A 262,324-nucleotide genomic window follows, 5' to 3' on the forward strand; every position below is an offset into this window, starting at 1 on the left:
CATAATTGTTATAACAGTAACAGTAGATCATAATTTTAAAGCACTGTCTACATAAAAAAGAGTTCATGTTTGTCTGACTGATTTTATTAATTGAGGAAAGAGCAGCCATGTGCAGGTATACAAAAAATTGTGAATCGAATCGTTCACTGCTGAATCGTAATCGAATCCAGTCAGTCTGTAAACTCAGCAGGTTCTTCTTTGTCGAGCTGGATATTGAGGTCAGCACTGAAACTCTTCTCCTTGGCCAGCAATTCAAGGAGCTCCAGGTTTTGATTTAGCAGATTCTCTTTCTCCTGTCTGAGTTCTGATTCCCGCTCACTTCCTCACTGGGCTCCTGATAGTCATCGTACATCATGAACATTTATTTCGTCTACTGCAGCTCTAGTCTGCTCTTCTCTTCATGCTCCTTAGCCCTCAGTTCTGCAAGGTACAGCAGAAAACTGTATCAGCTGTTGATCATTCACCTCAGGTGCCATTATGGTGTTTTGCTCGATTTACTGCAATGTTGAGATTAGTTGTTCAGGTGATTACTCTGATAGAATTGTACTTATTGTAAGTGGCTTCGGATAAAAGCATCAGCTAAATGAAATGGAATGCAATTTTTGTAACTTATTATTTAACTCCACCAAGGTTTTATATAAAAGAACACTACAATGGATTCATAAAGCAAAGAATTCCTTGTAGTCAGTTTGATTTTATGTCACAGTGTCAGTGGTCACAGATTCCTTCGATGTCTTAAGGCTGATATATGCTACTCCGTTTTTTATGACACGGACAGAAACGGACAGAGAAACGCCCTCTCCGAGCGCCTCGGAGAGCTTTTCGTGCACCTCTGATTTTTCTAACTGTCCGTGTTTATTTCGGAGAGCCTACGGACAGCCCTTGGCTGTGATTGGTCCGCGAACTACATCATTTCCGTACGTCATTACCGGACGACGTCATTTCCGGACCTAAAACTTCCTGCTCTCCCTGTGTCACAACAAACCCAAACACAACTATGAATATATGATTAATGTGACGTGTGTGTTAAGCCAGCGGAGTTGTATGGCTGATGGTGGCTCGTTAGAGCACTGACGACATGTGTGCACGGTCACATACAGTTATAACGAGCTTTGCAAACGGCGCTAGCGGGCTAGCAACCATGCTAACTACAGTGGTAACAGTGCAAAAACCTGCTGTCACAACTTTAATTCCACTTCTATCATGACACTGTTTCTATAATACCGTCAGGTTAGAAGCAAAAAATGGGTAGTAGTTAGTGTTGGGAGTCCCTGCTGACTGTGTGTTGAAGCTGGGGGGGAAGCTAGCTAGCTCCGTGTAGCTACGTGTAGCCTCAAGCACCTTCAAGCTGTGGGATTAGCAACACAGTTGGGAAACAAGACCGGGGAACCGCTGCGCTTAGAAACGATAACATCAGCAGTTTGACCCGCTGGGTGTCACTTTATTTAGTTCTGTTAGTTGCCATGGTTCAGTGTGTGGGAGGCAAGCCGACAGAGGTAAATAAACACACGTGGACTTTTTCTTCCCAGAAATGGGGTAGGCTTCTCTGAGCTTGTGTTCCGTTGCGCCACCTATGGGTTTGGCGGTGAATTGTTTTCAAACGTACAGTCGTCGGACAAGTAAAAATCAAAAATACTCTCTGGTCTCCGTGCGTCCCCATCCGCGAAAGGGATACGTAGTAGCATAATGGAGCCTTTAAGGCCGGAGCATGCTTCTGTGTTTTCACGGGCCCGGAAGCGCAAGAGCCCTGCCGGGCCCCCTACGTGCTAACGTAGCCCTTCTTACGTCCTTACGTGCGTCGGCCAATTTTTCTAACTAGACGGCAAAGCCCCGCAAGCGTCACCCGCCCGCAAGGGCTGTGATTGGTCTGCTAACTACATCATTTCCGGAGTCGCATTTCCGGTTCATGCACGGAAACCATTTCGAAGAACGAATATGGACCAAATAGAAGAGCACTTGGCAGAAGAGATCCGAAACTATGACCACTAGTATAACCCGTCACTGACTGGCGGATTTTTCCGCCAGAAAAAGGCTCTGAGGAGCCGCCGTGGCGATGTACATAAATCGCTCTTCTTCGTCACACGAAGAAGAGCCGACTTCGACAAAAAACATTACTCCGCCTAGTGTTCTGGCGGGGAATTACATGGCAACACGCGCAACTGTTGGAAAACCATGAATGAGAACGAGTCCTGCGTTACAACTGCGTGCTTGCGGGCCCCTGACAACGCAGAAGCATGCTCCGGCCTTTAGACTGTTGCAAAGGTGAAAGATTTATACGAACTGAAGAGAAACAAGAGTGTTTTTGATCTGTGCAGATCTATTAATCTACAGATGATAATGATAGCACCACCTACTGCCGAAAGGAGGTGAGACTCGTTTTACAACTTTAATTTGATTTACATAAAATGAACGGTCGTGCACCTGATGGTCCACACCATTAGTGTAGAGTCTACACAGTAACCATGGTCTGCACTTGATGGTGTGGATAGGCGTGATTAGTGGGCGTGGTCCAGCACAGCGGGACGCACGCAAGAAGTGACGTGTTAACCCCCCCCCCCTCCACGGCCGCATCAGTTTCCCAGATCGCAACGTGCACCCCTAGTTATAAATAATATTATATAAGTTATAATAGTATATAAGTTAATATACAGGTGCATCTCAATTAATTAGAATATCATGGAAAAGTTCATTTATTTCGATAATTCAATTCAGAAAGTGAAACTGATATATTATATAGATTAATTACATACAGAGTGAAATATTTCATGTGTTTATTTCTTTTAATTTTGATGATTATGGCTTACAGCTAATGAAAACCCCAAATTCTCTATATCAGAAAATTTGAATATTACAAAAGACCAATACAAAAAAAGATTTTTAATACCGAAATGACACTGAATTTTGGGTGTTCATTAGCTGTAAGCCATAATCATCAACATTAAAAGAAATAAACCCTTGAAATATTTCAATCTGTTTGTAATGAATCTATATAATATATGAGTTTCACTTTCTGAATTTAATTATCTAAATAAAACGAACTTTTCCATGATATTCTAATTTATTGAGATGCACCTGTAGTTATAATACAGTTCGTTTAAAATGCAGTAATTATATACAGTAAAAATAAACAAATAAAGAAATCCTTTGAACTTGTCTGTGAGTGATTGTTGCAGTGATGACTTCTGGGAGACACCACAATGAACTCATGCATTTTTGACAGCTTTCACCCTGGCCCCGCGGTGCATGCTGGGAGCGGCTCGTTGGCCTTGGAAACATGGCGTCGCGCTGACAGCTGGGAGACTCTCATTATCTGCTCCAGCCACCGACCCAGCGGCGGCACCGTGAGCCGAGCCGAGTGCCCGCAGCCCCGCACCGCGACCCGGGCTCGCTCCGGGAGCCCCCCTCCCACCGAGCCACCCCACCGAGCGGCGCCATAACGGACTCAGCGCGGGTGTCACGCCCACTCTGCCCGGTAACGTTCTAACCGTACACGGTGAGTTAGCTCCGAGCTAACCCAGCCAGACAGCTAGCAGCCGCTGTTAGCACGACACACCGAGCAGCGGGGTTGTGTGAAGCGGAGCCGCCGCCGCTGCCTGTTCACTGCCCGGCCTCCCTGTGTTAGCTTCCCCGCCCCGTTAGCACACAACCGTGCCACACAGCTGACAGTTAGCACGGACACGGTATCGGCGGTGGTGTTATTGTAGCTCGCTAGCAGGCTAGCTAGGGCGTTTCTGTCACTCCCGTCACTGAATTTTTAATGTTCGACCCCTTTGGCATCACTGTCGGAGGAGAGAGCGATGGGCTCCGGGGCCGTGGACTCGTCCCAGTGGCTTTCGGTGAAGGAGGAGACAATTTTCCTCCACGACGGACTCATTCGGGTCACGGACTTGGCCGAACTGCCCAGTGAAATCGGAGTGTCGGAGCAGGGGGACACCGAGCAGGAGGTGGGTGAAATCCAGCTCTCGCTCAAACACAAACACACACACACACACAGACACACAAAGGTTTGGTACATAGACACACACACACGCTCGTTGGTGTGCTAGCTGTGTGTTTCATTGTTGTTTTAATGTAAATGTGTTTTCAGTGTCTGCTGCTGCTGCTGCAAACCATCAGGCACAAAGGTCGTGTCTGCAGGTCCACTGCCTGCTCACAGATCTGCTGCTAATACACTGATGTCACCTCGTTTCCGGGAAACTCTTTCAAATTATGAGTCATGTAACTGAATTGACTTCAATCTAATCACACTTGCAGAAAGTGTACAACGTATCTGATTGTATGTGGTCAGTCAGTGCATCATTCCATCTAATGACAAGTTCAGGGGAAGCTGTGGGTCGTTTGCAGCCTTGTGTTCTATTCACATGGTTCTCTTTTGCATCTGAGGTGTTGCACTCGCTTGCATGATGTCCCTCTACCTTCGGGTGTCAAATTGCACAACTTTATTAGTAATGCCAGAGCAGCAGCTTGTCTATGCAGACTACTTCTCAAGTTGCATCAAACTGTAAACATTCATTTGCGTGCACTCACAGCAGAGTGCCGACCAGTTTATTAATTATAAAAGTGTTTGTGAGCATCTATCACGTAATCATTCGCAAAGTTTTGTAACTGCAGCATCACCAAATACTGTCCATCGTTTCCGATTAGCGTCAGGTGTAATGCCATCGTTTCTGTCTTGCTTTTTTGTCTCTTAACTCAAAGCAAAGTTATGTCCAGTCAGTGCTTGAGCAGTAGGTGGATATTTGTATTCCGAAGCTTTATTTTAATTTATTCATCCATCAAAGGAGGTCCCATTGAGATATAACATCTCTTCTTCCAGTGAGTCCTTGTAGAGATGGGCAGCACTGAAGTAAAACCAAAAAAAAGAAGCTTTCAAATAGAAATCTAAATTAATATTCAATTGGCTATTCTCCCACATTTAGGATTACATTAAGTAGTCCCTAACTTAGAATTCGTCCACCCTCATTTCAGTTTTGTGCGTGGCTTAAGTTATTGCAACTTTTTAGGTTTCATGTACATAATGTGTATTAACACATCTGAATCAATTATTGTCATTGGGTTAATCTGGAATACAGGCTGTTAATTCTCAGGCAAAATCCGGGAACTCTGTTATGTCTCCGTAGTTAGGATGTGAAAACTTTATATTAGAGTTGAATCTCTAGAAGATGAGGAATGTGCCTGAATCAAACTGATGTCCTTAATATTATTAGTTCAACCTCTTTTTTATAAACTCTAGTTGGACCAACTCCCTGTGAATTAACTGGACAGTAGTTCAAACCAACAGTTCCATTTCAGGATATCTACTTGATGTCAAATAAGAAAACACTATCGGCCCATCTCTTAACTTTCTGCAACTATTGGACTTTTAGTAAAGGGAATGAACAGCTCTTAAGCCTATGATCCATAAGAAATTCAAATTCTATTGCATAGCTGTAGGATGGGAGGAGGTGCAATTTCCACACTTTATTGTGGGATGTGTTTTTATTTTGCGTAAGAACTATGCTGAGATTGGTGAATGGCTTTTGTGCTCGTTAACAGACACTGCCTGCTTGATTTAGTTTTAACAAAGCAGAGTGTGGTGCATGCTACTGGGTGTATTACTATGACATAACCTCCTCTTTTCCTCTTGACTAAGTATGTAATTGGTGCTATAAATGACCAGTTTGTTAGCTGCTTTCCTTCACAATACCACATTGTATCTGGTAGTATTAGGACCATAATCAGGTATCTATTATGTTATTAGATTAGCGTTGGAGACACAAGTTGTGCTGATGGCTCTTTTTCCTGTTGTTTAGCTGCCTGATCAAACTATATACTGTATCGGCAACTCGTCTAACCATTGGTTCATTAATGAAAGTGAATGTGCAAGCTTGAATTTCAACCCTCAAACTTTGGCTGTCTGTTTAGCTCCACACCTGACCTACTGTGACCAACCCAGCTTGTGAAATTGTGCTGTTTGTTTTAGCTGCTCTAGAGCAAGAAGAAACATGTGGCCATGCCGGTTAAGGCATGATAAATAATAGTCAGACTTTTCACATTGGAAAATGCACAGGATGGTCTAATCTTTGACTTTACTACAGTGTAAGAATTGTAACAGTACCAAAAACTGTGAAGCTTAATTAGTTGCAGAAAGTATGGCAAAGGACAGGTTACATAATCAGAATTTGTACCTTCCTTAACATTTTTGCGTATACATTATTGAATATAAAGCGTGATTACGACATACATTATTCCCATGATAATGTCTATCAGATCCCAAGGATAATAAAATAAAAATGGTAACATGCATGTGGGTGAGACTTGTATGAGTACCCAGGCCTGGGGTCTTATTTTTAGTGTCTGGTTTTCTACAGTTCCACCCTTCTCCCTGTCCAGCCTTAAGACTGACTGGGTCATTCGGTGCTGTGTTCGTAGGTGTACTGATGCTGACTATTTTTATCCACTTGCAGCAGTGTTTTGCAGAGCAAGGTGGAGAAGGCCCAGCAGCATCCAGTTAAGGAGTGTTACTGTAACACTAGTAGCTTTTCTGAAATTGAATCAATACAAATTGTGCCTGCTAAATGGTATAATGGATTTTTTTTTCCTAGCCCATGGTTCGTGGGCCACAGAGTGTAATCAATATTAGAAATGCTGCCTAAGTGCACATGATGCACATAGTTTCACTGGTGATAGGCTAGCCCAAATGTGCATTGCAATCTATAACCTATATTTCATAGTCCACGGAAACGTAGGGTAGCAGTATTTGTTCTGTGGAAGTGATTCATACTTACACTGCAGACATACTATAGATCCAATCTAATTTATTGGCATGCTAGAAATAATGTCGTTTTAAACTAAGATCTTGACTGCATATCAACATACAAACCCAAATTCAGTTCATGTCCGTTTAATTTTAATTTTCCTCCACTGTGCTTTTCCTCTGTAGTTGAGATTCAGAAAATGTTTGCTTTCTAAATCAATGTTCTCTTTGCATTGGAAACTGAAATAGTCTCTAGCTAGACCAGGTCAGGAAATAACTTTTTATTCTGTCTTTTTCTTTTATAAAGCTCCAGACAAATGCTCACACTTGTAACTACTGTCGTTATTATAATTATTTCACTCTCCTCCTCTTCTTTACCTCATTCTCTGTCCTTCACTCCAGATTCTAACATTTGAGACAAAGAACCCGGTGGAGCTAGCTGAGCGTCTGCGTGCTGTCTGTGGGAATCAGAGCAATGCATACGCGCGCCTGCTGGAGTACCGGCTCAACGCACTGCGTGGCCTGTGGGGGGCGCAGCGGCAGCTGGCCCTGGAGGAGCAGCAGGATCGAGAGGGGACTGGAGGGGCGGATGAGGAGACCTTGGCCTTGCTCAAGAGACAAGGTCTGCTACAGCAACCTGAGCAGGCACCCTTCACCTCGCGTGTTGGTCTGCTGCTGGTCTTCCCGCTCCTGCAGTCCCAGACCCGCAGCGACCCTGCGCTCTGCGGTGTCACGGCAGAGGTGCTGCTGGCCTGCCTCCGGGACTGCCAGCCGCTCAGTCTCAGCAAAGAGCCCGCTGACTGCCTCAATGGTCTGGAGGGGCTGCTCTGCTCCTGGTTGGAAGATGGTGCCCAGGAGTCAAGTCAGCAGCAGGGGCAGCCGCAGATGCAGATCCTCCACACACACAGACAGAGGGAAAATGCTGCTGCTGCACTTGTGGCACTTGCTTGTGCTAGGTGAGGTCTTTTCTTACTGTCCCATCATCACAATGAACACTTTACAGAAGGCCCATTGTAATATTTTATGCAAATAACAAGAATGAATTGAAAAGCAGAAGCATTCTAAGTAAATGTTAGTAAGTTATAACTATAAACATTATTAGGGAATTATCTTAAGCCCCTTTTCCCTGGTCAAAACCCCCCACTAACATAATTTTTGCAATGGGAATGGACATAATTGTCATTCACCCCCAGGTCAAATGACTCTGCAGTCGTCAAGGGTTTTAATCAGCTCTGGCTTTAATCGGTAGTGAAAAACATGACACTCGGACCTATTGCTTTTTGTTCCCTTTTGTTTTTGAAAAAAACCGCAATAAAACAATGTCATATTGTACAACATACTTTACTGGCAAAACAGCAAGGTGTGAGAGCTTCTTTATATATGGTGCATTATAGACATTGAATGTGACTCATTGCAAAAAACAAAAAAGGTACGCAAACTCCTCTGCTGGCAATGGGAGAGGAGTCAAACGTCTGTGTTTACCCCTTAATCTTGGTGTAAAGGTGTTATTAGTGAAAACATCATTAAGTCTACATGTGACTCAGTTTCTTCCTCCCATCCGTAATTCAAATAACTGACAAACTGATTTGTTTTTCCTTTCTCTATCTTCCGTTTACATATATTCTTATCTTAAACCTGTGGCTGTAAACACACTTCCCTGCTGTCAGCTCAGTGTCATTATCATGTTCTGATGTTCTGACCTCGAACTGGTGTTAATAAGTGGAGCTTGTTTTCGTCTGATCTGCTGCAGCTTCAGCCACAGTTGGTGAAATCAATCGGGGAGTATCAGAGGGCTTGTGTGGAGAGACAGGGCCCCATGCACTGTGTGTATGAGCACAGGGTGGGGTGGCAGTATTTGCCTTGTTATTTGGTCAAATAAAAAACACCCCAGTAACAAGAATAGAAGTTAAATGTGTAGGTTGTTTTGATGTATCTTGTGTTTGGCACTGAGCCCACAGCAGAGCAGAATGAGCTTTTATTTTGCACCTGATCTCTGGCTTCTGTTGGTGACAAATGATCTTGACTTGTCAAAACCAGAACTCTCCACTCTTTGTTCAGCATCAGAGGCTGAGAGCCCTTTGTTGTGGGGAACCATCCAGCCCGGGTGCTTTTTCACCAACAGTGGGAGCTAATTAAAGAGCTATCAGCTTAACTCCCCCCTCGCCTCTGGTGGGGTCGGTGTGTAAATCTACTGAGCAAATAGACTGCATATCCATGTGCATTGAAATCAGCTGTTGATGTTTACAAAGTGAGGTGTAGAGGGGGGACATTGACAAAAGGCTGACACGTTTAGTTTGTCTGTTGTCTGCGGAACATTTAAATACTGAATCGAACGTACACATTGTACAGCAGCACATTGTAGGATTTCACTGGATCACCCGAGTCTCAAAGCAACATTATACCATGATTGTCAAGTTCTTTAGTTTATAACCCCCCCTGCTGTAACACACATTTTATATCAATTGATGCAACCAACTATAAAAACCTGTTATCACGGTAGACATTGGAATCTGTTTCTCCATAATGTTATCTATCCTTCCTTTTTTTTTAAATGCCCTGTCCAGGAGGTTTTCCAATGCTACAGACACCAACCTCCGTGCATGCTAGAATACCACTCTCCCTCTTTGCATAGATCATCTCCCTGAATTTAAAATGACTTTCATTTGTTCAGTTAATAGATACAGTCCTGGATGAGGAGATGCAGCAAACGAACCCTGCACAAACTGAAGTCGGTTGCTTATTACACCCTGCAGATAGTCGCATTGTAAAATAATATCTCTGGCGTTCCTTAATCCAAATTCAGAGAAGAATATGTATTAATTCTAAGCACATTACATCAGATCCTCTCTACAATATCAGCCAGCTATTATTCCACTTACAGCTCCAGAAATACTTAACAATGAGCTTTTGCTTGTGTTTCATGCAGAAGCCTCCTGTCTAATCTGCCTGTCTATTTTCTAGGGGATCTCTGAAGACCTTCATTCACACAGTTCACCTGCTGCAGAAACAAACTGATCTGGGCCAGCTCCCGGTGTCAGATGTCCTGTACAGGTGAGGGCATTACTTTGCTTCATCTGAAATAGATTTATTAACTACTTCTCCAACTTCTGACCACGCTTGTTTTTCTCCTGCGTCAGACTTTTGCTCCTGGAAGGAGGCCCAGGCTCTCCATCCTGCCTGCTGGGGGGCAAACACAGTGTGTCCTGGGGTTTTGAGGACATGCTACCCACTCCAGATAACTCTGCTGGAGGTGCAGAGAGCAAAGGTAAAATAAACCTTTAAACATTTGTATAATCATTCGCTACTTTTGCAAAACAAATTAGAATATGAGTATGAATAGTAGATCCAGTTCTGTAATTTGGCTATAATGACTTTTGCATGTGTAGTTTGCTGGCTTGCAGATTGTGGGGAAGACTGAGAGTATCACACTTGCCATCATAATACTGCCTTTCATTCAGTTCGAAATGCATTAAGTGTCTGGCAGTAAAAGTAAAGGCTGTTGAGCACTGTGTACATTAAGGCCTCATTTCACTGTATAAACATAGATGCCGTGGAGACATTCGGGCTTGAGTTGAAACTAACAACAGGAGTTGTGACGTAGAGAGTTTAGGGGATAGAGCAGAGGAGTGGAAAGTGATGTCTCACTCTCCAGCAATCGATAAGCTGACCTTGAGTGACCGAGGCTGGACGGGGGAATATGTCCTTATACGACCTAATCAGCCACAAAGCAATTTGCATGATTTGCATATGATAATCTAACCTGTTACTCGATCAATATTGGACCTCTTTATCTAGATCTCTAAAATTCACTATGTAAACACAACAATGAGATGCTTCCACCTTGTTTCTCCTGCCAGGATTCGTCCACTCTTCTGATGATACTTCCCTCTACCGTTCATTTCAGTATGTCACGTGTCTGTTAATAACCTCCGACTAAATCTTATTTTTTGTGTGCCTTCGTCTCGCAGACACTGACCTGGGGCGCTGTCTCGCCACGGACGGGCTCTATCTGTATACTACTAACTCCTCTGGGAGAGGACTCAGCAAGCTGGGCTCTGGTTTACATGGGACACTGAGGTAACGTGATACTCTTCCCTTCCTGCCTTTCTTCATCTGCAGCATTCAGACAGTGAGAGAGAAAGACAGAAAGAGGGAGTGAAACACTAAATATATCCCTGATCACTTACCCTGTCCCGAGGCAACAGTGGTGCTACGTTGTTTCCTGGCAATTTGTAAACCAATATCTGCTGTACACGTCACATCCTCTATGACCATCTGTAATTGACTTGGTTGATTATGAAAGGGACAGAGAGGTGATGTGTGCTCTGCATTATAATGTCAAGCAATTAAAACAAATTGCCCTATTAGCAAGTAGAGGGCAGCTTCCTTCCACAATTTGTTTTTAGAATTCAAAGTGTACATTTTATTTTCTCTTAGTGAATAACTTCCAGGAAAGATACATGTGTCAGATTTAGACTTGTGAATAAACCAATTCTACTTAGAAGTAGCCATGTTTGTTAATTCAATGTCAGGAATGATAACCAAACCAACCATTTCTATGGGAAAAATGTATTCTAATAAAGTTGGCGTGACCATTGAATAACCCATAGCTACTAGTACAAGTCTTAGTCATGCCACACGTCTGTGTATATTTGTCCATAATACATTTGAAGTAGCTCACCACTCCTTATCTAAGAGGACGTGCTGTCAGTACCTTGTAGTCAGCACTCAGTAGAAAAGCAAAAGTTGGAATTATTCTATGCAGACTTTTCAACATGCTTCATATTGCAGATAATGTGTATTATCACTAACCAGTGAAATGTATGCTCTGTGTTTGTGTAGAGGTTTTGTGTACTGTCGAAATGAGGAGTTGGAGCCCGGCTGGGTGGTGTTCAGCAACGGTCGCCTCCTCCACCGTCCCTCCTCCTTCGATGCCAAGCCTCAACAGCTGTGCCAGGTCGTTGACCCCTTCACTCTCCAGGTACGGTTCCATTATTCCACTATTGTTTTGTGATGTTGCCTCATTGAGTGCCTTTGACATTGTAAATCCTTTTGAATTTACTGACCTGTTCACACAAAATTGTAGTTGTAGTTGTCATTTAGGCTGTTTTCACATATAGTTCTCTTTAAATGAACCGCAATCAAATGGTGCAAATCAAATGCCAGAGATGAAGAGGCAGGTTGAGGAAATGTAATGGATTCATATAGAGACAGGCACTAGATACAATCTATACTCTGTGAAAATGTAGCCATAAACATCCGACCAGCTCAGTTTTTGTGTGTGGCCAAAGCTTATGTTAATGTTCACTGTCATTTTCAGGTGTGCCAGATTGTGCCCATGCCAGCCCATCACTTTCCTGTGGGCAGCAGCATGACCACGTTGCACCTCTGCTCAGATGGAACCTACCTGTACTGGGTCTGGTCTCCGGCCAGTCTCAACGAGAAGACGCAGAAAGGCCACTCTGTCTTCATGGATGTCTTTCACTTGTCTGTGAGTACTTTATCCCCTGATATACAGCAGATTCAACTCTATTCACTATGTATCTGATAGCATCTTGATTTGTTTTTCTTCTTTTTTTTCTTTTCCCTATGAATGGTGCAGACACAGACAGGATTATGTGTGGCAGACATCTTGCAGGAGAGAGTTATTCTTACTCGCAAAGAAGGCGAGTCTTCCAAGTGCTTGAATGAACTTCTCTTGAGTCGAATGTCACGCTTCCGGGCCTCCCATTCTGCCACATTGGCTGCTCTCACAGGCTCTGCAATTACCAACACTGTCAAAGAGGAGCAGTCGGGTAATTCATCAGAAAAACCATTTTTAACGTGAAAATCAAATGGATCACATACATAAAATGGTTGGATCAGATAATACATTAAAATGCTTTTTTCTTACCTTTCATAGCTGTCAACACCAGCTGTGGACTCCCTTTGAAGACTCTGAGGAAGACCCCAATGTATGTGTGTGGAACCTATCTTGTGATGCTGGTCTCCCCTCCGGGTGTATCTGGGAGCTCTGCCACACGCTCGCTATTTGGAGGTACCAGCAGCCTGTCCTCTCTCAAAAGTAAGAGCACACACAGACAGGGCTAAAACCTCATCGTGTTTTTTTTTCCCAATAATATCTGACAGTTATCTTGTGATTTTTATTTTTTCATAAGACTCCAGAAAAGTAAAAAAAACTACAACAAACATTTGACATCATGTTCCAGCAGATAATAAATATTCTATATACGTTTATTTAAAATTGAGGTTTTTAATTAGCAGGAATGGTAGGAACAGCTTTACTACATTTGAGCAGAGATACATTTTAGATAGAGACCACCTTGTACCGAATTGTTAGTTATAGGTTTATACACTAAACTTGTGTATAAATTGTGGTTTTTCTGTTCAGTTTTAGCCTCCAGCCTGGTGTTTAACCTGGCTGACGGTCAGTTCAGCAGCCGTGCAGACCTCATCGATGCTCCTGGCAGTTCGCTCGGCAGGGGAGCCCAGGTGGCAGGGCTAGGTGAGCTCAACTTCTGTCACTTTCTGCTGGTGTATTTAAAACTGAAAGAAGATGGTCACACAGTGAATTGCCAGCGTAATTGACACTTAATTATGTCATCTTTTGCGCCATAGGAGCATGTTACGATGCACTGAACAACTTGATCTGGACCTGCTCCAGTGATTACATCGATCAGTGGTGCAACCCTGGGAACCAAGCCTTCCATCATGTGTGCCATAGGCTCGGTGTCAGCCATGTCATCAAAGAACCCAAAGGTAGAGACAAACCGCACTGAAACCCCAAGTTGCTCCTTTCTATAAGGTCAAGTAAAAAGTTGACTAATCTGCAACACCTGTCTTTTCACAGAGGAAACAGTGGCCACTGGCGAGGTGATCAACCAGCTACTTCATCATGTTGGTGCCATGTGTATCCACCAGCTCAACCTGCTGGCAGCCACCAGCAACAGCTTGCCTCTGGGAGCCTTACTGGGTAAACAACATCCCATCGAGGCTCGTCACTTCAGCAGCATCTGTGACATTATGGAGAAGGCCATGGTCAACGGAGATACCTGCATCATCCGGTGCATCCTGGTGGTGTTCCAGGTACGGTGCAGCCCGGGATGTTTTTACAGAATTGACACTGGTTTTGGTGTTTTTTCATATAAATATATATATATATCTTTCCATTTGTCTTTTCTAGGTGGTGTTTAGGTTTTTCAATCCTCAGTCAGAGCAGAATAGGGAGAGTGTGCGTCGCTCCGGCCTCCTCCTGTGGCAGCTTCTCATGGCTCCAGTGGATCAGATAGGGGCAGAGATTCAGAGAGAGGTGTGCATGGCCATCAGGTAAGTGATCATTCTCAAATACAACACAATATACAATACATATCAATCAGGTAAAATGTTGTTTGATCATATTTATATTTAAATGAACCCTTTGTCTCTTTTTACTTCCTCCGTCTCTGTAGCTCAGGCCTGAATACTTTGTATCATGGGGAAGCTGAACTCAACAAACTACTGAAACTTGTTCTAACTGAAGGTGATTATTAAACATGCTCGTTATCATAAAACTGGCACCTTTGTTGATTTTTGGCAATAAATCCCATATTGTGTGTGTTTGTATGTGATACCCAGGTGAAAGAAACACTGGCCTGTCTCAGCTTCGGGACGTCATCCTCACCAACTTGGCAGACCAGCTACAGAAGAATAGATTTGGGAGTGAAGAAGACGACCACTACAGGTACATGGCAACACTGCTCCAACGATATCATGTCCTAGTTTACAAACCTAAGTTGGCTCCTTTATCTTCTTGTTTTTGAAGAGTAGAAATGTCTCTATTTTTCAGATTGAGTGATGAGCTGCTGCACTGTATCCTCAAGACTGTAGTGCGGGAATCCTGCCTCGTAATTACCAAGTGTCAGACAGTCGCCCGGGATGACTTCCAGAAGCTGCTCTCCACTGTACCAGTATGAATATCTTTTCAGAAACACTTACTCATGCTGACCAAGATCACATTTCTTTTGAGATAGGAACTTAAGATGGTCTCCCTCTCTCCTTAGGTGGTCTCACCTAGTCTGCGCTACCTCATGGCCGTTCAGAACCACCTCCTCAGTAACACTATTCTAATCCGTCCAGATGATAATGACGACAGTGACAGCTCCATACAAGGGGAAACAATGAAGGTACAGGTAAACATCCCCTTTAAATACCCCTACCTCTGCACATGGAGTTTGTTCGGGTGTTTGTTGGTGGAATAGAGCAACAAGAAAACAATTCTTGTTTATAGCACAGCTTAATAATTTGTGCCTACTGCAGTATTAATAAAATCAGTTAGCAGTGTTGTATTGACTTAAGTCGTGTTATTTCTAAAAAATTCTATTTATGGTTACTGAAGCAGGTTTACGTAAGTGTTTTCCTATTCTGTGTGATGTCATCAGGAGCTGCAAGGTAGCATACTGTCCCTGGCAACTAAGATCCTGGTGGGATGTGATGAAGTACTGGAAACCCTGCAGCAGGTGACCACAGCCCTGATAAACAGCGACATCCTTGACAGAGAAACAAGGTGAACTTTTTTTTTTTTTTTAAATGTTCTTTTGGTCAGCTGTCATTGATGGATACCCTGAGACTTATTTTATTATAATCCATGACCAGACTTTGGTGCCATCTGTATAACCATAAAATCATAATATAACTGTCAAAAAAGCAGATATGGTTTGTCTCTAATGCCTTACTTCACCATGAAACAAGATTTAGCTAAAGCCGAGTAATGCTGAAGCTTTATAAAAGGAATAAAAGGCCATGGGAAGTCATTTATGGGTGCAAGCTTTTAAAATTATCATATTCTATTCTGCTGAGGATCCAACACGAATAAATTTTTACCTTGTCCCTTCTTGCTAACCTCAGGTTGAAAGGCCTGGAGCAGGTAACCAAGGCCACCATGCTTGGGCACCTACTGCCAGTGTTGCTCACCTCTCTGATGCACCCCAACCTGCAGACCCTCATTCTCGCAGATGCCCTCATGCCTCAGTTGGTGCAGCTGGTTCTCTACACCAGCCAGGTCAGCATCTTGCAAATCCAAAGACAAGTTTTGCATTAAATAAAAGTTTTTCTTACTGAAGTTTTTATTTACACTCTGCATTTCAGACGGCCCTTTTACTAAAGACTCAGTCTCCGCTTTTCACTGAAGAGCCTCCACCTACGTGTGGCACTCTCGGGCAGGGGGCGAAGACATGTACCGTTGATGACAAGTACGTTTTCTTTTTTCATAATTCACAAATTAATTCATCTGATCATATCTTGGATACATTTTCTGCATAACTTAGCATTTTAATGAGAACAGTAAGATTTCAACATGTTCTCAGAACTAATGAGAACGTAAATGCCAGCTGTCTGCCAGTATTCGTAATCTTTCTTTTTTGTGTCCTGTATATTAGAATTCTTGACGAGCGTGAGGAGCCAGGTTTCCTGACTGGACTTAAGATCCCAGCCCCATGGGCTGCTGGGAAAACTGTAGAGACAGTGCACCCTGTAAGGGACAATTACAAGTTCAAGGAGACCGTACACATCCCAGGAGCTCGCTGCCTCTACCTGCGCTTTGATTCTCGCTGCTCATCACAGTATGACTATGACAAGGTAATGACCATCACAATTTTGCTGGTCTTTGTAGCTATAATATGTATTTTGTGCCATTTTTCTAGCATAGCAGATATGTAGTTTAGGGACTTTTAATTATTTATTTTGATTAAATGTATTCTCTGAAATTTCAGTTGGTGATCTATGCTGGTCCCAACACGAACAGTCGTAAAGTAACAGAGTACGGAGGGAACACTCTGGGATATGGCAGTCGCAGTGTATTGGGGACAGGATGGCCCAAAGACCTCGTCAAGGTACAAGAAGCTGTTATGTGCAAACAGACACAGTAAATACACAGTACGCACAGCAGTCTTTTAAAGCAATCCTTTTTTCTGTTCCCTGTTTTAGGTGGAAGGAGACACTGTGACCTTTTCTTTTGAGATGAGGAGTGGACGTGAACACAACACCCCCGATAAAGCCATGTGGGGGTTCTCCTGCACTGTCAGAGCACAGGTAAAATTTGGGAACATCTGTAGTCGTCATAGTGACAGTGTGGAACATGAGGAACATCAGCTAATTCTGAAGATGCTGTCTGGTTTTGTGTTAAGGAGTCATCTGAAGATGTCTCAGGAGGCCTCCCCTTCCTGGCAGACCTTGCACTGGGTCTGTCAGTGCTGGCTTGTTCAATGCTTCGTATTCTGTACAACGGACCAGAAGTGACGAGGGAGGAGGAAGCCTGCCACGATTTGCTCTGCTCAAAGCTGCTGCAAAGGTGACAGTTTAATGAAAGCTGCACAAAACGTCCTCTGCGATTAGTATAGTACACTGTAAGAGTTGGTACATATTCTTAAGTGGAGTGAAGTTGACTACAGCATATCTGCTGGCAGCTGAAATGTGAGACTGATGGAAGATTTTGTTTTTCCTTTAGGTGCCAGTGGCAGGTGGAAGCAAACGGTGCAATCTCTCCTGCCCTCACACCCAGCCCGTCACCTCTGCCACTCACCATTGAGGAGGACCGGGAGTTTGTCTACCCAGCTGATGTGCTCATCCCACCCCCAGGCCTTATGCCAGGGACCTACTTTGACTTGCCTCGTATCCGCCTCCCTCCAGGCATCATGGGAAGGCTACGAGAGGTGTCTGGAAGGGCTCGACCACAGTTTCGCCCCAGTATCAAGTAAGGAGTTCATGTTGTGACAATAATAGAGGGTATTTATGTGTCACCTCTGAACTGTATGGATAAATTACACTGGTAGCGTCCGCTAACTGGCAATTACAATCATTCTGGTTCTTGTAATGTGAAATTAAATATAAATATTAATATACAGTCACATTTCACTCATCACTCATATGGCAGACGTTTTAAACTTTAAAATAGGACCAGCAATCTAGGATTTTGTAAACCACGAGGCTCAGCTCATAGAGTAAATTTTTTGTTCTGTTCCAAAGGTGTTTTTCAACATGTTAGTCTGGTTAATGATCCCATTGTTTTTTGTGTATTTATTGGATAATAGAAGCAATATTGCAGACGCGAATGCATACACACTAGGAAGTAAAGTTCTCATTGTTTTCTTATCAAAATGAAAACCATAATGTTAATACTCAACCATTTTTTTCTCTGTAAGGGAGGTGATCAGACCAGATGTAATGGAGGAGGTTATCATATCTTGTGTCATAAAACATTTAAGCCTGGTGGATGCCCTTCAGTCACTCGTCAACTACCAGTACCGCGAGGATCATGCAGAGGAGTATGACCTGGTCTGTAAGATCATGGCCGAGACCTTTAAGAAGATCAATGCTATGGAGCGTCAGCTGCAGGTGAGCTCTATACACAATACTATACACACTAGCCATTTATACTTAAATATGTCCCACAAAATTGGAAAGTATGAGAATTATTTTAAAACCAACAGAATAGCTTATCAGTTAAAATAAGATTGACCAGATTTAGATGGACAAGAAGACCTGAATTTAGCTGTAAAAAAAAAAAGAAAGTTCCTAGAAGACTGTGTCTCTGTGCCAATTATGTCCTGTGTTGCTTTCAGAGTGTAGCGGAATTGGAACAAAAGTGGCAGAATGAGGTGGAGGAGGCCCAGCAGGGAAAGCTGGAGAACAACACTCCTTTCTTCCACGACTACCACTTCTTTGAGGTACCCTTCACCATACACATACACACAATTTATAACTGTTGCTCAAGAGAATAAAACATTAACTCTAATATTTGCTGTGGTCTTAATGACATGTTTTCTTTGTACCAGAACAAAATTAAGGAGCTGGAGCTGCTCTGCTCTCTGAAGGAGGTCCCACTTGATTTTAGTGACTTGGAAAATGTTGTTCTTGCATTGAGGCAAGTAATTCAAATTGTCCTCATTATCTCAGTCACAAGTTAAGTACTGTTCTATCTAACATCATGTATTTGTACTGACAGGGAGAAGTTCTTCCAGGATGTCAACACCACGCACAGTAGAAGTAGCGCCCCACTCGCCAAAACGAAGGCGCTGGTAAAAAGCCTAATGAACCGCACTGAGCTGTTGCTCCATGTTACCATCGCTCCACACTGCAGGAGCCTAGCCTCCACACCTGCTGGCACGCCAGGTCCAGGTACGCATCTTTTGTATGTGTCTTCTTGTGTCACTAATCAGCTGCTATATTCTAAGCCTTGTATTGCATTATAAAATGTATGGGTACAGTTATGTAACTCACATGGGAAATTCATGAAACAAATTCTTGAAACACGTTTACTCAGTTTCTTTTCCTTCTATAGATCAGTATTTTCATTGTCCGTTATTAATTCCTGCATGATTTACAAGTGTTTCAATTACCCAGAGACATCAGAGATTGAGAGACAAGTTTGATTTTCTCCTGATCACTCTCATTCTTGCCTCAGCCTCTAAGTCGGTGTCAGATGCCAAGACAGTGATCCCGTTGGTGAAGCAGCCAGTGTTTCTGCGCAGCATGTCAGCACCCTCTGACTTGGAGATGATTGCTAATCAAGACTTGGAGTTTACACACGCTTCACAAAGGTCAGTGTTGGTTTGATGGATTCAATTGTGGAAAATCATAAGAATGGCTGAATTTATTCCTTTTCTTTTTATTCTATCTATAGGAGGCGACATCACCCCACCAGTCATCGCAGCACCTCATTTACTCTGCTGCAGTCTCTGGCTATAGAGGACAGCCGAGACAAGCCAACATACAGTGTGCTGCTGGGACAGCTCTTTGCCTTCATCGGGACGACACCTGATCAAGCTGTAGGTTTCTGACTCAACACTTTTTTGTTTGTCATAGCTGCATGAGAATCAGTGGATTCTATAACTTTATGTCTGTCATGTCCTTAGGTGTCAAGCAGCAGTTTCCTGTCGGCTGCACAGACACGCTGGAGACGGGGCAGTACACGGAAGCAGGCACTGGTTCATATGAGGGAGTTGCTCACTGCGGCTGTTAGAGTAGGTGGTGTCACCCACCTGGTGGGGCCTGTCACTATGGTACTGCAAGGTGGCCCAAGGTAAGAGGAGAGGCTGAACCACAATTAACAATCTGAACCTACACAACATGTACAGCACAAAAGAAGTCTATAGAAATACCTAATACGGACACTATCCCTCATATTATGTTTATTATAAAAAATTAAATGGCACAGAATAACCGTATTTGGTTGTTTCTGATTCTGTGCAGGATTGAGGAGCTGACCTGTGGTGGAATGGTTGAGCAGGTGCAGGAAGCCTTTGGGGAGACCATGACTTCTGTAGTGTCACTATGTGCTCGCTATCCCATCGCGTGTGCCAACAGTATTGGCTTACTTTGCACAATCCCCTACACCAGGCAAGAGAATCCACCTTGCATTGTCTCTGTTATTATTCCAGTATTGCTAGACCCTCAGATTGTTAACCATCACTTATCGTCCCTTTCACCATAGGAGCGAGGAGCAGTGCCTGGTTCGGAGTGGCCTGGTCCAGCTCATGGACAGTCTGTGTAGTTTAAGTGGTCAGAGGGAATGTAGCTCAAATGAGAAGCAGACCAAAAAGCAGAAGGTGGCCACTATGGCTTGGGCTGCCTTCCAGGTGCTGGCCAACCGATGTATAGAGTGGGAGAAGGTGGAAGGTAAGAAAAGTAACTTAGCATGTGTGAATCTCACCAGTATTGTACCCTTTGAATTAGTTAGTTGTTTAAGTTGTTGTAATGTTTTTTTTTTCTTCTTCAAAGGCGGGTCTACAGATGCTGTGCACTCTGGTCTGGCACGGCAGGTGTCCAGCCTGCTGACCAATCACCTGGCCAGAGCCACAGAGTGCTGTGGAAATCAGGCAGCTGGCAATGATGCCTTACAGGATGTGCTCAGTCTGCTCAACGACCTTTCCAGGTAAAGCTTTATGTCCTGTACGTGTGTATAACATGTATGTGTGTATATTTGTGTATATTCATACAATGTATGTTCCTGTGTTTTGTGTTTCAGGAGCCACATAGGCAAAGCTATCCTCAGTCAGCCAGCCTGTGTTTCTAAGCTCTTGTCTTTGCTACTGGATCAGAGACCCTCTCCAAAGCTGGTACTTATCATCCTGCAGCTATGCCGAGCTGCACTGCCGCTCATGAGTGTGGAGGACTGTGGTAACGTGGCCCTGCCCTCTTGGAGCTACTCTATTAACACACTAGATGCTGAGCAGCAAGATGCAAGTGACCCTGCCTCCCGCATTGCTGCCCTGCTGTTAGCCAAGCTAGCAGACTATGTAGTACCAGGTTTGTCTCTTTATCCTTCAGAGTTTTAAATATATGTGTGTGTGTGTGTCTGCGATAGGGAATCTTCTTCAACTGGATAAACAAGTTGCTTTCTCCTGATGATTCCAATACTTGCTCTATTCCATCTTTACCAGGCTGTCAGACCCTGCTCTCTCCCAGCTCCTCTGAGCCGGACACATCTCTGTCCCGAGCCAGTTCCAAGGGAGCTCTGAAGTCTGACGATGTTGGGGAGGAGGGAGAGGCTGTTGACGGCAAGCTGTCAATCTTTATCCACAAGAGAGAGGACCAGTCTTCTCATGAGGTTCTACAACCACTGCTCAGGTAAGGTTTGCCCCAAAAATGTATGTCTTACTTCCAAGCAGAAAACCAGATCTCTGCTTCTCTGACACAAGTGTTATTCCAATGTCTTTGAAATGCAGCAGCTCAGAGGGACGTCCCTTTCGGCTTGGCACTGGAGCAAACATGGAAAAGGTGGTTAAGATGGACAGAGACATGACCAAGGTAAAAGCTGTTGATCAGACTTAAAATGAATACAGTCTATGTTCTCCCTATGAAAATGTGTGTTACTGTCATCTTTTCTTACCTCCATCTTATGTGAATCCGCCCCTAGAGTGGAAACTGTGAGGTGATCACAGAGGAGGCCTCTGCTGCCCTCAGGAAGGCGAACAAGTGGGCCCAGTCTGGTCTGATCGTGAGCGTTGGTCCACCTGTGGAGGCGCTGGCCCAGGAGGCTGCTGGAGGCATCACCACTGGGGACAAGAAGAAAACTGCTCAGACTGCGGTCTGTCGGGACAGGAACGCTGAGCTGGCCAGGTACTGTTTGAGAGCTGACATATTGTTCATCATCTGACAACATCAGTCTTGATTGAGTTTGTAACGTCTCTTCGTTAAACCTGCGTTCAATAGGTCCGACCCTGTCAGGCCATTCATCAGTGGCCATGTTGCCAACAGTATGGCCGCCGAGGTGATTGCTCTGCTGCACAGTCTGCTCACTGCTCCTGAGTCCAACACTGCTCAGATCTGGACAAGCACTGCTGAAAAAGTAAATGATTGTCCCGTTTCTACCTTCGTAGCAATGAATATATATTAACAATAATAACGTTTATTTATAAATATTATAAATGTTACCACAGGTTCATTATAAGAATCTATATTTAGGTTGACAGTTTATGAAGCTGTTTGCCAGAACCATAATGCTTTTTCCTTGTGGTGTTTTGGTAGGTGCTCTCCCGGGCGCTTATGTTTATCCCTCAGCTGGGGAAGTACGCTGAAAGTATTCTGGAAAATGGCAGCAGCAGCGGCAGGAAACTGGCTAAACTGCAGGCTATTGGCAGACAGGCTGTAGCTGCTCTTTGTGCCCTTGGAGGCTTCAAAGAAACTATAAAGATCGGCTCTGAGGTCCAGGTTAGTTAAAGGAGATCAAATTGTAAAAAAGTGAAAATAATATGCTAACAGTATATTATACAGGCTGTAATTTGAACAGTAAATAAGTCAATATGTACCTTTTTTTTTAATTGAAAGCAGTTAAGTGGTAACTGCTGTCACATTTCCTCTGTTTCCTCTGCTGTGCAGGTGGGAGGTAAGGGAGTGCTGGGCAGCGTGGGCATAGTAATGTCCATAAATGAGCAGGAGGGCATCGCTACAGTCAAGTTTCCTTCTTGTGAGTACAGTAGAGCTTGTAAAGCCTCAGACATCATGACAGTCCCCATATCACGCCTCTGCACGCCAAGATCTGAGGTAAGAATTCAGACATCAGTCTCGGTCCTTGTTTTGCACAGCTTCCTGAAACTCACCTGCGTCTCTCTTTATACCTTAACTCACCCCCAACAGGCTCTGCCCCTCTATAAGCTCTCTATCACTGAAAAGGTGGTGCAAGCAGTGCAGTCCATGCTCCTGCCACAGGAGGGCAGTCTCTCCATTCACACCTCTCTACCAGCTACAGGAGATGGCTCCAGCCCAGTAATGGCTGCAGTGCGCTTGTTGGCTGAAATAAGAACCAGGTCAGCTGACAATGGTTTAATTAAATTCTTGAAAAAGTGGCAGATTTCATTGAAACCATATTAAATCTGTTCAGTTCAGTTTTGTAAGGAGAACTCTGTTCCTATTTTGAGAAGAATTCTCTAATCCCCACTAGTTCCAGGTTTACTGATGGTTAAGGTTAAGTTGTGGTGTTTTTAATCTGCTGTATTTAATCCCTTTGAAAATGTAACTGTCAATGTGATGTAATCATGTTAAAAATGCTTTAAAAAACAACAAAACCAGAGATTATACAAATTTCACAAGGTTCCCATTTGTTTTCCAGGGCCTGTCTGGTGATGGCACAGCTCCTAGAGGACAGCTCCTTCTGTGAAGAGTTCATTCAGCAGTGTCCTGCAGCTGTTGAGGTTCTCAACTTGGTTGCGCAGGAATGCAGCCCTGGTGAGCATTAAGTCACACAAATCTGTAATCTGCATTTATAAAAATGTACTGAGTCTGTAACACCCTACACTTTAGGCAGTAGCGTGTGTGTGACCGATTTTTGTCATCTTGTGCAGGAGAGCGTCTCGGAATGGTTGAGGCTCAGTGTGAAAGAGTGAGAATGCTGTACCGGGACTGTGCTCGACCACCGCCTCCACCACTGCAGACAGACAGACGCCAGGTGGGAGTTAACAAGTTCATTGAAAAGTTTTAGTTTTTATTACTTTAATTATTGATTAAGAGAATTCCCCCCACATTAAACATACACGTGGACTGTATGTAGCAGAAAATACACATTTATCTTGGAAGGAGGTTGAAACAGCCTCGACTCATAATAAATTTAAAAGCCTTCAGAAACGTTTTAATGTACTTAACAGTCCTTTTCCTTTTGATGCATTTGCCTCACCAGCCCAAGGAGATCACCTGGTGTCCGTCCAGGGTGTTCCCTCCAGTCCGTGCTTGCATGTTCTCGTCCCGTCTGACTTCTGTCACCTTCTTGGCTGATCCAAGTGCTGGAGGAGGTCTTCCTAGAGGCACATTCATCTACGCCACCTCTGCTGTTCCAATTCAGGTGCTCACATTACAATAATATGCACAGTGCACTGCATTGGTATTTCCATATGTTTGTTTGAACATTTATTAGTCAAATTAAATCACACTCTTTCATTTACTTGTCTTTGTCCCCGAAGGCCCCATCTTTTTACTGGGAGATAGAGATTGTCTCCTATGGAGACTCTGAGGAGGACAGTGGTCCGATTGTGTCCTTTGGATTTGCCACCGAGGCAGAGAAGAGAGACGGAGCATGGACCAATCCAGTCGGCACATGTCTGTTTCATAAGTATGTTCAACTGCACATTCAATCTTTTTTTCACTGCTCTGTTTCTGACCTGAGTGCTGACTGCTTTCTTCTCTTTTGTGTTGTTCCATCTCTGTGCGTCTGTCTCCTGTCTGTGTGTGTGTCAGTAATGGTAGGGCAGTGCATTACAATGGCTCCAGTCTGCTGCAGTGGAAGAGTGTTAGGCTGGATGTGGCTCTACTTCCTGGTGAGACTGGGGATAAATAGATTTTTCTACATTTACATTTTCTGCTTTCTCTGTTGTTTGATTTAGTAAACTTTTCAATGTACTGTGTGTTATGGATTTTAGCTAAACTGCTTAAAACCATCGTATCATAACTGCCTGATTTTTCAACTCAACCTTAGCATATACTGTTTTCATTAAAAGCAATATCCAGTGTTGGCATTTTTTTAAGTATGTTATTGTCATATTTGAGATGTGATGTTACGTGTGCATAACCATAGGTGACGTGGCTGGAATAGGCTGGGAGCGCTCTGAGGGCACGCCTCCCCCCCCTGGTCAGGCCCCTAAAGGCAGGGTCTACTTTACCTACTGTGGCCAGAGGCTCAGCCCCATCCTTGATGATGTAGCTGGCGGGATGTGGCCCCTGGTGCACATCCAGAAGAAGGTGAGTTTCTGCTGACTAAAATGACTTTGAAAGCTTTTGTTGTTCAGCTCTTGTAAAACTTGCCTTCACTGTTGCTGTTTTGTAGAACTCAAGGATCCGTGCCAACTTCGGGAGCCGGCCGTTTGCGTACGCAGAGGGACAAGCTCACAGAAATGCGGCTGACTTGTGTGTCGACCTTGCAGAGGAAATAAGTGCAAATTTTGAAGCACTGCCCTTTGCCATGGCTTCAGACAGCGATAACGACGCAGGTGCAAGTGTTACATCAGACTCGGGCTCCCATGGACCGCCTTGTCGGATCGCTGCTGTCGCCGTTCCCCAGCAACGTATGTCAATCATCTTCATCTCAGTTTGAATTAAATTATGAATTTCACTTTTAACACTTGTTTATCATTGTTTATTGTGGTAAATTAGTATTTTCTGTTGGTTTTTCCCTGCTGGTTCAGAGTACAACAGTGACCTGTCGTGCCATTACAAGATTGAGCTGAGCTATGAGAACCTAGTCACCTCTGGGCCTGACCCACATCCTCCACCTATAGCAGATGATGAGAGTGACGACGAGGATGATGACGATGTCCCAAGGGTCAGTAAAGACTTCCCCGCTTCTCCACGCCGTGTCCAGAAGAAATTGTGTGCTTGTATGTTTTATTATTTATTCTGCTTTGGGTTTGACATTAGGAGGACCACTATGCCCTGCTGGTCAAGGCCTGGGAGACCAAAGTGTTTCCTACCATTCGTAGGAGGTTCCGTAACGAGGCCGAGAGGAAATCTGGCCTGGACCAAATCAAAGGAGCTCTGCAGCTGGGTAAAGAATGAAAGAATATAACATTGACTAAGTCAAGGCATAACTGCTCAGTTGATCCATACACTAAAAAGGTTTCTAAAAAGGTTGTGAGAGCATTTTGTGTCTGAATCTAATCCTGAGTGGGTTGCCATCAGAAATTATTATAATTATGGGACAGAACTTTTACTGAATAGAAATTGAAAATATAGAAAGATGAAAAACTTTCCATCAGTTTCCGCTGTACTTGGACCTCCATTTCATGTTGGCACCATTTTTAGAGTCACGCTTTTACTGTTGAAATGCTTTTTCAGTACATTATATAGACTGGCACAGTTTAAAATATAACTTTTAAAAAATCCTTTGTGAAAATGACATGAAATTAACTGATAGAAGTTAATAGCCTCTTTTATTCAATGAATGCCATATCCAGTCTGAACCGATGCATATTTTATATTCACGTTGAGTTTAGAATTTTTCCCAAATGAAGTTAATATAGATTAAACTTAAAAAGCTTTAACGTTGTTTATCTCTGTGGTTTGTTTCATTGGAAACAGGCATGGTGGACATTGCGAGACAGACCGTGGAGTTCCTCTATGAAGAGAACGGTGGAATCCCTCGTGACCTCTATCTCCCGACCATTGAAGACATCAAGGATGAGGCCAACAAGTTCACGATTGAGAAAGTTCGCAAAGGTTCAACTCGCCTTCATTACTTTAGAAGCTGAAATTATCTAACCTTGGGGAATATTGGAAGAGCTGCATTAAAACCAATCAAAACTTGCTTTTTGAACACAGGCTTGACGGTAGTCATCCGCTGCCCAGACAGCAACAACACCAACAGCACGACCGGGGGAACAGCTCTGCCGAAGTTTGCCATCCGGGGGATGATGAAGACATTTGGTTTGCATGGGGTGGTGCTGGATGTGGACTCTGTAAGTACAGTACTTGAAGCTTCACTACCCTCTGTTACTTTAATCAGTAAACTAACTTGTTTCCGTTCATGTGTTTGTGTTTTTTTAGGTGAATGAACTTGTGCAGGTGGAGACCTATCTGCGCAGTGAGGGGGTGCTGGTGAGGTACTGGTATCCTATTGAGATGCTGGAGCGCCCGCCTGCTGGATCTCGACGCACTGCGGCCAACGGCTTAGTGTCACTAGACAGCAGCAACATTCAGATTCATAGGTAACATATGGACTTAATGAGGATGATTCATATTCCTACACCTGTGCTTCAAATCACATCTAACTTCCTGCTTTGCTTCAGGGAGCTTCTTCGCTGTGAGAGTGCACTGGCTCGGTTATACTGCCGCATGGCCTTGCTCAACATCTTTGCCCCCAAGAGTCCCCACACCTTCACCCGTCTCTTCCACATACCTGCCATCCGTGACATCACCTTGGAACACCTGCAGCTTCTGTCCAATCAGCTGCTGGCTCCACCCCTTCCTGGTGAGTGTAAAGTATGAATCGGATTTCTCATTGTGATGTAGTTGTTTTGTTCTGTTTCTGTGCTAAATGCTGTGATGTTGTTCCTCCTGCAGATGGCACTATTAGTTCTAGTTCTATCCTCCTGGCCCAGTCATTGCTTCATAACCTCCAGGGCCAAAGCTGCTCTCCCACAGACCTGTTCTATCAGGGGAACGCTCAGCCCATCCGGGAGTGGTTGACGGTGGCCATCACCCGTGCCTTGCATCAAGGAGAGGAAAGCTTGCTGGAGCTCACAAAGCAAATTTGCTGTTTCCTCCAGGTCAGCTCTGCTAACCAATTCCCTGATTTAATAAACCTTATACCACTTTGTAAAGACACTAAAGTCCTTTTTATATATTTGTTCATTTTGACAGAATGCTCCAGAGCAGTTTACATCTGAGGAGTTTCCTGTGACCGAGTCAAAGGTCAGCATGGATGTCAGCTTTCCAGGTGCTGCATTTGTGATCGTCTCCTGCAAGGAGAGCCAACTAGGCTGCCGCAAAGAGTGAGTGACTTTGCTTCATCACCTCAGCAATTCTTGATGAAAATGGATTTCTTGCAATCCAAAGTTTTTTATTTCTTCTTTTCCCTTTTTCACTCCTTAGCTCAAGCTTGTACAAGGCTCCTTGGGCTCGAGTCATGCTGTATGGGCAGGGTCACAAAGTGCGCAGAAATGGCCAGCTAAATCTGATGGAGGCCGTGTGTTATCCTCTGGATGCCTCACCTACCAACACAGGCCTTACTCTCCCTCCCACCACCAATCAATACCCCTCTGTTATCATACCAGCTGATAAGGTGCACATCAAACTTGGTGAGTAACTCCAAAGAGGAAATTCATACAGGCTGCTTCAATTGTCATAGAAACTACTCTACTGACAGCATTAAAATAAATTTAATATCCCATGTTCTTGATTACAGGGGTGTCGCCCCCTCCTGGTGCTGTGCTGGTGCTGCACTCCTTGCCACTGGAGTTTCCTCTGGCTATGGCGTTTGCTGAACAGCTGTTGACGTGGAAGCTGGGAGACGGCACTGAGCAGTCAGAGGACGAGCTGGACACGGTGCCCCCGTCTGTGCTGCTGCAGGTGGTAGAACTACTAGGTAGGTGGAACACTCATTATTACCACATTTAACAAGTCTCACTTATTAACCTGTTAGTGTGGTTGGTTAGTACAATATCAGAATATAACCATAGTGAAATCATATTCTATTACCATTCCAACAGACACAAAAGTGGATTTAAACTGTTAAATCTTAACTTATTGGTTTGGAATTTTAATAACATTGTAATTAACATCTCCTAAATGTTAAAAAAAGCACAGAAGTAAAAACATAGAGATATGTTACCAAGTCCTTGCTCGAACATCACTCCACAACCTACATATTCATTATTCTTAGCTGCTACCCTCATAAATTATTGTAGAATTTTGAAAACTTGTGAGTTACATCAAATATACATCAAGGTGTTCCAGAATCATAACTTTCAGTGTTTTCTATGTCATTGTTGTTATTGTTTTAGGTGGTGTGCTTTGGACTACTGATCTGGCTCCCTCCATAAAAGAACTCATGTTTCACTTGTTGGCTGAAGTTTTGCGGAAGATCCACCAGTTGGAGCAGAGGAAGAGCCCAGCTGGTCTGTCAGGCTCCATCGCTCTGCTGCTGAACCCCTGCCTCGCAGTGCTCATGGCCCTGCAGACCGAACTGCGGAAGCTCTACGACCGGGAGACTCAGGGATGGTCTGCTGGAGGGGCTGGAGCAGGGGGCTCCTCATCTGGAGGCATTGCATTGGCTCTGGGAGCAGAGCAGAGCCGCTTCTCCACCTACTTCCACGCTCTGATGGAGGTGTGTCTGGCTGTCGCAGAGGTGACGCTTCCTCTCAACGTTGGTGGCACTTCAGTGGGAGCCTTGTCCTCAACCAGCGCCCCTAACCTCAGTGACTCTTCCTCGTCCTCATCATCGTCCCCAGGTCAGACGCCACAGAGCCCCAGTCTACTTTCCAAACGCAAGAAGGTAAAGATGAAGCGCGAGAGAGCAGCTGCGGTGGCAGCAGCAGTCTCTGGGAAACGTGGGAGCGGAGGTACGCGGTTGTCAGAGAGTGACAGTGCGCTGCTGAACATGGCGGGCAGTAAACCCGAGGACATGCTGTGGTTCCATCGCTGCCTCACCCTCCTCATGATCCTACGACATCTTGCCAATAAGGACCCTCAGGGTTTAAGTGTCACCAGTGACGCAGTGACCGATGCCTGCCAGGCTCTGGTGGGCCCCACAGCCCACAGTCGCCTGCTGGTGCTCTCAGGTATCCCCACGCACCTGGAGGAGGCCGTGGTTCGAAATGCTATCCGCAGGGCTTGCAACGCACATGGAGGGCTCTTCAAAGATGAAGTCTTCATCCCTCTGCAGGAAGAGGACCCCAAGAAGCCCAAAGCTGGAGCTGGGGTTTGTAGCCCTCAGGATGGCAAGGCAGGCCCTGAACCGGAGCGGCCTTTCCCCAACAACGGAGGTCCTGAGAGTCCCGACAGCTCCAGCAGCGCCACTCCAGCTTTGAGTGTGAGCGCCTCTGCTTCCACCAGCCAGACGTCCATCTGCAGCTCCTCTCAGGGAGTCTCCCGCACTGCCAGTGAACTCTCAGTCGATCAGGAGCTGTCAGGTGTCCAACCTCTCACTCCTGCTGCTGCAGGTTTGGCTGTTACTTACCCGCAGCAAGGCCCCCAAGACCCCCAGACTGTTTCTAGTCAGGAGAGTCTCGATACCTCCCTGTGTAGTACAGGAAGCCTGGGGAGTCTCGGCAGTTTGGGGGAGCCTCTCGACAACGCAGATACACCGTCGGTGTCAGATGGGGCCTCTGTCCACACAGTCACCTCACTGGAGAGCAACGCCGTCATGGCTCGGCCCATCAAAGGCTATGCTGTCATTGAGGTGGGATAATTGAGAGCACAATAATGAATCCTGGCTGTTTGAGTTTTGTTGTGTTCTGGGTAAAAATGCCTATGTTTCTTTTGTGGGTTATAGGTTCGGTCTCGGGCCAAAGTGGAAAAAATCCGAGCCAGTCTCTTCAACAGCAGTGACTTGATAGGATTGTCCAGTCTGGAAGGTGAAGAGGAGCTAATGGAGTTGACCAATGAGGAGATCCTCACAGCCTCCAGCGTTAACCAAAGCCTGTTTGACACACAGGGAAGCTCCGCCCTTGAAGACTACTTCCTGGACAAATCCATCAGAGGTTGGTGTTTGACTCTGATCAGATATTTTCTGCTTCTGTGACAGTGACATTTCTTCTGGCAGTTAAACATCTTAAATGGTCTGTGTCCTCATTTCCAGGTGAGAAGCTTGTCCTTGGAGCGCGAGATGTCCTCATAGAAATCTTTAAGAGCTGCGTGCACTCGGAGCAGATGCTCAGCCTCACACCGGCCAAGCCAGTGAAAGTGTCTGACATTTATCTCAGCAAAGAGCAGATCAACGCTCAGACGCCTGGAAACCTCCTGCATACTTTCTTCACTAATGTCCGACCTCCCAAGAAAGTACTCGAAGATCAACTAACACAGGTACATAACAAAAGGTGTACAGTAATGGGTGGATAGCATGATCACATTGTTAATACTGCATGTGCATTTATGTGTGTCACAATAATTTGGTTCTTCTTCAGATTCTAAGAAAGTATGGTACCCCCAAGCCCAATAAGAACAAATACAGTAAAGCTGGAAAAGAGCAGCATCAAGGCAAAGTGGTGAGCACCAAGAGGCCCATCACCAAACCTCCCACCAAGGAAAAGTCTGTGCTCAACAGTGTCAGGTGAGTCATTTACTACACAACACTTTAGAAAGGAAGCACTTATATTTATTATATTATAATATATATAATATTATATATATTTATTATATATTTTTTTTAAATTTCCTGTTCTCTTGCACCTGTCAGGACGGCACTGAGTGAGAAGAAAACAGTCCTCAAGCCCAAATCTCCTGAGAAATGCAGACCTGATGAGAAAGATGTTGAGAAATCTCCTGCTAAGAAAACTGAAGGTTGGTAGCCATCACAAACATCACAGATGTCATATGTTATTGGATGGATGGTTTGATGGTGGAGTTAACAAGTAGTGTTTACAATATGTTCTCAGCAAAGGTTAAAGCTTTGTTGTTGCTTAAATTAGGGTTTAATAACAGAAGAAAAGTCTGAATTTTCTGCTATTATCTTATAAATCACTGGACATCAAATCCATTGTGTCCCTTTTTTTTTTTTTTGCAGTAGTTGAAGTTACATTTTTAGAAACTATGATGCTTTACTACCCAACAAGAATAGAGTCTTGTTTTGGAACCCGGAGCCGTGAACATGCCTCACATACCACCGTATTTCCTTCAGTCCCAGAGGAGAAGTTCCTGACACTGGAAGGCTTCCATAAATTTGCTGTTGACCGGGCTAAACAAGACATCCGCAGCGTCTGGAGGGCAATTTTGGCTTGTGGTTATGACCTCCACTTTGAAAGGTGAGAATGTCAACCAGCACTCAGATCGCTATAACCCAGATACTGTCGTACACACACAGGCTCTCTGGAAAATCAAAACAAACACTTTTGTCCTTTTTAAAACTTAAATTAGTAAATATAAATAAATAGTCACTTGTGAGACAAATTGTCAATATGATTTTAAATTGTGGTCATCAGTCTACAATAACTGCAGCGTATATAGTGTATTTTATGTCTGAATGAAATTACACTGGTATAAGGAAATAGTAATATTTGATCTGTCAGATTTAATGGCTGTGATGTGGTGTTATTTGTAATGACCTGGCTCAGGAGGTCAGAACAAAAAGGAAGAAATCACCATGATAAACATTTTAAGAATGCTTTTTTAAACCAAATAAGATGATGAAATTAAGTATTCAAATTAAGTGATGTGTAAATCAGTTCATTCAGTTTTGTATGATGTTTAAAGTGAAATAGCTGTATGTCAAATGCAAAGCAAAGCAGAAGGATAAACTCAGGGAAAAGTAACCGAACCAGAATGTGCTGGATCAGAGCAGAGTGAGAGAGAATAACAACAGGGAGCCAAAGTAACTTTAAGATGGCAATGTACTCAAATTAAAATAATGCAGTTGATTTTTGTATTTTGCTTATGTTTTCACCCAAATCCTGATCGTCTTAACAAGATATACAGAGGGTATAAATATCCAAGAGTAAGAGATCTGTGTTTAACAGCAGCTGTCTTCTGTAACAGATGCACCTGTATAGATACGCGTCACGCCCAGAAGGCTTGTAGGAAGTGGAGCTTGGAAATGGATGTGGCGTTGGTCCAGTATATCAACAGGCTGTGCCGTCACCTGGCCATCACACCAGCCAGACTACACCCCCATGAAGTCTACTTGGACACCAGTGACACTGCTGATCCCCGTGTGGCGTGCCTGCTCAGTAAGAAACCGTCCTGTGCAGTAAATCACGCCCACACTCTCACCCGTTGTTTTGTCTGCTATATATTCATCTGTTTGTGTTGTTTTTCAGACGTGCCTGTGGAGAGCCTGCGTCTGCGTTTCGCTCTCCTGCAGTCCCTCAACAACTCCCTGGAGACTTTCTTCCTGCCGCTGGTAGAGCTAAGACCAACTAGCACCTATCAGAACAGCATTGCAGCATTGCTGTGTGAGGCCAAAGGTGAGCAGGATCTCAGCACATCACGAGAAGGTTAAGCTACCATGGCTGTGATGGTGACGGTATCAGTGTATTGACCTAAATCAACACAGACTGATGTGATCTTTTTTTATACCCCCCACCACTTCCTCTGTCCTCTTAGGTCTTATCTTCTACGACACTAAGGTCACAGTAATGAACAGAGTACTGAATGCTACAGTACAGCGAACAGCTGACCACGCCGCTCCAGAGATTACACTGGACCCTCTAGAGATAGTGGGAGGTAGTTGTTCCTTATGCTTGTTTATCTTTTACATTTTCATATCACTCGTACTGGTCCATGCAAACATTCTCTGTGTCTCTGGTGTTTGTCCTTCAGGCGAGATCCGATCATCAGAGAACACGTATTTCTGTCAGGCCGCACGCCAGCTGTCCTGCGTGCCGTCGTCCCAGCTTTGTGTGAAACTGGCCAGCGGAGGCGACCCAACATACGCCTTCAACATCCGCTTCACTGGAGAGGAAGTTCATGGCACAAGTTAGAATTTCTCCTTCACATCTTTTTTCTGCACCACCTGACAGTTTCTTACTTGTCAAGATAATGTTTCTTTTACAAACCCGACTGATGCTTGTATGGATCTGTGTCTCTAGGTGGCTCCTTCAGACACTTCCTGTGGCAGGTGTGTAAGGAGTTACAGAGCTCTGCCCTCTCTTTGCTGCTCCCCTGCCCCAGTGCTGCAGCCAACCGTAACAAGGTAACGTCTTTCAGTATCTGACAGGTTTTCATTTTGTCCTCGAAACAAGATATATGCTGCGTGCATTGGCGCGATACTGTAATCTCAACGTTTCCTCTTAACCATTAAATGTTTGGAGTTTGGAGAGTTCTGTGAATATCACAATCCTAACAACAGTCTTTCTAAGAAGCTTATCTGCCATAAACAAAGTTAATCACAGACAGTGCAGTATGATTACAGTCATGATTGTGTTTTTGTTCTCCTCAGGGCAAGTACATACTGACTCCATGCCCTATAAGCTATGCAGAGGAGCAGTTGTTGCACTTCTTTGGTCAACTTCTGGGCATAGCCATCCGTGCAGACGTGCCACTTCCTCTTGACCTACTTGGCTCCTTTTGGAAGGGTCTGGTGGGCGAGCCCCTGGACCCAGAGCAGGACCTGCAAGACGCGGACGTTCTCACATTCAACTACGTCAAAAAGTTTGAAAATGTAAGGGGAAGCTACCTGGATGTCTTCTGCATCGTTGCTTATTGATGTCAGGCTCCTTTCCCTGCTGCCATGACAACTTGATTTAATTTGCTCCTAAACTCTCCAGGTGAGTGATGAGACGGAGCTGGAGGGCCTGTGTGCAGAGATCTCCTCCCAGCACCACTCAGGAGAAAGTCCGGACTCTCCCAGCAGGCCCTGCTGCACCTTCACCTACATCACCATGACTGGCGAGGAGGTGGAGCTCTGTCAGGGAGGTCGCAGACTCACTGTCAGGTACATGAAACCTGCTCAGCTGATCTTCATGTCTGTGTTGTTGATACAGAGCAATTTTTCTATAGAACTGGGTTTACCCACAAACCCTACATTGGTCTGTGTTCACTCTGGATGTGTTGTGTTCTTCTTCATGTGCGTGTTAGCTGGGAGAATAAGGATGTGTATGCGCGGGCGGTGCGGAGCCTTCGTCTCAGGGAGCTGCAGAACATCGAGTGTATGACAGCAGTGCGAGCAGGGCTGGCCTCCATCATCCCCCTGCAGCTGCTCACCATGCTCATCCCCCTGGAGATCGAGCTGCGTACTTGCGGCTTGCCTTACATCAACCTGGAGTTCCTCAAGGTAAAGCTTACATTTATTCGAAATCTGTTTATCCTACATTATAATTCCCGCCCCCATGTAGGATACAGACCTGCTCTGGGCCAACCACACAACACACATTAATGAAGATCTTGTAGATTTAACTGTTAATACATGATAGATATTGTACAGCTGTTTTCAGACATCTGTGTCCATGTCCTTTGCCTTAGAATTAGTTTTCTTCCAGTTTTGCTGACATCATATGAACAACCTGCTTGCTATGAATTATCTGGACATTTTCCTGCTATATTCTCACATCGACTAACTTCCGGACATTTTAGTTGCAGGCTAGCAGGAAAGGTTATCGAAATATTCTGGAGCAACTGACTTTCTGTATTGTCACATACAGCCCCAATTTAAGGAAAATACCCAGACTTGAGTACTGAAAACAGCTTAAGTAAACTGGAGGGATTTGTTATATAAGGATTAGAGCTGTCAAACGATTAAAATATTTAATCACGATTAATCGCATTTTGTCATAGTTAACTCGCGATTAATCGCAATTAATCGCAAATTTGTATCTATTCTGAATGTTCCTTCATTTATTATTTTTCCATAATTTTACTTTCGTTTTAATGCTCTTATCAGCATGTAAAAGTGGATTGGCTTGCTTTATGCAAATGTTTTATATTATTGAAAAACAACATCGCCAAACAGGGCGGTACAAAATAAAATTATAAAGTGCACATTTCAGGTAAACAAGGACTCAGCCTATAGTGCAGTTAAACCATGGCTTAATATTTTCTTTTTTTCAAGTTTGCTGTGAACATAGCAGTCAGTCCTCTTATTTCAGAAACAATGAACCATAACAGTTAGGTTACCAATAAAAGGTAAGCCTACTACTTCTTTGCTTTAAGCTAACTACTCAAACAGACAAGCAACAAAATAACAAACAAACAAAATACACAGGCAGGTGTCGGCCTACTTTGAAATAAATGAAACACAGAACTTTGTAGGGCTATTTGAGTCCTCCCCTTATTTGTGGAAAATGTATGAAATAAGAAGTACCCTATTTTTAAATAAATAAAAACATATAGCTGCAGCCTAATAGTGTAACTGACTGGGTTTATGTTTATGTTTGGTTTTGACGTATGCTCAGTAAAACAGTACACTGTTGAAGGAGCACTCTGATGTCTGACGGTCAGTGAAGGGGTCTGGGTGGGACATGTGACTGTTTGGACCAATAGGATGGGGGGATCGGGGCTCAATGAGGAAGTGAAGTGTTGATGTCTGCGAGTGACGGAGTAACAGCGAGAGGTGCACATGTTCGTGTAGAGGAAAATACCAGTTACTAAACCACGAAGAAGTTCCGTGTCCTGTGGGACGCTACAATAGCTTTAAAATATATATTTTAGTTGGCGAAATATTAAAACAAAAAGCGAGAGCAGGTCAGACTGGAGGCGAACACAGATACTGAAGCTGCAGCTCTGCTTTAACTCGAGTTAAAAAAATTGACGGCGTTAAAATGGGTTTGCGTTAACGCCGTTAATAACGCGTTAAACTGACAGCCCTAATAAGGATTCAACATTTCTTCAGTCAGATGTGTTTGTCTCAGACCTGGGAGATGAGAAAACACTTGAAATTTGTATCATCTGATCTCAGTACACCCGACGCTTCTTTCCCTCTGCAGGCTCACACCATGTACCAGGTGGGTCTGATGGAGACGGACCAGCACATCGAGTTCTTCTGGACCGCCCTGGAGATGTTCACTCAGGAGGAGCTCTGCAAGTTCATCAAGTTTGCGTGCAACCAGGAGCGCATCCCCTTCACCTGCCCCTGCAAGGACGGTGGCCCGGACACTGCTCACGTTCCTCCGTACCCCATGAAGATCGCACCTCCTGACGGTGCTGCAGGTAACGGCTGACACGGCCTCCACAGTGCTGGGATTGGACACGCGGGATGCTATCTTAGTGTGAAGTCCGTCTTAGTGACGTTCATCAGTGCAGAAACTACTGATATTGATTATCAATTCAGCTCGTCTTGCAGCCTAAGACACACTTTTTTTTCTTTTTTTTTTTTTTAACAATATATTTATTGAGTTTTACATATAAGAAACATACATTCAAACATGTATACACATACAAACGTTTATGAACACCCCCAACCCACAATCAAATACTCAGGGTAAAGAAAGAGAGGCTGAAATTAAATAACTTAAATAACATTAAATAAAATAATTTAAAAAATCCATATATAAAAAAATAAGAATAAAGTAAATAAAGAGTAAATAAAGACATAATTATACAAATACAAATAAATTAAATTAAATTCCAATCAATCAAATCAAAAGCCTAGATAAAATAACGTTCTCTTATTCATAATATTGGTTAGTTACAATTAATATTCGTCCTATTAGGTGCTGCTATTTTATTCTGTTTCACTCATTAATTTTCACTTGGTCGCTTTCCAAAAATTGCATGAAGGTGTAGACACACTTTGAACATGTTGTTTACTGCAGCTCGACTGCAACTGAAGCATAGTTATAAAGTGTGATTGTCCATGCAGGAGGACACACTGTTACATTTCCTATATGTGATGTTCTCATTCACTGAAGTGGGATTGTGCTGAGTTTCTTTAGACCCTATTTCTAAGGGTGATAAGGGTTTACTGCAGATAAGATACTCACTTTTATTACCTAGACAAGGCTTGTATCGCTAAAAACGCTAAACAACAACTCACTGGCCATCTGCATGACAATGAAAAGCTTAGGTGAGAAACACAACTAGCGAGAGTGAGCACTGGTTGATCTCGTTGTAATCCAGCTCCCTGTGTGTTTGTGCTCTGCAGGTCAGCCGGACTCGCGCTACATTCGAGTGGAGACCTGTATGTTCATGGTGAAACTGCCCCAGTACTCTTCCTTGGAGGTGATGCTGGAGAAACTGCGATACGCCATCCACTACCGCGAGGACCCGCTCAGCGGCTGAGATGACTCGACAGCTCCCACGGTTCCTAAGCGTATATACCTGCCCCCCCCCCCCCGACTTATTTTGACCCCTGCCACCTTCCCCACACCCCTGGACCTTCCTCCGAGACAGACCACGATCCTTTATGCTCAGCTGCTCCAACAACACCACACATTTAACATTTACTTCAGGTTAGGCTATTAATGCTTTGCATGTTTATCCCTGCTTTTTTTTTTATTGCCGTTTACACAAATGCTTCTTGATTGTGTTGGATGTATTATTTTTTTTTTTTGAGGAATTCAGGGAAGATAATCTGAATTAGCACTGACACTTCTAACCAGTGTCTGTTCTGGATGCACTGAATTTGCGGATGGCAGTGAAGTGAAACGACTGTGACACCATTTATATGTAATGTTCGCTGTTTTCCCTTCACTTTAACCAAAGGGTTCCTGCGAATACAACAACTTTTACAAAGTTCAACTTTACAGCTGCAACTTCTTCAAATCATAACTACTGAACTCTCAGCTAAACTATCTCTACTCTGAGTTGTGACGTTAAAGGCAACAAACCTGTTACTCTCCTCATGCTTAACCCAGCTGCCTCCCTCTGCCCCCCCCTCTGAGGGGCTGCGGTAGGAGCCTCTCTTCTAGAGGGGGACGCTGGTTGTGTGAGTGAAAAGAAAATCCCTGAACAACTTCCACTGAATTATTTTAAACAGGTACGACTACTACCAGAAAAGAGGACAATGTGTGATGCTGCCTGATTTAGACCACGTGAGCTACGAGCAGGCAGGAGATGTGAACGAGCGCTGTACAGGATATTATGTAGTTTACTGCCTGTTTAAAAAATATGACTGCTAAAGGACAAACTAACTTATGCCTATATAAACGGAATACATTTTATTCAAGTCTCAGAAGAGAGGGTATTTATCATATTTTAAAAAGTCATAGTCATCTATTAGTGAATGGGATTGCTCTTTGATTTTTGGATTTCCAAGTAGCTGCGGACACATGGCAGGTCAGCTGACAGTCGGAGAGGCCTGCTGGTTCTGATAGACTTACGTTTCAGGTTTGGGAAACTGGAGAAGATAACGATGCTCTCGTGAGCTGCTCTCCAACATCGTTTGTGTGAAACTGCTACTGAATGTGCAACAGATCCCCCCCCACTCCCCCAACATACACAACCTACAACACTGGGGAAGGGGCGGTGCGCCATCCTGAGTTCTGCCTTTTCATAGTCTTCTTTGACGAACGATGAACAGGATTCTGCTGTTTTTTATTTTACCCATAATCAAACATTTAGCTTTGTAAAAAATGAAATAGAGAAAAAATGTAAATAGTCTGAAGTTATGTTTGATTGCAGTTTTTATTACTTGCTAATTCACTTCACCTTATGATTTTTGGTTTGCACTACTCCTGCAAGAAAAAGATTCTAAAAATGAGCAAACTCGGTGATGTCTGTTGGATATCCAGTTTGTTGTGTTGTTATTTTTTATGAACTTTTGGAAAATACCAGTAATCTTATCACCTTTTTGTCTTGTACTCAGATGGATTCAATTTCTTCTACTCATGGTGAAACATGTTTCTTGTGTGAGTGAAATTGCCATTTTACTTGGATAGAACTGAAAAACAACAGACATGACGACTGGACGCCCACTGGATCGTTTTAACTGCTTGCGAGTCTTGGATTTGGTTCAGTTCTTTTGAAGGGTGATATACCGCTGCTAACGGGGACGCTCTCCTCTGCTTCCTCCTCCTCCTCCTCTGGGGGGAGTAGATAAAGTTAGAAAAAAAAAGGACATATCCATTCAAAGAGGTGTTGCGAAAACGTGTGCTGTACATTTACTTGATATTTATTACAATTATTTATGGTTGCATTAACTTAAATTTTACTGTCTTACCTCTGCACATCAGAAACGTAACATATCTAAAATGGATTATACAGATGTAAAGAATCAAATGGCATTTGAGATTTCTGTGTCACAATAAAGAAAATGTCTTCATGTACAAACACTTTTCGACTGTTCTGCTTTATGTATTTAAAATTTTGACCCAGACACTTGCAGCATGTTTATGTTTTATCGAAGATATCACTCTGATAAACATCCAGAGAAGTTGAGAAAACAAGTTTCTGGAGCTGATTTATGTCCTGCCCTGAAAAGGAGTCATGTGACCTTGTGAACCTTCCCGTCACTTCTCCACACAGACAATACAGACTGGTGACCATGATGAACTATTCCCGTGACGCTTGTTTTTGTCTCCTATAGAACACGCTCTTCATATAAGGCCCAGTTACCGGCTCGAGTTACATCACTGGGCTGTAAAGCAGACGCCTTTTCAAAGTGCCGGGCCAGGCCAGTTCCAGCTGGAACTCCAGTCATGCTCCTCAACTCAGTCACACTATACCTTCAGCTCCATTATGTACATGCAAAGGGAATCGCATGCAAATGCAGAAGCGATTTTGAAACAGTTTCTTTTGCAAGAATCTGATGAAAATATAATATATATATATAATAAACATACATATCAGCTACATTAGAACCAATAACTGGCCTATGGGTGTGTGGCTCCCCCAGCTATAGGATGGGTAGCGTTAACCCTAATCCTGTACAGTGGTTTTTATTATAATTTGTATAATTCTACTTCTTATTATATATATATATATATATCATTTTAAAGCCTCATATTTAGAGAGAAGTTTCTCATTTTTAACACCATGGTCTAACACCACCTAGACCATTAGCGTGTTGTTATTACAGGAATGTCTCCAGCATGTTGACAAGGGTGTTTCTCAAAAGGAGCAGTCATGTGTCCCATACATACAGCTGTCCCCTCTCTTTTCTTTCTGACATAAGGGCCCTACACCCCACGTGTTAATGACCCGCCGACCAATCTGCAGCCACGAAAAGTGCCACATCCCTACCAGCCCGGCCAATCGAGAGCTTGGAAGTCCATCAGAAGGTGCAGGGACATCCGTTATGGTTGTGCAAAAACATACGACAGACACGTAAACAACTTCTTCCCTGACCTACAGATATTTACAGCAGAGTTGCCATCTGATCGTCTGGAATACACGACTGTGTGATGTAAGGATGTCTCTTGGTGGAGAGTAAACAAGCTGTCTGTTTTGACGGTCACCCACTGTACACCGCGTTCCACATGATTATGCAGATTACACTTTGCTCAGATTTTACTAAATAGTAATGCGCAGCCAGTCAGTATAATTTTCAAGTCATCAACTGTTAGAGTTTCTGAGTTTCAAGATATTTTATAGGTTGTAGAGAACTAAAAATTGTCATTTGTTGAATTTGCAGCATTAAGGTCATATTTACTGAAATCAAAAAAAGTTTTAATCAAAAACATCTTAACAGGTGAAGTAACATGTTAACGTAGGACCCCTTCTTTGATATCACCTTCACAATTCTTGCATCCATTGAACTTGTGAGTTCTTTGATAGTTTCTGCTTTAATGTCTTTGCAGGATGCCATAATAGCATCCCAGAGCACCTGCTTGGATGTGAACTGCCTTCCACACACATAGATATTTTGCTTGATGATGCTCCAAAGGTTCTCAATAGGGTTAAGGTCAGGGGAAGATGGGCATCCTACATCTTGAAGTTTGCGAGACTCCAGAAGCACCAGCGGCTTCAAACACCTGTTTGTTGCTATTCAATGGCATTTTAGTGGATGCTCTCTTAACCCTACGCATTTGTTTGGCAGAAATCTTCCTTATTTTGCCTGTGTCTGAACGAACCCGCTTGTGCTGTGAATCAGTGACAAATTTCTTCACCGATCAAATGATCACGTGCAATTCTTTTGGAAATATCCAATGTTGTGATACCTTGACCAAGGTATTGCACTATTTGCTGCTTTTCAGCAGCAGAGAGATCCTTTTTCTTCCCCATTTTGCCTGAAACGTGTAGCTTGCGTAATAATGTGGAACATCCTTCTTAAGTAGTTTTCCTTTGATTGGGCTCACCTGGCAAACTAATTATCACAGGTGTCTGAGATTGATTTCAATCATCCAAATAGCCCTGAGACACAATACCATCCATGAGTTGAATTCAAAAACTAAAAAATGAATGTTTATGACCCTTAAATCCAATTTGCATAATAATGTGGAACGCGGTGTATATAAAGTTGGAAGATATATTTTAAATTTTGTGATTCCTCTCTGTTGTGTCGATTAAACATATTTCGCTATGATAACTTTTATATATTATAGTCTTTTCTATAATTGATTGCTTTGGTCTCGAAAGCTGAGTGCTGATTTGTGTTTCATTTTTGACATCCTTTTTATCCTCCCTCCTGTGTTGTCACTCACACGTGGAGCACTTTGACTAGCATTTACATTTTTGAAACGTGCTTTCTAAAGAAAGTTTGATGATATAGTCATGCTTCGCTTGATTAAAGTTAACGCTTTGTTTTACACACCACCTGCAGCCAGGAATAAGAAACCGTCAATGAAATGATTCCCCAGACAGAATAGTCATAAATATAATTTATTCATTGTTAAAAACATTTCAAAAGTACAAAAGCAGAGGAACAACAAACATGCACCGTTAATAAGCAAGCCTGCTAAATACAAATGTCCACTCCCCCTCAATGGGTCTATAGAGGCCTCTCTAGTCACAAACTATACCTCTACCTGAGCAGCATCACAATCACAACATTACTGAAACAATAAAAAAAAGGTTCCTCCAGCTGCTCCCCTCTGGAATGATTCGGGCAGTGGAGCACGTGAACAGTGGGACGCAGGGACTGGGACCAGCCGATGGAGGAATAGAAGGAAAGTCAGGAGGTATAGCTGGCCGTGCTAGATAATACCCAGCTGCTTTTTCAACTTCCACAGTTGCCCCATGCTGATGTTGTTGCCTCCGCACACCACGATGACCACCGGGCCCAGGTTGTGCGCCAGCTTGCCTTCGTCCTGCAGCCGCCTGATGACGCCACTGTACACAGCTGCCAGGGCCGCGCCACACGCCGGCTCCACCAGGATCTTCTCATCATCTGCAGGGAGAGGAGACACCAGGTGGGGGGGGGGGGATCAGTGTCATGGCCACATTAGATGTAGTGTGCATCTGTTCACGTGGGTCGTACTAACCCACAAAGTGCTCCACAGCCATTACCGCCTCTTGGTCCGTGACGAGTTCTGAGAAAACGGTGTGCTCCTGCACCAGCTTCATGGTCTGAGCAGAGACGCACGTCAGGCCCAGAGTGGTCGCGATGCTGGGGAGTCAAATAAAAAAAAACGTCAGGAAGGAATTCAAATCCAGACAAATGTCATTAATCTCTTTACAAATGAGTGATACAAAACATGTAAAACATTCTTAATAAATATATAAAAATAAAATATTCCCCAACTGATTTTATCAAATGCCAACAAAGCATCTTGAGAACAAATTTTCTAAATATTTCAGAAGACAGTAAGAGAAAGGTTTGTGTCAATACACCCACTGTAGTTTGAGCTAACAGACTTTTAATTACCTGGAGAAAAGATTTACCTCATAATTCAATAAAACATGTATAGCTCAATTCAAAATTCACTTTAACCACCATTAAAATGTAATATAAGGTCATTAATTGTGTGCAACAACGTGTGTGACCAGGTACCTGGTAATAGCAGGTAAAGTGACCAGCTTTCCAGCCTTCATGGCGGCATTGAGGCTGTGTGCTCCGATGGTTTCCATGGCTACAATAGGTACATCCGCCCAGTTGGCGCGCCGCAGTCCCTCCACCACGCCGTTCAGCAGGCCTCCGCCTCCCACCGACAGCACGATGGCCCCCGGCTTCTGCCTCAGGTCTCGCTCCAGCTCCTTCACCAGAGACGTGTGGCCTTCCCTGGAAACACACACACACACACACAGTCTGCCGGTCACTTTCCTGGAGATTCAATATCAATCACTTTTTTTGGTTTGTGCAGACTGTGACCTAGTTTCTCGTTCTCCTTCTAATGATTAAGTAGTTTATGACTGAGTTCAACACTTTGACTGGCGTCCGATAACTTATCTGTCGACCCCCCCCACCCCCCCCTTAGCGTTAGCGCTGTGATAAGATACAGTTGATCTGAAATGACATCTCACCCTGCAATCGTCTCCGTGCATGAGTGCGACTGACATTGTCAGATATGAGTGTTGCTATCAGTCCTTTGAAAATAATTTCAATTTCCCTTTAGCTTCGAGAAGAAAGTGTCTTATCAGCGCCTCCAGCCCCTCCTTCCCCCCGATGAAAGATAAATGTCTACGCAGGGATTTCTTCAAAGAAGAACATGGTGATGCTGACACAGGAACAGACAGACCGACACCGACTTACCAGATAAGGGGGTCGTCAAACGGAGAGATGAGCACCCAGCCGGGGTTGTTGGCCACGAGCTGCTCTCCGTATTCCATGCTTTCATTTAGAGCCTGACAGAGACAAGCCTCAACTTGAGTTAATATGATGTATTCAAAACATCGGAAATTACTAATAATCCCTCCTGTACGTCTGTATTTGCCCATTCATCTATACAATTATCCAAATAGTCATATTCCGTGTAATTTTGCATCATATATCCACTGGTGCCTTGTTGCCATTTCGCAAATGGCAACAAAAATCGGAATAAGATGGAAATAACGAACCTTGCCATGAATGACCACGGTGGCGCCCTCGTCCATCAGCCTCTCCACGGTGGGATTGGGTGTGACGCTCGGGACCACGATGGTGGCAGGGACCCCGAGCTGCCGGGCCGAGTACGCCGCCGCCATACCAGCGTTTCCTCCTGTTGAGACCAGGAGGGGTCAAAGGTTAGTCACAAACACACCAGCAGGGTCGAAGGTGAGCATTGGGTAGTTTTTGTTTTGGTGCTCACCTGAGCAGCAGACAAACCGCTCACATCCTCGCTCTGCCCACTATATTAAAAAAAAACAAAAGATAATACAGTGAGTAATCTTTGAATCACAGGTTGTAAACACAGCAGTGACAGATTGGAGATGTGAAACGCAAAGTGCTCCACACTGGATCACTTCCCAACATCTCAGCCACACATCACGTCAACACAAAGTAGAGCTAGGTCATGAAATCAGGGGAAAGGGACTCACAACTTGGCAGAGGTGCCCGATGCCCCTGATCTTGAAGGAGCCTGTGGGCTGGGATGAGTCCAGCTTGAGGTAAACGGGGGTGCCAGCCACTTTGGTCAGGGCCAGGCTCTGCCTCACTGGAGTGGCCACATGGAGGGGCTGCTGGCTCTTCATCTCACTGCCAAGAAGAAGACAAGCCCAAAGACTTTCTTTAATCCAAGAACATTTGTTTGCTTGTTGATTATCCACGGATCATCAAAAGTAAACAAATGTTTTTTTTGAATGTTTGCTTTAACTTACCAGACTCAGGTGGAAGACTCGCTCTGCTGTAAATAATGATCCCACACTTCTTGGCTCCTGTCGCTCCTGCAGCTGAGGTTTCCTATATACCTGCTCGGGCTGTGGGCTCGGCTAAGGAGGCCCACCAGCAGACCAATCAGCTTCAGGCATCCCGGCTCCAGACCCTCCCCCTGTCCGTGATGATGACACGGGCCTAGGACGAATAGAGTGTCCTCGGATGAGAATGAGCTGTGCCGCCCCCCCCCCAAGAAAATCAAATAAACCACATTATATTGAACTAATATCTTTACTCTGTCGTCACCACAGATACAAAGCTTTCAAAGTGTCCCTTCTCCAAACGGATCAACACACCGGTCCCAGTGCTCCGCTAATGTGCGACCACCTCTGACATTTCACCCTCGCATCGAAAGCGGAACACACCGCGGACATTACCAAAAGAGTCGCTACTATTTTCGCCCCCGATCTTAAACTTCCTAATGCGGCCGCTCAGGTTGCAGCCTGCACGGTTCAAACCTGAACGATCCGGTGGAGCCGAGCTGCTGCTTCACGGTCACAGCAATAACACAGCAGAAATATTTTATGTTTGAATGTATGAAATAAAAGCTTGTATAGAATGAAATCTGAATCTTGAGTGTCTGAATATATGGTATGTCACTTGAATATACATACGGAATGAATGTTTGAATATGTGGATATCACAGATTTCTGCTCTTTTTCCTATTGAGAAGTTAACTCATGACCTTAACCACAAATCAGTCAAGTTTTGGAGGATCTGGGAACCGGTGCATTCCTTCTTACAGAAACCATAACTCATAATCTTTTTCTGGAAGGGAGGCCTGACTGCCTTTTTTTTAAATTTTATTTTGTTTCATTCTATTTATTTTATACACGCTATTCCCTTGCCTGTCTCCTGTCATCCTGCTGATTGTGTATGTATGTATGTTTGTGTATACATGGATGTATATGTGTATGTATATATATATATATATGTGTAAGGATATATATTGCAGTGCTCACTGTTAGTTTTTGCTCGGGACTTTTTCTGTTTTGTTTGTTTTGTTGTCTGTTTTGTTTTTCTAATGTTTTTACTATAAAACGGTTAAAAACCAATAAAAAGTATTTAAAAAAAAAAAGAATATGTGGCTCAGTGAATAAATAGAATGAAATCTGAATATAAGATTCCTTTGAATTTGTTGTAATTTGCAGATAAGATTATTGCATATAATGTGCATTGGACTTCTGGGGTTTCATACTACTGGACTACTTGGAAGTAAGCAAAGTATAATCTTTAAATACGCGTCTCTGCTAGATTACTAAAGTATCTGCTGTTATGGTTAACTAGATTGCTAATTTGTAATGTTTTGTCTTATCTTGAATTGAATGATCTAGCTTTTGTGTCACTCGAGTGATTGAGACTTAAAGTCATCAGAAGTCATCGGACCTATTCCTGTTACTGTCCTCCTTCCCTTCCTCCCTGGCTCACTCCTTCCCCTCCTACTCACAAAGCCGGTAACTACAGTGACTATATTTTCACCAGAAACTGTTCAACATCTGACCTCACTGTAACCCCACTTCATGTGTCCGACCACTTCTTTATCTCTTACTCTCTCCCACTATCTCAGACTGACAACCCCACCCTATCAACAGACTCTGTACCTGTCCGTCGCAACCTTCGTTCCCTCTCTCCCTCCTCTCAAGCCTCCTCTGGTTTATCAGCCCTCCCTTCACCTGACTCTTTCTCACTCATGCATCCTAACTCGGCCACAGACATTCTCCTTTCTACTCTGTCCTCCTCTCTTGACTCCCTCTGTCCTCTTACTTCACAACAGGTCCGCCAGTCCTCCCCAGCTCCGAATCAATCCTCATTTTCTAAACCCCAAAAAACTCTTCTCCCTCTTTCAAACCTCCTTGACCTCCCCAGTCCCCCTCCTCCTTCCTCCCTTCCACCAAGCCACTTTGTCAACTACTTTACAAAAAGGATAGAAGACATAAGCTCTTCATTTTCTAATCCTCCTGCTATAACTACATTTCCATCATCTTCATCGTCATCCCCTTTTCCTCTCTCACCCCCCTGTCTCCCAATCAAGTTCTTACCTTGGTAACCTCCACCCACCCGACCACCTGCCCCCTTTACCCCATCCCATCTCACATTCTCCAGTCTATCGCTCCTGACCTTCTTCCTTTTCTCACCCATCTTATCAACACTTCCCTGTCAACTGGGTGTGTACCCTCATGGTTGAATGCACTTATTGTAAGTCGCTTTGGATAGAAGGGTCAGCTAAAAGAAATGTAAATAGTTTGATATCTGAATCTTGAATGTCTGAATATATGGTATGTCACTTGAATATACATACAGAATGAGTGTTTGAATATATGGCACAGTGAATAAATAGAATGAAATCTGAATATATGAATCCTCACAACATTTGCTTTCATTTGTTGTCACTTTGCAGATTAAGATTATTTCATGTAATGTGCATTTGGGGTTCAAACTATTGGACTACTTGGATTTAGTCAAAGTATATTCTTTAAATAAGAGTCTCTGCGAGATTACTATGGTATCTGCTGGTTAAGGTTAACTAGATTGCTAGTTGGTACTGTTTTGTCTTATCTTGAATAGTATGAGATAGGATTTTTTGACAACTCCGTGTTAGTCCCCACCCGGACTGCTAGGAACCCAGGTGTGACACTCGACAGTCAACTCTCCCTCACTTTTTTGCTGTCCTGGCACCTAAATGGTGGAATAAGCTCCCCAATGACATCAGGACAGCAGAAAGTCTATACATCTTCCACCGCAAACTCAAAACACACCTCTTCTGACTATACCTTGAATAAAAGTTACAAAATAACAATTTAGTAGCACTCAAATGGCAATTACTTACAACACTTTGTAGTTTGGCTTTCTAGAAGAAATTGTACTTTCTTGATTCTTTTTTGGTCTGGGTTTGTACCCTCATTGCTGAATGCCCTTATTAGGGCCCGAGCACTGACAGGAACTGATAGACAGTGAGGCCCTATTGAAATTGTAAGGATTATTATCATTATTTTTCAGGCAAATTAATTGGCTTTTTGAGGGTGTTAACATGCTCAAATTCTTACCAAAACTTGCAGTATATTTGTAAGTGGTGAAAATGTACGTATTCTGGAGGAATGTTTTGTTGTTGAATCCTTTGATGCTTATAATGCAGGAGTGGAGTTGTTTGTTGATGGCTCTGCATCAAAGGATTTATGGTCCATGTATGTCCAAGATACATAACATCGGTTTTGATGGCGCATAAATAAACTTTGTATGTCCAAGATACATAACATCGGTTTTGATGGCGCATAATCAAACTTTGACGCCATGTGACGAAATATCGATCTTTGAGTTAGTTTGTATCTCCATCTTGTTGTGATGACACTCATCTCAATTTGAAGTTGATCTAATGAAAGCCCTGGGACAAGTACCTCAAAGGAAAAATGGCCACTAAATGCAAAATAGCAGGATTCCTGTTGTGTTTTTCAGAATGCTTCTGCAGACTTTTTTGTTTGTCTGGTCATGATACATCTGTGTATCGATTTTTATGAAGATCAGTCAATGTGAATGCGTTCCAGGGACACTGTTGAACCATTTTGCCACGTCCATTTAAAATTACTCCAGAATACGTACATTTTCACCACTTTCTAATTTTCTACCTTTGAGCATGTTGAAGCCTCAAAAAGCCAATTCATTTGCCTGAAAAAGAAAGTAAATAATAATCCTTACAATTTCAATATGGCCTCCCACTGTCTCCTACTGTTGGGTGCTCGGGCCCTAAATTTTAACTTTAAAATTATGTGATAGAAAACTCAGGGGATCATTAAAGTCAGTGAGATTTATCATCAGGGGACAATGAATCCCTGTACAGACGTTTCATATAAACGTATTCAACACTTGATGTAACTTACACCTTTGTGGGGTAAATATATCTTAAAACAAATGTTTTCAGATCCTACCAAGCGACTCCTTCTTGACACAAGGTGGGAGGGAACATGAATCCCTTCGTTCTGTTTATATTCTGCGTGTTGATAAAGTTTCCATCCTCTTCTCACTGTAAACTCAAGTTTTTCTACTTAAATTTTTTTCTTATTTTGGTGCATTGTTGCCAGATATACGGTTGGTTCAGATCAAAGTAAAACATTTACATATAGGAATTCTAGGATGTAATTGTAAGATTGTATGTCCTTTGATCCTTTGGATATAGGTAGGTATAAATTAAGTAAATCAAGGTTCAATCCTCACTTGGTTTACTTGGTTCACTAAGTTCACCTCGTCATTACTTAGCTCTCTGCTACCGATTCGCTTGGTTCACTTTGCTTTCTGGACGCAATTTGCTTTTTAATTTCTCTGACCTCGACAAAAGAATTACAGAGAAACATGCAGTTTGAAATTGGGGGCGATCTCCTGCAGGAGGAGAAAAAGAGTTTTAATGGAAAGGAGCCAATCGTTTTCAAGATTAAGCTCAAAAAGATGAAGAAGCGCAGACCTACTCAAACTGAGCCGGTCGCAGGAGCTGCCTCCTCTGAAGATCAGCCACAGGTGGAAGTTACTGTTGATGCTTCATCCACCCAGAACACTGAGGAGGAGGCAGCCAATCAGCAGCCACACTGACCTCACTCTCACTCCTCATATGAAGACCTCAGTCACAGAGGAGGAGGGGGAGGAGAAGCTGTCTGAGGACACTGTTGATGCTCTGTCCACCCAGAACACTGAGGAGGAGATGCAGCCAATCAGCAACCAGACTGACCCAACTACTGATCTCCTTCAAGAGGAGAAAAAGAGTGAAATCTTCCAGGGTAATGGTGGAAAGGAGCCAATCGTTTTCAAGATCAAGCTCAAAAAGAAGAGGAAGCGCAGACCTATTCAAACTGAGCCGGTCGCAGGTGCTGCCACAGGTGGAAGTTACTGTTTCATCCACCCAGAACGCTAAGGAGGAGATGCAGCCAATCAGCAACCAGACTGACCTCACTCTCACTCCTCATGTGAAGACCTCAGTCACAGAGGAGGAGGTGGAGAAGCTCTATGAGGACACTAAAAAAGAGGAAGAAGCACAGACCTGCTCAAACCAAGCCACAGGTGGATGGAGACGCTTTCAGTTTAAAGGTTTTTTGTCAGTTTAAAGGTGGTCCTGACAGCGAGCTGGGGGAGGATGGGCCTGTTGCTGCGTGAAATGTTGAACAGCAGAGCAGGTAGCAAGTAGTGCTGGAAGACGTCATAGATCAGCTGTTGACATTGATGAAGAGGTGCCCAACATCTGGCTGTACCTCACTTAGGTGATCCACCCTCTGCCTCCGGAGGCGTCTCCGTTAATCAGCTTATTCAAGTGTCTTGTAAAAAACATTCTATAAATAAAAGTTTTACATTCCTGATCCCTTCTCTGCTTGGTCACATCATTAATCCAGCTATGAGGATAATAGAAGGAAACCATGAAGAGTATAGAGGATCTAGAATTTTACATCACAACAGTATCTTTGGTACCAATATTTCCATAGAAATGACAAAACCTGAATTATTGCCTTGCAGTATCAGTTTACATACATTTCTTTAAGTTTTATATGAGGTCACATTATTATTTGTATCAAATTTGATGAGGGGTTAGGGTTAGAAGAATGCAATTCCCCGCAGGTGTTTATCATACAGTTTATCCACAAGCACCAGAGACCCCAGCCCCCTCAAAGCATCAGTGGTTTAGATAATGGATGGATGATGAAGCGTCTCCCATCACGATGGTTGTCTAGTTCCCCACAGTTGTCATCTTCTGACTCTGGTAAAACATTGAGTTGAATCAGTAGCTACAATAATGTCAGCGTGAATTTAGTCCTGAGGTTGAATCAGACTCTTTTACTGAAGAAAGCATCAACATATCAAGCCTCATAAATTAACTTTATTTGTACAAGCCTTCTTCATTAACAACAACTTGATTAAGTACAAATTAAAAATGAAGGTTTTTCCCTGATCATATATTAAAACATCGTCTAGGCAAAATGTTCACTGATCATCGGCTCTGACCTTGACTGAATATTGACCTCCAGATGTTTGGAGGCAGAGCTTGGTCACATTTTCCAGAAAATTTTACGTTGGTGGTTCAAAGACTCGCTGCAGTGCATTGTGGGACACAGCAGCTCATATCAGAGAGGCTCATGGGCTTGTCCATCATCTTGACACTTCTGGTTGTAAGTCGCTTTGGATAAAAGCATCAGCTTAATGAAATGTAAACCTATAGATATAATAAGTTGATTTATTGTACAACATAAGGGCCGAGTTGATTTTAATACAATACAAAAGTATAAAGAGTTATATATTAATTGTGATAATCCAGTGAGTGTGATTTCTGATTTCTTCTTAGTTTTGAAACATGATACTTCACTTGAGTAAGATTTCCAACATGGGGATTTCTACATTATTGTATGTCTCATTTTCATCATGTGTCTGAAACATTTCTTGTATGTAGGTCACTGTTTCAAATGACTTTGGTGATTCATTCATTCTCAAGTTGGAAAACGGGTAAGAGAACTTGCAATAAAATTAGCTGCCATGATTTCATGTAAATCCATTACTACTGGGTCTTTTCGTACTTTGCATAATAAAAAATATATTACACAAAATAAGTTTCTGCATTGAAGAAACTGACTCCAAAGAGCTTATCATTATGCTTACTATTTGTAATAGAATGAAAAGTATGGAGCTAAAATGCCTATTTCTATTGTGTTTCTTTTGAAAACATGAAAAATGTGCCACTTCAGAAACGCCATGATCAAAATATACAAAAGAGGAGCCATAAATTAAAAGTCAGAACAAGAGCAGTTACATATTTTTGCAATCAGTGGTGCGTGTTGAAAAATCGAAAGGTTATCGTGTTGTGTTTTCATGTTATCAATATGATATTTTGTACAAAGTACAATGCGTGGGGAGGGGGTGGGGGCAGATTATACATAATCAGAGCATTTCATGACCTTTGGGTGATCTAAAAAGGGGTTGTCTCCCCTCAGTGCTGACACTTAACAATAACTAATGTGTTACATATTAAAACTTACAGAGCTACATATAGGCTTTTTCTAGAGTGAACATTTTGACTTGTCAGAGCAGGAAAAGCACATGTGGGGCCAACAACATTAACAATGTTCCATTTAAATGTCCCATTAAAAGTCAATCCAATAAACCAGCATGCACAATATCAGGCAACCCACCCCCCATGGCACAACAGCAATTCAGCCATCTTTACTGCTGTTAATTACGTGTGTGTTCTTCCTGCTATTTCATAAGAAAGTGCCTGCTGTGAAAAAAAGGCCTATTACAAAACCTGAGTAACTTTCTCTCTGAGCCTGGGGAGTTCAGACACTGCTGCCAGAGGCTTCTCTGTGAAGGACTGTTCCACCACCTGCTGGTGACAAGCTGCACATACAGTCTGTCTCCTGAGTTGCATCAGTCTGCCACAGATCCTGTCACTATGAGACACACATTGTGGTTATGTTTCTACAATGTCTGCAAATTATTATAGAAGTTTCAGGCTTCAGGGCCCGGGAACAAATTTAAGACTCAGGCTGCAATTTTTATTTTTAAATGTGCCTTGAAGGGGGAGTTCAGTGTAATATGTAAATGTGTTTCTGGCCAACTTTGTTGGCCCAGCATGCACCTCTCTTTTTGCTCTGTTTTGGTCTCCCCCAACTCAGCTGAGGTTAATACGGATCTGGCTCCGTAGCTGTTACTCCACTTTAGCTATTTGATATATTGTTTATATAAATATATACAGCTTTAAGGTGTCATTGTGTTTTGACCAACTTCAGCCTGAATCATTCATTTGTGGAATGTCGCCAAATGAGTGTTGATGCATTTATCCAAGACGATGACCACTGCCAGTATCACAGCAACATAGTATATAGTCTCTATTAGGTACTTTTGCTTTGTTATATATTTGGAATGATTTGTTCACTAAACCCAATACACAACCTTCTGTAGGTCATCTTAAATTAGTCGAGCTGGTTGTTTTAGCATCAATATTGGATATTACTAGGTTTTTTTCCCCAAATGATAGTGGCCATTCAAAATCTCTGATCCAAACCATAGACTTTATATAATGAGGGACGACACATCTACACTTCCTCCTATTGTCCAGCTCAGCCAAAATATGTGGGATATAAATGTTGCCGTCTTGCAGATTTGAAGCCAGAGTCTTAAGTTTCATCCTGCTTTTATGAAATCAAATTAATTGAAACCAAACTTCCAAAATGTCAGAAACCATCTTAGAGAATTTTTTTGGGTTTGGTCCACGTCTCTTTCAATAACATGAAAGAGGCAAGATTTATGACATATACCGCAGCCTGGCACCCAGGGGGCAATCAAGATGCTTTGGTGAGCAGTCATGAAGAGGAAGTCTTATACATATCTATCACAAATCACTATGTATTATAGTGACTTCGCCATATTGTAGTGCTGTCAGAATGTTTAGTGAACAACTGATGGTCACTAACCGAGCAAAATACACCATCATGCATTGCACTTGCGACGGAGAGACGAGAGGAGAGAGGGCAGCAGGAACAACCCGACCTGTCGTACAAATGAAAATACGAGCATAGCAGATTTTAAGACACATTTAAAGATGATTATTCAATGTGTTTTTTGTCTACACGTATTAATGCTAAGTAAAAGTAAACATTTTACTTAAAATTTAAAATAAATCTAGAAATTAGTACATGAAGCATTAAGTACTCAAAAGGCACTTCTGGCAAGAATGAGTGTTATAATATGGGAAACATATTTGACCAGGTGACCGCATGGTCAGCTGCAGCTTTTTTTCCCCTCCGGCCAACGTTGTTATTGTTGTTGTTGTACACTTTAATCCTGCTACAGTGACGTAATTACGGCCTCAGAGAAAATGTATTGAGCTGACGAGCTTATTATAAAGTCCTCTTCATAGAGAACTATATTGTTAAACTAGGGTAAGTGAACAAGTGGGTGATTTTGTACAACAGCTTGTGACTCAACCTGGGAATTAAAACTCTGGGATACAATTAATTTAACAGTTTTCCCCACTTGTCTTAATTTACAGGTGTTGCTCAGCCCAGCTGGGGGCAAATGATATATAATATCAATATGGTTAATATAAACCATATTGATATTATATATCATTTTATACAATAATATTGTCTAACACTCTGTCTACATATTCTTACACTTATAGTATATTATATTATCTATTGTATAGTCAAAAACTTATATTTATACCTCTACTATATATCATATCATATTATATCATACTCTTTGTATATTCTTTGTATATATGTCTATATACACACATTTACACATATTTATACATGTGTACATGTTATTATTATTATTATATTTACTATTATTAATATATATACTGTTGCTGCCATTACTACTATATACTGCTATTATATTGGTATAATTACTATCATATATAAATATATATTATGTTATATTATATACTATATATACTGTACTATGTTTATATACTGTCTAACAATAACATTACCATCATATCATCAGTACTATTACCATCATCTTGCCACTGCACCTTATCTACCTATTTATCTTGTGTTTCTGTTTTTATTCTTTCTACCTCAATATTTTTTATTTTATTGTATTGTATTGTATTTTATTGTATTCAAATATACCGGCTGCTATGACGACTTAATTTCCCTTCGGAAATCTATCTACCCATCTATCTATCTATCATTTCTACAGGTGCCCCTTTTCCATCTCCAGCCCTGACCTCACTAGAATCTATTTACGCCTCTGTTTGAATCCCACTGTTTGAATGACTCGTCAAAGAAGTTGACAAACAAAACAAATCATAAGAGCCAAACTTAATAAACGTCCCCAGCAGAACCCAGTACACACAGTCCTGACTCAGACTCTCTCGGACCTCCTCGCTCGGAAAGTCCGCTATGGCACCGGGGGGAAGAGAGGGAGCAGGAAAAAAAGGAAAAGACTTGACAACATGGCGCAGTTTCCCTGAGAAAAGTTTCCTCTGAACGACCCGCTCGGCTGCTTCTCCTTCTCCTTCTCCTTCTCCTCGCTGGTTCTCTGACGTGGACGTGTGTTCTCCTGCGACACTCGGAGCAAACAGCGGAGGACAAACAACGAGTCAGCAGCGAGGAGGCTGATGGGATGAGAGCTGCGAGAAGAAGAAGCTCAAACCACAGCAGGCAGACAGGATGGAGAAGCCAGCGACTCTCAGAGGAAAGGTAAATACACTGAAAACAACCCGCTGCTCCGCCAGCTGCCATGTTTGTAGTCGTTTGGCACGTTGTTGCCTGCTGAAGAAAACTTTTCCTTGACAGGAAATACCGAAATGACCATTCCTGCGAAAAGCTCGTAAAAAATAAAGGAGCTCTATCGATTTTCCAGTCATGCAAACTGCCCTGTGCTGCTCTCTCTGTGTGTGTGTGTGTGTTTGTGTGTGTGTGTGAGGGCTCTTCTGTTAAACACAAATCTAACTGATACTTAATGTCAGTCTGCAAACTCACATCAACCTGTATTCAGTTGTTGCAGGAGCAGAGAAGCTTGAGCTGCCACGGATTCTCACAGTGGCAGTAAGTTTGTGTGCAGTAAATCCACATAACTCCCACAAGACCTGGAATAAGTGCAGTCTAGATCCTCAGGAGTTGCATGTTGTTTCTCTGAGAAGTTTCACGTCTCATCCAAAAGGTTTCCTCAGTTCTAGAAAAAGGTCGTCTTCACAACTATTGGACAAGAGGCGAATTATCCTCAAGAAACCAGAGCGAGTCCAGTTGCCTCTGTGCAGCTGTACAACCCCCGAAGATGCCACAAGCTGGATGACTGAGAACTTTCACCGATATGTTGCTACACACTCTGGAACGAATTCCCTTGGACTAATACGAGGAGCATATAAGAGGACTTTTCTAAGATCGGAAGAAGCCTTTTGGTCACTTGAATGTGTTTTCAAGAAACACAAGCAAGTCCAGTTGCTAATGCAAGCTTGCTGAAGACACCACAACCTAGATGACTGAGAACTTTCACAGATGTGTTGCTAGCTACACAATTTGGAAAGAATTCCCTTAGACTAATGTGGGAGTATGAGAGGACTTAGAACGGATCAAGCCTTTCGGATGAGAGATGAAACGGTTGCAAGCCCTATTCACACTCGTACAAGTCTTTAAGAAACCATGACTTGGATGACAGAGGATCTGAAGTGCAATCCACAGTATCTTTGCCTCTGGAAAGTTGATTTCATCTCTCTCTCTCCTTATGATGAGGTTGGTAGGGTTGTCCTGTCCTCTGTGTTGGTGTAAGGCCCTCATTATCTCCCTCTCTCCACCCTTCCTGCCCCACCTCTACCCGCATACTGCAGGCAGCCCCCAGTGTTTTGAAGCAGATGAGACAACACAGATCAGACCCTCTTGATTAGTCCCCCCCCCCTCCGAGTTCTGCCAACCATCTGAAACCAGCGTCTGCTTGAAGGGTGAACCTACCAGCTCTCTGGGCCTTGGATGCACTGATCTATAATGGATGCTTTTCTTGACATTTCTTTGAGATCAAGACTTTAATGTCAGTCTGCATGACAGTGCTGTCAGTTGTGGTTTTGGCTTCACTCGCTCAGTCTTCTTGTCTGTTTCCTGAGGGGATGGGATAACCTCTCATGGCACGTACTGTAGGTGATTTCTGCAGCTTTGTTATTCTTTCGCTAATCTGTGGGCGTTGAATCGGGGATATGCTGCACAATATGAAACAGTGGACGCTTAAAAAGTCCAGCCAAAGAAAAGCAGGAAGTCAGTCCCCTTTAATCTTTTATTGTGTTGTCCTGGAAAAACCATAATAAATGATGATCTCAAAGAGAAGAAGTAGATAAAGGTGGCGAGAAAGAAGCAGCTCGGTATGGCAGTGTAAACTTGTTGGATCTACTTTATACCCACAACGCTCATGTCTGCTGCTGCTGTTGCTGTTGCTGCTGCTGCAACTCCCTGGGCCTCTGGAAGTAATTACCCAGCCTGCCCTCTCCCAGAATTCAGTCTGAGGAGGAGGTGTGGTGAGAAAGAGGTATAATGGAAGCCGGCCCAAAAAACATTGCAACCCGAGATGAATTTCACGATTCGCTAATACTCAGCAAAGCGTCCATGTTAAATGGATACGCAACAATCCTAGTGTTATACCCCAAAAAGAGAGAGAAAGGGTTTATTTTGGAAACCTTCTTTAATCTAGTTCTGACAGAATATACCCAAAAAGATACATGTTCATTTAGTTTTTTATGATTAATCGCAAAGTCCATCTGCAGGATTATATAAAAGATTACTGAATGGATTTCCACAGAACTTAGTGTAAGAATTGAACATTGGCCAAGAATAAACCTATAATAAACTTTGTTAACATTACGAGATCGTTTTTTTCCCCCTCCATATTTTCATACATTTCCCAGAGATATAATTTATGAATCTTGATGGAAAAAAACTGGTATATTTAGGGAACTGTTGAGTCTATGAATTTAGATGCAGCTTAATTGAATTAAGCCTCCTTGGTGGAGGTATTCACTTCACAGAGTGCCACTGTACTTCTTGGACAGCAGACATTGGTATTGACTAAATACCAATGGCTCTATTAGATTAGTTTCACTGAGCCGGCACACACAGTACCAGGATCCTAAGTCTGGCAAAACTAAATTAATTTGTACATTACTAATATTATTAAGTACCACCATGCTTTACCTGCTTCAAATGTCAGTATTTTTGTTGTACAAAAATGTTTATTGAACTCAACTTTCACGTTGTACCTCACATACACACGCACGCATGTACATTTATATATCGTATACACAGTTTCTAACACAGTTTCAGAAACCGCCTTTGCATTTATTATGATATTCCTTCACATCTCAGTTGCATGATCTCTAAACATTGTGAAGACATTGTCACTCTTCTTTGTCTCCTTTCTCCAGTTTTCAATCTTCAGCTCTCGGGCAGCGGGCAGACCGATCCGGTGTTTTGGTGGGGACGACGTGGCCGGGTCTGGTCTCAGCAAAGCAGAGTTCATGGAGAAAGTGCAGCAGAGCAATGAGGCGTGTCAGCGCGGTGACTTTGAGGCGGCCGTTCATTTGTACAGTGAGGCCCTGAGAGCCGACCCACAGAACTGCATCCTGTATAGTAACCGTTCGGCAGCACTTCTCAAAATGGGACGACATCAAGTGGCTCTGGAGGATGCTGAAAAGGCTTGTGAGCTTAATCCCAAGTGGCCCAAGGTAAGTGTGTGTCTAAGGCTTAACAACAACTATGCGTACACAGAAACTAAAGATAATATGTTGCAACAATGCAGCCTCGGTCTGATCTTTTCATGCTGCATATATAAGACAGAAATGATTGAATTATCTTTAGTGCACCAAATAGCCTGAGGTCATACTGTGGAACACTGCTTAGTTCACACTACACGACTTCCTTTCTTATGATCGGGAGTCTTGCAGTTGTTGTGAGCTCAAACTACATGACCATGAAAACACACACGAGAAGAGACACGCTGAGTCTGACTGATCCTCCGCGTCCTTCTCACAGAATGACGTATCAAGCAGGAGGAGGTGAACAACTTCATTGGACAACGCATTTGTTAAGAGTGCAGACCCGAGCCTGAAGTTGGTTGGAGCTGTAGCCGACTATGACTAGATTTTCAGCAGGTTGGAAATCTGATTGAGCCTGTGAAGCGTCAGGGACCCGTTGGCAAGCCTCTGTAGTCTTTGAAGAGCTCTCACATAATGATTGGCGACTGTCGATCAATTGCCAATGGGGGCGTTTGTTGGCAACTTGTAAAACTTGCCGTCGACTGACAAATTGAGCCGAAAATCGTGATGTGTCAACCAGGCTATTAGTTGCATGATTGACATGGGGACTTGCTATAATTAAGATGTGAGAAATCACATTCACAAACATACTTGAATGTTGTGTTGCTTTCTGAAGTGACATTTTTGTGTTTCAGATTCTCGTCACATTCTCAGTCCTGGGTTTTAATTCTCGTGGTCGCCGATCAATACAATTTTCTGGGGTCTTGTCTTTGAGCTTGTCCAGGCCGTGTGGACTAACCTGGGATAGATTTCACATTACTCAGCCACAGAGACCACTCGGAGACCAATTCCTCACAGTGATAGAAACGCATTGATCCCATGATTTAGCATGGAGCGATACTTTTGTCTTCTCAGAGAGAGATTGATGATAATGTGGTAGAGTGGTATTGACGATGATTTGTCGCCACCCATGATGCATCAGTGGCCACCTCTCTTTGATCTGAGGTCTTGTACCTTTGGTGCTCAGGTAGGTTTACTTCTCTCATGCATCTTTGCATTGAGAACCAACACTGTTACTTGTTATTACGCAGACGACCTTGTCTTCTTTTTGCATTTTCCCCATAAAATATTGGATTTTCAATGGTAAAAGGACATGAAAGATAAAGTCAAATATCTGCCACCAAATTCATCCTGTCATCACTTATTGTTCTCTGTAGTTCTTCATATTTCTGTTGTTATGAAACTCGCTGTCTTGATGTTATTTCTACATGTATTTCAGAACAGTGCCTTTTCTCTGTCTTTTGATTTCCAGTGGAAAACAATAGCCTGCACTTCATGTCATCGCTTCTCACTCTGCAGCATCTTAAGTGGTACGTCTTGTTAATTCGGGAGAGATTTCATAAACTTTTGAGGCCGACATAGCCAAACTACAGCTGTAAATCACGGCCAAAATCATTCTCCTTTCTTTTCTTTAAATGCTATCCAAGCACAATGAACTCTCTGTGGTCTGACTTGGGGGATGGTTGGCTTAATCTAGACAGTGTAGCTCTGCTTATTCCAGGATTTAGTGGCTGACAGCTTTGACTCTCATGCTAAAGCTTGTGCTTGAAGAAGACTCAGTGTTGGTGTATAGCCTGAGCCTTGTTTTTTACCAAGTAATACGAGACAAAGGGAATAATATGTCTGTGGAATTGACAATTTTATAGTTGACACAGAGGACTGCATGCTCATGTTTTAAGTCACTTGAATCACCTCTAGGGGTCAGTCTTGTCATAGAAGAAGCTCTATTAGAGTGTTGGGAGTGCACAGGACACAAATGCATTTAAGCAATTCAGTTTCCAGTTCATTTTTAATTTTTTTACATTGAGTGCATTCCGGGAAATGTTAATATTCATCATGGCTGGCTTTCATCTTCATGGCAAAAATGTGCTTGAGCATCATGCAGAATATAGTGGGAAGTGTGTTTCTGCTTGATAAATGCACAGTTGGAGTTCGAAATCACAACAGATTCCTCTAATATGTCAAGATAAGAAATCTGAAATTGTAGTTTCATTCTTTCTTTATACACTGGATACATCATAATTCCTATATTCAGTTAGTGCTTCCTCTAAGACCTGATTAGGGTTGGGTTCTTGACACTCAACGCCTTGGCCGCAGGGAAAGACTTCAGCGTTGTAGAGTCCATCTGCTGAGCCTGGATGTTTAATGAAGGACCAGGGATTAAATCACAGGCAGTGTGCTGGCATCCAGATCCAGTGCTCGTACACAAAATCATCAATCATACCTCCAGAGTATGACTGCACTTCTGGACCGGCCCGTCAAACGGTGACAGGCAACGCTTTTTTTCGCTGCCCCAAGCACCAGCGAGCAGCCCACCCTCCTGAAGCCCGCAGCCACGCAGCCTGTGAAGGAAGCCCCTGTCTGATCTGTCAGCTTTCCCCTGCCAGAAAACACACTGTGAAAGAAGAAAGAAAACGTGTGGATTAATGACCCGAGACAGCTTAATGCCCCTTTGTACCCCACCCTCTTACTGAATATAAAAAGCTTAAATGAGAACAAAATAGGTTGTCGTTTCATAGACACGGGGCCACACTTGTGTGTGTCTGGTCGTGCGTTGTCTTTATGAGCCAGTGTGGGGGAAAATGGGGTGTATAATCTTTTATGGGCCTGAAAGTACAAAAGAAGGGATTCTGAAGCAAATTGTTAAACGTCTTTTTGAAGGCCCACGTCTGTGAGATCTACTGCCAGCATCTATTTGCAGTGAGCGTTTGTGCTGTTTAGGTGTATCCGAGTGACTGAGGGGACTAAACCCGTTTCTGATTGTGTCCCTGTCTATTCTGCTCCCTCCATCTGCTCCCTCGCTCTCTGCACGGCTGTGCCGGTGACATGTTAAACAAACGGTCTTTTCTGCTATCACTCCCATTCTCCTGCCTGAGCGCTGACAGCAGAGTTCCCAGGGAGCCACAAGACAACTGGCACTGCAGTGTCAGGGGAAACATCTCCATCATTTACATATCTTCTGATTATAGGTTATGATGGTGCCTATCAAGGGTATTCCATCTCCTCAAGAGTTAATTGCCAAAGTTGACGCTGACGCCTATTCATAATGATGGGTAAAAAAACAACCCTATCAGGCTTAGTTTCTCCGATGGGTCTTTATTTTTTCCAGTTGCAGGATTTCGCTCGTATACCTTCTTCTCTGTCACAAACGTAAAAATGTCCTTTTACATCCCAGCGGAGGGGCCTTGGTTTTAACTGAGACAATGAGTGTTTGGTTTGGAAAAGGTCACTGTGTGTGGAGTGCTGAAAGGGGACTTTAATTACAGCAGCAGCCTCTCCAGTCATTGTGTGAGCGAGTGGATGCTGACACCTTGAAGAGGCGTAAAGCTTTTTTTTCTTTTCCGCAGAGCCGGGGCGATGACACCGGCTGTCGCTGCCGCCGTGCGCGGAACAGACCGAGAGGAATTGCTTTTGTGATTTGAAGACCTCATCCTTCGCCACTCTCGGTAGCGCTCTGCTTTTCATGTGGGTGAAAACCACTGGGTTGTAATGCTCCCCTGTCGGTGTGAGAGTGCATTAAACTGGCTCTCATCTGATCTCGGTGTGTTAAAAGAATAAAGAAACCAGTCCTTTGATCTCGTGTGGAGGAGTGATTACAGCTCTTGTACCTTTCTTGTTGCTTTCAATTGCACCATCTGAAATATTTATCTCGTTCCTCTTTGATGACCTGTGCTGTTATTCTGACTCATGCTGAATAATGAGAACTTCACAGTGAGGCTGCAGAAAATAGGCTTAAGTATCGGTGTATTTGAGATGGCAGAGCAGAAGGATTTATTAGGTGGCTTGTTTGTTTTGACGCATTATGAGAACACTGAGCTATACTTTCATTTGTATTACTGTTATGTATGTTTGTCTTTTTGTCATAATTTTCTCTGAATCAGTTTTCCACTTCTAAAGGTGTCAACCATTCTCTATGGGTGGTAATCCCAGTCTGTCCACCAGACTGAAATCTCTGACATGCATCACTGACTGTATATAAAGAGGGACCACACGATTCAAACACTGCCATTTTGCTCATATGAAGCCAGAGTCCACAGGGAATAGTGATCTGAGGTTGAGGCTGCGGTAGTGAAGTCGTTGCGATACACATTCTCAGCCGATCTAGAGTCAGTGTCATCTGACAATCAGAACGTTGTACCCAGTTTTTACAGCATCAAATAATTAAAACCAATCTTAGTGTAAAAATAAGACTTAAATGTACATCAGTGTGATTAGAACTACCTAAAATGAGAGAAAGGTTATTTGAGAAAGATTTATTTGACGTGTATCCTTACTTTTTTATTTAGAGAAGGCGGGGTTCATTACCTAAACTGCAGCCGGCCACCTGATGATGATCAAGACGCTTTGGCTTCACTTTTGAGGAGAAAATGTTGTGCATCTTTATCTACAGTCTATGTCTTCAGAGGATGAATCCTACTGACCATGGAGATCCTTTGACTTTTCCTCTAACACCACTGTTGATTTTTTTACGGTTTTTAGTCAACATTCACGGTCCTCTAGGATCCTTTGACTTTTCATCTCAGCAATCATCAAGTCAGAATTTTTCATTTGTCAAATTTAGCAGATGATTCGTTCTTATTGTGAAGCTGTGAACATGCTAAACATCTGAATCTTAGCACTGTTAGCATGTTGCTGTTAGGTTGAAGGGCCCACTGTGGCTAGCTGCAGACTCACTTAGCAGGGCTCAAGTTCATTTTCATTCCTCTCAGTTTTGAGCTGTTACAGATTTCAGCAGCAATAATTTAATCTGTACATTAACAGCACTGACGGCTGCATTATATTTCCTCAGAGAGCTTGAGCAAATTTAAATCTACTAATGAAATATCATACTTATTTAATTCTGAAATAGAACATTCTGAACTCTATATTTATATCTGGGTCATACTATGCATTAATTCATATTTAAAATATATATGCATATGTATGATTATAGCACGATCTGGTTTGATTTAATTTGACATCAACCTGCATATATACCTGCCTGTGGTTAAGAAGACAGTCATAAAATATGAATGCTTATAGTTAGTCACAAGCCCCCCCCCATCAGACAGCCCAGGCTCATTAAGATATTGTGCAGAGAAAGTTGCTCACCAGGTAGAAATCTCAAATCAGATGTATCCGTTTTTGCCTTTGTGGTTTGGAATTATTGGGATCCAGAGGAAAGATGGGGCACAGGAAGCTCATCTCCTTATCTATGCACAACCTTCAGAAGTTCCTGCTTGTCAGATGTAATTACTGACACTTTACATTCAGTGAGGCTGACGTAGGAGGAGTTCCATGCATAAAAAAACTGAAAAATATTCATTGCAAAAAAAGTATTTTGCCCTAAAAAAAAAGGCGAGGAAATGACCTGCATAAATGAGAGAATTTAAAGTTTTTGAAAGTAAACCCATAATCTTTGGGGACATACAGCATCCTAGAATATGCAATAGTCTGGAAGCAGATGTAGTGCATGGAAATGTGACTTTATATTTGGTGGATTAAAACTGCTCTGATTAGATTAGTCTGGAAAACACCAGATTGTATAAAATGGAAAATAGTTCTTCTTCTCATAAAGCTGGTGTATGCCTTCAATTTATTTTATCTTTAATCTCAGTTTGTGATAATCATGAGTTTGTTGACCGTTTTGAAGACCACAGCAGAGTTTTGATGTAAGAGGTTTTATAGATATACTCTTATTATGACAGTATGCATTCCCCACTGTCTCTCTTGTGTGCTCTGGGTTAAAATAAGGTCTTCCCACCACTTCCCCCCCCTCTTCCCACTGCTCCGCTGCTGTTTTCCACCAGAGCGCCAGCACTCGCCATGGAGAGAGTACAGTCATGAACCACTAATAAGAGGGTTCCGCTTTGCTTCTACCCAGCCGAGGCTTGGACTAATGAACAAATCAAATGAATGGCATGTAATTATAGGCCAGAGAGAGCGGGACGGACAGAGGGTTGGCGCTAGTGGGCACAAACCTGAAATTATTTGTCTGGAAAAATCTGTGAAATGAGCGGGAGCAGTTAAATTCTGTCATTTTTCCTTTTGGAGTGCCGTTGTGGCCAAGCAGCGCCGCGCATGTGCTTGGACCACGGTGGAGGGAAAGTGACCACACACACACACACACACACACACCCACACACAAATACATACACACGCATGTATGCACGCACGCACACACACACACAAACACACAGTCAAGTTTTCATGACTTCAGAAGTTATTACATTGATTTCCCTGAGACTAACCGTAACCATATTTACTACTTACTTAACGTCTAACTAAACTATACCTAACCTTAACCGTAACCTTGGGGCGCTACGTCTTCATCCTAAACTTAGCCTCAACTTTAACCTCAACCTAAATGTTACCTAAACCTAATCTTAACATATAGTACCCTAACCCAAACCCAAGCCTAACCTTGACCCTATCCCAAATCTAAACCTTACCTCAACCTAAATATAACCTTAACCAAAACCAAGCCTTAATTTAACCTAATCATAACCATAACCTTACTTTAACCTAAACTTAACCTTAACCTAATCTTAAACCAAACCTTAAAACTTGTCTTCACATTAAAATTAGTGGATTTATGTTCCTTTAGTCCTCATAATGTGACTGTGTAAATAAATGAGGGTCCCTACAACATGAGTAGTTCCTTGGACACACACACACACACACACACACACACACACACACACACACACACACACACACACACACGCACACACACACACGCACACACACACATACACACTGTTGGTATGTACCAAACTACTTTTCTGAGATTTGCTAAGATATTCTGCTAAGAGGGTTATGTCATGTCTTACTGATTAGTGTTTTGTATCCCATTCCCAAGTGATAGTATTCAGTAATATGCAACGTACATTTACTGTTTTGTTATCCACCTAATAAATTACCTTCTTTCATCTTCCGAACTCACTGGACACATCAACAGTCAACACACACTGTCCCACTCAGGTCACATCACCATTTCTTGCTTCTGCGTCTGTTGAATTGTCAGTGAGTAACAGAGCTCAGGCACAACATGTAAATGATGCCAGCGATATAAGTGGTGGAATTTAGACTCGGAGTTGTGCTGCTGTTTTCAGTCTGTTAACTCAATACTGTTGATGTCTGTAGTATGTTTCCCTTCTCTTCAGACTTTAAAGTCTTGCTCACCAGGGCTGCTGCGATGACGGCCAAGTGGTTTTCCTCTCTGCCACCCAGGCGCCCACCAAATTGTAGTGTTTGGTAAAATTGAATCTGCTTTCAAGAAACCCCAGGAGCACACACACATAAAAAAAAGGAAAATTGGCCTGTCGTCTTTCTTTTTTTCTTAACAGTTACCTCTGTACATGATATACTTTATCTTGCTGTATCCTAAATAGTTAATAAAGAAAAGGTTTTCAGGTTCCGATGATGTAACTTGGTTTGATGTGAGTGTGATGACCTCGCTCTCACCCCACAGCTGTCTGTCTCCAGACTGCCCCCGGGGGCGTGGATGAGTCAGAGCAGGGTGCTGATGTCACCCACATGATAATTTGTCAGACCTATCAACACCTACTGTCCAACTCAGACCTGATTTTAAAACCGTCTTCGTGCCCAAAAACTACTGGATCCAAATTCATTGAGTGGATTCTGTTGTTTTCCTTTTGCTAATTTGGTTTTACTGTGTGTTTAGTTTTGTATAAATCTCTTTGTTTTGTCGTGCCATTTTGCAGATAAGCTATTCAGAAAATTAAATGCGGTGGTCTCTTTGTCCCAGAAGAAATAAAGTATATGAAAGCCCAGGTAAGCACCTATAAACTAGAAACTTTCAATCACGATAAAGACCATCTGTGGCTGCAGAATGTTTTTCTCCCTGCGGATACATCATTTGATTACCGGCTTAATAGGTTTTTGCTTGCTATTACATGGCAAGAAATGTCAAAAGGCCCAGAGAAAGCAGGCTCATTGTCATGCTCGTGGCGTAACAGTCTGTCGTTGATAGTGGATCAGCTTTACAAGCCGGAGGAAATGAGGAAAACAATTGCTCAATTCTCTGAGCATGTAACCCCTTGCGTTCAAGATGCTGTGTCTTTTTTTTTTCCGCCTTGCAGGGGTTCATCTTTCTGTCAGCCTCAAATTGTGCAGGCCCCTCCCACCTGAGGAGCTTGGCAAAGGCTTGGGCCCCAGACCTGGATCTCTCCAGAATTAGCACAGCCTGACTCTGCTGCAGGGAGGAAGCACTCCCATCGGGGAAATGGGGTAGAGCAGAATGCAACCTGCAAGAATCCCATTAGTATACACTGCATAAGCATGGCAAGATGAATAGTAGAGCGTATTGTTTCCCCGGCTCTGATCCGCTTCCTGATTCCGTCTTCACCTTTAACCTTTAGGTGACGAGTACACTCTCATTTGTCTCGTGTGTCAGTGCCGGCAGGTTTCTCACGTAAGAACCAGAAAAAAAATGCAAAGCAGACTGGAATAAAGGAAAATTATTACACAGATTAATTTGATATCTTTCAGCTTTTTATGAAGGTGCAAAATTTGGTCTGTGTTTCCATCTCAGTTGGAAGTGTCCCTCTCTTAAATGTTTCATACGGCCCCTTCCCATGATGTAACCTCCTTCGCCGAATGAGTCATACGCCTTGTTCTTCCCAGAATAATAAATTGGTGTGGATAAAGGGGCCACTAATTTTATTTCCAGGTGGCTGAATAGCACCTTTGGAAGGAAGCAGTGCAGTAGCTCTAAGTAGTTATTACCTGAAATGAATGAAAAAAGTGGGTCAAGACCTGAGTGTGTTTGTTTGGGAAAGCTTTTCATCTTTCTGCTCCTCGGTTCATCTCCTGTCCTGAATATTAAATATTTTTCTGGTCACAGTTATATTCTCATCCAGTTAGCTTTGTGTATTACCTCATTTAAAAGTTAAAACAAAAGAAAATTGTATGATATTTGCCTAAATGTTGTCACGGGTGTGTTTGTTGGGTTGTGAACAGTATTACACTAAAAGTACTGAATTGATCAACATCAGACTCGGTGGAGGGATGGGTAATGGGTCTGGGATGACTCATTTATATTTTGGTGCAGCTCCATTAATTTGAATCACTTAAAGTGAGATTGGAGATTTTCTGAATCTGTTTAGATTTTATTGAAAAAATCAGAAACTTTTACTGCATGTTACAGTTTGGTGCTGATTATACTCATAGATGTGAAGGATTCTTTGGTCTTTGTGGAGATATACGCTCTACTGAGTGCAGTTCTAGTATTATAAACCTATTATGTCAATGTCAGACCTTGGGATTTACAAAATTGCTCATGGCCAGAAAAAAGCGAAATGCATTTTATAAATCCTACAAAGAAACACTGTATGCTTTGCTGAGGAACAGCAGCCTTACAATTAATTCTGTTGTGCTCAAGAGTCCGAGCGGTCAAGTGATTTTCATGTCCAGAAAATAAAGCCCATCAGTCGCTTGACTGGAGTTCCGAGTCCATTTCACTGAACAGAAACAAGGCTGAATGGTGGATATTTGTCCTTTACCAGAAGTGCAGACACTTTTACAAACACTCCATACTCTGTTGAGAATTCCTGATTATTTTGTTACCCCTGTTAATAGTGGAGGTACATGCTGGTTTTTATTTAATTACATTTGCTAGGCCTGATTCTGGTTTAGCTGCTGACTATCATTGAGTTACACACTTTTCACATATCGTCCCTACTCACTCGTCTGACTGCATAGTGGGAATGAGAGAGGCACAATTTTTCCTTATTCCAAATCAGAATATTATCAAAAATTATTTCATAATGTTGATTCAAGGGTAAGAATTTACTGAATACAGTGTTTGTTTGTGAGTTTAATAATGACTGTGGTCCTTCTCAAAGCATTGAGGCTCTGACCAAAGTAGCATATTTCTGGCCTTAAATATGAATTATATTCATTTGCAGAACATTGGGACAGATTGCAGAAGTTCTTATAGCATCATGCAATGCTCATAATGTGCATATGAGTTTTGAGCATAGCTGTAGGACATGACATACGAATAATACACTGATCTGCTCATAGTGAATCAACAAAACCAGAGTGGAAATGATGAAATGTCCCAAAAAGGTTCCCCTGCTTAGCTGATTTGAAAAAGAATTAGCACCTCCAAGTGTATATGCTGGCAAACCAATTCCGAACTTCTTAATTAGCATGCGCGTATCGATCAGTGACAGAGGTTAAAATGTGTGTGGCCCATTTGGATGGAAACCCCTGTATTTTTTGTAAGCCTCCATTTGAGATTGAAAGCTCCACAGTGTATATTTAAGTGAAAAGAGCGATTATAGCTCATCTTTCTTCATTACTGCAAATAGAAACAGGCCACATTACTTGGTAAATCGGAGTATTACACCAGTGTAAAATGTCAGTGCACATTAATAGAACACATTTGTTCAATAATATGTCACTTCAATGTGTCACTGTTTCGTTCAGAAGCCATCACTTAAAACATCAGGAGAAAACAAAGTCTTATTTATCAGCGTCTCCCATGTGGAACCAGAACATGAAATGTAATCAGGCTTAAGTTTAAATATGACCTAATTTTGTCCGTTAAGCGAGAGCTGCATGGACAACATTTTTTTCAGTTATTACACAATTAACTGGAATGTCATTGATGATTAATGAAAGAGGTTTCATAATAAATAATGGATGTCAGGAGTTGGTCGGGGCAGTCTGGAACCAAACATGCAGCATGCACAATATTATGTTAACTTCTGTGATGGCAATAAAAGATTCTATCCTCAGACGGTGAGCAGGAGCATTTAATATTTAAATCCATCCCAGTAAAAGATGGATTGTCTCTTTCTGTCTCAGTGTCTTGGTGTGTAATGGCCTCCAGCTCAATTCCTGCCTCTAAAGTGCTCCTTCTCGATATCAGGGCTCATGTTTAGGCAGCTAAATTACTCATTTGTGTCAGGTTATTACAATTAGCTGTTTGAGTGCCGGCACTTTCGTGTCTTACCTAGATACTTCCCTCTGATTTTTTTTCTCTCTCTCTCCATAATGAGTTTTACAGGGTAACGCACCAGCAACAACGACAGTAGCAAGATGGAAATGCCCGGGGAGATGTATTAGCTCAAAAACCATGGAATGCAGGTGGTGTGTTTATGTGTGTGCAAAGCTGATAAATGACTTGGATATAATCTCAGCATTTGACCAGAGGCTGAGCTGCTCCAGTCAAGCGTTAAAAACCACCCACACACGGTCTTCAACAGAACTCCAGTGTGTTGCTGTCTTAATGAGCTGGACAATCACATATAAACTCAGTGACCAGAAAAAAAACGCAAAAATCTCTGTAGCACGCTCAATGATCTTATATTTGGCTGTGATGCTATCTGGCACACGCTGTGGTGGAGGCACCTGTAGACTCCCTTGTTGTGAGGTTGTGCTGAATCTGGCTTTTTTTGTGCTTTCCTTGTCTGTTGGTGGTCGACTGATTTCGTCTCCGGTGTTTAATGTGTAATTAAACAATCATTCATCATTCAATCAGCACCTTAGTGTATTCGTTAACCATTAAGGCTCATTTATTCTGCCTTCACGCATGAATTAAACATCCTTTTCTAACGATATGACCGTCCCTGCCCAAATACTTCCATGTGTCCCCTTCATTGACCTAAAAAGGAGGTTAAAGGATACATCCACTAGAGAGCAGAGTTTTGAACTACACCAAAAACATTTCGACAGTGGAGAAGGTTGTGACAATGTAAAAGAGGCTATGTTGGAAACACAACTTATCAACTCAAGTCTCTTCTCAAAATGTTCTGCCTTTGTTGAAATATCTTCATTCCTCTTTTGTTTGAACTGTCATCCACTCGGCCAGCCACGCTTTCTAATAAGCACTTGGTTAAAGGTGTTCGATTGTCATGTATAAAATCATTCACTCTGGAAATAAACAGCGTATCCTCTATTTGAAAGTCCTGTGTTTCCGACCTCCTGCTGACAGACTTTGTTGCTCTTTATATCACATCGCCTGACCTCCTCCATCTCATACGTACATATGATGAACATGTCTTCTCTTCTCCTGAACAGAAAAAAAGAAAAAACAGAAGAGAACACAATATGTCTTCTTTAAGGTATAGGTGTTACTTGAGAGGGATTACTGGAATAGTTTCACACACAATCACCTGATTTTTATTCCCCCCACCTACATTCAGCGAGGAATATCAGGGTCAGACAGAGCCAATCAGAGAGGAGAGAAGGGGCGGGAAAACAATAACGCACACAGATACAGTCCTGCTAAATGTCAGGCGCACCGGTGCGACCAATGAAAACGTTGAGTTACACTTGCCAGACTTTTGGTCTAATGTGTAACCAAAATGGTGGCACTCTGGGATCTTGGCAGCATTCGAACCTGTCCCGCCTGGAACCCACAATCATGCTTTTTTTCAAAGTCTGTTCAATAATTTAAGCCCATTTCTGCAAACTCATTCACATGCAAGTGTGGAATTGGAGTTGCTTTTGTGGGGATACAAATGCAAATAGTGCCTCTGGACTTCCCATGCAGAGGCGGTTTTTATTTTTATTTTCAAGTGATTAAAAGCATACAAACCCTCCCCCTGCAGTGACAGACTTATTTTCTCACTGACTCCTGGTTTCTAACAAAACAAATGAAGTCAATCCAGGCTTTTGGTTGTCAGGGTGTTGGACTGAGCCACAACAGCTCTCTAACCATAATAGCTGTGTTCAGCCCTCATCACTAATGATTGCCCAGTCATCCTGGGCAAAGCAACCACATTTGGACGACTGACAGCCACCTCATTTAGTCTCGTTGCCTCTGCAAACTTCTTTGTGTTGAAAAGTCTCTATTCCTTTTGTTTGTGCCAGAAACCACTTGAGCGAATGAGAGGGAAAGCATTAAGTTATGAAGCAAAAGGAGAAAACATTACAAAACAACATAATTCTTTAATCCATGCTTAGCAGACGTTGGCAGCTAGAACACAGTGTAGACAAGAGTATCAGTGCAAATTACATTTTGAAATAAATACATAAATGAAAATATGCTGAATGAAAATCGTTTTACCATTAAAATGAGTTCTCAGATATAAAATACCCTCTTATCCCCCTTGTTCACTGAAACTCTAAAGCTATACATGAGGAGGAAAATTACTTTTGTAAATTGGTAATCTTAAATTACTGAGTAGAAATTTGTCTATCCCGATATAATATTTTGCTTAATTAGAAAGGCTGAGTTACCGTTCATGTTTCTCCTGTCTATCTTAATACATAGACACCGTACATTAGTCATGTCTGAAGGAACTGAAAGGTTAAGCATCTCTGCCGAGGGAATCAACTCGATTGTTTGCACACATGTAATTGTCACAATGTTTCCCCATTGGACCGTCGCAGCAGCTGATGAGTTAACAGTGAATTGACAGTCAGCAAATGTCATGTTACACTGATGCTATCATGTCATTACATTGGAAATTAAAGCAATAATCCAGTGGAAGTGGGGGGAAATACCATGATGCTAATGTCAACCTACATCTAGAGATAGATAGAGCATCAGCAGAGCAACAGTCCAACTGAATTCTGGTCATTGAATATAAAAAGCCATTAAGAAAACATCCTTTGAAACATCTACATCAATGTTTATATGTGACAGACAGGTCTTGAATCAGTTGTTTTTATTTCAGTTCTGCAAGGTTCACATACACAAGCTTTTTTCCTGTTTTTTCCCATCCACTTTATCTATTGATTGCTATTTGGACGTGAAGAGGATTTCAATAAATGTGAAAGAACTTGCCAACCCTACCTTTGAATGGAGACTCTACATTCACCATACGTGTGCATGAGCGTGACGGTTGTTTGTCTCTGTAATTCGCCGGACACCTGTCCAGGGTGTACTCCGCCTCTCTCCAAATGTCAGCTGGGATTGCCTCCAGACCCTGCGACCCTTAAGGGATAAGTGGTATAGATAATGGACGGATGGATCTTGAATTGCTGCTTCCATTTTAATCCTCACAAGCAATCTTGTGATCGGGTGGATGCATTTGTTTGTGCCTCTTCATCTTCCTCACTAATGTCAAATCACTATTTTAATTCGGGCTTTGTTATCCATTAAAAAGGTAGATTGTGTTGTGCCTTGTATAGATTTAAGTCGTTTCATTTGAGCTTGTTACAGCTTAATTTGAAAGGCTGCAGGAATAAGTGTGTCAAATTAATCCCGCAGAACGGTTGCATCCATAATTGGGGTCTAGTGAGCTCCAGCGTTTCTGTTTATTATTGATTAATGCTACCCAATTAGTGCCTGGCACATGACTATGCTGGTTAAATGATGTAAGGTTGTGTAAGACAATTCTGAAAGCTGCAAAAAGAAGAATAAGGGAACTGGATTTGCTTGTTGTAGCTGCACAGGACCTCCTCACAGAGGTAATTGAAGCAGCATGCGGTCGCCACCCTGTGCTCGAGCTGCTTAAATGGTGGAATCAGTCTGAGGTTTTGACCAATTGTGATTAGGTCGTGCTCCGGTAAACACAGCTCGCCGAGAACTGCTACAACCACTGAAATCGTTGCCGAGCAAAACAACCCACCTGTCACGTCGGTGTGTGAAAGCGAATGCAATGCAGTTATTTTTACCCCGCGAGGGGTGAAGCACTCTCGTGTTTTCATCTGTTTTTGTCGCACACGCAGCATCGACTCCCTTCTCCTTGTGTCGACATTTACGCCCGTCAGATGTGGAGAGGTGATACAGAGCAGAGGCAGTTTTTCGGTTGGATGTGCCACATGAAATGGTCTCCTTGGCTGCATCAAAGAGCACGTGTGAAGTGACCCATATGAAAATGAGGTCAGAGCCGTTGCCGTGCACACAGTCCTTGGGAAACTCGTATCTAACAATGTGCTGAAAACAGGAAACCGCTCTGGAAGTTTGTCAACAAAGCTCGGAAGTGACCTCTCTGGTTTGTCAGGGACGCAGTTGTGTAGTTTCACAAAGACAAAACAATTTTGAGGAAATTTTTACTTTCAGCTTGAAAACATAAACATAGATTATATTTTCAAATATCAGCGTCTCACATTGCACTTGAAAATAATGAGGGTGTATTTCAAGACAGAAAGTTAACTCATGAGTTTAGATAGACTCAAAACATAAGCCCTTGTCAGACATGAACACTGGAGAATGTCTGCACAATGGGGTTTGTCTTTCCCTTTTGAAGAACACAGCAGGAGATCCGTATAAATTCTGCTTTGGCTTTTGTTCGACAACAGCTTCAGCACTGAACAACAAAAATGTTTAATTCTCGTCGCCTTTCGAAGTCACGTCTTCGTCTGTGGTTTTTGCGTTAGTACCTCTTTTTCATCCGAGATATATGTTCACTGCAACTGACTCGGGAATTTCCCTTCTTACATACAGCCCCTGCAGGAAAATATCCAAAACTGTTTGAATGTTTGAAAGACGTCAACATATAGTGCTCATAGGATGTTAGAACTAATGTGAATGTATGACTTTGTGCACTGATCTGCTTTAAAGGCTCATATGGTTTAACTGCACTGGTGATATTCAGTGAACACACAGGATGTAAAGCTATTACCGTAGTTTATGCACTATCCCTTCCAAAGTTTGTTTACAGACACACGAACACTGAGTTTCATAATGAAATATACTTGTACGGAGCATCAGAATGTTTCTAATTACCTCCACAGTTTTCATTGACTCGTAAATAGAATAAATTACACATTTAACCCTAAGCACTGACATGTTTATTTATGATGTAGTCTCCTTTCTATTTCATCTGCGCACTTCATGTAATTGCATATTTGCATCCGCAGTACGACCACAGCTCTCATTTCCCCGAGCATCACTTATGGCACAACACATTCATCCACACCACACGAGATTTCACCATTACAGTGTGTGGTTAAACTCTATTACATTATATGTGTGGCTCTGTTTGTGGAAACATTTGGTTTTTCATTTCAGGCAAGATAGGGCAACAGAGGTATGGGGAAGGTAATATATCATGTCATGTGATGTAATATATCAGGCTGTTATATTAACACCCAGGTTAATATGCTAAATACAAACAAATGTGTATCTGTCCTAATGTGCATTTTATGTGATTTAAGCTTGTGTGCCGCTGTAGCTGAAAACAGGGTATGGGTTGTGTGTGTGTGTGTGTGTGTCTGTCTGTGTGTGTACTTGTTTTTGTTGCCTCTTCTGGGACATTTCCCATTATAAATACTTGTCAGTACCAGTATTTTTCAAGAAATATATGCAAATAACAGATGTCAGTATGAAGCCAGAAAATGACTTCATAGTGTAGTAATGCATTTACTTCTGCAAATAATAACATTAGAAACACAATCTTCAATTTATCTAGATTAATCATTTGTCGTGTGGTACAAATATTATGATAATTTGACATCATTATATTATATATAACGTTTTGCATTGCCTGATGTATATGCATATTCAAATGTGTAGGTCATGCAACGCCCCTTCCAAGGGCAGATCCAGGGGTGGGGCCAGGGGGGCACTGGCACCAGCTGAAATATAACGGGCCCCTTAAGTGCCTCTGTCCTGTCAGTCCGTCATTAACCGACAATACGAACAATACTAACAATTAGGGATGCACCGAATAGAGAATTTGTGGCCGAAGCCGAAGCCGAATAATAATCAAACGCTTGGCCGAATACCGAATACCGAATACCGAATGTGGTTGTTAAGTTTTTCATTTTTTTTTTTTTTTAATTTGCAAAAATAAAATACATAGACATGATTTTCAAAGAAAGTAAATGTTTATTTAACATTTCTGACATGTAGTGCAAAAAAGTGCAAAAGTTGGCACAAGTCTACTAAGTAACAGTAGGCTATAATGTAAACAATAATGTAATGGCTGAGGTAAATAGCAAGTGTGCTTGTAACATCAAACACTTACAGGTGCATAACATATCCCTGACCAGAAAAGATTTGTCATCAGAAAGAAACTGACATCTGAGACAAGACAACCCAAATTGCTTTACAGACAAAAACATTAAAACAAAACAACTGTGCCTGTATCAAGCCATAGGTCTACTTAGCCTACTCCTACAGGAACAGTGGCAGGTTCTTCTTTATGAAGAGAAGCTTCTCTGCTTTATCACATGTCAGTCTGTTCCTCTTCTCATCAAGGACATGTGATGCAGCACTAAACAGCCTCTCACTATCAGTGCTTGTGCATGGAGCAGCCAGGTACCTTGGAATGGAAACAACATTGTAGGTTCAGTTCATTGTTATCAAGCAATAAAAAAATAGTAATAAAGAGAAAAAGAAAACCAATCCTTTCCCATACTTTTAGCTTATTGTTTTAAATGTTACTGTACATCACCATTACTCTTGTGCACTTGCATTGTAGTATTCCTATATTGTTTTCTGTTGCATTAATTACATTATACATTTTGTTTTACCACTGTAAACCACTTTGTAAGTATGTTTTGAAAGGTGCTGTAAAAATTATTGACTGTTATTACCTGCGTGCCATCTGTGCTAAGTCAGGAAAGCGGCCTTGATTGGTCCTCCAATATGTTAGAGGATTGTCACTCCTGGGGATGGGGACTTCTGACAAGTAAGAGTCCAGCTGTTGAGCAGTGGCACTCGTTGTCTTCCTGGCATCTGGGTTGTTTTCCTGGAGGATCTCTTCAAACATGTCAGAGAGTGAGGGCACACGTACTGCCTCCGTGGTGCAGATTCTTTTTTTCACTGCACCCTCTCCCCCCTGCTCGGTATCGTGTAACGGGGCTCAATGTGCTCCACAAGTCTCCGAAAGCCGATGTCCTCCACAACACTAAACGGTTGATCATCCAAAGCAATAAACTCCATTACCTTCTTCGTGATTGTGTTAGCTTTGGCATTGTCCTTTGCAAACTTTTTTGTCTTTTCAAAGACCGCGGCCAGGGACGGAGTGTGGGTGCTGCTCGGAGCTTTCCTCTTTGATGCTACTGCAGCCGTCGCTCGCTCAAACTGAGCATGCTGCTCGGGGTGTTTGGCTTTAAGGTGGTTAATTAAGGCAGTAGTGCCAAAGGTCTTTGCGGACGACCCCCCTCTAGATATTTCGGCTAAACACTGCTTGCAAACTGCAATTCTTGTGTCGCTCTCCGACACTTTAAAACATGACCACACCGCGGACATCTTTGTTTACGTTTACCGCGTCACTAGACGATGTTTGCTTGCGTCATTAAAACGCGCCGCTAATATTCATCCTTGTTTTTCACTCATTTTACCGGATACCGAATGTGGCCGAATGTGGCCTTTTTTGCAATATTCGGCCGAATATATTCGGTGGCCGAATATTCGGTGCATCCCTACTAACAGTAAATATGAACATTTGTTAAGAATTTTTTTGAAGAACACAATGTGCTTGAACAAGGAACAATTCTCAAAATAGTTTAAATGATGTGCGGCTTTGCTTAAAGCTATAGAGACCGTAAACTAGGAAAGATTTAAACGTGCACCTAGTGAATAAGATCAGTGCATTTGTGTTGTATTTACATAAACATACATATACCCTTCATGGTTCGCCCACTGGTCCCTCCAATGCTTTACATATTTCTCTGCATACAGTACATGTTTGTGCGCTTGTGCTCATCTCTCCGTCAGCTGCCCGGGTACTCAATTAGATAATGACATTTTATTTCCTCTATAAGTTCTCTGCACAGATGATATTACACCAAAGCATCATTTAAGGGGATGCTTATATGGCAGTGCACAGCTCTCCGGGGAATCTCTTTGGTCTGACACTTTTAATTGGCCATTTGGGATCGTTTGATGGGTCTGTAGAGGTCAACACAGCGCCAGTATGAAATCTGAATATTGTCATCACACAGTGTACTTCGTTGTTTTAGCATGTCACACTCTTCTTACTCTAATACTACTACCTTGGCTGAAATCATCCGGTGCCAGTTCAGAAATCTCAATGTATGTTTTACGGCGGTGTAAGCCATATTAATTATAATATGGAACGTTCTAACATTGTCCCTGGTGAATTGTCAAAGGCTTTCGATTGTGTGCTTTAAATCCTACATGAAGACGGCCTTAAAGCAATCCAAGGCTAAAGCACCACTGATGATTCACTGGAGGTTATGTTCCTCTTTCATTTCACTGCTATTCACTCCTCAGAGAACCGTGGAGCTCAGAGACTGTGTGAACATTGTGCTAAGGATTACTCTAACTCCTCTCTAGTCTGTACAATGATGAAACCATCTCCTTCACCTGTAGCTGAGAACCTACATTACCTGACATCTAATTACAGGAAGATGAGTGACGGGATTTTTATTTGACTGTTACGAAGTTCCAGTGTCATATGACTCACTTAGAAGAGTCGACCTGCTTGTCAGGCTCAAGCATTTTCACGATGGTCTTTGTGATACTCTGGTAGAAAATTCTGATGGATGTGGGTATAATTGAATGTAAGGGCTTTAGCGCAGCTCAAAGCGCCGATGGTTTGCTGCCAGCGCTGACAATAACTGGGATAAAAGGCTCTTGTCTCATTGCTCTCATTCGGATCATTGTTGATCTGTTCCCTTGATAAATCGTAACTCATTGTTTGATTGCTCTGCCGTTTCTCATCTTTATCTCGGCTGCACTGTAATGGTCAATACCCTGGACCATTTGGTGCCATTTCACAGAGATGGTTCTATTATGACGGGCGAAATGTAACCCATCTGTGTGTATCAGTTTGTGTGTGTGTGTGGTGGGGGGGGCATCTGTCTGCGTTTGCCTGAAATGTTGGAACAAAATACAGACACACAAACGGATTGAGTTTCACAAGGACACAATATTTTTTTGTATTTTTTTGCATACAGACACAGTGTCCCCCCCCCCTTGTGACCATGAGTCCACACCTGGGTGATCGTGCTCTCCTTGTGATTTCTATTGATGCGTGACTCTTAGGATGACAATAGCAATTGCTGGTTGGCCGGTTCATCACTATAAAGGTTGTGCAGACAATCATCATCCCCAGAGGACGGATCTCAATGGACTCGGTGATCCCTTCATTTTTGGCTTAAGATTAAATGTTCCCACTTTTGGATGAATTTCACCATGAATGTTGCTGCACAGTTCCCTCTTCTCCTCGGGATGAAGTGTAGTAACTTCCATCAACTACGTTTACATGAACAGCACTATGCTGACTATTGGCTTTATTCTAAATAAGATATTTCAAATATGACGTTTACTAATAGAATATTCCTTTCATATTCCTGTTTACATGTTACAGAGCATAGTTGGATAATGACTTACTTGTTTATGTTCTGTAACTTTGTAACTGTCGTATGTCGATGTTGCAAAATGCTGTGAAAACTCCAATAGGACTTATTTAATGCGGTTAGGTAGTCTACATATAATGTTACTAAGGTCGGAAAACTCCACATATCTTAATAACATTTTTACTTATTCTGAGTAGGACATCATTTGGGTTAATGTGTTTACATGTCCGTGTCAGATTATTCTTCACACACACTGCATAAGGTTAAAGTTGGAGCACATTTGAATGTATATAGTCTTAGTTTTGTATTGTATTTGGATTTTTTATAGTAAGCTCTTTTTACCTTGCTTGTATATACATTTTTATTGAACTATTGCACTGCAGAGTTGACTGGTTTCTTCTTGTCCAACACCTTTCCTTGTACTGTACTATACGACAAATAAAACTGAATCGGGTAATATTGGAATCTAAAGCGTCAATGTAGAAATGTCTGGTATCAGTATCAAACCCTTCAATTCTTCTCTTAACACCTCTATAATACATTCAGAACCACTGACATGACATGAGTCTAAACACGTCCTCAAACTAGAATGACACTCAGTAGAGCACATTCAAACGCCATTCAGTCACACTATCAGTGTGTGAAGATATTTAATGTTGGGTATAGTTCAAGCGTCCGTGGTTACTTTCTGAGTGATTAGCAGCGTGACCCTCTCAGTGCATCTTGATGTGCGATGATATTTCTGCAGAAAGTCTGATACAGCTGTCTCAAGCCCTCCTCTGATCCCTTGGCAGCAGGAAGGGAGGGCGGGTTTCATCCTCTTATATAGGTCTTATTGGATGTGACAGACTAATAAAGAGTCTTGCTTTGGAGTTAGGGTGAAGGGTCGAAGCTGGCGATAAGAGTGTAGATGAGGAGGGATAGGACTTTGTGTGTGTGTGTCTGTGTGTGTGCAAGGGTAGATGTGCATCTCATGGAGCCCGGGCTCAGATTCCACAAATCCTCAGGGGACAGAGGGGAAAACTGGACTGGGATTACAGTGTCTCAACACCGTGTTCCTGCCACTCACGGAGAAACACTTCCTGTGCTGACAGAGTGTGAGAAGGATGCGAGACGTACAGGAGGGCCAGGGGTGATGATGAAAGAGATAACTCTAAAGTATCATTTCTCACATGGCACGTTATTAGAAAGATGAGACTTACCATCAGATTGCAAAGAGAGACATCACTCTTACATGTCAAATAAATCCCTCTGTGTTGTTCCTTTGATTGATGCAGATAAGTGTGAGATGAGTATAGTGAATATTAATGGTGCTGTAAGCAGTTCCAGTTTGGATTATGAAATATAACTTATTTGATTATTTGCACTTTCATTGATATATAAAGTATTGAAAACACAATAGAGAATGTAATATATAAAGTATATGATAAAGTGCAGTATAACATTGAGTCTGAAATAGTAATGTGAAACGTTTTGATATTATATAATAAAAAGTACACTGATGTTGCTCAGCCTGAAATATTTTATATGTATCAAATAAAGTAGAATGATAGGTGCTATGTACATTTATGAATCATATATTTTAGTAATATGTTTCCCATGACAATATTTAAAGAAGCTGTGTTTTGCAGACTGCTCTTAGATAGACATCATAGAACTGCATATAGAGATGGACAACATGGTGGCTGGCTGCAGTATAGGTCATAAACCCCACTTCCTCCACTCAAACTAAAAAGTCAAAACACATCAAATACATTCTACTTACGAATGGTTTTGGTCATTATTTCCAATAAGTTTGGGTTTAATTGCACAGACTCCATATGAGTAAGATGGCACCGGACAGTGGGAAGAAGGGGATATTGTGTCGTCCACCTATACAGTCTATGGAAGACATGATGTCCAGGTAGCATGTACTACATTCCTGTTTGTGTTTTTCATGCAATGTGCACATTAGATTTATTTTAGGAAAAGATTTTGAGCTCAGATCATATTGCTTTCAGTAAATCTATACAGTCCTTCGGCACAGGAGAAAAATCTGGGAAAACAACTGAGGGAACCGTTGACCACTGGGTAATGTTCCTTATAATAAAACAATAAATAAATGCTGGTGTAGCAGCAATGTGCACTAAGCCAGATTCTCTTTGTTCACTTATGGACCTTTTGTGCCTCTGTGCTTATCTGTATGCATCATACTGCAGGTGTTTCTTTTATTTGGTGGAGCTGGCGTGCATGTGACTTATTAGCCTCATGGCTATGTGACACACATTTTTAATGCCATAGATTGTTCACCTCACTGTGTAGCGGAGGCGGTGGTGATACATGTTTCATACTTGTTTCCTGTAGTGTGTGGTGTTGTTGTTGGGGGTGCAGGCGTAGGGGGTTGCACTAATTAGGACTTCGCTGCAGCTTTTGTGGCATTTTCACTCCGGCTATTCCCTTTGCGTCTCTGTTATTTAAAGAAAAAACTATTTTACATGGTCATGCATTATTCATGACACAGGTGTCAATCTGACCCTTGGTGACATCAGCTCAGAAGACGGCTAGCTCCAACCGCAAAACCAGCGGCCTCCCGCAGCAGTGCAGCGGCTTGCAATCATATATGAAGGTAGCTGTGCAAACAGATGCTCGGGGATTACGAGCTTTCTCATCGCTTTGCTGATATTTGGACACCATTTTACCTGTTTTTTTGTCATCGTCTGCATCAAATTATTGTCTGTTCAATACAATTAGAGCACATTAGATGTAATAATCTGTTTAAGCAGATATTGTACACGTTAACTCAGCAGATCTGGAGGTAGAAGCAGGACAGGGACCTGGCTGTTCCTCACACAACATACAAATTTAGTTATCCTGCAATTTGGATTGGGTCTGTTCTAAGACTAGACTTCCTCTAACATACACTGAACATTCACACAATAAAATGTCATACAAGAGCTGTTCAGTTGTGTTAAGATTAAATGACAATTTATTTAAAAATACTAAGTATAAAAAGTTATAATAAATATTTAAAAATAAAATAGTTTTTAATAAGCCAATTTTTGATAGAGCACAGACTGGTTCTATAATGCCTGTTACCTTTCATTTTCTGTTATTTGTTTATTTTTGTATTATAAATAGATCAGAATAAAAGTAAAAGCATCATATTTTTTATATTTCTTTGTCTTTTTGTGGTCTTGAGTATGTCGTCCACACATCTCTGCCTCTCCATCTGATTATGCAGACAGTCCTGTCCCATTACTCCACTAGTGAGGTCTCACCGGGCATGTTTTCCCTTAATAAACAGCTTTGTCTGATTTCTTCTTATTAATATGGTCACGTCGGGTGCAGAAACACTGGGTCTGGAGTATTAGGGGTTCCTAATTTGCCCTGCAGAGACACTGCTGTATGGGGGATATGGGAAGAGAGAATCATCATGTCATTAATGATTCATAATTTAATCCTGCCTCAAGTTAACCTGCAACAGGATATGGGTTGTGTGTGTGTGTGTTCTTGTTTATGTGTGATTCTCGGGTGAGTGTAAAAGTACGTGACACACAAACAAATTATTGTAAGTGCTCGATTGTTATTATTCATATTTTAATCTCTCCCATTTTTAAGAGGGGATAAAGTGAGTGACAGTGACCAAGTATCGCCGGACTATCCATCACCTCCTGGTCAATAGGAGGTCGCCTGCGAGCAGTTACCTGTTAACACAGCTAATGGAGGTCCGTATTTGCATAAGCCTGAGTAAAGAGGGGGGCCGGAGCTGGATGGCAGACAAGCTGGGCGGGGCCTTTCTCATCACACAAACGAGACCATTCATCACCGCTTTGTTTGCCTGTATTCAGCCTCTCATGAACAATTAATGTGCTGTGTGCATTTTCTGCTCTTCCTTTATCTCACCTTCTCCCTCTCCTCCCTCTCTCCTTTCCGTGGAGTTGTCACTGCGGCACCAACCCCTCCCGCCGATTGTAACTTTGAGCCCATTTATTAATTTCTGTCTTTCCGGGCTGCGGCTGGTTTATTGTTTTTCTTCGACAGCCATGGGGCTCCAGCACATAAAGCCCTTTTTTTTGATTCTCCCTCTGTGCCCTACCTGTTTTAATGTTCACCAGCGTCTGCATCCTGCCACCGACGCGCTGCGTTTTCAGAAACCTCAGACAACAAAGCAGGCTACGTGTTACGTGATTCGACTCAGGCACAGGATGAGGTTCTGCATTCTTCATCCTTTTTCTGTGTGAATCTCATGTTAACTAATTGGTGCTCATTTTTTATGTGTGATCAATATATATTGTGGGATATTTACCTAAGCAATTTGGTTAAAGTGCCTGGTTGCCGGAGAGGTTATAGAGAGGGAGCCCCACCTGGGAATAAATGCCAATATACCCCGGACACAAGTTGTCAGTATAAATCAGCTGCCACTTACCATTATCAAACACATCCATCTGAACATTTCACTATTTTTGTTTGTGCTGGCTCCTTAATGTTGTCTATTTGTTTTCACACTGGGGAACTATTTGTCTCAGCTTCATCAAATATTAAAGCGCAGGCGTAAGTTATGTGTGCATGCCGGCCATGTTTTGTTCACTGTCTTGGCTAACAGCATCATAAAACAAGAAGAATGAATAATAAATGATAACAGTGATAGAATATGCTTTTGCTTCAGACCTTCATCTCTCAGTGATTGCATTTACGCACTTGTTGTAACCGGATTGATGGATATAATTCGAGGAAGCTGTTTTTAGGACTTTCAGTGCCTCTGATTTAACATTGTTGTTACCTTCCTACACAGAAAGTACCTGGAGCTGAACAGAGCTTTGGCTTGAGTAAAAATATTCCTCAAAAAAGGCTAATTTTGTCACTTCTCAAGTGTTGAAACTGGGAAAATGAAACCCAGCTGTGTATGGAGTGTAGGTTAGAAATCTGAATCACATATTTAATACTATAAAGGAGCCACATGTGTTACTGAAGCAACACAATTTCCTACACCAGGTGTTGTGTTGGTGTAAAGGTTTTCTTCAAGTACTCGGGTAGGAACCTTACTGATGTGGTCGGGTGTTTCACCTGGAAGGGGAAAAGGTTTTCTGACGGCTGTGTTTTTGAAATTTCCTTTGTTACAGTGTTTAGTTAACTGTGGGAAATGTGGACTTATGTTATGCTGGTTTTCTGTGGAATTAAAATGTATTATTCTGCAATGGAAGGGAAGCAGATTTTGATGACGCACCAGACACCAAATACAGTATAGTTTGCTAAGTCGGGTGCGTCACCCAGATCATTGCATAGTTCAGACAGCTCAGGAGCTTGGTAATATACTGAGCTCCTTCATATTAAATGGGGCTAAGACTGACATTTTGGAAGGATCACTTATAATAAGACAATGGATTTAGTAATACTGCTTTGAACTGAGCTGACATTTTCATCCATCATAAATCTTCATTGATGACATTACTGCTCCTCAAAAGTGAAACCAGCCTCTCCATCGCCTCTTGGTTGCAGGCTGCAGCATAACTCATAAACCCTGCTCCTCCATGTTAGTGGACGAGACAGAGGACACGTCTACTATGATCGTTTCTTTCTTGTTTCACATAGATGATAGTTTGAGTGTTAGTTTTTTTTTTAGGTTTGGTTTCAATCGGTTACTTGATGCTATAAAAAATGGGCTGAAATTTTGATAGACTCACGTTTGGGCGAGCTCATGTATTGACGGGATCTCAATCCCTACTGCACAGACTCAGGGTCCAAATGACAGGAGGAGGATTTTGGGGAAATGGGAGGAAGTGGAGATGCGTCGTCCATTTTTAAATATATACAGGTGACATTTCAAAACCTGCATGTTCTGCGTCTTGTTGTCGGAGGGATTAGTGGACGTGTCAAGTCAGATACAGGCGTCGGATATTATTTGGATTGATTTCAGGGACGTTGGTGACCATTGACATCTGCCTCCACTCAACTAATGAGACACAATGTTTCATGAATACCATACAGTTAGCTACAACACATAACTTACAGTTGATTATATAATATAAATGGCACTGTTGTTATGTTTTTGTGTTGTTGTAGCTATTCTCTACACTTGAGCAAGAAGCAGCAGCTACTGTTGTTTTCCACTCAGGCTGGCAGGACCCCCCCCACCCCCCCACACAACCTCTGTGAGGCAGAGTGATAAAACATACATTCAGAGACCTTGGGAATTCACACACATCTGTGCCTTTTCTTTAGCACACACTGTTAAAACACACTGTTTGCAGATAGAGATCTCAGGATGAAACATTAACAAACAAGTGACACCCAGAGCTAGAGCTCAGTGTTTGAATTTCAACACGAGGAGCTTTACCGCACTAAGTCATATTAATATTAAGACTCTGCTTTTGCCATCTGTGCTGAAATACCACAACAGAGGAATTCATTTCGCCGTTTGCTGTGCCTCTCCACCGTGAGAGAAAGCAGAGAGTGGCTCGAGGCGCCGCGAGTGAGGATGGTAATAAAGATGAATTAAAAATCATAGAGTTGGTGTAAGAAAGCAATTGATTTAAATGTCAGGGAGCATCACGCCCCTCCCCCTGCTCTGCTATATTGGATATCGTCACCGGGATTGTGTGCAGAGAGTGTTCCTGTGAGACTCAGTCAAGCTCAGAGATCCTTACAGAGGGCTGGTGTGTAAGGGACTGGGGGAGGGAGGGAGACATGGTGGTAACATCAATAATTCACAACAGTATTGCTAGGGAAACAGGATGTGAAGGTATAGGGGAGTAACACCGATACCAACAACGCACAGCTCTCTAAGCACCGTGCAAATGAAGAAGCCCTGAGCCCCTGCTATTTATTTTCACAGCATTTCACAGCGATATAAATGTATTGAGGCCATAAAAATGCGTAATGATTGCATTGATTTCCAAAGGCGCTGTTTTTTCAGCTCGTGTCCCACAAGCAGAGAGTTTAATTTGCTGGTGCATGGAGGCTTCTGGTTTTATAAACCTTGCATGAACGGTATAGGGAACCCAAAAGAGCGTGGGGCTACTTCCCCCTGCCTGCTTATTAAATTTCCAATCATAGCCTGTGGTGCAAAGGCATTACCACCATAAAACACCACTCCGCCCCGTAGCTGTCTGGGGCAGAAATTGCTATTGCTCGGCGGAAACTCAAGTGTTTCCTTAGCATTGATTTGTGTTCGGGTGGGAGGGAGGAGTTGAGGAGTGTCATTAAAAACAGAAAACACAGAGGGATTCCGATGAACTGCACGCATTAGCTGCAGCTTTTCGCAGCCTCCACCACAGGTGCTTATGGGCTTTCTTCCGAAGCGTTACCTCTTGTGTTTTTTTGGGCTGCTCATTTCCACTGCTCCTTGTTATGGATATGGGCGTAATCCATTACCGTGCTGATTGCCAGTTTGATTTGTGTCATGCCCTATATGCAAGGTTTGGGTCAACTACAAAGCAGTCGGTGGATGCATGAGTTACTCACAGGGATATCACGATCAGATGAGGAGTAATAAGTCAGATGATTGTGTTTTTGTTTTTTTTATACATCCGATTATGGCATGGATATATGTTGTGATGATGAAAGCAGGACTTATCCTACCGTAACACTACCTTTATCACGCAGCCCTGTGTAGTATCTAGCTGCTCTATATTCTTTTTTTTGTCTTATCCCCACTCCCCAGGGACGCTCGCCCTCCCTCTTGCCCTGCCACGATTTTCTCATTAGTGATTAGAGCAGAGTTTCCATTTCCAGGCTATTGACTATGCTGTTGGAAGCTGAGAGCCCATTACATACGTTGCTCTCGCTAATTGTTTCCAGTCATAATGAAGTTCCACACATAGTAGAGGAATGGTAGTTAAGGCACATTAGGTCATTGGCACGTACAAGGCATTACTGTGAATACAACCTGCCTCCTGCTCCCTCACAGTCATTCGCTTCATGATTGTGTATTAATTCAGTGTTGTTAAGGGGTTTAGGTTGCCATTAATGGGAGCAATCGTTGAACATACCTCCTCTTTGCAAAGTCAGATCTGATTAGTTTTTCTCTGTTCCTATGTGTTTATTTTGAGGGCAGACGTGAGAAGCGTGTCTGCAGCCGACAGTGAGCTGTTCAGTGTCACTGCAGGAGGGAGCAGAGGATTAGATTTGAGCGGTGCTGTGTGATTCTCGGCCCGTTCTGTTAAAGGGAGTTAAAGCAGCACCAGTCAATCCTGGAAGGTTGTTGCCATCGATGGGTCTCCTCCAACCCAACTGCAAAAATAATTTGAGGTTTCATCCATTTACTCATTCTGTCGGTCACAACCTAAAGCCAGTTAGTGTTGTTGAGAGGTGGAACAAATCTGAATGGTGAGGTAAAGCCGCTTTCAGACAAATTGTACATTTTTCAAACTTTGCTTTTCACAAATGAAGAATGCAGGAGATTGTCCAGGTTGGATACGTTAACGAAAACAGGAAAATACCTGGAACATTCAGGTGAGCTGTGACTCCTGGGTAGTGCATGCAGGAAACAGGACAATTTGTATAAATGCTGAGGAAATCACATGTGTTTTGTTAACATCTTTATAGCCGTCCTCCACATGTATGACTCGTCTTTTTCATTCTGGGATTGTGTTAGAAAGCTCATCAAAACGCCCCATTTCTAGCAGTGAATTTCAAAAGGGATCAGTCAGGCATTTCCCTGACATTTCATAGTGGGCTGGCAGGAGAGATTCGGGAAAATGTCCAGAGCAAATGGCTCAGATATTTGTCTTCTCACATACAGCGTCTCCGGAAAATTTCAGGAAAATGTTTGGTGCTCGTTTTTTAAAATACCTCAGTTCCAATGTCCACAGCTCTCATAAAAACAGCTGATGTTCAATTTAACTGGATTAGATATAACATTTAAATCAGTAGCAACCTGAAATTAAATAAGATGACAAATCATATCAAATAACAAGATACAAATATCAATATGGTTGCCTTTAAGTGAACTGGGCTCATAACTGTAAAATAATCTAACTGAACTACTTTACACAAATAAATTTAGTTTTTTCAAGTTGATATTGTGTTGTGTGATCCACTTGTTGCCAGAGTGTGCCACCATTATACAATGTATCTTATTTGTCATCAGGCAGTTTGTAAATACCCTGTATAAACAGTATATACTCCTCTGATTGGCTTACTCTAATATTCTTATTCTAACTAACCAATCGCCACTCTTCCTACCAAAAGTAACTAATCAGAGGCAGAGTTGGCTTAAAGCACACTTTAGAATGAATGAGGTGCTCCAAAGGGGATTCAGAAGTGGGTTAATGCTATGCTGATTGAAACATAAAGAGGTATATGCCGTATACCTGTGTATACCCTTTACTACACTTCTGACCATAGGCTTTGATAAGGGTTGTGTTGGTGAAATTTTTGTAAAAAATATATTTTTTAAATATTTTATTATATTTTATATAATACATTTTTTTTTTATTTTACCAAACACTCTGCATAAATGCATCTCTAGCGGTGCAGCTTCACCTGTAGACATTCTGCTCTATGTCAGCATGGAAATTCAATGTGTCCATAATATGAATAATAAAAAAATCTAAAATACTTTTCTTTTCTCATATCTTCTTTTGCCTCCATGTAAAGTACCGGTACAAGCAGTCACATTACTTATTCATGAAGCTCTCTGACTTCATATTCGGTCAGGCACAAGGACATGGTGTTCAACCAGATAGATCATAAGCTTCCATGTTGTCCAAACACTGAGTCACAGCGTGCCAGAATGACAGCCAGTGTGAAATGGAGAGTGATGACACCAGTACAAAGAAGGGGTCTGGTTGAGATGACCCTTAAACGTGGCACAACACACTCGGCTCCAGTCAAGTGTTTTAAAAAAGCTTTTTCTACCCCATTTCAGCCTGCTGGGGAATGACCCCCCCCCTCACACACACAAACACACGGACACAAACACACGGACACAAACACACACACACACACACACACACACACATACACACACACACACACACACACACACACACACAAACCGCCCCCTCTCCTACCTGCCACTTCTATATAATGTTTCTTTCCCTGTCACATCTCTCTTATGCCTCCGCACTGCAAAGCAAGACATGCAATATGTCTCCTGAGCAGCGGCATCATACATCATATTATTGCATATAGACCTCATAATTTTGTAGTACATATATCTCAGGAAATAACATGCCATTACACCGTGTGGGTTGGCCCCGGGGTGGGAGCAGGCGAGCAGCCGGGGTCTGCTCAGAAGAATCAGTGCTTCACTCCTCTGAGGTGATTAAATGCAGTGTTTTGTCTCGGAAATGTTCACTGTCTTTTTTTTTCTTCTGTTATTCATCCTGCACTGTCCTTGGACCATTTCCCTCCTCCTCTCCCTTTATTCTCCGTCTTTTAAATGGAGTTTGAGCCATTCCTTTTGAACAATGAACTGGTGCTAGCATCCCAGCAAAAGTAAATAACCAAGCCAATGAATTATTGATGCAGTGCAGGACCTTCTTTCAGAAAACCCATCTTGATTCCCTTACTTAAAGCTCCCAGTTGCAGGGCGGCTACCTCCCTGTGTGAGCCTGTGGTTGTGTATATGAACTTGGAGCACTTATCTGCAGTTTACATGGTTCTTGCTATTCTGACTGATTTAAATGTGGAGTCTCCGTCGTGGGCTGGATTTCATTTTAAACTACTCTTGAGTCTAATTAGGTCCAGTAGGACACATAGCTTACAGATACATGCACACACCAGACCTCAACTTAAAGCTACCTTGAGGGGCTCCTTACCACTAGGAGCACTGTGGAGCTTTGATTTAATGTATGTCAATTTGTTTGCTCTTGCACAAGCTTGAGCATGAACAAGGAGAATGAGATCAATGAATTATCAGGAAATCAGTCAAAATGTAAAAAAACTAAAACATTTTTAAATATTTAAGAAAGATATAAAAACATTGCTGGATTCTTCTCTTTGTCCAGATCGCACCTAAAATTAAATACGTTTTCTCATGGTCCATGTTCTATCCTTCCATCAAGTTGTCTGGGAATCAGTTTTTTTACCTAAACATGCTGACGAACAAACTAATTAACTAACCACCCAACCAAATACAAACAGGTTTAAAACCATAACCTCCTTGGTATGGTTATATGTAACCGAGTGATCTCAAATCACTTCACCAGCTTTTGACCTACAAATCACTAAATAGAGTCTCTGTGGACTTAGTTCTGCGTTTAAATGCTCCAAAGTCATTCTAAATCAATTTAATACTAACTACAATGGCACTCAGTAGAGCACATACGCCCGACAGTCTCCTTTAATTCAATCAAGCTGCACCACATTACACACACTCATAGAAATCAGTTCTCTAAATATGCCTGAATCTTTTTTAATCAAGACCCATGGACTGTTCCTTAGTACATTTGTGGCAAATGTAAAAAAAACACTTTGTCTTGCAATGTAAAAGAAAGTGAAAATTCCCCATGATCCAGATTTGCACCGAAATTTAATGGGTTTTGCCCTGACACATACCACATCACCAAGTGTAATGGTTTTGGCGTATTCCTTCTAACTACCAGGCGGACCGACGCTGATAAAAAAACCAAGGTTATAATAACCAATTTATGCAGCACCTTTCAAAGTACCCAGGGCCGCTTTATAGAGTTAGGAATTGAAAATTAAAAATAAAGGACAGAAAGATAATAGTGGAAACGCAGCTGGAGATGAAGCCACCTGTCTTTTAGAACAGGTGGGTTTTAAGGTGTTGAGATCCAGAGGGAGGGGGCTGCCACACTGATGCCCCCAGTCAGGTTGTCAGGCTACTACAGGGGATGGTGAATGGACCGGTATCGGATGACTGCAGGGTCCAGGGCTGGGATGGAGGAGCTGAGACAGGCACTGGGGGGACAGGACAGGACAATGAGGACACTTGTATACAGTTGGCATTTATGGATCAAGATATGTATCATTTATTTATTTAAAACCTCGGGAGACATATTGAAGTACTTATTTTCAATGATGCCAAGGCACAGCAATGCAAAAAATTCAGTGAATATTATAACTTATTAATGGTTATACCAATTAAAATGAATTAAAAATGAATAGAAAATACAAAGTTTAAAATTTAAAGTTTATGGATGATAAAAAAGGGCCGCTACCCTTTTTTTCAGTGAATATTATAACTTATTAATGGTTATACCAATTAAAATGAATTAAAATGAATAGAAAATACAATGTTTAAAATTTAAAGTTTATGGATGATAAAAAACATGAAAAAAATAGATTAAAAATATTAATCAAAATAAAGTATCAGTGCGTTCGCAGAGGCAGGGAAACTGCTAGCAACAAAACATATTTGTAAACAATGTAGATTTCAGCTTTGCAGTTGATGTATGAAATAAACTTTGTTTAGAGGATGTCATGAAAATGTTGAGTGTTGAAATTCAAAATGTTTTCATCAGAGAAATTGTTTTGTGCAAACTCTGACTTTATAAAAGTTCTATTAAAACGCAATAAATGGACTTGGTGTTAGTGTCTGTAAAACATCAAAACACTGAGTTTAAATGCTGTGTCATGGTTATGGTTGGCAGGCACAAGTCTTGCGAGTGCCAGGAAGTGGCAGCGTGAAGTTCTCTTGCACCTCCTCAAAATAGATGGTGCTTGAAGCTGGCTGACACACTGTGGCTGTATCTGCTGCAGTGAGTCGTGCGAGCAGTTAACAACTCTGCGAGGAAGCTCTGTGCTGTTTTACTCCCATTGCAGCGATTCCATTGAAACAAATTTTGTTCCAGCATTATTGCTGTCAGAGCTGTGACAGTGACTGACCTCAAAGACTTGCATCTAAGCTTGAACAAAGACCTGAGGTAGACACACATAAAAGTGAATGTACCTCCACCTCAACAAAAACTTGCAGCACCATACAAACCTGCTCTGGAAGCAGAAGTTCTTGTCTTAATGATGATTTTCCGCACCGACACGCAGATGATTTTCCTTTTTGTTAGAGCACACTGTGCCTCTTAGTCATAATCACTTTATTGTGTTTCTGACATCATGTTCTTTGGGATTTGTGTTGTTTTACTTAAAAAAGCATTTTGGTACAGCATGTGTCCAAAGCATCTGCTCTTTAATGCTGGAAGCAGAGTGTTGCACAAGGAGATGGCGACATGCAGAGGATGATCAAAAAGCTGATGCAAAACACAGAGTGTAATTTAACAGTGGCTGAAAGGAGCTGTACAGTACGAGAGTCGGTACCGGGCTGATATTACCATGGACAATTTTTGCTCACTTGATGATGCAATGCGAGAACTGTTACAGCAACAACTTCACACGCTCTGTGGAGGGAGAAGATCATGTCATGATTTTATTTTCATCTCTCGGTGTCAAAGATGAACAAAGTTGAGTCACTCGCTATCTCACTCATTCTTTTTGAGAACTAAGCAATTATTTACATTGTAGTGGCATGAAACCAAGTACATTTACTTAGTTAATGTACCAAAGTACTTTTTAACCTGTACTTAGAATAGATTAGAATAGCTCTTTTTTGTGATATACGTATACAGAAATAGCAGCATAAAATCTAAATAAGAAATACGCACTGATTGAGGACAGAGGAAATTACATTACTGTACATTCTACTCCTCTGTATTTTGTTTTTTATATTTTCAAAAGAAGCAGACAACAGGAGGCAAATTGGTTCACTCATCCAATCAGAGCAGAGCAGTTCACATTAGACTCCGCCTCCTGCAGCGGCAGCTTCGCTTGTGAAGAAGGAAAACATGAAATGGCTTCAGAAGTGACTGACGCTCAGACTCAGCTAATAATCATATGATAGTATTAGTGACAAGTATTTGCATTGTTTTTAGCTCTGCAATATTTACATTTTTTTCTTAAGTACAACACAGTGCAAAAGTTGATGATAAAAATGGCTTTTTCATTGCCAAGGCAAATTAGATGTTTAAATTTAACATATTAACTGTCCACAGTTTAACGTAAACTTAAGTTAAATACACTAATATGAATGAGTGCAAAACTCTGTTCAAATTCACATTACACTAACAATTACACACACTAACTAACACTTCCAGTGCTTAATACAAATACTTGTCACACAAGTTATCAAACAAGGAGCATCTCTATTCTTTCGAATGTATCTGTGTGTTGGTAGCAGCAGCTGCCGGATCCAGGCTCTTGGCTGTAGCTCGGACATCTGCTGCACGTTCCACTGTCTGAGTCCTTGTAATACAGAATTGCATGTAATACAGCCCCACTCTGGACAACTAGCTCACTGTAGGCGGACATTATGTGCTGACAGAGCCATGTAGAGTGTGTTGTTTCCGTTAAGTGTAAAACAATACGCGGGGCGGGTGCCAGATTGGCACTGGATTGTGGTAACCAACAGCTACAGTTAGTAAAGTAGTAGAATGTTGCATTAGTGAACAGGCTACACTCAGCAAACTTCTACTTTTAATACTTTCAGTATAAATAAGCGCAAATATTTACTTTTACTCAAGGGGAAAAGTCAATGCAGTACTTTTTACTTGAGTACATTTTTTTCTTTTTGCTATAACATCAGTCAAATGTTTGAGTACTTCCTCCATTACTGGTATCAGCAGAAGTATTTCATCTTAAACTCAACAATTAAAAGTTTTTATTAAAAAAAATACAATATTTCTCTGACCCCAGTAGCCCTACTTCATTGTACGCGTGGCGTCTGGGGTATTAGAGGTGAATTTAGCTGTAGAAATCCCCGTAGAGGTAACTGATAATGGGATTATGTGTGTAGACTGAGGTCGGCACCGTGTCGACAAATTCTCATATAGAAGATGGAATTGCATTTTCTCACTCTCAACATTTGCGCCATTCATATTCTTAATTGAATTTCACTTCTCAGCCAATAATGCATTTCACAGTAATGCATTGTGACCTCATATGAAATTCATTATCTGCACAGTAAACATTTTCCTTTTTTTTTTGCATACATATTAAAACTCTTCCACACCAAAACAGAGTGCTGCCTACCTCAGGCCCTCTCAGCGCCTTCGCCTGATTTGCATTTGCTCCGTATTTGTCTTTAGCCGGAGACAGTGTTGACGTGTGGTAAAGCGGTGCACACGGAGACAGACGCCCTTGCACGCCTGCCAGCCCCCCCCGCATCATCCGTCTGTCACGTTAGCGGCTTTAGCTGGTTTTTTTTTTTCCACGGACGATAAAGTGTCATGTGCTCGTACCCCTGTTGTGCCGCAGCCCTGGAGCGATGTAGCACCAGAAATGTCCACTCCATTATTTAACGTATCGATAAATTCAATAATAACTGTCCTTTGACTTTGATTGGTCAGTGATGTAATGAATTGGCCTCTTCGCCCCCCCCCTCGTCTGTCTGGGAGCTGCAGCGTTTTGATTCATCACATTAGAAGATAAATAATTCAAACCAGTTCTCTTACTTTTAGTTTCAGTATGTTTTACTCCACGTACACCGCGAGCTCCTCATCTATCACCAACTCTCCCATTGTTTTTCTGGCTTCCTGTAACTGGAAGCATAGGGCCCTCTGCCTCTTTCACTCTCTTTCACTTCATTTCACACACAAACTCTCACCTTCCTCCCCCTATTTTCCACTTATTGTTCAGCCTGTGAACGACTTGGCCCCCTCGCCCAGCCTCCTGTTCCTTCACCAGCTGGTTTAAAAATAAACAGGGGCTCCATAGTTTCTGTGCCTGGCAGTGCCACTGTGCTCCGGTGGGTCGGAGGTTGCGTACAGAGCTGCCTGCTGCTCCAGATGCTCAGAAATTACGCCATCCGCACTGCAGCCCCCCCCCCCCCTCCCCTCCCCTCGCTCCCCCAGACTGCTCGCAGCTGCCACTGAAAGGCTGGGAATTTCATAGACGCTCAGTCGGCGTTTCTTCACGGGCAGCGTGCACAAAATTAAACTACATTTACTGCAGTTTCAGCACCCCCGAATCCGCTCGGCGCTCCCTTCTGAAGGCTATTCTCCACACGTTTGAATTAGATAATGAATGAAGCTGAATGTTGGGGGGGGGGGCACAGATGGGATTTTTTTTTAATGTTTCAAGGCCTCGTGAAAATGGCCCAATTACTACAACACAGATAAGATGTAAAGGATCCGTCTCTTTTTCCGCTCCCTCACTTTGACATTCGCTCACACTTGAAGTCCTTTCTGGTCCAGCGGGGGGGTCATCTGAGCCTACCACGCCAATTAATCCTGCCACTCATCAGGACATTGCCTGAGAATAGCAGTGGTTTACACTGGAATTATGCTCTGCACTAATTAGTGGTTAGCATTGGTGGTGTCAAGGATAAATAGTGAACTGGTGTGTTATAATGTGACAGGGAACACAGCGACACTGGCTGCTAATGCCGTCTTTTACACACTTATCACTCTGGGGGGGGGGGGGGGGGGGCGACTCTGTCAATATCATCTCTGCCAATTATATCCAATTTCTTCATTCATACATATTTCTTTACAAAATCCCCTCGTTCTCCATCCCTTTCTCCTCCACCCTTTCTTTTCTTGTCACCCAGCCAGCCCCTCTGGCTGTGCTCCTCACAGTTGCCATGGTAATGATAGAGTTTCTCATCTCTGTAATGTGATGTCTTATTAGGTTTCATTGGGGCGTGTGTCACTATTTTATTTCACGCGCCATTTGGTGAGCCTCGGTCTCCTGTTGAAAAAAGACGTGCGCCTCTGAGGTGAGCAGTGAACGCACCGAGGGCGACGTGTTAAAGCCCCGGTGAACGAAGCCGAGGGTCCTGATGGATACAAGATGGGAGTATGTGGGGCAGTGCCTGCTGTAGATACATCATATTTCCTTCACTGTTCACTTTATTAACTTGCAGGAAAGATGTATGAAGCGTTGTGTGAGAGGAGTGTTTGTCCCTGGGTGGTTCTGTCTTCTTCTGTTCTGTGAGGCTGGCACTCCAGGGAGGGGTTTCAGCTGCTTCCCAGCAGGAGGCACTGTGTGTGTGTGTGTGCTTTCAACCGTCTACTGAGAAAACACTTTATTTGCAGTACAATGTGCCGACTATATCTCCATCTATCTGGAGAGGGTATTATCTGTGGTTTACTTCATGTCCACCAGTGATGATTAGGGATAGGGTAAAAAATCGATTCAGTTACAAATCGCGATTCTTGTGAATGACGATTTTAAATCGATATGCTGCCTCCCAAATCGATTTTTTTAAAACATATTTATTGGTTTATACGGGGGGGGGGGGTATATGGGGGTAGCAACATCACCCCAGAGCATGTTGACCAGCTCTTGTTTTGCACAAGAATCTAAACATACCCAAGCACTAGCTTTGCATCGGCTATATGCAAACAACAATAGCCTACTTCTTGTTTATTTCAAAGTTTATATTTTAAGTAAACTTTTATACATTCTATTTAATTTACCTTTTATTTATTGTTTAAAAGTAGCGTAAGTGGCATACATTTCTTAATCTGTCAGTTTGTGTGCAGTTGACAGGGGCTATACAATAATAGGGAACATTTTTATTTATTTTCTCTATTGGCTGCCCGGCAGTCATTAAGTTAATGTTAATTTTTGAAAAAAAACTGGTAAAGCTCTAAGTGAATTTGACTGTGTGGTATTTGAAGGTATGATTCAACATTTTTCCATGGTCCAGTATTTAAAAAAAAAAAATAACCAAAAGAAATCCCAGGAAATCGTAATATCGAATCGCAATAATTACAGAATCTCAATACATATCGTATCGCCACCTAAGTATCGTGATAGTATCGTATCGGGAGGTCCCTGCCGATTCCCGTCCCTAGTGATGATGGCGGTCCTGTGGAAGGAGTTGCTCTCACTGCTCCTCTCCTCTTCAGTCACTCTTGTAGATATTTGTGCTGTAGCTTGATGATCACTGGTGCTATTTGCACTGGAAGTGTGTGTGTGTTTGTTGAGAACGTGTTCTTTTCAGGCTTAAGCTTTGTATTTTTGTCCTCCTCTGTGTGTGTGCAATTACAACCAGGGCTTTGAATGCATGTGCAAAGAAACACAGTGGGAAGTGGAGCAGCAGTCAATAACTGATCAATATTAGCCCAGATGCCACTGTCAAACACATCGATAGGGTTTCTCCCACAGTGGTGTTTATCCCCCACTGTGTATTAACTGCCTTATGTCAGCCACAGGGCTTTAAAAGTCACTCCTCTAGCTTCATCCGTCCTGTCTTTGCACATGTGGACTTCCATAGGCGCCTTCTGTCGAGCAGTGACAGCCGGTTCTGTGCCATTGTGGCTATTGAACTGACTATTGGGCTGGTAATTGCACGTCGCCACTCCTCTTAATTTGCACAGGATTGCGGCGGCTGAATGGATCTGTTCTATTTCTCACTATTTCCAATTTGGAAGTACTCCACATGTTCAGTGGGGGTTGAGTGTTTAAATTAATTTTCGCGGCCATGATGACTTCTTTTTCTTTTAACATTTGTAGAAGGACTGTTTTCCGCTGGAGCTGCTGAAGCTGGCATCCCATTATGCAGTTTTTGGTGCACGACCAGAGCACGTTGAATGAAAAATTCGACCACATATGTAAAGTGGCGGTAAATGAAGTGTGCAGAATAACAATCAGGACAGTCTATCATATGTCTCCTAATGTTTCTGCTTTCAAAATCTCCTCCATGTCTGGTCGCCCGGGCAAATTACTCTGTTTGTAAACGATTCTGCAAATAGCATAACTACAAATGTGCTTTTACCTTTTGAACTTGGTGCAGTGGCCTCACAACAACATATGGTTTTATTTACTCAGTCTCCACCCACCAAACTGTGCTGGAATTCAGCTTTGAAGTCCCCTTGTAGTCCCTCTTAATAATGCTCTCAGAAACCATCTCTTGGCTCCGTGGGGGAAGAAGCAGGTGACCGAAAATACCAGATTCCACCATCCTTCATGTGTTTGTGAAGAGACTCGAGCTCTGAAATGCCGTGTGTGCAGTCAGTACTGGGGCCTGTGTGTGCAGAACTTTATGTTAAACCACTGCTAACTAGGTGACTCTTAGTTTTGGGTTTGATCTCTTGGGGGTGCACTTGTTTTTTTTATGTATCCCAGCCAGGCTCACAGAGGAGGGATGGCGTGCTTTGGATGGCATCTGTTGTCTTTCCGTCTCCTCTGGGCTCCGTGCCAGGCACGTGTTTGTCAGATGGCAGTGCTGGTATAGATGGATGCTTCAAATATATTTTGACACTTTCGCTCTGCACTCTCCTTGAATGGGTCATTTGTTTGTAGTTTGAGACTTTTACAGGATTGAGGCAGGGTCTTAAAAAAGTCTAAAAATGTCTATAGTTCAAGATTTAATATGTCATAAATATGTTCAAATATTCTATTTTAGGTCTTCACTACGTTTGGGTAGGTCTCAATTTCCTTAATTTAATGCTACGTCTGTCATCACAATTTATAGAAGAGAAATGTTGGCTCTGAATACTTACTGTTTCTGCCTGTAGATGGGAGACATAAATATCAAGGGTTATTATATTTCTGGGAATCCAATATTCCTTCATGTCTGTCACACGTTACTGCAAAGGTCTGACATTTCATTCATTATGGTCTTAAAAAGATTTTAGAAATAATTGAATTAGCATTTCATTAGCTTTGATTTGTGTCCTAGAAATTATGTTTTATAATATTTTGACAGAATAAAGCCACTTAATTTACCTTCGCTAAAAATGTTGGCGATGGATGAACATAGACTACGGACGGAGTTGTTTAATCTCACTGATAAATATAATACTATAATATATAATATATACACAGTTGGTTATTACTAGAGAAAAACAACAACCGTGTGCGCAATTGAATAATTTATGCTCTCAGTTTAATAGTTGGAGCACATAAATTACAAATTTCTGCTGTGGGTTTATTATCATATATTTTGCCTCTTCTCGTCGTGCAGAGGGCAGCAAACACATCTGGCCCGTCACATTAAATCAAGCAGAAGTTTGAATAAGAAGAGGATGACATTTATGAAGCACTCCAGAAACCTGACGCTAAATGTTCACGAGCTGGATGACATTCCCTGTTTTTGACAGGTTTATGGCGAAATAGTGTGAAATATGTTTAAGGGATTTCCAGAATAAGACAAGATAACAGCCAAAAGTAAAATCACATTTTATTTATGAAGCCTATACTCACAAATTGCCTCATAGGGAGTAACTGTAATTTGTACAAGGTGCAACATCCTTGACACCCTCAGCTCTCGAATAGAGTTAGAACAACTTTAAAGATATAAGAAAAAAAAAAGCTGGAACCTTAGGGAGAGTTACAAGTGAGGGATTCCTCCACCAGGACCGACAGAAGTGCAATAGATGTTGCAATCAAGATATAATTGTGTAAGATCCAAGTAGGACACATTGTACAGAGTATGAAGAGTCATTGCAAGACAAGATTAATGGCATGAGGGTGACAATTTATGCTAAACTATACCAGAGTTTTTTTTTATTATCTTTCAGAGACAACTCCTCCATGTCCTGCTGTAGAAATCAGCCTCTTTCACTTTCACTCTTTTTCAACTGACTTCAGGACATTTGTATCCAGAATTTGCTTAATTCTTCACTCCATGTACAGTTTTTCTTCTTCTGAACTGAAACCAGCAGAATATTTCCCCCCTGATGTTCCAACCCGACCCCCTCCCCGATTCTCTTTTCCCATTTATCAGCTGTGCTAGGGATTTGTGCTAGATATTGATTTGCAGCTTGATTTGAGCTGCTTTCACACATGCACTGAACTGCTGAGATCCTCTATAGTTTCTGTGGAGGAGGTGTATATGTGAATGCAAATGTTCGAGTGAGAGTCTCCAGAGTTGCTGCAGACTATCTCCGTCTATCCCCCTAGTATTAAGGTTGCAAAAAATCCAGTGGAGCCAATGGTAGAACACAGCAGGAGTGTTCAGGTGCTTTGTGCACGTGTGAAAGGCAAACTAAGGAGAAAGTCCAGACCCAATTCTCTGGAGATCCTCCCGTGGACATGTCTGAAACAGGAAAACACAGAAAAAAGTGTTGACTTTTGTGATGAGCTCACGGCCAAGGTCTCCCTCTGATGACTCTTCCATTTAGACTCTGTTTGTGCACATCGGAACCATACATCACCGCCCCTGTGTCAGCTAAACCTTCCTACAGCTCCTTCGCAGCAGGAAGATTTGCCTCTCTACCCAGCAGAGGTGCAGTGTTGTGTAAAAGTTGTCTCGCTAAGAAGTAACAGTGCATTAAAATTTCAAGAAAAGTAAATTTTGTAATTTCTCTTTGCTGCAGGGGTTTCATCTACTTCTTTTCAGTTCAAAAACTAACATTTGCCGAAGGGGTTCCCACACTTCAGCATATTTTATCCAGCCGGCTTCAATGGTATATTTCCTCTGTAAAATGTAAAACTGAGAAGTGAGTTTTATCATCACATACATTCATCAAACTTGTCAAAAGACAGAAGTGTCTATTCAGGCTTCATCAGAGAGGGATTTAATTGCCCTGTGTTGAATGGAAAGTTAGAAGGGGTCCACTCCTCGTCTCTCTTCTCTGCTCGAGAGCAGCAGATTTAGGTCAGGGAGATTTGGGGGTGGCAGAGCAGCTGGAGAGCTTGTTCTGGACTGTCAAAGCTGCCCTGTATACCATCTGGATGGGCTGATAGTGCTGCAAAGCCAGTTATCCTCTTTATAGAACTGTTGTGGATCTGCATAGCAAGAAGCTACTCCACCTCTGGTGCATGAAAGCCAAACTTCAGGTGGACACATCACTGCTCTCCTCCACAATATGGTCCCCATGCATTTATCCACTTTAACTGGTGAACATGCTAACAGCCCTCACTGATACAAACATAACTTGCAGAATTGTCTCCAAGTGTCCCACAGTCAGGACTATAGGATACACAATCACTCAGACCTGGTATTAACATCTGTCCTGAGAGATCAGATCACAAGTGGAGTAAAGTTAAGTTTGTCAGTTCACACCTGAAACGAATAATTCTGCATGTCATTTGTGTTCGACCAAATACGTTTTTTTGTTACCTTATCTGAGTTTACAGATGTGTCCGATATCCCTGTGTTTGTGTTGTCGTGTGTGTTTGTGTTGTTGTGTGTCTGCACGAGCGAGAGAGAGAGGCAGAGAGAAACGAGTGGAGTCAGGGAGGGACAGAATGAAGGAATTAATACGCAGCCCACAGATTTACTATGAAGAAAAACATTACACATATGAAAGAAACTGGAATAATGTGTTGATCAATTTTGATATTGTGGTGGTGGCCACAAACAAACAAATGTATATGGACACGCTTTCATTGTGAACTGTAGTGGGTCAGAGGACGTCAGCTGAGTGGGCGGTCCCTCATATGTGGCCGAGGACACATTCGTGTTCAAACAATAATTAGAATGTGGCCACACGTGTCCCTTACCACCTGTGAATGTGGTTTGAGCGATAGGAAATACGGACACATTTGGGACCTGAATTTACCGCTGACCACATAATATCGGATCACACAGGATGGATGTCAATACCAGGTGTGATCGGGGTGCTCGCCCTTCATGTCACTGTAGTCATGCCACGTCCAGACTCCACTCGGTCCCAATAACTTCCCTGCTCTTAATGCCTCAGTCACACCTCATCAGTGGAGCCTGATGGAAGCTCAACACCCAACAATGAAAGCGTTTACAGACAGTGCGCTCTCTTTACACATCGAAGAGGTGCAACGCACGTTTGCATTCTTCGAGATCACTGAGTATTTGAGTGCTGGTTTGAAAGCGTCGGCTTCTCCCTCTTTCTGCCTCGATGCGACTCACATTTCTCTGCAGTTAAGAGGGTCTCTAAGAAAGCCAACGGAACAGAAAAGCCTGAATGGTGAATACATTTGATGAGAAAATCCCCCTTTTTATCCCTAAATCCACTTCTTGTTGAGATGCCATTTACTGTAGTAATCGCTGCTCAAGCACCACTTCTGCTCAGCCTGTTGTGGCGCACTCATCCTGAGTGGAAGGTGAAAATGAACATCGCACCTCTCGGCTGAAGCTGTGATGCCAGTTATCGTACCTTTTGATTCCACACACAAGTGTTAATAAAATTTGTGTCGTTAATGAGCACATAATCCACTCTTAATGCGCTCGGAGAGTCGACTCGTGTGTTGGTTTGTTTTAGTCGGTGTGGGTTGTGAAGGCCAGATGCTGATTTACACGGTGTTGTATTGCTGATAGTTTTAACTCGGCAGTGAAATTCAGTGTCTGTATCATCAGATCTAGTCTGCTTCCTTGGCAGGTATATTTTCTAATCACAGTTTAGTTCTGATTTATAAATTATTATTGTATTTGTATATGTGTTTTTACCTTGAGGGAAACACAGGGAATTTTCAACAGATTGTATCTTCTTGATAATTGTATGTTTTTATGATAGTGTTCTCTCTATATACAGCACGCATGTAGTCAACAAAGTATGGGATTACAGTTGCTTGCTGTTGCGCATTACATCATTTTGCTTATCTCCGCCCGGACCACACACTGCGTGGAGCGAGCGTGATGACAGACAATGGGTAATTGATGCACACAGAGCATCTACACATCTGCTGTGCTCCTCAGGGCGAGCTGAGGGATGCCCAGCCCCTGTGAGAGGTGCCGGGGTGTGGGAAGCTGCAGTCGGGACGCGGCTTTGGAAACTCTGCAACTCTCAAACGCCGCCTTCGCTAGAATTACATCATCCCGTGGCCTCTTTTTTATTCTCCCCTCCAACCACGTCAAACAGTCCTGAGGCCTGTTTACAGGAAAGGCCAGAAGATCGGCTCCACCGGGCTTCTGGTTGCATTGAGACCTGGTTTTTCCTGGTATTCATGATCTCTGGCACCTGTGGAATCAAAATCTGACCCACACTGTATTCATGCACTGAAATTATATGTTTATGTAGCACTTGTCTGGGGCTAGTGTTAGAAAAAGTAAAATATCTTCCTAGGTTCGAAGGAGAGTAGGCTTATTTCAAAGCACAAGTTGAACAAATGACCAGTTTATTGTTTCACAAACAGTCACCGAACAACCACAGTATACAACAGTATAAAACAGTATTAAACAGTATAAAATAGAAACAACATTAAATATTATATAAATCTTGTAAATAATTCAGTCCTTTCAGTGTGTATATGTACAGTTCCCCGGATATCGTCCGTACAGACCTTGAATAGTGTGTGTGCGTGAAGATTCAACGGTTCCGTGCTGGTCCGGGTCTTTATGTCTCTATACTCAGTTCTACCTGTCTACCTGACGGGCAGGACTGGGGTATGATGTCTTCTCGATACACGAATCAGGTTCGATCTGGACCACACGGTTGGCCACACCGCATCCACGATCAGGGTTAAGCTCTCCATCTCATCATTCAGATTCAGGTTCTTCTAGTGTAAATAAAAAAACAATCGGAGTTTTCAGTATCAGATAACTATGGAATCACTTCAGTTGACACTCTCAAGTTGGACGTCGAATTCCGGGAGCTTCTCTCTCTACAGGTATCATGAGGAAATCTCAGGAGAAAAAGGGCTTCTTATTCGTGGGGAGTTCCCTTGAACGAAACACATAATGCACCACCTTCTGGTGGGGGGTTTTACTTCTCCTTAGATTAGTAGCCTTAATTTCATGAGGGTTACATTAACATTGACAATAGCAGTGAATGAAACAATAATGCATACATACAGTAGAGTGTAGAGCGCGAGTATCCAGCAAAACAAACAAACAACACAACTGAAACCAGCTCAAGTTTTTCTGAAGTGCACTACATTGCCATGCTGCTTCCCACTGAGTTGTCCAATCAAATGAGTGCAGGTGATTGCTGCGTCCGTCACGTTGACAACACAATGATTGCCTTGAAGAAGAGACTGACTGAAATCTCTCGCTCCTTCTCCCCCATTTGCTTGATTCATTACATTGAGAAGAGAGAGAAGAGGGATCAGGGAGAAGCTATGATGGTCGATTTGTTTCACATTAACCGCCGATGCATGTATCATAACAATGTGCAGCCTTTAGTTATGGGTCAGCACACGTGTTCTCACCTCGATGGAGTCGTGAAATAAAATAGGTCTGATTTGAGTCACTGTGTTTCTGATGGCGTTTCAGCTGGACGGTGACACAGAGGTTGTAATGTGATGAATGCCAAACAGAGTCCGATTAAGTGATGAGTCACAGAGGAGTGTGTCAGCAGTGAAGGCTGTATTTGTATCTGGCCAGGCTGGATACTAGGTGTGGTGTGTGTGTGTCGGGGGGGTGGGGGTATGCAGCACAGCGTGCGGGCGGCTGTTGATGGATGAGGACGGAGCGAGAGAAGGACGAGGCATGAAATAGAATGAGGATGAAGGACAGAGAAGTCCTGGCCGGCTCGGGGAGGGGGGAAGGAGACTGTGAGACAGAGATGGAGAGACTGGGAGTGAAGAAAAGAATGAGGGTCAGAGAGAAACTAACCTGCGCTCAAAATTGCTGATGCTGGCTCCTCTGTGCCGCGCTTTGGCTTCACGCTTAAATCTGCATTTACTCAGACGATATCAGGTGAGTGTATCAGGGAAGAATTCTTTCACTGCTGTCAGACCAGTGAAGGTCAACATGTCAAATGGAGAAGAAAATGGAGACCCTGGCAACATAGAAATGTCTGCTTATCACTTTTTTACCACAACTCTAAGATTTGGAAGCATTTTGCTATCTCTGGTATTTTATTCACATTGACTTAAAAACACAGACGTGCACTAAACTCAGGACATTCTCCTGAAATTGTCAATAGGGGCTCTATGTGAGTCAGAGGCACCTGAGTACAAACACAGCAGGACATTATTTCGAAGTGCTTTGATGAATGCTAAATAAAAAAAAGAAATAACAAAAAGAAAACAATTATCTCTTTGGAGATTTCTGTGCTGTTGTGAAAGCATCTGACACGATAATCTCAAGGCAACCAAAGGCTGGATCCCATTTTTTGGTCATTTTCCAGAGCTTAAAAAAAGGCTGACAGGTTTATGAACTTCTTTGACAATTTTAAATGTCATGCTAACTAACAAGAGTGAAAACAGTAAATCCTTTACTCCCAACACCAAAGACATGCCGGTGGCATTATTTTTTCGGGTTCTCTGTCAGTTCGTCCCATTCCAGTGAACAGGATATGTCAAGGATGCCTTGAGGGAATTTCTTTGAGTTTGGCACAAAAATTCACTTGGACCGAGTAGATTTTGTTGGACCAAGGACACAGTGACCTCACAAAGCACATGTTATGCCTTGTGAAGGTGATATCTCTGGAATGCTGTGAAGGGAATTCTTTAACATTTGGTGTAAATATTCACTTGGATACAAGCCTTTATCGCTTGATTTTGGTGGCCAAAGGTCAAGGTCACTTTGATTTCACAATGTATGTCTATGTTTATTTTTAACATGATTTGTTCGAGAAAATAGTTCACCCAATAATGAAAATTCCCTCATTATCTACTCACCCATATGCTGATGGAGGATCTGGGTGAATACTATGACATTTAACAGGCCTCCATACTGCTACTGTGGTGTCATCCAAGTGTCCGGAAGCCCCAACATCCATATTCATATCTAAACAAGGTCATTTACACCACATTTAAAGCATAAATGTCCGCTGATATCTTCCGACGAGGTGCGTTCAGTGACCGTCCCACATGCTAACATTGGCTAGCTTAACCACTTCTGGTGAACACGGACTGAAAGCCTGATTAAAAACTGACAAAAGCTCATGGAATATTATGTTCAATAAAGAAAAGGAAAAACGTTGAGGATCGCTTATGTACCTTTTGTGCATGAGTGTAAGGAAAGTTTATCATTACTTTGGCCCTGTGATTTTAAATAAATTAAACCCACTGAAAATATCTCTGAACAGAAATATAAATTATTAAAAACAAGCAGTTGATACAAAATATAAAGTGGATCTTTAATTAAAAGATGAAGGCTCTTATTGAAATGAAAGGCTGCTGGATGGGAGCTGGAACACTCCAGCGCATATTGAACATCATCATCCAGCCACTGAGCCGTTAAACTAAACATACTCACTGGACAGACGTCTGAAGTCTATATGTGCGTGGTCAAGATGTGCCGTTACCCGGCGAAAACCTTCTTCTTCTACAACAGAAAACTGCTGGTCATCACTAACTCTGGCTGCAAGCGCCTCGTATTCTCGCCCTACATCATTGGTGCGATGACGGACTCTAGGATGACTTATGAGATTGGTAGTGTTAAAACTTGCAAATGTTTTCCCCCCTCTTGGAACCCAGAATTGCAATCCTACAGTCCCTCTCAGAAAGTGTGAAAAACTTCAACACCGGTGTAAACACTTCACTGGTGTGGACCCACACGCTGTGTTTGTCAGACGTTTAATCGGATATAATTTAATTAACCGATCAATAAATAATAAAATAAAATAAAATTCCAATTGACGAGGCGATAATGAATCGGGCCTATGTATATATATATAGTGCATATCTTATAACGTTTTTGTTGACATATTCATGGTCTTGACATCTATGAGTTTGAGCAGTTTGCTGAAGATTATCTGACGGTTGGACTGTTTGGTCTTGGAGAAGCTGTGTGTTAGAACGAGTGGTGACGTAGATGGCCCTTTGAAAAAGTCAGGGCAAACCTTTGGTAACTTTAGTTAAAGATTCTTCTTTTTTACTTTGAGGAACTTTACTTTCATTTGAGCAAAATATCTCTTCGACATTGTGGTTTCTTTATAAATCTTTAAAGCTCGGTTCAAAGCTGCATTTGATTTACTGCCCGAGAGACACAGAATCGCAGTGAGAATTGAACCTTTTAGTCTTGATCAATACCTAACAATTACACATTTTGTGAGGAAAAATGAAATAACTAGGCTATATACACTTTTACATTACAAGATCTTTGAGGTCTTTGATTTGCATAGCACAGAAATCCCAGAGGAAATACAGTTTATACGATTTTAAAAATCAAGACAGTGCTGTTTTATGTTCTACTTGATGCCTCATGCTTTCCAATATGCATGGACAGGCAGGAGAACTGCTATTCAAGATGAAGAGAATGGTTTCACGCTGGGATGGAAAGAACTCAACGGGTGGTGTGATTCACACACTTTCTTTTCTCTGTCTTATTTCGAGGATGATCCAAGATTAAACAAATTCAGATTCTTTACAGTGTCATCGTGATGGAAACCTAATAACTCCAGTGTTCTCATCGTGGCCTGAAGAACAGAAGCGTCTCCCGTGTGCCACATTTCTAATGACCTTCCAAATGGTCATCCATACTGGAAGTCCTGCTGAGGATCTGCAAATTACTGCTGAATTGTGGGTAAATGAAGATTCCGTTCCGGCTGTGAGCTGTCATGATCTGTTTGAGAAAGGCGGGATTGTATTCATGCGTGCACACATGCTCACATGCAGTATACGTGCTTTCACACATGCACACACACACACAAACACACACACACACACACACACACACACACACACACACACACACACACACACACACACACACACACACTCTGTATGGAGGAAAAGACAGAAGGATCATCAATCACCGAGTCACACCGAGGGTGAAAGGAAGCGGCGTCCTTTCTGTCTCTTGCAGTCCCTCTCTTACTTTCTTTCTCTTCCATTAGTTTATCTGTCACTCCTCATCCCTTCTCAGTAGCCCATCTACCAGTCTCTCCTCCTCGCTCTCTCTTTCTGGCCATCTTGGTGTTGCCTGACCTTCCGTGGGTCGATTTCCTGTCTTCAACAGGACAGCAGGGGAGAGGGGCCTGCTGTTACCAGACCGGCCAGATGGCAGGGTCTATAGGCTGGGACCAGAGACTCGGGCTGGGGAAAACCCACGGACCAAACTTGTGACTGCAGCAGCAGACAGCAGCTCTGTGGGAAGAGGTGGACTGACAGTCCATGATTCTTCAGCTTTAGTGCATATTTAGGTTACATCCACACTACTACGTTAAAAACGATCAACTACTACAACTCCACTATGGATACGTCTGGTTTCTACACTTTTTCAGCAAAGAAGTTTGGAAACGCTGCTGACCCCGTTTAAGTGTGAAAACTCAGGTGTACTGTCTTAGTCTGGACAGGCAGAAATGGAGATGCCGTAGACTCTTACAGCTTGTTGCTGATTGGGTCTTTTCAGTCACAACCTAGCCTTTGCTGATTCGTCAGGCTCCTATCACATGACCCCCTTTTAGAAGAAAACAGCCAGCATTAACCATGTCTACCAGTGTCGAATGCAACAAGAATAATCAATTAAAAGCGATGCTGACTCTCTGTTGTCTTTGCTAACAGCTGTTGTGCAGTTAATTTCAGCTTTTTACAATGATACGACTGTTTAAATCCGAGGAGATGCACTATTATTTAAGTAATACCTGTTGACATCGGCACCAGTGTACATGAGTGGTCACGTGATATACATTTTCAGGTGTGTAAGTCTATGATGGGATTTAAAACTGAAATGGAGCCCAACCGGTGGTATGGACAGAGATTGTTTACGAGAACGTAGTAATACGAATGTGGCCTGAGAGTCAGTTTGTCACGAGTGTTGTTTTGGTCCCAGCGCTCTTACACAGTTTCTTTGCAGACTCATAGCTGACAGGAGGCTGTGCTGGGGTGGGGTGAAGATGATCTGACTTGAAAAGTCAAACTGATGATGAGGAGCTTTGACAGCAGGGGAGGTAGCTGGTGGGGGTGAGAGGCGGCGCGTGTTGGAAGAGTTTGATCGGAAAGGACTGGAGAGTTTCTGTCCTTGGAGTGAAGTTAAACCCCCTGCATCTTCTTTCTTCCGCTACATCAGCTCCTGAGCCGCTACATGACCTGTATCAATAGCACGGTGCTGTCTTATTTCCCACGAAGCGTTCGCTGCACCTTGCCCGAGGCCATCCTGTAAGCTACCCATTAATGAAGGATCACAAATCATAAGGTGCGCCTTACGTAACCCTCGTTTGAAAAGAAGCAGAGAGCACAGCTGTTTGACTCAGCTACTCTCTCAAACCCACTGGCTGCATGCAAATGAAGCCATCTTGCTGTTACATGAGAGCAGGGCCTGTTATCGGAGTGTGTGTGTGTATGTGTATGTGTATGTGTATGTGTGTGTGTGTGTGTATGTGTGGAAGCAGATAGACACAAACACATCTGAATTCACTGTCCTGAACCACCTCTATGTTTAGTACGTCGGCCGAGGAGGACCACACAGGATCTCGCTCTGTCTCATGCGTCGGAGAATGTGGCAACGCTGTTATTATTGATCCTGCCGCAGACGTCAAACCCCAGCGCCGATTTAACTGTCGGCCTGATTTAAACAATATGCTGGAGCCTGTTTCATCCATGTCCAAGACCACCGAATTATTAAACACGTCTCTACAGCAAAGGTCCCTCTCTTTGCCTGATGTCTTCACACGGATCCCTTGTGTGAGGGACTCCAGTGGATAAACAAGCTCTTGTTCATTGGTGTAATTGGGAGAATAACAAGGAAATAAGGGGGAATTAGGGGATGGGACTTGAAGACAATAAAAAGATCATAATCGTATAAGGACTGGAGAGTTTCTGTCCTTGGAGTGAAGTTAAACCCCCTGCGTCTTCTTTCTTCCGCTACATCAGCTCCTGAGCCGCTACATGACCTGTATCAATAGCACGGTGCTGTCTTATTTCCCACGAAGCGTTCGCTGCACCTTGCCCGAGGCCATCCTGTAAGCTACCCATTAATGAAGGATCACAAATCATAAGGTGCGCCTTACGTAACCCTCGTTTGAAAAGAAGCAGAGAGCACAGCTGTTTGACTCAGCTACTCTCTCAAACCCACTGGCTGCATGCAAATGAAGCCATCTTGCTGTTACATGAGAGCAGGGCCTGTTATCGGAGCGGCCAGGGTGAGGGAGGACAACTCATTCTAATGGGGCAACAGCAGCACTGTACTTCCTGCTAGCTCTCAATATTCCAACCCATGAATCAGGTGTTGAGATGAAAGAGAGGCCTGCTTGCGCTCCATGGCTAATTTAAAGGATTAACACCTGTTCTACCAAGACAGATTAATCCTAATCCTGCTTTAACCCCTTTGATCTGAACTCCGGGTGCTTTGAGGAGTGGACCGGCCTAATCCCTTCTCAACGGCGACCAGAAACTACAGGTACCCGGTGGAGCGGCTGGCTTCATGCTACAGTATGTTGTGCAGCTCTGTGTTCATTTTCTTCTCCTTAGATACTTTGCGAAGTGTTTGATTCATTACTGAATCTTTCTGTGCATCACTCCCCCCTGCCCCAAACTCCACTTCAAAAGGGTTAATTCACATTTGATGCGCTCTCGCAGGGTCCGATTATTAAGGGCATGAAGAGCTGTCGGTGGCATAATAATCCAGGGGCATTTATTATGGTATGATCATCGAAGGGAAGGAAAACTGTTTATTTAATGCAAAAGGAAACTGTGTCTGGCTTCTGCTCAGCCACACTTATAGCTTTTATGAATCAGCATTTTAACAACCGCAGCAAACCAAGCAAGGCGCTGCAGAGGATCTTAGATGCAGTTAAGTATTTGTGCAGTTATTTGCTATTAATTGAAGCCTGTTCCAGAGATCATCAGTCATAAACTGTGGCTTTAATGCCTTAAAGTGCTCATTATGATTACCAGATTTCAGTGTGTGTGCATGGGTGTGGGTGTGTGTTTGTGATGGTAACACATGGATACATTTGATATGAGAGAGAAAGAGGGAAAAAAAGAGAGACTGTGGGAGAATTCAGATGAATTTGGTGTGGTGACGATAGCGGGAAGAAAGGTAATTGAAAAAGAGAGGCATGACTTTGGTTTTGGGGTTTTTCTAAATGAGGGCCTTGAGATGGGTGGGTCTGACCGCATGATTTTGTGTGTTTTGTATCTGTGTGTGTGTGTTTGTGTGTGTGTGTATGTGTATGTGTATGTGTATGTGTGTGTGTGTGTATGTGTGGAAGCAGATAGACACAAACACATCTGAATTCACTGTCCTGAACCACCTCTATGTTTAGTACGTCGGCCGAGGAGGACCACACAGGATCTCGCTCTGTCTCATGCGTCGGAGAATGTGGCAACGCTGTTATTATTGATCCTGCCGCAGACGTCAAACCCCAGCGCCGATTTAACTGTCGGCCTGATTTAAACAATATGCTGGAGCCTGTTTCATCCATGTCCAAGACCACCGAATTATTAAACACGTCTCTACAGCAAAGGTCCCTCTCTTTGCCTGATGTCTTCACACGGATCCCTTGTGTGAGGGACTCCAGTGGATAAACAAGCTCTTGTTCATTGGTGTAATTGGGAGAATAACAAGGAAATAAGGGGGAATTAGGGGATGGGACTTGAAGACAATAAAAAGATCATAATCGTATATCTTAATCACACTGTGAAGAATCAATGTTAAAACACTGTAATACTCTGAAAGAAACAAGAGCTTTCAATAGCATTTTCATTATAACCTAACAAAACACAGAAACTGTTTTTTATGCTTTCTCCTTGGAACTAAGGATTGACTTTTGTCTTCATCAGGACATAATGAAAACTTAACTAGCTGAATTAAATTATGACTAGTCAGTATTTCTGTAAGTTCAATCAATTATTTTTCTTGTCTAGACATTACCATGAGTACATTTGTCAGTTTAGTTTGATCTTTTATGTTTTGCGTCCAGGGGGTACACCACCTCTCGCCCAATGTTTGCTCGGACCTTCACAGCCCAGAGGGATAAGCGGTCTAGATGAAAGATTGATTTATGTCTCGAGCTCCTCTTCTGTTGTGGCAATCTTTGTTTTCTTCCTTTGTTTCCTGGAGTTGTGCTCAACCATGAGGGAAAGACATAAGACAAAATGAAATGGATTGGATCAAAAACGGATTGATTCAGTTAACGATAAACAGTGGTAGATTTATTCCCGAATCATTGTTTTAATTATACAGCATGTCTGTGTGGTATGGTGGTGCAGTGGTTAGCAATGTAGTCTCACAGCAGGACAGTCCAAAAGCTTTCCGTGCAGAGTTTGCATGTTTTCCCTGTGTATGGCTTTTCTCTGTTTACTCCAGACTTCTTCCATCAGCCCCCCATCCACTACCCATGTGACCCTCTATGGATATGCAGTGGATGGATGGATGGATGGATGGACATGTTTTGTTAAATTCCTGTTTTGTATCACCAATCCTCCTGTACTGCAGCCTGTGTCATAACTACCTGTAGCCATATGCTCAAGTTCTCCAAGATGATCCAGAAATGAATAGATGTATTTTCTGATCTGTTGCCACTTATTTTTGAATGACACTGCTGTTTGAGAATAGAACGATTTGCTTACCATTCCAGCGGTAGGGTTAGCGCCTAAAACATCTTGGTTACTGTGGGAGAAAGATGATGACTTGATTTAAAGGGGGCTAGTGATTTGGTTTATTAGGGGACATTTGTTGTCATGGTGACAGTAAAAATCACTTGGTTAAGGATGAGGAACATCACAGTGAATAGACAGTTACCGATACTGTTAGTAGGAGGTAAGGAACAGCTGTATGTAGTGTTTAAATGGAACATTAGGTTGACTCATCCATCCGCACTGAACTACTTCCTCTGCAGACTTTTACTTCCTTTGCTGAGAGACTCCTGTTCCAGAGTAGAAACTGCAAGTGCAGCAACTTCCCCCTCAGAAAAACTGCCAGTCATATTTGCTATTTGACAGTTCCTCCATGTGCTTCTAGGCAGTGTCAGTGTTCTGCCTGCTGCTGAAAGTACAGCCGCCTGACCACCAGGGGCTGAACTGAACAAATAGACTTTTTTGTTAATCTGGACCAAATCAGCACAGTGTTTGAACTGTTTATTAAACTGCACAGTGAGTAGTGATGCCTCCAGCTGAACACCATCCCGACTGATTCATCCTGGTGTCAGTGAGTGTTTTGAGGAGCCTGCTCTCGAGATGAACCGCTCTGCTCCCCGCGGACTGGACCCGGCAAACAAACAAGATTTGGAATGGTTTTCAGGCCCGTAACATCAGCCTTTGCTCGGGACACATTGGGTGGTCAGTGCGTGTGACCTTTTCACAGTAGGGCCCCCTAACCCCCATCCATCCCGATTAGAGGACACTTATCAGGACAGCAGCCCGAGTGACACACTCCCAGCTGGGCTTCCCTTGAGAAAATGCTTTGCAGTGTACAGATAGTTCTCCACAGTGCACTGAGGTGTGTACGTGTATGTGTGTGCGTGCGTGTGTAAGTGTGTAGAGTTGTTCTCTGCAGATAGGGCCCTGTGACTCCGAGATATGCACAGGCTCATTAATTAGAGGCTCTCATTATCCCCCCTCAGGCTCCAGACACTTAATCAACACCAAGCTCCAACTAAGACACACACACCCATGCACACGCACGCACACACACACACACCCTCACCCCCCGTGCACATAGTCCACAGCAGGCTAAATTCTGACACAACATCATCCAAGAATAGAGCGGTGTAAAAGAGGTGACTGAATGAATTCTGATGAGGGTTATTTGTTTTCAGTGATGTACGGGACAACAGAGAGGCTGGATGTCAGTGCTGTTTAACACTTTTATGACTGTAATGTTGTTAAGCATTTCAGAACAGATTCATCCATCTGCCATGTCTCAGTGTGGAAGCACTCTGTCAAACACTGTAAATTAGAATCTAATGTTAGGAAATTTACATGCACATGAAATAGAACAAATGAGACTTCAAGACCGGCTCCTTTGTTCGAATGTTGGATTACTGCCATCGATTTTCTAATGTATTTTTCTTTAATATATATAATACCGTCGTCCACAGAATCATATAAACTGAGGCCTTTAAAAAAAGACTGTACGCAATGATGGAAAACATGCCTCTGCCTCCTCCCACTTTGCAGAAATTAAGTCATAATAGTACTACACCGGGTCAAGTACCCGTCGGTTGTGTTATCTGTAGGAGCAACGGTTTGGATGATGTCCCATTCACTAACATGGAGGTTAATGACCTGTATATATATTTTTCTTTTAAAATATTTGTGAAATGGTGATAACAGAAAGTGACGTACAAGATAGACAAGAAACACAGATACATGTACATAAAGAAAAGACCGACATAACATCATGCAGTTAAAGTGATATGTATGATAATTGAGTGAAAAAAGAGTTTTTTGAGTAGAGATGAAATAGTGTGTGTGTGTGTGCGCGCGTGTGTGTGTGTGTGTGTGTTTGTGTGTCCATGGTACATGTCCATGTTTAATTGGCTGGGACAAGCTGTGGTCTTAAGTGAGGAATGTGGAGTGGAGAGACGAAAGGATGTGGTGTTTGTATTCTGGGTAGTTGTATATATATGACACTATTTGATGTATGTTACCAAAACAAATATAAATAAATAAAAAATAATAATGATCATAATAAAAATAAAATAAGATTAATAAGTAAATACATGCAAACACTTTATAATAAAGCTGAATATACCCTATAATATGGTATAATATATAATAGGTGTTATAATATATGGTATAATAACAACCATCATCTCTTCAGCAATGAGGGGCGGTACCTGACCAGGAAAGTGGCGAGGTGAGCGAGACCCCCCCCTCTCCCACAGCGATATTAAAGGAGGCAATGTATAGATGCTTTGTGAGCAGTCATGTCGTGCATCCTTGTACAGTCCATGGTGTATTCTCATAGGTTTCTTGCATATGGCTGTGGACATATAATACATATGGGTACGTGCTGTATCTCTGTACTCTGTGAATTTCTTGCCTTGAAACTGAAGCCCTTGTAATTAGAAGGCTGCCGCTAATTCAAACAGGGGGAGGGGGGGTGGGGGGGCGACACTCCACTGTTCACACTGAAGAGAGTCTAAATTACTCTCAGACAGGCAGGAGAGCGTCTTGGAGGGTTGCACCTCTTTGAGTGTTTTTTTAAAACCTTTCTGACAGTTTTCATTTCTCTTCCAGGCAGCCTCTGTTGCTGACATGTGGGTGATGCACTTTTTACATCATATGGACTAATAAAGAGGCGAGCAGACAGATCCCTGTAAGCAAATGAGCATCTGTGCAGAGAACTGTATTGGCCCGCATCAGAGGGGATGATTTCATGAAGTTAAATTTCAGTTCAAACACATTCTCGGCTACCTTTATGTGAAACTGATTTGCCACGTGTCGGAGAATTAAAGCGGACAAACTCTTATAGCTGCTCGCCTCTGTTCATTCCAGCAGAGAAAAGTTAACGGTTACAAGGACATTTTTAACTGAATTTTTTTTTTTTTTTGTGATCCATTGAAGCAATGGCGGTAGCATTCCTGAAGCATTACTGGTACCTCTAAAAACAATTTCCCTGGTCGTTGCCTGGTCTACAGTATTTATAGCGCACCACAAAATCAGCCGTGCTTTCCTCTTTTTGTCAGTCGTAAAAAAAGCATTCAATGACACTAAAGGACATTGAAAACACAGCCCTGCTAGCTGGCAGGAGGGGTGATGGGACGCCTCTTGTTGCGTAAGTAGAGTCGTGGTTATTTATTGTGGAGCTGTCTGACTTAGATGACCCTAAATCAAACCTGACGCCTAAGTCCCTTGTAACGTTATCTTCGCGAAACCGACTCCTCCTCCCCGATCACAACACACGGTGGAGAAATGATTGGCAAGAACAAGAGAAAGAAGCACAAACTTTTCAAACAGCTCCAAGTTGTGGAAAATTAAATAGGGGGGTTTTTGTTTCCCTCTGAAGGCCGGAGTCCGATTTCCTGTGCAGCTCTGATTGGGAAAGCAGAGGCACGCACAGGGAGCCCTGCTTCTGTATGGAGATGCCAGATGACAGGCTTCACCACGAACAGGCTGTCGCTGAACAGCGCACTGAAGTGGCCTTTGATTGATCATCACACGGGCCTTTTATGAAGCCATCTCTTGTGTAAACCTGTTTTAGATGCTGCCACTAAAGTGTCTTGAGTGCGAGCGTGTGCGTGAAAGAGAACATAAATGTAAATTGTTTCTTCTGGTGCCGTGTGTGTCTATAGTCTAACAGGAATCAGCCGGCCATAGGGGAGAAAAAAAACATGATGAGGTGTCATCGACTATCAAGTGAAACAAAACGTGGATGGTGTAACACAAGTGAAACAATCACCGCTTCCTGATTGACTACAAACGCATCCTTTGATCGCGGCGCTTGACCACGGCGTGTCATCCATCTTGGGATGCCAGCTGTGGTTCTGGAGGTAGTGTCAAATATTTTTGTTCTTGCTCATCCATGCGGATTAGTGGGTGTCTCATGGAGTCCCTGTGCACAGCAGGAGTTTGTCCATGAGGCCATATGTCAGCCTGTCACCCTCCTCCTTCTTGTCTTTTGTTATCTGCGTGACCCGTAGGTGCACTGCGGCCCTGCTGACCCTGAAGACACGCCAGTTTATTGACCGACTCGCAGCTCCAAAGAGTCCATTACCTAAACCAATTTAAATCACAGGCCTATTGTATCAACTGAATTCACCTCACTCGATATCGACTGCACCTTTAATTCACCTTTCTTTTACTTTGGGATAATTCCCGGCGAATCCACAGTAATGTAGTTACTGTATTAATGCTGTCACGGTTAAATACTCATGGTTTAGTGCCGCAGCGGGTCGGGCTCGGCACCAGTCGATCTGTTTTATCTGCTGATAGCTCTGTTTTGAAACTGTTTTCATTCTTTCACTGTGGCAGTGCCTGTGGTGAGTGGGTTCTCACCAGAGTAACCATGCCCTCTGTTTCGAATTTGATTCAGCCCGTTTCCACAATTAATGATGAAAAGTCAGTTTTTTAACAATGGAAACGCTGCAGATATTCTCTCATTTCAGCCAACCCCCCAAAAAACAAGGTTATATATCTGTGGCTGTGTGTGGTGAATTATTGCAGTATACTCCCTGTCACAGCTGCTCTCAGCTGGCTGGAATTAGGGGACGTGCATAAACAGGGTTTTAGTTGTCTCCGGCGTCCGGGCTCTCAGTCCTTTGTCTGTTTTATGGAGGAATCCAAATTATAACCACAAAAATGACAATCATGAACAACAGCCTCTATTGAGCACTGCTGCATGAGGTTATTAGAATCTCCCACTGTGGTGACATTGTTGCATGGTTTACATAGAGCTGTGGAGCAGATGGACCTCGTGACCTTATTGTCAGTCAAGTTTTCAATGTTATTCACTGTAGTGATGATCTGTAAGAATCTGGCACTTGATCTGAGGAATGAAGTGTGTTCGAATTTTAGCAAAGCGTTTCTTACAGAGGTGTCAGATGAATCTGTAATGGTGTGAGAGATGATAGACTAGATTAAATGAATGTTAGATGTTGAACTAGAATGACACTTAGAGCACATACCTCCACCAAGGCCAAACAGTCCCCTTAGATTCAATCAAGCTGCACCCAATAACACACACTCATGGATATGAGTCACCCAAATGTGTCTGATTTTTTCCATCAAAATCCATGAATTATTCACTTTGAAACAATGTTAAAGATCGTGAGAAAAAAATCCTTGATCTAAAAAATCATAACCCCCCTGGTGGTTAGCCTGGGGTTCTAAAAAAATGTCCCCTGATACAGATCAACCCCACAGGGTCTTCTTTCCTGACCTTTACTGCATCCTTCCACCAAGTTTCCTGGAAATCTATTTATTAAAAAAAAATAAAATAAACAAATAATTGGACATTAGTGAAAACATAACCTTATTGGTGGAGGGCCGGATTTATGGTTGCATTACATTTGAAAAATATTTATTAGAAGACCCACTTCACTTGTAGTTTTGTCATCGAAACGCTATTTAAACTACAATTATGTGTAAAGTTTACTCGCAGCGTTCTGATCCAGATGTGAACACGTTCCAGCTGCAAATCCGAATGAAACATATCTCTCACATGTTCAGTGTTGGACCAATGTCTGTTATTTTTGTTTAATCCTGCTGACAAAAAAAACAAAAACAACAAACAACAACAAATGGACTGGGTTAAAAAATCATAACCCCCCTGATCTGTTGTTTTATTGTTTGTCACCAGGATTAAACAAAAACAACAGACATTGGTCCAACACTGAACATGTGAGAGATACGTTTCATTCGGATTTGCAGCTGGAACATGTTCACATCTGGATCAGAACGCTGCGAGTAAACTTTACACATAATGTTAGTTTAAATAGCATTTCAATGACAAAACTACAAGTGAATTGGACATTAGTGAAAACATAACCTTATTGGTGGGGGGCGGGATTTATGGTTGATTATATTTGAAAAAGATTCATTTGAAGACCCACTACACTTGTAGTTTTGTCATCGAAATGCTATATTTAAACTACAATTATGTGTAAAGTTTACTCGCAGCGTTCACTTTGTAACCAAATCGCGTTCTGATCCAGATGTGAACACGTTCCAGCTGTAAATCCGAATGAAACGTATCTCTCACATGTTCAGTGTTGGACCGACATGGGGACATGTGGCTACAGAGCCTGTTCAGAGGTTCAGTATCTGGAAAAGTGTCCTTGAGCAACACGTCACACCTCCGCCCGGCTTCCGTCTGGACGACAGCTCTGCGCGTAAACTTGAGGCGCACTTCTCTTCAGCAGATGTGTGAGCTGGCGGCGCTATGACCCTGCCTCCTCCTGCCCGCCCGGCTCAGCTCGGCTCAGCTCGGCTCAGTTCGACTGCTCCAAGTCTGTGGAAACTGCGAGGCTGCAGGAGCGCATAGGGAAGGAAGTGATCAGGGAGCTGTAGTCCAGTCTGTCGCTGTTGTAGGATTCAGGATTTCCTTCCAGCTCCTCGCAGGAATTCCAGGGATTTTTTGGGTGCTTGGACCCCCCTCCTCCTCTTCTCCTCCTCCTGCTCTCCTCCTCTCCTCTCCTCCTCTCCTCTCCCTGGAAGTAATCTCCCTACATGTCTCCGTCGGGCTGTGTTTGACTCTGTTTTTCCAGCAACGCTCAGAAAAGTGCTTCAGACCACTGGGATGAATATTTCCTCGTTTCCTCGACCCAGGCTTCACGCGTCTCCTCTGAACCAAAGAGAACGGATTGGACACTGTTTCTCTGCCTCGGCTTCTTCTCTCTAACGGTGAAGCCTTCTCACACGGACGACTCTGAAAAGTTTAAGAATATATATTTCCTCCTAACACGCAGTCTGGATCGGTCCTGGAGGCGCCGATCGCTGCGCGTCGACTGAAGAGTGGGCTCCTACCGGACTCGCACTTTTCTGGGGGGGATTTTACGCACAGGAACCTTGCGTAAAAGGACATTTGTCAGTCGACACCATGGGTCTCTGATTTTATTCCCCGAGCCCAACTGTGGATTTACCCGGTGTGTGGTTCCTGTGGACTGCGCCGCCTGCCCCGTTACATTGCCGCAAAGCTGAGACTCTCCCAGCTCCACATCACCATGCGTCGCTTCTTGGAGAAAATCTGCTGCAAGAGCGAAGGAAGTCGGGAGGCAGCATGACTCGCACTCTGGATTTCTTTGAATCCACACTCCCTTCTCGTATAATATCTTAATGCTGTTCAATTTTGGTTTACAAATATGATGAAATGGCAGCCCCGGAAGAAGGTGAGTCGGACTCATGTACATTGTATTTCCAGTCATGGCGATAAAAAACGTTTGTCATGTAAATGCCAAGTTGGAGAGAAGGGGGGTTAGATACAGATTGCTGACCTCTCTCTGTGTGTTTAATACATATGATAGAGCTTGTTAATTCAGTTGTTATCATCAGAATGACACTGTACTACACTAAACTGCAACCAAAGCAGATTCAATTACAAAAAGCAAGTTTCTGTTTCCTTTCCACTTGGACCTTTCTCCCTATTTATGCGTTTTCACATCTATTTGCTTATGAGAGACACAGCACTCAGCTGTTGTGCGTTTATCTATGCCACCTATAATATATTTACATATTAATGTTACACACCCAAGCTTAATAAATATGCCGCTATGTTGATTTTTTAAAATTCTGTGACCCTGGTGCATTGTGTGTCTCGCACCTCTTACCAGCATCAGACCTACATTGTTAATCAGGACTAATCAAGACATCAGTGATTAATGTTCCCTGCAGTGAATCTCTGGAGCTGAGTACACACACACACACACACACACACACACACACACACACACACACACACACACACACACACACACACACACACACACATATACACACAGACAGACAATGTGGAGTCCTGTGTCGAAACCGAAAAACAAGCTTTTGAAGATTTACACCCGAAAGTTTCAGAAGGAAGTGGCTCCTCTCTTCCAATTCCTCCATCTCTCAGAGAAAAAGCTCTGTGAGCAACAGAATGTGTCTGCAGTTTATTGTTTCCATGATTAGACGCACATTCTCTATCCTAAATTCAACTCTTATTGGTTTCTGTTAGTGCTCCGTTTTCATAGCCTCGGAGAATTACAACATGGAAAATATCTGAGATTCATCTGGGGTCTATAAAAAATTGGTAGCACTGAAATGCTTATGTTTGGGATTTTTACCAGCAGGTGGCACTTGTCTGACAAGAAGCAGCCAGCCTGTGCAGGAGTGGGCTTCTACTCCCAGGGTCTGGAGTCAGGGAAAGAAAAATTAAAGGATGTTCAACACTTCTTTCCTCCACTGCATCATTCTAAACTTTATTTTCCCCCAAAGACCATTCAAAACCAAGCCTTTTCACCCCGGCCCAGATATGTTTGCCTCTCACAGGTAGTGTAACCTCAACCCCTGTTTGTGCTTTTCATGAAAAGCCTCTTCACTGAGCATGGTTTGAGTAACCTCTGCCTCCCTTTGCCTGAATTAATTCCGCTATGTCATTTGTTCCACCTCCAGGAATCATTAATGTGGATAATCTCCTCCCGAAAGATGAGATGAAAGTGAATGATCAAAACCCAGCTCTTTAATGTCGAATCATCAGCAGAACAAAAAATAGAAGCTGTGAGCGTGCCCTGATGGTTTCTACAGCTGTGCAGTGTATCTGCCAGAACCATCCACGAGACCCCCCCACCCCCTTCCCCTTGAGGACTAAAAGCCTTTCCTCGCTGCAGGAACTCATTCCCGGCCACACTGCAGTCGTGTGCATGTGCTTCAACCTGAAAATATGCTGAAAGTAACACTGTCCTTCATGTGCAAATTCTCCTTCCGTCAGAGTGAGGTGAGCGCACCACATCACTCACGGTGGTGGCTCTCCTCTAAGGGAAGAGCGGTTACCCTGTGTTGTTGTGTGATGTTAATTCATTAACCTGTTAGGGATGATGGACGCGAGATGCATATGGATGACCGCAAGCACTTAGATGAGAAGACACAAAGCTGCAGGATTGTGTTCAGTACGTTGAATGACTTGCCTCCCACACAGTGTATGCATGTGTTTGTGTGCGTGGTTGACATTCTCCTTGTACCCTGAGTTCTTGTTCATTGCCAAGGATGTCTTCTGACTCAGATGTTTGACGCAGCGGGCAGGACGTTGAATAAAAAAATAAAATAACAGCCATTGTGCTCCACGTTGTAAGGAAAGGGATTTCTTTAGAGTCCAACGCTCTCTTTAGAAAACACACATACACAATAATGTCGCGAAAAGGTCCTTGAACCTCCCCACGCTCGCTTCCTGTTTATCAGCTTTTCAATCTGGCTCTTTACGCCACTTGTAGGCTGATGGGAATCAATAAAAAGTGTAATTGTGTAGGTGTCCAGTCCACCTCTCTTTAATGGATTACACTAATGAGTCACAGTTTCAAATTTAAAGCGATGAATAAATGAGAGATCAATCCTCATAGTTCTTCCGACAGATAGCTTTCCTGTTCTGGAACCAGATTGAGAAAGAGGTTTCTTTTTTTCAGGTGATTTGTGTGATTACCTCCTGTAGTTTGGCTGAGATCCTCTAAACACTTGAGCTCATCTGTTACACAATGTTAAAAAAGGGGAGGCACGTGAGCAAAGGCAGCCACAGACCTGGGTTTCTGATGATGCTTTCTTGAGGCTGTCGGCCCAGTGATAATCAATGTTTTTTGGCACAGACATCTTTTCTTGGAGTGGGCTTAAAAGCTTAAGTGCAACAATGCGCTGTTGGCTCTCCTTCCCTTTTAAAGTAAAGATACACTTTTTTGTTTTGTGTCTGTGCAGCTCAGGAATGCAAAACATGGCTGTTGCCGTGCATGATAAGTGGAGTAGGGTGGGTGTGCGGCAGCGGCCACTGCAGGCAGAGCTGTACAGTGTTCGACATGTATGTTTTGCACGTGTGACCCGAAAATGTGTATTTTTGCTCCGTACAACTGCACGACTGCAGTTCTGGGAGCAAATTGTCGAAACCAGCAAACTCAGTGGCGGATGCTCCTCTTCTTCGATTGGTCACTTTGAACACAACAGTCCCAAGCCAGTCTCTGATCTTCTAACCCCCTCCCCCTATCTTTTTCTGTAGCAGTTATTAAGTTTGTGGCTCATACACACAACAGTTGTTGAAACAAAAAGCTGTGTTACGTGTTGTTTATTCACTATTTTTGTGACTTTAATCCAACAAGGCATTTGCTTGTCAAATACTTGTTTGAGGTGATGAACTGTACTACCTGTGATTGCAGTAGCAGATGTTTACACATGCTACAACTTTGTGGCCTGTGCTACAAAACTATCAACCTCCATAGCACCAATACTCTGCAAACAAAGATATCGTACAGCCCTGGCCGTCCTCTTTGGTTGTGCTGGGTTAGCATCAGAAAACATGGACAGCATCTGTCCTGGAGGAAAGCTCTGTCAGGTCCGAGATGGCTGCATGCCTCAAAGTGTGCTGCGATGAACAGAAGCCTCCAGTTCGCCTTCAAAGAATGTGGAACCTGTGGTGTTTGCCGTGTCCTCATATGTTTGTCTGTGTGTCCACATGGGTGCAAGTCCAAAGTGGTGTAGACGTGGGTTATGGACTCCTGCGGTTTGGCAAGTTTCTTTGTGACTTCTTTGTCTCTATCCACTGTGGTTTTTTTCCCTTGTCCACAAATTTTCTGTGCAACAGCTGAAAAACATTCCATTCTTCTTTTTCTGCTGCCAGATGTGTTTTTTAGTCATCATCACCCCATGTTATCTTGAGCCGAGCTGCTCGCAGCCTGTTAATATGTTGGGTGGTCTCATGTTACGAATCCAGGCTCTGCATTTAGAGCTCACATTTTGCCTCGTGGCACTGTGACCAAGCCAGAAGGAAGTGACTGTTTGCTTTTTGCGGCCATGCCAGATGTTTCTATACGGGTTCCACTCAGTTGACATAAAGACTTCTCACCTGAGAGGGACAGGACACTCCGCTCAGGTTTCCCAGGCCGGGCTCTCTGGGAGCTCGGACTTTTTACTATCGGCCGGCGCACACTCTTACATCTCTGACCATGTTCACCGGTTTTTCACCTCAGGGACTTTCTCATGCTTCTTCTCCTCTTTGATTCAGTATTATTTATGAGCTCTTCTGTGGGGGGGGGGGAAAGGGCCATCTCTCCCCCCAGTGCTCAGTCAGTCCCTGTGACGTCTCCTGGCTGGCAGCAGATTTTGGAATACATTTACAGCCGGGGGGAAAAGCCGTCAGAATTTGAGGAGAAGTAGCGGAGGATTCACATCTGAGGAAAGAAGAAAGTGGGAAAGGCTGTCACATGGGGGGGGGGGGGGGGGGGGGGGGGGAGTGAGCGAGATTGCTGGACAAAGACTGACATACATCAGGGGACAAATAAATGGGGGCTAGATTGTAGGACTAAAGTAAGTAAGGTGGATGGATATCGAGGGAGATGAAATGGAATTGCTGTAGAGCGGTGCGCACTGATAGACTTTGAAATGGTTGGAATTTGAAAAGTGAACGAAAAATGGGGCGAGTGCTTGGAGACGAAAAGGATAAAAGATGGTGCAGGAAAATTTGGAGTTTTAGGAGTGAGAGGCCCTGGAGGAATGCAGCAGGGATAATTAATGATAGGGTGTGATGCACCTGCTGTTCCCGATGCTGTGTTTACCGCCCAGCATGCCGAGTGCAACGGGATGCGACTGCGTGGCCAGCCCCCCCGGCCCATCCTCCTGGGGTGTGGGAAGATACTGTTGGGGGCAAGGGATTGGGTGAGGTAAGGAGGGGGGGGGGGCGGATATGGCGACTCAGCACAATACTGCTACAAATGTATGGGCTGCACTCGCTCTGCTAATCCCGGTCCGCAGCTTCCCATTGGGAGAGCTGGACAGAGATGGAGGAGAGAAGGAAGAGCTTCCTGGAAACGCAGGGCTCCGCTCGCTCTTATAGTGATGCAGTGGTCTGCACTGTGCACAAACTGCAGGCGTATGCCCAGGTGAGGCTCTCCTGGGAGTCCACTGTCAAAATACAACAATGGGAAGCGATGGTGACTGGGCCATCCTGCTCTCATTAATCCTCATTGCTGCGACCTGCTCATTGCACTGTGAGCGTGCGGATGGATTTTTGGATAGCAAGTGGCAAATGCAAAGATTGATTTATTCCTAGAGCGGTCCATTTGCCATGTTGTCCTCCGAGCCTCCCGAGCACTCATTTCTGATACGCTGTGGCTTTCCGTTACCCCCCGGTGCTTCTGTTGGAGCAAATGGAGGCATGTTGGATTTTATTGAGGTCATTGTTCCAGGGGTGTGGTCAGCTGCTCTCTGGGCTCTCGGTGCCTCCGCGGGGAATAAAACAGACCTGACTTGATGGACCACATCAATAGGAACACATTTCCCTGTTCCATGAGGTGGAACAGTCCTGTGCAGGACTTGAGCCTTAGTCTTTTCATTCTTTTCACCACTTAAGCTTCTGTATTATGTACTCAGTCTCGCATACTGTTTACTGAGGAGAGCCAGTGTTTCAGACATAATCTGGCTGTTTTGAATAGGGGCTGTCAATGGACTTAGAGACACATCTCCTCAGCATATGGCCCAGAAAACATGCATACTCTTCTCTGTTTCCACAACATTTATCAGAGTGCAGCTGCCAAAACCGCTGTTCCTACATTCCTTTATAGCTCTGCACTGGACTGGTTCCAGTGGGCCGGGCATAGTGTCCACTCAGTCCTCAGGCCCTGCAGCTGTCCTCAGTCCAATGCAGCATTGTATGTTGTGACAGACATTCGCTGCTAGTGTGTTCTAAAGACGGCCCGTGATCCAGCCTGTTCGGAGACGTGTGAAGAGCACGGCTAATACCAGCCTGCCTCGTACTGACGCCCCTAGATCCCACTAATTCCCTCTCTTCTTTTGTCAGAGATGGGATTCATAAGCTCTTCTTTGAAGGCTCAATTTTCCAGGAGTGTGTCCGTGGCTTAGCTGTAGCCTTTGCGTAGCCGGGACGAGACATTCCATTCCCTCAGATTGACCATCTGGTTTGGCACCTGAGTGATCAGTGTTTGGTTCTTGAGTAGGTTATTGATGATTATTGAGTGAGGGGGAAAAAAAAAGTCAATTAACCTCTGTATCCTTCTGCGTTCTGTCCACTTGTATAAATGACACACAGTGCAAGAGAGAAGCAAACAAGATCAGTCTGAGCCTCGCCCTCCCATCTAGGTTTTGAAGAGGAATAGGTGCTGCGCAGTGTTTTTGTAGTCAAACGGTGCAGCAGACGCAAACTGCTCCTCCAGGGGTCACAGTAACAACCAGGCCCAGAGCAGATTGTTTTAGTTCCCCTCACACTGCCACTCTGACCTCTCCGGTCCTGCCTCTACTTACTCTTCCTGCCATGCTGAATGCGGTGAGGGCTGCTGAGAATGTTTTTTTTTACTGCCAGCTGTAAAAATCTTGCGGGGAAGGAAAAGAGAAATGGTGCCGAGCACGACCCACTGCGCCTTTTCCCTTTCCTCTTCTCAAAAGCTCGGTGCAGCCGCCGGTTCCCTCTCGTAAGTTTGGAGTTATTTATATGAGGCTTATACCGAGACACTTATGTCAGGCATATGTTTATAGTTGCTAAGATATGTGGGCCAGGAGCACTTCCATATCCTCCGTGGGCTTGTCTCCTGTGGGAGATTCATGATTCCAGCAGCCTTAACAAGGCACACAGACAGGTGGTGACTGACAGGCATGCGGAGACAGATTCAGTAATGAGGACCCCAGAACAAACCTCCGTGGTCCACTCCCCCATGCTTCAGTATCGCAAATGATGTCATGCCTCATAGATTTTATATATTTAACTAGGGGTTCTATTGCAGTCTAATAGAGCCATACTTACATTATAATGCCGTCCCTGTCTCCTCCCCTTCACCGTGGCTCCTCTCCGGCCTGTCTGTGTTGACTACAACATAAAAGTGTTTTTGTTTGTTTGTTTCCGCTGATGTCTGTAGTCTACATTTGTGGATGTGACTTGAACCTTAATGCTTATCCCACCTGCCTGCCTCCCGTTTTCTTTAAAGGAGCTGTGTAGAAAGAAAGCAATCTGTTTTGGTGCGCCCATGAATCTGCAGCATGTGTCAGCTTGTTTATCCCACGTGCTGTGTGTATCTGTGCATTTTAAAATGCCCCCTTCTCGGTGTGCCTTTTGAAGTCTCTTGGAAAACGCTCATCTTGACAGGTGAGCGATCTCCTGGTGTCCGATAGGAGGTGATGGATGGAAAGTGTAAAATATGATCATCCATCAGAGATAGTGAAAATACTGTATCTTCCCCCTCTGTCCCCCAGCCTGCTCTTCCCCTCCTCCAGTCCTCTCTCTTGATGTATATTCCTGTGACTGGGGTCAGAGGCCACATTAGAGCACGTATTGTGCAGCAGTCTGGAGAGTGCTCCAGTTACCAGTGTGAAATCTCAAGCATCAGCGGCTTCTTAGCTGTTTAAATACGCCGTAAGAGGCTGAACACTGCTACAGCGGCTCGACAGGCACTTCACAATTTGTACGGTGTGACTTTTCGCATTATTTTAAATAATGACTCCTTTATAGCCATGTAAAATGTGTTTGCGGCCTGTGCCACCTGTCTGGGTGTTCTGCATGATGAAATCCTGCTGAACACAACATCTTTAGTGCTATGAATGCTACTCTGTCTTCTGCAATAACAAATATGCTATATGCACCCGCTCCAGCTGCTCCAGTGAGGGATGGAGAAAAAAAAAAGATGTAATCACTCATTGGAACAAAAGACTGTAACTTGGCACACAACAGTTGGTGCAATGCTTCAGGTGTGAAATTACCCCCAATTTACATTTGGGAGTATGTGTAAGCCCCCCCGTCTTTATCTTACTGTGAACATTGTTGTCTTTTCCCACTTGCAGAGACGCCTCAGACTGCTGTGCTAGTATCTTACACTGCAGAAGTACCTTTGACAGTACAGTGGAGTTCAGCTGCCCCATTAGGTGTTGGTGGAGCTAAGGTACAGCTCAGGGTTGTGGGGTGCTGACTCAAACTGCTGAGCTCGGTGCTATAATGAATGGATATTTTATACTTTACAGACACTGAATGCTTCTCGTTTGTTGCTGCTGGGCAGTGCACAGTTTTACAACAGTGCCCAGGGGACATTATTGTAACATAGCCATACGGGCTGGCACTTGGACGTGTGAATTATTATCCGTGGCCGAGTCTGTCAGTGAACACGACTGCATGTGTCCATCAGGCTCTGACCACCAGCAGCAGCAGCAGCAGCCTTCAAACAGGCTAAGCTGCTCGCCTTTAGCAGGCGCACACCCGAACCTGAGCACAAGACGCCTTACCTGGAAGCCCTGGGTTTTGTATTTTCCTCCACACAACTGGGACGTTATATTATTTATAGCGTTGCAGTGCTAACAAGCTCGACACCGTTCAGCTTGAAACTCATATGAATCCAAATGAGCTCGTCAGATGCACTATACTCGTTTTGAAGTAAATGTTGACATTCACACCATCACCTCTATCTCTCTCCAGCTTTCTATCCCTCCGTCTCCTCGCTCCTCCATCTCTGCATTGTGCTCGCAGCCAGCAGGGCCTCAGGCAGAGCAGGTGCAGGCTGCTGTGATGACTCCTAGCACACACACACATGCATGGGCACACTCGGGGGAGATGGGCCAGCCGCGGTGCCACTCTCAGTGAAATGGCAGACCGGGTTTGTTGGTCGGGGAGGATGAAGAGGAGGAGGACAAAGCTTTGTGCCGGTTGTATTCTCCGGTCCAAGTCGAGAGTGAGCAGGTGTTTAGTAAATGAAAGCAGTACTCCGTGTGCAAGCGTGCTCTTGGTCCCGTAGGAACAATTTTGTTCTGGTAAAATCGTGTTCGCTGCTAATCTGTAGGCAATGCTGCGTGTTTCCGTGCCAATTGGTGTTTTGAAGTGGGTCGTTTTGGCACTGTGTTACAAATCTAATTCAATAAATTGGTTTGTAAATTGGTTTGTCCCTGTTGCTGCAGGTGGTGAGTTACATGGTTCAGGGCCGTAATGAATAGAAATTGACCAAATCTCTCGGCGTAAATGCATTTTTTTTGCAAGATAAACAACAAGTTGGTTCCTTCCGAGGGCATTTTGTATAAATCTGTGCAGACGTACTGGGCCCTGCTCCACGTGCAGATTAATTGTTTCATGGGGACTGCACTGGATGTCTTGATCTCTAAGTAACAGTTTGACATCTGATCTCTTGTTTTAATGACATTTGTTCTCTCATTTTGTCATCATGCTGAAAATTCAAAGACACTCAACCTTTGAGATGTCCTGGTCAGAGTGATAGACAGATGTAATCGGTGCATGATTGATCCGTCGGATGATTTGTGATAAAACCCTGACATGAAAAAGGTTGAACAACAGCAGTATTGCAGCTTTATTGTGACACGTGTTTTTCCATTGAAAAGGGAGTTTGTCAGTCCTCTTTGCACCGTGTGGCAAACAGACAGATGGACTGGCAGGTTGACAGACAATGTGAATGCGGCAGGCGGATCTCTTTTCTGAGACACCTCTTTGACTGCTATCACAGCTCCTCGGTCCCAGTTCCCACAAAAGAGAGAGACTCATTTAATTCCTTGTCCTCGTTTCCTGCCATGACGGAAACTGTTGCCCCGGCGCAGGAAGCTCTCGTCTCAGGAAACGTACACAAAACAACACAACACAAAGAAAGATGTTTCTCTACCTTTCATCCAGTGTGCGATCTGCGACTTCCGTTTCTCTTTTCTCATTAGGTATTGATGCACATGCCGAGTTGTCTCAATCAGCGTGCGTCTTTAAGTGCTTTCCTGTTTGGGAAATCAACGTCAAATGATCTCGTTTGAGTGCCCGTCTCCTCTTGGCTTGTGCGATGGTGAGTCCCGGGGGGGATTCGTGAGAGGATTCAAATCGGAGGTTGTTGAGAGGGGGGGGGGGGGAGTTAAGAAACCTGATCAGAATATGGTGTCAGTTAATTAACTAAAGATGTTTTTTTTCCTCGTTTCATCTATGTGTTATCTAATTACACATGGTGATTTTCCAGTTCCTATCAAACGAGAATGTAACTGGTCCCATTGGTGTGGGTGTGACTCTGCTCCTCCCAGCTGCCCACTCACCCACCCACTCCTCTACCTCCTGGTCTCATTCTCCACTGAGGAGTTAACAGATGTGATGGGAAAGCTTTGTCTCTGTCGTTCTTTCGCCTCATTGGTGTTCCATCAACTGCCATGAAGCTGCTTTTGTGTCTCCAATGTTTGCCACTTAAGAACACACACGCAAATAGACACAACAACACGTGCAACAACAGCACAGTAAAGACAATTTTAAGATTTAAGATACATTTATTTGTCCCACACACATGCACAGACATGCACAAGCACACTCATGGGGGAAATTTAACCTCTGCTTTTAACCCATCTGGTGCAGGACACACAGAGCAGTGGGCAGCCATGTACGGCGCCCGGGGAGCAGATGTTGGGGAGTAAGGTGCCTTGCTCAGGGGCACTAGACAGGGTAGGGAGAATCCTCTTGGATTTTTGGACAGATCAATCCAGGTTCGTCTTTTTGTTGTTTCACCGTGGAGTCGAACCAGAGACGAACCAGAGACCTTTTCTGCCCATAGTCAAAGTTTCTGCCACTAGTCCACCGACTCTCCATAATAATAATAATAACCAATACATGTTGATATGAAAAAGATGAAGCTAGCATGTTACATAGTTAGCTAACAAAACGTTTGCCTGGAATTAATTAAGTGTATTTTCTCAGATTACTTGAATTGGCAGGGTAAAGTCGTGTTCATCACTTTTTAGTCAGTATTTGGTTGTGTTGTATTTAGGCGTACTGTGGGCTTGTGTAGTGTTGTGAGTATTCGGTTGTGTTGTGAGTATTTTTAGCTGTGTGTATGTGTGGTAGAAACAATGACCTGGTTTCTGTACGTGTCTTCAGATTGCTAACACCTCCGCATGTTGTCTGTAGGCAAGAATTCACACACACGTGACTAGTTCAGCGCAAATTGCATCATGCTGTTCGCTTGAAAAAGGAAAAATGATGAAAGCATTGTGATTAGATATTGTAACCGAGCTGTGGCACAACCCCAGGAAATGTTGGGCTACAGAGTTTTTCAGCTGCAGCGTGGACTCCAGACATAATTATGAGCAGATGGCGGAGGACCTGTCATATTCGTTTGCGTCGTCCTTCCCCCTGCCTGCCTCTTCTCCAACTTCTTCATATTTTTGCTTTCAAACTTCTCCGTGTGCAGTGAACTTCTTCATGCTGACATCCTCTTTTGTTTCTGCTTGTTGAATATCTGAGCAGCTCTTGTCATGCTAGCTGATTGGAAAGATCAAGAGACGCTCTTCAGCTCCACTCTCTTTGTACGAGAGAAGTTAGTTAAAGGCCAAAAAATGCAATTCAAGCACTTCTCTCTACCCTCGGAGATGACACTCGTATTAGTGCCGAGTTGCCAGCGTCTTGCTTTCCTGTCTCACATCTTTTCCTTCCTTTTTTCTCTCTGTCTAAATTCAACCCCCCCCCCCCGCCCCCTTTTCTCCCCATCTTCCTCTGCATATCCTCTGTACTCCATCTTTACTTCAGTGTCTCTCAGGAAGAAACAGCCCTCAGCTGTAAATTGGCCCATTTCTCCCATTTCATTTCCAAAAGTTGAGGCAGGTAGAGATGAGTGGGGGGGGGGGGGGAGAACCGGCTAGCCTCAGAATTCATTAGTCTCCGTGGGTCCTTGAAACAAATGAGGGAGGGTTTTCTCTCAAATCAGCCAGAAATCTAGTTTTTAACCTGTTTTTCCGTTTCACTGTAGAGCCGGCAGCACGTGCACACAATCATCTTACATACTGGTCATGAAATGAAACAGGATCAGACAGTTACTACAGCCAGAACATTTCGCAGCACGCCAGCCTCAGCGGTTCCCTAAGTGAAGAAAAATATCAGGACATTTCCATTATTCTGAAAATGTGTAAGTCCGTAAAAGCATAAAATTAGATATCTGTGGAGCATAAAATTAATTCTGAGACCTCTACAAAAGGTCAAAGGATATTTTCAAACTAAACCCATGATTAGCTTCTTGTTTGACATACAATGTTAATGCTTGGTGAGAAGTTACTCAGTGTGGAATTGGTATGTCCAGTCACACATTAATCCAGCTTTGAAGTCGTCTAAGTCTTTTGTGACCTACTGAGGATTATGAGTGAATTTTTCCCATATTGTTCTGATGCGTGTACATAGCATTCGTGACATTATTGAGACTCATGGCCGCAGACTGTTTTTTGCCATCGAGGCATTCCTTTTCGTGCTTGCCGTCCCATTTTCTCCAGTTCCCACTTTTCCTTGGTGGAAGATTAGGGGGGGGGAGTGTAGCAGGCAATTACAGATATATCTTGGTCCTGCCGTAGACTCCCCAGTGTCTGCAGCCCCTCTCCTCAGCCCAAAAAGCTCCCTCTTTTTCTCTCGGAGCCCAATTTGTCAAGATCACTCATTCAGATTGGTGTCCTTTTGAGTGGGGGGGGGGGGGCGTTTTTGCACTGACAGATGATGATTACAGCGCAGGCAGACGAAAAGCCAAAATGCAGATGATCCTTAATCTCTTTTGAGGATTCGTACCGCCTCTTGCTTTTCTTCACCTCTTTATCTCATGATCCCATTTCCTTTTTCTCGCTCAAGGTCTTCCAGGTGTCCCGTTGACCTCTCATTTTCCCCCCTTGATTTCTCTTCCTCTTGATCTCTTTCCCACCCTCCATTATCGCTTCTCTTTCTCATTCCGTTTCCCATCGTACCGTCCTCACCTTTCTCTGTCTCAGTTTCTTTCTTTCCTCTTGGCAGCCGACTCCTTAAAGGTGTGGACGACACAGCGACGACCCCATGTGTAAAAATGTAGGCTAATCTGGGCTTGCATTAGTTTGTGTACATGAATATTGCATGACTGCTTTTCCTGCGCTAACCCAGATTAGTTCCCAGTCTTTTCCCTTGGTTAATTGAAAACCATTACAACCGACCGCAGTCAGGAGTCTTGCTTCGAAAAAGCTCCTTTTCTCAGGCTGCGCTGACGCTGCTGTGATCTCCCCACTACCCTCTGCACCCCCCCAACCCCTCCCGTCAAACCCAAAGCCCCGCTTTTCAGATGGACACCAATCAAAAGGCTCTTCTGGGAGAGGCAGAGCAGAGTGTTGGGGAAATGAGGTTAAGTGTGCAGACTGACCGACCTTCAATATTGCAACGCCCTCCGTATCCGAGTCTGACAGCCCGTGAGAGTGTGGAAAGAAAGGGTTGGTGGGACGAGATGTAATTGGACTGGGATACCAGAGAGTAGATGAAGCATTTAAGGCTTCGACCTGTCTGTTTTCAGTGCATGAAGGGTGCGGGATGACAGATTCACCTCTGTGGTTTTCTGACAGGAGGTTCAACTTCATTTTGACCACGATAAACAACATAACATTCACAATAGATACGCTTAATTCCTACTGGATTTGGAATGCAGAAGCCTATACATGACAGACCAAGCCTGTAGAGAATGTTAGCGCTGCGTAGATAATTTTATGCTCTGTTATTTTTTTTTTTTTGCTGGTAGTTGAAATCTTCAGAAGCGTGTCTGTGGGGTGCGTTTCGTTTTTTTTTAACAGGCCTCTCCCTCCTCTATCTGATCTCGTGTTGTTACTCGGGGACATGGGGGGTTGAGCTGAGTGTGTCGAGACTCTCTGGAAACAAGGTCCTCCATGTTGCCCCCGGACACGTTCCCCCTATCAAGCAGCTAATTTTATGCAACCCTCATCATGCCTTTGAAACAGAGAAAGAGACAGAGAGAGATATTATCTCCAGGACGGTGCTGAAATAAGAGGAGGAAATTGAGTGGAAACTCAAAAAGCGAGTGGTGTATCGTCATGGGAGCGTGTTTTCCCTGCTTCCATCCTCTTTCCTCATTTATAGTTTTTTTTTTCTCCAAAAGAGACCATCCTGCTGTGCTGTTGTCAGTTCGCTTCTGTGTTTCAATTTCCGTGTGCCGGGAGATGGAGATGGGAGTTGTGAGCTTGTGTATGTAAAACGTTTACACATCAGTTGGGATATATATATCTATAAATGTATGTATGTATGCGTGTGTTTCTCCTAAAGCATCTTGACAGTGCCCATACCTGTGGTGAGTGCTTACTCAAATCACAAGACTATCTCCGCAGACAATTTCATGTATTTTCCACACCATTACTTCTCTGTCAAATAGCTGTGCTTTTGTTTGGCACCTTCTTGCACCTTTACCATATGTTTAAAAACAGAATGCTATTTTCTACCTTGACCTTGATGATGTGCTGCTGGCATGTGTATGTGTGTGTGTGTGTGTGTGTGTGTGTGTGTGTGCGATTTTTTTGGCCAATCTGACTACTCAGGCATTTTCTTCTACTCGAAACTAAAAGAAACATGTTATTCCCTTCCTCTTTCCTTTTCCTCCTCTCCTCATTTCCCCGTTTCTCTTCCTCTCTGTTTCCACCACATGACACTGCAGTGCTGGCAGGTTTGTGGTAAGGCTTCAGGAAGGGAAATGAGATGCGTGGTGGCACTGTGTCAAAGAGCAGCAGATTGAACATTAGCCTGAATGGTCCAGCAAATGTTTGCAGATTTTTTTTTATTCAAATTAGCCCAGAATATTGGCTCTGGAGCCAAGGGTGCAGAGAGGGCTCTGCAGTGGACACCTGCTCTATTAACCCCACATGATGCGTTCACGTGTCTGAGTGTGATTGCAGGAATTATCACAAGTACGTGATAGAATTCATGTTGTGTTATTTGTGTTTGTCACCCAGGAGGCCGGATAATAGAAAACCGAACGTTACGTTGAAGATGTTCTCAGGCTACAGGAGATTTGAAAACCTGATCCTTTATGAAATCTGGTTTCATCACGATCATAAAGAGTATCTTGACAATATTCTTCTCTTTAATCTCAAACACACCCTCACCACAAGATTAGATCATGATCACACACTACAGAATAGTATTAGGACTATGGCCCAACCTCACGTCTCTCATGACCTCATCGGGAAGCAGATATAAACAAAAAAAAGCGACAACTTGCTGTAATGTTAATAAACAAATGCACCAGGCTAAACAAGTCTGGATGAGTAAATGGTCGAAGAGGCGTGGTCAATGCCGGTTTTCTGTGTACGTTATAATATCTGTTTAGAGTAGCATGCTAGCTTACGTTCAGAATGTTCACCATTGCTTGGCAACACCGTCAGCATCTCCGTTCTCTCGGTCTCTCACACTGGCTGCTGTGGTTCCCCTAGGAAACTTCTGACGTAATCATCACGACTTCAAATCCTAAATGTCAAACATGTTTGATCATTATCGTGACGGGTTAAATCGACCAGAAATTCCTGAAGTCTGAGCCCAGTTTTTACTTTTTGAACCAACATATTTATTGTTCTACGGAATATATCTGCTTCTTGTTTGTTCTCAGAAGAATAAAATTTTCTTCCTTTTAGTCAAACAATGAATCTGAACTTGAGCAGAGGGAGGGCAGCTGCAGCCTGACTTCAGACAGGATTATTTATGGTGTATGTGCCTGTCGTTGGTGTTTGACTTATTGCAGGGTCACAGGATGTGGGTGGATTTAGGTGGTACTTTATCACTCTTACCTCACCATTCTTAATCAAGTCACGTCCCATCCTGTCACTGCACTGGGTCACCTCCAGTATCTGCATCTGTATCTATGTGTGTGTGTGTGTGTTTGTCCCTGTATAGTATAAACTATATACATGAGCATAGGTGATACCACTTCGATAGTATTGACTTGGACCACACACACCACCTTCCTCCAGAAACTAACGACATTTGTAGAACACCATCCAAAACCTGTGTGTTCCTCTCAGTTTCAGAGAAATCCAGTGACTTGATGTGCCACACATATTCACTGAGTCCTGGAAAGATGACTCATTTCTGGAAAGGTTAACAGTCATTGTCCACAGCCACGTATCCACTCCTCTGTCAACTCAACATCAGGCATGACTCACTGAAAGAAAGAAGATTTCAATGTTCGGCTTCCATCAAGCCAAACAAATGTTTTGAATATTCAGTTTTATACAGACTTGGGTTGGGCTACCAGTGGCTGACAGTTTTCGAAATGTAGAGCTCAGCATTTTGCTCCATCTATTTACTGTTTAATTTACAACACAGTGAAATGGGTCAAAATCAATCCATTAGATCCATTAGATGTCCTTTTTTAATCTGACACATTCTTTTTTTCTAGCCTCAAGCTCCAAGATAAGCCAGAGTTAAGGAGCGGGCTACAGAGGCAGAGTCCTGCATGGGTCCAATTTTGAAAACCCACACATGCCAGCACCCGCAAAGCTCCATACCGAACCCAAACCATTAGCCGCTATTATGTCCAAGCCAAATCTGGACCCGCCCGTAACCAATATAATATGACTTTGCATCTTACCCATCACCCATGATAGAATAGGCACGCTTCAGGCACAGTTAATCGCATCAAATGGGTGTTTGAGCTGCGCTCTTGGAATTATCAGAGCTCCTGCAGTGTTTTTCCTAAGTGATGGTGTGCCTGGCTTGTAGCTATCAGAAGCCAATACACTGTGGCACTGTTTACAAATAGTAAAGCCACTAAGTACGTATTCACCACTGGCTATTGTTGTCTTAATGTGATACATTTCTATGCAGCTTGCTAATTCTGTGTCGGTAAACAATGTCGGTTAGTTGACGCAAGTGAAGTGGTCAGAGGTGGTCATAAGGTTTCACAGTAAAATAAATCCTTGTGGCTGACTAGGTTTCATACAAGCTTATTTATATTTTTAGATGTAGATATTCAGATGAGACAGAGCCACAAAAAGGTTTTATACAACTTATTACTTTTCACATATGAGGTCATACTTTCCAGTAAACAGTTCCTGTAAACAGACTTTGATGTGTGAAATCAGCGGAATGTCCCTTTAACTGGGAAGGCTAACTTCATGTCTGGTCTGTTATTCACCAGAGTCATAACAGACTTTGCCCTTGTGTGCATTTGCTCTGTTATATCTTTAGCGTGTACAGCATGTGGCCCTCAGCCCTCCCTCTCTGTCCTTGGTCGATTTGCGTGCACTGACAGTGACTGCTCTGTCCTGCTCGTAACCTTAGCCTAAAGCCATGACTGATGGGATCACAAGTCACCCATCTGCTCCACCTCTCACAGACAATACGTGTTAGTGTTGAAATTTACCTTTGCAAGTAAGAGCGTGTAAGTGTGTGTCAGATTGTTGGCAGTGACCTATGAGTGTTGTCTATCTTTTGCTATGGGAGTAATTTGATCAGGAAATAACAAGTGACTGTGGCTCGCCACTGTACATGTCTCCTGACTAGGTCTCGGCTGACTTGATATCATGTCAGCCGGGTATTAAATGTTTAATGCTAGTGGATGTAGAAGATTGCCTTCCACTTGTTCTGATTAAATATTTAGGGATGTCTGAATGGTGCATTTGACATTGCTAGGTGCTGAGGGACCTTGTTCGCACTGTGAAGTGTGGGAACATAAGTGACTGCCAGCTGCCTATTCGGTCGTGACTACAACTGGGACCTCAGCTGCGTAAAACCGGTGGCAGACACAGAATGAAAGGTGAGAGGGGACGTTATATTTAGCCACGTCCTTCCAAACAAAGCTGTTTCCTCTCTGTCCAGAAGACCCCTGCCTCCTGTGGGAACCTTGCTTTGTCCTAGATGAGGATAAAACATGCCAACTTGTGTTGGCACACAGACCTAATTTAGATTTATCTGCAGACAACTGTGCGTCTTGTATTTCCTAGCTTAACTTTATTAAGACTGCAAATGCTGCCAATTCTAAAACACTGTGCAATAAAAAAAATAAAAGAATTTCCCACTACAGTAAAACTGCTCCAAAGGAAGGAGATTGAGAGTATTTTAGCTTCCATCTGGAAAAACCAGCAAGGCGCAACTACAAAGTCCGGCCTGGATTCATACCTTAAAATCAAAGAGCCGCTCGCACATCAAATTCCATGATCCCTTTACCTGACATCTTTGTCCACACTCAAAGAGAAAAAGACTGGCAAGGCTGGAGGATGTATCAGTTGCTGATAAAGCTTTATAGTGAATGTGGACGAAACTGGTTCTGTATATCAATGAATTAAAGTTAAATTTATTCAGATCCGTTTTGAGTTCTTTGGCTGCTTAGTAGATGAAGTGTCTTAATTTCTTCTGCCAAGGAGGTTATGTTTTCACCCTGTCTGTCGGTTTGTTTTTAAGCAGGATTACACAAAAAACATTTAAAGGACTACTACAAAACTTGGTAGAAGGATGTGGTTCGGGTCAGGGAGTTACCCATTCAATTTTGGTGCAGATTTGCAAAATATGATGTTTTTCGACATTTCCCTTGATTTCAAAGTGGGATCTTGAGGAAGAAAATCTGGCATCTTTAGGGGAGTCCCATCTTTAAGTGTGTGCAATTTGGAGTCAATCCAAATTAAAATCTGGCTCTTCTGAGTTAAAATGTGGTTTTCTAAGGAGTCTGTTGGGCCTTGGCAGAGGTTCCAGTTTTTTTCTGCGGAGATGACAGCGATGTTACCATATTTAGCTTCAAAGCGTTGGCCACAGAACATTAGATAGCATGTTCTTTACATGTATTCACTGGACTGTAGTATAGGCATTGTTGTAATCATAACAATAATGTAATTCACATTTATATTGATACAAATCTATTGAATAAATCCCAGTAGCTAATTTAAATGAATGAAAATATGTCCAGATATAGTGTCTTGTGTGACAGGACAAAGTCTGTACAATCTGTACAATACAGTGCTGCATGGAATAGGAAAAATTGAACAGATGACTTTCCGTGTGTTTAGCATTCTTCTCTGGTGAGATGTGGTCTTCAGGGGCCTCTCAGGTTGCCCAGTCTGCCCCCTGCTTACCATAGTCTCCTTCCTCAGTAGCACTGGAGAGGTGTTAGAATATCCGATCTATATCTTGACATAGGACCCCTGGGATCTACTCGGGAGACACCTGGTCGCACCACAGACCACTTTACGGCGCTGGCTCACACGAACTACATTGTTCTGAGAAGCTCACAATGGAGACTTGCACATAGAGACATATTCCGCAGGGACCCGATGCATTCCTCTGAGGTTACCATGTACTGAACACCCTGGCACTTTCCCCAGCGCACACATCCATATTCACATCCACATGGCGAAGACAATTCCCGCAGTGTGTCACCCCAAAACAACTGCAGCCTGCAACTGGGGAGATAAAGAGAGGGGAGGCAAACTTAGTCCAGCTGGAGAGCATTCGCTGTGGTCCGGGGAGAAAGACGAAAGTAAGAGAAAAGCATGTCTGACTGAGGCTGGCTGCTTGGCTAGCCTGTTGGACGACCCACAAAGGGACACGGCGGATTGATCAGAGGAGGAGAGGACCTCCACAGGAAGAGCCTGGAGGCAGGAGGAACCTTCTGCTCCACAGTCAAATGTACTTCTGAAGAGACAAACGCTCCCCGGATGAAAGTAGACTCTACGACTGATGTGATCACTGCCTCAGCTCAGTAATGCCACATGATATACGTAGATGCTTGGATCATAGCCTGACATGTGCTCCAGCAGCCTCTGCTTCAGTGGTGTTTGGCTGCTGGTGTGTATTCGCTGGCTTCACCTTGAATTAGTACTCAACAGATAATTCCAGTTCACGGAGCTTTTGAGTGGCTCTCAATACTACATGTCAACAGGCAAGTCTGTGATGAGGCCGACAGCTTATGGCTTTTATGTGCTGACAGAAAAAAACGAATGATTTGTGTGTGACTTCTCGTAGTCTTACACAAAATAAGCAAATTTCATGACTGTCTGCCCCCACTGTCTGTTATAAGATGTTCCAGAGGTCTGTGGTTGGACTGTATTTTCATTGTGTGGTTCTTTGGTTGCGCTGGCATCTGTTTGTTTGTTGTGCCATTCTTAGGAATGTTGTTGAGTCTCTGCTTTTCATTAGCCGGACTGCGGCAGAAAATTCTGACCTGTAATTTAAGAGGGATTTGAGTGGTAAAAATCCTGTAGACTAATGTAAGGGTGTCTTGCATCTCATGTCGCTGGCCTGCATCACACTTTGTTAGCGTTCCTTAGGATCCTGAGTCTGCGGCTCCAGCATAAGACTGAGGTCAGCAACAAGCTGGACTGGATGGGGATGCGTTCACTCACACAACTGATTGGTAGGGTTGGGTATCGTTATTTTTTTTCTCATAACATTTGTGGTAAATCAATCCCTTCAAAACAATACCGGTAAAATGTACATGCGACCAAAATGCTTTGAGGTCATGTGAGTGAGGTCAAATAGAGAAGAGGCGTAGGACAAGCTGGTAAATGTCGAACAGTGGCGACAAAGAGTGTGAATACAGGGTTTCACAACACTTTACAAATATCTGTGGCAGTCTTGAAATCCTTTCGCGTGAAACACAGCCACACTTTTGATCGTGTAGCTTGAGGCATTTTGTTGACGTGTTGACTCTGGTTGAAGGTAGCTACTAGCTAACTGTTGGTTAATGTTGTTGCTGCCAGAGCCATGTAGCAAGTGTGCTGCCACGGATCATGTTTATATTGCTCTAATTTTATGTGTGGTGCACTGTAAAGTTGGCTTAGTTTTTCTAGTTAAACTCAAAAAAGGGCATTTTGGGCCCTGTGTTTTGGAATCCTTGCTGGTTGGATCAAGTGGTCACGGCATGAAGGAAGCATTATAGACCCTGTTATGGCTGGATGGTTTAGCTTTAATCTGATTGAGCAGGCTGGGGATTCTCGATGGGGCGGCATCAAGTCCTCACAGCCAGACAACCAATGCAATCACACCTGCCACTCCATTTCATTTTAATGTTCGAGCTGATTACTGGCAGAAATTAAAAATGTTAATTATATCTGACTCTATCAAGTAGGATTTGTAGAAATACAGATTATTAGCTGGGTTTTTTTTGTCTTAATTACCCACTTACCTCTCCTGGGAGCTTTAGCTTGTAAGCTACGAGCTGTGCCAGCCCGATATCTCCAGCAGCTCGGCACAGCCCCCCCGCCTCCACACCTGCAAGCATTCACAACAGGTCTGCTTCTTGGTCAGTTGGATTTTCTAATTTTGTATTGTTGGAACAAGATTCACTTCTGTGTTCAGGGGACCACGCATTGGGGGCTTCTTGTTGAAGATAATGAATATTCAGCAGCTACATGACATGGAAGGACATAGACGAGCAGAGAAAAGTATTGGGAGCAGCGTGCCATCAAGGTTGTTGAAGTTAAACCAGTGAAACCCACAGAAAACATTAGGGATTTCCAGACGGTGAAAGAAGGCGGAAAACACTTCTTCAGATTAAAGGCCTGAAACCAGTGGTGGAAAACGAACTGAGTGGCAGAAGCAATCCTCTAAAGCAATCTATAGCAGCCCATCCAACCCTGAAGGAGCGCACAATAGCCAGAGCCGTTTCCTCAGCATTAGCAGTCTTGTGTGGGATGCTGTATAATCTACCTGCCAGATTAAGATGACATGGTCATTGTCTAGAGGAGAGAATTGAATTATGGCGTGTGAAGGGGATTTAAATGAGATTATCGTGAAATAACTCATCCAGCACGCGTGAGATGAGGAAAGTCAGGGGCTTCGCTCACACACCAACTACTCTCTCACATCCTCACACTCACACTTGCTGCTCATGTGCTCATGTAGTGGGAGCTATTTTGCATATACAAAAAAGATGCAAATATGCTGCACACACTTCCACATTCACATGCACACGTGCACACTTGGCCTACATTCCTAGGCCCCGGTGTATTGGGGCTCGTTCCCCTGCGCTTTGCTCCGTCCTCACGAGCAGAGAAGTCGATTTTCCTTCTTCGCAGTGACAGTGCATCCTCTGCCTCTGACTCTGTCTCACTATGCCCACTAATGTGTTTACAGCAGTGGCTTGTGAGGGTTCCCCTTAACATAAGTGTATGGCCTAATCCCCAGGATGTGTGCGATTAGCTTAACAACTCTGCAGCATATTTAGTACATGTAGCTGCTCAGTTTAACCGCAGCTAATCTCCTAGCATCCGCAAACTGCTGACTTCTCATGATCCCTCCCCCTGCATGTTTACACTTTAACTCTATCTCTTTTCATGTTTTTCCTCAGGCCCTGTGTGAGCGCATGTGTAGAGGTTTCTGCACGTGTGGTGGTGCATGCATGTGTGCGTCTACCTGCGTACATGTGGGGTTTGCGTGTGTGCACTTCAATTCCTGTGGAGGCTGTTATCTCGGAGGAAGCTACAGCGTGTGTGCATGTGTGTATATGTGTGTGTGTGCCCTGGAGGAAACAAGAATGTTCAAAGATTCTGCAACAGCAGCTTGGCATTCATTTTACTATCATTGATCATAGGGTTAAAGGATGCACAAAGGCTTCATAATGCTTGTGATTTTATCAATTAATCACATGTTTTGCGCTCCAACAGATAGCATGTGATCCCATCCCTTTAGAACTGTGTTTATGCCACAGAGACACATAAGCAAAAGCATGTGTGTCTGTGCCTGTACCTCAATTGAAGGTGGATGGATTAGAATTAGCAGATGGACTGTATTTTGCAGTAGCCACAGGGTGCAAACACAGACAGAGTCAATCTGGTGTGCAGGGCTGCGACCAGGTTGTTGCTCACTTGGACAGAGCCAAGCCAGGACACCCTGTCTGGGACTGTGCAGCAGCAGCAGGGGGTTTGAGTGTGGCCGGCGTCCAGTCTGTCTAGGTTAAGGAGATCAGGAGCACAGGTGGGTTATTCTGGGTTCAGTGACTGATACTAAGTGTGATGTAGAAAAGGCAGCGCACGATGGACATTGAACCACGATGTAACTCTGGTCCAAGTGTAGTGAGCAGGCTAATGCTAAGTCTGTAATACTGCTGCAACTGACTGCGTGCTACTAATCAAAAAGTACATTTTCAAAAGTAAATCAAAATGTATATTCCTTCAAATAAATAAATATCGACGAAGGTGCACCACTTAGAAAATGAACTTTGATTAAACTTGACTGTACTCCACACGGGCAGCTTGATTGCTTTGAGGTGTTTAAAACCTGTATTCTCAACACAACAGCACTGCACTCCTGGAAAAGCAGAGTGTCAAACTGAGTTCCACACACACAAAAAGCTCAGCACGTGCAGTGGCTGCATTCGGTACACGTGTGCGTAAAGGCCTATACCAAAATTAAACAGTGAATTAAATCATTTTCTCTAACTAGCTAACGTTAACTTTAATGATGAAGGCAGTGAAACAAACGTTTATTCACCCTTCAGGTTTCTGACAGTTTCTCTATTTGTTATTTGCATTTGCAAAGAAACATGACAAATCCAGCCTGTTCAACTTGTGCTGTATCTGCAGCGCCTGCTGGATGAGAGCTTACGTTTTCATGGACTATCCTATTAGACGAGCTTGACCTCTTCCTGAACTGCAACTTTTTCCTCAGAAATGATGTTTCTAAAATGGCTTAATTTGCTCAGCACACAAAAAATAAACTCAAAACACAAACTACTTTATTCACGTATATTGCTTCATGCCACGCTACTTCAAACCCACTTCATCCTACATTTGATTACGTGCTCAGCCGTAGTTGAGTAATGAATGTAAACTTCAACAGTCTGAACAGTGGTTATATACCCGAGCTGCAGATTAGCTGTTAATGCGAGCATGCACGCCTGTCACATGGTGCACTGTGGAGCTCTGGTACAAATAGAACTGCACCTCCGGTTATAAGTTGTAGAAAACAAGCACAATGAGAAGATGGAGGGCATGTGAGGAGAGCTCACAGACTCAAAAAGCCCATGCAATTTTTTGAAGTCAATTAGCCTTCGTCCTGATATATTCATGTATTTTCTTCTCTCTTTGTTCTCCGTTCCCTCGCTTGGTTATCGCGGTCCCAAGTCCTCGGCTGGGAGTAGTGTTTTTTCGAGGCGAGACTTTAGTTAGTGTAAACCAACCATCACGTTCCCTGCAGAAGTGGCCAATTCTTTCTTTGTCTCTTTATGTGTTCCTCAGATATTCTATTCCTCTTTGTATTCTCCCATTTGAAAATAGATACAGCATGCTTTCAAGGCAGCATTTGGAACCATTACAGATGCACAATTTATCCAAAGGTTACGACAACACCAATTTTCCATTTAATCAATTTTTCCCTGAAAACGCTCTATCGAATGTTTGCCCTATTTTTAAATCTCTATCCCTGTTGAAAGCAATATGCATTCCGGCTCCTAACGCTGCCCTTTGTACTAACAAGTTCTGTTACTGTTGTCCAAATGCGAACAAATGAGTCTTGAAGAGGTCAGGCAAGCCAGACTGCTGTGATTATTGCTAATCAGGATTCCTAAAAAATCGATGTGGGCGAGCTGTCCTTAGAAAAGGGAAAATGAGAGGCGTCGTTCAAGCAGCCGGCGGTCGGATGACTGTGCAGGTTGAGAATAAGTGGCCATCTTTTCCTGCCAAAGGCAAACAGCGAGGACACTTCTTTTAGGAGCTGCTCTCAAGTTGGGAATTAAGGGATGATACAACAACTTGGCGAGAACCACTTGAGGCTGCTCTCCAGTGAAAGGCGCAGAGATACTGACAGATACTTAGTGGGTTGTTTTAGTCGCGGTTTACAAGCATGGCAGCGCTGGAACAAGAGGAGAAATGAAGGCTACCAGTCCCCGGAGTTCTTAGGCTTTGTGTGCAGCCTTCTATTTTGGGAAGAATGCTTCTTTGAGAGAACAAGCGGGTGTGTAGGAGAGGCAGCCTTTTTTTGTCTTATTGTGCCCATTACATGTCTTCAATCTAAACTAATCGTGTCCTGGAAATTGAGCCTGAGGAAGACTGCTGAGCTTGGATTTTTTACTCGCCTTCCCCTCCTCCCTTTTCTTCACCCGCTCCCTCTATCTCTCCATCTCCCCCCTCGCACCCTCACATTATTTTGCCTCTTTATCTCAGTCCGATCTGTAATTCTCCCTCTCCTCCAAACATATCTGTGCCCTCCTTTATTACCCTTCTTCTCTCTGCCTTCTTTTTATTTTCCCGCCTGCTCCATTTCTCATTCCTCCTCTTTCTTTTTTTAGCTTCCTTCCTTTTATCCTTCTCTCACTGGTGTTTCACTATGAACTGGTGATCCACCAAGTTGAGGGCCTGCTCCTCAGCACTGGAATGTTTGCGCTCTATCGGAGGGGTGGATTTTCAATTAACTTGGCTGTCATTAGAAAGACACCCTGGTGTTCCTAGTGGCCGTCTGCAGCAACTGCAGCCTTCACACGTGCTTTGGTGATGGCTCATTTTCCTCAACGTTCCTCTTTCTCCTTGGCTCTCCGGTCAGAGACACTCAATCTTCCCCTCTACGTCAGTACATCAGTGGTTCGGGCTCCGGCAGACCTGCTTATAATATCAGCTTGTGCAGTCATCAGGTGGAAGTCTGCTACGTGTTAAGATGCTGACTGAACCAGAGACCCCCGTCTGGTAATTGCATCGGATTAATAGTTGGGTTTAAGAGTTTTATCTCCAAATGACAGGTGGTCATGAGATGTGGTGGGATACATCCCTGCATGATTTATCTGGAGAGGTGGAAGTGCAGTTTTGCTGAAAAAGGGGAAGTGCAGGCATTTCAAGGGGGGGGGGGATAAACGATTGGATGTGAAATGTGATGGGAGACCTAACCATGACACAGGGGAAGGATGGCATTGAATGGTTGAATCCCGAATGCTTTGTGGGCGGTTGTTATCTTTCAATACAAAAACACAAATAATTCGGGTGTGGGTGAATGGGTTTGAAGAGCCGGAACACAGGGGACCTGGGGACAGACGGCCTACAGATTACAGGCGTGCTCTATCCTCCCGGGGGGGGGAAGAATGGGCTTTTTTCTCTAACACGGCATTTTCATCCATATTTGATCCTCTCTCGGCTTTGATTACAAACTCTCCACATTGTCAATCTCCATCTTTCTCTCCACTTCCAGTCTGTCCCGCTGTATGTGTGCGTGTTTATATATGCACACATCGGGGGGGAGAAGGGCGCAAGTTATATTAGATTTGGCAGAGGCAGCACAATTTGCCTGACATGTTGAGGGAGAAGATTAGAAGGGGGAAACACAAAATGTATTCAGTATTACACTCTCATCTCACAGCTGGAGGAATTGATTTTTTTTTTTAAGTACACATAGGAGCGTGTGGACTGCCGATAGCTGAGAGGGAGGTGTGGAGAACTGCTATTATCAGGCCAAAGACTCCAATTCACACATGTAAAAAATTCCAAATGAAAAGAGGATAAACAGCAGTAATCTGTTTCTGCGGACGGAAGCGTGTCTAAAGTCATTTGGGGGTGGGGGGGGGGAGCCGCTGTGTATGAGTTTCTCCACTGCTCTGGCTCATTGTCCTTTACTACATGGCTCGGGCCTAAGCCTGCCCTCTGGGTCAGATTACTCACAAAATGCCTCATAGCCTTCCCAGGATTCCCCTAGTCTGAGTTTATCATTCTCCCACACATTCAGCAACTGCACTGGCAAGCAAGGGCACTGTCTCAGCTCAAGTGTACATCATGCCCGCCGCGAGACAAAACACGGAATATTTTGGACGACAAAATGAATAGGAAAAAAAATACAGTAATCGGCAGATGTTACTGGTCAAGCACCTGAAAAGCCTCCAGAACGGTAAAAAAGATGGAGATATCTCTAGATTCCTCCCCTGAATAAACACAGCACATGTTCCTCCAGCTCCTTGGCCGTTGATGAGGGTGAACTTTAAATGAAAGCGCCAGTCAATGTCAGCCACTTAATGCCATCCTTTGGCAATAAATGGTTTCTTAATGGTTAGTCAATTTTCCCACTTTTGCGTGTAGTCTCGTATGAAATGATTAGTGACGCATGGCTGTGTAAGGAGAGGGAACATCAATCAAGCCTGAGAGAACGGACGGCTAATGACACATATGTCTGAGAGTGAGTCCGGGGGGGTGTGTGTGTGTGTGTGGGGGGGGGGTGTGTGGATGGTGCCGGTGTAGCTGCCTTTCACACTCAAAGATGCACTCTCTCTTTGTTTCTCCTCTTATCTCACAAGTTATTAGCTGATGCTCAGATCTTAATTGAAGATCTAAGCTCGCTCTACTTAGTTAAAGGTCTTTGCACAGAAGTCTTTATTCTCGTCCCAAATTTCCACACGTTTGAAAATAAATACAACTTTATGTCGTGTCCATAATAGTTTACACAACTCTGAAACTTTTGTCCTTCATTACATTTTTTGGCACATGTTCTATTGGCAGTTTTTCACATCTGTGAAAGGCGTTTGAGCACTCAGAGCCACCGTACCTGCGGCGTCTGGCATTTGACTTGAGATATTTCACTGAGATTTCCTTGTGTGCGGTTTGTGCCTCGTCGCGCTGATAAAGGCTCACAACATATAGGCCTCATGTGCATGTGTGTCTTTGATTTGTGTGTGTGTGTGTCGTTACCTCAGATATACCGCCAACCGCCTTTGGGATCAAATGGATCACTGAAATCTGTTTTCTTATTTTTGGTCTCAGTTTTGCTAGTAGCTTATCGAGCTGGAGCACTGACTTCCTGAAACAGACTTAAAGGTGATCAAGATAATATCCCAGCCTCTTGGTGTGCAAAGACCTATTTCCCAAGGAACAGAAGAGACTCGGCTCTCAAACTCTCTCTTTGATCAGGGTGGAAAACTCAAACCAGCTCCCATCATACTGTGCCAGTGAGTGGGAACACTTTCACACAGTATTTACCTTGATGGGGAATTGAAACTGACTTGGTGGAGGAACGTGACCCTCCTGGGGTTTAGAACAAAGTGCTTGTGTTAGTAAACAGATGCATAAATTGCATTCTTCTGAGCTGTGAGTAACAGCTCGCAGACTTAAACAGCCTGTGAGCGGGAGTGTGTAATTTCAGCATCCAAGCTCCCCAAGGCTTTGGTTAAACATTCCGGAAATACCAGCCTGGCGATCCGTCTCTGGCCACCAATCCAAGGAGTGGCTTCCTGCTCCTCCTCCTCCTCTCGAGGTCTAGTGATGTGTGTACAGCTCCCTCATGCAGGGAACTGATCAGCTGCCATATTGTGCTCTAATCCATCTCCTCTTGTCTTATTTATAACTCTCACTCAAGATATATACAGTATATATTCTCTTTCAGGGGAGGAAACAGTATTTGTTGTTTTATCATATTGTGATGCTCTGATTGGACTTTAAGTTGGATAGATGGATAGATTACTTTATTCATCCCCTAAGGGAAGTTAAGTCGTCATAGCAGCCTGTATATTTGAATACAATAAAATACAATACAATAGAATAAAAAAAAAAAATATTGAGGTAGAAAGAATAAAAACAGAAACACAAGATAAATAGTTAGATAAGGTGCAGTGGCAAGATGATGGTAATAGTACTGATGATATGATGGTAATGTTATTGTTAGACAGTATATAAAAGTAGTACAGTATATATATTGTATATAATATAACATAATATGTATTTATATATGATAGTAATTATACCAATATAATAGCAGTATATAGTAATAATGGCAGCAACAGTATATATAATAATAGTAGTAAATATAATAATAATAATAACATGTACACATGTATAAATATGTGTATATAGACTTCTATATACAAAGTATATACAAAGAGTATGATATAATATGATATGATATATAGCAGAGGTATAAATATAAGTATTTGACTATACAATAGATAATATAATATACTATGAGTGTAAGAATATGTAGACAGAGTGTGCAAAAGACAATATTATTGTATGGAATGATATATAATATCTTCCAATCATAGATTTTTTTTTTTCGTTACATAGTCAAGAGTAGCAAGAGAGAGAGAGAGTTGTACTTTTACCTCCACCAAGGAGGTGTATTCGACGTTTGTCTGTCAGGAGAAAATCCAATCTACCGAACCGATGATATTTCGTGGTGGATTTAGATAAGCGGGCAGCATTTTATACATTTTCTTTACCGTGGCCAGATAGTGTAGATGTACTGTATGTGCTATATCCCAGCATCCCTCCAGTTCAACTATATAAAACATTAAAAGTGGAAAAACATGAAGTTAGAGAAGCACACTGCACAGTCAGTTTCTTATGCCTTCACAACGGTAGCATCCATTGCCAGGGGCTTTATGTTTTGGGTTGTCTGTCAATCCGTACTTCTGTTCGTACATCCCTTGATCCATCCTGTTCTTGTGAACTTCACATCTGAGGAACACCTTCAGGGAATTTCTTGACTTTTCCACTTGGACTCAAGTTTTTTGCCATAAAGTATGCATACTGCTACTATGACATAATCTAACACAAATGTCTAAGGGGAAATAATGTTGTGACAACAGTTTATATCCGCAAGGTCAAATGTCAGTTTCACTGTTACATCATAATGTTTTATTAAAAAAAAAAAAAAAACCTGCATCATTCTTTGAGGTGGAGGCAAAACAGAGCCAGGAAATCAGTCTAGTTACTAAAGAATTGATAACGTTCCTTCTTTCTCTACCTGGGTTCGGATAACAAAAAAGGCAGATGATGGACAGCGGGCAGCTCATCCCCAAACTACACGTGACACTGACTACACACTTAAATCACATCATTGTATTGACCTAATGCTAACTCAATTATGCCCCTTCTGTGTCTTGTGAGCCCCAAGCTTAACCTTATCTCAGATGGCTGTGAACCATAACTGATATAATCATAGCCGTCCCTGTGTGGATGTGTTACCCAGCACATTATCAGACGTAGCAAATCAGTTCATGGATTAATCAAATTTAGCCCCCTTGTCTTTAAATAGCAGCTCCCCCTCCCCCCCGTCCTCCCTCCTGCGGTGGAATCGGCTGAGCGGTCCGACCGTTTCCAGAGCATTCAGGTGTGGCTCCACCTCCGCACTCTGTTAATAAGGCCGTAATGGCTCCATATCTGCTCCCAGGCCAAATGAATTGAGTCAGTTCCAGAGTGTGATTAAGAATGTGGAGACGGTGGCCCTGGGTGTGTGAGGCTTTGCTGCTTCTCCAGCCCTGGCAGAGCCGTCCAGGTTTAGCGGAGTTCAGGGGGAGACGTCTTGGCCGATGCTCGGTGGAAGCCTGGAGCACCTGTCTCTGCTCAAACACACATGATCAAAGCCGCTCAGTGGGAGACTCCACTGCTGCAGGTTTAGTGGAGTTTCGAGGGAAATACTTTTGGTGTTCAGTCTTTTTAATAAGGAAGGTGTCTTTGAACTAGTGACACTACCATTTGAGCAATGAAGTAATTACTCCCATGTTGTCTCATGAGGGAACTTGTGATGTAAAACATAAATCTTTCGCATTGCCTGTATGTATTTTTCACACTTGTAAATAGAACTCCAAATATTATTTTAATTCACCTCTTTTAGTATAAAGGGAGCATCACCTCACATCTTTTTTTTTTTTTGTTTCATTATACACAAAAAGAACAAAGGAGGCATACAAAGCAGTTGAATACATCCAGACACCTAATTAAGTATTTCTGTAGCCAACAGCCATAGATAATGAAGGAAGCGGGGGTTGCTGGGAATTGGTTTGACAGCCTTTTCTCTGTGTTTCTTTGCTCCCGCTGCACCGTCCTCCTGGTCCTCTGTAAATACCATTGAGATAAATTAGCGTCACTGATAAAAACAGGCCTGTTTCACAAAAGACACCATAAGTGACAGTAATTGTCTCTCTCAGATTACATTTCCAACCTTTGCACCTCCCTTCTTCCTCCTCTTAGGGAGCCTCGGTTCTCTTAAGCACAGCGGCATTGAGCTGACAAGTTCTTTTATTCAGATACACTGTTACTTTGCGGATGTTAAGACGCACTATTTCTTAAACCGGTTGTCATACACTCCAGTGGCAGTGAAGGAAGGAGTCGTCACTCGCTGTCAGGGCGGCCTCGCAAAGTTGACAAATGTGACAAACACCTTTGGTGCTTTGATCCTGTTTGAATTGCACATCACTGTCACTTCACTTTTAACAGTAATTTATACCATGAGTCCAAAGTCTTAGCGGGCATCGCTGCTTTCCCGAAACATGGTCGACTGAAGCAGGCACCACAGTCACAGTGAGCTACGTGCAATCTTGTGCTCTTTTTTGAGGAAAACAAAGCGGTGGAAATGTTCATGGGGACAAAGTAAAAATGATGGATACAATAAGGCAGAGAGATGTAGGGTTGGGTGAAAAGATAAAGCAAGTCAGAGGGAGGCAGCGACTGGGAGAGGAGAGAGGGAGAGATGAATAACTGCCTGACAGGTGAAATGAAAAAGCCGCAGAGGGTGTTTGCAGCAGTGTGAGGAGTGTGTGCGGTGTGGTGTGGCGCAGCACGGCGTTTGGGTCATACATCACGCTAATACAGCAGGAGGACATAGCCTAGCACAGCGCTATGCAGAGCAGCGGGAGAATAATGTGCTGCGCTTGCACCCGCTCAATCTGATTGAAGCACACAGCACAGGGGCTACATTTACTCACCCCCCACAAGCACACTTTATAAATCTAGTCATGGGCTTTATATTCTCTGAGATAATCCCTGAAAAACAGAAACAGAAAACAGACACATGGGTTCTCCATCATGGTGGGAGGAGGGGTCTGCTGCAATGGGTGTGTCAGGCAGTTACATGCTGCTGTGTGGAATTGCTTCGCCAAGGCCACGAACATGAAAGTGCAGAGATATGTTGAGTGAATTGCAAGGTGAGCAATTAAAACTTCATCAGAGCACCATTAAAAACAGGTTAAGCTTCCTATAAGACATTGATGATAGCTGTTTATTAATTTGTAAAGATTGAAAAATGGCGGGGTAAATGATAGTGTGATATTTCTTTGGCTATATCATGTTATTTATTATATTTTCACCCATAATTTACACATACTATGCTTAGTGTAAGAGCAGATACTGGATCATCAGCCTGTATAAGCCAAAGCTCTGTGTTATATGTAGTCATGTTAGTTTATGATTTCTCCAATTTCCTATTAATGTTAATGTTGAAAATAGTATTCAAAGATATTCCTTTGTCTGAAGATTCTATTGAAAATATTCCGTTAAATAAATGTGGTTTGTTTCAATCTGTTCTGTATAGGTTATTGATTATAAGACAGATGGAGCAACTGTTTTAAAGGAGGTAGAATTGTAGCGGGGTGTCAGGTGTGACTGTGTGACAATGGTAAATGGTTCACATGGCCCATGGGTCAAGTAAAAGGCCCCCTTCAAAAGGTCCCCTGAGAGGTCAGATTCAGCTGTGGCCATTCTAAGGCAAATCCAGATGGGCCTGTGCATCTGTGGGCCTGCGAGCGTCACAAAAATCCATAACGTTTTTTACCCGCCATGTCTTACTCCGTACTGGCCCTCTCTGTGTGCCTGGGGTCACAGGTCAATCGCATCCAAGTTGGTTAATGCACAGTAGCATTGTGACACAGCAGCAGTTGGTACATGTAATAAAGTCAGGGAGCTAGAAGCAAAACATAAAAGCCAGGCTCATGCCAGCAGCTTTTATTAAATTATGCTGCTATTGATGTTCATGATGTATTAATTCACTAAATCCTATGTAGAACAAGCCACAGTATGAGTATATTCAGCATATCGCCCGCCTCTATTATGCTAATTAATCTTAAAGGTAATTCTCTGTTTGGCTTAGCGCATGAGATTAAGAGCTCCAGATTCAGAGGTGGAGTCTTCGAAGCAACTGAAACTGGACAAAGGCTCCTTATTGGAGATGACAGTGGTTTTAAATGTTTCAGCTCTCTCAGTGTATGAAGTAATCTAACCTTCACTTAACCGGGCCTGGCTCTGTACCCTGTACTCCCAATTCGGAGGAGAGCTCAGAGCCTCTCTCCCATGCTACTGACATTAACATTGTCCAGCCTCGTCTTTCCTCAGCCCTGATAATCAGTTCCATCGCTGCAGTGCTGTGAAAAGGAATGACAATATCCACTCTGGCAGGATGCTATGACGGCCTCGTACTATAAGGCCACTCGCGTGAACTCCTTAGGTAGGCAGGTGATGGTCCACATGAATATAGAACCTGATGTTATGCAGCAGACAAGCAATGGCGATGTGATATTCATGCAGCTAGTATTTCCTTGCAGCCCCCTCTGTGGGTGCATTTAATTGGCTGAGGGTTCAGGTCTTGCAGCCGGCCAACTGCATACACTGTCATTAGCACGGAGGCTGTGCTGCTTTACATTTGTCACTTCTCACCTCCTTCAAGGAGCTTAGGTGGGCTGAGTTTGGACCCTCTGCTGTTGTGCCACTCTGGCCTCACGAGGTGATTAATTAGGGTTGAGGGCCAGCAAGTGCATCACGCCCACGGGAAACAACACACAACAGAGGTGATGAGGAGATACCACCCTTCTGGCCTGCCGCCCTCTCTCACCTCCGAGCCATGGAGCTGATTGAATAGAGTCATCAATGATGGCAACCCTTTTCAACAGATGTGGGTGGGCTTCTGGGGACTTCACAAGGTCTGCCTTGAAAAGAGAATTGGATTCCCTGCCCTAATAAGGGTTTGTTCACCAGGGAGTTAAAAAATGGATAGAGGTTGTCTTTGAAAGGTGTGCCTGGAGGGGTTTGGGGGGGCTGAGGTCATGGTAGGGGTTGATAGGTTGAGGTATGGAGGTGGATCCCAGTGTTGACGAGGATGCTATTTTCATTATCGCCCCGGTGTTGTCTTGGACTGTGTTCATTTGAGTTCAAGGGTGAGTGTGCACCAACTTTCACAGAGGTTGGAAAAAAGGGTTTCAAGGGGTACGAGTGGGCCCCTCAGGCAGTGAACTGGTCCTTTAGAGATTTGTGGTATTTGACAGGGCAGCTGTAATTGCTCCTCAGAGACCAAGAAGAGTCTGCATCATCAAAATGAGCACTTCTGAAAGGGATTTGCTCCCATAAGGAAAGAAATGCTGCATGGGAGGAGGGAACCCTTGAGAGACTGAAGAGTAAGAGACATTTATGCAGTTTGTGTTAATAACTTTTGTATCTGCTTGGAAATGACCTCAAATTTCTTTCTTAGCTCCTTAGGGTCATAGCAATCTCTGGCCCCTTTACTGCCATGTCCTTTTCCTCTCAGCAGTCTCTTTTTCCCTCTCAAATGTATTTTCTTTTCATTTATGTCAATGGTAGTGTTTTGAAAAACATGAGAGAGTGAGGCCAAGCCTTGAGGTCCCCCAGGGGCCAGCACTGAGGCTCTTTTTCAGCATGCGGCATAATGTTCAAAGGCTCCACCAATTTTCAGCCCAGTTGAAAGCCAAGTGTTTAGGGTGATTCTCAGTAACGGCTGTATCCTTTTCCACACTAGGTCATGAGTGTGGGTTGGGTCATGGGCGCACGAGGGGGTTTTAAGGTGGCGCTGTTTGAGGATAACTAGCCTGTAATTGCCATATTCACATCTGCTGCTAGGAGATAGTCGGTGTGGTGTAGCACTTGGATTGAGCCTCGCTGTTTGAGGTTTGTTTGGGAGCTGTGATAAATATGCCTCTGCAATTAAGCAGGGTGTCAGTTTTTTGTGTGTCTGGATTCAGTGAATGTTAGTTCATGACTGAAGGGCAGAGACAGCTGCAGAAACTGTGTGGCAGACACTGCTGTAGTGTAACTGTGCTGTGTGTGCGTGTGTGTGTGTGTGTGTGTGTGTGTGTGTGTTGGGGGGGGGGGGGGACACATTATTCAGGCCAGATGGGTCACCACTGGTGTGATGGGTTCGTTTTTGATGAGCGACCTGACTTCCTCCCCCTTCACCTGCCACCTGCCTGTCCCATCCTTCACCTCCGATGATGTAGCACTGTATACCCTAAGAGAAAAAATATCAGGCTTCAATTGTATCGGTTTGCAATTATTCCACCACTTCCGCCATGTGTAATACAGATATATTTGCATAAATAAGACCAGGTCTTCATGGCTGACTTCCTGCAGACACGTTCCCTTTCCATAAACAATACACAATGTCCCCATGGGTGGGACCCAGCTGTTGACCCATGATGAACTCCTGACCAGAGCTGCCATGTCATCTTGACTTGGCGCGGGGACACTCTGGATTGTGACCGACAGTCTGCGAGAGCTGGAGACAGTCCGACAGTTTGACCCAGACACACTGGAATGCAAAAAGAGGGATCTATGGAGATTATGCTGCCTGCTTATTTAAATAGCCTCCGTCCTCTGTTGTGTAAGTCACCCCTGCGAGAGAAGCCTGGTTATAGAGTAGACTTCTTTCTTCTTTTTAGGTTGCAAAATGTAGTTTCCCTGGAACTGATTTTTTCATCACAAGGAAATTATTCTCTTTCTTTTTCCCTAGTTTTAGGTTCTACTTTTGGCGGGGCTCAAACAGAGTGCAGTGGTGAGAGATAGAGTACACTGTTGGCCCTAATCTTATCCTTTCTTCTGTGTGCATGCGGTCCCAAACCGGCTGCCTCTTAAGTAACTACCTTTGCCCCTTATCCTTTCATTCTCCCTTGCCCTCTCTCTCTCTCTCTCTTTCCTCCGCCCTCCTGCCACAATGAGATGGTTTAATGGAAATTACTCTGAAATGGAAAGAAACGAAAAGTCCGGGGTTCACTGGTTCTTTGTCAAACCGTATCCGTTCAAGTAGGAGATGGCACAGTTGCAACTGGGGCACACATCCCTTAACTTTGCTGAAAGGCCATTTGTTATTTGGGCAGTGTAAGCACTGTATTTCATTTGCTTGCCTTGGAGTCTTTAATGACTATAACACTTTCACCACCTATAACAATGAAGGCCAGTGCTCATGGCTAAATCCTTTATTCCTTATTTTTGTATCTGTTTTTTTTTTTTTTACTGTGACTTTGAGATTTTGGGGGAAATTTATTTCCTCTGCAAAGAAAAATCTATTTAAGGTTACAGAGCATCCCCGTCTTGAACAGGAACAGATCAGTGAATTCCATTAATCACCCCGGGCAGATGAAAACGCCTCTGGGCTACATGACATTTTATCATAAGGTGCCGGTATGATTTACTTCAGCTTCCCAGTTTGTTCTTTAAGTGACTTTGAAAGCGGGTGTTACTTCTAGGTCTTCCACAGTCGTGTTTATAAAGTCAGGGTCCTAGAATATGAGCTTTGATTTAGAACCAACTGTCATTTGATTCATCACCATCATTGTCGATGAAGTTGACATGTTTCAAGGCCATAGATGTGACAGTTCATTGGTTTTTCAGGTTGTGAATCAATACATTTACCTAATTATGCTCCTGTTGAGAGAGACATGGGCATTCCGCTGTGACAAAACTCTGAATAAATGGATATTAGAGATATTCTGGTTTATTTGTTTTGCATATTCTCAGCGGTAGGCGACTTTAAGTTGTCCTTCTGAAAATCCGTCCCTTCCGTGTTGTCCCTGTCCATTCACAGGTAGCTGGGCAACATGGGGGTTCTCTTTAAGCCTGGTGTCACTCCCCCCAGAGCCTCACAGCAGCAGAGAGAGGAAGGAGATTTGTCTTCCTTTCCCCTTCACTTATCTCTTTTGTTTGTCCTGGTTTCCATAGATGAGCAGCAGCTCTCCATTCTCTTCTCAAGCGAAACTAAGTGCTGCCGCTACTCTAGACTTGCCAGCTCCAAATTGGCAGCCTGACCTTCTTTTTCTTCCTCGGGGCGTCTGCACAAAGCCATACCTCTACCATGGGAAAAAAATGCAATTAAGAGGTGACATAAACACTGAGCACCCGTTGCAGGCATGCCCCGGAAGAGGGGGGGGGGTATGGCAGCTGCCTTTGTGACACACATGCATATACAGCACTATTAATTGGACTATACACATTGCAGGGTGACACTGGGGTGAACAGCCTCAATAGAGTACAGTGGATGTGACTCAGGTCTCCCTGAATGAGCAGTGACAGGAGAGTGGTGTTAAACTTTGCTCTGGCTGGTGTTTGCATTAAGTGTGGCTGCTCTCTGACCTGCTGTTTTGATTTGTTGTAGGCAATTAATCACCTAATGTTTCTGCTCTGGTGACAAACATGATACGCAAATTCTCCATCAATGACGCAAGTGTTTCAATAACCCTTTATAACCATTTAAGCGACACAATGTTCTATTTTATAAAATAGAATCATAAAAACTTTGAAATATGAGCAAACAACATTTTTTTTTTAAATCTAGTATTTCATTTTAAGAAATTACAGGAAAAGTCAAACTTCCGTAAAGACAAAGCAATGACAGGGGTTCATTAACCTTTGAACTGGTTCAAATAAAACAGAGGAACATATTAATTAATAACAGCGATGGATGAATGTGCCTTAAAAAAAAATTTGTTAAATAAAAAGACAGATGTCCGTCCCATGGTGGTGCAGTGGTTAGCACTCACAGCAAGAAATCTGCTGGAGTTTAATGTGGAGTGTGCATGTTCTCTCCATGTCTGTATGGGTTTTTCAGATTGGGTTTGGGTTAATTGGAGTCTCTGTATTACCTGTAGGTGTGAATGTGAATCGTTTGTTGTCTCTGTATGTTGGCCCTGCGATACGCTGGAGACCTGTCCATGATTTTGACCCATGTCTCACCCAATGCCAGCTGGGATTGGCTCCAACTCCCCTCACAACCATCAAAAAAGGATGAGCAGTATAGATGATGGATGGATAGACTTCTTTTAGAAACTTGATGTTTTATTGCAGGACAAACACTGGATGAGACTTCAGACTCTTGTTGCAGTCGAACGTTTTCAGGTAACTAATGCCAATCGAAGAGAAAATGCCATGTAACATCCGTACCTCCAGGTGAATGTTAAATTATCACCAATCAATTACATCCCCTTGCACTAATTGGGCGTAATAACCGGTGAATACCTGCAAATTATGCTCCATAAAATCACTATACCCTTCGAGTAATGTGATATGAGAACAGCTCACAGTTTTTATTTTCAGCAGAGGAAGCCCATTAAAACAGAGAATGAGAGAAAGTGGTGCTTAATTGCCAGCTGAGGTGTGTGACATTTGGAGCAGCACATCGAATCCTGCCCGACGTCCAAAAGGTGTTGTGAGGGACTGAGTAATTACTCTGGTCTCTCCAGGCGATGGTTCAATAAGACGATTCACTCATTAAATGGGAGCAAGCATATGCACACATGCACAATTAAATATGTCCACAGAATTTGCACAGTTGTGTTATGTTTTTAGTTTGTTTAGGAGCAGGTGCTTTTTGTCACGTAGTGTTTGATACAGAGGTTTTCAATTAATATTTAATTAACGAAAGTTTTTGGAATATATGTGTATATCTTGAGAATTGCTCATTTAATCCGTTTCTCCATTGCTGTGTGTGTGTTGTTAAGGGCCCAAAGGAAGTGTCAAATTTGGTGCGATTTAGACATGTGATACGGTAATATAAATATGAATTTTTATAAACAGACAACTTCACACACTGATGTGGCCCCAGCAGGTACTCATCAGCTTTAGTGATGTCATTGATTAATGGCAACAACAGTTGATCCTCCAGTTCAGGACTCTGCGTACTAATTCAAGCTTTATTAAACTTTGAATAAAAAGGTGAACATCTCTTTGTGCAGCAACTTCAGGAACTTTTGGACAATTGCTGCAGGTTACTGTTCAAGTTTCAGAAAGAAAGCTGCATCCTTACCACATAGGACAAGCAATCAGCCCATTCCAAACAGGCAAGTTAAAAGTGGGCACTGCACAATCTGACATGATTTTTATCTTCTCTTTAACCAATGGTGTAAGTGTTGGTTTATATTTCCACAATTTAAAAAAAGCTTAAATCTGATGTTTATTTCAGCAGCTATTTGTCACAATTAGTCTTTTAACATAACATTTATTTTAAACGTATATATCTTGATTTTGATATAGAAGAAAAATCCCAGCATCTCCGAACCTGATGTATAATGTTATTGCTGTATATGAACATATCTTCATCAGACCTCTTCAGAGAATGATCTGAAGTGATCTGGCTGCTTGTAAACATCGTGCTGCTGCACCATGTCTGTGCTTACCATGTTTGTACAGTAGATGAGTGGTTTCCTGGCCCTCTCCTCGGGGTTGTTTAGCTTTCAGACCCCTGACAGAGGAAGGGAAACTCCCCCAGGGGAACATGAAGCACTACAGGTTGAATGAAATTCTCTCTCAACACTCCAAAGCTCTATTCATCTCCACAGGCTCTGGGGAAAAGCAGCAGAAAAATGTTTAAAACAGGATGCTTAATCCAGCAGCATGGAAAAGGCATGGGAGTGTGTGTAGTTTTTTTCTCTTCTTTTACCCAAGAGAGAAAACACTTTAAAAGAGGCCCAGCATGATAGGCCAGCATAATGAGCCATCACTGGCTGATATTAGAAAGTTTATTCATAGAGTAGCACTAGAAGATGGCTTAACGCAGGATGTTATCCTAATGCCACAACATGATAAATGATACAGGAAGGATAGTGTTAGGAAATAGGAAATGTGCAGTACCCTATCTCCCAGCACAGCGAGACGCACCACATTCTGTAGAGAGGAGTATATAAGCAAATAAAAAAGAAAGGGTGTTAACTGTGCTTTTTCCGTCGACATATTAAGACTAATATGGGCTCACACTCTGCAGGTAAACAGAGAATTACATGTAGCAGATGTGATAGCACGGACCCTCTGCTCATCTTTTATAATTACCAACGTAACGGTGATATAATGTGCCTCAATATCTGTATTGTACCTAAGTAATAGAACATCACTCACATACAGTGGCGCCTAACAATAAGTTATGAGAGTGAGTCCTCCTTAAATGGTCCGGAGGGTGTGTGTGTGTCCGATGTGTGTGTGTGTAAGTTATGGCAGGGTCTGAATCAGGGGCGAGTGGCTCAGTAAATGATGGTGGCGGGGCTGGCTACATCGACTGGGGTCATCACTCCCTGGGTAGCCCGATAGGTAATTCATACACTCTAGATGGAGAATGGGGGGGTCTTCTCACCTTCTCACCATTTATCATGCCACTGGTATTCCTAACCCCCCACCATCAACCCTACAGGCTGGCGCTGCTCAGGCAAACTGTTGCATCATTACAGAGATGCAAGAGGCACAGTGTGGAGACACAAAGCCTTCAGTATTTGGCTCCAGCCCGATAATCATTGCTCTTATTAGCCAAACGGAGTCCTCGAGGTATTGCACCACAGAGCTACGAGTGGAGACCTGCGGGCCCGGACAATGTGCTAATTTGAATTTGCAGGTTTGGTGATTTGCAAAGTGCTGTTGAGGACCAGCACCTTGCTCGGGGTAATCATTAGCACGGGGGGGGGGGGGGATTTAGTATTCTGCTCAGCTGAGGCTCTGACACAGATAGGTCCCTGGCTTCTGTTTCTATTAGTGTCCAGGCCTGCGGCTGCACAGCCAACACTTCAATGAGCGCTTTCTCAAAGCTTTGGCCATTTCGCTGCTGCAGCTGCTGCCCTTCCAACTCTCTAGCTCAGGGATAGAAATATGACACTGGAGAACACCCATAGTATTCTCATGCACTAACCTTTTTTTTTTCTACTCCACTCGTGATTTCACAATTTCATTTCCAATTTTCCCACCGTCCCAGTGACACCCATTCCACTAACACCCCCAGCTACTGTGGGATCACTGGACTTTCCTGTGCGTGTGTGTGTGTGTGTGTGTGTGTGTGTGTGTGTGTGTGTGTGTGTGTGTGTGTGTGTGTGTGTGTGTGTGTGTGTGTGTGTGTGTGTGTGTGTGTGTGTGTGTGTGTGTGTGTGTGTATTCTTATTGATCAAGGTTGTGGTTCTGGGCTCCTGCTGTTGTTATCACTACAGTGTGGAGGGTGGGGTGGAGCAGTGTGATTCACAGCACTGAAAGCTTCGGGGCAGTATCTGTGTGTCCCTGTTTGTGTGTGTGTGTGAGTGAGCTAATGGGATTTACAGTAGGCACAGTCTAAGTTCTTTTCTGTCTTTGCTTTTTTATATTTGCTGCAAGAACAAAACTTCACCCAATTAAAGCGTAATTATGACCCACTTGGTTTGACAGCTCGATAACTGTCCAGCAGTAAAGGAGGAATTAACTTTGAGTTTACAAAGGATCTGTAATCACAAGAAGGAGTAGGGTGTCTAATGTGATAAAAACAAGAACAATTTAAAATTCAATCTGGTTGTATGAGCAATTACAATTGTATGGATGGAGAATTAAAGAATTTTTGAGGACTGCACTGAAATACTCAGTTTTTCATCTTAGAAAGAAGTAACTTTGTGAGTGGGAGAGACGTGCAAAATAGAGCAAATGTTGTTTGATATTAAGGAGGTGTAAGTTGCCTGCAGCAGAAGGTGTAACACCTTCATTTCACTTAGAGCAAAGTGAAGGTGAAAGAAGGAGAATTCCTCCTTATTTTCCCCCCTGTCTGCCTCCTTTATCCACAGTTTACTGTAGTTCTCTGCTCAGTGGGTGCGGATTGGGCTCTTATGATGGATTGCTCTGCAGGTTCTCTGGAGGGCATGGGTGTGAATAAATGGGTGCAGTGTACGCATGTTCCTCGCTTCCTTCCCTCTTTCCTCCATCTACTTCTTTTTTTATTTCCCCAAAGTTCTCCTCCTCTCTACGCCTCCTCCTCTTCTCTCACTTCACATGTCTCGGACATGTGTGCTAAGATGTATGCTGGGACATGCGTGCGGTACACACTTGTATTCACATATGGCTAAACACACAGACACAGCGACACACTCAGGGCACCATTCCTCTGTGGCCACAGTGATTAATTACTTTTAACAAAGCAAACAGAGTCTTGCTTGTCCGGATCAATCTTTTCCCCATCCTGGTGCGAGCCCCTGTCACTAGTAATTGCCAAACTCTGTGTAGTATGAAATGAGGGCTGCTTTCCCCTCGCCCTGGTCCTACACGCTTGCGCTCCCTCTCTCTCTTAGCTCCCATGGCTCCTCTGTCCTCTCCCCCTTCCTTTTTTCTTCCCCTGCATCGCTTACTCTTTTCCTCGTAATACAACCCTCTCCTTGGAAGCTATAGTGCTTATGAACATATTTGTCAAACGGCTTATCATTCCATCTCATTTTAGCCCGTTTTTAAGAGCTGCCACATGCGCTAAGCACATACAAAAATCATGCATCATGCCTCCTGCCACCCGTGCATACTAATTGCCATGGCTCTGCCAAGCTGATCAAACACCATTAATCTATTTGTATATGTTTATTTCTAAATGAGGAAATTAATACATTCTGCTACTATAGCCAGCTGGGTGCTGCGAGCCCCATTGATTGTTGGCACCCACAGTATGACTCATAGCTCAGAGCGAGTGTCTTTATTTGGCTCGCTGTGTGTATCTGTGTGTGTGTGTGTGTGTGTTTATGCTTTCGGGTGGTGTGGTGCTTTCATGTTGAGACCAGTTGCCAGAGGAGTTTCGATTAACATATTTTACTTTTTTATCATATAAAGCTTCCACAGGTGGTAAGGAAGAGGGATTCAGATCTGGATAGATGCTTTATTGTCCCCATCGGGACATTTGACATGGACACCAAAATGGTAGACCTGTCAACCAGTTGAGGATTTCTTAATTTCTCCAGGGGGGTGGTCGGGCCAGGGGACACCCCTGCAGAAGAGAAGCATTTACTTGTCGTGTGAAAGCGCAAAGTGAGTTAATGCTGAATCCTGCCCTACATGCAGAAGACGGTAAAACCTTTATGGATGTTTTAGCGCCGAGTGACATGGGTAGAAGTTCTGCTGCTGATGATTAATCCGACTGTGATAGACGGGCACTATGTTTGTGTGGGAGGTGGAGGTGGACGTATAGTACTGTCTTCCTGTTCTTTTGTGCCATTCCGTTTTCATCTTTACAAAAATAATCTGTGGCACTAACTATAGCATTTTCACACAAATGATCTATCTGCACATGTAGCCCTCCCTCTTTAGGGGATGTGGTGGCTCACAGAGGATTGCAGAACACTCAGGTTATCAGAGCAGGTGTTTTTTTTGGTCATTTTGGTTTAAAGGGGCATTCCCCCCTCTCCCCCTACAAATCGCCTACTGCTGTCAACATAGCGAGAGCCTGAGGCACTGCACTTGTAAAACAGTATGTTGACTTCATCTTATTACTGGACAGACCATCAAGTCACGCAGCATGCATACAGTAGAGATAGATATCAAAGCCAGGGAAACACAGCTGACTTGATAACCAGGCGGACACAATTAATGATGCATGGTGATGGCCAAAGAACGCTGAGGGAACTAGCTGCTTAATGAGCTAACACAGAGTCTGTGCAGATGTGCTACCGGACCACTCAGCGTTATCAGAGGCAGACACTTCCTTTCAGGAGAACTCTGCCAATTAGCTCTATTATGGGAGTTGTCTGTGAGAATTGCAGGATAAAATAGTGAGGACTTGTTACTAAAATGTGCATTAGCAGCATTGTGCTTGTTAAAACGCTGCAGTACCATGCAGGTGTTCTTCCTCAGTGGGTGTGACATATCTCCTGTGGAAATGGGTACTAGGCTTTTGCTCAACTGCATATCAGAACGACCAATAATTCTCAATGGGGAAGCTGCCCTGAAAATTACTCTTCTCATTAATAATAGAAAATCCACAGCGGTGCACCCGTAATCCTTTTTTCCAGCCTCTGATATCTTCCCTGGCCTTGCAAAGTGCCAGAGCATGTCATATATATGATAAGCAGAGGAGCCTGTCCACGTGGGACTCATCACACACTTAAATTGGTGCAGCATGGAGTTCATATTGCAGTGTGGCCGTGGGGGAATTAGCCAGTCTATATATAAACCCGCACCGCATGTGTTGTGAATTGAAGTGCATTTATCTGGTAATCGCTGGGGAGATCTCCGCATCCACAAGCATGGCAAAGCAATGGCGCTGCAGCAACAACAGCCTCGTATACTGATGCGGCTGGTGCACTGGGAGATTGGAAGGAGAAACAGGTCATATGCAATAAAGAGCTCTGATAGCCGGGATGGCAATAGACATGTACAGTACACAAGTATGGAATAGCAAGAGGCATCTCCTTTACGTGTTAACCTTTATCTGTCTCTGTCTCTCCACCTCCTCCGTGGCATATATCTAACCCTTTGGGCTATATCCCCATTGTCTTTCCTCACCCTGTCCTCTCCTCTCCTCAGCTCTCTCAGCCTTTCAGCACCTTATCTGTGATTCAGCTTGCCTCTACTCAATCATGTATGACTCCTCACTGGCCGTATCAAAAGCAGCAGGGCTCGTGCTATGCTCGTCCTTAGAGCCGTCCATGAAGGCTGACTGTATGTCTTTTGAAGTGTTGCAGGGCAGCTCTGAAAAACCACACTGTCAGGCGGCCTGCAGACTGCTGACTCTTATCTGATGAAGCAACTTCTGCATAAGGCTAGCGCAACCAAATGAACCACTCACAAGTGTTGACACGGACTAGGAGCTGTACCTACTGTGTGAGGGTGTCATGGGGTAATGACTTGGTAGACGTGGTCTTGCTTTAGGTTCTTGGAAATCGTCAGAGAAGGACAAAATGAACAAATTTCATTTGTTTCAGATAAAATGGTTTGTGGATAAGATGTTTTACCCGGACAGCTTCAGCCTCCCATTAGAAGCTCACTCCGTCATTTGAGGTGGCAGCAACATGTGAGATGTGAAGCTCAGAGTGTCATGTGTTGAGAAGGTCCTGAGAGGGGGTCAGTTGGGCGTGACTACCCATTGTAATGCTTAATGGAGATGCTTGGTTTCCCATGTTGAGAACATGTGTCTCTCAGCCGGTGTTTACTCAAAAGAGTATATTTTTCAGGCATGCTTGAGTTCACTGTCAAAGCCAATTAAGGGAGTACAAATGGAGATCGAAAAGGATGTGGTGCCTCAGGCCAGGAGAACACAGGACCAGGGCCAAGTAGCCTCCTCCATCACAGGGGGGCTACACACCAGGGCCACATATGGTCAGGGCTACTCCTTCAATTGCCATTGGCTACAAATAATATTTAATTTTGAATTTCATGGGTCTTAATAATTGGGAGCTTCAGTTGCGACAATTAAACCAAGAAGGATCCAGTGGATATCGCAGCTCTTGTCTTGATAACCTTTTTTTGGGGTTACAGAAAGCTTTAGCCTTGTAGGTATTTTCTATTTAAAGCCTTCTATGGCCAGCTCTGGCCTGGTCCGGATGGAAAGCACTTCTGTAGCCTAGAGTTTGCTCTCTTTCTCAGGTTCACCATCTGGCCCTGATTGATTAAAGCTCCTTTAAGTAATTAATGCCTAATTTAATTGAGAGTCAGCCCCTGTGGCTGCAGGGTTTATGCGCGACGCTGAGCCAGAGCTGAGCCAAGGATCTAATCGAGAGGGGCACGGAAATCTGTTTAGCATCCTGACCCTCTCAGCCTCGCATCTCAACACTCTTAAGATGCTAATACGAATCTGAGTATGCTATCTGCATCCATGTGACAAATTGTGCTATAAATCATAGCAGTGGAGTGTGACATGGTTTTCTAACATGTGTGGAAAGAGCTAAAGCATTTTGCAGTTTTGCTGGTCAATCATTTTCAATTGGTCTGTTTCTTTTGTGAAAAGCGTCATTTCTGCTGGATCCTCATGTAGCAGAGAGAAAATTGAATTCCCTGTTCTAAACAGTGTATTGTGACAGCATGTCACAACCCCACAGCTTGCCGCTACTGGGCTGCTTCATCTGTTTGGGATAAATGAACAATATCAGTTTGATCTTCTTTTTCACCGACTGTCACAATGGATGTTCACCACATGACACTTCCCCGATCACAAGCCCTGACCTTCTTCATTGAAGGTTCTCTCTGTCTTTTGGTAATTGTTTTTAGAAAACGTTAAACCCTCCCCCAGCCAGATAATGTGAGACACAGTGAATACAGAGTGCTCAGCATTGATTCCACATACCTGACAATGACCTTTTCCAATCTGAAGTCCTGCGCTGGCTGCCAGTTTGATGCGAGTTCGCTAATCGATTCCTCAGAGCCACGAGAGAGAACTACGTCTTTCACACTGAGGCCTCTACCTTGCAACCTGGGTTTTACCTGGATTTTAATGTCGCCGATCACTGAATAATGAAACATTCACCCTTTAATTGCCGGTTCCACAAAGAATGATCGGTTTAATTTGCTCTCATTAAAGGCATCTAATCTAATGGGCTAATTAAGGGCTTTGGATGGAACAGCAATCACCACAGTCTACAACGCCCTTAGGGAGGAATACATCAATGCATCATAAATATTTTACTGCGTCTACCTACATGCAGATTGTAAGTTCCCTCAATTTGACTTGCATAAGTGCTTAACAGGCACCTTTGATGTGGCTTATGTTGTTAACATAAAATCACTGTAGACTTGAGTGGTCTTCTTTCAAAAACGGCCTCCAAATAAGCATACGAGGCAAAACAAAATCCTGAAAAGGCAACATTTTTCATCGATTAGCTAGATTAAGTCAGAAATCTCTCTCACTGTGAGGAAAAATGAGGCTGTCACTGTTTTTCCCTACTGACGCAACACACACACACACACACACACACACACACACACACACACACAGATGGACACACAGTTGATCGATGTAGGTCAGGGTTATTTGCTGGTTTAGGGTTTGGTCTTATTAGATTGGGGAGAGTGTAATAGACAGGCAGCTGTGTCATGATTCTGTCCCGGTGACCCCGGGGCCAGAGGTCTATGTTTGGCCCAACGCGACGGCTGTAATGTCCCCACTGCCGCCCCCTGTGAGAAGTGACCTCAGACCTCTCGGGTCCTCGGGGAAAGAGATCCGTACCTGCAGGCAGATGCAGGAAGATGAAGTGAAACTCACAGGTTAGGCTTCAGAAATAGATTTAATTAAAGAGTTCTCCATTGTGCTGTTCCGTGGCTTCCAGCTTGTCAAGTTGAAGGGCAGAAGGCCCAAAGCTGCAATCATTTGATTCAGTATTTTTTTTTCTTCAGCTGTACTCCCGAGCTAATTTGTCATGGCCGACAGTTATCCCTGGATATTAAATTAAGCAGCTGACATTTTGTTGTACCCTGAGAATCATGTGTGTGTGTGTGTCACCTTGAGAGTGTAGTGGCAGAGACGTGCAAGTGACGGCTGAGGCACATGTCTTAAACCCTGGTCAACACATGACATTTCTGGGTCACACTGGAAACCAGGCAACAACAACTATGGTTAAAGACACAAGAAACAGAGGGAAGAGAAGCAGCGATCCCTTTGTTCAGGTCACACCATTAGTTATAATCTGAGCCCAGACCCCTGGCCTGTGTGGAGGGCTGATTTGAAATAACACCAGTTTGCTCTGAATAGATGGGTGGTTTTCTTGAGTAGTTATTGATGTATTTTTCTTCAGTTTGTATTGTGTGTGTGTGTGTGTGTGTGCATTGAATTTGCAGCCTGCTGTCCCTGCGTGATGGTCTGATTTGGGTTCCATTATGTGGCCAGCGGGACTCTGTTCAGAGTCCTGGTGCCGGGAACCGACTGCCCAGTGGGCGATCAGAAACCATCTGCAGAAGGCTTATCCTAAACACACTATTACAGTGAAAGGTGTGGCTCGGCCTTAATGGAGCTTACACTGCTTCTATTGATTTCCACATTCGAGAGCATCTCTATTATTGCTGATCACCGTTCAGGGCACAGCAAGCCGCACAAGGCTTTGGGCTCCCGGAGCAAAGCTGGAGCGCTCGGTTCGATGACAGGCCGCCTGCGTTGAGGGCGAGGAGGAGTAGTGTCGTCTGTTTAGAGAGACATCATCGTGGTTGGGATTCTACAGCTCCGAACGTGTGGCAGAAAACAGCCTCAACTGTCTGTAAACAACCTGACTACATGGGCGGGTTTCCAGCTCCAGTGCCCTTGATACAAAGCATTTACAAATTACCTTGGCAATTTGATTTCTCGCTGAAAATGACAGATCCAAGCATCAGGTAAACAAACGCACAACACATTATCTAGCAGGCATTTAATCTTGGAAGTGCTACATAGATCTGATGGTGGAGCTCGGGGAAATTAAGTTAGATGGAAATGTGCAGCAACTTGTTGACCAGACATGTTTACTCTGTGGGAGACCGTGTTATTTTCTTTCTCTTTAGTGAAGCTAGATTAGGAACCATTTTCAGTCAGTTGTTTTTCCTTGCCAGACACAACAGGCATTGAGATACAACCGACGCATCGCCATATGCTGAACCATACCCCCCCGTTCCTCATCTCCATTAGGTGTTACAGCACATCTACTTGAAAAATACTTTGAGCGAATCCCTCCTTTAAGCCTGTTAGACCCAGATCTCAAACACGGATAGACAAGTGCAAACACAGACATGCTCCCAGGGGCTTAGGACACCCCTGGGGCTACAGTGCACTGCAGAGGGGGCAAGGACATATGCTGAGGCATTAATCTGCTAATAGGAAAGCAGCCTCCAAACTCCCAGTCTTAATCTTGTCAACTTTCTGTTCAGCTGCTCCGACTGCGGCTCTTATTGTGAACAACAGAGCTGTCACTGGGAGGAAATTGTCCATGTTTCATTGTAAGTGTCTCGTTAGAGAGAAAGAGAGCAAATGCGGTTTGCATGAGCTTGTTGGTGCATATGTGCGCAGAGAATGTCGGGTCCCCACAGTGTGTAGTGAACCGGAGTGAATAACTTTTTTTTTGCATCATTTCCCTCTTCCTCCTAAGCATAAAAACATGAATATTTAAAGCAACATCAAACAAGCATTCATGAAATATTAAAATGTTCGAGAAACAAGAGAAGCTTTTATCCTCTCTCTTAATCGTACGACTCTTCAAGCCTCTCTGTTTTACTCTCACACACACGCACACACACAGACACACATTAACACACGCATGTGCTTACACGCATGCGCATCATGTGTACCGCCAGAATTTACCCACGGGTGAGAACGACACACCGTCCCACACGATCTGCTCTTCTGTGGCATCAGCACATTGCTGCATTAAACAGATGGGAGAGCGAAGATGCTGGAAGTTTCAATAATTAAGCCCGGATAGAATTTTAAGGCAAAACACGTCATTGGAAACTTTGGTTTGTGGATGTCATGTTGAACAAGATGCCTAACAGATGCATCGCAAATCAGAAGGACCTGTGTTGTGTGAGAATTTCGCCTTTGGATTTGTTATTCTCCCATACGCATCCTGTTTGTGGAGATAGTTTTGGGCTGAAAGATCAAGTTCTGACTTGTACCACACAAGTTGTTTATCTATTACCGGTGACGGGGCAGAGTTAATCCGAGGAGCCTTCTCTTCACCCCTTTACTATACCTCTCTCATTTCTCTCTCTCTCCCTCTCTGTGACTGGAGGCGGTGCTAATCACTGTAGCAGCAGCTCTTAACAGATGCTGCTGTGTTTTTAGAGAAGATCCTGTTAAGTGTGAATTTTAAAACACATTTTTTTGGAGTGGCAAAATCTTCGCCAGTAGCATAGCCAACCGACCGGTGTCGTACGCATGCATTCGGTGCTATACAGGCTTTTACCTATATATGTCAGCCTCAGTTTATCTGGAGCCCGTCACTCTCAGTGTTGTGCTGATTTAGGATTCAACTAATGTTATGTAAATGCTAGTGAACCCTCTGTGCTATGTGCAGCTGGTTGAATTGACTTGTTGGATTATGCAAAAGCTGTGGTTTTATTGTGTGTGTATTTCTGTGTGCAGCCACATATGATGTGTTCTGAAGGCAGTGGGAGAATAATGGAGGGGAAAAAAACGTATTATGTTCTACGGCACATCGCTCCAGTCAGTTTTCGCCTTGGCGCTTTCTTTTTATGCATTTATTCTCAAGCATGTGTATTTTAATGCACTCGCTGCACTGTCTCCTCTTTCAGATGTGTGTAGGAATGGAGAGGGTGAAATAAAAGGATTAAAGAAGATTCAAATTTTTTGCTTTGAGGGGAGCTTTATTTTATTCATCTGTTCTCTCAGCCTGGTCATCTCAGTCAGGGCACGCTGCTCAAGGCATTGAAAGAAAGACCTCTGGGAGAGCAGTCATATTGTAGGCTAAATCTAATCAAAGGCAGAAATGCTTTTAAATGTCTTTTGTTCCCTTGGGCGAAACGTTTGTGGGCCTCTCCGCTCCCGCCAGTGCATCCCGCTCATACTCCACCGCCACTAGATGCAATTAATATTGAGCGGATACCCGGGCCTGCACTCCCCTTATATCATAACAGTGTTAGAACAAAGGTTAATGCCTTGAATCTAATCTCTGTCCTCGTCATTTTCAATGAAGTTGTGATGCAAGCGATGGGAGGTAGAGATGTTGAGGGGGGGGCAGCAGGTCTGGAGAGATTGGTAGTCAGCAGGGAGCTTCGGACGGAAGCAAAATTAATTACGGGTCTCTATAAATTCGATGTCATGTCTCATTTTCCTTAATCCTTCCCGCCCCTCTCACTTCCTCGCCGTGCTAACAGAGAATGAAAAGGCCTCTTAGATACTAATGGCAAATTGGCCCTTGTGTCACTTTTGGAACTTGTGAGTGTGAGGAGGTGGCCAGACGGACTTCTGCTTCCCCCCTCCCACACACACAACCACACACACATGCACAGCCACACAAAACAGTGGGGTCAGGACTCTGAACTCCACAGACAGTCTGTCGTTTCTAAGCCTCACACAATGCTGATCCCTCATTTTCACCCACGCCTCGCTCCTGTAATTGTGCGTTTCTGACACACAAACACAGCTAGGACTATTCTAAGACGCAGTTTGCTTTCTCTTGTTTTGGATTTAGTGTTTTTGGATCGAGGACAATGAGCCGGATCTAGTTCCATCTTTCTTTGTTGCTGCTGTTAGACTGGACCGGAGTCAGGTTTTAACCACTCACAGCAGATTATCGTCTGATCAGGCCTAAGACAAAAACATATTGAGTCACAAACTTGCCTGGTTGAAACCTTTTTTTCTTCTTCTGGTGTATCCAAGCAGACATGTTGAAGAAGAAGAGAAAAAAGGACATTGTTATTGAGGGAGCTTTGGATCCTAGGGACAGCGTCTGTTTTAGCTTTCAATCTGACGAATGCTCCAAAACATTTGGGTCTCCCACAGAAAGAGGCAGTGTGTCAGCAGCCGCATGCAGTTTATGTCTCACTTGTACTGAATTATTTTTTACTAGCAACAATGTGACTTACTCTCCTCTGTGAATAAATGACTGGATGTCAAATGTGTTTCGTGTTTGCCTGCCTGAAGAGCCGTTCACCTATACAAAACATGACACCAGTGCACATCAGATGTAAAACTACGGCAAAACCAGAACCCGACCGGTCGTGTTATCATTCTACCACCGTGCCCCGACTAAAGGAAAGCACAATCTGAAGTATTTATGGATGTTCTTTTATTGGGCTACAGACAGACTTGACTATCTCTCTCTCATTCCCTTTTTCTTCCTCTTAACTTTTTTCCATCGTACACAGCCGAAGAGAAACCCAAGCACTATACTTGTGTGCAGCAAACCGAAATAATAATATATTGAATAGAAAAACAATAGTTGCTCCTGAGGAAGCAGCCAGCCAGAGTGTAACATGTGCATTTATGTAAAACTTACAATCCAATTAACAAGAACAAAAAAGCCAGTGATCACGCTATTATGGGAATACAAAGGAGAGAGGTGCCATGTTCCGAAAACTACTCATGTGGAAAAAATGCAAATGGCGTGAAATGAGTGTGTCTGGTAATGTGTTTGTATAAAGCCCCATGCTGTGGCGCTACACTGGAGCCAGGATGACTCTTTAACTCTCTTGTACCTCTCTCTCTCCACAGGCATACTTCCGACAGGGTGTTGCCCTTCAGTACCTTGGTCGCCATGCCGACGCTCTGGCCGCCTTCGCCTCCGGGCTGGCCCAAGACCCCAAGAGCCTACAGCTCCTGGTGGGCATGATCGAAGCCGCCATGAAGTCGCCACTACGAGGTAAGAAACTCAGCCGCTGAATGTTTTATTTTAGTTAATTATTTATTTTATTAATAAATTGAACATTCAATAATACATAATACATGTTCATAACACTCACACAACCCATAACCATAGGACATACATCCAGGGGTAAATGCCATACAAGTTCATGTTAATATGGGATTTAGAAAGTAACACAATCAGATTCATTATATGGTATTGCTTTGGTTAGGTTGGAAAGTAAGGAAAAGACAAAGAATTCAGAGGCTATATGGAAGTAAATGTACAAATATATTGTAAACTATAGTGGGGACAAGACCAAAACAAATAGAGTATCCTTTATAGAGTCAGATGACAGAAAGAGAATTTCACATCAATGTCCTTTTATATATTACAAAAACAGGGGATAAAATCATTGAACCACGTTGAAAGAAATTTCCTTATAACAAGGTATTTGGAAGGTAGGCACCAGGCTTCCACATCTTCTATCAGGTTATTCCAATTAGAAACAGCATTTGGAAAGAGTATTTTTTTTAAAACATGTATTTCACATTTTATGTATATATATTTGAATCAATTTGTTTCTAAATTCCAGAGCCTGGTTTCTCAGTTTGGGAGCAGGACTCTTTGATTTCACGTTCAGGTTTTTGCTCTCACTAAAATCCCTGCGCTCGCTCTCATACCCGCCCTCATTGTGGGTGTGTTAGCTTTATGTCTTTGAGTGTCCCTTACGGGCGGTTACTTTAACGGGGTTCATGCTCTAGCACCTTCCTCAGCTGTACACAGGCTTCCCATCGGTGTGCTTGAAGAAAAAGGAGCATCAGTCCAACAGATCCATGGTCGACATGGATGAGCAAACTCAGGATCTAAAGTTTTTTACATTATTGGAACAAAACGTGAAATCAATAAGTTCTGCTCTCTAACAGACATACAAATTCAATTTTTTGGCAAAATAGGTTCCACTGATAACAACACTAGCATAATAACATCAAATCAGAGACTACAGAGTTTCTAAGGAGCATTGAAGAGACTTTGTTAAAGACTCAAGCATATTCTTTAGTATAGTAGGAATCCAGATTATGATATCAATGATTGCTGGAATAAAAGAGCTGGATAACCACAGATATTCCACATGTAAACCAGTTTTCCAAGAATAATGTTTTGTGTTTATATAAAAAGTCTCTGTCGCTCCATATGTAGAATCCCTGAAGAGAAAAATTATGTTTATAGATGAATGACCAGGAAAGAAGCATTTGTTTGTGGAAATGTGACGTCTTTAAATGGATTTTTTCAAAATTGCAGTTGCAAATCAAAACACAATTTTAAAGCCTCCATGTTTAGAGAACAAGCAGCTGGGGGTTGAAATACCAAACTGAGTTTTTACTGTGTTTGTGTTGACAGCGTCTTCATGCGTGTGGGTGTCTCTGTCTCTCTGCTGCACCATCTCCACATGTTTTCTCCTCCAGCTACCTAAAAGCCTGTTACATAGATAATCCTCACACTCAGTCAGTCAATAAGCGTGTCGGGGTGACTTTACCTGTCACTTTATTTTTTTTCTTCACCCGGTGGCCAGGCGGTCCATTCTCTCCATCAGTCCTTCTTTCTGTCTCTGTGACTGACTCTGCTGGTGTCAAGCACTTACCTCCGGACTCTGAGGCCTGATGCCTGTGGCTTCAGCATATCTTATTGTCAGTCGGGCCGATCACACGCACAGATAGGCCGTTATCTTAATGAGCATCCAACACTAATGCCATTGTCTGTCTGCCCCCCCCCTGTGTAAGCCTTTCTCCTACAGCTGAGTGGATTTATAAGTGGCACATTCAAGCCAGGATTGTTGCTAAAATGTTTTTTCTTTTTTTCTGTAATGCATTATCGTCTGTTGTGTCAGCCAACTGCGTTGACCTGATTGTCCATGAGTAGTCAGCATGGGCCAGCTTAATGAGCCTCAAAACAAACCTGGCAGTAATTTCACTTCAGATGACCACTGCGGAGGATTTAATATGCCTCAGATGTGGCTGGCACCGACTGCCGGCGCAGACTGAGTCACCCTGCTGTCTTACTTTGTCGTCTTCCAATCCAAACCGTGCTGAAAACTGCGCCTGTGAATCAATGTGCCCTTGTTTTATAATTCAAAATTTACTGAACTGTACAATGAGATCAGCAGCTCTGAAGGGCTTTGTTCTGTCAGGAATCTGTTTTTTCTTTGATTGAATACAGGGCTCCTCTGAACATTCTCGCTAAAATGCAGAAGGGGGGGGGGAAACGAGTTATGAAAAGAGAAAAAAGAATGGAGAGCCCATCTGAGCACCACAGAGTATATAAGCCTGTCACTGGAACCAAGACAAGAAAAGGGTTTGGGTGTGAGCCCAGGCCCGTGCATTATGGACCAGAATGGGTCCTCTGAGCAGGGGAAGACCCAACATTTAGCCCGAGCCATTTAATCTCCTAATTGTTTACCCTGTTTCCCACTGTGCCATGCAGCCATCAGAGAACCTAATCCAAGGTGTGTTGAGGAGAGGTAGCTAGGTCAAAGGATTAAGAGCAATGATCCTCTCTGAGGGCTCCTGGCACAGGGGGACGATAATCAATGTTACGCCGGCAAACAGGGGAGGATAATCAGTGTTACTCAGCCAAAGTCCCCTGATAAGTAAAAGGTAGGTGAGCATTGCTTTCTCTCCTTCATTGCGAAAGCGAGTCACATTCCTGACATCCTTGTTCATCCCACCACACTCGTGCCAGGATCCAGCGCTTTGAGAAGCTCTCCCACTAATTTTATTGGAGTTAAGCAACGCCCAACAAGACTTATTCCATCAACTTGGACAAGTGGCTCTTTACTTTGAAGCTAAAATATTGCAAACCCACAGATACATCATACAACTCTACTTAAAGGGGTTTTTCACCTGATTGCTTTGGGTTTGTTAAGACATTGTAATTACATCGAAAACCTGTAATCCCTTTGTAATTACACTTAAATCTCTTATAGCAGGTCTGTAAACAACACGTTGTTCCCTTCTGTGAATAAACTCAATGTTGCTGCCATGTTGCCAAGAAAGAGCCCATTTGATCAAGCTGTGATTGCAGTGTTCGCTTATCTCACTCATTTATCATGCCACCAAACATCTCGACACACTGTGATGTTCTCACTCGTCCCAGAGCACCTTTGTGTCTATTTTTTGCCTGAGAGCAAAGCGATCCAGCTGATTGCGTTCCTACCAAAACCGGCGGATAAACAAATCAGGATACAGGAAGACAAATAATGAACCTGAGAGAACAATATCACGGCATATGTCTTCAAGGACTGAGTGTGTTGTGACTCCATCAAAGCTTGTTTGCAAAGTAACTTTCATATTATATAATTCCCCAAATCCTACTCTGTTATATAAAACTCAACCATTTCTTTCAGACACACACACACACACACAACACACACACGCTGCTCCTAGTATAGATCAAGGTTGGTTCTCGTTAGTGCAGATGCACACAGATGTTGTGCTCTCTCTTGTGACTCACACTGTATTCCCAACAACAAACTGGAAACCCGCCTGGCCTCCCCTCCCTCTCCGTACTGTATCTGTGTCTCTCCGTCTGCCACCTCCGATCACGCTGGCAGCAGTTTTTCCTCCGATATCAGCATTCTCCATCTGTGTCATAGACTGCGCTGTGGGAAATCTGCCTCTCACAGTTTTCATATATTGGAAGCTGTGTTTTAGTATGGATGTATTCACACGGGTAATATTCTTACCATTCATCCCGCTCCAGCTCTGTCTCCCGTTCATCTGCTCGGGGCCAGAGAGAGTGCAAAGGGTCGTTTAGCTGTTAATTACTGAATTGTTTCCCACATATGCTGAAAAGGGTTTTCACTGGCAGATCTGTGCAGATAAACCATAGAGGAGATGGTTTCACAGCGTCGCAGTTATTGACCCAGGCTTGATCATTTGCAGTTGAAAAGATTGTCCTTTAACTGCAGGGTCTGGACCTTGTGTTTAATGGCATCTGTCCTGCTGAGGCGCCTTTGAGCAAAGTGATTTTGTTTAACAGAGCCGGACCAATATGAGCTAGAGATGTTCTGATAGCATTTTCTCTTCCTGATACCGATAGAAATCCCTTGACTTTGTGAAACAGCCGATACAGAGTACTGATCTGTTACCGGTGCATTTAAAAAAATAACAATTTAAACAACGCATATTTACATCTGTATGCTACTAACCCTTTATGGAGGTGATGATTGCTCTCATTGTTGTATGGTCTGGCTCAGGTTAAACCCTTTGAAAAACGAATTTAATAGAGAGAAGGAATGCCACAAAAGTTGATTTATTATCTAGTGTGGCAGTCGTTACTGAAAAAGTACACAAGCACACAGTGACGAAGGGATTTCCAGGAAAAGAAAATCTAATTTTTTTGTGGGTGAAACTAGAGTTTGCTGTTGCCCGCCCTGGCATTTGTTGGTATCAGTACCAGATCATCAATAATAAGAGCCTTTCACAGACAGATGGATATCAGCATTCATGTTTGCAAATATGTGCCAATATTAAAACCACAGAATATATAATGCAGGGTATTTATAAATGTTTCTACTCCCCAATGTTGGAATTGGCAGCAGCCAACACAATTCAGCATTGGTCAGGCTCTACTGTTAAACTCTGCTAAGCTGTTACCCTGACATGGGATCAATTTGTTGTCACATTTTCTGTTAAAGGATAAGATTTTACATTTTTAATGTCAACAGATAATATTACAAGCTGTAGTATGTATCCTGTCATAGACACAAATACCAAACATAATACAGGTAAAAGGTTGAAATGGTGGTGTTAATTTGAGTCCTTGAAATTATACTAATATTAATTAGCATGATTACTGTGTGGTACGTTACAGGTACATATATTTATTTTCTCTTACAAAACAAAGCGTAGAAAATTATCTCTGTTATGACTCTCTATTAGCTGTGTGCACGTCAATGAGGTACAAGGTTGTAAGTCTTGTTTTATATCTTGATACAAGGCCCAGTAAACACTAGCTTCAGCATTTGACTGTGTGTGTGTGTGTGTGCGTGCATGTAAAACAACACACTGAGATGTTGTCATAACTACCTTCTTATGAATGCAGCAGCTATGACACCTTTTTAAAAACGCATTCTCTGTGTTTGATTTACGACTCAGCTCTCCGTGTCACTTTGAAGGCTATTACAAGCTATGAATGGATATTATATGCACACGCTGTCTCTGTAAGCACGACATTCTGCCAAGTGCTGGAACACAAGCGATGCTCTTGAAAGAGCATCATCAGTTATGCTGTTGAGTGCTTATGTGTGGAAGCAGCTCATATTGTGTGTGTGTGTGTGTGTGTGTGTGTGTGTGTGTGTGTGTGTGTGTGTGTGTGTGTGTGTGTGTGTGTGTGTGTGTGTGTTTTCGAAGAACTGTTATAGATATTTTGACTGTGCACTTGTTGCTGCTAAATGTTTGTCTACACAAATGAAAGTTACTTCACTCACACACAGAAGGTTCGTGCAGGCACAGTAATACAATGTAGTCTTCTGTAAAGAGCTTTGACCTAATTAGCACCAGGTCTGCAAGAAAGCATTTGCAAATGGAGGGCCATGACAATTAAGCATCCCCTTGATACACCCTATACATGAATACAAATATGAAGTGACACACACAAATGCATGAAAACACACACACACACACACACGTGGACACTTGGGCGTGCCTTTCTCGCCTTCCCTTCCTGTTGTTCGTTGCCGGCGTCTGCCAGAGGGCTTTGTAATCTGGTGGGGTTGTGGATCCCGAGTCCCGCCGCGGCCCGCCATTGATTTATGTCATTGTGTGCGTTTTCAGCCTCTTCAAAGGTCACCTTGTGTCTCTCCTTCACTCTGCATTCCTCTGCCGCTGCTACTGTTGTGCATTAGCTGCATTAGTTTCCCCGTCGCTCTTTCTTTAAAGTCTGTCTCAAAACCCACTCAGCCTCCTCTGTTCCCCCAAACAACCGTATCAGCTGACACCGAGCGAAAGGCAGAAATGTAATCTCGCTCTGCGGTTTGCGATGACAGTTGCCCACAATGGTCTAAACTTGTGCCGTTTTTATGCAGCGCTGTTGAAAATTGCCTGAGATTACCCTGTTCGGAGCGGATGGGAGAGAAAAATGGCTTCTATGTTGAGTTATTGTCAGTGAAATGCTTCACTCAGCCAGGCTACAGGCTATGCTTATCCAGGCAGACAAAACACACCCATTACTGGAGAGAAGTGGAATCTAAATTCAGACAGCAGTCATATTTGTCAGGGTTGGTAAACACCTAACACTGTGCCCGCAATCAACGTCAGATATTGTTGTCAGTTGCCGTGTCAGCACATGTTCATGTTTTATCGTATTTTGGAATCTGTTTTTTTAATCTCGGTTTTGCTCATGTCCCTTCTTCGCAGAGTCTCTCGAGCCCACCTATCAGCAGCTGCAAAAGATGAAGCTGGACAAGAGTCCCTTTGTGGTGGTGTCTGTGATTGGCCAGGAGCTGCTGACAGCGAGCCACCACACGGCTTCTGTTGTGGTGCTGGAAGCGGCTTTGAAGATCGGCACGTGCAGCCTCAAGCTCCGCGGCTCCGTCTTCTCTGCCCTCAGCAGCGCCCACTGGTCCCTGGGCAGCACGGAGAAGAGCACCGGCTACATGCAGCAGGACTTAGAGGTGTCCAAGACCTTAGGTAAGAGGTCGGAACTACCTGGTGGAGAGGAAATAATCATTATTTACCTAGTCATTTACTTTGTGTCCTAGAGCCAAATGTGTCATGTTGACGTTACTAATTTTGTCCAACAAAGATTTAAAGGGGGAAAAGATACGTCATTTTGAATAAGATAAAACAGAGATAAACAAATCACAAGATAAATCCACATGCATGTACTTTTTAGAACCCTTCAGACAAATCTCAATTTGTCAGGTTCTTCATCACTTAAGTAATGACATTATTATCATCTAGACTTTTGGTTTGCTACTTCTCAAAATTAGAATGCTACCACACTAAACCAGGGCAGATAGAACGGCACTCAGTAGAGGGAAACCACCGCTAAGGTCCAACAGTCCTCTTCAATTTAAGCCTGATTTTTTTACGCAAAGATCAATGAATTTAAATGTAAAAAAAAAAAGCAGCATGTTAAAGAAAGAGAATCCTTGATCCTCACCAAAATCGAAGGACATCCTTCCCGGTCCATGTCCTATTCTTTCAGTGAGTTTCATGGAAATCCATTGGATTTTTCACGGAATTCATTAAAATTTGCATAATCCTGCTGACAAACAAACAAGCAAAAAAAACAACAAACAAACAAACAGTCAGGGAACAGAAAACATAACCTCCTTGTTGGAGGTAATAATATCGTAACCATTACATCAGCTAATCATCAGCATGTTTGCAGGATCATTTTGGCCACGCTATCGCTCGCATTTAGGTCAAAGCACTGCTTCATCTGAGCTGCCAGCAAGGCTGCAGATGCTTAGTCTTGTTCTTGTGTATCACAGAGAGAGCAGAATAACAGTGCAGATTATAAATGCTAGTGTAACCATGTAGCATAGGGGAAATACACTTTTAATCAGTAATTCACTAATCATTCCTTTGTTTCTTTGTGTTTCCCTGTTTTAGGCATCTTGCATCAAACTATAAGGTGATTTAAAAATGCAAGAAAATCACAAAAAATTCTGTGAAATTAAGATATGATAAGATACTATTGGGAAATTTACCATGTTACAACAAATAAATACATTAAAAAATATTTAAAAGCAAGGAACTATAAAAAAGAGAAAAGTAATATGTATAATTTAAACAACATATACAGTGTAAAATTGTGTATGTAAGAAATTTAAAATGCATCAATTTCCTAGCTGAACACTAGATGTTAGAGTTGGGAGTTATAGGAAGAGGGAAAGAGGTTTAAAAGACACTAAATGAAAGAAAATACAAAAACGGAGAGCAGCACTGACTGGCTCCATTCCTCTCACCCCCACACAGTTTGACACATGACTGGGCAAAGCAGCTGGAGATAAGGAGCTCTGGTTCTCAGGTAGAGCACTGGCGCTTTACTCTGGCCCTGTCTGTGGGGCCTCTCTGTCAGGCAGAAATAATAAGGCTTTCCCCTCTCACCCTGTGGAGCACTGAGATCACCCCCACCAGCTGTCAGGGAAGCCGCTCTACTGTGGAGAGCACACAACGGCCACTTTCCCTTTTAAGGGTGCAGTGGCATTGCGGTGGCGTAGATGTGGTTCATCACATCACAGTTTAACCCATGGTGGTGGTGGGATGATGTGAAATAAACACCAGCTGCTTTGTCATCACGTAGGCTGCTCTGTTAATGCTCTGTTTTGGGTTTTCCCCCTCTCCAGGTGACCAAACAGGGGAATGCCGCGCTCATGGAAATCTGGGCTCGGCATTCTTCTCCAAGGGAAACTACCGTGAAGCGCTGACCAACCATCGCAACCAGCTGGTTCTGGCCATGAAGCTGAAGGACAGAGAGGTAAGGAGCACACACACCTGCTGCGGTTGAAAGCTGGGTTACACCGGGCTTAAATCGGAGAGGGCACGCTAGCTGTCATTGCGGAGGAAGGGGAATTGAGGTTACAAAGTTTTCTTTTTGTCTCTGAGTATCTTGTTGTAGGTGTGGGATTGTGCTGTGGCCAGCGTTCTTCAGTTGTGGCTATTCAGAGGGTATCTGAAGGAGGAGTGTGAAGGACACTGAGACGCTGCTGCTCTTTGTCTGTCCCAAACAAAAAGGAAATAGGTGTAGGCAGTGTGGGGAACAGATGAAGGTGATGGGGAGGAGAGAGAGAGAGAGAGAGGCAGGTGAAGGAGAGGCCAAGGGGACGGCGTCGGCAGCTGCATCGCCTTATTATCAATGCAAACCGTTTATGTAGATTTCATGCAGATGTTTATTCGGTTCATATTTCAGTAAGTCTGAGGCTGTGCTACCTACGCCTGTTATGGGCGCTGTTTACAGAGAGGAAGTGAATATGGACAAGAGAGAGTAAAGAAGAGTTGGAGGGAGAAAGTTGAAGGAGAGGCAGAGACGATTCAGACAGATTGATCTACTCCTCTGCATTGTTTGGTGTGCCCTCTTTCTCTCCCTCGCTCTGTCTCCTGCTTTCCCTCTCAACCTCTGTGGTCATTGTTGGAGGGAGGAGGAGAAGGGAAGGGGGGGGGGCTTGGCGGCTGACAGGTGCTTGTTCCGAACACAATTCCCGTCACACGCGGAGAAGAATGGTCGCCATTTCCCCTTCGTTCCTTATCCTTCCCCGGCAGGCCCGACGGTACTGCCTGTTTGTGTTGCCTGATACCGGGAGACATTCAAACGAGCGAGTCAAACGCCAAAACACAATGTGCCCGGGGATGAAACCGACGCTTGAAGAATGAGGCCGGAGGTCCCGCTGACATCTCTCCCTCCCCCCCCCCAGTTTGAGCAGAGGTATGATTATGAGTCTACAGACGCCAGTGCCAAAAAACCTCTGTCATGTATCGAGGTTAGGGAGAGAGATGGGCTGAGACACGGAGAGGACACAGACGAGGTCCTCAGTGTCTGCTCTGAGGCTTGGACTGATCCACTGTAGGTTGGCTGCAGCGGTAATGGACTGATTGGACGTCTCAGGCTGCCAGTTGGCGTGCGGGTGTTTATACTGCGCGCCTGCTACCAGATCCAATACTTTTATGAGCTTCTCTGCACTTAATGGCGTTTTAAGACTTCGCAGAGACGTATCACTATATCAGTATCAGGCTGCTGTAATCCACAGTGCACCACACGTTCAGCCACCGAGGCCTGGGCTTGCTTCATGAATGAAAACAACACCCAAACTGCAGCTCCCCCCCACACTTACTGCATAAATGGCAAATAGCCCCCTCCTGAGTGCCCAGCTGAAGTCCTTGAGCTCCACAGAATTGCATCATGTACAAAACTGCCCCAATTGGCCCTGCACTCTACTCAACCCCCCCGCTCCTTTCTCCTCTTGTTCCTCTGAAGGCCCCCTAATCAGAGTCATATGTGTGTCACACCACCTGGTCTCCCTCAGAACACACTAGAGCCTGGTGGAGAGCTCATTACGCTTGGCCCTGTGTTTTTGTTTCTGATGTGGACTTTTTATCTGGCCTCTCTGAAGCTGAGGTCACTTCCTAGAGGCCACGGGCAGGATGTTGTTTTCTGACTGGATATCCAGTGAGCTGCCCACAGTCCCTGAGCGTGGAGGAGACAGAACACGGACCCGAACGGAAGATGTAGCGTTCATTCGTCTCCTCTGCGATGAACTGAATCTGAGCCATTATTTCAACTGAAGCAAGTTTGATTAAAGTGCACTTCAGCCACTGAGAATTACCATAGTGAAATGTTTGATCCAATGAAATGGGCCGGTGGCGCATGTGGCTTTGATATGACGTGGGGTGTGGGTTTTTGATTCTGCTGAGCTTTAGGTTTTGATTGTGTGGGTAAAAAATGTTGGAGGATGATAACAGGAACATTTAGTTGAACTCTATGAACTTCATAGAGTTTTCGTGTAGGCTGTGCGTAACCAGTCTTTTCAGAACATCACGCCTATCTATTCCAATAAGCCTGTGCTCATCATGTTAATTGTCTGATGGAAGCTGCTTACACTCTTTAAATAAACACTGACTTGATGTGAACATGTGCAATGGTCACACTGCAGGATTTGCATTCTCATCTATGGCAAATTAACTCAAACATGTCACGCTGCAACATTTTGGAGCTTCAAACAAGGAAAATGACAAAGTTACAGAGAGGTCTGTCTGATATTACATTACTGAAAACTCTGATATGGTTATTGGATACATGGAGTTAGTTGAGTGAGACGCAGGCTCTGCGTCCACAGTGAACCACCAATTATTCTTTCTACCTCAATATTTTTTATTTTATTCTATTGTATTGTATTTTATTGTATTCAAATATACCGGCTGCTATGACGACTTAATTTCCCTTCGGGGATGAATAAAGTAATCTATCTATCTATCTATCTATCTATCTATCTATCTATCTATCTATCTATCTATCTATCTATCTATCTATCTATCTATCTATCTATCTATCTATCTATCTATCTATCTATCTATCTATCTATCTATCTATCTATCTATCTATCTATCTATCTATCTATCTATCTATCTATCTATCTATCTATCTATCTATCTATCTATCTATCTATCTATCTATCTATCTATCTATCTATCTATCTATCTATCTATCTATCTATCTATCTATCTATCTATCTATCTATCTATCTATCTATCTATCTATCTATCTATCTATCTATCTATCTATCTATCTATCTATCTATCTATCTATCTATCTAAATAACTCAGGATGAGCTAATCAAAACAAATGCAAACAATCAAACACAACCTGCCAGTTATCGACGACAATGTGAGTGAAAGTAAGCGGTGAACAAGAGAAAAACTCTCTGAATCTGAAGATTTGCAAAATTGAAAAAAGAAAAGTCAGGTCAGTTGTTTGGGATTATTTGCGCTACTAAAATCAGGTGTTATCTAACTTATATTTTACATCACCAGTTTAGAGATGAGATTTTAGGATCATTCGATTGCTCATGTTTCTTGCCACACTGGAGGTCGCTGAGATCTTGTCACCATGTTCCCAAGATCACATCATGGAGCGACCACAAGTGAGCAAGTTCAACTCAAGCCACACCGCTCTAATCATGTGACGTGCCTCACTCTCCTTAATCCTCTTTCACACACACCCTCCCTCCCAATTTGTCCGTCTGTTAAAACTGCAAAGATTTCCCATCTCTCCCTTTTGCTCGTCAATGCCTCTGTTGCCCTGTGTGAGTGTTGGTGTGGATTCAGTCCTTCCACCACTCCAACATCCACTTTTAGACTCTAACGAGGGGGGGGTTAAGATAATATCTCATCACTCTCCATTATATCAGTGTGAACATTTAATGGCAAACACAGAGAAAATACTACACTAAACTGTAATAAACTGGAATATCACCTGATCCCTTGAAGGTACCAATTGAATATTTGTCACTATGGGCCGGGCATTGGCTCAGCATATGGAGTGAGTCGTGAGTAGATACTGAACCACAAACTCACCGTGGCAGTGTGTCTGTGATGTATAATAGAGAACAGACATAGATACTCTGTTTGAATGCGTGTGTGAATGGCAAAGCTGTAAACTAAAACAGAACTTTTACTGTTTTACTAGGCACCTTTAGTACCAGTGTCTGTTATTGTAATACTCATAGTGATTAAAGAACTACTACTAAGTAGAGATGTAACTCAACACGGGTTTCCAACAAAAGTTCAGCCACTCGTCTCTCCTGCCGGCTGAAAAGAGGCCTCTGTGTGATGAAGGAGCAGAGAGAGAGAAAAGGCAGAGGTGAGTGTTCTCTATAAATCAAGAGGAAGTGCAGTACCTGGGTCCTGTTATATCAGTGAAGCAGCCATGTACGGGATCTCTTTTCATCTTCCAGTAATCTCTGCTGTGGCTCTTTACAGCACAGTGCAGCAAAGAAGCCAGGCCCAGTGTTGTCCCATTACCTGCCACTGACCAGCGGACTATATGACAGTAATGAATCATCGTGAATCTGTCCAGGACACTCCTCTTAAAAGACAAAGAACTGGAAAAAAAGATAACATGAAAGAAAATAAGGCCGGGCTGGGGAAAGGCTTAAAAGAGCAAGCGCTCTGTCATCCGCGACTGGGACTGGGAACTGCGGTCCAAGCGAGTGAGATCATAGCCTGACGTGAAGTTAGTGTTTTTCTTTTAGTTTGCTGCCTTTGGAAATACTCTCAGCAGAGTTTCAGCTGCCATATATACTGCACATAGAACATAAATACACTTTCTAATCTCTCAAGCTGTGTCTCTTCTCCGATATTTGTTTTTGACCCAGTTTCCACACCTGGCTTTATCCAAGGCCTGCCAGTAACCATCTTTAACAAAGGCCTTCTCTGTCATTTTCGAACAAAGCTGTTCAACTAGGTCTTTCCTCTCCACGCTCGCTCAGCTGTCCCCTCTGTCTGTGACGTTTTCATTTTAAAATAGTAGGTTTGACTAGGAGGAGGTAACCCCTAATTTGGGGTGTTGAGTATTGAGGAGAAACTGAGGCGGGCTGGCAGAGGTGCGCTCTGTAATTATGTCTCGTGTGATGTAGAAAGAGGCTCCGCCGCGGACTCCCCCAACCCCAAGTTGAAGTGGAAATCACGATCAGGGAAAAGTAAAAAAGGACACAAACAAAGTTTATTTTTCCATAAGCTCTGCAGTTCTGCTCTGTCTCCTGCTGCTGTTCTTTTTAGCGTTGCCTTTGTTGATCTATCCTCTCTCTGCTCCTCTCGCTCCATCTGCCGAAAGGAATTTACTCAAACTTTGCCCCTTTTTCTCTGAAAGTGACACAGACTATTTCATCATGGCTGTTTATCTTGCTGCTATTTTTGGGGCCGTATGTACCCAGACCGGACCCTCGCTGGTGTTCTGAGGCTGAGGGCTGAGAGATGAGGAAGGGGTGAGGAAGAGGGTGAAGTGTGGGTGTTCCTCTTGTCACGATCAGGGCTTGTCAGGGCTTGTCAGCACTCGGGCAGAGCAGAGGATCATTAAGGAGTCATTAAGATATGGACGCGTGCCTCCGCCGCCGTCTTTCATGGGGCTCATGTTAATAGAGGAGGGCAGAGGGCGGGACTCGGCACCCTTGTCCTTGTTTTCTTTAACCTCCACTGCTGATTAAGGAGGAGGATTTGGGGATGATTAGAGGGGCTAATTTAGCTGAAAGGCTGGGTGGGGCCAGAAGGAGAACACTGTCCGTCTAAATAAAAAGCAACACTTGCTCACTGTGCACACTAGAAGATAGTGTCCCAGTGCACTCAGCAGTTGATATTGCAGTAAAACCACGATACGGAAACTTTCCGGAAACATTCCATGGGAAGTTAAGCTCGGGAATTTTGGGAATTTCGAAGAAAAAAAAAAAATTCGCAAATGAAACGCTGAGCAATAAAAAACATCATTCAAAACTCTATTTTAAAGATGTATGGAATGCAGCACACATTGCACGTTGAATTTCAACCCTCCACTGTGCATTCTTCCATCACATGCACAGATATCTCCCAGCATCCTTCACACTACAGCAGGTCTATTGAGGCCTGCTGTAGAGTGAAGGACTAGTCAGGTAAGTTTCGATGATATTACTGGGGAAAATATATTAGCATGCTGATTGAGGATTGTTCATCTGTTCATCTAGCCTATTTCCATTCATTTATCCATCAATTGTAAAATATTTTCACAGACGATTCCAATTGTTTGGCTAACTATTTATATCTCTGGCATTGCATTATAGTCTTTTTACAAACTTTTTTCTCATCTTATTCTACAGAACAATGCCACGTGCACTCTCTCATGTGTGGAGACATTTCACCCCATCCAATGTAGAAGGAAAGGCTGTGTACATTTGCAAATACTGTGCAAAGACCTATGTTAAGAATGAAATAGATGCAGAAGCATATAGTCAAGTGCCCAAAGATTCCTCAGGGCTCAAATCAGCCTATGACAAAACAAAATGTTTATATTTATGTCTGTATATGACAAGGTAAATACAGTTAGTATAAATTATCCAAAAAATGTCCAGTTTATTCCCTTTAATTTGCGTATATTCCCGTTAATTCCCATGGAAAGTTTCCAACTTTGAATAATCCCGGAATTTTGCAACCCTAGTGCCACATATAGAACTACCTGCTTCCTCCTCGCCGCCTGTTGTGCGAGCGCCGGGCACAGAGCTGTCCACGGTGCAGCGGCTCTAACAGCACGGCCAGCCCGCTGCGCCTTAATGACACCCAGACTCTCCTCGGCCCAGTGGTTCAGAACTGCTCTACAGCCGCTCGCTTTGCCATGAATCATGAGAGATGGACGGCAGGCATCAGCCAATGGGCCATGACCGGAGCTGGGGGAAAAAAGGGTGTGTGTGCGTTCACAGACAAACACACTCCCACACACCCATCTGTGTTCCTGTAATCCAATGTCATGTGATTGTGTCATGTCCTGTACACGTGTATGTTTGTCTTGGAACGTTTCAGTGTTTGCAACGACACGTTGAGCACATTTTGTCAGAGGATTGTATAATGTAGCGTATCTGTGTAAAAAAAAAACTAGATGGTTTTCCACATTTTATGTTTGTGTGAACTGCCCTTGAGATTTATTACTCTTGATTGGATTGTTGCAGCGAATACACAACGTTTTAACAAATCAGCAGATGTGCCTGTGTGTGTGTGTGTGTGTTTGTGTGTGTTTATGCATGTGTGTGAGTGTCTGGCGCCTGTGGCTATGATTGGTGCTTGCACAGGTTGTAGTGTAATGGTGTACGTACTGACTCACCGTGTCCCCCCAACATACCATTGACCCCCGACATGGAGCTCTCAGTGTGCGTGCAAAGCGAAATCTGGGATCATAAACATGTATTTCCTCCTGTGTGTGTGTGTGTGTGTGTGTGTGTGTGTGTGTGTGTGTGTGTGTGTGTGTGCACATGTAGATGCAGAGCTGTGCATGTGCTGCATTGGAGGTGACGCAGCGTTGTGTCTCCCCCAGTGGAGCATTTGGAAGCCTGTCAGAGAGATGAATGACTGCCGTTATATCGACTACTGCTCTGCTTCTCTGCCGCCTCCTCTCTCTCTCTCTCTCTCTCTCTCTCTCTCTCTCTCTCTTTCCTCACTGCCCCATGCTCCATTTCTCCTTTCCACATCACCTCAGCTTCCTGTCTTTTCCTCTCCTCCACCCTCCCCACATTTGCTTTTCTCCTCCTTTCATCTGATTTTTCTCCTCTCTGTCCCTGTATGTCTCATTCTTTCTCCATTTTACAGAAACTCAGGCCGCGTCACCGTTTATTTGTGTGCAGACGGCGTTAAGGAAGAGCAGACTCAGTCCGGTTTTAAACGCCTCTTTGCTGTCGGAGGTTTGGACTTCTGCATGAAGCGTCAACACATAACAAATCCTTACTCTAAACACTGCAGTGCCTTGTGTAGATTGAACTGCTCACATCTGGGACTTTGTGTAATTTGTCTGGAATATTACACCTAGTCTATCTTTTCCCCCCGTGCTGCTTCAATCAATGGCTATACAGAGGGACAGATTAGATAACAAATAAACAGTGACATGGTCACAGGAGACTCCTTCGCTCTCTGACACGCTGCTGCGGTGCACTATATGATTATAGATGACAACCAGCAGACTCCTAGATAGTGCTCATCAGGGGGGAGGAGGGGATCCAGCAGGCTCCTTGTGGTTTCCGCCGCACCGCAGGACACAGAGAACGCCACAGAGATGGTAATCATTAGGACAATCAAATGTCCAATCATTAATCTTGGCAGAGGGATTTGTTGACACGCGATGAGCGGGATGAAAACAGAACGCGCCAACTCATCCTCTCACACATAACGGGTGACAGGAAGGGACGGAGCCTGATTGAAGGCGTCAGCCGGCGGAATGTGTGTTCACCTGGCTTTGATTGAAATGAATTGCTTGTCTGTGTGGCCAACTGAAACACTCCCACCTCCTTTTCTTCTGCCCAGTATTTTGAGTGGTCCCATAGTTCTCACTTTGAGGAAAGCTTACAAGTGGCCCAGAGAGGCGGGCTAATGTTTTGGCTTTGAACCTGTGTGATTAATTCATTATCTGATCTCATCATCGCAATCCTTACTCCAGGGATGGTGAGTCATTTTCCTTGAAAAACAGATCCTCTGCCACCAGGGCAATCTCAGTTTTATTCACTGGTGACCAGAAAAAGCATCAGAGACCAGACCCAGGGCAGACCTCCCGGCTGAGCCTGGCACTCCCTCTTCCTCTTTCCCTCCGGCCTCGGCCATTTAAAGCTCTGGAGCTGCACCCCTTCCTCCAGCCCGATCGATAGTGGAGCTGTCAGCAAGACGGATGGAGGCTTTAGGAAGTCCGTTTTAATGAAGGAGACACAAGGAGCAAAGGAAGGAGAGGTACATGGAGAGAGAGAGGGCCACTGGAGGTAGTAAGGAAGGGAAGAAAAGGAAAGAGAAGGAATGTGTGTATGTGTTTATTGAACGTGTGTGTAATCATGTCTCCAGTGACAGGGGTTGAGGAGGGGAGGACTGGGTTGATTTAGCTACAGTAAGACCTATTTCTAGCTCAGCAGTGTGAAATGGCTCCTTAGCTACAGTAATTTGTAAGGCACAGCCCAGCACAGAAACCTATATTAGTGGACTGAGGGGATTTCATCTGGCCGGCACACCAACACCACATCAATCCCTCTGGCTCGTGAATCATGTCAGCTCCTCTGTGGTAAAAAAGATATTGTTGTGACAAGGGTGGACCACAAATTCACGAGGCAACTCCCTCCGCAGCTGCCCCTCGACAACACGTTGGCTCGCATCAAAGGACCGGTGGACATTAGCATTTATAAGATGTCCTCTGGAGCAGACATTTAATTTGTGTTCATGTTGATGGTGCACTTTGTTTCTTTTCAGCCTGTTTAATAGGATTTCTGAGCTGATTCCCTTTTGCTTTCACGTCAATATGCAGAAAAGGCTGCATGCTAATTGGTGATTAGAAGCTGAGGTCACAGGTTATGCACAAGCAGGAGTGTGGACCTGCCGTGTCCTCAGGGCAATGGCCTGGCCGAAGCCCTTTTTTCCACCGGAGCAATTACTGGTCCTGATTAGTCAGTGCGACTGTGGAAATGATTGTCGATTTATGCAGAGCCAAATGCCTCCTCCTGTCAGCCAGAGCTTTACCCATCAGTTTGACATTCAAACAGAGAGAAAACTTGTACAAAGGACCCAAAACAAAACCATGTGTAAAGATGAGTGTTTGAGAAGAGACATTTTTTCTCACTCTGGTATGTTAGTTTTTCGTGTATGTTAAAGTGAAATAAAGTTAAAGCTGCCCTTTTCCCCCAGAGAAAAAACACTGCTCCTGTAGCGTCATAAGTCCGGCCGATACGTGTTGGGCATCATACCATCATCTCGATGCCCTGCATAAAGCATATACTGAATATGTGCAGTATGTGTCTCCTTTAAAGGAAGCAACATTAAATGTCATCCCCTCTCCACTGTGTCAGCTGAGCTAATGATCATTATGTGGATTTAAACCTTGAAAAACATGTATTTCTGATAAATAATTTCCTTTCAGTGGCTTTTGATGTTGCCTAGACGCCAATATATATGTATATATATATAACATAAAGTAAGATATAAATAATTGAACACACACATTATTCCTGAGATGACATATCATACATCATATATCTTGATACATCTTTATCTTGATTCCTGTTACCAGTCCTTGAGAAACATTGTAAAAGAAAGGAACAGTGTACAGTAAGTTCATTCTCATGGTGCACTGTATTTTGTTCTTCCTCCTTTCTCCTGTTTCTGAAAGAGGAGGCATTGTGAAGAAACGCTCCTCCTCCTTCTGTTCTCTCCCCTTCTCAGACCTTTAAAGATAGGAACCAGATTAGCCCTCACCACTCGGCCGGCTGTAAAATAGAGATGAGCTTGTCCTCAGAGATAAGGTGAAATTCAGATGGTCTGGTGCAGCTTCAGACTGTGTGTGTGTGTGTGTGTGTTTGGGGAATGGTTTCTGTATTAATAGAGAACAAGGGGTCTTCCAGGAGGAAGAGAGGTCAGCGCAGCTACAAGCGTTTGATGTTTGCATTATATATAGCGGTGATACACACAGGGATGTAAGAGACAGCATTTTTGCAGAGTGAGGAAATGATCTTCTGCAGGACTCCCTGACATCAGGCCAAAGACGGGGATTAAAGCTCCTCAGTTTGGCTTGGCTCAAGCCTCCTAACAACTTCTATACACTGAGACTTGCTCTCTTTCTCTTTCTCACTCCACTCTCATCTCCAGCTTTTGTCCCTAGTTACTGCACTGTCAGCATTCTTGTCCCTATGGCACAGTATCCAGACCTTCCCCACTCTTTCTTTGGACAGGAGCCCTGTGTCTGTATGAGGTGGTGGAATGTGTCTTTGTGGAAAGCTCTCAGAGAAAGCAATAAAATGGAGCGAAAAATACGAGGCCCCGAGTGAGTGAAATGAAAGTACTCCATCTTTCGGAGGAGGAAGGAGGCCTACGGGTTCTGTTTATAATTGACCTTGCAGCACACACAGTATGGTCTCTAAATAACAGTCGAGACAGGCCTCAGCCGACTACACATCAACCTCAGAAAAAAAAAATGCTCTTGAATGTACCGTCTTACATCGAGAGAGAGGGACCGCGTAGAGTCCAGGTTGTAAAATATTCATTAGAGGGCCCAGAGGTAAAGACTGCTCTGGCATTTTATTGTAGCCAGACTCAATTTTGAGAAGTTAGTAGATATTGCTGATGCTGTCAGCAGATTTAATTGCAGCCATTTGCTTGTGGCAAGGTGTTGTTGTCCCAGGTTGGAGGGACACGGTTCTGGTGCAGGGCCACAAACACACAAACACACAAATGCAGACACGCAAAAAATGAGGTGCTGTTCACTGACTTTGGGACGAGGGTGAAGGCTTCATAATAAGTGCAAATACTGTGGGAATTACTTCATCAATAAAACACTAAGTCTACATCATGTTTGAGACATTATGATAAATAAAGTATTCATTCATTACTTTACAGTAATACAGGGAAATTGTCAGGAAAATAAACCAGAGTTCAAAAATTACAAATGTCGGCTCGTAAAGCAAATTGGTATGAGTGTGATTTCATGATGAGAGGTTAACATGGGGATCCTGTTTATTTTTAGCAGTTGATCAGTATGAGAAGATGTTTTGGAGATTTTAGGGAAGAAATTAAACACAAGAGCAAAGTTAAAAAAAATGAAGTGGGACACATTCCCTCCTTACTGCAATATCTCAGGAATAATTGGTTCATATAGTGTTTGGTATCAGAATTTGCTCCTCGGACTCAACACACAGCTGCCTGTATGTACTATGTGTTGTGCTTGCGGTGATGCAGAAAGTGGCGCGAGTGTGTGCATGCGTGTGTGTGTGTGTCTGTTTGTAATGAGTTGGCCATTTGTGAATGTGTGCATGGGCACGTTCTTGACTTCATCACCATTCAGAGAGGCTTAGTGTGATTAGAGAAGTGTGATCCTCTGAAGAGTTAATGATGAGAGAAGCAGTAGCTCCACAGAGGCCAATCATACACCAGCCTCTGACAGCATGCGGGGGCTTATCTTGCTCTATGTATTGTGTGTGTGTGTGTGTGTGTGTGTGTGTGTGTGTGTGTGTGTGTGTGTGTGTGTGTGTGTGTGTGTGTGTGTGTGTGTGTGTGTGTGTGTGTGTGTGTGTGTGTGTGTGTGTGTGTGTGTGTGTGTGTGTGTGTGTGTGTGTGTGTGTGTGCGTGTGTGTTCAACGCATGGGTTTTAATGTGTGGGAACATATATGATGGGATTTCAACTATCATTTCTCACATGATAATGTTTGTTATCATCCACCCTGAACACCATTAGAATATGTATGATTCCTTTGTCTGGATATTTGATATGTGGGGGTTTATGGACACACAAAGCAGAATCATATAGCTTCATTATGTCGGTGTCAGACACGGAAGTGGCTCAGGAGGCGCTCTCGGTACCTCCGGGTCTAGTTCAGGGCTACACGGCACAGTGATGGAGGCCGATGGCGGTTTCCCTCTCTCCACTCACTGCAGGGGACTGACTGACAGGCTTAATGACACTGTCGGGGTTACAGCACGTCTCCAACTCATTTTCCGGCGTGATTGAAGTTCGCAGTGGGTAGCGTTTCATCAGCGCTGAGAAGACAAAAGGGACCTTTTCGGTGTTGTCTCTGTGTGTGCGCCCGGTGTCGTGTGTGTTTTGCACATGTGCGCCTGCAGCTCTGAGGAGATGCACCGGAGAGAAATCGCTTTATGGATGTTATCCGCGCCGTGTTGGAATCTCACACGCCCAGAGATGATGAGCTCTGTATGGGCCTGTCTCCTGTGTGTAGTCTGCTTGTTTATTGCAGACGGTGCCGTTTATACACACTGTGGTGCTTTAAGGCAGACAGCGAACAGAGAGGAGTGCACAAGTGGGATTTTATGTCTGGGTCAGTGTGTCATTAAAACCACCTTCCTTTGTGACGCACTCGAAATTTAGAGGACCTCTCACTAGAAACTAATTTAAAGAGAGCAGTATCAGAGAATTATTGGACAGGTAAGAGTAGGGTTCCAAAGGGGCGGAAACTTTCCATGGGAATTTTGGGAATTTTGAAAAAAAAAAACTACGCAAATTAGACGCTGAGCAATAAAAACATCATTCAAAACACTATTTTAAAGATGCAAGGAATCCAGCACACGCTGCACGTTGGATTTCAACCCTCCGTTCTGCATTCTTCCATCACATGCACAGATAACTCCCAGCATCCTTCACTCTACAGCAGGGCTATTGAGGCCTGCTGTAGTGTGCAGGACTAGTCAGGTAAGTTTCAATGATATTACTGGAGAAAATATATTAGCATGCTGATTGAGGATTGTTCACCTGTTCATCTAGCCTATTTCCATTCAGTTATCCATCAATTGTAAAATATGTTTACAGACGATTCCAATTGTTTGGCTAACTATTTATATCTCTGGCATTGCATTAGTGTTTTTTTACAAACTTTTTTCTCATCTTATTCTACAGAACAATGCCACGTGCCACCCATATCTCATGGGTAGAGACATTTCACCCCATCCAATGTAGAAGGAAAGGCTGTGTACATTTGCAAATACTGTGCAAAGACCTATGTTAAGAATGACACAACGATGCAGAAGCATAAAGTTTCCTCAGGGCTCAAATCAGCCTATGACAAAACAAAATGTTTATATTTATGTCTGTATATGACAAGGTAAACACAGTTAGTATAAATTACCAACAACCTTTCCAGTTTATTCCCGTTAATTCCCGTTAATTCCCATGGAAAGTTTCCAACTTTGAATATTCCCGGAACTAGGTAAGAGTAATATAATTTATGAGAGGATTTATGTTATGAGTCAAGTCTTGTTTATTCTCCACTCTACATAGCAGTGCGTCCACTGGCCGTGCTGCTCAGCAGGCTCTCGCTCGGCTCTGGTTTCAGTCCACCTTAGTTTAGGCCTGAGCCTTTCGCTGCTGCAGATGTGGGATGAGTCATGTAATGGTTGTTTGTGTTGGCTCAGCTGTACTACTAACCCTCTACTCCCTCCCGCCCCTCCTCTCTCATTTCCGCCCCTTTTTCCCTTGCTCTCTTTTTCTCCGGTCCTCTCAACTAAAGCTGCTCGCTATTGTTAGGCAGCGGCTGTAGACGAATGTTATGGCTGTAAAAAGCCTACATCCTCTCTCTTAATGGCGCTGTGTGCGAAAGTGGTCAGTGATTGCTCGAGCTCTCCGGTGTGGATTCGGCCAATCGGACACACACAGACAGTAATCTGCTTTTAAGCCGCCCTGGTGTTTTTCCTGTCGTTGTTTCTCTCGAATGGTGGAAGTCGAATTCGATGGGGGCTCATGCGTCTGTTGACACACCTAAGCTCCTTTTCCATTGATCTAAAAAAAAGGTTTAGGGTTAACATCTGGCTTTTGTCTGCAATGGGAATGGGTAGAATCGGCATTCACTCACATGTCAATTGAATCAGCTATGATCAGCAGTAATGGGAACAACACCTGAACACACTAATCTGAGACAGCGCCTCGGTTTTCGTGGCATTGAACGTGACCCCCTGGTGAAAAAACAGTAAGGCAAACTCCTCTACTGGGGAAAGGAGGGAATCGTCTTTTTTAGCGAGTGTTTAAGAAACCTGCATATTCCCCCTAATTTATGTGTCAAAGAGGTATTTTACTCTTGCTCAACATACAAAGTCCCCCCCCCCCACCTGGAGCAGGGTCTTTGAGCTCCAGCTTGTCCTCAGTGTGGGAGTTCAGCAGAGCCAAGCGTTCCTCCCACACTGACAAAGCCTCCTTCTTACATCGCGTGACCTCGACAAAACAGGCAACCCAGAAAAAAAATCAGGCCTTCAAATTCCAACACAGTCCCTGCAGAGTGTTTGGTAAACATTTCCCCCTCTCTGCTCTCTTCCTCTCTCTGCCTAGCTCTGCCTCCTCATTCCCCGAACACCCCTTCTCCCTCCATGCATCATTGTCCATTAGGATGTGTTACTCCCATTTCCTCAGAAGGCTTTTGTTAAAGGAGCAGAGACAGATGTGTGTGTTTTGTGGGCACGGCGCGGGTTGTAGAGCAGCAGACGTGTATCTCGGGTGGCTCGCTCGAGTTGCCAACTTAATTTGAGGCTGAAGGGCTGTAACAAAAGCCAATCACCTTTCCTCTCCGGCTTCTATCCTGCCAGAGGCGAAAGATACAATCAGGGCTCCTGCTAGCAACTATTTACCCTCCCTGTCAATCAGAGTCCTGTGGCGTGTGCTCACAGCTGGAGGCATCACTGGCAGGTGGCCCCTGCATCTTCTGGAAAACACGCCTTAAAAGCCATGATTATTTCCCGGTCGCCCGACCCGTCTCATCCATACGCCACCGACGCTGCAGCCTGGCACGCCCTTGATCTCTCATCTGCCGTAATCTCTATATTTCCGTCTGGCTGGCTGTCAGTAGTCCATATTACCTGCATTTGAAAGGCATCGACGCAGCTTGGCTGTACTGTCTGGGGATATTTTGGACTTATGAAAGCTAATTAGAAAATTACGTTTTTGATCCTCCTGTCTTTGCTCACACAGACGCACACACACACATTCAGAAAAGGGGCGCATTCGCCCCAGGAGGCAGATGAGTCTTGCATGGGACATGGAAAGGAATGTTCCTGGGATTTGGTTTCCATCATGCCGCACTGAGGGAGCTTACCATCCTCATGGCCTTAAATCTCCTTCGCAGTGGGAGGCAGCGTGCGCACACGTGTGTTCCTGAGCGTGTGTGTGTGCGTACGTGCATAATGTGTTTATGCATTTGATAATACAGCCCAGTAGGAAGATCCTCTTTTAAGTCTTTATCAGGCTCGCCAGTTCTGTTCGCCCGGGGCTAAAGTGAAAGAGCCAGCGGTGCTGAAAGCATGAGGTTAGTCTGGCGTAGCTTGGAAGAGCCACAGTCTGTGGAGCGGTGAGGTACAGGGGTGCTTTGGAGGGACAGCCTCTTCTTCGGATCCAACCGAGCGTCGGTGCTGTGAAGCTGTGTTCAGCAGGCTGCCCGGGCCACTGTAGACACCCTCAGCAGGCTTGTAATTACATTTAGGGAATAAAGGCACAGAGGGAGGAAAGGATTTAAGTGGTTTGTGTGCTGGGACGGAGGTATAACGAGGTCCTTTCACTCCCTCAGCTGCATGTCATTGTGGATTTATTCACCATCCACTTCAGAATATGAGGACCTGAGACAGTGTACAGCATGATTGAGCTAGCTATTTAACTCACAGGTGAGAGATGGGAGGCGGATTTCATGGAGGTGGTTTTTTTAGTAGATGTTGACTTTTTCTTAACTTTTTTTTACATTATAGAGAGTGTGGCTTGAATTTTCAGAGCCACCTTTGAATTTCTCATGCATGCAGAACGTATTTTTGTAAACTTATGTTGTTCCCTCACAAAGGCTATCTCATCTAGTTTCCTTATTTGGGAAGAAGAAACGCATTTTCTGAAACACTGTTCGTAAACAGATGCATTGATCTAACACAGAGGAATGTAGGTGTTTATTTGGAGTTGTGCTTCTTTACAAAGGATAGAATTCACAAAATCCTGGGGTGGCAGCAGTGACATTTTTGTAGAGATGTTCCAATACCAAATGTCTCCAAAAATGCAACATCGTACACAAATCTATGTATGGATCAGTCGATACACAAAGTCGAGGTGCCTGAATCCGTTTCGGGAAGGGAAAAATTTAATTGGAACATCTCTGCTCTTTGGGACTCTGAATTTGTGCGTCAGGAAACAAAAACAATCAGATGAAAAAGGCTTAAAATCTGTGTAGACCTGCAGAGTTAGTTGACAACTTTTCACTGCAAGAAGCACCTTTCACACATAATCACTTGATGCACTGTCGATATAAAAATCCCTGATTAGTGAATCTATAGCATCTTGATGGGAACGGGATGCTGTGCAGATATAGTTTCCTCCTCTCATGCTCAGTACAAAGGTGTGTCAAAACAGTCAACCTGGTTATTTATGCACCCACAGGAGAACAACTGTTTCCAGTTCATAATTTAGAGAGAGACTTGAGCTTTGTGGCCTGTGGCAGTCACCAGTTTATAATTTTAACCAGGAAATAGGAAAGCAACCTCACCTGCATGTGTTTCACCACTGCTGCAGGCGTGTGTACTTGATGGGAACAGGTCAGTCTAAAGATCTGCTGCACTGTCACTACTACAGACCCAAACACTCACTTACTGCCCGCAAGTCTAGATATTTCAATATTTCTTAGACACGAACACAAGTGAGACCTCAGGAAAAGCTGTCTGCGGTTTCCATTTCAAATGAAGAACGCAGCAGGTCTGACACCTTCACAACAGCAGGGAAATCTCCAGGACATTCAGGCGAAGTGTGGTGCCTGAGTTAACCATGCAGGAGGCAGGACATGGGGTATAATTTCAGCTGCAGAGGTTGAGAATTTTGGCTTTGATCCTAGTTCGCCAAAAGCTCTTAAATCTCTTTGTCTTTCCAAGTTGAGGTCTTCGTCAGTATATCCGCTTTTTCTTCCTGAGACATTTGTTTTTTCTTCCAGTTTCGGGTTGGTAGTGTTAGATGTGTCATCAGTCGCTGTGAATTTGCTGCACATTTTGCTTCAGTGCTCAAGAGTCGGACCTTCTCTTTGACTCTTTTCAACTTGCACTACTTTATATTCACTCTAAAAAAAAGAGGTCAATCTCATCTTTTTGTATCACAGCAAAACCATTCCCTTAAAAACACAGCAATTGTGAGAAAACATCCTTCTGTGTCACAGAAATCTGATGATGTAGTCAAACCCTATTATATGTGAGTCACTTGCAGTTCGAGATGGATCAGCCAAGAGCAACACAACAGCTTTGTGTCCCCTCTCCAACACAACTGCGAGGTGCTGAGAGGCTGGACCTTTGGTTGTCACTCTTCATTTCTTTCATTGTGTCAGGCTGCTCCAGGCAACAGCCCCGGTCAGATTATATTGATCTGGGTTCTCAGACCTTAGCCTGTCTCCTCTCCTTTCCTTTCCTTTCCTTTCCTTTCCTCTCCTCTTGTCTTCTCTCCTCTTGTCTTCTCTCCTCTCCTCTCCTCTCCTCTCCTCTCCTCTCCTCTCCTCTCCTCTCCTCTCCTCTCCTCTCCTCTCCTCTCCTCTCCTCTCCTCTCCTCTCCTCTCCTCTCCTCTCCTCTCCTCTCCTCTCCTCTAACCCATTGAAAAGGGCTGGACTATGCAGTCATATGTCAGACCTCATTTATCCAGCTGTGTGGGCTGACAGGGACGGTGCCTCCCTTCCCTGGGCCTCCAAAATGCCCTTGAATAACCCTCAAGTCCTGCGTCCTTGGACCGGCTGCCCGACTTCCTGCTGAAAGCTCTCAGATGTAAGTGAAGGGCCTGCTAGCTATGCTATGTTTGGCACAGTGTCCTCAGACCCAACAGGAAGCCATAACAACCGCTAATTATCTTTTGATGGATAGTGTTTTAAAGTGATGTTGTGTCAGATGTAGCATCTTACACCAGACACAGAGCAGCGGAAAGCATCACGGCACAAGTTTCTTTTCTAGTTTCAGACTGACGCGGTTGTCATTTTCTCATTCAGCTGTTTAAATAGCAAATATACCGTCTGAACCATAGATTTATATATAAAGGCTAGATGTCTCGTTCGACGGAGCCGGACGTCCACGCATGGCGGCCATCTTGCTAGGGGGCATCTCGCTCACCCATAACATTGTGTTGGTAGTGGTAAATAACCATAACTTGCTCAATTTTCAACCGATTTTTAAAACGATCTGGTTTGTTATAAACGTCAGAGATGTAGTTATGACACTGCATAAATTATTCATTTTTTTAAGAAAATAACATAATTATTCATTAGTGTGCAGTTTCATATCTACATCTCTGACGTTTATAAAAAACCAAATCGGTTGAAAATTGAGCAAGTTATGGTTACTTACCACTACCAACACAATGTTATGGGTGAGCGTGCTGCCCCCTGGCAAGATGGCCGCCATGTGCGGACGTTCGTCTCCGTTGGCCGGCAACGCAGACGAGACATCTAGTCTTTATATATAAATCTATGGTCTGAATGGTCATAAATGAGTTGATCTTAAAGTGAGGTGTGGTCAGAGTCACTGTTTGTGTTTCACTACCTTGAGGCTGTGGAACGTGTTTGTGCTTTAAGGCAACAAACACGTGGTCTGAAGTCAGTGGTGCAGAATCTCTCTGTTATTTCATATGTGCATTATGAAGATATTGACACAGGCCAGGGCACAATGCAGCTCCACACATACAGATGGTGTGCTCGGGTGGAAAACGCATGCTATGCCAAGCATGAATGCTCTGGAGGTTTTTCCGTGAATGTGACTGACTAGAGAATCTCCTGAATCTCCATTGTCCACAAATCCTTTTGAATCTAATGTATGAAAGGGCCTTGATTTTTTTATTGCATTAACCCCCTAAAACACACCCATAATTAATGAATAAACCATATACAACTATTTTGAAATATGCACCTGAGACCTATGAGAATTTCTTTTCACCCTTAAACTGATAAAAATTGATTTGGACACGCCCCGAATCAATTGTGCTTCAGACCTTATGCTTAGATCGTTTAAAATAGAGCAGTTGGCGTGTTGCTTATCCTTCCTGCATTAACTGTGGATTTCCTCTGCTGCCAACTAGTACCATGATCAGGATTAGTCCAGTAATGTCTGATCACATTCAACAGGGTCCCTTTAACTGCCACTAACCCCTATTAATGTTTAAGTGCTGTTTGTGAGGGCGTCCCTCCCTCTGCTGTGGCCCGTGCTGCGAAGCCTTGCAAAGTGGCAAAACCTTGATGTTTACCTCGACACCCCCCCGCCCCCCCTCCCCTGGAATGACTTTCAAACACCACTGTGATTTCCCCCCTCTGTCACCACAAGGTCCCTCGAGAATTGATTCCCTGCACCAGCCGGCATCACACAGCTATGCCCATGGAGATTTGACTTTAGTACAGAAATAAACAGCAGCCCTGTGCAGCCCTTCAAGGCTCGGCTCTGATTTAGAGAGTACATTAAGATTCATCCACAGTGCCCTGCGTCCCCCGTGTGCCACTTCTTCAATTTCCTCCTCAAGCAGACTTTAGACTCATGTGTTTATATCACAAGGCAGGAGGGCTGTTTTTCCATTTGAACAATGCTGACATCCTGTCACAGGGGACGAGCGCTGGGACCAGAGGCACATAGATATATATATATAAAGACTAGATGTCTCGTCTGCGTTGCTGGCCAATGTAGTCGAACGTCCGCACATGGTGGCCATCTTGCTACAGGCAGCTCGCTCATTCATAACATTGTGTTGGTAGTGGTAAATAACCATAACTTGCTAAATTTTCAACCGATTTGTAAACGGTTTGGTTTGTTATAAACGTCAGAGATGTAGATATGACACTGCTTACTTATGAATAATTATGTTATTTTCTAAAAAAATGAATAATTTATGCAGTGTCATATCTACATCTCTGACGTTTATAACAAACCACACCGTTTAAAAATCGGTTGAAAATTGAGCAGGTTATGGTTATTTAAAAAGTAAGTACCAGTACAACACAATGTTATGGGTGGGCTGAGCAAGGACTGTAGCAAGATGGCCGCCATGTGCGGACGTCCGGCTCCGTCGAATGAGACATCTAGTCTTTATATATATCTAGGGATGGGGGGAAAAATCGATTCAGTTACAAATCTTTTTTATTATTTTTTCTTTTTTTTAAACATATTTATTGGTTTATACGGGGGGGGGGGTATATGGGGGGAGCAACATCACCCCAGAGCATGTTGACCAGCTCTTGTTTTTGCACAAGAATCTAAACATACCCAAGCACTAGCTTTGCATCGCCTACATGCAAACAACAATAGCCTACTTTTTGTTTATTTCAAAGTTTATATTTTAAGTAAACTTTGATTCATTCTATTTAATTTACCTTTTATTTATTGTTTAAAAGTAGCCTAAGTGGCTTACATTTCTTAATCTGTCAGTTTGTGTGCAGTTGACAGGGGCTATACAATAATAGGGAACATTTTTATTTATTTTCTCTATTGGCTGCCCGGCAGTCATTAAGTTAATGTTAATATTTGAAATAAAACTTGTAAAGCTCTAAGTGAATTTGACTGTTGTATTTGAAGGTATGATTCAACATTTTTCCATGGTCCAGTATTTAAAAAAAAAAAATAACCAAAAGAAATCCCAGGAAATCGAAATATGGTATCGCAATACTTACAGAAATCGCAATACCCAAAGAATCGCACCCCCCCCTGTCGCCCTCCCTCTCTTCTCCTCACTCACCATATGGCCACTCCTGCAAACCTGGTTTTGTCGAGTGTATTGACAGAGCGAGGGAGCTTGAAATATCAAAAGCCCCAGACCACTTGAAGGGAACAGTCAAATTTCCCACCAACGCCAATAGAGTCTGTCGGATCCAATTTAGCTCTGAGCCTCTTGTGCTCCTTCCTCTCTGCAGCCTGTTCGCCACCATCTCGCTGCAGTGTCGCCTCAAACAAACACACACAGGCACAGTGTGGAGCGTCGATGTCCTCGTGTTAATGTGCAAACACACACACACACGGAATTCACAAAGCTCTGGGATATATTTGGTGTATTTGTGGATTACTTTACGTCTCTGTGTAAGGATGTGTGAGTGGATATACACCGGCTCTCTGGAGTAACCGCAAATAATCCACCATTAGCCGGGTACCAGTGCAGCGCTCACAGACAATAAAGGCTTTTTCACTGGTTATCTGTATCCGTACTTCACTTAATGTGATGCTTTACGGGTGTTCCGTGTGTCTACGAGCTGGATTCTGTTTAGACAGGATGTGTGGATGTGTGAGTGTGTGACGGTCTGAGCAACAGACAGTCTGACAGACGGCGGAGGGGCTGTCACGAGTGCCCTTACCCGTAACTCGACCTTAAGTGACAATCCATCCTTTGTGAACGTGCCCTGTGAAGGCTAAAGGAATTATCAAGCTCCGGGCCCCGTGGCGTCATTTATCTACAAGCTGGAGGTCACACGGGTCAGAGGGAAACAAGTGGCTCCAGCGGCATCACGTCACCGATGATGGATCAGATCAGTATCTGATGATTCGTTAGAGATCTTGGTCGCCGGCCACGGTGACTTGACGAATCCACAGTTGTTTACTTCTGAAAACAAATAGAAAACAGCCTTTTTCTGCTAAATGAGTTTGAGGACACAGTCTGCTTTGCATTGATTTGTGATTCTGAGTTATGAGTTTCATTAATACAATTTTAAAACTTGGAAAATATAGAGAGGGGGTGAGGGGGGGGGGTCGTAATTTGGCTGCAGAAGAAGAAAAGTTGAGTTTGGCTAGGCCTGTGCCTTATCAGCCGCCGTGGATCACTGACTCCTTCTGTGTGTGTGTGTGTGTGTAATGTGTGTGTGTGTGCGCCTGTGTGTGTGCGCCTGTGTGTGTGTCTGTGTTTGTGTGTGTGTGTGTGTGTGTAATGTGTGAGCAATCAGGCACAGCTGTACCTGCCCTCGCTTGGCAGAGCACAGCATTTGCCTGCTCAGAAAACAGAAGGTTTTGATATGGCAGGGCGGCAGTCATTTGGCCGATCTAATGGTGGCTCCCATAGGATTCCTGTGTGTGTGTGTGCAACACAGCGGGAGAACAGAGAATGACGTACACACCCATAAAACCAGCTGAGTATTGGATCATATACATCCCCGCCCCCTGCCTCTATACACCAACATCACCGGTGTGCCTCTGCAGTACTAGTCCCCCCCCCTTTCGCTATTCATTTATGCATAGGTGTTGTTTTGCACATGCACCGTTTGAAGGCATCACTCATGCTTCCTTGAGGACGTCTCAGACTGTTCGCTTCCTCCTCTGAGTTTATTACAGTTGAGATGTTTCCCTTTTTGTCAAAACTCATCTCTGCAGGTGAATTCACATCTAAAGACGTTCTCGCCCTGGGGATGTCTCCGGAGTTCTCTTCTCTCATCCTTCAAACACAATCTCTCGCATAGCCTTTTATCTGCCACCCCCCAATCCCCCCCCAATCCCCGCAATCCCCCCCACCCCCCCGCGCCCAGCTCCCTCCAGTGTGCAGCTCTGTTCCCTGCCAGCCAGATCCTGTTGCTGCCTGAGCCCAGCTCGTTACTGGAGACACTGGAGCACGGTCCTCCTCACCTTCCCTCCGCACAGCCTTTTAATTAGACAGCTGTTTGGCCGTGTGTGTGTGTGTGTGTGTGTGTGTGTGTGTGTGTGTGTGTGTGTGTGTGTGTGTGTGTGTGCAATAGGATGCATCAGTGTGTTTGTGTGTGTGTGTGTGTGTGTGTAGTTTCTTTGTACAGAGGGCTGGATCTTTTTAGGCCACATGAGTCATCTTTTTGAAGTGATTGGTATCATAGTGTGAGCTTGTGTCTCTGATGTCGGGCATTTCAGAGCAGTGAACACTCAACAAACACTCCGTGTACCTTTTGAACACAAATGTTCTCAAACATTTTGCTGTTTTTTATTGGAAGTAAATTAGTTAATCGGTTAATGTGTGGAAACTCTGGATAACCAATCAAGTGGTGGTTTGACTGGTTTAGTCATTAATTGAAGAGCATTAGCACCTTCAAGCTTCTGAATTATGATACATTCCACTTGAAGTCCACTTCAGTTCAATCAAGTTGCACCAAAACTCCCACTGTTCCCTTAATATGCCAGATTTGATTACCAATTCAAAATCCATTAATTATTCCTACTCACACTTGCAAAATTGTCAAAATGTGAAAAAAACTGAAAAGAAATCTTTGAATCTTATGAAAGAATCTTATGTTCACTGATCCGGATCCGCACCAAGAATCTTGCTTACCAACAGACCGAGGTGAAAACATACTTCCTTTTTTGTACATTTTAATGTCACCTTGGAATATTTGTCCCTCTAATTGTGATAATTAAGATGTTACATAGATATGTAACTTCATACATTTCTTTATTCTGGTCAATGCATTTCTTGCATGTGTCTGCACTGGTACAGGCACTGTTTTTATTTTCAGGCTAAAAGCTAAACTGTGTTGGTACACTAGACGACAGGGTTGTTCCCACTTCTCTGCTAATAGAATCCACTGTGTTCCTCCTCTTGTCAGGACAGAGTGACACCTCTCCTCTCCTGAATAATCCCATTAACAGCACTTTGCTGAAGTAGTGTCTGCCCTGCAGGGCATGCAGTTTGGACAGAGGGCAAACTGTGGGCTCCTTAACACCTCACACACTCCAAGCCAATCTACGCTCTCTCTCTCTCTCTCTCTCTCTCTCTCTCTCTCATCTAGTACTGTTCTCCCTCTTCCTCAACCCCAACCAATATTGGTTATGTATCTTATCTTGCAATTTTTCCTGCTGTGATCAGTGAACTTGTCGACCATGTGTATTTTGAAGATAACTTCCTTCTAACACCAATGAAGAACAAACATAAAAGTGTTGTTAACATTGTCCTGCATCTGTCCCATACACTTAATATACAGATGGACGACATATCATATGGAACCAAAAATGAAGCCAAAGCATCTTGATCGCCACCTGGTGGCTGGCTGCAACATGAACTAAATGTAAAAAGTCAAAGTACATGTTGTATTAACGAATATTATTATATAATTATTTATTTATTTTCGATCTGATCTTATCTTTATATAAAGTCTATGTACTGCCCACACAGAGGAAGGTTCCAAACACCCCTGTTAATTTATAGTGGTGGTCTTACCTACAAGGCCTGGTAGGCCCTAATTCAACTATTTACATCTCCATGACAACCAGGTTTGTCCCATAAGTGCCGGCACTTTGAGACGATAGTCTTGGATGTTTGGAGAACATCACACAGCTAATAGGTCTAAAGTGAAATGAGGAGGATTTCAAAGGAGTATTCACACAGCTGCAAGGCGAGGCCAAACCACACAGCTCCACGCAGCAGTGAAGTGGTCGGCAGCATGTCGCTGTTATAGGGCGAGAAATAAAACCCACACCAGGGGCTCAAAGTCATGAAACCCGCACACCACCGAGCCCAGCCATCACTGCTGTATGACATCAGGGGCTAATTATGCTAAGTACAATACATTACCTCTAGCATGTGCTCTGAAAGCAACCATTTCTCTAATGTGCTGCAGAATATAAACATACTTAGTGGAGGAGGAGGATGATAGAGGAGAATCAGCGAGAAACCCTAAACCAGTGTCCTTGTCAGAGGTAAGAAATGGAATAATGTTGTTGGAGTCGAGCATTTCTGATTAACGTGTCATCTCAGCCCTCCCCTGCCGACTCCCCTCTCCGTCTCCCCTCTCTCCTCGGCAGGACTGGTTTACCTTTCATTAGGAGACCCTCGGTGCAAAATGTGTTTGCTGATTAGAGCCAGCGGATTATCAACAGTTTATAAAGGACGGCGTTAAGATTAATCAAATCAGCACACATCTGGAGAGGGGCCGGCCTCTGTAAACACAATCAGATCCGACCCTGCAGATGGATTGAGAGAAGTGGGGGGTGGGTGGGGGAGTGTAAAAACAGGGAGGGAGGAAAGATAAGTGCAAAGAAGACATGGAATCAAATTAGAATGAAGTGAATTTGGCAGAAATTATGTATTATGTATGCAATTATTTCTCACCCAGACAGATTGCTATTCTGCCATTCTGCTGGGGAGTCAAAAACTGAGCAGCGCCGGGTGGGAGAGGGGCTGCAGTCAGAAGTGAGAGAGAGAGAGAGAGAGAGAGAGAGAGATACGGTCCCAGTGACTGTCCCCGAGCCAAACACAGAGCATCCTCTGTGAGAGCTGGCGAGGCTGGCTCCTCATTATCTGCCTATCTTGGCTCCCATCTGAGGAGAAAATGCAGCGTTGCAGTCTCACTTTGGAGGGACACTGATCACAAGAGCAACTCATCTCAGCCAGAGAAAGATTGCGCGCTCTCCCTCCTCTGGCTTTCTCTCTCCCGCTGCACAGGGTTTGACGACAGACAGGCATGAGGAATCCTCTCTGTTTTCTGCTCCGAAAAGTGGAAGTTTGAGTCGGCGAGATGGGGCAAAGCTTCAAAAGGCACATGTAATTGAGCGGCCCTAGATAGGCTATCTGGGAACATGAAACAGCAACAGTTGTGACGGAGGGTAATTGCCTCCCTGGGCCCATATAATGCCTTGTCGAGTCTTTAAACTTGAGCAAATTGCTGGAAGTCCTTATGTCAGCAGGTAATTGGTTCCAGGCATCGGTAGCTATGCGAAATGAAGGAAAGATAGGTAGGTGGGGTGCAAATGTGCATTTAGAAGAGTGATGTATGAAGGATTCAAAGAAAGGTGTGTATGGGAGCGTTCTGTTGTATTGATTCTTTTTTTTCAACCACATGCTTTGCTTTTCATTTATTCACAGGGCTCAATATGATTATGTCGGCGCGAGAGCAAAAATATCTTCTTCCCTGTAGGCACATTCTTTCAAATTTCTTCTTGATGTATTTGTGGAATAATATCTATGTAAATTTCAACTCTTCTAAAACTGAATGCATTTATCAGTGGCTGGTTTTGTAGTCAGTGACTCGTGGTGATGAAAACCACTGGAAACTGCAATGTGTATTTCAACCTTGGCTGCAGCTGACTTTCCCCTTTGGCCCCAAGATGAGCCAGGTCATCTGTGCTGCTCAGGCTCCAAGCTCAGGCTACACGACCACACAACGCGATTTGGCTCTGTATCAGTTTAAATCCTCGTCTGTACGAACACGCATATCAAGTGCCCGCTCACGTACAATGGGCATATAGGCGTGCCGGTGTAAACAGGAGGGCAGCCGCTTGTCCTGCTGGTCAAGGTCTTTGTCGCAAATTGCTCAAATAATAGCTCTTCTTCTACACATGTTAACAGTAGTAGTGTCACAAAGGAGAAAGGTAGGGGCAATTAGACACAGGTGAAACACATGAGGACTGAGGAAGATAATCACCGACAGGAAGTGAAGACAGAGACAACACACAAGAAACACGAGACTACAAAATAAAACAGGAAACAGAAAAACCAAAGAGAGTGAAAATAAACAAACTAAAATGACAGAACATCACAAGTAGCACAGCAAAATGGCATTTGTTTCCCTCTTGAAGGGGGTCATGTGATCGAAAGACTCAATCAGGAAGCAGTTGTGAGTTTCTACATCATTGTTTCAAAACATCTCAATTTCTGCCCGTCCAGACTGAAGGGCTGCCCCCGTTTTCAGACTGAAACTGGTCCAGCGGTTTTCCAGACATCTCCGTTTTAGCAGCTCTAAAACTCCGAAGTAGTGTGGACGCCAGACGTATCAGGAGAAGAGTTGATGCGTTTTCAAAGTAAAAACATGGTTGTGTGGATGTCGTCTCAGGCTCCAAGCTGGACACGATGGGCGACCCTGTGGCCTTCACTGTCAGGGTGTCTGTCCTCTCTCCTGGCCTCCGTCCAACCCTCCTTCCTGGCTGGAGGATGCAGCGCAGGACCTCAGGAAGGAGATGCTTTATTAGCTGGCCCGTGATTAATCAAACATCTGTTCACGCAAAGCCGGCTGACCGCAATCCCCAGCTGTTTATCCCCTGTATAAACAGCTAATATAGCTGCAGCAAATATGTCACATCAGAGCTCTCGACTGCATTTTGTAAAAAACTCTCCATCTCCTTTGGCGCTTGTAGCCATCACTGTCCTTAGTTTTATTCCTGCAAGTAGACACTGCTCGAGTTATTGGAAGGTAGAGCAGATGAGAAGACACTGAATATTTTTGGCTTTAGGGGTCTTGTGGGCAGCCAGTTAGTCAGCCCCCTCCTTTGCATCTTTGGTGTGAAACTAAAACCCCTCTGCTCCCCCTCCTGATTAGCATTGTCTTTGTTCCGTCGGTGGTGGCACGCCATGAAGCGTGATTGCAGTGGGCAAACTGATGGCTTTAAAGCGAGTCTGCTGCTGTGTTGATCTGCATCAGGCTCTACCCCCCAATGCGCTCAGCAAAGACAGAATCAAATCAGGTTCAGTTTGTTGTTTGGTCTCGGAGCTATAAGCCTCCTAAGAGGTTTGGGAATTTAGATTTTTCTCTTTTTTTTTTTTTTTTTTTTAATTTGATGTACAGTACTCTTGACTAAAGTGATGTTTTACTGTGGGTGGAGAATGTGTGATGCAAAGGCAACAAAATTACCCACTGTTGATGCAATGTGGGTATTATTAATGGGGCTGTTTGAGATTTATTTATTTTTTACCTTGCAGATTTCTACCTTGCTGTTTTCTTATTTGCTGACTACTGCGCCTTTCTCTGTCTCTCTATTTATAGGCTGCTTCGATGGCACTGAGCAGCTTGGGCCATGTATACACAGCCATAGGAGACTATCCAAACGCCCTGGCCAGCCACAAGCAGTGCGTCCTGCTGGCCAAGCAGTCCAAGGATCAGCTGTCTGAGGCGCGCGAGCTGGGAAACATGGGGGCCGTCTACATCGCCATGGGAGACTTCGAAAACGCTGTCCAGTGTCACGAACAGCACCTGGGCATCGCCAAGGCCCTGGAAAATAAACGCGAGGAAGCTCGGGCCTACAGTAACCTGGGCAGCGCCTACCACTACCACCGGAACTTTGACAAGGCCATGTCCTACCACACGCATGTGCTGGAGCTCTCCCAGGAGCTGGAGGAAAAGTCCATTGAGATGAGAGCCTACGCGGGACTGGGCCACGCAGCCCGATGTATGCAGGACTTGGAGAGAGCCAAGCAGTACCATGAACAGCAGCTGTCTATAGCTGAGGGTTTGAAGGACAGGGCCGCAGAGGGAAGAGCCTCCTCCAATCTAGGTATGTGTTCAATATACTAAAGAACATCAAATCTTAAAGATAACTTGGACCCTGTTCAGACCTGGTATAAATGTCACGCCGGAGTGTAAATGTATTTTTTCATTTCTTGGTGCCCATACTTTGATATGTTTGTAGCCATTGCCACAAAATCAACACTTACCAACATGTGATGACTGATACTTTTCTCCTATGTGTAAAATCCTTCTTCATATAGATGCACGAGTGCAATAGATTCATTAATTCGGCCCCTCCTCAATCAGCTCGCTCTCTTTCTCTTGCTTGCTTTAACACACACACATATTTTCATCTGACACATCTGTAAACTCAGAGTAAAAACAACATCATTTGGTCTTTGAAAACCCAAATCAGGGTTGTTGTTATTTACATATAGAGCTGGGGAAGTGAGAGCCGATGACAGATGATCACAGGAGACACCCTCGGGACACATTTTAATACCAGGTGTGAACAGACAAACTTAACACTGTCCACTTGTAATCAGATCTCTCAGGACGGATGTTACTTCCAGGTCTAAACAAGGCCTGAGTAACACTGACATCAATGTCTGTCTTCCTTTGCAGATTACGTTCTCTCTGTCATAACATTTTAAGTTAGAGTATGCTGAATAATGATATATAAATATCATTAACTCAGTTTGAGGAAATTATATCAAATAGTACTTTCTAATCTAGTTATAAGATTAAATAAACTAAGCAATAAATCTGTGTGTTGCTTCAGTGGCCAATTGGTTTAAATCAAATGATAACATTTTGAGTGGTACATCCATACGTTTTTCAGACAGTTACACACTGCACAGTGGTTCTCAATGTCCTGAGATTTTACAACTCTGGATTTATTACAGCATCAGCCATTTTATAGTCCGTCTCAAAAATAACGAGGTAAACTGTAGAAGTATGTCCTCCATGATACATAGTGATCTACCAGGAATGTACACATGCACAGTCCCTGTCTATTTTTTTTACTGCTGCTCTGAACATGTTCTTAATATGCCAGTTGAACACTATCAGTCAATACTGTCGCCGGTTAAGTGTGAGCATCGATCACTGGACTGTATCTCACAGGGACACATGGTCCACTTTGGTCATGTGTCTCTGCAGGGGTGAGTGGGTGGGATGTGGGTGTCATCCCAACGCCTCAGATCGAATTCCACTCTGCATGTACAGTCTGGTGGTGGATGTATGTCTTCCTTTGAGATTCCCCTTTGACCCTTGTAGCTGCGGACAATGTGAAGGTTAATGTCCGGCATCACATATGATATATCTGTGTCAAGATAAGAAGGCACCCGGTAGGTAGATGGTACCAAATCTTCTAAATTGGAAGAGTGCAAACTAAAATTGAATGTTTGCTTCAAAAGGGATTTTAAGTGTTATTTAAGCTACAATATAAATATAAAATTGGGAAGTGAGATAAGATGATGAAACTGAATTTCACTTATATCAATAGCACGTGTTTTTCTAGGTTGATTATGGTACATCCACAGCAAAAGACATTCTACTTCCTTCTGGTATTTTCACAATTCTGCTGGCTGCAGTTCGGAGTTTGTCTCCATTTAAATGAGTTGTTTACGTTTTGTTCTTGTCATAGATGGTTGTTGTCGTCGAGGCCTTTGCACATCAATTGGCATTAATAGCTAATAATCTGTAGGAGGATTTCGATTCACTTGACTATTTATATTAAGGGCATTGTGATTTGGTGAATGAATTCCACCAAAACAAATCACACCTCGGTAAAAATAAAGTTGAACATCAAGCAATGATCTGGTCATTGAGAGATAAATTTGGTGAATTTCACTGCTTGGTTCAGGAGCTTTAATGGGACAACAGCAGCTTCAGAATTTCATTTTTGGAGGGTCCTGTTTGTTTTTGAACAGTCCCAGCTCTTTTCACAATTGTTTAAATATTTAGGAGTTGTGTTACATGTTGCTTGATTCTTACTTCAAGTCAGCTACATCTTGTCCTTTTAAAGAGAAGAAAAACTGTGAGTAACAGCTAAAGACAAATGTATTTATTAAATCCATAAATAAACTTTATATCAGACAAGATAGAGGAGGAAGTTGTTCTTCTGCTAATCTACTTGAAAAAGAATGTTGTCAACAACATAAATTCTGAATTGTTAGATGTGTCAATATCGGAGAATTTATACGAAAAACATGTTTTTTTTTGTCAATGATGTAAAATCTTGCATTGACTGGATATAGGCTAAACAATATTAAGTAACGCACAAAGTAATCAGTCAAAAAAAAGCCTCAGTGTGCAAAGGCCTTAACATTGTTTTGTTAATTTTATACACAGGCCAGTTGAACATTATTGCATCAGCACTATATTATATAAACTTGTTTGTGATACAATTGTTAGTGGTTGCATCATGTGCTAAACAGAACAGTACACTGTAGATTATGTAAGCATAAGGAAGATGAGTGTAGGGTCTCTACATTGCACCAGGGAAGAAAAAAGTGCATGTCAGAGCCAATGGTCATGATTACAGGAAGTTATTTATGGTGATGGAATGCAAGCACATAACACACATTGTAAATAAACCCCATAAAAATGTTTAATTTTTCATGGGAGATGTCTCCACATTAATCTGCCCTGCTCTCACTTTCACACTGCCTCGAAATGAATCATATCTCGAGATGAAGAACGGCGGGAAGATAAATAAAAGCGGGATGAGGGGAAAGCCAATATACAAACCAGTGTTTTATAGGAAAATCCTGCTAAAATCAAATTAGGATCCAAGTAACCTTGTGGATTCTGCTGATATAATGTGAATAGGAACCCAAGGGATAAAGAAGCCAGGGGATAAAAGTGTCCCTGGATGTTCAAGACCCCTTTGTGAGATATACGATGTGGGCAATTCTCCTGTATTTAGTCCAGCCGTTACAACCTACGCTGGATGACTTATGATGCCCATCAAGATAGTAATAAAACTGACTCTAATGGACAAGTAAGAGGCATAATAGTTTCTTCCAGATGAATTATTCTTGAACCCAATTCGTAAAAGTGTGCAGGCAGAGAGTGGGGTTAATCAACCAAACGTAAATTGAAGTGGTCCTTTGACCGGCCTAATGGCTGCACATCCTGCGTCGCTCTTAGCTCCAGCACACACCTGATTTCCCGAAGTGTAGCAGTAGCCGGCCGTCATAAATAAGAGCATTTTACGATGCTACTGTACACGGGAGCTTTATTTGAAGTGTACACTAAACGTCAGGCAAATTTATATTTATCTGTGCTATGTTTGTTTTGAAGGCCGGGGCACTCTTATTCATTATCAGCTCCAGCATTACAGGTTTGCGGTGGCAGAGTAATGATAGTGTAGCCGAGGCCGTGTCCAAGACGTCAAGCTGGTGACGGAGCAGAAGCTAAATGAGACGAAGCCTGGACATTGTTCTCAGTAACCCTTGACAGGCAGGGGAAGCTGGCTGTCTGTCTCAGTTCTGGTCCTTGATAGCCGTTTTTCAGACTCGAGTATGTCCGCACAATGGGGTCCAGACTTTCTCGGGAGTTTGCCTTTCACACATGAACAACGCAGCTGGAGATTCTCTACAACACAGGAATCTCCGGAGTGTTCAGATGAGGGGAGGTGCAGCATGTAGAAGTGGACGTAGCGTATCAATTCTGCTGCAGAGATCACATGAATTTGTTTACAGCACATGGACATGAGCGTCGACCCTCATCACCAAAAGCTCTTTTGACATCTTCTTCTGCATCTTCTACGTGTACATCACTGCTTTTTTATCCTGAGACATTTGTGTTCTTTATGTTTTTTATCGCTCTGACATTGTCGTCCTCACACACAGCCCCTCTGGAGAATGTCAGGGAACTATCAGTAGTTCAGTGCATGTCTGAAAACATGTCTGATTTCTTTCTCTCCTCTGCCTTCACTTTTTGACGCCGCCCTCTCTCACTTTCTCCATCTCTCCCCTCACTCGTCCTGATTGTAATCTGCAGCTGTCAAGCTCCCAGTAATTGAAACTGACTTGATGAATCGCTTAATTACCTTTAATAGCTGATTCAAGAGGAGCTGAATAATGAAGATAACAGAGACTGAAGAGGAGGTTGAGGAGCATCAGGCTGTAATTGCCCCATTGTTGTCATCTGTGGTGGTGGTGTTGTTGTTGTTGTTGTTTGCGGCAGTGAGACGTGCGTTGTTATTCCGTCATCAAGATCCGCGAGCCTGCTTAGCACAAGAAGATACGGGGGAAAACTAACAGGATGTTGATTCACACTTGAAAATAATAATGCCGCCTTTACGCCGAGCACAGAGAGGGCAAGGATGATGGAGTGAAGATTAACGAGCAGCGATAAAAGCAAAACAACCAGTGTTCGGGAGATGGGAAGGAGAAGTTGCAGAAAAAAGGAAGGAACAAACTTTTATTATGCCCTCTCAGCGTGTTGTTAATGTTGCGTGTAATGTGGGTGGAGCAGCAGCTGACACCGCTGTGAGGTACAGCTGGATGGAGATCACCATAATATCTAACCATGATGCCCAGCGGTACCAGCAGCCCTGGCAGAGCCTTCTCTGACCTATAAAGGATATGAAAATGTTGCATTCCAGCCGCATTTATTATTCATTAATTGGCTAACTTACCCCCTAGTCAGCAGAATCTAATATCTGAGAGAGGACTGAAGCTGTGGGTTTCCATGTACTTCTGGTATTCATGAAAGAGAATCTAAATTGTGTTATTTTCCCTTTCATTTTACATCAAAGAGACTTTAAATAAGTTTGTTTGGGAGCGTTTTCAGTTTAAGCCAGGTCTCTCTTGTGCTTGTTCTTTGTCTCGATGCACACCACATGTGTCACAGTCAAGTCACTCCAATTGTCAGTTGTAAGAGGCCGCAGCCAAAAGTCCTAATTAAGCGTTTTCTTCCCACTTCTTTCTCATCCCATGTCCCGAGAGATGGTTCCTGGTGTTCACAGAACTAAAGCAACAGAGAGATGAAAACAACAGGAAGAAGAGACAACACAGAATCAGACGACGTGAAACTCTTTGTATTAGAACCTCTTCGCTGCTTGCTAAAAAAAACATCTGTACAAAATTAGTTTCAGACCTTATTATTATCAACCCCGTGATGCAAATGCAGCTTTTTCCAATTGCAGGTCATGTGAGAGCGAGCGCTGGAATCTACAGTCCAGAAAAATCTGCTTTGTCCAGACATCTGATTACCAGCTTTTATTACATGTCTGACAGCAGCAGATTTATGTTTTTTTATTCGGCCACACTTTTTGTCACTCGTGTCACTCGGAGATCTCATCAACATCTGATTATGAGAGGAATTAGATTAAGTGGGATACAAATATGCAAATATGACATATATTCATTATCAGTGACATGCTCAAACCACAATAACTAAACCAATGTCCATGATATCCTGCTCTTTTCCAGTACTGTTGTCAGACTGCCCACAGCAGGAGCAAACCAAAGTCAAGGACCAGACTTGCCTGGGGCCACGATGCATAGTGCATAATTCACTTTTGTACCTAAGCCTTTGGAAACTGCTGTGACTGTAGATATGTTATTAGTCTGACCAGGAAATGGAGCAGTGCGCTGAATTTACGGAGGAATTAACCAAGCCTAATGGCCCAGACAGGATGAATGAAAGAATGCTGTTCGGAGGAAGACGGAGAAAGAGCCAAACAAGTACAGGAAAAACTGTCTTCATCTGAGGAAAGGTGACATCATCAACTGTGCATTGATGAGTAAATACTTTCGGTAATGAGAAAGGAGAGAGGGAACAATGGTTGGAAAAGAAGTTGTGGTGAAATTATTAGGACGTCAAGCTTGTTTTAGCCTCCTGGAGAGATTTTTTACTAGCAAGGCTGATCTTTGCAGCCTGGCCTGAAATTTCTGTTTGATGGAAAACCTGAGCAGACGCTTGCTGCCTCCCCCAGCACGGCCCCCTTCAATCTCCTGACAGAGGAGCATGCCAGAAACTGGACCAGAGGCCCTGTGAAACAAACTCTAGTGCTTGTGCTTACACTAAAGTTCAGCGACTCACTGTATGTATTCATTATTCTGCAAAACTGCAGAGCTATTAGAGCTGTGTAGCATTTTTCCTGCATAAAGCAACTGTGCCCCTTTTTCAGCACATCTGCAAATTCAGCATGAAATGTGATCTGTCCCTAAACGGTGCAGTGCACAAAAAAAGGAAAAGTTGAGTTGAGACATAGAGACGGAACATTGTTGGTTTAAGTGGTAGGGGGAATCAGATGTCATGCGTGTGGACAGAGTTGGTTTAGTGAGCTGAAGGGCAGCTGAGGGTCAGCTGGGCCGGAGAGGAGAGCCGCTCAGCCGCTGCTGCAGGACGACAAGTGCAGCCGTGTCCGTGTGTTCCTGTTGATGGAACAACCAATCAGCACGGGTCCATCTATCCACACTATGCGCTGTTTTCAATCTTTCGTCCGCCTTTTCATGCTGTCCCTCAGACTCTAGATGTCTGTGTCTGCATGTGGGGATTTGGGACCTCAAGCCCAGACTGCTGACTCTGCCCCTTCCTGCAGACCAGAGGAGGATCTGGTGTCGTCTGCTCACTACCCCCCCCCTCCAGCAGATCTTACTAGACACTGCTTTACATCGTGCAAGCTTACAGCTCAGTTAAATCACTTTGCATATGATTAAGGAGTCTTTCAACTTCCAAGCCACTGTAATGAAATGTGACGGAACTGAATTCGCAGTCAGACACATTGCATCTATAAGTAATAACCCTCAATCTGTTTCTTCCAGCAGAAGTTGGTGCAAGCAGTTTTGTCAACACTTGCAACAGTCAAAAAATTATTATGAGCGCATTCGATTCAATTCAGTTTAATCTGTATTGCGCCAAATCCCAACATGCATCATCTCAAGGCACATAATGAGGTCGGGACCTTACACTGTTATAGAGACCCAACAGTTCCCTCAACGAGGAAACTGCCAAGGACAAATGGTCCCCAAAACAAGCTGCGAATTGTTCATGCTCATAGATAACAGTTCCCTAAATGTGATTTAGTTTAAAGAAAAACGAACAATTAATCATTCTCTGGGAAAACGTAAAAAAAACGTATTTAGAAAATGCTTTGCCATACCACAAAAATCCTATATCTTCCCATTGATGTGGGTTTTAATTATTAATAATAATAATAATAATAATAATAATAAGATAGTTTAATGGGTTTCTACCTGACCCATACCTCATCCCCTCACCAAGTTTTCCTGGAAAATCCGTTCAGATGTTTTTGTGTAGTCTCACTCACAAACAAACTAACCAAACAACAAACGAATGGACAGTGGTGAACACAAATATAAAATGTGTTCAGACGTACTAAACTACCAATGTTATGAATTCCGGTAAACCTCTTTGGAATGTCCTTCTGAGATTGACAATACCAATCTTCATCAGTCAAAACTCGAATTAGCATCAAAATGTCCATAATCGCCACATAACCAGTGTCCTGCTCTGTTTCTTTTTATTTCTCAAACATGAATACAAACGATGATGTTGACTTCACTCTGAAATAAAAAGGAGGAACACACCCAAGTCATCATTTCAGGCTCAGGCTGGTCAACTTTACTCTATTTCTAGTATCACCCGAGCCCAGTGGCAGCGGCAGCCGAATCGCTGGTAAAAATCCTCTTAGCTAAGTGACGGCAGCAGCGCCCTGGACCTCCCTTTAGCTTCTGGAAGAATGACACAGTGATTTACTCAGAACACGGCACCATCCCTCAAAGTCGTCACTGCAGCATATCCCTCTATGCACAGCCGGCTGTGTAATGAAAAGTGACAACACATTGCCATGCTTTTAATGTTGTTGGTTATGGGGGGATGGAGAGGGCTCTGGATGGATCGGGCCTCTGTAGGAGAGCATCTGAATTATGTGATGTGTTGGTGCTTTATCCTGGTTTCTCACTGTCTTTGTTCCAAGCAAAAGGAAAATAGATGAGCAATATCATTCAATATGTTACAGTCAAGTGGATTTAGTATGCACCACAGAATCAGTGTGTCGTTAAAATTACACTGATCCCTGATTGAGGTCATTTAGATTTTGATTTGGACAAAATGTTCTCTCCAGCTCGAACCCTCCTTCCTGACTAGCAATTTCTGTGTTTCAGCTGTGTTTACCAGCATGTTTGGTATGGTTCTATTCACTATCTTGCTGGGTTTTATACCCAGAGGGTTCAATAATCCTCTTACCATATGGGGGGGCACAGGAAATATCTTCCTGCTTCAAGTGTGCCTCCAGGCATAGCCTAGGGCTTATGACAATTTTGGCCACAGCTTCTTAACCCATCCTTAAACCCTGTGCATCCCCAGCCTCTGTCCGAGCTGTCTCCTCCGCCCCTTCGTCCCTTGCCTGGCCCCCTCATCCATTTTTAGCCTGCAGCATGGAACATGTTTCCTAGTAATACATCAGTAGGCATTATATCTGGAGTAAGATCAGCCTCCGTTGGGGAAAGCATAACCTTGGGAGTGACTTTGTGGCGAATGCTGTCATTGCTTCTCCAACTAGCCTGCTGTGAATCCTAACATGCTTCCACTCTGAGGAAAGTCATCGCTGAGGGGTTTGTCCAAGGAGGAAACTCAGAACCCAAAACCTTCATCACCTTCGCCTCATTCCTTTATTTTGGCCTCAGAAAGTAACACTTTCACTTTATGGCACTGTGCACGGTCCAAAGACCCTCGTGGATTTCACTCATTTTGAAAGTCTTTATTGTGAAATGAATTCTTCCTGTATTATCTGACAACACTGCTTCTGTCTGTGTTCTGTCTGTGTTCTGTCTGTGGTGCGTCTTGCATACCAATGCCTCAGGGCAGTGACATGATGATTACAAGGTCAGTTCAGGTTGGATCACTTTACCCTGAGAACACAAGCAAGAAAACAAAGAGCAAATCAGGTTTAAAGGTCTCTGCTGCAGGCTGAACAATGGCAGGCAGAAGCTCTTTGATTTTTGTTCCCAGCAAAATCCAATCTGCGGAGAACTTGGATTTTTATTTGTCTGTGTATAATGTTTAGACAACCACTTCAGGCAGGTTCATTTCTAAACTAATCTTTTTTATTTAGACTTGATGTCAAGCTAAATATTGGTGATGCACATTTCAAACATATGGGTCATGTGTATTTTTTCCATCTCCATCAACCTAGAAAATTAAATGCAATGTACTGTATAATATATATGTTATATATATCTGGCAATTTCTAGATGTAATGCAGAATATGAATAGGTAGCATGGGTTAAGATTTTGGAGCTGGACGCCTTTTGGTTTCCGTTTCTAGTTTGACCAAATCACATTTGAGAAGGCTTTGGTTGCCAGGAAATAAACAGTCAAGAGCAAAAGAGGTGGAACACACATCACCTTTTTGATTTCACATCCACATAGCTGTTTAGAGTTTAAGCAAAATATCGTCTGGAACTAAAACACCTACAAAAACACTGACTGTGTTTTGTGTGGAGAAATGTTATTCGACTGGTTTGATTAACGAATCTAGACGGGCTTTATACAGTGTACAAATAACGTAAGATTTGAGTCTTATCCACCATCGACACCAGGAACCCCAAAATATTGGCTGTTGCCCCCAGAGGCTGATTCACCATCAGACGATAGCCGATGGGCTCTGAGACTGCGTACCTGGTAATGTGTCAAACTATTATGCAGTAAAGTGGCTCAGACTGTAGTTTCACCAAATCTTTTTTCCATTCTCTCTGACATAAAGTGCTGCTTTTGATCGAGCCGTCGTTTGAACGCATATCCACATCACAGTATTACATCTGCAGTCGTTTGAGCTGTCTGTTTAGTTTCAGTCCCACTGTTTATGTAGCTTGTGTTCAGGCCCATAATGTGGCAGGTTTCGGATGAAATAAATGGGAAAACACACATGGCGGTAACTAATCCCGGCGGCACCATCACATACACACCACAAGCCACAGAGCCCCTCGCCGTCCCTGGTTCCCACCCACTCTGGCTCCAGAACTGTTTCCATCCCTGGTGTCCCATCAGTGGCTGCACCCCAGTACCTTATACTGTAGCTTATTAGTCTCCATGCTGATGCAGCAAAGCAGTGACGGCAAGGCCGTATGGTGGATGGAGAAGTGAGTTAGTTGCTCCAAAGCTGTTTTTTGTCTTCATGGACTGTTAAAAGCTGGGTGGCAAAGCAGAGAGAGAGACTCCGAGATTAGAAGTAAATCTTGGCAGGGAATGAGAAGAGATACTTTTGATATGCTGTCATGGCTCTTTAGTCTCCGCTGTGGGTTTGTCAGTGTCTATGAGTGTGTGGGTGTATCTGTTAAAATCTGTTTACGCATTCAAATTGTAGAGAGATGTCATCCTTATGGATATCGAAAGCAAATCCACATAATGCAAATCATTACATTTTAAGGAGAAGACATGTTTTAAGGTTGTTTAAGGTTATGTTTAAGTTAAGTTAAGGATAAATGTCAGTTATGGTTTAAGTAGTATGTCTCTAGGAAATTAATTCAAGTCAATGTTATGTCCTCTGAAGCCATAGAGACACAACTGTGCATGTGCATGCGCGCGCGTGTGTCTCTGTGTGTGTGTGTTTGTATTTGTGTGTGTATGTGCGGTACCAGATGGTTGCCTGGCTGTAGGGTAAAGCTATTATTTTTCATAGGATGGCATTTTATCTGAGATGATACGCACAATGCACTGGCTTCGCCATTATTTATTGTTTCTCCACACGTATCTCAGAAGTTTTTTGCTGAGCTTTCCATCAGCACTTCACAGTCGCCTTCACTTTCAATTCCTGTGTCTCTCTTCCTTCTTCTCTGTTAATTATTTCCAACCCTGTGGAAAAGATTTTGTCTCGCAAAAAGACGTTACTAGACTAAATCACTAAATATTGGTGTTGTAATAACTGTCTTTAATGGCACTACATTTTAATTACCATCATTTTGTGGGAGAGCGTGTCGTGTAAGCAGAGACCAGATGGCGCAAAGAGCATATTTTAACAACCAAATGACTTGTTTTGTACATGAAGAGCTGACGAGGCACTTGAATTTATTCAATTACAATTTTCCCGCAATGGGTCTTTAACTCCATCTTCTCGCTCTCTCTCCACAGGCATTATCCACCAGATGAAGGGAGACTATGAGACTGCACTGAAACTCCACAAAACACACCTGGCCATTGTTCAGGAGCTGAACGACTACGCCGCTCAGGGCCGGGCATATGGTAACATGGGTAACGCCTACAACGCCCTGGGAGCCTTCGACCAGGCTGTTCGCTACCACCGCCAGGAGCTGCAGATCTCCATGGAGGTCAACGACCGGGCCTCGCAGGCATCCACCCATGGCAACCTGGCTGTGGCATACCAGGCCCTGGGAGCCCACGACCGGGCTCTGCAGCATTACCAGAACCACCTCAACATAGCTCGTGAGCTCAGAGACGTCCAGAGCGAGGCACGGGCTTTGGGCAACCTCGGCAACTTCCACTGCTCTCGAGGAGAGTTCCCCCAGGCCGTGCCCTACTATGAGCAGTACCTCCGGCTGTCCCCTGACCTCCAGGACATGGAGAGTGAAGGGAAAGTTTGCCACAATCTGGGTTATGCCCACTACTGCCTGGGCAACTATCAGGATGCTGTCAAATACTATGAGCAGGACCTAGCGCTTGCCAAGGACCTTCATGACAAACTGAGTCAGGCGAAGGCTTACTGTAACCTTGGTTTGGCATTCAAGGCCCTAGGAGACTTTACTAAGGCAGAGGAGTGTCAGAAATACCTCCTGTCACTGGCCCAGTCTCTGAACAATGCACAGGCCCGCTTCAGAGCTCTGGGAAACCTGGGAGACATATTTGTCTGTAAGAAGGATGTGGCCGGAGCCATTCAGTTTTATGAGCAGCAACTGGCCTTAGCTCACCAGGTATGTGTGTATGTGTGTATTCTAGAACAATTCATCATATAAATAGGATATGTCATGTGAAATGTAATTTTGGTATCATTCACCCATGCCCCTCATGCGGGTATTGTGGAATTCTTTCTTGTTTCAGGTTAAGGAGCGTAGGATGGAGGCCTGTGCCTATGCCGCCCTGGGGGCCACCTACAGACTTGTGCAGAAATACGATAAAGCTCTGGGCTACCACACCCAGGAGCTGGAGGTGTACCAAGAGCTGGGCGACGTGTCGGGAGAGTGCAAAGCCCACGGTCACCTGGCAGCTGTCTACATGGCCCTGGGGAAATACGCCATGGCCTTCAAGAGCTACGAGGAGCAGTTGGAGCTCGGGCGGAAGCTGAAAGATCCTGTGGTGGAGGCTCAGGTGTACGGGAACATGGGCATCACTAAAATGAATGTAGGGGTGATGGAGGAGGCTATTGGCTACCTGGAGCAGCAGCTGGCCACTTTACAGCAGCTGAGTGGCAACGAGGCGGTCATGGACAGGGGCAGGGCCTATGGGAACCTGGGAGACTGTTATGAGGCTCTGGGAGACTTTGAGGAAGCCATCAAGTATTATGACCAATATCTGTCAGTGGCCCACAGCCTCAACCGCATGCAGGACCAGGAGAAGGCCTACCGAGGCTTAGGCAATGGATACAGGTGAGTCATTATATTCTCAAATTCACTATTTCATAAAGTCAGAGAAATACTTCTCAGGCTTTGCATAACACACTTGTATCAATTCCCCTCAGCCGTTGCCACAGCAGATAATGGTATTGACAGAGTATTACTAATAATCACAGTAATCCTACTTTGCATATAATTTTTCTCCTTGCATTCGCTATCAAGGACCACCATAGTTTGGAGACACCTTGCTGGTGAGCAAAGCTCGGATGTAAGCCTGGCGCTCGCTGTCTCAGCAGCAGCCTTGTGGCCCCGGCCTTATCTGTATGCAAAGAGGCTTTGGCACACAGATGTCTGAAACTGAGGGGAAGCACAGTTATTTCAAGGCAACCTCTTACGTCTTGCATCTCTTCTATTTCTGCCTGTGCATCAGAGAGACGCATCCTCGGATACCACACTGCAAACTAAAACATGGAAAGCTTGCTGAAATCCTCATTTCAGAGATGATTTTCTCCTTATTGTGCATCATCAGCGTGGCACCGCGGCAATCACACACACAGAAGTATTAGCCGTGCATGAGTTCAGAGGGGAATAATAGACATCACACCCAAAACCTTTCTCGTCTCCCGACAGCTCTTAGTCGAGCTCATACATTATCACACAAGACTGATTAAGCTGAAGGCTTTTATTCTTTTTAATGCCCCATTTGAACCTGCATCTGTCAGTAGTTGGTATGCATGGGGATGTGAATAAAGTCTGCTGGAAGGCTGTGAAGGCAAATAAAACGTCAAGATGGGATGAATGCCGCTCTGTCAAAACATACACAAGAGGATGGAGGCACGGATCCTTTGACAGATGACCAATCTGGTATTTTTGAGGGTGGTTAAAACAGTTACCCTTCAGAAAAATAAGCTTAAATTTAAAATTGAATATCATGGCTCAAACATTTCTCATCTTCTCAAGCCTTTCACACACAGCAGCTAAACAGTAATGTGTGGGACTTCTGTCTTTGTTTTATTTTTATTTAGTTATTTTTTATGAAACCAGTGGTTGTTCTAGGATCTTTCTAAATCATGGGACATAAAGGGGCAATAATTTAATTTACATCCGTGAACAATTCCTGATTCAGTAAGGTGCACATTTAAGTCATTCCTTATTTACTGTTATAGCGTATAGCTTTGAGGAAAGCAACACATCATTGAATTTATTTAGAAAATTGTTCTTTGTGAAAGTACATTGTATACTTAGATTATATTAATTGTTAATATTGTCAGTTTCTTAAAAAAATAAGTCTACTGACAGGGCAGGGGCACTTAAGGGGCCATTCAGATTTCCGTTTTGGGCAGCACCCCCCTGTCCCCACCCCTGGATCTACCCCCGAATGAAAGTATTCCTGCTATGTCCTTTCCCTGTTGTATGGACTAGATTTGTATCTGTATGTGTCTAGTTTCCATATTATTATTCAATCTATTCATATGAGATAAGCAGAGAAATTCTTGAATGTTGTCACCTTGTAAGATGCCTCCCAATTTGTTCAACTGGACAGGAAATGCCACTGACAGCTTTTCCTTTACTTTGTCTTGTTAGGTTGTTATCTCACACATCTAGCTGCTAATCTGCTTCACTCTAACACTCATTGGTTTTCTGTCTTGGTCTGCAGGGCCATGGGACACCTACAGCAGTCGCTGGTGTGTTTTGAGAAGCGACTAGTGGTGGCTCACGAGCTCGGGGAGTGCGGAGGCAAGGCCCAGGCCTACGGTGAACTGGGTGCTCTCCACAGCCAACTGGGCAATTACGAGCAGGCCATCTCCTGTCTGGAGCGTCAGCTGGCCATTGCCCGTGACACCCAGGACCGACTACTGGAGGGGGACGCAAGCTGCGGTTTGGGCGTTGTATATCAATCCATGGGAGAGTATGAGACGGCCCTGCGATGCCACCAAAGTGACCTGGAGATTGCAGAGGAGACGGGCAGCCCGGAACGCCAGGCACGCGCCTACGGCAACTTGGGCCTTACCTATGAGTCGCTAGGAAACTACGAGCGGGCGGTCGTGTTCCAGGAACAGCACCTAAGCGTGGCAGCACAGACTAATGACTTGGCTGCCAAGACTCTGGCCTATGGCAGCCTGGGGAGAACACACCATGCACTGCAAAACTACTCACAGGCTGTCATGTACCTGCAGGAAGGTGAGTGAGTCAGGGGGGAGCAGGAGAGAGGATCGCCTTTGTTGCCTGAGCTGATAGGCTTAGAGTATGTGAATTCATGAATATGAAATTCAGAGCCTATTTGTTGCTAAGCCTTTGCCACATCTTTATTGGGACGTGTACTTGTGTGTGTTTGGGCTTTTGTGCGTATGTGTTGTGACTGCACAGGGGGATTTTGTGTGTGCATTATGCGTCTGTGTTGTCTTCTGTTGTGTAAAGGTATACCAGCATTTGTGTGTATGTCTGTGCAAACCTATCAGGATGCACGCCAAGGCATTTTTCCTGTTTACCGCTATAGCTGTTCTTCACACCCCTATATCTACTTTCCTCAGAGGGTTCTTTGCAGTGAGTTGCCAAAGGATCTTTTCGCACGGCGGCTGACAGACTCCTGCCTCTCACGATTCATTGTCCCCAACAGATTACTGAGAAATAAAAACCTGCTTCTTGGCCCCTCAAATATTCATTATGTTAGTGTTTGATGCCGAGGATGTGATAAGTGGAACCATCCATGGATGTGAGCTTAATGTCCGTGCCACCAGCCCTGCATGTGCCCAGTGATGGACCTTGTGTGCAGGCACACCCACCGTGTTACGACCCAAACCCTGTTTGAATCCCTGAAAATTGCTGCTTGTGTGAAACGACAGTTCTATATTACACCCTGCAGGGATTGAGTGCAAAAATACAGGGATGCCTCTCTTCCATCTTTCCTCCGTCCGCTTTGTTAGAGTTAGGCCGGCCTGCAGTGACCCGTACACCCTCTGCCGGCCTGCTTGTTGAGCATTAATGGAAACAAAGGCGACAGGCCATTCTGTCTCCGCCCTGTCCTCCTGTTGTCCCCTGCACTGTCCTTGTAGTGTTCCTTGGTCTGGCTGCGAAAAAAGAACGGTGCCTTCACTATCGCTGACAGCCAATTATTTCTGGCCAACCTACCCAGACCGAAAAGTTGGCAAGGGTTTTTTTTTCCTCTTCAGTTTTTCTATTTTGTCTGCTGGATTTGTGTTTTTCATTCTTCATGCTGCACTTGGTTTTTGTTTTTGTCTCCTGAAAAAGATTAATTGGAAGGAGTGATAGAAAGGCAGCTCCAAACGAGTGCAGATACTGTTGACAACGTGACCTCCAACTCAGTGTGTATGCATTCATATGTGTGTGTGTGTGTGTGTGTGTGTGTGTGTGTGTGTGTGTGTGTGTGTGTGTAAGACACACAGAGATACCAATTAACTGCTGACGGGAAGTCATCATTTCTGTCACTTCAAGTGTTCACACCACCTCACCAGTTATCTTCCTGTAATTTTATACCAAAGGACATTTCACAGCGACGTCTAAATCTGAGACAGGGAGGGAGGCATTTCACACCGAGATGCACTTTTAAATGATTAACACAATAGTGTCATTAAATCAATGTCGTCATTGTAGCAGATAATGGAGGTATTACAGTTTCTTCATGCTCAGGTTATGGAACAACAACTAATGGAAAAACAGTATTGACCTACAATGGCAGGCCATGTTAGGAATGCACCTGATATGTGAACCAGAAATAAATAGGTGACATATTAATCTATTATATACTGCATATAATGTTATAGATATTTTTGTTTATGTGTTGGTAAGTTATAGTATTGTGGCTTACATGTGTGTTATCCTTCCTTATATATGTGCCTCATGCAAAATGATGTGCAAAACAACCATATTTAGAGCAATGAACACCTGCAGAGTATAACTTTATAATTTGTATATATAGATATCAGACAGAGCAGACTAACATTGTAGGTTCATATAAAGTACATACATTTTCATGTTAAATAGAAGATCAGCATCATCACATGAAATTAAATAAAACATTTAGGCTTTAGAAGAGTGTTTTAGGCGCGTATAGAAACTAGAGGCATATAAAACTAAATGCAGTTGAATGTGATATGTATAACACTGTGAAATGTCATCATATATGGACCTCTATGGTTTTCAGCTTTGTCTCTCTGTGTGTATATCTATATATAAAGATATATATATCTATATATATGGAATTATAGACCCATATATATATATACTCTATATATACAGTTTTGATACCAATGCACATGTAGCAATGTGTTTGTGCAGGCTTTTACATTGGGGGTAGTGTTGATTCAGTATCATGAATAAGAAATATAACACTACACTATCATCGTCAGTATTTTCACATTAGCAGTCTTATGTAGAATAGGTCGATTTTGGTGTCATCATAGTAGAGAATTCTTTATTGTGAAAATGTCTCCAGTCTTTTTATTCCTTTAGAAAGTGTTTATGTCACCATCTCGCTGTATGTGACACACTGTTCTTCTCCACATGTGGTCATGATCAAAGGGCACTGAATCAATTGTGTCTATGGGTGAGGATATTTTTGTCATCGCACCGTGCACTTCCTTCACAGGCCATGACATTTCATGCCTGTATTATAGCGCATTTGTGTATGTGGTGTGTGCACGTGAAGCCGGTGTCCGAAGGCAGAGGTGCTCGGGCCCCTGGGCTGCAGAGAATCTCTCACCCAGCTGTCAAACAGCCTTTCAAGTGTTCTCTAGTTGCTCTTCGGGATGCAGCCAGCCACGGCCACATCCTCATGTCAGCCGCTGCTACGTGACTGTGCCTGCGGGGCGCACCAAAGGCGTGCATGGTGACAGTGACACACACGGAATGATAGAGCGCGGGAGAACAGAGGGAATGAGAGAGTTCGGGAGAGAAGGAGGGATGGAGAGAAAGAAAGGAGATGGAAGGTGGGTGGAGGGGGGAGAGGCAGAGATCGGCATTAGTCATAACTCAGATGTATTATTTCACTGTCAACTGGAGAATAAAGAAAACATAGAGTTGGTTGACATTCAGGCTTGATCATAAAGAACTATCATAGTGCGGCCCAGAAAAAGACATGTTCCATGCGTGTGCGTGTGTGTGTGTGCGTCTGTGCAGATGAAAGGCTCCGAGCTGGAGCTGAGATGAGTGAGGGGTGAGGATGTCAGAAAATGAAAAGGATAATTTAGATCCGTTTCCTCTCTCTTGCTCCAGCGCCTAATGAGCCCTAAGCAGTGCCGAGTCCCCGCGAGCAGTGCCACCACAGTCGAGATGAAACAGGTAGAGAGAGTGGAGGGGGCCAGAGACAGAGGCAGGAAGATGAAAACATAAATACAGAGGTAGAGGGAGAGAGGAGCTCAGTGGATGCAAGGGGGAAAGAGGGCAGGCGGGTAGGCAGGCAGGCAGAGGGAGGGAGGGGTGTGCGGAAAGATAAGGAGCGAAGGGAGACTGTTTCAGGCTTCAAAGGCTGCCGGCTAGCGTGGCCATGGAGGAGCCATGAAGTCTACGGGTTGCGTGGTGTGCCGGCTCTTGCGGAATCGGCTGGCTGTTTTTCGGGTCACGCTCTCTGTTCTTGGCTTATCTGGTCCAGCCACAGACAGTTTTCCAGGAATGCCGAGGAAAAGCGAGCGAGGGGTGGCTTGGCCCAGTTTTCGACTCTTTCTGACCAAAAGCATGTTGAGACCCCTCAACAACCACACCAGCGAGCGGAGAGACTTGTAAATGCAGAGTCCGTGTTAAGTGAGATTGTGCATGAGCAATGGCCTCACTCGAAGCTGCAGACTGCTTGCTGTGCATTTAGCACCTCGTGGGCAATGTGTGGCGCAGCAGCTGTCGTCTTTTTTCTCATCATTGTCCTCTGCGGAGTGGCATTTTCCTTTTTCCGTAATTGGGCAGAGCCAAGAGCTCGGCAGGAAGACTGAGGACACACGCAAAGATGTGACACACGCATCACTGCTTGAGGGATTGGAAGTGAAAAACAAACCGTGCGCTCGCCAGGTGATCTGACACAGGCGCTCTAACTGAGCATACACACCTAGACACACACAAACAAACACACACACACAAACCTCCCCTGGCTTCCCTGACGAATCGGAAAGTCTCTCAAACAAAACAACACAAAGCACCGTGTGTTTGCATTCAGCCCGTTATTACCTCATCAGTGTGGGTTCGCAAATATTTGCGGATGTCTTCATGATATTGTGTGGCTTCTTTTATGCAAGCATCAGGCTTGTGTTTGTGTTTGCTCAGCCAGTCGATCCTTAGCATTGATTACTATGCAGTCCGATTAGTGCTCTAACGGCCTCTCTCTGTGGCAGAAGTGTGTGTGTGTGTGTGTGTGTGTGTGAGGTGTGTGTGTGTGTGTGTTTTAGTCCCAGCGGGAGCACTATCTTACAGCCGAGGCCAAATATCCCAACCTGTTCGCTGTCAGAAAATCAGCGCCGTGCTATGCTTACATCTGTTACTCTGAAAGATACCTAAGAGTCTGTCTGCTCTGAATAACTTTTGCTCTCCCTCTCTCGTCCGCTCCTGGTTCCCCCCCCCCCCTGACAGGCCTACGGCTCGCGGAGCAGCTGGCTCGGCGTGAGGACGAGGCGAAGATCCGCCACCGTCTCGGGCTCTCTCTGTGGGCCAGCGGGAATCTGGAGGAAGCCCAACATCAGGTGAAGTATCTCCAGTTCCTATACTCTTCTCCTTTCTACTCCTCTCCTCTCCTCTCCTCCTCCATCTGGACTCCTTCCAGCGAATCCACCTCTCGTAGTTAAAGCTGACCTCCAATAAGCGCACATCTGTTGGTTGGCGAAGATTACAAATGAGAGGGGGAAATAGATGTCCAAAGACACGGGAGAGGAATTTTTACGATTTTAGAGAGATTACAACGGGAGAAGAGAAAGGACAGGTGGCTATAGAGCTTGCACACGGCGGCTGGCAGTATATGCTGGGGGAGTCTGTCGAGGTGGCGAATGCTGTCATCTCAGCAGACAGGCGACAGATCACTTTTTGTAAATGTGTGCATGGTCTCAGGAGTACCCGAGCCTCCGCGTCTCACACACATCGACTTCTCTTCAGCCCACTGCCCACCTGGCAAGCATGGAATATCCCCCTTACATCTCTCTTTACAGACTGTCCACACTGGCTGAAGATTGGAATTTTTTTCCCACCCTGGTGCTCGTCTGTTCACATACAAGTCTGAGAGCAGTCAGCCGACAGCAGTGGCTGTCACGTGTGTCTGCAGGGATGTTATTCAGATGCTTTCATTTCCAAAATCTAGTGCAGAGCATTTCTGCTATGACATACGCAGACTACGTACATCCGTGTGACCCAGATAGCTTTGTTTCTGGGCCCTGCATCATACATTTCAAAAAGTTACTGTGTCTGTTTGCAATTATCTGTAACAAGAGTTTGGGAAGAAAGACTGAGCCGAGGTGGTGACATGAGCCGAGGCCCCTGAGTCATGTTGAGGAAATTCTGTTCAAAAATGTTATTCCAAAGAGCTGATGCCACATAGTGTCAACTTTACAGTTTAACACTTAATCAAAAGAATCAAAAAATTCTCTGTGTGTCAGCCTTAAGCACCCAGGGTGAGTTGAAAGTGAGAAGGGACACTGTTGTCCTCAGAGTGTGGTTCGAATGTTTATTCATGTTGCTGCACATGACCTTGTTAAACACCCTGACCCACTTCAAACCTCATTTGTATTGGCTTGTATTGAAATTCATGAAAACATCCATAGCTCTGGGCTCTCTGTACTTGACCTTATGTTCTGCATGTATTTAAACCCAATTGTACTTTAATGCCCCAGCTTTTATCCTGATGTTCACACCCATCAAATATGTCAATTGACCACTTCCCACCACAGTCTAGAAATTAAGCTAAAATGTCACGGATAATAACGCAGCCATCTTGCGCCAAATACCTTCTTTGGTACAAGAGTATGAAGGAGCTGCAGTAGCAAAGTCTTGCCGACACATGCTCTCCACCAATCAGGTGTCCGTCTCAGCTTTCAATCATGACAAATAAGAAATATGATACAAAATCTTGAACAATCATCAGTGGGATAAGGAGCCAGCCACATACACATTAGGTTGAGGCTGTGACATCGCCATTCAGAAAGGTTGAACTCTATAAAAACTCCACGATGTGTATAATCAGCTATTTAGTTATCTTAAATTTCAGTGGTTGACTGTAGATGTAATTTCTCTTATCTCTGATATTGTCTGTCACGGAGGATGAGTGTTCCCCAGAGAGGTTATTCCCCAAAAATCATTAGACGTGTGTGTAAGCAGCAAACACTCACCTTTCCAATTCAGTGTGACATTGACATTCACTTAATATGACAGATAAAAGCCATGTCAGTGTCAGTGACTCCAGAACATGATAGTGCAATCTGAATGCACAGCAGCGGAGGAAATATAGCAGATTTTACCTTTACCGCTGCCAAGCAAGTCACTGCGGACGCAGCACATTTGGGATTGTTTCCCTTTCATCTGTGCCAGGAGGGTTCAGGCCAGAGGAAAGGCACTGTGAGAAATCAGTTTCCCTCTTAAAGGGATGTCTGCAAGCTTAACAGATTAAACTAGCAGTGCAGCAATCAGCCCACAGCCCTATCGGAAGAATCAGCCTGAGACTAGGAGCTCCGTCTACTAGCACTAATGCAGCAGAGCTCACAGATTCTCTGCCGATCGCTGCTCTCCCCCTCCACTCCCTATGACACACTTTTCCTGCGTGACCTTGGGATATGCCAGACGAGCTCCAGAGTATGCATACATGTGTGCGCACACACTCTTTCTCCTTTCTTTCTCTCACCAAACCCCCAGTGCTGATACAATCCATTTCATCCATACCAGCAACCTTTTCTCCTCCGCAGTTCTTTGTCTTGTCTTGAACTGTGGTCAAGCAGTGTGAGCATAGTGCTCCAGTGTCTCTGCTGGGCCCCGGGCTCCTGGAGAGTGGCTCTATAGCAGCCCCAGTCCAGCTACAGGGCTGACGTAGGCACAGAAATAGGAAATCAATAAAGGCTCCCATGAATCAGCACTCATGGCCGGCTCCGCCTGGCCAATGTGCAACACTGCTTGCCGCCCCACCTCTCCATTGTCTCCCTCTCCTTCTCTCAATCCAATGTCTGGCACTGAATAGAAAGGTCCAATAACACAGACAGGCCTATTGAGTCCACAAAGCATTTCATTCCTTGGGCGCTGCCCGTCCACGATGCCCAGGTAATGGTTTAGCCTCTCATTGCCCTTTCCCACATCCAGGTAAATAAGAGCTGAAGAGAGGTTTACTTGTGTTTGGTGGCGATTCATCAAGTTACATTACAGTATTTCTCTCCGGTGAGCGAGAAACATAATTGGAAGGCACCAAGGGCGATGGATGATCACCATGAGGTGGGATGCTACCACCTAGTGGCCAAGATCATTCTCAATCTTCAAATCTTATCTCATTCTATCACATTTGTGGACATTTTTATGCAAAGTGAAATTCTTAAAGCCTCTCGACTGCTTATTTATTGTGACTTCCTCACTTTGAATACAATAGACACATTGCCAGTGTCATGCCCTACCATTTAAAGTGCATAGGACCCCTCTTGACCCTCAATAAAAGCAGAATCATGTAAAACCAACCAGTAAAATGTAGCAGAAAGTATCTGATTGTTGATGTTATTGCTTATCTTCAGCTCTACCGGGCCTCTGCACTGTTTGAAACAATCCGCCATGAAGCCCAGCACAGCACAGACTATAAACTCTCCCTGTTTGACCTGCAAACCTCCTGCTACCAGGCTCTCCAAAGGGTCCTCGTCAGCCTAGGTATGTCCACACACATACTTCTCATATCCTCAAATCTTCATGCTGTTAGATTGTAGTCACCTTTTGCTTTTGGCCTGTAATGTAAATTATGAGTCGGCAATGACCTCTGAACTCCATAGGTCACCACGATGAGGCCCTGGCAGTGGCGGAGAGGGGTCGTACACGAGCCTTCGCCGACCTCTTGGTGGAGAGGCAGACCGGCCAGCAGGAATCAGACCCCTACACCCCAGTAACGGTGGAGCACATCCTGGACAACGTCAACAGCCAGAGGGCCTTGGTGCTCTACTTCTCCATGGCTGCTGGTTACTTGTACAGCTGGCTGCTGGCTCCAGGAGCAGGTAAGATTTGACTCTCTGCTTGGTGTGTCGCTCAGACTGTGAACTGTTTGTTAGGAACATGTCTTGCTTTTGTCTAGAAATATTAGCTTTTACTCAGGTAAAATCGATTAGAAGGTTTGGCCTTTTTGTGACACTTTGACTGGCAAATTTACACTTCAGCCATTTACCTATGAACCTACCTGTATTTCCCAATGATCTTTACAGAACACATTGAAACTACAGGGTTAATTGTTTTTTCAAGTTGTTGCAAAGTAATTTTTCTCTAATTTTAAGTTGATCTATTCTCTGTGCACACAGCACATTCAAAGACAAACAGTGTTCGCTTATGCATGGATTTCTAAATTTCACAACAAGAACATACACACAAATGCACTCACTCGTATACAAACAATTTGCTTTTTGGAATGAAGTGGATAAAAGGCCTAGAGGCTATAGCTTGTTTTCAGCTGCCGGGTAAGGAGACCAGCTTTAACACCAAGTGGCAGTGCCACCTGCCACTCCACTGTTAGGTTTGCCCCCTGCCTCGCTCCACATCCCCAGAAGGCATCTGCCAATGAACCATGCTAATTGATAGTGACACAGCCAAACAACACAGGCAACGTCTTCACACATGCCAACAGGAAATCACTTTGCCGTTACACCAAATTAAAAAATAACTCTGTTTCTTTGCCTTTCTTCTCATTTTCTTTCGGTAGAGTGATTTTCCACATCTCATTTTTGTCTCTTGTGCTGACACGCTGATTAACACCAACGCAGGCAAAAAGGTTAAGATGCTGTTTGAGTATATGACTCGTGAAATTCCGGTTTCATGAAGAGAACAGGCAGAGCTGCCAGCGAAATACAGTGTGTGTCACACGACTCCTGTAGCTACAGTGCTGTTAGCTGTTTTTTGGCTCTTTTCTTTTCTCTGCTGTAAAGAAAGCCACGACCCATGTGCCACGCCACCAGACCTGAACATTTGATCAAACACAGCTCTCAGGCACCAGCATGAACTTGACCCCCCAACACTAGTCCTACGGAGGGGAGTTACAGTTAAGGCACCAGTGGAGATCTTCAAAGAGCTGAATATTGCCTCAGGCTAAGAGGAAGCCACTTGCTCACTAATCGTCTGTCTGTCACTTTCTGGCATTCCCTGGCATCCAACTGGCACGTGAACATGGCCCTCTCCAAACCCCCTGCAATCAGCAAAAGGGGCTACTAATTATTAGTTACTACTTCATTATTTCAGTTAGTGATTGTGCACAAACAAACACAGACACGCACACCTATATATATATTTATATATTCCTGAATCACATTGCTTGCCCATTTAAAATAATTGAATACATGTCTATAATACATAGACAGCACACTGATACACCCCAGAAATTCACACACACACACACACACACACACACACACACACACACACACACACACACACACACACACACACACACACTTCCCCGCCCCCTCTGATGTTCCTGCTCGATGCTCAGCGGAGCTCTCATGGCGGGCAGCAGATGGCACAGGCAGTCTACTCTTATCTTTTATTGAACATTATTTGTTTTATTCATTTTGCTCCGCACATGTACAACTGCACGTGGCCTCACTCACAGCTTCCAGCTAAACCACGACAGTGTGAGTGAGTGATGCAGATGTGTTAGAAAAAGAAAATGGTTCAAAACATTTGCGTTGGTTAGTCACCTTGATAGCGTTGCTTCATCACCCTGAAAACTGTTACATTTACCCACGTTTTCTCCTTTCACTCTCTCTCCACAGGTATCCTGAAGTTTCACGAGGTGTACTTGGGCGAGGGTTTATCGGAAGGAGGGTCAGACTTCCAGGAGGGCGGCGGCAGTGGAGTGGTCAGCGGCTCATCGTTGGAGCAGCAAATTGCCAGTGCCCGGGAGGCCCTCGGAGTAGAGTCTTATTACAGCCGGTGAGATGCTTACTGCTGTCACACTGAAATTAAATCTCTCCGTTTGAATGATGAGGTTATTATCCATATCGTCAAATGCTTATTTATCAGTAATTAATAGAAACCGTGCTAAAAAGAATCAGGTTTTTTTTGGTATTATATTACAGTAAATACATGATGCGACTGCTGGTTTTCCTCCCCTGCCATTCACGTTATATGACTCATTGAATTCACCGTAAATGAAGTGACATGAGAAGCAACATTGTCTTATGGTGACATTTTGGATGATCAGCCCTCACAAAGCCCATTTCTTTTACAAGTATTTCATGCTCGTGCTACTGACATCTGCTTTTGAGATATTTTGATAAATGTAAGAACTTATGGCAGCTCCATTTTTTTTTCTTCGCACGCAAAGGACTTCATTGCCTCTATTATGGTCATTGTTTCCATGATGATACAGATGTTAAATTAATGTGAAACTCCACACATTCCTTGATATATTTAGTTGTGATCTGTGAAAGTTTGCTGACAGAAAATTGAAGGAAAGGTAGAGCAGGCCTCACAAATAGAAGTATTCCTGGAGTGTCCTTGATAACCAGTCATCGGAAGGTATTGTAAACCATCAAAATGAGGTCAAGACAAAGAAACAAGATAAACACTTGGGCTGAAACTGGACTTCCCCATAGTTAGTTGAATAAAGATTATTTTATCTTCCTGTGTAGGCGTGTATGTGTGTGTGTGCGTCCGCGCGTGCGTGTGCCCTTGCGTGTGTGTATCAAAGTGTTATTCTGCCCCATTGCACCCTGTGATGACAGACCTCCACTACCTGTCTGAAGTATTCCACTCTCTCCCTGTGGGAATAAATGAGACAGAATAACGGCTCTTTGGATAGCCAGGCAGCTAAACCTACTTTACAGACAGCGAACCTGACAAGTAAAGGGGAGAGAGGATTGGGTTTACTGAGAATGGGAAGAAGATTGAGTTGTGGTGGTGAAAGTCTAAAAGTCAGAGGCTGATGAATAAAGACCTAACAACAGGAAACGTAGCCCTAGGGACTCTGCAGGACGAGAGTGAAAATGGGGTGAGATATATTGACTGAATATCTCCCGTTGACAGCCATGGGTGTACACCATGTTTCACATTATTAGCCTTGTTTCTCTAGTTGGTGTGTGATCCATAGGGCCCAGCTGGTCTGCCCAGTGCCAGCCTCTGCCACCCCAGCAGCCGGGGCCCTCCTGCCCCATTAGCAGCTCATTTACTACTCCAATAGGAAGTTGCACACACACCACCGCGCCTGGATGGGCACAATATGGCACCACTTACCAGCCCATTCCTTCTCCATAGTGCGGAGAGAGGGAGGCAGCACTGTGAAGAATAGGGAGAGAGTATATGCATGTGAAGGCAATGATGATAGAGAGAGAGGGGAGGCAGCAGCTGCTGTGACAGTATAACCTATTCATTAATATATGGATTTTATGTACTAGGTCTGATAGTATATGGACATTAGCAAAATCAAAAGTGATACATACTGCAAGTTTTTTTTTTAAAATGGTGGTAGTGGGAGTATAAAGTGAAAAGAGATCCAGTGTTGTAAGTTTGCTCTTATCTACCGTGAGAGCAAGAAGCTAACATAAGAGTTCCATGATATGGGTTCTTCAAGCAAGAGGAGAGAGATGGAGAAGAGCGGTGGCGAGGTAATGATTGTGGTGGTGGGAGTGGTTGACTCCCCACAGACTGGATCAACATCCCGAGCATTATAATGAAAGGATTTAACTCTGCTTACCATCAGGGTGTTGGACCGAGCCTGGGAAATTAGGCCAAGTGTGTGTGGGTGTGTATTTCGGGCAGATCAGGAGTGTGTGTGCGGCTGATTTATCCGCGGAGAAACAATCTAAGTCTGTGTATTGTCTACTTTGCTGAAGTGCCTTTTTCTTGCCAACATTTCAGTGCATGTCTCTAATTCCATCTCCCTCTCTCTGTGTTTGCATCTCTCTCTCTCTCTCTCTCTCTCTCTCTCTCTCTCTCTCTCTCTCTTTCAGAGGGTGTTCAAGCAGCGAGACAGAGAGCGAGGCTGGAGATTTGTTGGACCAACAATTCGAGGAGCTCAACAACAAGCTTAACTCAGTCACCGATCCAACAGGCTTCCTGCGCATGGTGTCCAGAAACAACCTGTTCAACAGGTACGCGTTTCTTGCAAATAACCTGCATGTTCCTGCAGAGAGCTCTTATCAACGAGCGTTCACCCAGACCTACTTTTTCCACAAAGAATAGAAAAAAGGGAAAGATTAAAAATATCTGCTTGGGTAAGGAGATTCGTGGGTTTTGTGGCTCATCTGTGAAAGGAGTCTTTTCTCCATTGTTTAGCCAGCGCAGAGGCAGCATGTGAATCCTTCTTATTAAAAAGACTGAGCAGAGCCAAGCTGCTGAAACCCTTATCAACTGCCACTGTGTGTGTGTGTGTGTGTGTGTGTGTGTGTGTGTGCAGTGTGCAAGTATTTGTGTGTTTGTCAGACACAGACACTGAGACCCTTGTGGTTTTAAGATGTTTACCCTGTCTGTGTTTATTGTGCAGAATTATGTGTGCGGAGATTTCTGTGACTCTCCCAGTGGCTTCTTCTTAGTTTTTATTCAACAATACTATGCAAAGTATTAATTTTCATTGTGCTGATCGGTTATGTATACCGATAGAGTGTGTGCGTGCGTGTGCATGTGAGTGTGTGTCTGGGTCATATTTCCCTGTCCTCGTCCACAGTTGAGCTGCTCTTTGATGAGAGGGTAATTCCAGCTTTAATTGAGTCTTGGTGCTCATTAAGCCCCTTTAATGGGTTGCCGGTAGTAATCCACTCATTCTTGTGGGTCTCAAAAAAAAAATCTCTGAATTATAAAGCTCCTCATGCCTAGGAGCCTATCGTCTATCACAATGCTAAAGCAAGAGAAAAGGGAGGAAACCACATTGTCGTTTCGAGTCATACATCTTGGGGTTTGATGTCAGATAACGTAAATGTATGTAGGTTTCAAAGGCTTTCTTTCACTTCCCTTTGCCTAATCACGGGTATTTTAAGCTAATACTGCTATATTTCCACAGTTACTCCTAATTATGTGAATCATAATGAAATCTCAATGAATGGCATATAAATCAAAATAGGTGCGAGGAACAAAACACCTAGCGTTAAAAGGTCTGCCCTTCATGTTGCCGTATCGTCCTTTGGTGTTATCATTGATTGCCCTATTTTAACACCGAGATCTAATCTTCACCAGGGAGCTTTGAAGGATTACTACGAGAAGGTGATAATGAAAGTCTCCTCGTGTCTAATCCCCTCAGTGTGTAATTGAAACGTTTTTATGCACGGTGATTGCATAATGAGATTGTTTGATGATCTCGATGAAGTTGTCACTAACGAAGAAGTACACACAGCGAGAAGAGGATCCCTGCATCAAAAGAGCTGACTGGCCACTAGCTGAAGCAATAATTTAGATCAGCGCTGGAAGTTAGGCCAGTATAAAAAGCTGGTGTAAAAAGTGTTTAATTGGCAAACTTGTCTACCTTTGTATCCCCCCCCCCTCCAGATAACCGACCAAACTAGACCTTCAGCCTTCTTCACCTTCAGCCTCCCTGCTTTCAGTCTTTTCTTTTCACCGTTTACCGCTGCACTTGACACTCACCTTTTCTTGGCCTATCCCTCTCCTCCTTTCTCATTCTTCATGTCAGGCTAGCAAATGATTGTTTGCTTTCCCATGGAGGCTCATGCCAAGGCCTGGGAGAGAGACAGAGTGTTGGGAGGCTGGAGGGAAGCCAGTGGCCTGGCCTCGGGCTACCAGTAGGGCAGGGGAGATGTCTGTTGGCTGGGGCAGGAAGAAACTCTATAGCTGAACAGATGGATACAGTGACAAGCCCAAGTGTGGTGTTGTGCCTGGGCTTCGAACCCCTCAGCCACCATTAGAGCAATTCTCAGTTGTGAGTCTGTGCCTGAGCAGGGAGCTGACACCTCCTTCACGCAGCAGACATGCCTCGAACACACTGGGTTGTTTTCTCTTCATTTGTTTCAGAAACCAAGACGCTCACAAACTCTTCTTCTGTTACCTGTGAGCTTTGAGTTTGACAATATGTAGAGTAGGTCCCTGTAAAGAGGGGATAAACCATGCTTACCTCCTCTTCCTGCTGGGATTCTGGCAGGCTGATGGTATTCATCACTTCACGTGTCTGTAAAGTCCAGATTACCACAGTGCAACACTGCCATCTAGTGTAGATCTGTATATTGGCATGATATTCTTTTGGTTTTGTCTCAAGTCGAGTTAAATTATACTCAGTCTGAGATCACTTTCCCGTTCTGGTGGTCTCAGAGCTTTGGCCCTGACTGTTTGTGTTCACAGAGGAATGGCAGCACATCTGGCACATCTGCCTCGTACTTGAGCTTAGATTGGAGAGCGAGTGTGTCAGAAAAAGAAAGATGAGCCTCTATGTTTGGGAGTGATGGCTCACTCTGTTCCTCTGCAGCTTTGTGCCACTACCACACACACACACTCACAGGAGCTACAGTGTCTTGCTGGAGCCATATCTGATGTAACACTATGCAGCAAGTTAGGCATGGAGCTCTGAAACCACATTCCCAGCATGTCTGGAGAGCTCATCAGGAGCAGCAGGGTGGTTTGGCGTTAACGGAGAGTTTGATGCACGAGATCTCTGTTGCAGGGGTGACTGGAGGGAAAAATCTAAACAGAACTGAGGAACCCAAGGAATATTTGAAGATGAAATCATTAGAGTGAAAATGTATTTATATATGAACATTTTTAAATGAAATAATAGAGCTATGTAAAATTACAATCTCAAATGCTCTTCTCAGAATATAATCGTTTTGTTTTCAAACAAATTACTACCCACTATGCCCTATTTTAAAGTATCTAACTTAAAGTTACATTTAAAATTAAATTTCAATGACGTTTGGCATGAAGAGTATCAGCACAGTGTGACAGTGGTTTTGACACAAGGAGACTTAATATGATGTATTTTTTATCTGTAGATGTGGAGGATCAAAGTCATTTTTGTAACTTACAGAAAATAGCAGTATATATATATATTTATGGTGGTATTGGATTTATTTCTGTAAATGCAGTGTGTGTTTGCTTTAGGATTACAAAGTGAAAGTGTTGTTTTCACATGCATTGCTTTGTGCTGTGTTTGTACAGGAGTTGCCAGAGTATGACCAGCCTGTTCAGTAACACCATGTCTCCTGCCAAAGATGGTAACTCTTCCCTAACTCGCCGCTCCAGCAACCTCGGCAAACCTCCGCTCCGGGCACTTTATGATTTGCTGATTGCACCTATGGAGGGGGTGAGCACTTCCTCTATGGGCCATCGCCTGCCTGTTCATGTACAGTAGTTGTAGTAGATAGACGAGTATTAGAGAAAAATCCAGTTATGACATAGAAAGCATCACGTTTTGAAGACTCTCTTGTATTTATGTGTTTTCACAATAATCCTGTTGTGTGACAGGGCCTGATGCACTCCAGCGGACCTGTTGGCAGACACAGACAACTGGTGATGGTGCTGGAGGGAGAGCTGTACCTCATCCCCTTTGCTCTGCTAAAAGGAAGCTCCTCTAATGAATATCTGTATGAGCGCTTCAGCCTCATCGCTGTTCCCTCCATCCACGGCCTTGGATCCAATGTAAAGGTTGTGCTCCTCATTCAGATTATTTTAAAATTATGTATATCATCTCTTTGATTGTTGGGGAACTCTGTGGCCACAAATTATATTTCTGTAAGATCTTATCCCAACTGGACAAGGAGTTAACCCTTATTATTGTTTTCTCAGGCTCATTCCCGGCGCCCAGGACCAGCTCCATGTGGCGGTGTCTCGATGGCAGCGGTGGTGGGGAACCCTCGCCTGCCCTCGCCTGTGATGGACCGCTGGCTGTGGGGACCCATGCCCTCTGCGGAGGAGGAGGCTCTGATGGTGGCCGAACTGCTTGGATGCCAACCCTTGGCTGGCCCTGCCGCAACCAAGGAGAGGGTGATGAGTGCCCTCACACAAGCAGAGTGCGCCCACTTTGCCACCCACATTTCCTGGAAATTGGCAGCTCTGGTGCTCACCCCAAACCCTGAGGGCGTGCATGGTGGGGCCAGTGCTAGTGTGGGAGTGGGAACTTTGGGCAGGGGTGCAGGTGGGAGTAGAGGCAGCAGTGGCAGAGGCAGGAAGGGCTCGACTGGAAGCAGCTACACCATCCCGGAGTCTCTCCACATGCAGGACGACAGCAGTGATGTGGAGAGTATCTGCGACAGTCCACCGCTGCAGGAGTTCCTCCTTACAGCTGCAGATATATTGGACCTGAGGTTGCCTGTCAAGCTGGTTGTGCTGGGGTAGGTGACCTGACAAGGGGGACAAATTAAACACGTTATTCGAGTACATATATATATTTATAGTTTCCTTACTCAGTGTCTCATTTTGTGTGTCATTGTGTCTTTAGTTCATACCAGGAGTCCAGCAGCAAGGTCACAGCAGACGGTGTCGTGGGATTGACCAGGGCCTTCCTTGCCGCCGGGGCTCAGTGTGTTCTCGTGTCCTTGTGGCCCGTCCCTGTCGCGGCCTCCAAGGTTTTCGTTCATGCCTTCTACACCGCCCTGCTCAATGGGACCAAGGCTAGTGCAGCCCTGGCAGATGCCATGAAGACTGTGCAGAGCAGCAAGCAGTATTCACACCCCTCCAACTGGGCAGGTTAGAGATGCCACTCACGTACATATTAATTTTACATTCCCATAATAAAAAAATATGTCTGTTTAATGGAGCTGTTTTAATCACGTTTTTTTTATGTGCAGGTTATATGCTGATTGGCAATGATGTGAAGCTCAACAGCCCATCTTCCCTCATCGGCCAAGCTTTGGCAGAGATTCTGCAGTTTCCAGACCGAGTGCGTGACGCTCTGAGAGTGTTACTCCATCTGGTGAGACATGGACAATCGCTAACACACACACACACACACACACACACACATCACACACACACACACACACACACACACACACACACACACACACACACACACACACACACACACACACACACACACACACACACACACACACACAGACATAAACAATGTTGCAACCAGGCATACTGACGCAGCAGTGCCATGCTTCCCGCAGGTCGAGAAGTCTCTGCAGAGGATACAGAACGGCCAGCGGAACTCCATGTACACATCCCAGCAGAGTGTGGAGAACAAGGTTGGGGGGATCCCAGGCTGGCAGGCCCTGCTGACAGCGGTGGGCTTCCGTCTTGACTCTGCAGGCCCTGGTATCCCTGCTGCTGTCTTCTTCCCCACTGCCGACCCAGGAGACAGGCTTCAGCAGTGCAGCACTACTTTACAATCACTACTGGGTACATACCTGAGACGAGCTCTACATTAAAGTATAATCTGAATCTGCTGTTTTACTGATTTGTTCATTTGAGATTAATCTTTATTGATTTCCACACATAACAGACACAGTTCTCTGATGTTTGCAGCCATGTTTCATATCAGCTCACATGATATCACCTTTTTGATTACATGGCTATTTAGTTTTGGGGTAAAGAGAATGTGCCTTGCGTAGGACTAATGCAGAACTTCCTCTGTTTCCATCCCTCAGGTCTACCGCCACCAGCTCTCCAGGCCTTGTGCAAACTCATCACAGCATCAGAGGCAGGAGAGCAGCTCATCAACCGGGTAGGCTCCTGATGCTCTGACCAAACGCTGCTGTATTTTTTTAATCTAATGCCGTAAATAGAAATTGGTCTTTGGCTCAAGCAACAAATACCACTGCTGTTATTTAGTGTTAAGAGGTACCTCTTTGTACCACTTGCTATATTTATATAAATCATTGCATAACTATCGGTTATGTCAGGAATGGACACACGCTAGCACTCTGGCAACTCAAGCTGCAGCTTAATCTGCATTGAAGCCTAACTAGCAGTCTTTCAAGTACAAAGTCTCTGCTACAATGAGTGCTGTTCTCTTGTACCCAAACCCGTGACAGCAGAGAATTAATCTTATGCTGCAGAGGTTTATCCCTTTTTACGTGTAACATGTGGTTGTCACATGCTCCAAGTGAAAGGCCATACAGTTAAATGGTGATTAGCAATTTTTGTTGCCTCATCGTGCATATATTGGTCTCAATGCACAGAACAGAAAACATGCTCAACCTAATCTATGACTCCTGATTCCGTCAAACTCAGTAATGTGTTATAAACGTATGTTACTTGTTGCTGTTATCCTTCTTGTTGACCTGAACCCTTGTACCCTTTGTGAATGGCTTGTGTGCATGCAATTAAAAGCTTATTCTCTCTCCCCCTTCCCCTAACATGCGATCTGAAGGCTGTTAAAAATATGGTGGCAATGGTAAGTGTGCCTTCACCTTTCCTGCACTCCATCCCATTCAGCCCTGTCCCTTCACTCTCCATCGTCTGTCCTGTCAAACTCTCTTAAACACTTCTTGTCTTCTTGTGTAGAAACTGCTTTACAAGTTGTCTTGTTTTCGTGTCATTTTGCATTTGTTTGCATAAAACATTTAATGTGCTGTCCATAATTTCCCCAACTCTTGTTCCTGCAATCAGACCTTAGGGATTTTGAGTATCCAAGGATTTTTAGGGGGTGGTAGAGGCGATTGAGCTCTAATGTGAAAAAAAGAAGTGCGGTAATGAGGCATGCTTCTACTTTCTGCACTGTTACGTCAAGTTGACAAAGGTGTCTCTGTTCTAAACCAGTTAATCCGCAAACAAAACAGGCGAGTGTGCTCACAGGGCACGTGTAAACCCCCTTTCAGCTCCTCTTGATGTTCTGTGGCCCTGAGTGCTCATGAATATAACTCAAGCATGTAAAAAAAACATATTTAGACCTGATGTGGTTGGCATTACATCATAGAACTTTAATATATAAAAGGGAAATGTTCATTAAGAGCAAATAACTATATAACTTTGCCCTTGGATAATTCAAATTCATGATAGAAAAGAAATTGTTATTTTCATTTGTTTGTTGATTACTTGTCATCTCTAACTACTGCATCTTGTCCGATCTGTCTTCCTCCTCTTCTGCAGCTCCACCAGGTGCTCGTCCAACTCCAGACAGGAGAGAAGGAGCAGGATTTCTCCCTCCTGCCCATTCAGGTGTCCATTAGTGTGCAGCTATGGAGACTGCCAGGATGCCATGAGTTTCTGGCTGCTCTTGGTGAGTCAATTTATAACGAATGAAACTGCACATTCCCTTTCAGTTTCCAACCCACCATAGCATTTATGTGTGTGCTTGTGGACTCACATTCATGCTGACACATTGAAAAACTGTTGTCCTCCTGTGTCTCCAGGATTTGACTTATGTGAGGTCGGCCAAGAAGAAGTGGTGCTGAAGACAGGCAAGCTAGCCAACCGCCGCACCTTGCACTTTGCCCTCCAGTCTCTGCTGGCACTGTTCGGTAAGTACACTTATTTACTGCTGTTGATTGTATCATTTCTCTTCCTTGTGACATTTTCCTTTATTTTACTGTATATAAGAAAAGTCCAGACACTGCAACCTTTTTAGTGATTTTCTTTTCCGCTGTGACAATTTTCCATTACTCTCCATCTCTTTCTCCAGACTCCACGGAACTGCCCAAGCGTCTGAGCCTGGACAGCTCATCTTCCCTTGAGTCTCTAGCCTCGGCCCAGTCTGTGTCCAACCCGCTGCCCATGGGATACTCAAGCCTTCCCTTCTCTTCTCATTGCCTGGACAATCAGGCATCAGATGCCATCTCTGTCTATAGCCTCAGCTCTGTAGCCTCCACCATGAGCTTTGCCTCCAAGTCCGAGTGTGATTTCCTCAGTCATCGGCAACGCAGTGGGGCCACAGCACACTACTCCATCCACAAACACCCTCACGTTCCCCGCAGTCGCTCCTCCCCTCATGGGGCAGCTGCTGCGGTGGCAGGAGCCCGGGGGGACGAGGAGGAATATGAGGGTTTTTCCATCATCAGCAGCGAGCCGCTGGGAAGCCACTGTGACTCCTTGCCTCTGCCGCCAGGCCACAGCCAGCGCCACCACCGTGGAGGCAGGGGGGTCGTCGGTGGGTCTGGCACAGGAGCAGGGAGAGGCTACACTGTGTCAATATCATCACGGGGCAGTGTCAGCACCCCCACATCCCCAGTCAAAACAAGCCTGGTGCCCAGCCCAAACTCACCATTCCAGAAGGTGGGTAAGGTGAGCAGTTCAGATACAGGTGAATCTGACCAGTCCAGCACTGAGACCGACAGCACTGTCAAGTCTCAGGAAGAAAAGACTGTCCCTCTGGATCCTCAGGAGCTGGCCCAGAAGATTCTGGAGGAAACTCAGAGCCATCTACGGGCTGTGGGTAGCCTTCAGCGAGCTGTGGCAGAGGGTGGCACAGCGGGAGGAACCTCAGCACGTAGCAGCGCCTTCCGATCTTCTGAAACGAGTGCTTTTAGCCGTCCTAACAGCAGTGCTAGTGGCCGAGCTCAGACTTCCCCAAAACCCAAACCTCCCTCACGTTCCTCGTCACTTCAGAAGATAAGCTCAGGCTACAATAGTCCTGCGGTTTCCGAGTCTTCCCAAAAGGAGGGCAGCCATCCTTCGCCCACTCTGGACAGCAATGCAAGACTCAAGTACCCAAGCTCCCCATACAGTGGCCACATTTCGCGGTCACCGAGTAACGTGTCTCCCAGTTCGGGTCACCAGTCCCCAGTTGGTAGTGCTCCATCCCCTGCCCTGTCCTACTCCTCCACAGGATCTGCCTGCTCTACATCAGCTGATCCCCCAGACTTGGACCGGCTAAGAAGAGGGGTGATTGATGAGAAAGTCCAAGCTATCCATAATCTGAAGACCTTTTGGGCTAACGCTGCAGCCCAGCAGCAGCATCATCTACGTCCTGTCAGAGGCGTCCACAGTTCTCCTGGACCCCTTGCCTCTGCCAGTCGGGATGTACTGAGCCTTCTGAACCTCTCGCCACGCCGTTGCTCCCCTAACGATACCCAAGACAGCCTGGAGCTGCGGGAGCTGGGGCTGCAGTCACTGGACAGGGGCAGCAAGAACTCTTCCAATGGACACCACTGCTCCAGCAGCAGAAAAGTGGCTCCATCACCCACTATTTCCACAAGCAGTAGCCCTGGTGCTCGTTCTATCAGACTACCTGCTGGCAATGGATACAAGTTTCTGTCACCTGGGAGATTTTTCCCATCCTCAAAATGCTGAGACATTTAAAATGGTCCTATACTTTTACCTATAATTTGTTATCCTGTGTGCTGGAGGAGTGGGGAACTTTTTCAGGACCACTATTGGCCCACCAAGCTTGACTGACAGTGAGAAAAACTAGATGGGGTCAGTGAGTGCGATCCTGCAGAGGCACATTAATGCTTTGGTGTGTCTTGTCTATGTGCCCATAACACTGTAAATGGCAATGAGAAATACTCAACGACCTGATACTGTGGTTGTGTGTAACTGTGTGTCAGGTAGATGTAAATGCCATTTGGTATTTTCCCCCCAAAACTGTTTGTGTGGGCCAAGATGCAACAGCTATGACTGGTTTTCTCCATTCAATTTTTTTGTTTTAAATTTGAATGGTTATTGTTATTATTGTTATTAATATTATAATAATTATTATTATGTTTTGTAAATTAATTCCAGTGTTTCACAATCAGTATTAAGCGTTTTTATATTATTAAAAAGTGAACAAACCTGTATCATGTAAAGATGGAAAGAGTGGGGGAAAAAAGATTTAATATTTTTTATTGAAATCAGAAGGGCACTTTGCCTGATTTCTTTGTGAATTGACTGTCTGCTCTGAAGCATGGATTCTCTTGCTATTCAATGTTAAGTACCATGTATGACTTTTTAGCCCATGATTTTTTGAGATTAAACCTGAAAGTTTCATGACAACCATCTGTCATTTATCAGTAAACTGTTTCAATAAAAACATCATGTTTGCTTTCTTGTATTCCTGACCTTGATTGTGTCTTCTGAAAACAATGTGATCCATCCATCCATCCATCCATCCCTACCCCATTACCTGCCTACTTATCCACCCTCTGTCTTTCTTTCCGACCTATCCACCCCCTACCTACCTACCAATTTAGATATCTACCTACCTATTTATCCACATACCGGATAACCTTCTTAACCACTAAACCTATCTATCAATCTATCTTCTTACCCACCGATTTATTTATCTATCTTTCTACTGACCGGGCTAGATGTCTATGCATCGATCTATCTATCTATTCATCTATCTGTCTATCTGTCTGTCTGTATGTCTATCTATCATCTATCTATCTGCCTGTCCATCTATCTGTCTGTCTGTCTACCCGTCTATCTGTCTGTCTGTCTGTCTATCTATCTATCTATATCTATCTATCTATCTATCTATCTATCTATCTATCTATCTATCTATCTATCTATCTATCTATCTATCTATCTATCTATCTATCTATCTATCTATCTATCTATCTATCTATCTATCTATCTATCTATCTATCTATCTATCTATCTATCTATCTATCTATATATATCCATCTGTCTGTCTGTCTATCCATCATCTATCTATCTATATATATATATATATCTATATATATTTATATATAGATATATCCATCTTTCTGTCTGTCTATCCATCTATCTGTCTGTCTATCTATCTATCTATCTGTCTGTCTGTCTATCTATCTATCTATCTATCTATCTATCTATCTATCTATCTATCTATCTATATTTATATATAGATATATCCATCTTTCTGTCTGTCTATCCATCTATCTGTCTGTCTATCTATCTATCTATCTATCTATCTATCTATCTATCTATCTATCTATCTATCTATCTATCTATCTATCTGTCTGTCTGTCTGTCTGTCTGTCTGTCTGTCTGTCTGTCTGTCTGTCTGTCTGTCTGTCTGTCTGTCTGTCTGTCTGTCTGTCTGTCTGTCTGTCTGTCTGTCTGTCTGTCTGTCTGTCTGTCTGTCTGTCTGTCTGTCTGTCTATCCATCTATCTATCTATCTATCTATCTATCTATCTATCTATCTATATTTATTTATAGATATATCCATCTTTCTGTCTGTCTATCCATCTATCTGTCTGTCTATCTATCTATCTATCTATCTATCTATCTGTCTGTCTGTCTGTCTGTCTGTCTGTCTGTCTGTCTGTCTATCCATCTATCTATCTATCTATCTATCTATCTATATCTATATTTATAGATATATATATCCGTCTATCTGTCTGCCTGTCTATCCATCTATCTGTCTGTCTATCTATTTATCTATCTATATATCTATCTGTCTGTCTGTCTGTCTGTCTGTCCATCTATCTATCTATCTATCTATTTATATCTATATTTATAGATATATATATCCGTCTATCTGTCTGCCTGTCTATCCATCTATCTGTCTGTCTATCTATCTATATATCTATCTATCCATCTATCTGGCTAACGATCAGAGCCGCTGTACATTATAGGGTCAAGGGCCAGCATACATGGACCTGATTGGTCGACACGGATACGTAGTTCCCTTGTTCCTCCCTCTAACCAATCAGCGCTCATAGGGGCGGGGCCAGGCGCAGTTCATAGGAGCTCGTGACGTCAGCAGCGCTGAGGTAGCGGAGCAGCTTGAGTTGAGTTTCGAGAGGAAGAAGATGACTCTCATCAAGGAGTAGTAAGTTCTGTTTCCCTCTAACTAACCTGTGACCGCCTCCAGCCGGTCCCCCGCTGGGGTTTCAACTCCTTCACTGTGGTGGTGGGGGGGTTGTTTCAGTGTCTGGAAGCTGGTGGAAACTTTCCACCGTGTGTGTGTGTGTGTGAGTGTGTGTCAGACACACGAGGGCGGCTCGGCTGTCCCCGGGAGCAGCTGTGGCCTACCGGCTCGGACAGACACGTCTCCTCTAACGGGCTCCAGCCTCCTCCTTCAGCAGCTGGTTCTCCGCTGGTTCTCAGCCTGGCAGTGGGCTGTGAGTCTGAAAGGTCCACCGAGCTCACATAAGTTCAACCCGGGCGGACTGGAGCTAAGAAGTAGCTCTCGTCCTGCTAACGCCCGCTAACCTAAAGGCTGAAGTTGAACGGGAAGTCTGCAGCGCTGTTCGTGTTATCTCGGCCACATCCACTCGTAAAGCCGTGCTGACGCCAGCTTGTCTAACCTGAGATAAGAGACTTTTAATATCATGCAAATTCATCGGATTTGCTTGTGTTTCAAACAAACCTCTCACTGGTTTGCTAGCGGTGGTAGGTTCCAGGTGAGGCTAGCTAGCTTACCTGTAGTTGTCACGAAGTTGTTTGCTCGTGTTTACATTAAACCAGCATGAGTGTGTCCAGCTGGTTCAACGTGTTTATTTAATGGTCTCTTAACACTTTTATAAAGTTGTTAACTTACTTTGTATCTTCGGGTAATGGTTGCCATCCACAACCTTGGCTTCATCAGTAAATTAATTGGTGGTCGTTTGAATGCAGACAGGAAGTTTGACAGAAACTTCTTCTCTCCTGTTTGTCAAAAGGGTTAGGGTAGTGACTTTTACCTTTTTCATTGGGATGAACATAGCTTAGTTTAATCATTCAAATTGAAAATCACAATTTATACTTGATCAAATCATTCGTGTGGTTGTGGCTCATGTATGTTCAGTGGTTTGATTTTGACATTTTGAACTTTATTACACAGTCTATATGGTATTTCTTTTAAATCCATACCTTTTTGTTTCCTCTACACATTCATTAATACTGATAACTTAAGTGATTATTTAGACCTATTTTGTAAATCTTACTTCCATTAATATGTATTTAACACCTATTTTAAAATAAGCGTATAAGTTAAGTGCAGGTCTATTTAAGGCTTAAATGTGTATTATCTCTGTTTGCTTAAATTTTAAGCAAACAGAGATAATACACATTTTCTATCGCTTAAAACATTTGAGTGCATTAATGTTAAATAAATGTTTGTTTAAGGTTTTTATTATTAAAACACTGTTTTATGGGATGTGAAAATATTAAATTGGCGTCATATATCAGTTAGCTGCAATGTGGTAAGTTTCTGGGAGAATTTGTGCACCAGTTCACAAACTTAAATCCATTCGTAGACATTTTTGAGATGAAATAGCGATGATGAGGTGATTATTTAGCATATTATTGATCCACTTTATTTGTCCTTGGACGACAACTGTTCCATAAGAGCCTTAAGTTGTAACAGATAACTTAAAGTGCGCCTGTCACTCACTCTCTCACTGTTACTTAGCAGACATGTATGTGTTTGATACGAGCCCCTTTGGGGATAGGGGGGGGGGGCGTTTGCATCTTTCCAACATATAAACCTGACCTTCCACAACGGGAGTTATTATCTTCAGGTCAGAAGTTATGTGAGGACTGTCTCCCTGATTCTGAGAGTAGGGCCAGATGAATTAGATCAGTCTAAAACTTTTTGCCAGGTCTGAAATAGAATTTCTTCTCTCTAGAATTCCTTGCAGATTATATCTCAGACCACTTCCCACACCATCAAGGCAGAATGGGAAGTTGAGCTTGGTGAACAACTATTGAAGGATATCTGAGATAAAAGCCTGAGATATATTCATGCCTGCTCGGTCAGTGCACGTCAACGTCTAATACAATTTAAGATTTTACATAGACTGCACATCCAAAGATGAAACTACTGAGATTGTTTCCGGATGTCTCAGCACAGTGTGATAAATGTAGCTCAACAGAATCCACCCTATTACACAGTTCCGCCCTATGTCCTAATTTTCATAACTTCGGGATTGGGATATTTGAAGGGGGGGTTAAAACCTGATCCGGTACTAATCCCCATAGGAGTATCAGAAAAGCTGAGCAGACTGCAGATGTCTCAACAACGCTTCTTTTCTTCTCACTGCCAAGAAGCTCATCTTTCTTTATTGGAAGAATAAAGAAGTACCCACTTTAAAACATTGGCTAAATGAAATGATCCACACTTAGAAATGTTCTCAAAAACCAATACGGGGAATTTGAGAGGACACCTTATCTCTTACTTGAAAGGCTAAAACACCTTAAAACTTGCACACAACCCACTCGGCATACACCCATAGGTAGCACTCATGGGAATAGGGGGTGGGATAAGGATTACTCTGTTCCGGTTCTGTGGCTTTTTTTGAAATCATGGCTGGCCCTATTGTATCGGTATGATATATTGTGTCATCTTTTAGGGTTCTTCTGTTTGTTGGTTTGTTTTGAAAGAGAAGAGTACCTATCTGGATGACTTTTGTGACGCTGATTTAACTCTTCACAATAAACTAGAAATACTAAATTTGATAGATTGGGGATATTGCAGCTGTGTCTGAATTTAATAATCCTGGGAAAATAATTTATTGAATGTCACCACTGCAGTAATGATATCACTGCTGTAACTGTTGCCACCAAACTCTGTCTTTATTCATATCCACCTGACTCGCAAGCTCTTCAATGTCGGTTGCTTGATGCCATGATTCACCTGAGAAGACCATTGGTCACCCTGGTTGTTTAATATTCATTAGTTGCAGGTGGACTGTTATCTATAAAGAGAACTTTGCCTTCAGGTGTGCCTGTGCACGGTTATAATAAGACATTTATTTTGGGTATGCCATCATGGGTGTCATTGTGAAGATTAGGGCCCAGTCACATAAAAACAAACATGTCTGTGACGAACCTTCGCCTCCCATTCACTTCCAATCGGTGCGATCGAGGAAACCAATAAAATATATGCTTCCTATGGAACGGCAAATTATACCTCAGCTTATTGTGAAGTTCAACTGTTGTGAACTTTGACTTGCAATATTCACATCGCATTCACATATGTCCTTAACCTTCTTTGCCCTCAAGTTAATGAAGTCATGTTAATTCTGGATAAAATATGAATTCTCATTGTCACGTCTCATTCACTGTCATCATCCATCCACATTAGAGCACAATGATGCAGTAAAAAGTAAAAATGCAGTGTCACACACGGCCGTGCTTTATATTTATGCTTTCGAGAGAACTTCCTCTGTGTGTGTGTGTGAAAAAGAGTAGACCTGTATTATTTTTAGCCCAAAATGACTCTCACATTTTCCTTTACTACTCTTCCTCTCACGCCTCTTTTCTCTTGACTGTTCCTTATGGTGTGGCTGTATCCAAACCTGGCTTCTCTCAGCTCTAACTTTTCCACTCTGCTCTAATGTTGGTTTCCTCTCCTATTGCCGAAGTCAGCAGTCAGTGAACTGGGCTGTAGTAGTAGGGAGTGACCACAACCAGCCTTTTGTGCCTTAGTTCCCAGTCAAATCTTTTTCTGCATTTAGGTTATTAGGTTGTTATTTCTAATGCTATGATGGAGTTTTGATTTCTGGTATGTTGACCGTAACCGACAATTAACGGGTCAAAATCATGATGAATATTTTAAGTAAATAAGCCATTTATAATGGATTGTGAGTAAATGTTGGAGAGTATAGATACATGATGCATATGGAAAAGCAAACAAAAATTGACGGAAGTTTCACCTTTCTCGATATGGAGACTTTTTATGGTTCAGCAATGAGTTTTCAGTTTTATTTGATGTGCTATTTATGGATCTGCGGGATCTGTGGGTCCTGACTGTTTTGATCAATTTATAAATTTTTATTTATACATTCTGTTTAGTACAATATAGTTGAATTTACTTTTGGTGTAAGTTTACACATAACCGTGTTCATTCTGAGTTAAAAAAAATTCTGATGTTATCTTCCAGAATTGTTTAATATTGAACAGTGTAACTTTCAAAATAAAATAAAATTATACTAACCTTCTCACTTTCTTTTGCAGCCGAGTGGTTTTACCCTGTAGTGTTGAGGAGGTGAGTAATTGTTCTCTTATCTCCCTAATGACTTTGTTATTTTATAGCCTTTTCACCAGTCTGCCCTCTTCATAAATGGCACGTGTGGTGACAGGAGAGGGGCACTTGCAATTAAGTAAAGTTATTTTATGAATTAAGTTGTCTGTTCATTTTAGTTTCATTAAACTAGTTTTAAAACTATTTCCACTTGCACCACAGGTCATTCTTTCTTTCTTTTGGCCATTAGTGTCGCATTTTAAAACTCATTCCGAATAAATGCAAACCAAGTGTTCTCTTACAGTGAAAATCCCTGAGTTCTGCTAGATACCATAAGCAAACATCTACCCTTCTGTTGCAGTTAATTTGGTTTGCAGATGAGTGAAATCTGTGTGAAATACACAGTACACTCTCCAGATTGCCCTTTATTCTATTTGGGTTATAGGGCAGTATAATAAAAAAGACGCCTATCTTGCTCCCACCTGAAGCTTTTATTAAAAATGCTTATTCAAACATTTGTATCTCACTTGTTTGGTGATTCAAAGGTCGTTTATTGCTGTGTCCAGTTTCAGAACACATTGTATACTTTATTGAATGTAAAGGATAAGCAAGTTACTGTTGAACAGTTTTCATGTATTTTCTTTGCACACAGTTGTTCATGTCAATGTTGTTTGTGAAACAGTACCAGGTGGCGCAGCTGTTTTCTGTGGCTGAGGCCAGTAAAAATGAGACAGGCGGTGGTGAAGGTATCGAGGTACTGAAGAACGAGCCCTATGAAAAAGATGGAGAGAAAGGACAGTATACACATAAAATCTACCACTTAAAGAGGTATGTGCTTTTATTTTTAAAGCTATTATTATTTGACATCATAACTGCCCTCACACAATGCAATAGCACTGTGCCACCAGGCAGTGGCAGTGTTGTCTAAGCTTTGTTTTGAAACATTCCAAGTAGTTCATTAGCCTTCTCTTTCCTCTAGAACAACTAATAGGTGTAGTGATGTGTCTTCTTTTCCTTTTCTCTGCCTGCACTTACCCATCCTCTCCCTCCACCCTACAGTCGGGTACCAGGGCTTGTCAGGTACTTGGCCCCAGACAGCGCCATGGTATTCCATGAAAAAGCTTGGAATGCCTACCCCTACTGCAGAACCAGTGAGTCCCCCTGCCATATCAATTTACCTTTGCTTTATCTTTGAAACCCTTAAGTCCTCTCCATGGTTAAACACACGTGTGTTAATTGCATGCATGTTCTGTTGGTGTGAATTTATTGTCTTTTTGTGGTTTGTATGCATTTTTAATGGTGTTTTTCCCTTGTTTGCTCCTCATGTCTGACCTTGATCCAGTTGTGACGGTAGGTATCCTTAAATAAACTTTGTATTGCATAAGTTATCAAAATATGCTAGTTGTAACTAAGTCAATGTTTCTCAGGTTGCTCAAGCCACTGATATATATTATTACTCATGTCCTGATGCTTCTAGAACGAGTATATGAAAGACGATTTCATCATTAAAATCGAGACGTGGCACAAACCAGACATTGGAACTCAAGAAAACGTGAGCACCTCTGCATAATATCAAACATCAATCTCACCACCAGTTTTGAGTTTATATGCTCTTATTGCCTTTTTTGTTTTATTTTTTCAAGGTGCACGGACTAGACCAGGCCACATGGGACAAGGTTACTGTCGTGCCAATTGACATCGCAGACAATCTAAAAGTGGCGGCTGCCGTAAGTAGAATCTATCTGATCGGCAGATTTTATGTGCAAGAGAAATTGGCGCCTTCATGTGGAGAATCCTGATCACTACCAAGATAACATCCAATACTAATCCAGAAATCATGAATGTTTTAAATGTTCTTGACCAGCCGTGATTTACCTTTTTAAGTACATCTTAAAAAAACGTCCACAAACAAAACACTTTCGTCCTTTTCAAAAGTAAGAGATTTTATGTTGTTCTGAACTTGCAGATCATCACAATGGAGAAACTAGTATCTGTAGATGTTTGACATAAAAGTAAGCAATTTGATTAATTTAATTCATTGTTGTTTTGAATGCACAGTTGCTCCACTGTTGGAGTAAGTTATTGTTTGTTGCAAAAGACCAATAATAACTAAATAATAATAATTCATTTTATTTATAGGCTCCTTTCAGAGCACTCAAGGTCACCTTACACGGCAAAAAGATAAAAACACAACAAAAAAAATGTATCAAAGACACAATCAAACTGTCTGTTTTCAAAAGAAAAGGTTTTAGATGAGATTTGAAAATGGAGAGTCAATGTTACGAATGTCTGGTGGTAAAGAGCTCCAGAGGCGTGGAGCGGCTGAAGGCTCTAGATCCCATGGTTGCCAATCAGGCAGTTGGTACAGTGAGCAAATTTAACTCAAATCAGGTCATAATATAGACTTTGAGCCCATGCATCGAAGTATAACTACTTATCTCCACTAGGACTGTTTTTAGTGGAACTGGAGTGGATCTTAGGCTGATTTTATAAATATATATGTGTGTGTGTAGATGTAAAATAAACATACCATATTGACATCGTTGGTGGATTGCTAGAACCGAGCAGTTAAAGAATATTGATGTAATCACAAGAATCTTCTCATCCAGTCATTTTTGGTATCTGCCAATTGCGACTGCAGCATCGTACTTCTATTTACATTGATTAAATGTTGATTCAATAGCATATATGTATGAATGTGTGTGCGTGCATGTATATTTGTATGTTTCTTGTCACAATGACGTATCAAAGCTGTAGACTACTTAAAATTAAGCTTATTTTCTTGAAATTCTTGATATTTACAAAGCTCAACAATCACTCACTGTTTTCTGTTCGTAAATATTGTTGCATACCAGCTAATTTGTATCAAGAAATCGTATAAACTGAACACACCATGGAAAATTGCCTCAATAATATTTCAGAATATAAATGAGTTTTAATACTCAATTTGGAGTCTCTGAAATCTTATTTGAAGATGTTACACATTATTGCTGTTATTTGACATCCCATTGCCTCATTTCACCGTCGTTGTGTGTTTGTGTGCATGTGTGGCTATTTGACTAAGCAGCATTAGTTTGTGTGTGTGTACTTGTACGTGTGTGTGTGTACGTGCTTGTTTGCGGTGGGTAGTTAACGAGGCGGACGTGTTTGCCTTTCTGGAGCAGTGTGTTGTGTCTGAGGGCCCTATCAGCCCTCAGCCTCGGGCATGGCTGCAGGGCCTGAGGCACACCGCCAGCACAGATGAGTTTGTTAGTGTAATTAAAGCTCACAGTGCTTCGTATGCTGGAACTAGACAAACACACACACTCGCACGACACAAACACACTTGCGCTCTTCACACACACTCTTTAACTCGAGGAGTAGCTCCTTTTCGTCTACCACGGCACATCGATTCACAGGCCTCATTAGTGCAGCACACTGTATTGTTATAGTGATGGAGCTCTCAGCATTAAAACAGCCAAATTAGTTTGTGTGTGTGTGTTGGAGTGGGTTTCTATCTCTCTCCACACGTTGGGCACCCTCCTGTTGGCCGATAGCCCTGAAAAGTAGCTTTTAGCTGCAGGCGCATCATGATTTATTTGAAATTGCTGGGCCCTTGAGCTGTTGATAATTTAAAAGCCATTTCATTTATTTGTATATTATTTCTCTGCTGCTTTATGAAGTCAACTCTGTCATGTTTGTGCTCATGTGCTTGGCATATGCACTCACTGACTCTGTTTTTTTCTAAATGCTTTTTAAAATCTTTTTGCCTTGGGACCTCAGGGTCCAAGTGGTTTGTTCAGTAAAATGGGTTTGACAAGATATTACTGTTTGTACTGAATGTATAGAATAAATAGTGCTGTGTCGGTTGGAGCAGCAGTAGACTCAAACACATGCCTACTTGAAAGTACAGCAACACAAGCATTACTCGTGTAGGTAGATAGAAACTTTCACTTAGAAACATTGGCTCCTCTGTCACCTTAATTGAATAAACATTGCCAGTGGCATCAGTGCCCCTTAGTCGTAGCCTCCAAGCTGCCAGTTCAGTGACATACTCAATGCTATAATGAAATAAAAATGTAATTTTCTTAGTGCTTTGTCTGAGAAACTAAATTACAGAAATGTCTTTATCACACTTTCTTTCTTTCTTTTTATTTGAACCCAATTGTTCATGGTGCAGCAGTATTCATGAATAAACGTAAATCAGTAATACAGAAATTTATTGAATGGTGTTTATAATTTTAATACTAGTAATATGTGTTGTTTCATATTGATTTATATAAACTGTTCTCACTTTAGGACTACAAGCCAGATGAGGATCCTACCCAGTTCAAGTCAGTTAAGACGGGCAGAGGACCTCTTGGGCCCAACTGGAAGGTAATGCACTTGTGAACTGTGGAAATTCAATTCATAACATTCACACACAAATTCAACCAATGTCTAGAACCTGTATAACAGACTATTTGAAGGCAGTATACATATATTTTTACCCTGCTAACGTTGGCAAAGACCCATCCATGACTGATTTAATACCGATGGGGGCATGGACCACCTTGGATGGTTTAAAAAAAAATACAAATAAAAAGTGTATGCCAGGTCACTGTCATTCATAACAGACCCAGGTCTGATCTTGGATAATCACGTACAGTTCATGATTTAAAAATGGTTGCTGGAGTTTTTTCCTCTGAAAAATTCAGCATATCTGCAATTTAATATTTAGAGTTTCTTAAGGTAGTGAATAAACTAAAGTTGGTCTACGTTAGATGTAAGCATATCGAACATCCATAAATCGGTGTAGAGCAGAAGGTCCTCCCGGCAGCAAGGCCTACGCCACCTCTGAAGAAGCTTCAGGGTCGGGAGACAACATGCATACAAGTATCGAAGAAACCCACAACAACAAAATAGACACTTTTGAAAACAAAACACATGACATTGCCAGAAGGTATGTGGGAGACTCTGAAAATAGAAGAAAGTTCAGTGGTCTGAGACCAAACACTGAGCTTTGTGTGTTTGTTGTCTGCTGGTGGCAGCATCACGCTGTGGGGACGCTTCTATGCACTGAGGGTTTATGAAGATGGCAGGTTAAAGTAATGTAGCAGAAGAAAGAAGAGAAGCTGCTCGATCTTCATGAGAACTGCTGCTTGCGAGGTTTATTTTCCAGCAAGACGGCAACCTCCGAAAATGAACTCAAAGTTACTCAGGAAATGCCTAAACACAAATTGATGTTCGTGTTGTGGAGTTCCAGAGTCACAGTCCAGACCTCAATCAAATCAAGAATTTGTGGCTGGACTTGGAACATGTTTTCAGTCATGGTCCCTATGAAACTTGACTGAACTTAAGCAGTTTTTACACAAAAAAAGGGATGTTTTAAATTGTAGTGTAGCAAAAACATGTACATGTAGACGTGAACTTGCACAGTATTTGTCTTTAATTTAGATTAATTTGTAGATAGTAGTTTGGTTTTCACACAGACTAGTGCCTGTAATCAGAGCTGGTGGAAGGTTGGAGTGGTGTCCGTAGCTCTGTAGCTGCAGTTTGATGAAGACAAATCACCTCTTTCTTCGCTTAATTGGACGTAATAGAAATGTTAAGTCACCAGCTCAGATAAAGATTCTATTCTGAGCTCCGTCTGCCATCCTTTGTGTGAGACAGAAGATGAAGACAGAAATGGGACAGTTTGTATTGACATTGATTCTAAATTTGACAAGCAGCACTTCCGAATAAAGACTGATGTACTTTTGATTAAAAGTAATAAGTCAATAAGACGGAGCTCATCCACTCGGAGTAACTTTGTCAGGAGTTTTTTTAGCTTCCCCTCTAAACCCCATCATAACCCACAGCCTCACAAACGGGTCCTGCTCACTTCTACAGCACTGAGAATTTTCTCTTCTGCAGTGGAGCCCTCAAAGTTCACCACGGGAAACTTTCCTCTGCTTCAAGAGTGTTCACAGAACAAAGGCAGCCAAACAGCTTTTAAAAAGTATGAATAAAGAAGCACAACTTTTTATTTTGTGTTTTTAATTAGATCACTTTCCCGTCCGCTGTGGACATGGGGAAAAAGACTGTTTTTGAAAAGGTGAAAAAAAAGAAGTAGTTATGTGACAACAGAGGCACAATCTCTGCCAGCTTCTCAGAGCAATAAAACTCTTGTCTATCTCTGCATGCACACATGCTTGCATATCAGTACCCTTTGTATTTCTGAAAACTTCTTCTCCTTTGAGTGGGGCACAGAGAGGGAGAGAAGAAATGTCACCGTAAATGTTTTGATGTAGAATCCGTTTCATGTGAAGTTCTCCTTTAGCGATGACAACTTTTCTAAACCCACTGCAAATTTAGAAATGTTTCTCATTTCCCCTCTCTCGCTCTCCACCATGATCGCGGCATCAAACGGCAGTGGGATGAGGGTGATTGAGGCGGGTCTGTGGCATTTTCCCTTGGAATGCCGAGCCAGAATGAAGTGATTAATTAAACAGGTGTTCTCTGAGGAGAGTGTGTGTGTTCTGGGGGCGAGCAGGTCCTAGGTGTTAATAATGTAACCAGCTTTGCACCGTGACACCCTTATCGTTTCGCGAGCAGCGTTTTATCTGCCTTCCGTGGCCACAAAGGCATGCCTGTTGGGAAAGGTGTCGCTGTCAGGGCGGAGGCAGAGAAATTGTCCCTTTATCTGGAGTTTATCCACTTTGCTCTGCCCCAACCCCCCTCTTCCTTTTCTTCTCTTTAGAGGGAGGCAGAGTGCAAGCAGCAGATGGATTTAGAAAGTGTGTTGTAGATTAGGGTACTTTTATCTGTGCAGAGCACATCTTCATAGTTATAATTATTTCAGCAAGCTCCATACCCAAAGCATTATGTATTAATGATTTTAAGCTTTGAATGCAGCCACGTTTAGTCTAAAATTATATTCTCTGTCTGCTGCTGCAGTTTTCCACAATTATTTTCAGCTTGGAAAGTTTTTGCTGTTATTTATTCTGATACTGAGCTTTTTAAAAAGTGAGTTTTTAACTCTGCTGTTCTTCTCCCAACAGAGAGAGTTGGTTAGTCAGACTGACTGCCCAAAGATGTGTGCCTACAAACTGGTCACAGTCAAGTTCAAGTGGTGGGGTCTGCAGAACAAAGCGGAGAACATAATCCATGAGGTAAGTGACAGGTTTACACTTCACCCTGTCTATTTATCATGGGCCATGAGATGTATTCAGATTCTGGGAGCTTCAGTTTGCAGAAGTCTTACTCCCCTTGGTCTTCTTACCAATACTAGTGCAGGGTGATGAGTCAGTTGTTGCAGAATCTATCGTGATGGTGTTATTGTTTCACGTGTAATTCCACAATGACTCATGTTTTTTTTTAAATGGCCTGTAATTAATGCTCAGCGTTAAATAAATTGATTGTCTATTATTGTAATTTTACATTCAATTTCCACATTGTAATTATTTATCTTTCTAAATGGCAGAATTAATCATGTGATATTGATTTTTATTCATGTCATCCAACTCTAACGAGTCCATCACTGTCTCCCTCAGCAAGAGAAGAGGATCTTCACTAACTTTCACCGCCAAGTCTTCTGCTGGATTGATAAATGGGTGGACCTGACTATGGAGGATATCCGGCGGATGGAGGCAGAGACTCAGAGGGAGTTGGAGGACGTGAGTAAAAATTACCCATAATTACAAATACACCCTGTACTTGTTTGGCTTTGTGCAGGGAACTGTCTCTGAGCTCAAAACATTTACAGGCTGCAGATGATCAATTGTGACATGGTCAAAGTTTTTTATCTTACAGAGTTGTCCTAGTGATGTTAAATAGGAAACCTGCTTTAATTATACAATTTTTTTTAAAACCCAAACCCTCTGAATAAACATCTTGAAAATACTGTTAATACTGTAGATATATATATATATAATACATTGTTTTCAAATAACTTTCCATTTTATTTGATGAATATTAATTGATCCGTTTTGCATAAACCATTAAAATGTGTGGGAATATGGTTTAACATAAAACTATTATAGTAATATTAACTGCAAATAGTAAATACCAATATTTTATGAATGTATTATATCCTTTGCTTTGTCTGCTTTCAACTTTTCTGTGGGGAGCAAAATATGAGTTTTTGTTCATTAAATATAAAGCATGAGAAGGGGTTTCTCTTTCTACATTTTGCTCTATAAATTTAAAAGCTTTATATTTCAGAATACATTTTAGGATTCATAACAATTAAAAGAAACCAAACCGTAGGTAACGTGGCCCGGTGCTAGCTGCCCACCACAGGCTTCCTCGTTGCTCTGTCCCTGATCTCCTGTCTCTTACTTTTGTCCAGATGCGTAAGAAGGGCTCTGTGCGAGGTACAAAGTCTGCAGACGACTAGCTAGGCCAGGTAGAAACTGAGTGTTGATCTCTAAGTTGTCACGGGTAAAGGCCGATCTCGGCTCCCTGTGGGGTTTCTGCGTTGCTGCACATATATGTTGCTCTCACTCTCTACTCTTCGGTGTTGTGAAGGGCTTTTAATCTGTCTTTATGTGCACGCGTATGATTGTATGCTTTCAAATGCAACCCCATAACTCACACTGAATTAGTTAATCAATAACACCAGATCGTAGAGATGTATGACGTATATACTATATTGTTCACTCTCATGTCGACCCATTGGAAAGGGTTTGCCTGAGTGTGTGTGTGTTGTACATGTGCAAGTTCTTGTCTTCTGGATATATCCAGACATCTGGGCAAACTTTCTCAGAATCACACATGCTATTTTTTAAGAGGGGCCCAGCAGTTTGAAGAAAAAAATCCACAGAAGACTTGCTCAGGACTAGTACCTGCCATCTAGAGCCTCCCCAAAGAGGAACACAAGACAGAAGTGGTTCCTCTTTTGAAATCACAGGCTTTAATTTCTGTGAGTCACCCTCTGCAATGTCTGACCACTGGTTTGCTCTTTGGAACAAATCAAAATATCAATCTGGCAGCATTTGGCCATACAAGGAGAAGAAGGGAGGAATCCAGGCCGGACTGGCCAAAGTGAACCTGGCTCAAACATTCCTGGCCCACTACCAGCATACAGCATTTCGGGCCGACCACCCCCCACACCCCCATCTCGCCCAATTCAGCATGTGTTTCCCATTTTCCCTTGGAGTAAGTAAACAGGCGGTTACCATCAAAGGAGGCTGCGGTGAGGAGGCCGACGAGGCCTGGACCTCTGGGCTTCAGGGTTAGCAGGGTCACACTCGAGACTGTTTCGGACCAAACTGCGTGATTACAGCAAAAGCCTACACGCACAGACTTGACCGTTCAGGTTGTTGACAAGGCAGAGGGTGAATGAGAAACTCTGCGTTGCACCAGCAGTCATGTTGGCTTTTTGCATATACCAGCCTGGTGGTGTTGGTGTAAGAAGGGGGAGGTATGAGAAAAGGGGCAAGAAAAGAGGGGGGGGGGGCTTCAAGATGGCTCCCTTGTCCTCATTAACATACAAATGGAATTCTGTAGTTGAGAAGGAATCTGTGCTGTGATTGAGCAAGAGGGGAGGGAGGAAGTGGGAGGGTGAATCCTCGTGCCATTTCATCAGATCTGTCTATTCCTCTGTTTAGAGCCACTGTTGGTTTGAACCGTTCCATTAAGGTGTGCGCCTATCAGATCCTAGCACTAATTGACTTTCCAAAGCCATCAGCCTCAGGATGGGAGAATGGGGAAAGTGATGCTTTTATCCAGCTGGATTACAAACGAGACAGTTGATAACTTCGGAGAAGATTCTGAGGAAAAGCTCTAGATTGTAGCTTGCAAAAAATACACTTGTATTTGTAATGGTTTAGTGATGCAAGTAAAACTTAGAGAATCCCTTTGCAAACATTCAAGATTTCCACTGAACATCCACCAAACCTGCCCTCACCTGTTCAGCCTACACAAGCCTAACGCTGTTCTTTTTATTTCCCCCTCCCACAGCTTCGCAAACGGGGTGAAATTCGAGGAACCACTGCTGCAGAATAAAGAAACGGCAACAGATGTTAAACACCCATGACGACGGCAGCAATGGTCCTTCGGTGCCTTTTTTACCTCAACTGATCCTCGCTGTGGGGGGAGGGGGCACTGCTACCTGCAATCAATAGAGCGGATCCCTGGCTTGCACCCCATCACAGACAATCTATCCACTGAGGAATTGATTTCTAGAAACCAGCATGATCCCTGCTGATAAGACTCTGGTTAATTTTGATCCCCTGGGCAGAGAAACGCCAGGTATCAGCACCATGTTATTGACCAGACCAACATTCTGGAGAGATGTGCAGAGGAGCTACTTGCAGTAGAGATGTTTTTTTTTTTTTACAAAAGCGATTCATTGGTTTGATTTCACAGTGGCAGGTGTAGGACCAAAAATTTTCCTCTGTACTTTCTTGTTTTTTTCCTTTTCCCTTCCTTTTTTTGCCTAATGTTTATCCTCCACAACATTCCTCTCTTGATGATCTTTGTCTCCTTGGTTTTTAAACTGTACACAGCGTGGTTCAGTGGTTTGCATTCCCTGGCACGAGTCTGTCTGTTTGTCATACTCATGTTCCTTCCTGCCACAGCCTCCATTAAGAGATTACTAACACCCTTGGTACCTTGGCCCATTGCAATCCTCCCCCCCCCACTCTACCCTAAGCACTGCATCTTATTAGCACTGACAATCATGCCCGAACAGGTATTCGCTCTCACTCCCATACAGATTTAATAGAAACCCCCACATACACGTCCTTATGACACGCATGCATCGTGTACATGTGGGTAAACATGTGAATTAATTTTCACACACACTCGCAGGTGCGGACGCCTTTGTGGTGACTGATCTCCTAAAAGCTCAAACTGGGCAGATCTATGCAGGCTTGTTCAGCTAAGGGATGTTACTTTGGAAGTGTTTACACCCCCCCCTTCCACAAACACTCCATATTCAGAAGATATTCTCACACAACGCACAACACATCTTTCCCCTCCATACTGATGTCCCTTGAGATAACAGGCGCCGAAAAACGGCCACAGATGGTGCTGCACCCCGCCAGCCTCTTTGTCATCAAACCACACGGCTTGTCACGCCCCCAAACCCCCCATACCCCCCCACCTCCCAAAAGGGCCTGTCCCACACGTGGTTCTCCGAGGACGACCATCTCCAAATGACCTCTTCTGTTTTCATGTGTTTACAGATTCATAATTGCCTTACCAGTGTGCACACGACGCCGGCGCCACGCACTCCCTTGCCTTAATCTCTCGACCTTTTATATTTATGGGACCTATCAAACCTCTTGTACCTCTGCTGCTGCCAGCTATCGCTCTAGCTACCTCCCCTATTTCTGACGGGCAATCGAGCTAACGACTAAATGTTAGCAGTAGCTTTTAGCTGCCACTTGATGGGAGTAAATCATATCACAGCTCCAAGAGCAAAGTTGATTTGTGATGACTCCTGGTTTTCGTCAGTGTGTGGAATGCCATGCGATTCCCTTGTTTCTTAATTAAGTGTCACAGCGCCTGAGCAAATGAAATTCCTTCAGCAAGACGAACTCTGTGTGTTTGTGCTGTGACAGCCAGTGTGCACTGTTGTTGCTCCAAAAGGCTGATTCACTTCTGTGCCTCAAACCAGCCATGTTGATGGGTATGCCATTTTGATGACACGACTTCAACTCCATCGTGCACTTTCTCCCCTCAGGCCTCAGACTCGTGACACTGGCCTACAGTGTTGACCATCACTAGTGTTAAATACATAACTGTATACAGTACAAATGGTTTCCTTGGCTCATTCTTACTGTTTGTGGGATTTTTTTCCTGGTGTGTCTCCAGTTGTGCAACTGCAATCTGGGGTTTGTTTTTATAGAGATCTATTATACACATTTTTAAGACACTGATGCAGCGATACTTTGCTCAAAGATGTTTTTATTTCCTTCTTTCTGGCGAGGGAATACGATCACTTCCTTTCGTAATGGGTTATTGGCTTGTACTAAACCGCATAAATAGATTTCTGATATGTTTACATGTATTCAGCAACTGTACACCGGTTTAAACATAGGAAAGTTTCAGTCTGAGGCAACATTTTTCAAAACAACAAAAGTCTTCTCAGGTGAACAATACAGCGCAAGGACCTCTTTGATATTCCTGCTCATCAGTTGCCCCAGACCACTGACTTCCCTCGGACCGTTCCAGAGTTGGCGGTGGGAAATGTGGTGCTATAGTTTGAATGTGACAGGAGCTGGTTGTGATACAGTCTAGTTGGAGTAAATGCGTCAGTTGGTCTTTGTGATGGTGGAGCAGTATGCAATCAAAGAGTGTAAAAAATATATAATCATGTTTCCAAGTCTATCTTAATTATTCTTGCTGTCTGCTGAATACAGAACCCAGTGGCTAAAGAGAATAACTTCCATCAGTGGTTTTCCATCTGTTTAAGATGATGAAAATAGGGAGCGGAAGTGTTCACATAGCTGCTCTACAGTCTTATCCTAATTTATGAAATCTATGATTGTTTAATTTCTGAGCTGCTTGCTTTTTAATGTTTCTGATCAGCTTTTTGAAATTCAGGGGACATGGTAGTGAATGTATGATATTTTGTGCCCTTTTTTCTGTAAATCTTTGTGTGCCATCTTCTTATTGTATCTCAATATCAAATAAAAACGTTTATCTAGTTTACATTGTGCTCATGTCTGATTGTGTGCTTGTTGGAGACTCTGGGCCCTGAGGACAGATGTCCATACACGGACTCGAGGACAAACTGATTCGATTTTTGTTGTCTGAGGTCAAAGGTCATCTTGCAAACATTCACCTGAACTCTAGGAGGACTTGACTACAAGTGTGAGATCAAAGGTCAAGGTCACTGATGAGAAAGTTTTATCTTCAGATTGACTCAAGGGAATCATTTCAAAATTAGCACAAAGGTTCACTTAGACTAAGAGATTCATTTT

At 43.4% G+C, this 262,324-nt stretch overlaps 4 protein-coding genes across 4 annotated transcripts; 3 read left to right on the forward strand and 1 right to left on the reverse strand.

Annotated features, from left to right (window-relative positions):
• Positions 1-3,302: 3,302 nt before the first annotated feature.
• On the forward strand, positions 3,303-39,552 carry LOC133001248 (probable E3 ubiquitin-protein ligase HECTD4). The gene is made up of 76 exons (XM_061070774.1): positions 3,303-3,944; positions 7,139-7,692; positions 9,698-9,787; positions 9,874-10,001; positions 10,705-10,813; positions 11,579-11,717; positions 12,057-12,227; positions 12,339-12,531; positions 12,639-12,800; positions 13,128-13,241; positions 13,355-13,495; positions 13,587-13,822; positions 13,920-14,062; positions 14,185-14,255; positions 14,351-14,456; positions 14,562-14,682; positions 14,776-14,904; positions 15,154-15,278; positions 15,620-15,773; positions 15,860-15,963; positions 16,150-16,348; positions 16,483-16,602; positions 16,697-16,801; positions 16,897-17,060; positions 17,217-17,462; positions 17,911-18,103; positions 18,331-18,435; positions 18,544-18,636; positions 18,718-18,886; positions 19,173-19,308; positions 19,392-19,536; positions 19,624-19,790; positions 19,961-20,107; positions 20,202-20,386; positions 20,489-20,642; positions 20,736-21,016; positions 21,151-21,337; positions 21,436-21,517; positions 21,627-21,829; positions 21,923-22,058; positions 22,238-22,420; positions 22,589-22,753; positions 22,847-23,016; positions 23,319-23,434; positions 23,551-23,654; positions 23,883-24,044; positions 24,163-24,311; positions 24,437-24,516; positions 24,774-24,937; positions 25,023-25,260; positions 25,381-25,517; positions 25,613-25,739; positions 26,273-26,410; positions 26,513-26,649; positions 26,738-26,898; positions 26,980-27,161; positions 27,254-27,459; positions 27,554-27,684; positions 27,785-27,990; positions 28,098-28,277; positions 28,696-30,092; positions 30,186-30,393; positions 30,492-30,715; positions 30,817-30,962; positions 31,089-31,192; positions 31,530-31,653; positions 32,384-32,574; positions 32,665-32,811; positions 32,951-33,070; positions 33,167-33,322; positions 33,436-33,539; positions 33,786-34,007; positions 34,114-34,280; positions 34,424-34,619; positions 36,268-36,490; positions 37,425-39,552. The coding sequence occupies exons 1-76, from the start codon at positions 3,798-3,800 to the stop codon at positions 37,559-37,561; spliced, it is 13,356 nt and encodes a 4,451-aa protein (XP_060926757.1). The 5' UTR covers positions 3,303-3,797; the 3' UTR covers positions 37,562-39,552.
• A 2,802-nt stretch (positions 39,553-42,354) lies between these two features.
• On the reverse strand, positions 42,355-44,767 carry LOC133002450 (L-serine dehydratase/L-threonine deaminase-like). The gene is made up of 7 exons (XM_061072274.1): positions 44,615-44,767; positions 44,386-44,425; positions 44,156-44,295; positions 43,851-43,942; positions 43,152-43,379; positions 42,643-42,767; positions 42,355-42,548 (listed from the first exon to the last, which is right to left on the reverse strand). Exons 1-7 carry the CDS (start codon positions 44,765-44,767, stop codon positions 42,355-42,357), a joined length of 972 nt encoding a protein of 323 aa, XP_060928257.1.
• Positions 44,768-55,090: 10,323 nt separating this feature from the next.
• On the forward strand, positions 55,091-243,556 carry LOC133001247 (tetratricopeptide repeat protein 28-like). The gene is made up of 24 exons (XM_061070773.1): positions 55,091-55,120; positions 57,826-58,125; positions 170,132-170,279; positions 176,678-176,950; positions 178,618-178,748; positions 206,615-207,122; positions 218,189-218,985; positions 219,113-219,657; positions 221,282-221,805; positions 226,195-226,304; positions 229,314-229,443; positions 229,563-229,781; positions 231,543-231,702; positions 233,721-233,861; positions 236,866-237,010; positions 237,172-237,351; positions 237,493-238,037; positions 238,145-238,392; positions 238,494-238,618; positions 238,821-239,052; positions 239,301-239,377; positions 240,745-240,874; positions 241,008-241,115; positions 241,277-243,556. The coding sequence occupies exons 1-24, from the start codon at positions 55,091-55,093 to the stop codon at positions 242,881-242,883; spliced, it is 7,413 nt and encodes a 2,470-aa protein (XP_060926756.1). The 3' UTR covers positions 242,884-243,556.
• A 1,726-nt stretch (positions 243,557-245,282) lies between these two features.
• On the forward strand, positions 245,283-262,052 carry LOC133002381 (phosphatidylinositol transfer protein beta isoform-like). The gene is made up of 11 exons (XM_061072181.1): positions 245,283-245,333; positions 249,443-249,473; positions 250,132-250,277; positions 250,509-250,600; positions 250,792-250,799; positions 250,927-251,001; positions 251,093-251,176; positions 253,728-253,805; positions 256,451-256,561; positions 256,943-257,065; positions 259,353-262,052. Exons 1-11 carry the CDS (start codon positions 245,314-245,316, stop codon positions 259,395-259,397), a joined length of 813 nt encoding a protein of 270 aa, XP_060928164.1. The 5' UTR covers positions 245,283-245,313; the 3' UTR covers positions 259,398-262,052.
• The last annotated feature ends 272 nt before the right edge of the window (positions 262,053-262,324 follow it).

The sequence above is a fragment of the Limanda limanda genome, chromosome 5 (genome assembly GCF_963576545.1).
Source record: "Limanda limanda chromosome 5, fLimLim1.1, whole genome shotgun sequence".
In the NCBI taxonomy this organism is placed as follows: Eukaryota; Metazoa; Chordata; class Actinopteri; order Pleuronectiformes; family Pleuronectidae; genus Limanda; species Limanda limanda.

Coding starts and splice junctions, on each gene's coding strand:
- LOC133001248 (XM_061070774.1), top strand. CDS start 3,798: ATGGGCTCCGGGGCCGTGGACTCGTCCCAGTGGCTTTCGGTGAAGGAG. Junction 14,457..14,561: donor GAAGAAGACGACCACTACAG/GTACATGGCAAC, acceptor TCTATTTTTCAG/ATTGAGTGATGAGCTGCTGC. Junction 27,162..27,253: donor GCTGGCTCCACCCCTTCCTG/GTGAGTGTAAAG, acceptor TTCCTCCTGCAG/ATGGCACTATTAGTTCTAGT.
- LOC133002450 (XM_061072274.1), bottom strand. CDS start 44,767: ATGAAGAGCCAGCAGCCCCTCCATGTGGCCACTCCAGTGAGGCAGAGC. Junction 43,943..44,155: donor CCGTGGTCATTCATGGCAAG/GTTCGTTATTTC, acceptor TGTCTCTGTCAG/GCTCTAAATGAAAGCATGGA. Junction 43,380..43,850: donor TTTGACGACCCCCTTATCTG/GTAAGTCGGTGT, acceptor GTGTGTTTCCAG/GGAAGGCCACACGTCTCTGG.
- LOC133001247 (XM_061070773.1), top strand. CDS start 55,091: ATGGAGAAGCCAGCGACTCTCAGAGGAAAG. Junction 55,121..57,825: donor CAGCGACTCTCAGAGGAAAG/GTAAATACACTG, acceptor TCCTTTCTCCAG/TTTTCAATCTTCAGCTCTCG. Junction 221,806..226,194: donor TGTCATGTACCTGCAGGAAG/GTGAGTGAGTCA, acceptor CCCCCCTGACAG/GCCTACGGCTCGCGGAGCAG.
- LOC133002381 (XM_061072181.1), top strand. CDS start 245,314: ATGACTCTCATCAAGGAGTA. Junction 249,474..250,131: donor TACCCTGTAGTGTTGAGGAG/GTGAGTAATTGT, acceptor TTTGTGAAACAG/TACCAGGTGGCGCAGCTGTT. Junction 250,278..250,508: donor AAAATCTACCACTTAAAGAG/GTATGTGCTTTT, acceptor TCCACCCTACAG/TCGGGTACCAGGGCTTGTCA.